The 268,493-nt window shown below is 43.8% G+C and overlaps 4 protein-coding genes and 2 long non-coding RNA genes across 11 annotated transcripts; 3 read left to right on the top strand and 3 right to left on the bottom strand.

Moving 5' to 3' along the window:
• Nucleotides 1–30,414: 30,414 nt before the first annotated feature.
• VWA5B2 (von Willebrand factor A domain containing 5B2) lies at nt 30,415–84,893 on the top strand. Of its 2 annotated transcripts, none has more exons than XM_066603227.1 (22): nt 30,415–30,602; nt 37,615–37,760; nt 40,117–40,275; nt 44,714–44,945; nt 48,573–48,766; nt 50,121–50,252; nt 56,645–56,769; nt 56,961–57,134; nt 58,704–58,814; nt 59,674–59,876; nt 61,462–61,576; nt 62,414–62,599; nt 62,682–62,883; nt 64,297–64,613; nt 64,711–64,906; nt 67,186–67,527; nt 67,617–67,751; nt 67,851–67,949; nt 69,303–69,380; nt 78,344–78,401; nt 78,489–78,609; nt 83,976–84,893. In XM_066603227.1, exons 2-22 carry the CDS (start codon nt 37,622–37,624, stop codon nt 84,582–84,584), a joined length of 3,927 nt encoding a protein of 1,308 aa, XP_066459324.1. In that variant the 5' UTR covers nt 30,415–30,602; nt 37,615–37,621; the 3' UTR covers nt 84,585–84,893. The 2 variants fall into 2 exon arrangements, with proteins under 2 accessions (XP_066459324.1, XP_066459332.1); XM_066603235.1 differs by having other exon boundaries at nt 44,714–44,933.
• A 145-nt stretch (nt 84,894–85,038) lies between these two features.
• Nucleotides 85,039–101,984, bottom strand: ALG3 (ALG3 alpha-1,3- mannosyltransferase). The gene is made up of 9 exons (XM_066603260.1): nt 101,699–101,984; nt 99,421–99,520; nt 97,255–97,402; nt 96,784–96,944; nt 93,620–93,740; nt 91,297–91,502; nt 91,133–91,209; nt 85,484–85,628; nt 85,039–85,396 (listed from the first exon to the last, which is right to left on the bottom strand). The coding sequence occupies exons 1-9, from the start codon at nt 101,967–101,969 to the stop codon at nt 85,210–85,212; spliced, it is 1,416 nt and encodes a 471-aa protein (XP_066459357.1). The 5' UTR covers nt 101,970–101,984; the 3' UTR covers nt 85,039–85,209.
• On the top strand, nt 101,966–105,794 carry LOC136627850 (uncharacterized). 3 transcript variants are annotated; one of them, XR_010792826.1, is made up of 4 exons: nt 101,966–102,276; nt 102,346–102,543; nt 103,587–103,694; nt 105,104–105,794. It is a non-coding gene; the product is annotated as an uncharacterized lncRNA (long non-coding RNA). The 3 variants fall into 3 exon arrangements; XR_010792828.1 differs by having other exon boundaries at nt 101,967–102,276; nt 102,369–102,543; XR_010792825.1 differs by having other exon boundaries at nt 101,969–102,345; nt 102,415–102,543.
• An 82-nt stretch (nt 105,795–105,876) lies between these two features.
• LOC136627861 (uncharacterized) lies at nt 105,877–109,691 on the bottom strand. 3 transcript variants are annotated; one of them, XR_010792830.1, is made up of 4 exons: nt 109,365–109,691; nt 109,144–109,295; nt 108,144–108,251; nt 105,877–106,350 (listed from the first exon to the last, which is right to left on the bottom strand). It is a non-coding gene; the product is annotated as an uncharacterized lncRNA (long non-coding RNA). The 3 variants fall into 3 exon arrangements; XR_010792831.1 differs by having other exon boundaries at nt 109,144–109,272; nt 109,342–109,689; XR_010792829.1 differs by lacking the exon at nt 109,365–109,691 and having other exon boundaries at nt 109,144–109,335.
• A 39-nt stretch (nt 109,692–109,730) lies between these two features.
• On the top strand, nt 109,731–125,265 carry EEF1AKMT4 (EEF1A lysine methyltransferase 4). The gene is made up of 3 exons (XM_066603273.1): nt 109,731–109,950; nt 112,472–112,755; nt 124,886–125,265. The coding sequence occupies exons 1-3, from the start codon at nt 109,794–109,796 to the stop codon at nt 125,171–125,173; spliced, it is 729 nt and encodes a 242-aa protein (XP_066459370.1). The 5' UTR covers nt 109,731–109,793; the 3' UTR covers nt 125,174–125,265.
• Nucleotides 125,266–207,714: 82,449 nt separating this feature from the next.
• Nucleotides 207,715–211,775, bottom strand: CAMK2N2 (calcium/calmodulin dependent protein kinase II inhibitor 2). The gene is made up of 2 exons (XM_066590308.1): nt 211,499–211,775; nt 207,715–209,010 (listed from the first exon to the last, which is right to left on the bottom strand). Exons 1-2 carry the CDS (start codon nt 211,665–211,667, stop codon nt 208,940–208,942), a joined length of 240 nt encoding a protein of 79 aa, XP_066446405.1. The 5' UTR covers nt 211,668–211,775; the 3' UTR covers nt 207,715–208,939.
• Between the last annotated feature and the right edge of the window lie 56,718 nt (nt 211,776–268,493).

Here is a 268,493-nt window from a genome sequence, read left to right on the forward strand (position 1 = left end):
ATAGGAGTATAGACATTCGATGATATGTGAATAAATATATATATATTATTTACAGGATCGGGGGGTGCATAAAAAAATTATCGATGAGGCCTTTTTGTATAGGAGGGCTGTTCTGGAAACTCAAGATAGTGGAGGGGCATAAATACATAATTAAAAAATGATCAGATTGTACCAACGATAAAAGTATACAAAAACCAACGGATGTGTAAATAAATCTAATTGTTTGTTTACAAATGAAATAAAAAGTAAATGAGGATTGAGAATGGATAGCTACAATCAAGTGTCAGATGGATAGTTAGAGGAGGGATAATAACTTGAAAAAGAAATGTGTCACCTTTGACCTACGCACAATGCACACCTCGCCCAGGACAGACGTAAGGCTTTGTCTACACTGGACAAATGCCAAACACAATGCTGCAGAAAAACCCAAAATAAGAGGCAAAACTGACTCAGCTGCTAATGATTTTTAGGTTACTTGAAGTGAGTAAAAACTTCAGGGTCTGCGCCCTCTGAAAAGTTATACTCTGTTTGAGAGGCATATTGTCTGACAGATATGGGTCTTGCATAAGGATTGGCCAATGTTTTTTCAAGATCTCCTGGATCAATTTTTGGGTGGGGTGGTAAGTTATAACAAAATTGTGGTGGTATCCGTCTGTGCTATTTTGAGTGGGAGATGGTACGTGTAGAGGCTGGTTCTGTTTTCGATCTGCTGTAGACTGTTTCCATTAGTCTGAGTGGATACCTTTTTTTTTTTTTAAATTTAATCCTATCTTTTAATTTAAAATGTTGCTCTGTATGTTAAAATCAACCATCTCGGGGAAATTTTGTCTAATCCTTTTAATTTGGCCATATGCTATGTTCTGCTTCCATTTCCTATAATGAGCACTTACGTAGTCCAAAATCTGTTAGTATCAAGTATGTTTTGGTTGTTATTTTTACCTTGATGAATGGGAACTTTTACCTGTGTATGTAAGGTTCCAATTGCTTTGGTTGAGAGCTGCAGTGAATCCTTCAAATTCCACTTCTGTACCCAGATTAAGATGAAGTCGTCAATATAACACTTGTATAGTATTACTTTCTCAGACCAATGTTGATGTCAGGACTGAGGTCCAGGATAGTGGAAGTCCCTGCCTACTTGCCCCCCTGGGCTAAGCCCCAGAGCGACAACTGGATTACTGTCCCTACACTCACTAGGGAAGCAGGACACGGGGCAGACAAACAGACAGACACTGGAACAAGCAACACAAAGGCAAGTCAGACTATCCGGGTTGGCAACAGGAGGGTATGCGGTACAAAAGGGTCAGGCAGAGGCAAGTCGGGTCCAGAAAATAGAGTCAAAGTGGAAGTCAAAATACAAGAAAACGCGGGTGCAGTTGGGAGACCAAACTAACACTGGCAAAGATATTTGCACACAGACACGTTTAAATGCTGTCAGAGCTCTCGCCCCAGCAGCTGATTGGGGGCAGGGAGTCTGACAGCCAGAATACACACAGCGGCGCTGGGGAACCCGCCCCCAGTCCTGCAGGACAGGCGGCGATCAAGACGCGTGCCTGGTTGCCATTGTGCCGAGGATGCGGCACGAGGTGGCACCCGCCGTGTCCCTAACAACCCCGCAACGAGGAGGAGCGCAGCGGCCAGTCAAGGTAACCAGGACCAGGGCTCCCCTGCGCCACACAGCAGCTGTCTGGGTGACAGCACCAGCGGTGTGGGCACGGAGGACCCGCGAGCCGCTGGTCCTGACAGTACCCCACCTTCTATGGGGGGGACACGGGACCCCCATGACCCGGATGGAGTTGAGGGGAAAGGCCCTGTGGAACCATCAAACCAACCGTGGCGCATGCACGTTCGTCAGGGCCAAAACCCCTCCAGTGCACCAAGTATTATAGAACGCTTCTAACCCGCCGGGCATCAATCAATCTCTCTACCTCGTACTCCAGTTCCCCCCTCTACAAGTGTAGGAGAGGGCGGGTTCTAGGCGGGCAGAACTGGGGTAACGTATTTCTTAAGCAATCCCTTGTGGAGAACATGAATCTTCCAGGACTGCAGAAGAGAAAGTCTGTAAACCACAGGGTTCACCACCTGAGAGATGGTGAATGGACCAACAAAGCGGGGAGCCAGCTTTAAGGATGTAACCTTAAAGTTCAAATTTTTTGAGAAAGAAAATCGGGGATGGAACCTGTAATTACAAAAGAACGGCGAGACCTGAGATGACGAATTTGCATGATTGTTTATGGCGAATTCGGCGAGAGGTAGAAAGTTAACCCACTGATATTGAATATCTGAAACAAACAGTCATAGGTATTGAATTAATTCTTGATTCATTCTCTGTTTGCCCGTTCGACTCTGGATAAAAAGCCAAAGAAAAGGATAAATCAACATTCAAGTTTCTGCAGAAAGCTCGCGAGAAGCGAGCGACAAACTGCACTCCTCTATCTGAGACCACATCCTCTGGAATCCCATGCAACCAAACCACCTCCTTGATAAACATCTCAGATAATAATTTGGCGTTTGGTAGCTTGCCCAGAGGAACGAATCTTAGAGAATAGATCTTAGAGAATGGATCCACAATGACCCAAATGTTTAGAGTTGTCCAAATACGCAGAGCTGAGATGGAGTTCAGGTTGACTTCTGTCCAACACATTAATTAGATGCAGTTCTTTCTGTAAAGGAGGACTTTTGGTGGTACTTTTGCTTGTTTTAGCTAGTCAATGGCAGAAAGATTGTCTGACTGGGCTTGAACATGATGCTGAAGATGAGGTTGAAAATAGAAAAAAAAGCAACGTGATGGTCCTGAAATCTTTATGTTTGATAAGAGAGCTTGATATTCCCTGAACTACTTCTGAAACCACCTCGTCTCTACATGAGTACCCCAACCTGAAGAGGAGTACATTCATTTGAACTGAAACCAGAGAGCTGCCAAAGGGACGGAAGGGCAGGGGTCTTCCGCCAGGCCAGATCTTGCTTGACAGATCAGTCCATACCACACCCTTTATGACAAGCAAGGCATAGAAAGGGTGTAAAAAAACACATAAATGTAAGGTAAGGCATATATGACAGTATTGTGGCAGCAAATGAGCCAGATTTCTGGCATATCTTGCTTAGTAAATCTCCATTATGTCTAGACTTGTGCTGCCTTTTGCCTTGGGCTAAATATCCAAAATAAAAACAAGCTCACATTAGTCAGGCACTGGAAAACTAGGTTTAACCACTAGACCACCAGAAATAGTTGGTCTCAGAGAGGGTCTTATATTGCAGCAGAGCACAGTTATCGAAACAGCAAAAAGGCATTTAAACACTGAAAACGGCAAGATTTTGCACTTAGTATACAGTAACCTAATAAAGGTAATATATCGCACCCCATGACATATGCCATTATACCAAGATAATAATCAGTGTTTCTCACTTCACAAGTCAGTGGTATTAATCATATATCATATATGCCTGTCACTAGATGGCACTGCTTTATTATTATGGATAAAACCCTACTGTTTGCCAAGTGATCCTTATGGTCCTTCTCTCATTTGCATCTATTAATGAGAATAAAGCAACATGTTGCAGAAAACTTCTGTCAGTGTGTATCTAGCACAAAATAGAGACACTAGCTACCAAGAAATTCACTGTTCTCTGAAACGAACAAGAGGCTGCCAAGTTCACCCACATGTATAATTAGCGGTTACTACATGTTCATCAGATTTGTTGAATTTAATTGGTGTAATGTATCAAGCAGCTTGGCAACTAAATCAACAGTGCATAGCAGGACGCAAACATATGGAAGTTGTAAATGTTGCTCAACCTGATACGTTTATTTTGCTTTTGTTGTGGTGTGGGTTCTGGTATTGCAATAACATAAATCTTCAACTCCTTTCATAGTTTATTTTGTTAGAAATATTAATTTCCAGCAAAAAAACAAATACAAATAAAAAGAAAATATATGGGTATGGAGGTTTAGTATGATTTTTTTTATTTTGCAATTTAGGATGTATCTGCGTTAGGGTGCATTCAGACGACCGTATATCGGTTGGGTTTTCACGCCCAGCCGATATACGGCGTCTCTCTCTGCAGGGGGAGGAGGCTGGAAGAGCCGGGAGCAGTGCTCTGAGCTCCCGCCCCCTCTCTGCCTCCTCTCCACCCCCCTGCACTATTTTCAATGAGGAGAGCCGGAATGGGGGCGGAGCTAATTCCTGGCACTCAGTCCCACCCCCGTTCCACCTCCTCTCATTACAAATAGTGCAGAGGGCCAGAGAGGGGGCGGGAGCTCAGAGCACTGCTCCTGGCTCTTCCAGACTCCTACCCTGCAGAGAGAGACGCCGTATATCGGCTGGGCGTGAAAACCCAGCCTATATGCGGTCGTGTGAATGCACCCTTAAAAGCATGTAATTACGCTGGGAAAGCCTGTGCTTATGGTTATAAAGGGAGTGAAGGCATGGTCTGGCTGGCAAATTTTAACCTGGATGGCAAGCAAACAGCACTGACCCACAAGTAGAAGTCCACCTTAAAGGCGGAAAGACACAGTGCGGATGGCCGTATGTAGCCAAACCATACCCACCCGCTGCGGGCAAGGGCCACACAAATTACTGCCAAGATTGTGCACAGGTGAGAGTAGTTTGGCAGTATACAGCCAGGTGGCCCATGTGTTTTCACCCTTAAAAGGGTATTCCCAGCTCAGCAATTCTATTTATGTTTTCAAAAGAGCAAAACAATGCACTCACCCATTAGAGGTTTATGCCCAAAATGCTCCGTTTTCCAGATATTGATTCCACTGTCCTCTGTTTCCCTGGCAACAAGCAGTAAAAAAAGCCGACCACCTCTATGAAGAAAATAGCAGAGGAAGCTGGCGCTTGAATACTTCTTGCATCTAAATCTGATGGCCAGAATCCCTGGAGCGCATGCGCACTAGCTTTCAGCCTGGCCACCAGCAGCCATTGCTCTTTTCCTGCGAACAAGCAGTAAACACCTAAAGGGCAGAGAAATCAATATCTGCAATATGTGAATAATTATTATCCCAGCAGTATGGCATGTGACTAATTCACTACAATGGCTACTATATCTTTGGAGCTTCTTCAATGGATTGGCTGGGACTGTCTGTCGTCCCACCTTTAATATCAAGCGGTCACAGCTGTGTTAAATAGTCAAATATCTTTTAATTTGTGGACAATGTTGTATATGATCACTGGCCATATTTAATATGGCTTATTGTATACATGATAGCACCCATTTATTGATTGGTTGGAGTGTCAAGCATAGCATAGTTTTTTAATCCTTTCATGCCTACTGGAACATTTTTATATAACTTGAAAAACTTTTTAAAGAAGTGTTCCCATCTTGGCCAAACAAGGTCAAGATGGGAACATCATTGTTAAAAGCTGGCTGGGCAGACAGGAACAGTCGAGCTCAGCAGATGTAGTTATTCTTCTATTGACAAAGCTCTATCAAGGCTGTTTTTTTGTGGAATGAGCTCTAATCTATATATCTAATTACTGATCAGTTTTTATTCCGTTTTCTCTAGCGGCAAGATTAACCGTGAGGTATAGATAATAAGTTAAATTAATTCTGCGGGTTAGTACATTTACATTTACAAGTTTATAAAGTTCAACATCTTGCTACGTTTTTACACTTTTTAAATGAAAAAAATGTATCTTTTGTATCATTACATTCAAAGACCCCTAACATTTTTCAAAGGGGAAAAGGTAAGGATTTTTTTTCCTTTTTCAACTTTTCATATATTTGTCCCCTTCATTTGATTCTTGGTATAATACACTGCTACACTTTTTCAACTTTTCATATATTTGTCCCCCTCATTTGATTCTTGGTATAATACACTGCTACACTTCAGTATAGTAGCATATTATACTGGGCCCATAGGCCACTGTAGACAGCAGACCTAGAGGCCATCTTCAGGCTTTCGGGTGCCATAACAACCCATTGGGACCCTGTGATCATATCACGTCGGTTTTGATGGGTGACAGAGGGAGTCCCTCCCACTGTCAGCACTCTACATGCTGCGGTCGCATTGACTGTGTCATGTAAAGGGTTAAAAAGCCAGGATCACAAGCTTCTACGAATGCCCGTCATTACAACTCGAGGCCAGCCGTCATGAGACTGCTGAGTACCCACTCCTACCGGCACAGATGACCTGTGTCGGTATTCTGCTGTGGCACCATAAAAAGGTACATAAATCAGAATAGAGACCATTAGTGACTGGTGTTAAAAAAGTATATTAGCAGTTACTAAGAGGTTAATCTACGTGCCCCTTAACATGCTCCACACTAATTGGCAGATGAAGGGGCCACAGATAGTTAAGGAGTCTCCCTATGGCTAATAAAATGACTGATTTTAGGGTAAATATTATTTACTTAATTAGAAGACATCTTTCCCCTAAAATCAGCCATTTTGGAAGCAAGAAGAGGGCAAGGAAGGATGTCGGAAGTTTGTTTTCTGTACATTTCTATATACATTCCCATCTTCTGATGAAACGTGTTGGGATTTAAGTTTTCTGCATAATTACTGTAGCATCCAGATGCTTTTCTTTCTGTTATAGAAAAAAAAGACACTTTAAAAAGGCAATGGGTAAGACCTGTCCAGTTGAAACGCGTTAGTGGTTGCTAGCAGACATCTGCATGTCTCTACATATTCTTATGATTATCCCACAATGAAGCATTAAGGATTTTATATAATCGCTGGATTATTTTGCCCTTGGATACCTTCCGTCCTTTCTAACAATAATATTATACCTTTTTTTGTGCCCCCCTTAATCTCTTACAGTAAGTTCTGCTTTTACCGCCCCTCACACAGTGAGGGCGCATTCACACGAACGTATATCGGCTCGTTTTTCATGCCGAGCCGATATACGTTGTCCTCATGTGCAGAGGGGGGAGGATGGAAGAGCCAGGGCCAGGAACTGAGCTCCCGCCCCCTCTCTGCCTCCTCTCCGCCCCTCAGCACTATTTGCAATGGGGAGAGGCGGGACGGGGGCGGGGCTAATTCCGGGACCTTAGCCCCGCCCCCGTCCTGCTTCCTCTCCGCCCCTCTGCACTATTTGCAATGAGAGAGGGGGCGGGAGCTCAGTTCCTGGCTCTGGCTCTTCCATCCTCCCCCCTCTGCACACGAGGACAACGTATATCGGCTCGGTGTGAAAACCGAGCCGATATACGTTCGTGTGAATGCACCCTGAGGGTGCGGGCAGACGAGCGCATAAACGGCGCGTTTTTGCGACCAAACGTTTATACGTGACCATCTGAGGCAATGGTTTCGAATGTATTCGTTCACATGGGCGATTTTACGGCGCGTAAAAACGGAAATTCGAAAAAAAACGGAACATATGTGACCGAAATACGCGCCAACGCATATTCGATCGCCGAAAAGACCGTTTGCAAAGTAGGAACAAACGAAAATACGCTTTCTAGCTCTGGTCGTGATCGGTGAAAAACGATCGCTCGGGCGATTATACGTTGCGCTCGTGCGATCGTAAATACGCCTACGCTCGTCTGCCCGCACCCTGAATGTGCTTCCTTTCATGTCCTCCTCTGCCCTCATTCAATAATAATGCCCCTGTTATATTCCCACAAAGTAATAATGCCCAAAAAACAGAGATTCCACCATTGGTGTTCAGCGTGCAGAAAAAATTATGAGGTTATTCTATGGATCAGCACAATAAAGGCAATATCAAGTTCATATAGTTTTTTTTTTACGTGTCACTACTTTTGCAAACTGAAACACTTAAAAAATAAAATGTTTTTGTCACCAAAAGAGCTATATAGGAACTTATTTTTGCAGGAACACCTGTCATTTTTATTGGTACCATGTTGGGCTACAGATGACTTTGTGATCACTTTTTATGAGGCAGGAATAGCAATAACCAGAAATTCTAGAACACCAGTAGTTTTTGTAGATTATTTTATTATGGTATTCACTGTGCAGCATAAAAGACCTTTTCCCTTCATTCTGCAGCCACTACAGCAGCCAGCCCCATTGAAAGCAATGGGATGCAGGCACCCCCCGCAGTGATTTTCGGGAAGTGCTTGAAATATAAGCCCTTCCCTGAAAATCATCCCTAACTTGTGTAAAAAAAATAATTAAAAATATATACTCACGTCTCTGCCTCTGTTGGGGCTCGGCGCGTCTGCATGCTTGGCTCCCCGTCACTGTACTGAAGTTCTTTCCTCCTGAAAGAACTGTGTCTGATTGGCTGAGTGCTGTGACCAATCACAGACAGCGCTCAGCTGTTATTCCATGAATGGCTGAGCGCTGCCTGTGATTGGTTGAGCGCTCAGCCAACCAGACATAGCCCTACTGAAAGAACTATAAACACGGACATGTGAACACATCATAGGAAACCAATGGTTCTAATAGACGCACGGTTTTGCGCGCACAAATACACGCTCATCTGACTTTGCCCTTATTATGCAACTCTCCTATGAAAGTGAAGAGTGAAAAGTTTATTGACTCGTTATTCAATAAAGTTTATCTTGTAGAAAAAAATGTGTTCTGCATTCGCCTCTGTCTGTCACCACCACGCTGTAATACTAACATCCACTTGCTTCACCGAAATTGACATGTGGTGCGGATTTTAAATCTGCAGCATTTCAATTATAGCAGCGGACATTCCATCGCTTTAAGTCTAAAGGGTGATTTCCGCACCAAAATTCTCAACAAATTCCATCCCGTGTGATTATAGTCTTAGGCCTCATGTCCACGGGCAAAATATGACTTAAGATTCGCAGCGGATCACCCGCATGCGGATCTACATCCCACAGGGATGCATTGACCACCCGCGGGTAGATAAATACCCGCTGATGGTCAATAAAAGTGATTTTTTTAAAAATGGAGCATGAAAAAATCCGGACCATGCCCCATTTTCGTGCAGGTCTCCCGCGGGGACGGCTCCCGCAGCTTCTATTGAAGCCTATGGAAGCCGTCCGGATCCGCGGGAGACCAAAATCACAATATTCTCACCTGCTCCGGATCTTCCCTTCTTCACGGCTTCATCTTCTCTCCGTCGCGGCCATATCTTTTTTTCCTCAGGCCGGCGCATGCGCGCAGCACGCAACGACATGCCGTGCACATCCGCCGGGCCGAAGAAAGAAGATCCGGCCGTGACGGAGAGAAGATGAAGCCGCGACGAAGGGAAGATCCGGAGCGTGCGAGAGGTGAGTTAATTCTTATTTTCAGCGCTGATGTCCGCGGGGCAGGAGGGACCCGCTACGGATTCTACATGGAGAATCCGTAGCGGGCCTGATTTCCCCCGTGGACATGAAGCCTTAGGCCAGGTTCAGACGAGTATATTTTAGCTCCATATTTGATCAGTGTTTTGAGGACCGTTAATACAGAGTTTTGTTCTGTTCACATGGTCGTATTTTTAAAAAACACAGTATGACCTTTTCTTTCTACATTTTTGCCCCAGTATTGCTATTCGTTTCTATTGGGTAAATAGGGAACAGTATATGCCCAGTAGAAAATAAAATATCTGATCAAATATTGATGAAATACTGATGACATACGGTTGTAATGTCATCTGTAACAGTTGTAATCTGCAATATTTCTGCAAGACGAACCTAAAGGCACAAAGTCCATGGGCAGATTTGAATTGCGGGACAGCCGCGCAGACAATTAGCAGTTCAAGCTGCCCATAGGGAAGCATGGGGCGTCCGCACCTCAATCAACACCTGCAGATTTAAATTGCGGTTGCCACGTGTGGAAAAGAAATCGCAGCATGCTCCATTTTACCGCTGATGGGCTCCATAGATCTCTATGAAAGCGAGCGAACCGCAATTCAATTGCGGATGCATTGCAGATTTGTAGGCAGATACCTCTTTCGCTGCTTGGAGACCAAGTAGGGAGGAGGGGGAAGGCAGGCACTTTGGGCTTGCAAATTTTTTCCCCTGCATGGACGATCCGCAATGCATCCTCGCGGGAAAAAAAAAATTGCATCTACGATCACCGCAAGCATTCAATAATAATTTCTGCATTGAAACGCAGCTCTTCCACTGTGGAAATCCGTACTTACTGCAGACATGAGGCCAAAGACAAAGAAAATTCTGCACCAAAATCAGCATGGATACATGAAAGTTAGGCCTCATTTATACGGGCGACGGCGATGTCGCAGCTTTGTACACGCGATTTTGTAATGTCAGTGATGCTTTTTACACAAATTTATCGCAAGAAAATTAATATGGGGTTTCTAATATTAAAAATGTATCACATAGCACAAAAATTGCAAACCATGGGTTTCAAATACATGCGTTTTGCAGCGCTGTCGCATTGCTACAAAATTGTGCGATTTTGTAGCCTGTGTGGTAGCAGCCTTATAGAGCAGAAATCCACAGGAGCAGATTACGCTGCATCTTCAGGTGTGTATTGCAGAAATATTCAGCATGTGTGAAAGGTCCCTTAGGCCTCCTGCACATGGGCGGCTTAGAACCCGCATGCGGGATTCCCGCTGCGGAGTTCGAACCAGTGTCTGGTGACCCCTGCGTACCTGTTTGGTGTCTTTTGTCAGCGCTGTGCATGTGCTGGCTGGTGCTCCGTCGACGCGGATCCAGCAATACTAGCACAGTGCTCACTACGGAAGTGCTGCGGGATGGACGGCTTCCATCCACTTCAATGGAAGCCATCTGTACGTAGCCCGTACAGAATCGCAGCATGCTGCGATTTCTTCTCTGTGAGTGGAGAATCGTAATCGATTTCCGATTGTGGAGATGAAATCGTGATTTGCCCTAGCATGCAATGGGGCGGTATTTGCTGCGGACACCAACCGCAATGCAAATCCTCCCGTGTGCAGCATACTGTGACATATTGAGGCCCCATTACTACTCCTTTTGCATTGTGCTGTAATAGGTTTCCTGCTCTAGTGCACGGGGTTTCTACTGCACCTCTATATGCCTCCAATTTTATATAAAACCAACCGTAAAAGAGCTTGTAGTATGTTTAATCAGAGGACTTATATGGCATCACAAGGTGGCAATATAACTCCACGCTAGCATGATTGGTTCCCTGACACTTGTTTCTTTAATTACAATATTACACATATAAAGGGTAAACCAGGCCTTGGGAACAGAGGAGTTTAGCAGCTTACAGGGATATGTGCTCATTTCCCCCCAAACCCGCTAGCATAGTCATGGAATCCTCCAGTGGGATCAGCTATAGATTTCCTATTCAGGAGATTATGATTTCATTTGCGGAAAGGAGGTTTCCAAGGTGTTTAAATAGCGGATATCCAGGGTGCGTGGAGACACCTATGGATTATGCAGGCCTCACATGACCACAGGACATTTAGTTCTGTATCTGCTGTACAAGGCCGGTCCAGGGAAGACTGCTAGTAAATAAGAAAAGCCTTTTATCCATCTGTAACCCGAGTCTGTCGCTAGGCAGCAGGTGTCTCTGTCATTAACAGGAAACTTTGAGAGTAATTAGAACAGATGGAGCACTGCGAGGCGGGGGAGTCTCCCCGGTAACCTGGAGACCAAAATTACATTTATCTGTTGCATTTATAACACCACACTGATTATATTTATATTTCCACAGGGCAAACATATACAAATTATTCATCAATACCCATGTTATTAGAGTCACCTGCTCTTTCACGAGGGGAGCTGCCTTGTGTGGAAATGATACACGTGACCCCGGCGTGCGGGATGAAATCAAGTGCGCAAGTTTTCTGTGGATTGGTTACAGTGTGAATCCACATTAGAATTGGAAAATTGAGCAATCTGAGTGACTAGAAGGGTGGAGTTTTCTCATGTAACCGTGTAAAAGGCATAGCGAGAATGGAGTGAGAAACATTCAGCGGAAGGAAATTCTGTAGCCGTAAATGGATTAGAGGAGGATGTCAAAAATTGTTCTTATGACCAGGCAGTGCACAGCCAAGTAAACTGCAGCTGAATACAACTAATGTGTTTGAACACACAATTTAGGGCTCATGTCCACAAGTGCTCATGTCCAAAGCCAATGGACTTTCATTGATCCATGCACGTGTATGCGCAAATAAGGGAGATGAAACAATACTTCTGCAAGGAATATTGCCTTCCAATAGGTGGCACAGCAGAGGTATTCTTCTATCTCTCTTATTTGCATATTACCCAGAGGAGCTTGAATTGCCTTATTAGTCTCCTCACTCACTCACTTTCTAGGTGCTCTCCCTAAGGAGAAAAGATAGTGTTCCTGACCCACATCACAGGCCTCTAGCTAACCAAGCCAGAAACCTACTACACCCTGATGAGGGGCAAACACCCTGAAACAGTGCATTCTGACTTAGGTTTCAATTTCCAGACATTGTTACAAAGCTTGTATAAAGAGTCTAACATCGACTTGCAGGAATGCTACTTTCTAATAGGTGGCAGTGCAGAAGCTTTGTTCCATCTTTCTTATTTGCATATTATCCAGAGGAAAATGAATTGCCTTCTAGGTCTCCTCACTCACCTTCTAGGTGCTCTCCCTAAGGAGAAAAGATAGCATTCCTGACCCATGTGGCACAAGAAATAGATCGCAGCATGCTCTATTTCTTGGTATACCACAGTGTGAGCCCTATAAATTTGTATAGGCAGCATTTGCAAACGCTTTCTATCCGCAATATATTGCGTATGGGCGGCAATTGCACACGCTACGCCACTCTAAGGGTGGATTCAGACGACCGTATATCGGCTCGGTTTTCACGCCGAGCCTATATATGGTGTCCTTGTCTGCAGGGGGAGGATGGAAGAGCCAGGAGCAGCAACTGAGCTCCTGCCCCTCACCACTATTTGCAATGGGAGGGCGGAACGGGGGCGGAGCTAAGTGACGAGACTTAGCTCTGCCCTGTCTCACCCCCTCTTATTGCAAATAGTGGCAAGGGGCGGAGTAGGGGCGGGAGCTCAGTTCCTGCTCCTAGCTCTTCCATCCCCCCCCCCCCTGCAGACAAGGACACCGTATATCGGCTCGGCGTGAAAACCGAGCCGATATACGGTCATCTGAATCCACCCTAAAACAGAGCAGGCGATTTAACTCCTTAATGACGTGGCCCTTTTTTCCCCCATTTTCGTTTTTTCCTCCCCCCGTTTAAAAAGTTGTAACTCCTTTATTTATCCATCAACACCGCTGTATGAGGGCTTGTTTTTTTGTGGGATGAGTTGTATTTTTCAATGGTGCTATTTAATGTTCCATATAATGTACTGAAAAACTTTAAAAAAATTCTAAGTGGAGTAAAATGGAAAAAAAAAAGGCATTCCGCTATCTTTCAGTGCGTCTTGCTTCTACGGCCACAAACTGCAGCAAAAACGACATGATAACTTTATTCTATGGGTCAGTATAATTGCTACGATACCAAACTTGTATGGTTAATTTTTAATTATTTTCTGTTGCCATCTTCTGACAACCCATTTACTTTTTGTATTTTTCCATCAACATAGTTGTTTGAGGGCTCGTTTTTTTGTGCGACATTCTGTAGTTTCTAACGGTACCATTTTGGAGTACATACGAATTTTTGATAGCTTTTTATTACACTTTTTCTTGGAGACAGGGTGACAAAAAAGCAACGTTCTAACAACTTTCACATTGTGGGGTAAATAATGCATTACTTTGATAGATTGGACTTTTATGGATGCAGTTATACCAAATGTGTTTGATTTTTTTTTTATGAATATGACAAAAGGTTGTTGTTTTTTTTAAACTTTTATTACCTTTTATTTTTTTAATAATTTAATAGAACTTTTTGAAACTAATTTTTACATTTTTTTAGCCCCCATAGGGGACAAGAGCTTGTGATGGTTTGATCACTCTGCAGTATAATGTAATGGATTGCATCACATTATACCGCAATCTGACAGGCAATCTATCGAGCCACGCCACAAGCAATATACAATAGTAACCCTGGAGCTTTCAGCTGCAATGGCTTCCACAAGGCGGCTTTGCGATCCCATCGCGGAGGGCTGTACGGCGCCCCTTATCATCGATCAAGGCATCTAAATGCCGTTGTCAGAATTGACAGTGGCATTTAAAGTGTTAACAGCTCTGATTAGTGGCAGTGGTGTGGGCGGGTGTAAGAAAGAGCAGGAACCCGCATCAGCCCCCAATCACGCTCCATATAAAACCTGAACACCTCCAGGTTGTAAATGTGGTAATTTGCAGGCAAAGCCTTACGCTTTTTCACTCACATTTGCGTCTATGCATTGCAAAAAAATGCAACATGCTATGCTTTGCTGCAAATTACTCTCAAGAGAGCCCTTTCTCTATGGGTACCTAATCAGTGACGCACATACGCAATTACAGTGCGTATAGGCACTGCGAAGCAACAGTGTGGGAAATTCAAACAACTTCCCGGTTGCTACTGACCAAGATATGTTACTCTTGAAGCCAATCACTGGCTATAGAACGGAAGTACAGCGTGCCTGTGAAACAATTTTAAGTGGTTGGAAAATCCCATTAACCAATTATACCAAACAGCTGATAATGATGATTTTCTTATGTAGGTTGAAGCACAGTCATTAACAAAAACAGCTTGTATAGTAGGCTTAAGGCCTAATTCCCATGGGCGGATTTCCCGGCGGAAATCTGCGGCGTTGACCCACAGCTATTAGGTTCTTTTGAACCTAATAGCGCAATGCTCATGGTGCGGAATTCCACCATGGAATTCCGCCCCGTGAATTCTTCCGTACTCACCCGCGGCATGTTCTATTTGCCACGGGCGTACGCGTGGACGGCTTCCATTGCACTCAGTGAAAGCCGTTCGTCACTCTATCTTCTGCTGTGTAGCACAGCAGAAGATAGCGTGAAAACACTTCCCCGCCTACTGCCGGGCGCGTCACATGACACTGCCGGCGCGTCATGTGCTCTACTGCGCATGCATGCCGGAGCGTCATGCGTGACATCGGGCGGCGAATCCAGAGATAAGTATGGGGTATTCTGCTTGCGGAGCCTGTCACGGCCGTGGGAATTAGACCTAAAACTGGATGAGGAACTGCCAAACTGCTACAAAGGTGAGGTTGTGGAAGACAGTTTCATGTCATAGGTCATACACCACGGCAACACTGTGCACAGCAACAAAACACAAGATAGTTATACTGCATGGGAGTTTCAAGATGGGCTGGTTAAGCTCTTTTGAAAAAGCACATGGAAACTGGCAATGTTGAGGACCATAGAAGCAGTGGTCGGCCAAAGACAGTTAGTACAGTAGATGAAAGACACATCATGCTAATTTCCCTTTGAAATTCGAAGAATGTGCCATCAGCTCAGAACTAGTAGAAAACAGTGGGACCTAGGTACACCCATTTACTGTTTTGAGAAGTCTGGCCATACCTTCGATGTAGAAACAAGGCCAAACGACTCAACTATGCATGAAAACATAAGAATTGGGGTGCAGAAATATGGCGGCAGGTGCTCTGGGCTGACGAGTCAAAGTTGTAAATATTTGTGTCATTGCGCACTTACATCACCACTCACCTGCTCCTGTTGCCAGCGTGCTTCTGTTCCTTCCTCTGCTTGTACAACTTTCTATTTTAGTAATATTCTCATCTGTCTAAGGGCTCTTTCACATGAGCATATTGATTTTTAGTCGGCTGTGTCACAGCCACAGCACGGCCGAAAATCGTGTGATTGGGCGCACAAATCTGCTGTTTGTGCATGTGTTCAGACGGCCCGGGTCTGATGCATATATGCTGAGCCCGGATTACTGTCGGACAGGTGGAGACAGTTTAACTCTGCTAAACTGCTGTGAAAGCGCGGCCAATACACGCTCGTGTGAATGCAGCGTCAGGCCTCATGTCCATGGGTGGATTTGATTTGCGGAATTTGAATGGGTCACCTGCATGGAAGATCAGCAATTCAAAATGCACATAGGGAAGCATTGGCATCCGCAAATCAGTTTAAGCATGCGGATTTGATATGTGGAGCATTGCTGTGGAAAACAAGTCGCAGCACGCTCCATTTCAGTGCGGATTCCGTGCGGACTGGCTCAATAGAAGCCAATGAGTGCGGACGACTCGCAGAGCATCCACAAATACATTTGCGGATGTGCTGTGGATTTGAAGGTTAAAATCAATTAGGAAGGTGGGAAAAAGGCTGGGAGGTGTGGTCGCGGATTTTTTTCTGCGCAGATGATCCGCAGTGCATCCACAATCTCTTGCAAATGGTTTCCGCAGGTCTCTCGCTTCAGAAATCCGCATGCGGAATCCGATCTGCTCCTAGACATGACGCCTAATTGTCAGAAAATCAGACTTCACCAAAATCTGAACATTATTGCTTAGTAAATTGGGCAAATGAAGAGAAAATTTGTAAACTCTGCTGTTAAAATGCTCCACATTATATTTTGTGCATTTTACAGCCCAAAATTTGTGTTAATTGCTTTGTAAAAAAAATGGGCATTTTTCCCCCTTTTTTTAAGGTGCCAGGGTCATGGTTTGACATATAATGTTTTTAAGCTGTATTCACATGGAGTAGTTGGGCTGCGGGAAAAATTAAAAAAAAACTGCATCTGCATATTTTTGCAGTGTTCTTTGATGCAGTTGTGGCTTTGCCAATGAGGTTTTCAGACTAGTTTTTGTCATATGCCAATCGCCTCATGTGAATACAACCTAAGGGCTCTTTCACACAGCCGTAGGCATTTGTATGTGTACCCGCCAGTGCTGTGAAAACTCGTAAACGGGCGCACAAATCTAACGTTTGTGCGCCCATTCAGACAGCACAGGCCCTGGCGCATACACCTCAAGCTCACAATGCCATTGGGCCTCCCCTCCCCTCCCCCTTGCCGGCTCACCCTCTCTCTCCTCCCGTCCAGCTGTGTGCAATGGGCGGGGCGGAGCTGAACTCCTACACCTTATCCGCAGCTAGCAATGGGAGGAGGTGGGATGGAGCGGCGCTTAGCTGGAGTGGAGGAGAAAAAAGGGAGGGAGTTTAGCAGTCACACCGCTAAACTCCCTCCCACCTCCCTTTTCCAGCCGCTGTAATTGGCTCCCATAGGAGCCCATGCATCGGTTGACGTATTCCGGCCCGAAAGATAGTTCCAGGACTTGGCGCTATATTGGCCTGGCTGGGCGCTTTCACACCGCGGGAATACGGCCATGTGATCTAATGCATTGGAATCCGTGAAAATGGCGGACGATATATGCTCATGTGAAAGAGGCCTTAGGATAAATATTATATATTTATTTTTTTTTAGTTTAGCATTCTGTGGACAGATATTAGCTATATGCCAATAGGGTAACATGCTACAAACAGTGTGTTTTTTGCAGCAGACTTTTTCCTCACTTTGAGTGCATTTTTTTGGGTGCATAGTGTTTTATTTTTGCTCTTTTTTTAAACAGTCTGTGCTAGGTGTGTTTTTTTTTTCCTTGCGCTTTCCTGTAGTCTTCTCTACAGAACTGAAAGAACACATGAAGGAGAACGCATGTAAATTAATGTACAGTAAAATAGTTTGCATTAAAAATAACGCTGCCACAGAAAATGTGTAAAAGATGCATACATTTCATGGGGTTTATTATTATTTCCACAAGGCGGCTGCCTGCACACACACTTTGGTGTGCTTTTTTATAACCAGAAAAAAAAACATTTTAAAAAGTTGCTTTTTTTAAAACTTGTATTAGGATGCCTAGAGCCAGTTTTTTTCTCTGGTATTTTTTGAATAAAAAAAGCCAGGAAAAAAAAAACCAACACATTTTTTTGGATTATGTGTTTTTCTACTGGCATTTCAGGTGTTTGTTTTTAGGCTAATCTCACACAAGCGAGTGCGATATCAGGTTGTGAAACTTGGCCAAATATCACATTCGCTGACATGCGACGTTATGGCCAATGAGGGTCGCAAAATGTCTCCCATTGTTTTCAATGGGTAAACCGTAAACCTTGCATCGCACCTGCACCTTGCACGCCGTGTGATGCTGAGCCGGTACCATTGAAGACAATGGATGATGTGAGCCGTCCGTTGATAGGATGCAATGCACCACAATGCAAGGACAAAGAAGAAAAAACAAAATCGCTCACTTGTATTACCCCATTCAAAAAATGGGGTTCATATTTGTTTGAGATTTATGTGTTTTAGGACAGCACTCTGATATCCCGTCATGCGCTGTCCCATGTGCTAAATACTCTACATTGACATCTGCTATTCTTGTCTGAAAGTCAGAGAAGAATAGGACATGCTTTTTTTTTTTACTCTAATTCGTCCGAGTTAAAGCAATCACAAGTGCATTAAAAAAACGAAGAAAATTACAATGGGTGAACATACCCTGTAGCTATATTCATACGGGCAAGTGCAATTTTTGTCAGATTTCTGTACAATTTTCATGTGATTGTTATAAGTTTTGCATTAATTTTACATGCGCATTTTAACTGCACTTACTGTTTTCATGCGGTCCCCACAGTAACATGCATAACAAGCGATGAGGGTGAGATCTGTTTTTTTCAACACTTCCATAGAAAATAATGGCAATTTATGAACAAGAATTGCATAAAAACAGGACGTGCAGCCATTTTTCCAACTCAGACTATTGGACTGAGTGAAAAATGTCATGTGTGAATTACCCCATATGAATGAATGGGTAGTTTTTCAGTGCGATGGCTCGTTCACATGGGGGTATTATCACACGTATATCCCATGCATAACATGCGGTGGCTGGAGTCAAGGAAAGTCAATGGGCTTTCATTCTTCCTTTTACACCTGCATGTGGGCACTGTGTATCGATATGCAGGGGAAATAAATCGCAGCATGCTCTATTTCTCTGCGTATTATATGCATCTCTAGTATAGGCTGTGTATAATACACTGTCCATACGCATACATTGCGAGAGGGAAGCTTTTCCAATTTGGGAAATTGGGAAATTTAAATTAAGAAAATAAAGAAATTACACTGTGCCCATCTGTGACCATGTCATTTGTGGGCATGCGCAGTGCCATACGCAGCCATACGTGGTCTCTGCTGGCAATGCATATGGGCTACAACGTGTACAACGCTGAGGTATGCATTCGCCTCTGTGAACGAGCCCTAAGGCCTCTCTCACACAGGTGTTTTTGTACAGTGTTTAGCGCTGCATTTTCAGCCCTGTGCTAAACGCTGTACAAGGCTCCCATTCATTTCAATGGGGCTGCTCACACAGGGCTGAAAACGCTGCATTTTGAAAGCGCTGCATGTTCTATTCTTGGGCGTTTTCAGCTGTGTGTCTCCCATTGAAATGAGTTGAAAACACTGTTAACGCAGCATTGAAAAACGCAGCGTTTTTGCAAACGCGCTGTGTGAGAGAGGCCTAAGGCTGCTTTCAGGCGAGTATATTTTAACTCTGTATTCAGTCTGTGCTTAGTGAACCAGAATACAAATATGTAAATCTATGTATCTGTAGTGGTCCAGAACATATATTCCTGGCCCCTCCATAACTGTCATGCATGTAATGTTATGTGTAGATGCACTGTGCAGAATGTGTCTAGTCATTCGTCATGTGTGTTGTACAGCTGCAGCGAGTAAAGAGTTAATGTCTGCCTGAAGCTGGGATATGCCTGTGAATGTAACATTTCATGTCATGTGGTGTGCTAGAGGTTATAAGTATGAGTGATTTGGGTGTGGTAGTGAGTGAGCAAGAGTCAGAGATCCATCAAAGAGTCTATCATCTTCTTGGTCCTGAGTGAGAATGCCAGCCACATGGGGGTACCTTCAACCCTCATGTGGTAAAGAGAATGGAAGAAGAGGAGCGATTCCCTGAGAGGTTCTATGCCAGGAAACATTTAAGAGTGAAGTGAAAGAGAGAGAGAGTGAGTAACCTAAGACCTGGATCATCGTGCAGAGGTATTGTGTTCAGGGAATATCTGTGGAGAGTCTACCCCTTCCCTTTTTCCATGAGCGGTCCCAGACAGATAACTAGGACTGTCCGGCCGGTGTCATCCTGAGTATACCCACTTCAGGAGTGGTTCCGTACATGTCCTAAGGAGTGTACAACCAGCATCATCCTGAGTTCCTCCCAGATCTTCTTCCTCTGTGTTGCCTGCATTGGTGTATCAGTGTACCTTTGTAAAGTGTTCCAGTTATTCCAGTAAAGTTCTCCCAGGCCCTGACTGTTCCCAGGGACTGAGGTACTAAAACGTTAACAGTGTGTGGACTCTACTTATTACCGCTGACATCTCATTCAGGTGGGAAAGGAATGGTGGCATCACCCATGCCAACCTGCAGATCCTGTTAAATGTTTATTGGCCATCTCTATCTATGCTAGGGGTGTCCAGAGGCCTAGTGGCACTTGAGCCAAGGTCGCGTGTAGCCCTGCGGGAAGGAGACTGATGAATGCCACCATGACCTGCGACAGTTTTACCCTCCCAGCTCCTCCACGTAGGCCTTGTGTCCTGAGTGGACCCTCTGGGTCACCGCATATCTATTCACATTAACTGTATTTTTCACAACCATTTCTTTTAAAACACAGCATGACCCATTTTTTTCTTCCAGTTTTGCCTTTGTTTTGCCAATATTTTCTATTCGGTAAATACGGATCAGTATTTGTACAGTAGAAAATAAAATATATGGAGGCAAAAACAGATAAAATACTGATGACATGTGGTTGTCCGTAAAAAGGATCCATACTATGGATGTGTTACAATACGCTCGGCTGAAACCAGTCTAAGGCCACTTCCCGGGGGCGGATTGGCAATGTATTATACCGGGAAAACTCCCTGGGGGCTAACCACTGCTTTCTTACAAAGGACTGGCAATTGCTTATTGGGCCGCTTGGCCCAACAGATAGTATATTTTAAGTGCACCTACAGGGCTGTGGCTGTGAGCTTCCACTGTGCCAGCTGGCTATTAACACAAAAATTTTTTTTTTTATCCCCCTCCCTGCTAAGCTTCCTTGGGGTGGGGCCACTGAGTGGTCAGCTTCTGGCAGCCGCGTGTCCAGTGCGTGCATATGCCGACTCCTCTCCCCATCTCAATATGTGCAGGAGACGGGGGAGGACTCATCAGACGTACAACATTGAACTTGCAGCTGTCGGAGCTGTTGATGATGCATCTAACTCTGCTGCCTGGAGGGGTGGTAGAAACAGGCTGAACTAGATGGTCATTGTCTTCATTTAGCCTAATATACTTTGTTACTATGTTAGAGCACACGGCTTGCCAGAACTAATCTGTGCTGAAGACGCTTCTACTGTAACATTGCTGCCTGGAATGATGAGGTGTAGGGAAGGGGGTGTTTGTGTAATAAAGGGGGACGCTCTCGATGGGCCACAGAGCGAAAGCAATTATTTTTTTGATCATAGAGAGGATACCACTACTAACTTGGCAACAGAGGGCTCACTGTTACTAATTAGGGCCATAATTACTAATTGAAGCCATAGAGAGAACACTGTTACAACATTGGGGCCACAGAGAGGGTACAACAAGCGAGTTTTTAACTGCACTGTGGGATTCCGTCTGGGGGTTCAGTCACAGGTGCTGAAAATAGCATTGAGACAGAACCCCTAAACAGAGACATAGAATCATAGAATGGTAGAGTTGGAAGGGCCCTCCAGGGTCATCGGGTTCAACCCCCTGCTCAGTGCAGGATCACTAAATCATCCCAGACAGATATTTGTCCAGCCTTTGTTTGAACACTTCCATTGAAGGAGAACTCACCACCTCCTGTGGTAATCTGTTCCACTAATTGATCACCCTCACTGTCAGAAGGTTTTTTTTAATATCTAATTTGTGTCTCCTCCCTTTCAGTTTCATCGCTTTCTGTCTTTCCTTGTATAAATGAGAATAGGGCTGATCCCTCTGCATTGTGACAACCCTTCAGATATTTGTAGACAGCTATTTAGTCTCCGCTTAGCCTTTTTTTTTGCAAGCTAAAAATTCCCAGATCCTTTAACCGTTCCTCATAGGACATGATTTGCAGACCGCTCACCATCTTGGTAACTCTTCTCTGAACTTGCTCCAGTTTATCTATGTCTTTTTTAAAATGGGGTGCCCAGAACTGGACACAGTATTGCAGAAGAGGTCTTACTAACGAAGAGTAGAGGGGGATAATTACCTCACGTGATCTAGACTCTATGCTTCTCTTAATACATCCCAGAATTGTGTTTGCCTTTTTGGCTGCTGTATCACATTGTTGACTCATGTACAGTCTATGATCTATTAGTATACCCAAGACTTTTTCACATGTGCTGCTTAGTCCAATTCATCCCATTCTGTATGTGTTTTCTTCATTTTTCTTGCCCAGATGTAGGACTTTGCATTTCTCCTTGTTAAATACCATTCTGTTAGTCACCGTCCACTGTTCAAGCTTTTCTAGATCTTTTTGAATACTCTCTCTCTCTTCTCTAGTGTTTGCTATCCCTCGTAGCCTTGTGTTGTCAGCAAATTTGATCAGTTTCCCATCAATTCACTCCTTAGGATCATTTATAAAACTGTTGAAGAACACTGGGTCCAGGACTGAGCTTTGTAGTACCCCACTTGATACATTCTTCCACTTGGATGTGCAGACATTTATGACCACTCTTTGAGTACGATCACTCAGCCAGTTGTGAATCCACCTAACAGTTGCCTTGTCAATCCCATAATTGGTCATTTTTTCAATAAGTATGGTATGAGATACTTTGTCAAATGCTTTACTAAAGTCAAGATATACTATATCTACCGCATTTCCCTGATCAACCCAGTCGGTGATTCTGTCATAGAAGGAAATTAGATTTGTCTGGCATGACTTGTTTGTTACAAACCCATGCTGCTTCTGGTTAATTACTTCATTTTCATACAAGTACTTAATGTTTAATAATTTGTTCAAATATCTTTCCTGGTACAGAAGTTAGGCTCACAGGCCTGTAGTTTCCTGGATCTACCTTCTTCCCTTTTTGAAGACCGGGACAACATTTGCCATTTTCCAATTTTCTGGGGCTTCTCCTGTTCTCCGGGAATTTTCAAAGATTATGGCAAGTGGTTTAGCAATTACCTCTGCTGCTTCCTTTAGTATCCTAGGCTGTAATTCATCAGGACCTTGAGACATGAATTTATTTTTAAGTTAGTGATGTGTTCCCTCACCATCTCTCTGCTGGTATTCTTGTATCTTGATGCCACCAGAAGCTAGGGGTTTGACAGGGAATGCCCCTGTCACACCCCTAGCTTCACATTGGCTAGATTCAAGAAGGATTGGTGTTCCAGACACGAATACTAATCTCTAACCGTAACCCTCCAGGGCAGGGTAAAAAGAATGCACAGTTTTGTTGGGGAACTTAGACCCCGTCCCTGCTGCCGGACAACTCCTCAGCTTTTCACAAGGCGGCCCACAACCGCTCAGCACCACTGACATGTCGCACTGCAGCGCAGACATGTGCCGAGTGCCAGTTGGCAGCTACATCCACGGCCACCAAGCACATCTAGGGACCGCTGGCTCTCACCTTCCTCCATGCCGTCACACTGAATGTGAAGGGAGGTGTGAGAAGAAAGCCGGCAGAGAGACTCACCGATGGCATGGTAAAAAGAAGGGCAGCCAATGCTGTTCACCGCTGCTGCAAGGCCGCCACCACCTACAGCACCTGTGAGCACCAGGAACGGGAGACACACTGCGGGAGCTGTAACACGGAGCGAGCCACAGGACATTCAGCGCTGCTGGTAAGTCGCCGGCTGCAAGACCTGTGAGGCTGAGCAATGGGACAGCTTGCAGCCAATCACGAACAGGGGGCCTGAACCCCCTGTCAAAGACCCTGTATTTTAACTCCACCTGTACTTCCGGTAGCGTCAAGATACAATAATACCCTCTCTGCTTATAGATAGTCTGCATTCTTTTATCCCCCCCAATAGCACAGGGAAGATCAGTTGATGTTCCATCTACTTTGTGAGAGAAAACAAATACAAAATAGGAATTTAAAAGTTTGGCCTTCCCAACATCATTTTTAACCAATTCACCATTTTCATCTTGTAAGCATCCAATAGCATCTTTGACTTTTCTTTTCCTTTTGACATAGCCCTCAAAATCCATTCTTGTTGCTTTTGGCCTCTGTTGCAAGCCTCAATTCATTATTAGCTTTTCTGACACTTGCCCTACAGTTTCTGCAGACTGCATTATATTCTTCTTTAGATATCCCCCCTCTTTCCATTTGATAAACATATTTTTCTTCCTTTTTAGCATATGTGCAAGTTCTGTGTTCATCCATTCTGGTCTCTTTAAATGCTTCCCATTCTTCCTTCTTTTAGGGATTGTTAACGATTGTGCTTCGAGAATCTCCTTTTGCACTATTTCCCGAAGGATGAAGGAAACTACCTTGGTTTCCATTTGGCAAGGTTTCTGTTCAGTTACGTTATATTTGGAGTATAGAATAGCGTACTCAACTTTGTTATTCTATACTCCAAATATAATAGCAACCCTTGTCAAATGAAAATTAAAGTGATGTTTGTTTCACTTATGAAAGGGATTGGTTCTGTCCTTTCCATTTGGGGGTTCCATCACAATTCTCATTTCTGCACCCGTGAAGAAGCCTCTAGACAAAATCCCACAATTTACTGAAAAACGCTGCAGGAACGCTCCCTAAGGGTGCCTTCACACAGGTGCTAAAATTGTGCAATTTTTGTAAGATGCGAGTGTGAGTAAAAAAAATGAATTATGAAACTAATGAACTTGCAGTGAAAAATCGCATGCCCCATCTTTCTGCGATTTTTTTTGTTTATTTTTGTTTTAATCTGCCACGTTTCCCTCCAGTTTATCGCATCTCATAAATTTGCGATTTTTATGTGATGCATTTAACATTAGAAAGTCCTATTGACTTTCGTGATAAAAAAATTGCGTGCTTTTATCACAGGAGGTAGTGATGCAAGATTATTCTCAAGAAAAAGCATCGCTGAAGCTCAAAAATCGCAGAAACAGAGACACGATTTTTGAAAAATCCTGATCGCCCGTGGGAAGGCGTTCTTACTGGACAGCACAAGTTATAGGGCTGCAGGGTGGAGGCTTCTGACAATGCTGTGAATTTGCTAGGAAAGCAGAGAGTTAAAAGTGTCTGTGTCCCACTCTGCAGAGGAAAGAATCGTAGCTGGAAGACGTCATCATGACAGTTTGAACTGGATGGGGAAAAACAGGGAAAGCGAACAGAGAGAACATCATCTGTGAGACAGTCGATTTATTTATCCTGTCTAGGACTGCATCTGTTCAGTATTTTACTAAGGTGTCCAGTCTGCAGTGTGGTGATACTCTGCAGACCGCTTGTATGGTATCCGACCACTATGGTCAGTCTTAAAGTGGTGGCATTATTCACTTACAGTATGCTGATAATTCTGTTGTTCTCTTAGTGGTTTTTATTTAAAATTGGCAAGGTGGTATTATTAACTCATGGTATGATGGCATTATTTAGTCACAATATTGCAGCATTAACCAGTATGGTGATACCATCTAGTGTGGTGCTATTATTTAGTTACAACATGGCGGTATTATGGAGTCATGCAGTATTAGAGCAGTGATAAAACACTGGTTATAGTCAATATTTTGCTGTAATATTTAGTTGCTGCATGGTGGGCATATTTAGTCAGTCACTCTATATAACATCATTTGGGGTATGGCTACTCTACATATACAGATTCCAGATTATGGTACAGTATAATGTGTTCTGTATTTCCCAATGGTCTCAGGGAGCACAGTCCACACCACTGAGCACCAGAACCAGGCTGTGCACTAGGCACCAATGCCTTGTGTAAATTCACATTGATCACTCGTGTCTCCAATTATTCTTACGGCATCATAAGTGACGATCAGTGATAAACTACAGTCTTAGCATTTATTTTTCAATTTGTTAAGGGCGTCTGTATACACTGTAGTTTATCCGCTCAATCTCATGCTGATTAGTGCCAGTTGTCAAGCAGCACCTGGACTTGCCAATTAAAACAATAAGAAGTGCAGGTGCTTGTTACAGTACAGGGTGTGTGAACAGCAACCTACATGAACAGGAGAAACAGGAAGGGATATGCATTTGAATGGACACCAAAACAATAAACCGAACATGCAAAACAAAAACACAGACAACGGGCGGCAAAATACTTACCAAATATACAACACAAGCAGGTAGTAATATTAATAAGTGTGAGGTATTGGTTTATTTTTTGGCCAAAACATGTAAGCTCACAAGTCCACGTCACGGGTCCTCATTGTCTTACGAGTTCCTACCCCTAACAAAGCAACTAATCCACAAAAAGGGAACCCTGCCTACAAGCGAGACGATCGTCCCAATAGGGACGGACCAACACTGGAACCTAGTTGCCTGGCTCACCCTAGATGGTAACAGGCAAGAACACCAGACGAGGATGTAACACACAAGCATCTGTAGTCCTACAGAAACAGTGGAATTCAAACATAAGACATCATTCATACAAGGCGTCTGCACACCTACAGACAGACAAGATAAGGCCCTAGCATCCACCTACCAACTGATGAAGGGGAATGAACAGGACAAGGCTCGGACGTCCGCCCACCAACAGATGGGTAGGACAAACAAACATGGACTGGGTATCCAACAACCAATGTACAGATGGATCAGACATAGAATGTAGTTTAGACAAACAAAAACAGAATATCAGACGGAGTTCAGACAAGGGAAATACAGACAAGAACGAAACTGAACCGCTCTGCACAGCATGCATCCTAAGGGCTCTTCCCTGAGAGCGGGGGTCTGGAGAGGGGGCAGGGCTAGAGGGGTTCTCATTGTGACTATGAGAACCCCTATAGCCCTGCCCCTGCTCTCAGGGAAGCCCTGGGAAAGTCCTCTAGCCCCGCTCCCTATCTTTCCAACTATTGGGAGATATGTAAGAGATGCAATGGGGGATTCCAGAGCTCTTTCGCAATCTTCTCTCATTGATTTCAACGGGGCCGATGCTGCTGCTGCCGGCCAAATTGAAAACAATGGGAAATATTGCAGAATTTCTTATAGCAACCTGCAGTGAGTGAAAACATCGCAAGTGAGAATGAAACCATTGAAAATCATTGCTTTCAAACTCACACATTTTTACTCGCATCGCTGGAACATCTTATTGCCAGTGAGGAAGAGCCCTAACACCCAGGTTTCATTAGACGGTATAATGACAGCATCCTCTAGCAAGAGGGACTGGTATTTATGTGTACAGAGCGGCGGTGATTAGCTGGAGAACTCCACACCATCAGCAGCCAAATCCTCCACATCTGCAGCAATGTACTCCTGGAAACTCATAGAACTACAGGTCCCAGCAACAAGGATGAACAGCAGCATGTACGGGCTCCGTAAAACTGACTAATATCAATATGATTGCTCAGAGATGAGAGAATCATGGAGAGTGTAAATGTGCCTTTAATGCGTCTTCAGCACCTAGGACATTGTGAGCTATAAATATAGCCTGACCACATGGAGGTCAGGACGCTCTCAGCGGAGCTCGCATGCAGTGGGAGGTCGTCCTCTCAGCTCCCGCTTTCAGTGGCACTTTCTTTTAGGCTGGGTTCACACAGGGTGTATTTGCCGCGGGCGGTTTTGCCGCAGCAGATCCGCCCGCGGCAAAACCGCCCGCGGCCGCTAATCTCGGGATTAGCCAGCCATGTGGATGAGATTTCTCAGAAATCTCGTCCACACGGGACAGCTAATCCGCTGCGGTAAATCCGGTTGAAACCGCGGCTGCGGCAGCATGTCTGTTTACTTTCTTTTTTTTGTTTATTTACGTCGCGGCCGCGCTCTCCTCTATGGGAGCGCCGGCCGCAATGGAAAAGCATGTGGCTGGGCCGCTTCAAAGCCGCCGCGGAGCCGCCGCGGTTCTCCCAGCGGACATCTCACGGTTTTTGCTGCGGCCAAACCGCTAGATTTCCAACGGGAATACGCCCCATGTGAACCCAGCCTAAAGGCTACATTCACACACAAATGTGAGACTTGCATGAATATGGCTGCATTCTTTTGAATGGGGTCACACACATGAGCGATGTCTTCCCTCACAGCGATGCTACAAGGTAAAAAAAAATCACTGCATGTTCTATTTTTTTCATGTTCCATTGTTTTCAATGGGATCTTAAAGTCAAAAAAGTATCAATTTGAAATTCAGTTTAACTTTAGTTTCCAAGTTCCTATCTTCATACAGCGCGGGCGTCATACCCCCCCACAATGAGATCACAGGGAGACATGCAGGTGTAATGGCAGCCAGGGGCCTTCTGAAAAGCCCCAGGGCTGTCTTGGCAGACTGCCTATCAAGCCGTCCCCGTGGGACGGCAATAAAATTTTTTAAAATGCAATAAAAAGCAATCAAAAAGTTGCATGTACTCCGAAATGGTACCAACGAAAACTACAGGATGTCTCGCAAAAAATGAACCATCGCACAACTACGTCAATGGAAAAATAAAAACGTTATTGTGCACAGAAGATGGCGGCAGAAAATAATTGTAAGAAATTAAATGTTTTTGAAAAAATAAAATGAAAGTAGTACAGGAAAAAAAAACTATACAAGTTTGATATCATAGTACTCGTATGGAATACAGTTATCATGTCACTTTTGTTGTAGTTTGTGCGCCGTAGAAACAAGACACACTGAAAGATGGCGGAATGTTGTTTGTTTGTTTTTTTCATTTTACTCCACTTCGATTTTTTTTAAAGTTTTTCGGTACATTATAAGGTACATTAAATAGCAACATTGAAAAATACAACTCGTCCTGCAAAAAAACAAGCCCTCATACATTATCGATGGATAAATAAAAGAGTTACAATTTTTTAAAAGGGGGAGATAAAAAAGAAAATGGAAAAAAAAGGGCCACGTCAGTAAGGGGTTAAAGGTTTTCCCACAGCTTAAGGGCTATTTCAGACGACCGTATATCGGCTCGGTTTTCACGCCGAGCCGATATACGGTGTCCTTGTCTGCAGGGGGAGGAGGATGGAAGAGTCAGGAGCAGGAACTGACCTCCTGCCCCCTCTCCACTATTTGCAATAGGAGGGGGCAAGATGGGGGTGGAGCTTCCTGCTCCTGGCTCTTCCACCCCCCCCCTAAAATTGCTTCACAGCCCCTCTTTCCTTCCTGGTTGTTGCTGAACTGGATATGTAACTGCTGCAGTCAATCACTGGCTATAGAAGGTCACTGCTGTGGCTAATGATTGCCTGCAGCAGTCACATGTCCTGGTCAGCAGCAACCAGGAAGGAAAGAGGGGTTGTGAAGCAATTTTAAGTCCTGAGAAAGCCCCTTCAAGTTCCCAATCCGCCCCTGTCTCTGTCAGACGAGCATATTTTAGCTCTGTGTTTTGGGGACTGTAATACAGAGATAATGTAAAGCTTGGGCTATATTTTTCATGCCCTTTTAAATAATGCAGCATGGCCTATTTTTTGACGTTTCTGCCACCATATTGCTATTCTTCTCTATTGGTCAAAACTATATGAAAAACTAGCTTTCAAAAAACTTCTGTGAGTGAAAGCACCCTAGATGCTCGCCAACATGTGAATTGTCACCGGGTCCAATTGAAAACAATGGGCAATGTGATGCGAGGGCACGCACAAAGATAGGACATGGCGCGATATGTTTCCTGCATCGCTCATATGTATGACCCCATTAAAAAGAATAGGGTTTATATCTGCGAGATTTGCGTGTCTCGCAAGGCACACTTCTTGCATGATTTTCTCGACCGCATGAAATCGACATTAGGCCACTTTCCCATGAGCGTATTCCATCCGCATCCGTAATAAGGACGTGTCCTGCCCAACTGCGGGGTTTAGGGTTAATGGCCATGGACGGATTTATGTTGCGTTCCTGGCGGCGTAAATCCGCGGCGGAATAAAGCAGCTGTTAGGTTCTATTGAACCTAATAGCTCAGTCCTCACATGCGGGATTCTGCCATGGATTTCCGACGCGTTTTTTTCTGCGTTTTTCTGTGGTGGGAGGTCTCCATTGATGTCACTGCTAACTCGTTCGCGCTCGTGCAGAATGTTTAGACAGCCAGATCATCACTGACAATTCCTGACACTGAGTGGGGAGTAGAGAATTAGAAGCGAACGAGCCAACAATAGTTTTAGTGGCACGTGAAACTGAACGGTGAGCGAAAAGCGATCGCTTCTTGTTCGTCGTTTGGTGGTTGGCTTGCTGTTAAACCGAATGATTATCGTTCACTTTCACTCATTTGAACGATAATTGTTACGTCTAAACGCATTAGATTTAGGGCCCATTCACACGGGCGTATGCGCATTAGATTTAGGGCCCATTCACACGGGCGTATGCGTGTTGTGGTCCATGAATACGGTGTATTCTGCTTTATGTAAATATGTAGGGCAGGTGTAAAACATGACTCCCAACATTGCATTGATTTTGTGCATAAGCATGCGCAGGTCTCCAGTGTGCCTTGTACGTATTACGCATACCCATTGCTTTCAATGGGCTGCCACGTATTTTAAGTGAACTAACCCGTTGCAATCAATGGTTGCAGTCACTGTGCATTGTCCTGTGTGAATGAGCCCCAGTGCGGCTGCTGCAGATGGAAGAGCCAGAAGTCCCACACTGCGCTGCGGCCGCTCTGGGCTCTCCAGGTAGCACCGCGCCCCGCCGCTCCAGTAGGCGCAGTCCGGAGAGGGAGGAGACAGGGAGGGGAGCGCCCCGATCCCGAGAGCCCGGCGCACACCGACCCGCACTGATGAGGAGCCAGCCGGAGGGAAGCACAGACCGCACCCTCCTGCCTGCCGAGCAGCCGCTCCTCTCCGCAGTGCTGGCACCGGCCCAGGGACGTCTGTCACAGGTGATGGGGGACCCTCTCGGGGTGGGCACTGCCTGGCATCGGGTTAGAGTGGGCACTAGACTGGCATCAGAGAATGATGAGCTGCAGCCAGCCTGGGACATGTGGGTGTGATGCTCTGCAGGTGCTGAGAGAGGCAGTAGATAGTGGATGCAGAACACCCCGGACCTCTTCCCTCTGTAGGTCTCCTGGTTTGGGTTTACCGATCCTCATGCCGATCACAATACTTGTGTTACAAGTGGGCTGACTTGCAGCAATTACTCTTGATTGTCTTTTTTTTTTTTTCAACAACAACCTGTCAAAGTTGTCAGCGGGCGCCCCAGGAAACGCAGAATGTTTTTATTGCTAACGAATCAATTTGCTTACATTTGCCCTACTTCTATATAACGCTGTCAACACTTTGATAAGTTGGTAAGTGACTTTGGGTTTCGGATGTAACAAGGTGAGGTTGGTGCCGGCAGTGATTGGCATGTTGGATGTGTTTCACCTGCTCAGTGTTCTGCAGCCACATGGGAAGTGATGGCAGATGTACTCCAGCTACAGTTGGCTGCCAATAAGCTGTATGCAGCTTGGTACTTTTAGGATTTTTCAGGGCATGTTCTAGTGATCACATTGCAGATTCCTGTGTGGAAGATCCGCAGCATATTATGTTCACACGGGCGGATTTACCATGCGGACCATCTGCACAGAAAAGCCGTAGAATTTACAGTAGAAGGTAAGTGGATGAGATTTTAAAAATCTCTGCATGCAGCGGACAAAAACGTGCGCAGAACCCATGTGGCGATTGACATGCGGTGTGGATTTTAAATCTACAACATGTGAGGCTGCTGTCACACAGGGGCGTAAATGTCACGGAATGACCGCACAAAAATGCCGCAAGATTTCCAAAGTAGAAAGGCAGCTTCAAAACACAGATCTCGTTCACTTTGCTGCTTAGGCTTGGGTTTAAGATTACCGGCAGAATTTCCTTGCAGCAATTTTACCCCGTGTGAACCCAGCCTTAGGGGTCCTGCACACGGGCAGATTTGCATTGCGAAATCCAGAGCGGGATTCCGCCTCTAGATTCTGCAGCAAATCCAGCCCATAGCATGTTATGAGAAAATGCAATTTCCTGCCCACGAGCGGAAATGGATTGCGATTTTTTTTTTTTTTTTTTTTTTTTTCCACTCGCAGGGGAGAAATTGCAGCATGCTGCGATTTTGTGCGGGCTATGCATGGTCGGCTTTGGAATGGAAAATGGAAGCCGTCCATTTCTGTGGCCATTCTGCAATCATTGCAGAATGGTCAAGGGAGCCGCGTCATCGCCATAGTGACGGCGCAGCGTCCTCTCAACTGCGCATGTGCCAGCTGGCACATTCGCAGCAGAGGAGAAGACGGTAGAGAGGTAAGCTGGGGTCACCAGCTGGGCACTGGGTCGAACTCTGCTGCGGGAATCCAGCATGCGGGGTCTGACCTGCCTGTATGCAGGCAGCCTTGTAGTGCTGGATACGCTGCGGATTTCAGCCAATGGACTTCAATGGAGAGGCCGAATTCCGCAGGAAATCTGCAACAGAAGCTGCGGATCTGGCACTAATTTTCCCACAGCAGATTTTCTATGTCCAATCTGCCCCAAGTGAACATAGCCCTAGCCTTGATTTCACACGGGCGAGTGTGATATCAGGCTGTGAAACTCGGCCCAGTATCGCACACGCCAACATGTGATGTCCCTGCAAATGTGTTAAAAATGCCTCGCATCACTTCAGGGAAGTAGCTAAAAGCCGCGGCAGAGGATCGCAGAGTGTTTCCCATTGTCTTCAGTGAGAACCCTCGCATCGCACTGAGGTGCACCTCACACGCCTTGCGATGCTTTGCCGGCCCCATTGAAAACTATGGGCAATGCAAGGTATTCCGAGAGAACGCCAAACATAGGGCATGCCGCACTTTTTTCCCGTGCCACGATGCCAAAAAAAAAAAATCGCTCATGTGTATAACCCGATTCAAAAGAATAGGGTTCATATTCGTGTGTCTTGCAGCGCACCAATCTCGCGCAATTTTCTCGGCTGTGTGAAAGTGGCCTTACAATACCAAGTGGATGCGCTTTCAACAGATCTCATCTACACATTGCAGAAACATTGTCAACAAATTGAACTGCAATGTGGATCTTAAATCTGAGTTATGGATATGTTCGCATGTAGCTTAATTGGTGCAGATTCTCTGCAGTGGAAAATCTGCACCAAAATCTGCAGTAAAGTCCTCGGCAAAAATCCTGGCAAAATCCTCAGCCAATGGTGCGGATTTTGTTTAGGCTCTGCATCACAAAATATGCTGGAGATTTTGGCGAGGAATTATACATGAATCAACACTCCCTTTCTAGGGGAAAAAGTTGCAAAATTTTAGTGCAGGCAAGCCTTGCGCAAAACTTTGTGACTTCTTAATGCCAGAAACTGGCGTAAAATCCTTTATGAATGTCCCCTACAGGCCGGATTTGCCGCGGAAATTTCGCTGTTTTGCCACAGCGAAAAACCACGAGATTTCCGCGGCATCAGTGAAGCTTCAAAACCCGCGGCTAAGTGCCGCAGGTTTTGGAGCGGTTTCACCGAATACTTTTTCATTGCGGCCGGCTCTCCCATAAAAAAGAAGCGAGGTCACAACGGGAAAAAAAAGAATTGACATGCTGCGTCCCGGGAATCCGTGCCACAGCGACGGATTGTCCGCCCCGTGTGGACGAGATTTTTGACAGTAGAATTCCGCGGAAAATCTGCCCCATGTAAACCCAGCCTTAGGCTGGATTCACACGAACGTATATCGGCTCGGTTTTCACGCCGAGCCGATATATACGTCGTCCTCATCTGCAGGGGGGGAAGATGGAAGAGCCAGGAGCAGGAACTGAGCTCCCGCCCCCTCTCTGCCTCCTCTCCGCCCCTCTGCACTATTTGCAAACGGGAGAGGCGGGATAGGGGTGGGGCTAATTATTGGAACTTAGCCCTGCCCCTGTCCTACCTCCTTTCATTGCAAATAGTGCAGAGGGGCGGAGAGGGGGCAGAGAAGGGGCGGTGCTCAGTTCCTGCTCCTGGCTCTTCCATCCTCCCCCTTCCCCTGCAGATGAGGACGACGTATATCGGCTCGGCGTGAAAACCAAGCTGTTATACGTTCGTGTGAATCCAGCCTCAGTGTCACGTCCCCACAGAACTATAAGCTAAGTTATGGCGCTGTAAGGGGACGTGACAAGTGAGGTATTTTTATATTCACTTGCTCCCATAATCCAGCGCTGTCCTCCTCTGGTCAGTACACAGCAAGAAAATCCGACTCTTTTCAGAGTTCCATGTGCATGTGATCTCCTGTACACGTCTATGGAAAGTGTGCGCAGGGGACTCTAAAAAGAGTCCAATTTTTGTGCCATACCTGACTCCCTGTCGCGTCTCCTAACAGCACCATAATGAGGCATTGCTGGTTGAAGGTGAGCTCTTAAATAGTGAGCTGCTAACCCAAGTACCCAGTAACTCATACACATGGCAATGTACCTCCAAGGCTGTGATCATACACTTTCCTGCATGCTAGGGCAGTATCAGCTAGAGACATGTAGCACAGAGCCTCGGCCTTAGTGCATCCTCATGCAAATACATTGTATTGTAGAATAACATATATTAAATAGATTCTTCAGTTCCAATACATGCATCCTGCTTGCTCATCTCATAGGAAGCACCACTCCCGTGGCGCTCAAGAACCAATCAGAGCCAGCGCTCGATGAACCAATCACAGCCATCACATTGAATGACTGTGATTAGTTCATTGAGCGCTGCAGTGATTGGCTGAACTGTGGAGGTTGATTCTCAATCAGAGCCAGCGCTTCCTGGAGGTGGGGATTTCGAACCTCCAAACCAGGAAGCGCTGGTTCAAAACTGCAAGCAAGTCTGTCGGAGCTGCAGAGGAGATGCGTGGCAGAGCGGACAGCACCTGTTAAGCCTAGTTTAGACACAACGATTATCACTCAAAAAATCTATTGAGCCTTTGGGTAATGTATTGTGTGTTGTTTTTTTGTTTTTTTTAATGCAGATAGGCCTTATTTCAGGGCTTTTACAGTAGGATTTTCTACTGTAAAAGTTGCATCGCACCACACGACGTTTGGGCCCTCCCTAGGTTCAGGGAATAGGGGTCTTGCATCAGACTGCCTTTTGTCTGAGGCCCTGGCGGGTACCACCAGTGTAGCTGGGACTATATACTCATCCTAGGGTGTTGATTCCGGGGCTCGATCACACAGCTCTGCTGTTAGGCCATATGCCTGATAGTGTGTCCGGTTACAGCTCTGCAGTAGGGCTGACAGTGGATTGTGCCGAACCATGACTGCATTATACTAATGCTCCAGACGATTCATTACACAACAGGTGAACAAATAAACATCCGACGTTTCGGAACTACGATGCTTAGATCACAACATTGCAGAACTGAACAATAATGTCCTTATTTGCAATGTCCCGACTATTCGAAGGCGGTAATAGCAATGTAGAGCGAGTCCTTAGATCAGCCCACTGTCAAACACTCTTCATAAAGAGTGATAGCAGTATGCATTTTCAATGATAATGCCAGCAAACAGAACATTGTCCTCACCGAAGATGGCAATGCAGTAGTCCACGTAGGAGGAAGCGCTCAATTCTGCGAATGACCCAGACACGGTATTTAAAACTTCATTCCTGTGGCTGTGGGAAAATATTTCAGGGAACTCGTACATCTGGATGGAAGCTGACTGGCGTCTGACAGTATCCCAATAGGCACAGGAGCTCGTAGTCTCTAATCTCTCTTTGGGCCATAAGCCATAAACAGTCGTGGCCAAACCTGCAGGCCTGATGTAATACCCGTCAGGAGGCCGAAGTGCTCCCTGTACTTGCTAGCATGAGAAGACCCTGTCATCTGACCAGCAAGTCTTTGTTTCTAAAGGGCCTGATTCAGCAGGTAGCCAATGTTTCTCATCTCTCTTCTGGCGTGAGCTACACCACTCAAAGAATCAGTGCACTTCTCTATGGTGCCTGAGTCCACCAGACATCCACATGATACCATGCAGCCAATGGCAATGGGTTTATACAACTATGAGGATAATAGAAATGAAAACCAATAACACTTTATCCCCACTAGAGGGCTCCCAAAGATCCCATATTAATACTGCAAACTACAGTACAATATAAATATCTCCACTGAAACAGCCATTATGGCAGGCACCCCCCTCTACATATGCACACTGCACACACAGCAGGGAAGTAGTACTGACTATATTAGTTTCTTTGTTGAGTGGGAGCACTTTAGTCAGAACAAACTAAACTACAGCAATACATTATGGGACTATACTGCTATGACATAGAGACATCCATGGCGTGGAAGAATAGCGCGTTTACGTTAGATATTCGCACTCCATGTATACCTTGAGTGTGATTTCAATCTTCTGAAGTCATTGGACAGTTAATAGTAGTGTTTCAGATCTGTACAGGGACTCCTCCTGTATTAAAGGAGATGTCCCGAGGCAGCAAGTGGGTCTATACACTTCTGTATGGCCATAATAATGCACTTTGTAATGTACATTGTGCATTAATTATGAGCCATACAGAAGTTATAAGAAGTTTTATACTTACCTGCTCCGTTGCTGGCGTCCTCGTCTCCATGGAGCCGACTAATTTTTGGCCTCCGATGGCCAAATTAGCCGCGCTTGCGCAGTCCGGGTCTTCAGCTTTCTTCTATGGAGCCGCTCGTGCCAGAGAGGGGCTCCGTGTAGCTCCGCCCCGTCACGTGCCGATTCCAGCCAATCAGGAGGCTGGAATCGGCAGTGGACCGCACAGAAGAGCTGCGGTCCACGAAGGTAGAAGATCCCGGCGGCCATCTTCAGCGGTAAGTATTGAAGTCACCGGACCGCCGGGATTCAGGTAAGCGCTGTGCGGGTGGTTTTTTTAACCCCTGCATCGGGGTTGTCTCGCGCCGAACGGGGGGGGGGGGTTAAAAAAAAAAAAACCCGTTTCGGCGCGGGACATCTCCTTTAAGTGCAGGCTGTGCTTTCTTTATAACCATGAGCGCTCTGGAAAGGTGGTCTGCACTGTGTCATCTGTATCTGTGTATTACAGTTGTCCAGATAAATGATTAATCCAGTGGTAAACATGGCCAACTCCAGAGCAGATCTCATGGAAACGGCCCTCCTCATTACCCTGCAGCTAGGAAACAAGGGATCTGTGGAAGCTCCTGTGCAAACAGAAACCATACGGCCTTAGATATGGCTGTGTAGAGGTGCAACTGCTCTAACCCAAGGTGTGCAACCAAGAACAAAATGTAATGGGCAATGGAGATGGCAATGGAGCGAAGCAACTCATTGGAAAGCATATGACTTGTAAAATGAAATGCACTTCCAATCATTTGTCACTTGCTCGTTTTACATATTGGTTGTTTTCACATCTATTTATTGAAGACTCGTTCACACTAGCGTTTTATCAGTGGATACAGTTTTACTAAAAACAGAAGTGAAATGGAAAGCATCTGTATGCCTTCTAGTGGTGATTCATCAACAAATGTGGCGCAGTGGTTAGCAATGTTGCCTTGAAATCCCGGGATCCCAGGTTCACATCTCGTCAATGGCAACATCAACTTTGAAAAAACTCCATACAGATGTATGGATGCGGGATTTCCCGCAGAATTTCCACCAGTGGAAGCTGCCTTAGGATTGCGTTAGCAAACGCAATCCTAGGCAGACGGCCCGATGTGTCTGCGCGAAATCATGCGCAGAAAACAAGTCGCGGTATGCTTTATTTCTGTGTGGGGCTCGCAGAGCCCCGCACAGAAATCTCACTCCCCGGCCGCCGGCTCCGGTCTGCACATCGCCGGCAGTCGGCACATCAAACAGCCGGAGGCGCGGAAGCAGGTGAGTACGCACTGGTCCCTGCAGGGGCACGGGTTGGGTGCCGCTGCGAGAATTCTCCCAGCCGGATCCAACCCGGCCGTCTGCAGGCGGCCTTAGGTATGATTGTTGTGTATATTTATGCTACAATGTAACAATTTTTCTCTACAGAAACAGGATGCCTGGTCTGTATGATACGTCTTCCTGGGTACAGCTCCCCCTTGAGGCTTCATATGTAAATGCCTGTGCCAATGGTTTTAGTCTGGGACTGAGTGCACAATTGACCTATCTGAATGCCTGTAGTGATACAATACAAGGTGAGGTTAGATCTGTGAACTATAATGGAAAAATTGTTTTTCGGTTCCTATTACTACCCTGTTATCTTCTACTTATGCGGTTTTAGGCCTCATGCCCACGGCCGGGTCGGATTCCGACTGAGAAATATCGCAGCGGAATCAGACCTGGCGCCCTCCAGAGACCCTATACTCACCTGTCCGGAGTCGCCGCGGACAGTGAGCTGGCGCGCATGCAAGGTGCAGCACATGACGCGCCGGCACTGGGCTGTGACGCGGATTCTCATGGTACTACCACAGTGCTCACTGTGGAAGTATTGTGGGACGGACGGCTTCCATTGACTGCAATGGAAGCCATCGGTGCGTTTTTTGTTTTTTTTTTCTGAACAAAATAAAACGTGCTGCAATTCTCAGGGGAGAATCGTTTAACACAGCATGTCTATGGATGGACATTACTGCAGACTTTGCGGCCTGTGTCTGACCGCGAATTCCTACAGCGATAATCCGTCCGTGGGCATTCAGCCTTAAGGTAATCTAATATATATATACACACACCTCTTAGCCTGATGTGGTGGGGTTTGTTATCAAAACAACTCTACCCTCATGTGTATGCAATATGTAACTACACTCCCTCATCATCACCATAGCATCTACAGGGTGGGCCATGGAAAAGTAGTGCAGCACAACACCCTTATGAAAGCTATCTATAAGAAAATCTTTGTTGCTCATAGCAACCAATTACAGCACAGCTTTCCTTTTGTTTATACTGCCGAGGTAAAATGAAAGCTGCGCTGGGATTGGTTACTTTGGACAACAAAGATTTTTTTTTTCCAGACAGCTTTAATAAAAGTACAGTGCGGGGCTGATTTTCTGTGGCCCATGTTGTACAACAAACTTCATTGGAATGTTGTTTATCATGAAATATTTTAATTAGATGCACTAAGAAAGAAAAGCCTGTGGGGGCTTTTATTTTTTTTTTACAAAAGTAGGCCAGGGGGGGGCGACATGCAAAGAGATCTCCACATTGGTCTGCCCTGTGTATTTTGTGTATTCGAAGCAGCTGACAACTTTGCTGTAAAACTATTATTCCTAATTCCACAGAATAATCTTCCTGAGCATGGATATATGTATGTATGTATGTATATATATGTGTATGTATATGTATGTATATATATATATATATATATATATATATATATGTGTGTGTGTTATATTATATATTATATTGTGGGCGGTCAAAGGGTGAAGTTGTGGATGGAGTGTATCTCCCTCCCAGGCTTTTAGCCTAGGCATGGTGACGGTCCAGTCCACAACTTCACCCTAGCTCTTAGGAAGCACAGCTGCAGGCACTGGTTCCATTAAGGGAGCATAAGGCTGGGTTCACACTGGGTGGATTTGCCGCGGAAATTCCGTGCGGAATTTCACCGCGGCAAATCCGCATTCAGCCGCTAATCCCGGGATTAGCCAGAAATCTCGTCCACACGGGATGGCAAATCCGCTGCGGCTAAGCCGGCAGAAGCTGCCGCTGCGGCGCGTATTTGCCGACCGCAGCATGTTCATTTTTTTTTTCCACTGCGGCCGCGCTCTCCTGTATGGGAGCGCCGGCCGCAGCAGAAGAGCGAGCGGCCAGGTTGCTTCAAAACTGCTGCGGGTTTTGAAGCAGCGGTTCTCCCGGCGGAAATCTCGCGGTTTTTCGCTGTGGCCAAACCGCGGGATTTCCATCAGGAATCCGCCCTGTGTGAACCCAGCCTAAAAGACTGCAGCTCCAGGAAGTCAGGGCCCGACAGCCTAGGGAGAGACATACAGTCTAACCGTCTGAGGAGAAGTTTACCTGAGCACCGTGTGTGTGTGTGTGTGTGTGTACAGATAAATAGATTGCAATCGCCATCCTTGGACAGGTTTTATACTTGCATGCCCGTCAAAATGCCCAGAAAGCTGCTGTTGGTGTGCCCAACTCTTTGAGTTGCTCTCTGTTGGAGGCTGTGGAACTTCAGTATCTTGGCCACTTCTATATAACAATGTGTGCTTCAATACATGCAAAATGTTTATTCAGTTTTAAGACCCTTATCTTTATCTCAAAATGTTTTAATATGAAGATATTATGGATGCATTTTTGAACCCGTATTACAGATGAGTGTCCGTTCCAGCCTGACCATGGATCTACTGACCTGAACTCACAGCTTCATAGGGTTCTTATTGAGTCCTGTTGTTAGCACTGGTATTCACATCACTTGTACAGGACCATAATATGGCCAAGTGTTAAAAAAGGCCTAACACTGGCAAAGTAACCTGTGGTAGCTAATGCATTGTCTATATTAGTACTGATGGTAACATAAATGCTGGAAAAGTCTAGTCCTGCTGATTCTTGTGTGTCCTCTAGCCATGTTTATATACCTCCTGGAGGATGGGGAGGTTGTGACGAATTTTGAGGCAGTGACTGGAAACAGAAAAGTTCAAGCTCAGGTCCAGAGTCAGACACGAATAGAGGAATGCTGTTCTAGATGTCACTGGGAATCACTGCCTTGTTGTTGCCCCAATGGTGAGTACAGTGTGTTTTTGGGGCTCACAGACCCCACTGATGATATGTCTTTAGAGAATATTTAATTGCTGCAGTGCATCTGAAAGAATGTAGCAACTTTGCAAATGGTCTTCATTAAAAATATACTTTTGTTTCATTTTCACAACTTCAATACAGACTTATGTGATTCCATGGCTACACACTACAAACCAACCCTGTGTGGTTTAATCTTGGAGCCGCCCTCCTTTCTATCTGTCTACTTCTTCTTGCAAAAACTTGAAAAAATGTTCATCAACATTAAAATTATTAACCCCTAAGCAACCGCCCATATGTCTTTTGATGGTGGCCATTAAAGGACTTTATTCTATTTCGCCATCGTTTAACAGGGGCTACATCAGAAGCTTGGCATGGGTCTCCTGTGCCAGAGAGAGCAGGTGCTGAGCTGTTGGATAACAGCCTGGCACCTGCTCAGAAAGCGAGGACCAGAGAAACCTCTGATCCCCGCTGTTTAACCCTTTACATGCCGCAGTCAGTGCGACAGCGGCATGTAAAAGACTGACGGGGAGGGGGCTCCTTCTCTAACTCATCAGACCTCCTGATGGGTTGCTATGGCACCCGGAGGCTTGAATATGGCCTCTGGATTTACCAGGTAAGGTGCCCTATGAGGCTTGGCCTCTGGCTAAGCCTAATAGGCTTTGCAGTGCACTGCTATACTGAAGCATAGTAGTATAGAAGAGAAATAAAATTTGGTGATATTCAAGCCACTAGTGGGACAAAAGTCAAAACTTGAAGTATTAAAAAAAAAAAAAAGTAAAAAACGCCCAAACCACCCTGTAGTATGCAAAAATGAAATAACGCTTGGTATCGCAGTGTTCATTATGACCCAGAGAAAAAAGATTTAATTATTCAATCCACACAGTGCACATCTTTAAAAAAAAAAAACACATTAATTATTTTGCTCATTGAACACCGTGAAATCCCAAAAAACAAATGGTGGAATTTTTTTTTTTCTCAATCCCCTTAAAACAAAATGTCAATGAAAAAATTAAAAAGTTATGACTCCTGGAATGTGATGATGAAAAAAAACGTAAAAAGTAATTGGTGATCTAGGTGCAAACAAGCTTCATCACTAAAGGAATAAGTTCAAAGAAAAAAACTTTTCCCATTTTTTTAACCCCTTAAGGACATGGCCTATTTTGGGCTTAAGGACGCAACGATTTTTGGTGGATTTTCATCTCCATTTTTCAAAAGCCATAACTTTTTAACTTTTCCGTCGACGCGGCCGTATAAGGGCAGGTTTTTTGCATTTTTGTTTTTTTTTAGTTTTTGATGGTGCCATTTTTGGGTACATAGACTATATTGTAAAACTTTTATAATTTTTTTTTTATAACGGGGAGAGAAAACGCATCAATTCTGCCATAGATTTATCTATATTTTAATTTTTTTTTTACAGCGTTAATCATGCAGCATAAATGACACAATATATTTTTTTCTGCGGGTCGGTACGATTACAATGGTACCAAAATTCTTATTTTTTTTTTAGGTTTTTCCACTTTTCTGCAATAAAAACCCTTTTTTTGGAAGTTTTTTTTTTATTATTTCTAAATCGCTGCATTCAAAGTCCTGTAACTTTTTTTATTTTTCTATGTATGGAGCTCTGTGAGAGCTTATTTTTTGCGGTACGAGCTGTAGTCTTTATTGGTGCCATTTTGGGGAATATACGGCTTTTTTGATCACTTTTACTGCATTTTGGGGGGGGGCAAACTGCTAAAAATTAGCATTTTGCCTCTTTTTTTGCGTTTTCTTTTACGCTTTTTGTCGTGCAGAAGAAAAAGCATATTCAACTTATTTTACACGTCGTTACGGATGCGTGGATACCAAATATGTGCTATTTAAATTTTTTTTACGCTAATATGAGAGCATAAGAAAAGGATTTTTTTTACTTTTTTTTTTACATTTTTCTTTTGTGATTTTTGTCTACATGGTGACACAAATCTAATTAATTTTTTAATAAAAAGGTTATTTATTTAGCAAAAATAGTAAGATATAATAAAACTATATAAATTTTGGTATTGCCATAATCGTACCAATTTTTCAAAATGGAGTCAACATGTATTTTTTAGCAGACGTCCTCATACGTTTATGTCAACAGAAAGATGAAAAAGCTATAGCTCTTGGAAAGTGAGGAGAAAGGAGAAAAAAAAACAGAAAGAAATGAAAGAAGAAAAAAAAGAAATTTGGCTGCTTCCTTAACGCCTTAGTGACCACCCATATGTGTTTTCACGTTTTAGATGTCTGGGCTTTCTTCTACGGGGCCGTAAAAACATGATGGCCCTGTAGAATAAAGCCCTGGCGTCTGTGAGGGTGACAGCTGTTGGCGAGTCGGGAACTGTTATGGGGGCATTGGTGTGAAACTTAGTTTCATCATGTGAAACTACTCACCTCTGACCTCTGCGATGTCCCGTGACGATCTGGTCCCGAAAAGAACTGTCCCCAGCTTCTGTTCATGCGCGCCATTGGCAAAATGTTGGAACCATGCACAGAAATCAGGAGAGAAAATTAATCTCCCTGCTACCAAAAGTAGCTGAGAGTCTGGAGATTTCATGGCGGGGTTGCAGTATGCATGTAAAAGAAAAAAAAAACATTAAAAAGTTAAAATTTTCATCTACCCTCATGGATCGTATTTGTGAGAGGAAATAAAAGTACTTACCGAAGGACAATGTCCCCCAACGGGATCTCTATCCACGGACCTTTCCCTGGCTTCTGCACATGCGCCCGTCGGTGATCACGTAAAAGTTAAAAATAAAGTTTTGCATCGGTGAGGGGAGATGAGACTTCTTACCATAGGCCTCCACATTTGTGCGCCAATGTGTTCATCCTCCACGGACCATCCCTGCCTTCTGCGTATGTGCCCGCTGGCAAAATGGCAGATGCATGCGCAGAAGTCGGGGAGCGTCCAGGAGATTTTAAAGTCTCCTTGCTCCTGGCTACAGAAGGAATCTGAGAGCCTGCAACAGTGACAGGGGGCCTCGTTGAGCGGTCCTGCAGTCACGTGATTGGGGGTTAGAATGCTTAGGAAATGCCTAGATAAATAGGCTAAGGGGTCTAGACTTCAAAATGGGGTCATTCGTGGGGGACAGTCTATCGTTTTGGCAGCTTGATGGCTCAACAGGTGAGCAATGGGGCCTGCAATTTATTCAGTTGTGCCCTGAAAGTCAGTGGGTGTTCCCTCTATTACAGGCCAAGCCATGTGTCCAGTAAGCAGATTAGGGCTACACAGGGTATGTTTCTGAACATAGGACAAACAGGGGTAACTATTTCGGGGTGCAGACCTTATTTATATGTGTGCTGTACAGAAAAATGAAAATTGTAATTTTTTTCACTCTGCTTTTGCTTAGATTCATTCAAAAACTGTGGAGCCAAAATACACAGTACACCCCTAGAGGAATTTGTTAAGGGTTCCAGTTTTCAAAATTCATTTCTGGGGGTTTCTGTTCTGAAAGCCACTGGCTTCTCCTTTTGGTGTGGGCCCTGTTGTGCATGCAGACATAACATTAGGGACACAATGGGTATGTTTCTGAACACAGGACAAACAGGGGTTTCCATTTTTGGGTGCAAATCTTCATTTTCATGTGCACTATAGAAAAAAAACTGTCTTTTATGACAGGAATGACATATTTGCAGAAATATGAAATGTTGTTTTTTTTCTCCTCTAAATTGCATGAACTCCTGGAAAAAACTGTGGGGTCGGAATACGATGCCCCTCAGTGAATACATTAAGGGGTATACTTTTTTTTTAAATTGAGTCATTTGAGGGGGTATCTATCATTCTGAACAAAATGTTCCTCAAAATGTGAATAATTATTGTTACATTTGTAAGTCTCCTAAATGGTTAGAAAGAAGCTAAAGTTTTTCAAATGTGCTTCCAGAATAAAGTAAACAGATGGAAATCTATATATCAACAAAAAATTCGTACAGCATGTTTGCACCTATTTGACATATTGCAATTGAAAATGTGAAAAAAATGAAGTTTTTTTTTTTTTTTTTTTTCAAAGTGTTCCCAATTTTGGCGCTTTTAATAAATATACACAAATTGTAGGGGGTTTTATCAACCACCTAAATGAAGTACAATATGGGGCAAAAAACAGAATTGCTCGGATATGCAAAACCTTTATGGAGTTATTCTATGTTAAAGTGACACACATTTTAGATTTTCTAAATTTGGCCTGGTCCTTAAGGTGCAAACAGGCTTGGTCACTAAGGGGGTTAAGTGGTTAAAATTGTTTTACTGTTCTGTTATTTTTCACTATCTGTGATGAAGAAATAGAAAGGAATGTAAGTACTGTAAGCAAGTTGTAGATTTTATTAGTAGCTATGCAGCCCATAGACATCATGTTTTGTTTTTCCTCTTGAGCATCGTAATCCAGTTGTCGTTCTTTCTTTCTCTTCCATGTTTTAGGACACCTTGTTTTAGACCCGCACACATCACATAGTGTGTTTGCACTTAGCGTGGGATCTGTATATCCCTCCGCAGTAGTCAGTGTGACTTTGCAGATTACCAGAGAACTGCAGACACTTCCTGGAGGAGCTGTACGTGTGACCCTCAACTCAACACTCACTCCCTTGGCCCCAAATCCAGGGGATCCCAGCGAGCATGGGGATGGTCTATGTGACGACAGGTTGTGCTCATGGTGATTGTGCGTTCTGTGTACTGGGGCAGTGGTTTATGAGTGAGACAAATATTCTGAATCACTATATAAGGTTTCTGTGTTGCATGCTTATACTATGCACCATTTTTTGTTAAGCTTTGTGATGTGGATCCAGGCACATATACATAATCTACAGCAACATCTTGGAATATACAAAGATATGAAGGTTTTCACACCAAATTTGAATTCGACAAAACAACATTCCTTATTGCAGAGAAAGCGCAATAGTCCACAAATTAAAGAAGTCCATTATTACGTCACTCCACCACATGCACGCCTGTTAGGATCCGGCCTAAGGATACTTTTAGACAAATTCTTTTTCTCTTTTAACTTTCTTTCTTTTTTTTTTTTTTTTTTTGAATGGAAAAAAATGCCTGCAAAATAGAATTCTGATTCCTGTACTTTTTGCTGGCTTTTTTTTTTTTAAACGCATTTTTCATGTAGAGACTCCTATGTAAAACTTGCAAAAAAATGCCATGGCCCCAAAAAACGCAACAAAAGTGAGACAAAATGCCACTACAAGAAAAGCCTTTTTTAAAAAAAATTTTCTTTAATTAGGGCAGTTCATATTTTACTGACGACTTACAGCAAACCTATGGATACAGCATTTTTCGGATTTGCATCAAAAGGTCGAAAAATGTGGCTTTTGTTTTGTTTGCAGGAAAGATGTGTGAAACAAACCATAAGGCAGTATTTACTTAGATAATTGAACAAGTACAAAGTCCAGCACTGGTGATAACATTAAATGATTACTGTATTTGGAATTTCATTAACATCTTCCAACAATCATGGATAGGAGTGATTGTTTAAAAAGAACCTGTCAACAGGTGCATGCTGCTCGAGTTAGGGGCAAAGGGAACCTGGGACAGATATGCCCATTCGCTCTATGCATGCTTTATTCTGAAACGCTGCTACATTTCAGAAAAAAACATACTTAGAAGTGAAGAGTGACAGTTTCATATAGGGAGAGGGCTCTCAGTCTAAGGGGCAGGCTGGGAGGGCCCGGCGTGCCCCCTTTTCCCCATGATCTCTGAGACCTAAACTCTGAGGCAGACTTCAAAGTATGTTTTTTTTCTGAGATGCAGTAGCTTTCAGAATAAAATGTACATGGGCCACAATGGGTATATTTCTTAACACAAGACAAACAGGAATATTCATTTTGGGGTGCAAAACCTCATTTTCATGTGCACCATAGAAAAAAAACAACCTGTATAAAATTACACATTTGCAAAATAATTAAATCTTATTTTTTCTCCTCTAAATTGCATTAACTCCTGAATAAAAACTGTGGGGTCAAAATACTTATGACACCACTAAGTGAATACATACATTGTATGTGTATTTTTTTTAAATAGGGTTATTTGTGGGATGTTTTATAAGCCTATGAGCCCTTGCGATCTTGGCTTGGTGTAGGTAAAACAAAATGTTCCTCAAAATTTGAATAATTGTTACATTTCTATGTCTCCTAAATGGTTTAAAAAAAGGAAAGTAAAGTAAACAAATGGAAATATATCATCAAAAATGTGTATAGTATGTTTGCACAAATTTGACATATTGCAGTTGAAAATGTGACTTTTTTTGGCGCTTTTAATAAATATGCATACATTCTATTGGTCTAGTTTTATCACCTAAATGAAGTACAATATGTAGCGAAAAAACAGTGTCAGAATTACTTGGATGTGCAAACCCTTTACGAAGTTATTCTATATTAAAGTGGCACGTCAGATTTCCACAATTTGGCATACAGTGTTTCCCTGAAAATAAGACCCTGTCTTGTATTCATTTTTTCCCTAAAAGAGGCACAGGGTCTTCTTTTCAGGGGGTGTGTTATACTTGCCTAGCAGGCGCCGTTTGGATCACTCCTGCTGGGCTGTGTCACTCCGGCAGGCTTCCATGCAGTTCTCAATGCCGACGGAGCATCTCTTTCTGGTGACGCGGCTTGAATACCCCCGCCTCCAGCAAGTGATTTCCCTGATTGGCTGAGGCGGTGCTCCTGAACCAATCACAGCCATTCAATGTATGGCTGTGATTGGCTTAGGCCACTCGATGAAGCAATCTGAGCAGTCGCTTGCTGGAGGCGGGGTATTGAAGCCTCATCACCGACAAGAGATGCTCTGTCAGCATTGAAGACTGCATGGAAGCCTGCATCAGCACCGTAGCCCAGCGGGAGGGACCCAAGCGGTGCCTACTAGGCGAGTATTGCTTTCTTTTTCTTTTTTCATGTAGTATAGCTAGGGCTTATATTTCAAGTCCTCCCCGAAAATCAGGGTAGGACTTATTATCGGGTTAGGTTTCTGGGAAACAAGGTATCTGTCCCAGGGTCATACTGCCCGAAGAACCTGGTAATGGCGTACACGTTTCTGACAGTCCTTAGGCTGCCTGTCCACGGGTGATAGTTTATTGAATTACCTGCGGCGATAATCCGGCCGCAGGTAACGCAGTGAACACTTTTCATACACTTACTATGGAAAGCGCAGCCCCGACGTCCATCTTAGCGATTCTCCGCTTGTGGGATTCAAATCGCGATTTGCCGCGGTGAGTCTATCTGTCAAACTACAGTGACCGCATGCATTTGGGACGCCTCTCACACTGTAGCCAATTGCTGCACAATCTTGCCGAAATTGCCGTTCCAATGTATCATGTATTTATCACTGCCATCCACGATTGTTTGAAGGTTGTAAGGACATTTCAAATTAAGTATCTGCTTCATTTTATCACAAGTGATTGGATGCCCGGGCATCACCCCTGTGAGCTGACTGCTTTTTTCTGATCAGAATTTCACATTTGTGGTGGGCCTTCGTGTAGAAACCAGCATGCCTAGAAAATACACCAACTAATTGTTAGTAGATCTACACCAAAATATTTACAAACCTCTCAGCTCGTTCACTTCTGCGCAGATCTAGCACAAAATAATGGAAGAAATAGCACTGCATGCGGCGTTTTTTTTTTTTTTTTTAAATGCCAGGCAGCTGAAGGGACACCAAGCAGACCCCATTATAATCAATAGGGTCTGTTCGGTGCTAAGACAGAGCAGGAAGACAGAACACCCAACGCAGATGTGAAAGCAGCCATTGTATTTAGAAAACCATTGTTTTAAAATTGTTGAATGAGTTTTTGACTGGGCAGATTCTTTTATTCCCAGTGTTAGATGGAAAAGCCTAGCTATGTCTTATACTAGTCATCTAATATAACCTCAATGCTTGCCAAGTACTGCCTTTCAAATAACATTTTAGCCTCAAAATACATAACCCAGTTCTATTCCAACACTTACGAGCTTCACAGTATAACCTAATGGAAGCATAGACATGCCAAGAGCATCAGTACAGCAGACCTTTGCCAAATCCCACACTCTGTAGCTCTTTGTAAGTGCTGTAAAAGAGGAATCTTCACACATTAATAAATTAGAAGTTCCTAAATAGAATTGCACTTACAATTTATGTTGTGCTTTTTTAGCCAGATGTTGAAATCCTTCTAGTACTCTCAAGAATAAGGTAGTACACTACATTGTCTTGCATGTTGTGTAATTGTGTTAGTGGTTATTTCACCCCTGGACATACATGGCCATTTATAAGAATTGGGCATAATGCTTGTTTATTTCATGTCTTACAGTTCCGCCAGCTGTTTTGGTGGTGTGAGTGGGACAGGAGCTAGTCCTTGGACGCTGCTAGCAGACTCCCCACCCCAGACACTGACCCCCACACATCCTAAATCCCTTTCCGCTGCCCTTACTGGCTTGGCCACCAATCCACAACGTTATCATTTCAGCTTTCGTCTTCAAGTCCAGGGTCCGTGCCTTTTAGCAGGTAAGTAAAATCTAACTGCACAGTTTATGCTTTTTTCACAGTATCTCCATTGGTAGTTCTGAAGGCAAGAATATCGCAGCATGTGGTGTCAGACCTTAAATTATGGCATAATCCTGTTCTACCCTCTCTGCATTCCATTAGGGATAAGCACATTACGGGATGTATACAAAAACAATGTGCTTGTATCATTCACCCAACTGCGCAAAAACGTACAAACCCCTCAGCTCCAGATGTTCAGGTATTTTCAATTAGGCCATGCTGTAAACGCTCAATTCCCTCCCGCCCTTTCAAAAATCCCAAATTATCCTACCATAGGCATATTAAAATCACAGGGACCTAAGGGACTAATCTCCATACTATACACACATTTATTATCGGCCCAAATCAGCCATAACCTTTTAGCTGTATATGACATATGGAAAACTCACATTCCAACGCTAACGTCAGAAGACTGGCAGAATATGATGGACTCGCATCTAAAGCCCCATTGAGATGGGACGAATGTCGCACAAACTATGCCCGACACTCGTCCTTGCACATACTCACGTGCTAATGCACTGGAACTTATATCGCTGGCTCACAGCGAGGCGGCAGGAGCAGATTTCACTTCTCGTCCCTCGCCCCTCTCCATTCAGTTTACATAGCGGCCGTTCAGTACTGAACGGCTGCTATTTACACTGCACTGTCATAGTTAAACTCATCACTCATCGTTTATGCCCTACATTCGTCCCGTCTAAATGGGGCTTTACTGTGTCAGTTATATATCATCCACCAGTACTATCTAATCCCGGTTAGACTACAGAAAATGGGCAGGATTACCGTGCCGTCTTGCCACAGATGTCACTGGTAAATGCAGGATTCTGGCACTTAATATGGAAATGTTCCCACATCGTAGGATTCTGCGCGGATGTCTTTACACTTCTGTCCTCACTTTTGCCTTTTCTCCTCGACTTTGATCCCAAAATAGCGCTGTTTGGTCAATTGGATGTGGAGTTATGAACGCACTGTACCCAAATTTTCCGCTTTCTTTTCTTTTTGTTTTGTATACATAAAAAGATAAACCTTGTACAAAAATATTTTAGGAATATGCTCCATGTACGAATTGTGCAATATTTTGAATAAAACTAAGTTAAAAACTAAAATATCACAGCATGCAGTAGTTTTCTAGTGTCAAAATGATGGCATGTAAAACTTTACCCTTAGAAAGCTCATTATTGGTCAGTGGGGTATGTCTAGATCCATGACAGTAGAACCAGGACAGCATTTGACTTCTGTTGTAAAGTCATATTGCCCATACATATATAGTCATGCTGAGTGATATATAGACATAATGCCTGTTCCCCCTATTTTACAGGTATAGAAAGCCCATCTCACGCTCTTCGTGCTGATGCAAGTCCTTTCGCGGTCTCCGCCTCCTCCATTTGGATCAGCCTGGCTGAAGAGTACAATTGTGACCGTGCCTTAGAGATAATCCTGCACCCCAGTGGTAAATAGCGAGAAAAGCCTTATAACCTTGAGAGATGTTGATTAAGAAAAAGAAAAACTGACGCAAAGTATGAAGTTGCAATTCTGTTAAAACATTTTAGAAGAGAACTGTGTTAAAAACCAAAAAAAAGGTCTCATTTAGAGATGAGCGAGCATACTCGTTAAGGCGATTTACTTGAGAGCATCGCTTTTTTCGAGTACCTGCTGGCTCGTCCCTAAAGATTTGGGGGGGCCGCGGGGGTGAGTGGGGGGTTGCAGAGGGGATCAGGAGAGAGATCTCTCTCACTCTCCACCCCGCTCCCCTCCGCTGCACCGCGCCACCCCCAAATCTTTAGGGACGAGTCAGCAGGTACTCGAAAAAGGTGATGCTCTCTCGAGTAAATCGCCTTAACGAGTATGCTCGCCATCTCTAGTCTCATTCCATACCGTAGCTACAAAAAACGTAAACTAACAGGTTGTCACAATGGTAAATAATTGAAGCTCAGTATTTAATCGTGTTGGATGCGCTTGTTTCGCCTTAAATTTTTTTGAAAATGGATCACAGAAGAAGCATTCAATGAAAATACTGCAAAGGAAGGATTTGGGTATACTTCTTCTCTTGGGGTTCATTTTTTTTGCAATGGTAACAGGCCAACAATCAAATGCATTTTCAGTTCATCTGGGAATGACTGATAAGATGCTCACTACATTTTCCTCTGCTAGCCTGTTTTCCCACAACTATTTTGGTCAAGACCTCAATAGTTGTGCAGTTGTGATCTCTTTTCTGGTGCATTTTATAATGGTCAAAACCAGGAATGGATCTGAAAAAAAAAACTTCCTTCCATCTTTAACAATAAAAAAGAACTATAAGGACAATTCCAAAAATGGTTGGGACTGTTTGTAAAATGTAAAGAAAAAAAGGATGCGGTGATCTGGAAATCTCATAACCATATTTGATTCATAATCTAACATAGAACACATATCAGAAGGCAAAACTGAAACATTTTTTCTATTTCAATCTCTAAAAAATGAACTTGAATTTAGAAATTGATGGCATCAACACATCTCACAAAAGTTGGGACACCGGTAGAAAAAGGAAACGTACATGTTACTAATGAAAAACAGCTGGAGGGTCAATCTTCTACTAAGTCACATGACTGTGTATAAAAATATCATGTTAGAGAGGCAGAGTCTCTCAGAAGCAAAGATGGGCAGAGGCTCATCAAGCTGTGGAAAACTGCAGCTAAAAATTCTAAAGACTTTGAATTTCCCACCATCTACGGTACATATCATCAAAAGATTCAGAAAATCTGAAGAAATTCATATGCACAAGAGACAAGGCTGACTGTCAATATTGGATACAGGCCCTCAGGCTGCACTGCATTAAAAATAGGCATGATTCTGTAATGCAAATCACTGCATGGGCTCAGCAGTACTTCCAGAAATCAGTTTGCTGTGCAATCTACAAATGGAAATTTAAGTTGCATCATGCAAAGAAGAAGCCATAGATCAACACAATCCAGAAATGCTGGCGTCTTCCCTGGGCTAAAGCATATTTAAAATGAACTCAGGCAAAATGAAAAACTGTTCTGTGAATCAAAATTTGAAATTCTTTTTGGAAACCACGGTCCTGCAGACTCAAGAGGAAAGGGACCATCCAGCTTGTTATCGGGGGCTGTATTAGTGCCTATGGCATGGGCAGCTGAAACATCTTGAAAGATACTATCAATGCTGAGCAGTGTCTCTTTCACAGAAGGCCTTGCATATTTCAGGAAGACAATGTAAAAGGGGTTTTTCAGGCAGCAGCGGCTGTCAATGCCAGGATACACCAGGGATGAAGCAGAAGCCACTGCTCCGATTTCCATGTAGTATCCGGCCCTTGTAATTACAGGTGCAGTTCTCATTGAAATCAATGGGAGCTTCTGTGCTTGTAATTGTAGGCACAGCTCCCATTGATCTCATTGAGCGCTGCACCAGTAATTATGAGCGCCGGCCACTACAGAGGGGTTGGAGCAGCAGCTTCAGCTCCAACCCCGGTGTATCCCAGCACTGACAGCCACTGCTGCCTGGAAACCCCCTTTAAAGGCTAAACCATACTGCATCCAACACAACAGCATGGCTTCACAGAAGAAGAGTCTATGTGCTGAAGTGTCTGCCTGTAGTCCAGAACTTTCACCAATGGGAAACATTTTTGCGCATTTTGAAACAAAAAATCTGGCTAAAAAGACCCAAGACTGTTGTGCAGATAGAATCCAGAATGGGACAGCATTCCTCTACCAGATGTGTCTTTACTGCGATCGATCTTCTATGATTCTGTTGTTTTGCCCTATGAAAGAACCACTCTTGGCTTCGTCTACTGATAAACAAAGTGCATCTAAAATTGCACCAGATTAATCCTACTTAAGTTTCTAAATCTGGTATAATACGCTCCTGTAAGGCTGCTATTACATGGGTGCTAGTAGCTGCCACTAACGCTCGCGTTTTCCTGGCAATTGCTTGCCTGAACCTGCAAGCACAGGTGCAGCCCAGCAATTAGCGCCGTTACATTAGCGTTAACGGCACTCATGTAATGGCAGCCTTAGCCTAAATTGTATGGGAGCCTCCACATCAAATATGTGCAAAATAATGACGTTCTGACTTATAGGTTCTGCAGTTTCTTAAAAGCCTCTTTGAACAGCATGAATTGTGTTATGGTGCTCAAAGGTGAGGAAATGAAGAACCCTGGAAGTTATGTTTTATACTCGCCCAGTCCCCCCGTTCCTGCGCTGTATCCCTGTATCGCGAAATTGGGGTGCTTACAGGGTGACTCTTTTCAGACAACTTTGTGCACGCTCTCCCATACAGAATGTAGATGGAAGGTACACTGTCCTTTATTTGGTGAGAATGATATGCAGAAATTGATCCGACCATCTGTGTACTTTGAAAGAGCACATGCATAAAGATGGGACATTTATGGCGACAGTCTGCACCTGGTGTAATATTTTTGCTGTCTGCCAAAATGTTCTAGTGCTACACCATAACATAATATAAAGAGGCACAGCCTCTGGGGTAATAGTGTACAGTGGAAAAACACAAAAGCTGAAAAAGGCTGTATCAGCGCATGTTATCTTTACTACAACTGCTTTGCTGTCTACATGTAATGGAAACTAAAAAAAAAAATAACGCCAGAAATGCACTTTTTTAGTCACCCTGTCTCCCAGAAAAAACACAATAAAAAGCGATCAAAAAGTCATATGTATTCCGAATTAGTACTAACAGAAAATACAGGACATCCTGCCAAAAATAAGCCCTCGCTGAACTACATCGACGGAAAAATAAAGTTATCGCGCGCACAAGATGACCGCAGAAAATAATTTAAAAAAATGTAATGTCTTTGAAAAAAAAATTGTACAGTAAAAAAATATACAAGTTTGGTCATCGCCGCAATCGTACCGACCCATAGAATAAAGTTATCATGTCGTTTTTGTTGCAGTTTGTGCGCCATAGAAACAAAACGCACTGAAACATGACAGAATGTCGTTTTTGTTTTTTTTATTTTACTCCACTTAAAATTTTTTAAGTCTTTTTAGATGGTACTTTAAATAGCACCATTAAAAACTACAGCTCGTCCCGCAAAAAACAAGCCCTCATACAGCGATGTCGATGGATAAATAAAGGAGTTAGAGGGGAGGAAAAAACGAAAATGGGGAAAAAAAGGGCCGCGTCATTAAGGGATTAAAAACCTGCAGGCCAGAGATTCTTCGCATAAACACACTCCCACCTGAGCAAATAACAAAATCCACAAGGATCCGATCCATTATGATCTATTTGGTGTTTTTGAGTAAACCTATCATGAGCTGAGTGTTTTTAGTTTTTTTTTGTTTTTTTTTAAGTCAATCCTAGCTTGTATGTACACCTATGAGCCATAAAATTAAAAACGCATGTCAGATATTATGTAGGTCTCCCATTTGCTACCGGAATAGTACTGAACGATTGAGTCATAGAAATCACAATGACTTTGAAGATGTCCTGTAGTATTTGACATCAAGATGTTAGTAGCAGTTCCATTAAATGGGTATTCCCAACTTAGACGTTTATGGCGTATCCACAAGACTCTGACCTGCCCTGGCCTCTTGTTGCTGGATCCAGGTTTGAAAGGGTTCTGCAGATATGCCATAGATGTCTATGGAAATAGTCAAGTTGACTGTGCGGCAATATTTCCGTTGGATCGGCCCACATGCACATCAGTGAACCTTGAACACCCATGACCCTGTTTCTGGTTCACTGGTTGTCCTTCCTTGAACAATTTTAGAAAGGTACTAAGCACTGCATACCGGAACAACTCACAAAACGTGGCGTTTTAGCGATTGTTTGAGCCAGCCCTCCAGCCAACACAATTTAGCCCTTGTCAAAGTTGCTCATTTATCAACTTCATAAACTGACTATTCACTTGCTGCCGTATGTATGTAAAGATTTGCTTGTTCTGATTAGTTATCTTTGCTTTTTTATTTACTATAATCTTCTTTGTTATTTTTGGTTAAAATTTTAGGGGTTGGGAATGAGTTAAAGGGGGCTTGCAGGGAGAATACTATTGACCATCTATCCTTAGTTGACTGACTGGAGTCCAGTGCTTGGGACCCTGACCGATCAGCTGATTGTCCGCTTGCTGACAGCGCCTCAATTACACAGAGGTCGGAGAAGAAACAGCAGAAGTCTCTGCTCCGACCTCTGAAGTGCAGGCGCTTGTAACTGCAGGAATGGCTCACATTGATTTCAATAAGAGCCGCACTTGCAGTGACAAGCGCCGGCCACTACACAGAGGTCTGAGTAGAGTCTTCCGCTCCTACCTCTGTGTAATTCTGCACCCGCTGACAGTGCCGCAATCGGCTGATCGTTTGGGTTCCCAAGCGACAGACCCCACCTGATCAACTATTGATGACCCATCCTGAGGATGGGTCCTCAATAGTATTCTCCCAGGAAAACCCCTTTTAATTGTTTTCCATGGAGTCTTGGAGTCAAGTTACAACATATTCAGATTACACTGGTTGTCCCTGAAAAATTAATGTTGGTAATTTGAGTAATTGCTGTGTGTATCTATAATAGTGTATGTATTTTTTTTTACTCTGTAGGCTTTTACCTACAGGTTGTATAGACATAAAGTAAGGGTGGGCAGATGATCAATATTAAGTCACCAAATGCTGCAGATATATTTATTATCATTTTGTTTCGCCCTTTCCTCTCTCCTTTTTAACTGCATATTTTGAGTAGTTCTTTCCTCCTATTTTGATCTGATACACCCAATGGCCTCTCTATTAGAGACACCGGCCCTATAATGATTGGAGCTTCCCTGTATGGAAATTAGACACTTGATCCCCGAGTGCAGAAAATAATCATGTTTTCCATGGATCAGTTTCAGTGTGACTTTGAACAAGGCATGGTCATTTGTGCCAGGATTTCGAAAACGGACAACCTTTTGGAATTTTCTTATATAACTGTTAAGAGTATACCAAGAATGGTGTGATCAGGGCAAAAACAGCCAACAACAGGGAATCCTGTGGACTTAATAACTCCTCAACAAAAGGGACCAGAGAAAGTTGTTAGACGACTCCTTCTAATGAACAGGCAGTGCACAGTCAAGCAAACTACAGCTGAATACAACAACGCTGGTGCTCCTTTTACGTGTTTGAACCACAATTTGTAAGTCCCTAGGGTGGTTGTGCTGCCGCAGCAGATGACCAGTTTGAGTGTCATTATTGTCTAAAAGAAACAGAAAGGAAAGATGTCAGTGGGCAAAAGAATGCAAAAATTGGATCACCGAACTGTGAAAAAACTTTGCCTGTGCCGTTGAATCTAGATTACAGTTGCACCATGCTGATGGGAGGGTCAGAACTTGGCACAAGCAGCATGAATCAATGTATGCTTCCTATCAGGTGTCAACAGTTCATGCTGGTGGAGTTGAAGTAATGGTTTGGGGAATGTTTTCCACTACAAGAAGTAATCCTCAAAATTGATAGCTGCAGATTAGTCACAGCCACCCCACCCACCAGCCACTGTCTGCCTATTACTGTGCATAGAGTCAGCTTTAAGTCAGTGGCTGGAGGATAGGCAGGGCTAGTCTGCAGCTCATGCATATCAAGGACTACTTCCTGCAGTCCTCTGTGTGTGTGTGCTACTACTGATAAAATGTAATTTTCTGACAAGCTGCTTCACAGATAACCTAAAATAGACATGACATATTGTAATGAGCATGCTTGTCACTACCTTATGCTGCCCTCAGAGAGTAAAGTATAAAGGTGGTGACAGATTCCCTTTAATTCCTTATAACACAACTTGGAGCTTTATACTGTATAAAACTATAAAAGTCATGGTAACAAACCAGCACAAAATTAAAACAATGAAAACTTAAAGGGAGTAAAAACTTTTTCTGACTTTTAGAACCACACCTTCCCCATCTATGTCTCGAGAGAGGAAGCAAGACTTTCCAAGAGTATGAGACGCATATAAAAGAAAGGAAAGATTTTATTAAGGGGATGAAGAAATCTAGTGACCCTGAAAGGCAGGTGAGTATAGATGGGTAATAATTCAATATTATACATTGAAGAAGAGTGCATGAAAGGTAAGACAAGAAGTAACCCTGATAAGAGATATAACTACAAAGGGAATATTGTTGGTGTGACTGGATGAGGCACTATCTTCTACTTGTAGATTTCTGACCTTATTCAAGGAGACAGAACTGACTTTCTAATCCTAGGTCAACTTTGTACGAAGAAGATTTCATAAAGATCTTCATCTCAATCCGGTTCTGATGCTGAACTTTTGTCCTGACATTACTGCCCTCAGTTCTCTCAGTTCTGATCTTCCTACTATTACCCGTGAAGTTATTTTCATTGTCCATCTGAATGAGGAGCCATGCCATAACATACGGGTGAGACCATCTATGCCTTACTTCACAGAAAGAAGTGTTCTAACATTAGCAAAGTATAAAATGTAATACTCACTATTGAGGTTTCATCCTTGCTTATGGTGAAAAATTGTATATGTAATATCTCATATATGGAAACTAGTGAACTGTATATTTTTGTTGATGATTATCTTGGATAAAACTGGTATATAGTTCAAAAGAATTACTTTGTATGATTTTTTAATTGATGTAAAGAAGTTAGATGGAACAATACCTCTGCAGCCCCACCTAGTGGATGGCAGTATTTCTGCAAATCTATGTCCGACCCTTTATACAGGTCTTTATAACAATGATTGGGAATTGAAAACCAAGTCAGAATCCATACACAGACAGCTGTTTCGGGGTTTTTGCCCCTCATCAGTGTGCAGTAGGTTTCTGGCTTGGCTAGTGAGAGGCCTATGATTTGGGTTGGAAGGGTGTCCTCTCTCCTTAAAGAGAGCACCTGGGAGGTGAGACTTATAAGGCCATGCATGCTCTTCTGGGAAATATATGTAAAATCATGATACCCCTCCCAATTTTTAATAGCAAAATAGAGCCAAGCGTCTGGAGGCTCAGGAAACTTGAAAAGAAGGCGTGTAGTGTAATTAGTCAGTTGTGATAATCAAGAAAATGTGTGTGTGGTTGGACACTCACTTTGTTGGGTTGTGCCTAGCTGGACACAACTCCATTCAGAGCTTGTAATAGAACAACTTCCTTATGCTGTAGGCTTAGTTGGATTCCAGGTGGGTCTTTTTCTGGATCATTCAACTAATGGTGAACAATACATCAATGGAAAATCCAACGTGAAGCCTTACGTCATATGGCACTTCTACCGCAGAGTTCCAAGCCACATGATGTTTGTATTTGACGATCTTAATCTAAAATTGAAATGCACCATTGATGTCCAACCTGACTCCTGAGTAGAGATGAGCGAACGTACTCGGATAAGCACTACTCGTCCGAGTAATGTGCTTTATCCGAGTATCGCTGTGCTCGTCTTGAAAGATTCGGGGAGCGCCGCTGCTGACAGGTGAGTTGCGGCGGGGAGCAGGGGAGAGCGGGCGGGAGAGAAGGAGAGAGAAAGATCTCCCCTCCATTCCTCCCCGCTCTCCCCTGCAGCTCCCCGCTCCGCGGCGCTCCCCGAATCTTTCAAGACGAGTACAGCGATACTCGGATAAGGCACATTACTCGGACGAGTGGTGCTTATCAGAGTACGTTCGCTCATCTCTACTCCTGAGCCATTCCATACAAAAGCTGGTTTTCCATTAATGTATTGGTATGATTTTTGTTCTTAATTATTCAAGAGGACCTATTGTTACTCCCAACATTTCTAGTTTAATAACTAATTGTATTTCCAATGGGTAATTTTTCTCATAATTCCGTGTCGTGCCATTCCTCTGTTATTCCTCCTAGAGCTTTGAATAAATTGACAACTGGGCGTTACCATTTCTGTTGAACTCTGTTCCGTTATTATTCCTCTCTTCACCCTTCTGTGTTCATGATCTCCTACCCACGTCTTCTATCATATTTCTATCAAATCTCTTTGTCTTCTAGGATGCCCTTTTACTGGCTGTGAGAAGTTTACCTGCACGCACGTTGGTGAATGTGGCAGGTGGCACATGTGACAGCAGAGCCTTGTTTCCAACCAGCAGGCAGTGCAGCAACGTGAGTGAGGGGGGCTGCAAGGGAATCTGTGTACTCAATGCTGCTGACTGCAAAGGATGCTGAGAGTTTGGTGAGAATTTGCAGTGTCAATCACACTTCGCCCTGCTACTTGAATGCTCTGCCTTACTTTATTTACATTTAGTTAAAAATATTTAATGCACTCTTTTTTTAATTATGTTCTATTATGAATTAGTTTTGCTATTCGTCATGTATGGTTCTGTAGTGGAGAAGACTGTGGAAGCAGGTAGACCGGAGCCACCTTCTGTGGTAAATTCATAAAGGGCTTCTGACTGAGTAATCACAATTATTATCCTTCAGGTCTGTTGACCTACAAGAATTCATATTTCCAAATGTATAAATACTAGAGTAATGGCTAAGTTGCTATACATAAGAAATTACAATTATTGCACTTGTTGGCTCATGTACTACCTCAGCCTGTTTAGTTAGACCCCACTCCCTGATGTACCTTTTAAAGGGGTTTTCCCAATAAAAGTCAATGGTGACAGTGTGTTGGGGGGGGGAAGTGGTTGGGGACACAAACACCAATTTAAAAAAAAAATGAAAAAAAAATTACATTCTCACCTCCTGCTGCCATGTTGTTCCTCCTCCGCTGCTCATTGATAGGAGGCCAGACAGGGACGTCACCAGGCCTTCTGGGCAGGTGACTTCACCTGTCAGATGTCATGGCGCTGGAGTGTCAAAGTTGCAGTCTGGTGCCACGGTGAGTATATGACTTTTATATAGTTTTGGGCACAGGGGGCTTACAACTATATAAAAGAAAAACTTGGAATACCCCTTTAAAGCCGAAAAATAAAATGGTAGTCTAGACATTTAGTGGTGTCTGTATCTTGCTTCACAGGATTCATTGGAGATAGCATGTGAATTTTTCCAAAGTAACAAGATGTGTGGGATGTCCAGCAATTTCCCTTCCATTTTGGGTCGAATATTAGCACATCCAGTGCATCGTGGGTATCCACGGCAACTGTTTATCATAACAGACACTGGATTTAGTAATTCTGGAAGAGTTCTTGAGCTTTTAAGACGTCATGCGAAAACTACAAGGTGAGAACAAATAAGAATTGCTAAACAATTGTAGTGGTCATGAAATCTACTGTACATTACCATATCAATGTACTGGACTATTCTGAAGATGCTTTAGAATGCACAAAATGTTGGTCGTACAATGCAGAGTTATTTTGTAAATAATTCCTTATAAATTAAGACAGAATTTATATTTTTGTGATGATAGAAAGGAGTCTGTTGGTATTTACAGACGGAAAGTTCTTCAGTAATTAGTCCTTGAGGGATGTATTTCTTATGAAGGAGTAACATTGCTATGATTTGTCTGCATATGTTGCAGGATAGCCATGGTAATGGTTAGTAATCTTGGATAGATTATGTGTATCACGCACCTTCCATAGGGCAGAAGCAATAAGTGCATGTGCAGCGGACCTTTAAGAATGAAAGGTAGTAATTCTTTTATTAATCCAACTTGGTAGCACAAGAGCATAAACTACAATAACATTTCACGTCCTTTGGAAGAGCTCTGTTCCGAGAATGGCATGTTCTATTTTGTACAGACAGACCCAAGGGAGGAGTTGGCGTGCCCATCTTTACAAATTACTGTTGGGCCAGTTGGCTTTTCAACATTCAGCAGAGGATGTTCCTATTTGGCTTTCTCTTGAAGCTATTGAAATTTCCCTACCTACCATAGACTCTATTTTATTGACTGTGTCTGACCTCCCATTACTAATCACTCTCTTAGATTATGGGACTCGGTAAATTGAGGGCTTAATAATTGCACATCCCAACTGAAACTGTTTTTGAGAAATTTGGATTCTTAATACATATGAAAATCTTACTTCAGAATACATTCATAGAATGTATGGCGGTCTATATAGTCTCTGGCCGGGGGTTGAGATTAACCATTCTTGTTGAGTCCCTCGGTTATGTTCTAGCCATCTCCTTTTCCTCAGTTTAGCTTCATTGCCTTTACTGAAGAACCCTCTATTTCTTACAGGCAACTTTTCTTTTGGTTCTTCCAGAACATGGATTATTGAAGGGCTTGCCAAAATGTACCACCTCCTTTCACTTGGTGGCATTTCCCCTTTTGCCTTACTTCAGAGAAAATATAACCTACAGCCCTCTTCCATTACCTCCAGTTTAAGCATTTCATCTCTCCCCTCCTTATAAATTCTACTACTTCCCTCACACTAACCTCACTTGAGAATTATTGCTTTGAGGTATCCACATAGTAGAGACCTCCTTAATCAAATTTCTTGTAACGATACATGATGTCATATAGCACTGCCTCGTGGCTGCTATTATGTTGCATTTTTGTATATTGACACCTTCATTTTTCTGTTTTTGTTTTTTTTTAATTGTAATTCTTTATTGTATTTTAACATGTAAAAATGCAATAAAGTGATGAAGTAAGAAGACGGTCACCTCTTTAAGCTACATGGAGTTTGAAAAAAATTGGTGGCCGAAACCTTGTTGGATATTATGATTTTGTGCTACTAAAATGGATCAATAAAGTATCATCAACTTTTTTTTGCATTGCCTTGTATTCTATGTACGGCCCATGTTACCCTGCTGCCATGATTTTAGATACTGTAAAACGTTCATTAACTTTTCTTTCCTGCAGAGTGTTTGGTTTAGGTCTTGGTTCACATGTATGTCACAAAGTCCTTGAGAAAGCAGCCAGGTTAACCAGGGGAACCATAGAGCTACTTTCTGAGGGAGAAAGGCTGCAGCCCAAGGTAAGCAGTGTTGATTGTCCTCTTAACCTCTTGCCGACATGCGCCGTACATGTGTGACGCAGCAGGTCAGTAGTTCTCGCATCGCGTCCTACATGTATGCCACTGATTACCAGGGAGCTCAGAAGTTGAGCCTTCTGAAACCAGAGCGGGATTGCGGCTATAACTGACAGCTGCGGTCCTGCCGCAACAATCGGGATAGAGTTTAGCTCTGATCCCAGCAATTTAATTCCATAAATGCTGCTGTCAATGTTGACAGCAATATCTAGAGAGGGAGAGAACTCCCTCCTTCACCCTATCGCCACTACCTGGCCACTGCCCCCCCCCCCCCCCGCTCCCTCCTGATGACAGCCGCTACTCACGGCTCCTCCGCGCCCGAACCTGCAGTCTCGAGCGGGGGAGATGCTTGCTAAAGGCAATGCTCGCTCGAGCAATTGCCTTTAGCGAGTGTACTCGCTCATCCCTACTTATTAACTTTTTTTTTCGTGTGTTTGATTATATGTATTACAAGCAGAAAAATTCAGTTTGAAAAATTGCTAATTTTTCAAAATCTTGTGTAAATTTAGATTTTTTTTCTTTCTACATAAAAGCAAGATGTATCGACCAAAATTCATGACTAACTTAAAGTACAATGTGTCATGAAAAACACTCTTAGAATCTCTTGCATAAGTAAAAGCATTCCAAAGTTATTACCACTTAAAGTAACACATGGGAGATGTGAAAAATGGGACCTGGGCAGGAAGGTTAAAACTGGCTACAGGGAAAAAAGGGTTAAAATTAATATGTACTACAACATTTCTTGTATTTGCTCATCTACTGCACTTTCCTTGGTGCTTATAGCTGATTAGATCCTTAAAGAAGGCACTGGAGCCGGCCTTGAGTGACATCACTATTGACTGGTACATGCCAGAAACCATGGAGGCCCTGCTCACCCCCAATGACATTGCTCCACTCTATCCTGGTGACTCACTTATTAGCTACTGCACCTTGTATAATACTGCAAGCTTCAGAACCAAGAAGGGTCCGGTGAGTATAAGGGTTATTAGAATGCATGTTCTAATCTCATCTAGGTTTGGTATTATTTCCTTGCATCACTGTTGTGTTTCAGACACGTGTGGCTAGAGGAGGGTCCCTTAGCTCTGTTTTCCAGTCTCAGGAAGAGTCTCAAACCCAAGAGACTACAGACACAAGTTTTCCAAATCCATCTACTGGCATGGAAGATGTGGAACGAGCATTACAGGAGATTTCACATGAAATCTCAATGGAGTTCTCTGCATGGAGTGAAGATCCAGAAAGAACTGAAAGCACTGGTATGCAGTCACCTCGGCTTTATAGGATCAAGCTTTTATATCTTTTGTGATTGTGTATATTATGTACTTTGTAAGGCAGTAGTATGCAGGCCTAAGCTCTCTCTCATGACCTGAAGGCTGTGAGTTCAAACCCTGCCTGGTTCAGGTAGCCGACTCAAAGTTGACTCAGGCTTCCATCTTTCCAAGGTTGGTAAATTGAGTACCCAGCTTACTGGGTGGTAATAAATAAAAATTACCTGAAAGTGTTGTGGAATAAGTTGGCGCTATACAAATAACAAATCCCTTTCCATCTCTTTCCCCCCCTTTCCCTACTTTTTATTTTTTCCTGCTTTGTGATATACTTGTATCTGAATTAGTTTGGGCATGTTCTAGCAGAAACCCTTTTTAGCACTGCTGTATACTCAAAAAAAAAATCTGCAGTGATTAAACCAGGAAGTTAGTCTTGCTACACATTGAATAGGATGTACACTATCCTACCAAAAGTATTTGGACACAGCAGCATAACCCATATATCCAATAGTGTGTAGTTCCCGTCAGGGCTGTGGAGTCTGAGTTGGAGTCCTATTTTTGGTGGAGTTGGAGTCAGTAGAAATGTATCGACTCCGGCTTGTACATATGTATATATTATAAATATGATATAATTAATTCAATGCAGAATTTCTTGCATATTTCCTTTCATATGAATTTAGGAAATTTTTGAGATGTCTTAAAAATATATGTTCTCTTTATGTAAGCCCCTTTTTATCATTGAGAATTAGGATGAGGAATGTAGGATAAGCTTGATTTATTTTATCAGAACGGCAATGAAAAGCCTGAAGTTACCATTTTAATACAGTAAATTTATAACCTAAACACAAGTCCTATATGAAGAAGTTGGAGGTTTGACTTACCAACTCCATAACCCCGTTTCCTGTCGTACGGTGCTGACACTGGCTTGGTTTCCACTCCCTTGCAGATTCTAAGGGTGCTCCTGGATAGTTATTTGTCACTTTCGGTTAATATTTTGGGTCATAGTATATCTCTCTCTCCACCACGTTGTGATCGTGTAACTTACACCCCCATTCTCCTAATTGGCGGGGGGTCCCATCCGTTGGACCACCACTGATCATACAGTTATCGGCTATACTGTGGATAGGTGATAAGTTTATATCTTGGCACAACCCCTTTAAAAGCTTACAGAGCTTTAAATTATTCCTCACCTACGGGTAACAGCTTTGCATCCTCCTATTGTGTATTTGTTGAGCTTTCGAAATGCTATGTTATGCAATTTGGCGTCACTGCTTTGAGTCTAGTAACAGATGCAGTATCTAAGAATTATCCAACTTTTCTAATATGCATATTTCATTTTTCACACATGTACAGATGGAGTATGATCCCAGTCCAGTGTCTGTGACTAATGACTGTTTTCTTTAGGTGGAGATGGAGCTCAAGTAAGTGACATAAGGAAGCGTATTGTACGTTCCTCTTACGTACAGGAGCAGTATGTGCTCACTCATTGTTCTGTAAGCACTGAGCCCACTCAAGCACCAACACAACCTTCCATGTGCAGTGACCCCACTCGTGCAACTAGCCATGGGTCTACTAGTAGCGAGTCAGTAGGTTCCAGAGAAACTGTATCCGGAGACTGTGTAATGCCATACTCTAGGAAAGTCTCCCAACAGGGAAAGAAGAGTATCTCGCAGAGTGAGGGAATGTGTTCTCTCAACCAAAATTCCACCCCATCTTGTAAGGTACGATAGCTGTAAATGCATTTTGGATATGTAATAATATTTGACATTAAGTGCTATGCTAACAAATTACATTTATAAATATGGCCCTTTCTCATAGGCTGCAGTAACACAAAGCTCAGAGGAGCTGGTCAGAAGAAAAGCTCTGATTCATGCCACTATGTCTGGCCGCAGTTTCTCGTCTCCTCATGGAGAACTGGATATGCTTCGACTACGCAGCGTCTTGGACAAAGTATCACAAAGCCAGAATTCAGAAGACGTTCATGTAAAGTGCACAGAGGGATTATGTGATTCCTGTAAGCAAATTCCTAGATGGAGATTGTCGCAGATGATGAATATAAATAATCCTCTGACGTATGGTAGAAAATCTAAATTCAGAATACTGTGCAAATAATAAGCACATACATTTTTTTAGAATAATCTTTATATTTGAACATATTTTTGTGAGCAGTCTCCCACTGGCATGTTCCTTATATTAAAAATAGGTTTTGTTTAAATTGATTCCAAATATATTTTACAATGTCTTAACTACATGAATTTATTCATATTACTAATACAACCATACTTATAATAATATAGCATTAACCCGTTGCAATCCAATTTTGGATTTAGGGTTTCCTAGGGGGCTTTAGCTTTCTGCTATTATACAATGGCGCCATCTGCTGGCTAGAGCCAGTACTGCGGTATGGGACATGCTGGAGAGGCCCTCGACAACAGAGCGGCCAGTAATATACAGTAAGAATACCCTGCCGGATGTCTTCCGACATCGGAGCTGTACAGCCTTCAATCAGAATGTCTTTAGACGTCAGACAGTGGATTGGAAAGGGTTAATACATTCTGTGTGTTGTCATACGTGTATTATTGCATTATTTGTCATGTTCTATGCACAAACATGCCAGAAATCATGGGACAGGAACTAATATTGTATAGGGCCCCCTCTAGCCTAGCAAAGTGCAGCAACTCAGCGTGTTATCCACTCCACAAGTGTATTGAAGCCTTCTGGAAGGTTAATGAGCCATGCCATCTGGATAGCCACCCACAGTTCCATGGTGTTTGTAGATGCAGGATCTCAGGAGCTAGATTGGGCTTATGTTGGGCAAATGTGCAGGCTACACCATGCACAGGAACTCTCCAGAATGCCCCTCAAACCAAATCTGAACAACTTCGGCCCAATGGCACAGTGTATTATCCTGCTGAAGTATCCTATCATTGTGACGATACATGAAGTCCATGAAGTGCTGCAGATGGTCACCAAGCAATGAAATGTAGTAGGCACTGGCAAATCACGTTTAAGCAGACCAGTTCATGCCATGGATACACACCCCACACCAGTGTGGAACCACCACCCGCCTGCACAGTGCCTGGTTGACAACTGAGGTTCATAACTGCATGGACCTGAGCCACACATGAACCCTACCACCAGCCTGAAACAGTTGGTACCATGACTCATTGGACCACACCCCATGTTGCTAGTCCTCCAGAGTCCAGTTAGCAATCTCACATGCCCAGGTGAGGCGCTGTGTCTGGTGTTGTGGTATTAAGAGGCACTCTGGTAGGTCTTCTGTTTCCATATCATATAGAACTAAAGATCACTGCACTGACATGCGGACGAAGCCTCCTGCATTGCATGTGGATGTGATTTCTACCGGAGTCGCTTGTCTGTTCGTTCGGACAGTTCTAACCAGATACCACCGGTTGTGATCATTAGGCACCAGCAGGCTGCCACTGCACTGTAGGTGGTAATACCTTCTATAACCTATGAAGTTTTTTCAGTATACACGATACTGTGGATTGAGGAATGTTTAATGCCCAGACAAGTTCAGAAATGGAATGCCCATCCGTCTGACACCTACTATTATGCCTTGTTCGAACTTTGATAATTACATGAGCACGTTGGCTAGTTTTTTTAACCTCAATTACAAGATAACACCTCACAACTGATACAGGTGTGGGCGTTCCCAAGCCGTCACCTGAGGCAACTCCACTTCATAATCAATTTACATACTACTATCCCATGACTTTTGGCGTGTCAGTGTCTTATTTTGGGGCAAGATTTAAGGAACATTTAAAATGAAACCTAATTAAAACCAAATCCTGCAATATAAATATGTGTGAGGAGATCAGTCTTTCCTGTCAGGATTAATAATAACAAATATTCTAGTAGGACATTTATGTGCTGCAGTAGACACCACAGGCATCCATTTCCATGTTTGTGTATATTCTATACACATACATGTATGTTGCCAGAGAACATATAATGGTCATGTTTTACTATGACAGCCCATGACTTTCGTGTTACTTGAGGGACTTTTGACATTCAATTTTAGGCTCTTGCATCAGTTCAGCATAGTGTCTGCCTTTCTCCTATACTGAATACAAGAAAATAGTAGATTCAATGGAAATACAAAGATTCAGGAAGATTAGTATAGAAGCCTTGGCTAGAAAATCATGGACAGACAGCCTTCTCAGTTGTAGCGTCTTTCTAGTTTTTAGGACTGTCTAGCTTTTCTAATTACTATCACTGTCTTTATGCTATGTAATTGGATTTCTCTTGCTTCTCTTTTCTGTCTTCCAGTGATGGGTCAGCTTCCTTCTCCTGCACAGCTGGACTGGGACATGCTGGTGGATGCACAGTATCTCTTCTCTGCATCTCTGGTTGCAGATGCAGCAAATATAGGGTCTGGGGTTAGTAGTGAATGTGGTTGGCAGTGCCGAGCTGTAATCCATGGCTACATTGGAAGCAACAACCACTCCTGGGAAACCACAATAAGTCTGGAACCCCTTCTAAATGGTGCTGAAGAAGATTTTGGAACCAGTACTGATGGTGAAAAGTGTTATTACCTGCACCAGTTGGCTGCACGCTCTGTGATCCGAGACAATGAAGCTATGGCCTGGAGAGAGTGCGATATTGAATGCGGTATTATCTGCCTTCTTGTATGCAAAAGCACATCTAGTGGTTTTATGTAATGTAGTTATCATCTCACTTAATGCAAATCTGCGTTGTAGGTTCTTCTCGACGATTCCGACTGAAAGCCATACAGACCAGCAAGTCTTGCTCACAAGTCTCAGTTTTTACTTGCCATACGCCTGTAGACCCTAATACACAGGATGCACTTCCAGGCCACATGATTGTGCGTAAAGGTGAGAACTGTATAGAACATGCAATAATCTGTCAACTTCATGTAATAAGGAATGCCAAAAAACCAAATCTATTAACTGATCTTGGTTATCTGCCTGTAGGTGGGCGCAGTAGAAGGAGTGGCAGCTCAAACTCTGGGAACTGGAGTGTGGCAGATAATAGACATTCAGCAATTTTGAATGACACATTTGAAAATGCAGGTAATTGGAACATCCCTCTGCATAGAATAGATGTTCATGTATTGTGTCCTAGAACAGGGGTCCCCAACTCCAGTCCTCAGGGACCGCCAACAGGTCATGTTTTCTGGATTTCCTCAGTGTTGCATAGGTGATGTCATTATTGTCAGTGCCTCAGACATTGGCACAGGTGTTCTTACCATAGGATATCCTGAAAACATGACCTGTTGGTGGTCCCTGAGGACTGGAGTTGGGGACCCCTGTCCTAGGACACGGAAATGGTAGTAAGAACTGCAGCAAAGGAAGATGAACCCAATATTAATACATGTAATGTTGCGATTGCAAGTCATTTTGATTTGTTAATTTTATGGTCTGTTTGGAAAACCACCCATGCAAAGATCATTGCCACATCTTTCCCCATTGGGTCAATAGTGTAAAAAAAAACTTCAACAGCATTTTTTCATTATTAGAAACCGTGGCAATATTAATCTCTAATTCTATGTACTTTTAGCATTAAAGGAGTTGTCTCGCGGCAAACATCAAAATTTTACATTACCCCATTCCCCCTGTCACCCCCCTGGCATAAAATAGCAATTTAAAGCGGTTTTTAAACCACTTGCTACTCACCGATCCGACGAAATAAGGAGTTTAAAAAATCTTCTCCCTAAGATGGCCGCCGGTCCTTTCCCAGGGATGCACTGCGGTTTTCTCCCATGGTGCACCGCGGGTCTTCTCCCATGGTGCACCATGGGCTCTGTGCGTTCCATTGCCGATTCCAGCCTCCTGATTGGCTGGAATCAGCACACGTGACGGGGCGGAGCTATGATGACGACGCGGTGACCAGCTCTCCGGCATGAGCGGCCCCATTCACCAGGCAGAAGACCGCACAGCGCAAGCGCGTCTAAAAACACCAGAAGACATCAGAATTAGACGGATCCATGGCGACGGGGACGCTAGCAACGGAGCAGGTAAGTGAATAACTTCTGTATGGCTCATATTTAATGCACGATGTATATTACAAAGTGCATTAATATGGCCATACAGAAGTGTATACCCCCACTTGCTGCCGCGAGACAACCCCTTTAAAGACGACCTCACAGCTCTCCGGACATGTCTATTGTCGTATATACTTCTATGTTTCATGAAATATCATTCCTGGAGCAACTTTTCTTAGGCTGATGTCCCATATGTCAGTTGTGTCCAGCCAGTGATGTTACGGCCAGAACATAAGTGAGGAGAGGTAATTTAGAGGCATACGGGGTGGTGAGCACTGTTTTATAAAGGTTGGAACCTGGTGAAAAGTTCCCTTTTTAACATGCAGCAAACCTATTCCTGAAAGTGCAGCCATTAATTCTTAGACCTCTTTCTTTGTAATAGCCAGATCACCGGTTCCACCATCATCCCCACCAAGAATATCCTCTGGAAATACTTTGGAGAAGATAGGAGGCCTGGAAGGTGGGTTTAAAGTGAAAGGGGGCATCCCTAATGCCCTACAATGTATTTTTTCTCTATTCTGTGATACCAGTTGGTGAGGTTTTTGCTTCTGAAGATTTTCACTGCAGAAAATCCACAGTAGACCAACCATGCGGGAAGACACACACACTAAAAACCTTTATCTTCTCTACCCCTGCTCAATACATAAAACATTATACGGATAAACCAAGGAGTACGATAAAAGAAAAACACTAAAAATAAAAGGAAAAGGGTAAAAAAAAAAACTTTACAAATTAGCACAACTTACACCTTATCCAACAACTTTGCATGGCGTAGATTCATTTAGCACACGCTTATACAATAATAGGTTATCGCGCAAAAGATCTTGCCCTAAATCTATGAACATTACTTTTTACCCTCAATTTTTGTTTACTGATGTCAATCAGCTGCTATATAACTAAGGGTAACTGCACACATGCAAGTGCAATATATGGCAAAGAAACTCGGCCCGGTATTGTGCTCGTCAACATGCGTTTTACCTGCAGATATAAGGCGATTTTAAAGTAAAAATGCCTCATATCACTTCTGTGAAATTCCGATCCTCTCGCCCGAGTTTCACTGACGCGGTACAGGATCAGAAGGGTTTCCCATTTGTTTCACTGGGAAACCTCGCATGGCACTGCATGCAAGTGGTATGCAATGTATTTAAGGTCCCATTAACCCCTTAATGACATGGCCTATTTTGGGCTTAAGGACGCAACGATTTTTGGCGGATTTTCTTCTCCATTTTTCAAAAGTCATAACATTTTAATTTTTCCGTCGATGCAGCCGTAGAAGGGCTTGTTTTTTGCGTGGCGAACTGTAGTTTTTTAGCGGTGCCACTTTTGGGTACATTGACTATATTGTAAAACTTATTTGTCTCAGTTTTTTAGCGGTTTTTTTTTTTTTTTACATTTCTTTTTTATTCTTTTTTTACATAATTTGAGTCCCTCTGAGGGACTTGCAGCACAGCACTGATGATCGCTGTGATAAGGCATGGCAGGGCTACTGCCCTGCCATGCCTTATTGCTTATACAGCGATCATAGGCTATGGCACTGCAGGACGCCAGATTATATTGCGCTCCCTCTGTAAACCCTTCCCATGCCGCGATCTATCTAGATCGCGGCAGGGAAGGGGTTAACAGCGCAGGGGGCGCATCTCCCATGCACCCCAGCTGTTGTAGCGGGAGGCTGGCTATGACTGACAGCTGGCTCCCGCTGTGGGATAGCGCGAGATCATAAGTAATCTCGCGCTACTCCCAGGACGTAAGTTTACGCCCTGTTGCGGGAAGTACCACGCTGCCAGGACGTAAACTTACGCCCTGGAGCGGGAGAGGTTAAAATCAATTAGCGATGCGTTCTGAGAAAACATCACTCATGTATAATTCCATTCAAAAGAATGGAGTTCATATTCGCGCAAGTTTTGTGAGTCTCAAAACAAACACAACTTGTGCAAGATTAGCGCTCGAGTGAAACGGGCCTAAACCGGACCAATCTATGGTTAGGTGCTTTGCACTCATGTCTGCATACTACTTATAAAACTATAGGACGGTGTCAAACCTAAAGCTAAAATGTGACTATCATGTATCAGATGATAAAATGCACATATTAGGTACCAATATATGCAAGAATTAAGAATATGTTTTTAGTTACTCCATCTGTTTGGTATACTTAGAAATAAATAGTGCTCCCTGGTATCTAAGGCATTAAAATGAGCACCTTTAGTACATGGTTAGATATACTGCAAATGATCTATTTCTTGCTTAAAGGGGTTGTACCACAAGATAAACTTCTCTGTCCAAAGGATAGGGCATATCTGATCGATGATGGTCTAACCACTGAGATGCCCCCTCCAATCACAAGAACGAGGCCCCTTAGTGTCTCTGAGTGAATGGTGTGGTGATCATGCATGAAAATGAACAGTAGTTTCAAGGATACTGCTGAGAAGAAGCACTCGGCTATATCCGTTCGTTGCAGAGAGATAGAGTGGTGGTCATTCTTGTGCACTATTTGGGGACCTTCAGGACCTCTGTTCTTGTGATTGATGAGGTCTGACCCTTGGGACACTCACCTGTCTGATTAGGGCTCATGTCCACGGGTGGGTAGGATTCCACATGGCAAGGACCCTGCTTACTCGTCTCCAGACAAGCCGTGGATCAATCGAAGCCGACCGTGCGGGATCCGCACTGGAACAGAGCATCCTGCAATTTGATTTCTACACCCAAAAGTCCATAAATCGCATCCGCTTGCTTTAATTCAGTTACGGACTCCCATGTTTCCGTATGGGCGGCTTGAACTGCGGATCATCCGCACGGGTGCTCCACTGTGAATTAAAAGGCTATTAGCCTAATGAGGTCCAGATGTGTTTTCTTTTTTTTGCGGTTTTGTACAGTGTTTCATGCATCCCCTTGCATATCGGCACAGCTCCCATAAACTAATATGGAGGCCTTTGCTGCGTAAAACGCAGAAAGATAGAGAAGCTGCTATTTTATTTGGGGCGCAAAATGCATGCACAAATCTTGTGTGAATCCATTGCAATCAATAAGTTCTGTTCTCTGGGTTTTGCATGAAAACATGGTCGTAAACTGCATCTAATAGTGAAGCATCATTGGGCAACGATATAAAGCGTCATACTTGTATTGAGATGCCAAAGCCGACAGTCTGATTACCGCCTGGTTTGAGTTTTGCCAGTTATGGCTTCTTCTGAAAAAAATATGAAGCTTCACTATTAGATGCCGTTCATTCCTTGTGGAAGTATTCTCCTTTAATAAATAACGTTTACCATGGGTCTACTTTATTTTGGCAGCCTTATTTTTTTTTTTAATATAATTTCCCTTCGTTTTTTTCGGGACAAATCTTAAAAGTTTTTAGTAGTAATTTTTCAAATTTTGAAGAGCCTCTCCAACATCTATGATTTTTGGCCATCATGCAGCCAAATTTTCAATGTAGCCCTATCCTGTAGGGCTCGTTCACACGATCACTGTGGGCACGCAGTATAGCCGTATGCGAAGATCGTGCCTATACTGCACTAAAGATCACGTGAACGGGTAATTCCTGCTACTTGAAGTAGCCTGTTCACACGATCCAAGGTGCGTGTTTTCCAGCTCCCATAGGAGTCTATGGAAAGCATGCACAAAAGATAGGTCAGGTCCTATCTTTGCGTGCACCACGGATCTTAGATGCGACCTTGCAGGTCCTATCTTTGTTAGGTGCACAAATTTAGCATGTCTAACATTCTTTCATGTGAACGCTTTTATAGAAAACCATTGGTTCCTATAGGTGTGCTTTCTGTGCGCAGCTATGATTTGTATTGTTAAAAACACTATTAAAATGTCATTTTAAAATTGTTGGAGCCCTAAACTGCATTGGGAGCTAGTATCGCTAAGGAAATTTTCTCAAGGTTATACCTTCATCAAAATACTTATTGACTAGAGATGAGCGAGCGTACTCGGAAAAGCACTACTCGCTCGAGTAATTTGCTTTATCCCAGTATCGCTGTGCTCGTCCCTGAAGATTTGGGTGCCGGCACGGAGCGGGGAGCTGCAGGGGAGAGCGGGGAGGAACGGAGGGGAGATCTTTCCCTCTCTCCCGCCCGCTCCCCGCTGCGACTCACCTGTCAGCCGCAGCGGCACCCGAATCTTCAGGGACGAGCACAGCGATACTCGGATAAAGCAAATTACTCGAGCGAGTAGTGCTTTTCCGAGTACGCTCGCTCATCTCTATTATTGACCTTTTGATATGGGCAGATAGTCGTTTGCACAACTGCACGGATGCTGATGACAATGTTAAGGTTATTAGCGCTTGTGCAGAGCGTTTACACTGAAAGACTTATCGCTGGATCGCGGGCTTCTGCCTTCTATGTGAAGCGCTGATCGGGGGAGCATTTACACATAACAAGAAGCCAGACATCCAGCGACAATACAGAAGCACTACCGAAGTCCTGATGAACGACACGGGATCATAACAAGTTCTTTCAGGATCGAACTGGAGGGGGCTATGGCTGCTTTGCTGGACTGGGGGCCATTTAGGAAGGAGTGTATGGCTTATTTCTCAATTTTACAACATTCCTATATAATTATTATATAAAATTTTCTTTTTAGTTATGGAAATCGCCTTTAAAAGGGAACCTGTCCCTACTCATAATCACCATAAACTAAGTTATGGTTCTTATAGGACAGGTCAGGAGGAGTCCGGGGATGTATTTTTTTAATACTTTCCCATCTCCCAATTCCCACGCTGTCAACCATGGAAGTCAAGCACGCAGACAGTGAGATAGACTCTGCTCTGCAGGCTGTGTGCATGCACTACCATTGTTCTCTATGTTGACGAGGTGATTAGTAACCCCCCTTGACGCCCTCTTGTCAGTTACGTAGTTCTAAAAAAAGATGTTCCGTTATTGGTATTTTGTGGGGGAAATAAAACTTTGTACTTAACTCTTCCCACTCCTTACATATCTAACTGACTAAAGTGAACCTGTCACTGCCTACGAGCATCATAAAGTAAGTTATTGTACTCATATCGCAGGTCCTGAGCACCCCAGAGAGTCAGAAAATTCCACCAGACAAAGCTACATGTCTTACATGCAGAATTGCTGTGGATTTGTTAAAGGGCCACCTCAGTGCATTTTTTCTTCATTCATTACGTACTGTAACTAGTTCCTCAGTATATACAAGTCAGCTAGTATTACCTTGATTAGTTTTTTTCTTTCTATCTGAAACTTCCTGAAGTCCTCTTCAGGTGGATCATGTGATCTTATTCTGACCACTTGAGATTAACTTTACACAGTCTCAAGAAATCAGTTGTTCAGTCCGAATAAGGGCTCATTTACATGGGTGTATTTGCGCAATATGCATGCAATATGGAGAGCTGAAACCCCATTGATTTGTATTGGGGCATTTAGAAAAAAAATGTCCTATTTAGGTCTGTATTACGGCCCAAACTAGCCCAATAAATTCAATGGGATTGCATAAATACGCATGATACATGCATATTCACTGTGTATTACCGCATGAAATTAATCAAGCCTTGAATTTTTTTGCACGTGTGAAACAAGTACTGAATGTGTGTGCAAAAAAACCCCAGTAAGCATGGAATACAGACAGTTCCGGTCTGTGAAAAAGCTGTGACAAACAAGCATTTGCTCATTTGTCACCTGACAGTTAGTCCTTTTACGTGGCCCAGCTGTTGGGAGAAAAAGCGTTCGGAGGAATGCCCGAGCTCCATCAGTCCTTGAAAGAGGACTATAAGATATGCTGATTTGATGTCGATTTGTCTCAGCCTGCTGCGCTTTTCAGTTTAAGAACAGAAACTAAACAGAACAGAAGCAAACTTAAGGCTTTCCCGCTTGCTTTCCATTTTTAAAAAAAACTATCAAAATTAAAGGGTTAAAAGCAATCTGTTTTGTTTCCGTTTTACTTCAGTTTCTCTGTTCCAGAAGCAAAACGGAGAAACTGAAAGCCCTAACGCAGATGTGAATGTAGCCTTGGTACCACTGGCGTAACTATAGGGGTTTGGTTGTACCCGGGTCCAGGAGCCCTAGGGGGCCCATAGGGCCTCTCTTCCTCCATATAGAGAACCCAGTACTATGAATAAAGCATTATAGTTGGGGGCCCTGTTACAGGTTTTGCATTGGGGCCCAAGAGCTTCAAGTTACGCCTATGCTTGGTTCTATTGGTCTTCATTAAATAAACTCTTCGCTGAGCCCCTAGTGGAAGAGCAAACTCAGCAGATATTGAGCTTGCAAGAAATTCTCACATCTCTGAAGTTTTGTACTTGTCAGATTTGTTTCTGAGATGTGTGAAATTCCCCAATTCATCTGACTGGGGTTTCCAGAAACAACCCCATGCACATGTATGGAATGGGATTTAGAGTTGCAGATATTTCTTTAAAGGGGTTGTCCCGCGCCGAAACGGGTTTTTTCTTTTTTCAACAGCCCCCCCGTTCGGCGCGAGACAAACCCGATGCAGGGACTTAAAAAAAAAACTGCACAGCGCTTACCTTAATCCCCGCGCTCCGGTGACTTCTTACTTACCGGTTGAAGATGGCCGCCGGGATCTTCTCCCTCGGTGGACCGCAGGGCTTCTGTGCGGTCCATTGCCGATTCCAGCCTCCTGATTGGCTGGAATCGGCACGTGACGGGGCGGAGCTACACGGAGCTGATCTCCGGCACGAGCGGCCCCATTGAGAAAAGAAGAAGACCGGGACTGCGCAAGCGCGTCTAATTCGGCGATTAGACGCTGAAAATTAGACGGCTCCATGGAAACGAGGACGCTAGCAACGGAGCAGGTAAGTGAAAAACTTCTGATAACTTCTGTATGGCTCATAATTAATGCACAATGTATATTACAAAGTGCATTAATATGGCCATACAGAAGTGTATAGACCCACTTGCTGCCGCGGGACAACCCCTTTAACACATCGGACACATGTGAACATACTCTTCTAGAGACTGCATCTCACAATCGGCATGTGCTTAACAGTAGGCAACAAAAAGACCCCGCAAGTTTTGTGTTGAAGAAACGTTTATTTGTTCCGGTTAGCTTATTGAAAAAGAAAAAAAAGAAAATAACTCATTTTGAAAAAAAAATGCTTTTATGGTCAGGACATCGATAATTATAAATATATGATTTTGAATGTTTCAAGGACATACACAGTGAGAAAAGAAATTTCTTCCAATCATGAGCCAAATTCATTATACAATGCAGAGTATGTCCATACAGTTCAAAATTAATGAAAATGTCTGGTTCTCTTAATTAATCCCTTCCTGTGGCTCACTCTGCACATCTGAAGGAGTACAGTAGTGTCACATTCCTGTTGTGAGTTCTGAAATGCGATCAGTATGGTTGGGAGGTAATTGGAGACTTCAAGATTGTTGCTTTCCTAATGAGTCTTCAAGGTGGTTTAACAAAGCCAAAACTGAAAACTGTCATCTACGAGACTGACCTGAATGTTTTGACTTCACTGTCAGACGAAGCAACATCAAGTGGGAACCCCTAGTAGATCCCAAGATGATTCTGATGCCACCACCTCACATAAAACTCAGGCTTATAAAACAGTAGGTCACAGATCTAGATAAAGGATCTACAACAATGAAATGTCTATCAAACTTCTTCCCGCAGCTGACTGAGGCCAAGGTACTGGCATCCTTGTGGAACCACAAATCAAGAGGATCATAGAATGTCTGAAACTTCCTGACATGCTCACCGAAGTACAGAAAGCAACTTGGAACAGTTTTGCCATGGTTCAGGGGTTCTTGGGAAATCACGAAGCAGACAACTAGGTGGAGTTGGTGGAAATGATGGTGAAGAAATGCCACGGTATGGGCTACAGGATGTCGCTTAAGGTTCATATCCTGGATTCTCATCAACATAAATTCAAGCAGAACGTGGGAACCTACTCCGAGAAACAAGGAGAAAGGTTCCACCAAGATATGCAGCAGTTTGAGCGTCAATATCAAGGACAATACGAGACTATGATATGCAACTACATCTGGGGGCTGGTACGTGAAAGTGATCAAGTACGCAATCCTAAATCGAAAAGAACCAGAGATTTTCATTGATTTTGAACTGTATGAACATACTGTGCATTGTATAATGACTTTGGCTCATGATTGTAAGTAACTTCTTTTTTCAGTGTGTATGTCCTTGAAACATTTGAAATTCAAAAGCATATATTTTTAATTATCAATGTCCTGAGCAGAAAAGCAGCCTTTTTTTTTGTTATTTTCAATTATATTTTACAACTAGCTGAGATACCTGGCTTCGCCCAAGTTAATTTGGTACAGGTGTTTACCTGTTGTTCGCACTGACAATTTTCATGAAGTCATGGTTATTTCAAAGGAGCCGAGGAATAAAATATGTATACACATAGAGGAGTGTTAGATTCTCCTCAGACTGCATGCACTGATATCCCTCTGCAGAATGTGCCACCCCTCCCATTCTCCTCACTTTTTACCCTTGAAGGTAAAAAAGCCTTTTATTCCCCCTTAAAGGCATGCTCCATCCCTGCAGTCCATGGCCGCTTCCTTATGTACTTTTACAGCCTTTTGGTAATATGCACACAGAGGTCAGTTAGATTGTTCCCAGTATATACACATAGAGGTGAGGTAGATTCTCCTAAGTATATGCACACAGAGGTCAGTTACATTGTTATGCCAAATTTCAAGCTTCTACAACACCAAGAAGTTACATTACATAGGAATGCACTTTTGCAATTAACATTGAATAATTGAGTAGTGACCCCTTACTTATCCTATTTAGGACCTAAAGAATGATCGCGACAAATTTCATGTTTGTACGACACAGGGAAGTTAGAGAATTAGATTAAGTACATTACGTAGGGGTGCCAATACTTTTGCACTGAGCATTGAATAATCAAGTTGTGACCCCTTTTTTTTTATCCTATCAAGGACCTAAAGAATGGTTGTGCCAAATTTCACTTTTGTATGTCACCGGGAAGTTGCATTACATAGGGGTGCACTTACTTTTGCAATTAGCATTAAATAATCAAGGTGGGACCCCTTTACTCTTCCTATTTAGGACCTAAAGAATGGTCGTGCCAAATTTCACACTTGTACGACACCAGGAAGTTACATTACATAGGGGTGCCAATACTTTTGCAATTGACATTAAATAATAGAGTTGCGACCCCCTTTACTTTTCCTATTTAGGACCTAAAGAATGGTTATGCCAAATTTCATGTTTGTACGAAACCAGGAAATTAGAGAATTAGTAGTGAGTGAATCAGGGCTTTCATATATATCTCTATCTATCTATATATCTATATCAGGAACAAATAAACTTAGACACAAAAATCGCGTTGCTTAGTCTAATTATACACAGAGTTTTCAACTTTCTTTGTGGATGAATCCTTTAGGTGAACTAATGTTCATGGCTAGATATGATTTTATTTGAGACAACAAGAGACCTTTCTACTCTCTATTTTAGGACAGCTTATTAGCCATTATACCACACAGAAATCATCAGATACCTCCATAAGCTCAAGGTAAGTTGTAGACAGATAGCATTATATGTATTTATGACCTCGCCTGTTTTTATTTTCAAATGTGTTGTCTGTTCCATCTGCCTGTAGGGTTAGTGTTGGCAAAAGGAAAATCCGAAGTTTGTCTGGAAAACTATCTCCCTTGAAGCCATGTTTAACTGGAGATAAAGAGCCAAAATCTGAACTCGAGGTACAGGACTATCTGCCACTGGTAAGCACTCTACATGTCTCACTCTAAAGATTAGATACTGTATAAAACAGATGAAGTTGCGAACTGTATATGGCGTTTTCAAAGGAAAGGAGGATCACACGTATTGATTTTCAACATGTCTGACTCTTTGCTCCTGTGGGAGATAAGCCACTACCAGTGGCCTACTCCTCTCTCCTATTAAAAACACTTCTATACCTAGGCTTGGTCAGGTGTGCATATGTGTATAGAGGGGTCAGGAAGACTAGCTGTCTAAGATATTTGGGAACCTTAATGGTTCTAGGTTAATGGCTATTTGCTCTAAGAAAGATTCTGTCTTGCTGATATTTGTGGCCTGTCATTAACGCTTTCCCTTCACTTGATCTTCACAACAGTTAAAGGGGTTGTCTCGCGGCAGCAAGTGGGGTTGTACACTTCTGTATGGCCATATTAATGCACTTTGTAATGTACATCATGCATTAAATATGAGCCATACAGAAGTTATTCACTTACCTGCTCCGTTGCTGGCGTCCCCGTCTCCATGGCTCCGTCTAATTTCGCTGTCTTCTTGCTTTTTTAGACGCGCTTGCGCTGTGCGGTCTTCTCTCCTTCTGCTCGGTCCAGGCACGAGCGGCGTTCTGGCTCCGCCCCCTTTGCGTCATCGCGTAGCTCCGCCCCGTCACATGCCGATTCCAGCCAATCAGTAGGCTGGAATCGGCAATGGAACGCACAGAGCCCATGGTGCACCATGGGAGAAGACCTGCGGTGCACCATGGGAGAAAACCGCAGTGCATCCCTGGGAAAGGACCGGCGGCCATCTTAGGGAGAAGATTTTTTAAAGTCCTTATTTTGTCAGATCAGTAAGTAGCAAGCGGTTTAAAAACCGCTTTAATTTGCTATTTTATGCCAGGGGGGTGACAGGGGGAATGGGGTAAGGTAAAATTTTGAGGTTTGCCGCGAGACAACCTCTTTAAGTAGTCGCTTGCTGAATACAAAAAAGTTTAGTACCGTGTTAGCCAGTATAGCAAAGTGTGATTGTTCTCCGCAAGAGAAACCAAGTAATCTTATAGATATGATACCTTTTAATGGCTAACAAATATACGTGGTGTTATACCGAGCTTACTTAGGCATAATGGAACAAATCTAAAGACCTATTTACATAAAAACATATACACATGATCACATGGGAGGGATGAGCATAACAGTACCAGGGAGGGATGAGCATAACAGTAAATAATTAGTCCAGTGACAAGGAATGTGAACGTTTATAGTCTCTGAATTGATGTTGGGTCAACAGGCCAGCGTGTTACCTCTGCTCTGGGTTTCCAATACAACATATGTATATGTGGGTTACATACAACATATGAAAGTTTTTATACTTAAAGGCAAATTTAAGACATACAACATATGAAAGTTATTATACTTAAAGGAAATTTTAAGTCCCAATATTACAGGAGAATTTGGGAATATAAATTTATAGCCACCTTTGATACTACCAGCAACTGTATGAATCTCGGGGGGGGGGGGGCGGATGGGGAGTTACATCAGTGGAGAATATGGGAAACCCAGAGCAGAGGTAAAACACTGGCCTATTGACCCCATAACATCAATTTAGAGACTATAAACTTTCACATTCCTTGTCACCGGACTAATTATGTACTGTTATGCTCATCCCTCCCTGTTTATCTAAGTGCTATTAATTACCACATGTCTGTGCCCTCTTATCCAGTCTCTGGTATTTATCTAAGTGCAAATTAACCCTTTCCAATCCACTGTCTGACGTCTAAAGACATTCTGATTGAAGGCTGTACAGCTCTGATGTCGGAAGACGTCCGGCAGGGTATTCTTACTGTAGATTACTGGCCGCTCTGTTGTCAGGGGCCTCTCCAGCATGTCCCACGCCGCAGTACTGGCTCTAGCCAGCAGATGGCGCTATTTTATAATGGCAGAAAGAGAAAGCCACCTAGGAAACCCTGAATCCAAAATTGGATTGCAAAGGGTTAAGTTCACCATGTCTATACCCTCCCATGTGATCATGTTTTTATATAAAGAAGTCTATAGATCTATTCCATTATGCCTGAGGAAAAAACCCTGCGTATGTTTCGAAAGCTCACTATAACAATATGTATTTTTGTTAGCCAGCCATTAAAAGGTATCATATCAACAATATTACTTGGTTTCCCTTACTGGGAACAATCGCACTTTGCTGAATACACACACGGTGATATTCTATAGTCTGTTAATAAGTAGTAAGTTAAGTGCAGTGTCCAGAATTTTAGATGGCAAATACTAAACTTGTCTTCATGTTTGGGGACATTTTACTAAGAATGATGTATTATGTAAGCAGTGGAGTGTGTCATAATCCTAAATGGCATGGTTTTTATGCTACTTAAAAGTCAGAAAAACTTTTCAGTTGCGTGGTGTACAACTGAATCCCCAAAAAGTGGTACGGGGAATTCAAAAACATGGTGTTCCCTTCGGCTGTTTGCAAAAAAAAAAAAATAGTGCAAGGACAATTTAAATAGCTCAACAGTAGAGATGAGCGAGCACGCTCGGGTAAGGCAGTTAGTCTTCTCGAGTAACTGCATTCTCGTCCGAGCAGGCTCGGGGGGGAGCGGGTGGGAGACAGATCTCTCTCTTCCCCCCGCTACACCCTGCCGCTCCCCTGAGCCTGCTCGGACGAGAATGCAGTTATTCGAGAAGAGCGATGCTCGCTCGAGTAACTGCCTTATCCGAGCGGGCTCGCTCATCTCTACTCAACACCAACTAATATAACAAGTTGTTTCTCCAAATCAAGTATCAAGTGCCTCTTCACTCTCCTGTATAGAATCCCTCATAAGAACACACATTGCCAAATCCACTTTTGTCTCAAGCAGACATGCTGCAACTAATCGGGCTTCATTAGTGGCATCAGGTGTGCTAGAGATGAAATGCATAAATTACTCGTATTAGCTAGATCTTTGTTGACTGTGGTAATTGATTGCATGTTAGGCGCATATTAAACGGTGAAGGTTCTAATGCCCAAACTTCAAGATGTACACTTCTAATGACCCAAAAGCAGAAGAAAAAAGTCTGCTCCATTTTTTCTGAACTATATAAATAAGCCACAGAAGCTTTGGGATTCTTTTTGTGGAGCAATGAAGCATGTGCTAAAAAAAAACACCCTGCCACAGTGAAGCATGGCTGTGGCTTAGTAATGCTCTGATGCTGCTTTGCTTCCTCCTGCACTGGTACATGTGAAGCACAAGATGAATTTAATCAAGTATCAGGAATTCCTAGAAGAAACCGTTATGTCTTATATGAAAACTCTGAAACTTGGGTGTCATTGGACCTTCGAAGAGGACAAGGATCCAAAACATACCTCAAAGTCCACCAATCTTAGTTTCAGCAGAAGACCTGCAAGATTCTGGAGATCTTTTTACTATAAAATAACAAAACTATGCACCAGATGAATACTTATTTTAACCAAACCAAACTGAATCTCTCCCTAGCCCCTTAACGACCAGGCTGTTTTGTATCTAAAGGAGCAGAAACCTTTTAGGGATTTTACCTATGTGGTGGTTTTACTGCCCTATTTTTTTTTCATTCAGCTACCAAAATTATGTATGTTGTGTGTTTTTTCTTTCAGTGACATATATTTTTTCATACTTTTTTCTTTTTTTTTAATCGACTTTTTTCATTTTTAGTTTTATCAGGAGTAAAAAGCTAAAAAAGTTTTTTTGTTGATTTTAGTTTTTAATTTTGTGTATTTACAATAAAAAAGTCTGGGAATGGGTTCCTCATTGTTTTAGACGTTTTGATATATAATAAGTTTAGTTTTGGATTGCAGGGTGTCTGCAACTGTTTTGGATGGTGTCTTTTTTTTTTTTAATTTAAATATTTTTATTTTGTAATTTTAATAATTATTTTTGTAACTTTTTTACACATCTATAGCCCCCCTTCCCCCCCGATGTCATATAAGATCTCTGGGGGTCATTTAGATTCTTATTTTTTTATTCTTTTAATTGCATCTTTTTTCACTGTAGCTGGGGCATCCACAAGACAGCATGGCCTTTCAAACGCTGTCTGCTCAGTTTTACGTTGTTTTAGTGATTTTTTTTTTTTAACGCACCTCACCCCCCATTGCAATGATGGGGTGTGTTTAAGAAAGTTGTCGAACGTGTTTAAAACCATGGCGTTTTTACAGACTCCTGTGTGAGAGCAGCCTAAATGCAGAATTTTGTGTTGAATTTGGAGAAACCACTCGCCTTATTGTGTTCAGCTATTTAAAATGTTCTTGTTTGTTTTCTGCAAACACCTGAAGGTTTGTAAATTTAGTAAACATAATTTCCAATGGCGGATGAATAAGGGTGGTTTCACATCTGCGTTGGAACCTCTGGCACAAAATATCGGATGCAAAGTATCATTCGTGCAGCTAAAAGGTAGCTGAGCAGAACACAAATTGACCCCAGTATAGTGAATAAGGTCCATTTGGTTCAGTTATAAGACTGAGCCATTTGGCCTAGAAATATCCCTTTCCTGCTCCCCAAACAGGCAGGAAAACAGAAAGAAAGCAGATGGCCCCATTTATATGCTGCGCAAAAAAAAGCATTAAATACAGATTTCCTGCTTATTTGCACGGCCCATTTAATTCTATGCCCTGTTGCTGTGCATAATACGAACCAAAATAGGTCGTGTAGCGTATGTTTTTTTATACAATCGAACATAGTGTGAAACAAATACGCTCATGTGAGCTCGTTAATTGAAATCAATGGATTCTGGTGCACAGCTGCACATGCACAGTGCAGAGCCAGACCTGCCGCTATTTGTTTACCGCACAAGTTTTCACATGGTCAAATTGTGGCTGCCTGCATAGGATTGCACAGGCGCAAAGTCTGCAGGAAATCCTGCCACGGAATCTCCGCCCGTGTGCAGGGGGCCTTGGGCTTTATTTACACAGGCAAGCATGATATTGATCAAAGAAACTTAGACTCATATCATGTAATTTTTCCTGCAAGTCTGATGCGTTTTGCAAGAAATATGCATTACAGCATATGGGATTTTGCTGTGCATAAAACTCACCTTATTTCAATAGGAAAAATAAAAACCAACTTATACTCGCATCTGCATAAGAGTACAATTTTTTTTTTTTTTAAACTCCTATGGTGAATTGGCGATATTGCCAAAAAGATAAGACATACTGAGAAAAGGGAAAAAAAACAAAATTGTCCCTGTAAATAAAGCCATTGCAAATAATGGGGTTCTATTTTTGTGTACGTTTTGTTTTGCAATGCACATAACTCACATGATAAAACAGCCCCTGTAACTACGGCCTAAAATTCATCTTGTATTTGAACATGCCCTCGTTTATTTAATGTTATTTACCCTATTACCCTTTATTTCTTCTTTAGATTAGCTTGCAGTCCCCAGAGGGATTTTTCAACTTGAACAGCTGCTTCTCCAGCGTTGTACAAATCTCGCTTCAGCGTTTACTCCGCGCTTCACCATTCACTTCTCATCAGGGAAGCCTCAGTCCAGTATCTGAGCCTTGTCCATTAGAACATACAGACCTTATCAGAGGAGGAGCACAAACTTGTAAAGGAGGATCCCAGCCCCAAGTTCCAATGACAAAGGATTCCCCTTCTCTGCCAATCTATGCCACATCTTGCCCTGAAGCTCTTTGCCACCAAGCAGACAGTGGACGAGGGTCAGAGACCGATCCATGCGACACTTCTCCATGTCCTTCAGAGACTGGCAATGAGTTAGATACAGATCTGGAGGGATGTTCTTGGGCAACCGCCGTAGCATTAGCGTGGCTTGAGCATCGTTGCGCTACCTTCTTTACAGAATGGGAGCTACTAGCAGCAAAGGCAGAGGGTTGGCTACGACAACAGACACTTCCTGATGGTCTGCAGTTACTTGCATTGAAGGGGGCTGCCCGACAGCTTTTTTTACTTCTCCGTCACTGGGATGAAAACCTCAATTTAAATATGCTGTGCTACAAGCCAGGTGATGTTTAAGGTGACCATCTTGGCATCTTAAACATAAAGGCAATGACCAAAGCTGTCTACTGCCTAAGGCTAGGGCTTCACTGTGACTTTTGGCCATGACAGAGGTCACACAACCAAAGATCACTGTCACCTTTAATCTCACACTCACATTGAGTTCAGTGGGCCATGGTACAAGTCTCAGGTTGTATTGACCGCGAGTTTAAAGAAAAGCCAACTTCGATGGATTTTTTTTGTGAACTGCGACTCTCATAACGATCCTACTGCCCTCACTGTTTAAGTGAGATCACAGGGCTACACAACGATCTTTGGTTGTACAACCCCTGTCAAGACCAAAAGTTGGCATGTAGCCCTAGCGTTACACTGACAACACGAGGACTTACATGATAAATTATAATAGAATGCAATTAATGGTCTTTGTTTATATATAGCAAGGTACTTTTGAGCTTAAAAAAAAAAAAGAGGCCAGATTTTCCATATTTATTACTTTAAAAAAAAGTGTATAAAGACAACACGTCTCTCTCCGAGCACTATCGGAGAAAAATCCAACACAGCCCAGCCATAGTACGCTTTGCAATCTACAGACTCTCTAGCTGTAAATACGATTGTATGTCTCTTATAAATGACCATGAAAGGATTAGTCCTTCTTCTGAAGAGGAGTCCTGGAGGTCGCTATATTCTCTTTGGAGGACTTCTCATCTGGTGGAACACCAAACCATAGGTGGAGTAGAATGGCCGCATGACACAAATGGAGGGCACCTGAGCTTACGGCAGTTGAAGGAAAGGTGTTCCATGACAGCTCAATGAGACCCAAGATAAGAATTCTGTAAAGAAAAAAAAAAAGACGCCTATTATGGGAGACTTGTCACAAGAAACACCACCTGCTATTGAACTGTGTTCTGAATGCATACTTGGCAAGGCCTGGCAGGACGTTGGTATCGGTGCACCACAACAGATACGGCAATGTGTGAAAGTACCAGACATAGAACTGGTAATGTAGGGAGCGACTGAATGTAACGCCCAAGAAGTTACTAGAGAACAAGACAAAAATAATCTCTGATAGAGTCAAGGTTTGTGCAGGTTTTAGTTGACAATTTGGTATTTCAAAATGGCTTAAGGTTGCATTCAAACAAGGCTGATTTGTTGCAGATTTTGTCACGGATTTTGGTGCGGGTCTGCAGCACCTCATCAGTTTGAACTGAACTAAAATGGTGAAATCTGCTGTAGATCGGCACCAAAATTTGCAGCAAATCAGCAACGTATGAACGCACCCTATAACAAATTCTTAATAGGATGCTTCACTAAAATGATTCTCCCCATCCTTTTTCTACAAACCAATGAAGTGCCACAATAATAATAACTCAGTATTGATATAATTTTCTGATATGTTTTTAAATTACTATATTCTAAGGTTTCTGTGACAGATGCATATAATAAAGGGAATGTGTCATCAGAAAATGACCTATTATATAAAATCACTGTTTTGTGTAAAAGTTATTTGTTTTTTTTTTAAATAATCTTCGGTCACTAATATATATACACAAGTCCTAATTCCCAACTTTTTTCACACTGACCACAGAGCCTAATAATGGTCTAATAGTACCTGTTCTGTAGATAAAGCTTTGCAGCAGTCATCTCACTAACATCACAGGCCAGATCACACTTAAAGGTAATACCCCATTTACACTGACAGATGATCGCTCAAAAGTTGAATTCACAGCCGGACACAGGCACAGAGAATCTTATCAGTGCTGTTGGCTTATAACAGCTGATCGCTCAATTCAAGAAAACTAGAATTCAGCGATCAACGACTCGTGCACAAAAACTGCGCAATGTCAGTGCATTTAGACAGAGAATCGCTCAGATTCTTTTGAGCGATTCTCGTTGTGTCTAAATCAGTCTTCACAGCTATATATAGATAACACCGGACTCACCATTCACAATAGGTGATAAGCTGTGACTTTCTACTTATTACCTTTCTTTTTTGAAATGGGAAACTATTCCCAATCATTATTTAAGACTTGTTTAATGAGTTGTACATTGATTTGAAGGAATGCTACCATCCAGTAGGTGGTGCTGCAGAGGTATTGTTCCATCTTCCTTATTTACATAAATTATTAAACAGTATGTATGCAAGTACTTGAATGAGAATGGAATAATTAACCAGAGCCAGCATTGGTTATGACTTGTTTGTAACAAACCAATCTAATTTCCTTCTATGACAGAATTACCGACTGGGTGGATATAGTATATTTTGACCTTAGTAAAGCATTTGACAAAGTATCTCATACTATACTTTTAGGTGGATTCACAACTGGCTGAGTGATCATACTCAGTGGTCATAAATGGCTGAACATCCAAGTAGAAGAATGTATCAAGTGGGGTACTACAAGGCTCTGTCCTAGGCCCAGTGTTCAACATTTTTATAAATGGATGGGAAATTGATCAAATTTGCTGACATCACAAAGCTAGGAGGGATAGCTAACACTGGAGAAGAGCATATTCAAATTTTTTTTTATAAAAGCTTGAACAGTGGGTGGTGACTAAGAGAATGGTATTTAACAAGGAAAGATGCAAAGTCCTACATCTGTCCAAGATAAATGAAAAAAAAGAACCAGAACGGGAGAAATTGGGCTAAGTAGCAGCAAATGTGAAAAAGACTTGGGTCTACTAATAGATCATAGACTGAACATGAGTCAACAATGGGATGCAGCAGCCAAAAAAGCAAACACAATTCTGGGATGTATTAAGAGAAGCATAGTCTAGATCATGTGAGGTCATTAACCTCCTCTACTCTTCCTTTAGTCAGACCTCATCTGAAATACTGTGTCCAGTTCTGAGCACCACACTTAAAAAAACATAGCCAAACTGGAGCAAGTTCAGAGAAGAGTTACCAAGATGCTGAGTGGTCTGCAAATCATGTCCTATGAAGAACGGTTAAAGAATCTGGGAATGTTTAGCTTGCAAGAAAGAAGGCTGAGAGGAGACCTAATAGCTGTCTACCAATATCTGAAGGGCTGTCACAGTGCAGAGGGATCAGCCCTATTCTCATTTGCACAAGGAAAGACTAGAAGCAATGGGATGAAACTGAAAGGAAGGAGACACAAATTAGATATTAGAAAAAACTTTCTGACAGTGAGGGTGATCAATGAGTGGAACAGGTTACCACAGGAGGTGGCGAGTTCGCCTTCAATGGAAATCTTAAACAGAGGTTGGAAAGACATCTGTCTGGGATGATTTAGTGCAGGGGACCCCCAACTCCAGTCCTCAGGGACCACCAACAGGTCATGTTTTCAGGATATCCTATGGTAACAACACCTGTGGCAATGTCTGCGGCACTGACAATAATTACATCACCTGTGCAACACTGAGGAAATCCTGAAAACATGACCTATTGGCGGTCCCTGAGGACTGGAGTTGGGGAACCCTGATTTAGTGAATCCTGAACTGAGCAGGGGGTTGGACCAGATGACCCTGGAGATCCCTTCCAACTCTACAATTCTATGATTCTATGGGAGCACTGAGTGAGAAGTTGCTCAGTTCTTGCTAGTTGTACCTTTTCAGCTTACTAAAAAGGAACAATGACCAAGCGGCTTCTCACTCAGTGTAGACAGGAATCGCGCAATGTTTGAGTGACTGCCCGTTTACAGTGAATGAAGGCGGACAGACCAGAACAATCTCCGGCCCGCTCCGCCTCCATTCACTTTTGACTATTGCTCCTGTGTAAGGCACGAGAGCCTAGTCACTTGATCGGCTGTCAGGCACTTATGTGCCCAAGTCATCCAGCATAATAGAGTCTTTAAATGCATGCATTATGGTCTATCATTTTTACAATAGGGTTTAATTCAACATTTTGTACGGTTTGTCTTTTGCAGCTTCTACTTATCACAGTATATAAAAACTGCAGACCAAGTCTCAATAGGAGATATTTAGCTGGACCAATGACTTCTCAGCCTGTATTAGCTAATTTATGACCACAGCAAAGAAACAGATAGGGTTTTTTATGTGCAAGATAATGTGGCTAGCAAAGGCTGTTCTGCATGAGATAAACTGTCACAAATCAGTCCAATGCAGTTGAATAAACAGTAAGACTACGTTCACATCTGCATTTGGGTGTTCCATTTTCCTACATAGTTATGGCCGAATGTGGCAAACGGACCTCACTGACTATAAGGGCTCATGCCCACAGCCGGGTCAGATCCCCTCTGCGAAATCTCGCAGCGAAATCAGACCCAGCGCCCCCCAGAACCCATTCTCACCTCTCCGAATCAGCAGCGAAAGTGTTTGCCGGCGAGCATGTACAGGGCAGCGCTGGGGTATGATGCGAATTCTCACGATACTTTCGCTGTGCCCACCGCGCAGAGTATTGCAGGACAGACGCCTTCCATTGACTGCAATAGAAGCCATCCGTGCATTTTTCCACACAAATTAGAACATGCTACAATTCTCCCCCACGAGCAGAAAAATCGTTTTACACAGCAGGTCTACGGTTGGTGATAGCGATGGGTGTCTGACTGTGTTTTCCACAGCAATAATCCGTCCGTGGGCACTCAGTCTAAGGCTGTCAGTTTGGTCTCAGTTTCGCTGTCTGGCATTTTATGTAGGACTTTTTTTACCTGCATTTTGTGCCACATTTGCGTCTGAGTTTTTAACGTAGATGTAAACGTAGCCTAAGAGCAGATATGTTCTTGTTGGCGTTTCAACCATTAGAGGTGTTGATTTAGGACAGAGTTTGGATGTGCTGGAAGAGGCAAGCTGCTTTCCAGGCGCCACAGTCAGAAATAAGAGACCTATTGTAAGCATTGTCAAGGGTACAAGTAGACATAGTGAAGTTGATCTTGTGGTGCATCTTGGAACAAATGATTTGTCTGAAAGTTTCGTTTTCACACAAAAAGAATTCCAGAATTGTAGCCAGGAGCTTTACAAGACAGCGGGTCCAATGGCATTTTAAAAAGTTTTTCGAGTCTCTGTGCCTTGTTTATCTGATTACAATGTGCGGCTATAACCGTGGTGGTAAGCTGAAGGTTTGGATCTTTAAGTCATGATGGTGGAAGGAGTTGTACAAGAGGGATCATTTGTATTCTTCATAGAAAGGTAGAAGTGCTGGGTGAGAAATTTAGAATTTTTGTGACAGATATTTAACCTAGAGGAAGAGGACAGAAATTTAATCTATGAAAGTTTCTTTCCCTTGCCAAAAAGAATGATGTGGTGTGTTGGTGACTCCAAAAGCATGGTAGTTAACATCGGAAATGGAATTGATGTAGCTGCTAAAAATAAATCAAAATGTTCTTCACACAGTTTGTAGAAATGCCTGAAGCATAAGAAACAAGCTCTGAGCTAATGGCTTAATTACATTCAGGGATAATTTAGACCCGCTTGCCATAACAGAGGCATGGTTCAAGGATTGTAAAGACTGAGAAATAACCTAACTGGATACAAGTTGTACAGAAAGACTGTAGACGGGTAGGGGGTGCGGAGTAGCTAGTTACGTCAGGTAAAAGAAATCATGGCGATTTAAAATACACATAAAAAGCTAGAAACTCTCAGAGTTGGCATACAAACTAAAGAGGACTGCAGGTGGAATTGGTGTTCTATACAGGCTTCTGGGGCAAACTGAGAATTAGGATAACCTGTTGGTTGATTAAATTATTTAAATGGCAATAAAGGAAGATATTGTAACAATGGGTGACTAACAGGCCTGATGGTGATTGGAATATCCCCAGTACATACAAGCAAGATCAGGAATCTGATAGATGCAATTAAGCAGCTCTACAGCCGCTTGTTATATCATCAACCAGAGGGGATAAGATTCTAGATTTCATATGGGGATCTGAATTCAAGCAAAGCATATATCTATCCTAAGCAAAAAATAAAAAGGAGATGATATAATGGCAGAATAGATGGGCCATATGGTCCTTTTCTGCTATCAATTTACTGTGTTTCTAATTCACTGATAAGCATATTTAGGAGAGAAAAGAGAGACAACGATTATTGCTAAAAAAAAACAAAACCAAAAAACATCGCTTGAGCGATAATCGTTGTGTTATTTTAAGCGCAAGGTGATCCGTTTAAACGTTTTTCTTGCACTACGAGCAGAGGATGCAGAAGACAAGCGGCGTGGCCCTGCTTGTCTTCCGCATCCACCCATTTCCCGCTTGCATCGCCTGGCTGTTATAAAGCTGAGCGCTCCGAGCGGGATATGGAGAACAGAGCTGTGCCTCTCTTTTCTTCATACCCCATCTGTCATCAGGGAGCGGGAAATTAGACAGACCGCGCCAGAAAATCACGGTGTTAGAAATGCCACGTTTGAGCACAGGTCTGTCGAGGCCCCATAAAAATCAATTGGAACATTGTACTACGATTAGCGTGGCGCTTGGAACGCTGCGCAAATCGTGGTAAAAAGTGACAGGTGTAAGAGCGGTTTAAGTGTCAGTTTGCCTTGAAGAACATGAGACACAAACGTCTACCTAGGGAAGTCCTGCCTGGCATCCCCACTTAATAGATTGGTGCTTGTATTGTATGCCACTGGAAACACTTGCTTCATTTAGTGGTAAGGATACTATTTGCTGTTAGTCTTCGTGACTGGGGCTTCCTCTGTGCTGGATCCTTCAAAAGTGTAAGAATGCTCTGTCCGGACCTGTATCAAATAGAAACAAATTGAATTAAACTCACAGGTCATCTTCTTAACATATTGCCACCAACATACTTCTTAGCAGATACCTACCTGTGCCATCGGTAGAAACAAAACAACAGTAGCCCAACAAGGTGAGCAGATAGTAACGCTAAGTGGAAAGCCCGATGCTGAAAGACGTGTTCTGGAAGGAAGCGCCAATTTACAGTCCACTGGAATAGGAACTGTCTACCAAAATCAAAGGATCGCAGGAGGTAGCCAGCAGGATTTTCCATCAGAAATGGTAGGGCCAAAATAACCTATGGTATCACATTGTGGCAGAATGGACAAAGTAAGTGGCATGTATATGAAAGGAAACAGATTATAGCAGTCTCTATCCATCCATCCTGTATATATAGTCTCTCAGGCTTAAAGAGACTCTGTTACCATCTTTTCTTGTCCATTGCTTTGGTGGACACAGCTTAGGATCGTATTACTAGGAGGTGGACAATAGGCAAAAAAGTGTTAGCTCCTCATACCAGCTATATCCCTCCTGCAGGCACCAAGCCAGCCAGTTTTTGCTTAGTGTCCATGTTCAAATCCTTGTTGAAGCATTCTCCCTGGAGTTGAACACGGTTCTGAACTCTGCTACATTAAGCTTTACTGTTCTCAATTTACTGTTTAACCAGTTTCTATACTACTAGATGCTCCTCCTACTTGCATACAAAATTGGCTAGCTCGGCGCCTGCAGGAGGGGTACAGCTGGAGCTAACACTTTTTTTGTTTAGTCTCCGCCTTCTAATGGCAGTAGCTATACCCATGGTCCCAAGTTGTGTACCCCAATGAACAAGACAAGAAAGACTTTACGTTAAGGACAAAAAACATATTTTGCAGTCCTAACTGAGGGAAGCATAAGGTAATGCCTGACAAAGCAATAAGTCTGCTGTACAGATTTGTGCAGTAGTTTGGGGAAATTTTACATTTTATTACCAGCCGCCAGACATTGGACTAGTCCTATATATTCATAAGCTTCAGCCTAGCAACACCCATCCTGCCCTCCAGCCAATGAGTGGCAGCTCTCTATGCACAGTAATAAGCAGAGATTGGTCAATCATTGGCTGGAGGGTGGGGTAGGTGTAGCTGGCCTGCAGTTTATGAATATCCAGGACTTCTGCAAGTAGTCATCTATGCATTTACTGCTACTGATAAAATGCAAGTTTCTGAAATACTACTGCACAGATACACATAGATATCATTGTCATCAGTGTGACCGTCCCTACCTTGTGCTGCCCTCAGGGAGGTGTGCAACAAGACGGGGACAGAGTCTCTTTAAATTGCTCATATGGTTTCAAACCACTAGCCCAGATACAGCTGAAGCATATGCCTTAAATTCCCCTAAAATAGGATGCGTCAGCTCCTGTTTATTTCAATAGAAGTGTGGCTGGCTTGGGCACCGACAGTGGGCCTGGGATCCGCTGATCATCGGAGAATCCCAAGTGGTGTCCCCCCAGCCATAAACTATTGATCACCTATCCTGAGTAAATTTACTATTGAGAAAAGGGACCCTGCAGGTATTCAAGAACATGAGAGAACTGCATGGGAAGACACTACCAGGAGACGGGTGCAAGACTCTCACACATGGCTACAGAAAATCTTTGGAGGCTAGAATTATTACATTAAAGTTGTGCAACCAAGTATTTGGAAAGGTGCTTTAATCCGGTCCATGTCATATGCTACATTTGTTTGTTATTTCTTCTTAGAAATGACTGCATGTATGACGACAGGTAAACTTTGCTGAATGTATTTGGACATGCTACTAAAATATTCTGATTATATATTGGCTATTTATACTAAATAAATCGAGGTTGCCAGTAATGTTGACTATGTATTTGGGGTCTATTCACACAATGTTTTTGAGTCCTTTGGCTTCTACCTGGCTGGCATGTGTCTGTAATCCTTTTTCTGTATAGAAAAGAACAACCCAATGCACCCTGGAATAAGTTGGAGGGATCTGTTGACGGTAAACGTCAGGAGTATTTTTTAATGTCCATGTCAAATAGACGCTCTACACACGGTGCAAGTAGAGCCTTAAAACATCTGACAGTTAAAATCTACATAAAGTGGTGCATATCATTGGAAGGATCTTGTATTCTCTGCTCAAACTGAGCACTAACTTCATGATTCTGCTGGATTCCTGATACTAGAGCCGTGCATTGGGGGAGATCAGTAACAGAACTTACAAGAAATCAGCACAATTATCCACAATGAATACGACTGGAGAACAAAAAGACATGGCTCAAAAGAAGTACAAGATAAGAATAGTATTAGTACTCAACTTTATCAGGTTTTTACTGACTGTTTGAATGACTTTCCTTTTACAAGTTGATTTGTAAATATGTAAATATAAGAATTAGTACCACATCAATGGGACACTTACCTGAAGTAATGCACAGATACAGAGCTTTGGTATAGTCCGCAGAAGTCCAAATCGGCACAGAAGGAGGTACAGAAGGCCAGGAGCCAACAGCAGAATGTTCATTTTGACAGATACAGCCAAACTGTAGACAAATAGGATGTAGTTACTAGATAAATCTCTGTATACGTTTACACACCAGCTATGGATTTATGCCTTCCCCCCATATTAATGCGTTGTAAATCAATTAATTTGCAGCTTTTATTTATCTGTAATGATAGCAGGTCAGCAAATCATAAATCGGAAAAAAATGTGTAAAATCCAACATTGTGGGAAGCCGTGAACAAAACATGAGGCTCATAGCACTGAAAAAAAAAAGAACAAAACTTTTAAGAGTTTGGAAACTCATTTTTCAGGTGAATATATATTATATATAATACGCCTTTTGTCAATGTCTAGGTAAATGGACTGCTCTCTACATCTTTTCCTCTGAGCAGTCGGACGTGACAGGGTTGCCCACTTTTGCCCTTCCTATTTGCAGTAGCCACTGAGCCCCTTGCCCTGGCTGTCCGACAGGATCCCAATAATCTGGGTATTAACATATGGCCTATTGAAAAAAGCATTGGATATATGAGGTTGATATGATTCTAATCCTATCTGACCCAGGTAAATCCCTTCTATATGCCCTCTCTCTTATCGATAAGTTTGGACATTTTTCTGGTTTGTATATAAACTGGCAGAAGCTCATCTTTATGCCTCAGCAGGTGAGAGGATGGTCTATAGGAGAGTACGCAGATATGCCATCTTGGTATCACTTCCAGCGTGGAGTACTTGGGTGAGCTTTGACCTAAATGTTACCCCATTACTCTAGTAAATTTGAAGTGTGGAGTTCCTTACCTCTGCCAGTTGCACAGAGAAGTAATCTCATTAAAATGAATGTAATCCCAACATTTCTGTACAGGGAACAGTGCATGCCAAACTATGGTAAGAAACCCTGCAACGTCCTAAAGATATTGCGGTTGTGGCCATACTCCACCTTACTAAGTGGCAGGTCACTTAAGATATTTACGACACTGGCTCTAAGAGAGTCCTCTACCAAAAGCCAAGCACCACCTGCTTTACTCTTTGTCGGAGACGTTCCTTTAGGCGATGTTGGAGAGCTGTGATCTTTATGCTAGGCAATTACTACCTATACATAAGACTGGCCGCTCGGGTGTGGAAAATGGGTAGACAAGTGACCAGGTATAAGGAAACTCCCTTGTAGGGTAATAGAGGCCTTCCACAACTTCTTAATTTTGAATTAGATATGGGGGTCACCTCCTTGGAGCATTTATTTGTGAATGGAATCTTTGTCTTTTTTGAACAATTACAACAGACACATCAAATCCCTAGCTAGGGTTTTTACAGATTCTCACAAATAGGACATAAGCCAAGTTCACATTTTGTAGAGCTGCGTTCATCCATTTCTTCGTACCCATTGATAGGGGGCTTGCGCACAAAAGGGCCTAAGGGTCTAATTTCTGTATTGTACACTGATCATATTTAGTCCAAAATTGCTTGTATACATCTGAGTGTGGAAGACAAGTGGAAAGAGCTCACCCCCTTGTTCACTAGTGAGAATTGGAACATGTCATGGCATCCTATACAGCACTGGCAAACAACAGGCTTACTTATTCAGTTATACATCTTTCTTAGTGAGGCCCTATTGCTCGCACGTAAGGCTATTGTAATGAAATGGATGGACAAGCGTGCCCTGACACTTTCTCAATGGCACAATAGGGTTAAAGGGATTCTATCATTAGAAGAAAACATTTTTTTTAAAAATCAATACTTACCTTTTACCTCCCCAGGCAGTCTTCTTACCGCATCTTCTCCTCCCCGATCTGCTCCAGTCCTCCGGCTCACCTTAGAGCAAGCTGACAGGGACCTCTTCTTCTTGTTATGGAGAATCCATTCTGTGGATTCTTCTTCCGGCAGGTCAGTGCAGGTTACGTCACTTGTGACGTGTCGTTCACTGCCTAGCAGGCAATGCCGATCTATTGCAGAGACTGCACATGAGTAACAGAAGATCGGCAAGGAGAAGATGCGGTGAGAAGACTCATGGGAAGGAATGGGTAAGTATAGAATTTTTTTTCTAATGATAGAACCCCTTTAATACCATACTCCCATATACAACTGTGTATAAAAACAGAAAATGTCTGGACAAATTTCCTAAGGTGTGGGGAATGTGGTATAGGTCTCCAGCTATAGCCCTCACACAAAATGCATATTACCATCTCCTTAATTTGCTGCAACCCCATGTGAATCTACAATCAAGTTCTGCTGAATTGGTTCTTCAGCATCACTGTATGTAGTATTCACTTAGTAGGAAATGGTATCCTGATGTGAAAATGTTCTCCTTTACCTATATTAAGGCCGGCTGCACAAGGGCAGACCAGATTCCACATGCAGAATCTCGAAGTGGAATCCAGCTGAGTCCCTGGCCGGCGACCCTGCGTACCTGCATTACCCCGCATGCCAATGCAGATGACCACAGCGGCTTGCCGTCGGTCATGTACACCATAGATTTTTTTCAAATATTTGTATTTTCCACGCCGTCACTAGGCAATGAGGTGGGTACCTGTGGCCCATACGCAATGTTAATTACATATGCGCTGAGATTTGGAGGCTTTCATTGAATTCAATGGAGGCCATCCGCAGCAAAATACAGCATGCTACGATTTTTCCTCCGCTCGCGGAATACGCAATTCATAGTGTGAAGGAAAAAGCAAAACATACCTTTCAATGCATGTGATTTGCTGTGGGTCTTCCACGCAGATTCCGAAGTGAAGCCGGTCTTAAGCTGATTATTTTTCTACATGTTACTAATTACAATTTTCTGTACACAAGGACTTCTATACCATGTTTATGCTACATTTGATTTACTGGTTGTGTTATTCTTCAATAAAACTAGTTAAAAAAAAAAAAAAGTTTTCCTGTATCCTGTGGATAGGGGATAACTTCATGTTTTCGCAAAACCCCTTTAACTACAATACAGAAACAATATTAGATGCAACTTCTCTGGACCAATGCACGATCTCTGCCAATTTACTAACTATTTGAAATCTGTTGTACAAGTATGCTGGAGCTTTAATGTAGCAAACTTTGATTTTAATATTAGAGCAATAGAAAATCTTTCCCATAATTACCTGTAGAAAAAGCAGCCCCAGCTCCAGTGGTCCTGTAATATCAGGTTGATGGCAAGGAATAAAATGACCATAGCCACTGGGTCATTAAAGAGGCGGAGAAGGAAGATGGAGTGCACACGATATGAAGCACAGCACATGAAGAAGAACACATAGGGTGGTACCTAGGAATTCCGGATGACAAACAGATACTACGGTCACTTTGCAAGCTCTTCTAGCTTATAGTTCTATATATACAGTTGGGTCCAGAAGTATTGTGACTGGCACCATTTCCATGATTTAGCCCCTGTGCACAACACAATGAATTTGAAACATAGCTATCTAGATTTGATTGAAGTCTAGGCGGGTGGCTTGCTTTACTTGTATTGGTGGTGTAGAGAGGCTATCTATGTCACTGTCCAAGTACTTGTGGACTTACAGTATACACATCTCTAGTCACACTGGCTAGATACACAGAAGATGTGGGTTACTTACCTTTCTAGTGACAATATAGATGCGAAACACAAGAAACAGTGTCAGCAGGTAGAGCACAGCGAAGATGTACTGAGCCAGTCGGATGTTGGTCCCATGCTCGGTTAAGTAATAAAACGCACTAAAAATGTACACGAATCCAGCAGGATACCTGTGTGAAAAAAGGAGCAAAAGTTCAAAGACACATATAATATATACTATATAGAGAATACTTTCATGCTTGACTACTATCTAGTTGCACAGACCATACTGTTCATCCAGGTTTGGTTAAACTGCAATCAGCTCTTGAACTTGGTTTAACCCTTTCCAGTCCAATTTGTATTCTGGTTTTCCTACGGGGCTTAATCTTTTTCTGCCGTTATACAACAGCGCTATCTGCTGGCTAAAGCCAGTACTGCATGAGGTGACACGTTGGATAGGCTCCGACAGCAGAGAGGCTTGCAATATACAGTAAGAGAACCCTGACGGTTGTCTACCAACATCGGAGCTGTACAGCCTTAATTCAAAATGTCTTCACAGGTCAGACAGTGGATCGGAAAGGGTTAAAGGGGTTGTCTCACGAAAGCAAGTGGGGTTAAGTACTTCTGTATGGCCATATTAATGCACTTTGTAATGTACATCATGCATTAAATATGAGCCATACAGAAGTTATTCACTTACCTGCTCCATTGCTGGCGTCCCCGTCTCCATGGCTCCGTCTAATTTCGGGGTCTTCTTGCTTTTTTAGACGCGCTTGCGAAGAAGGGTCTTCTCCCTTCTGGACGGTCCGGGCATGAGCGGCGTTCTGGCTCCGCCCCTTTTGTGCGTCATCGCGTAGCTCCGCCCTGTCACGTGTGCCGATTCCAGCCAATCAGGAGGCTGGAATCGGCAATAGAACGCACAGAGCCCATGGTGCACCATGGGAGAAGACCCGCGGTGCATCGTGGGTGAAGATCCCGGCGGCCATCTTGGGAGAAGAATTTTATAAGTTCATCTTTCATCACATCGGTGAGTAGCAAGCGGTTTAAAAACCGCTTTAAAATGCTATTTTATGCCGGGGGGGGGAATGGGGTAATGTAAAATTTTGATGTTTGCCGCGAGACAACCCCTTTAAGGAAAAAGTGTTGCACCAACACTTCTTGAACCAAGGCGGTTTCACACGGACGTATTTGCGTGTGCAATACGCAGTGAATAGAACCCATTGATTTCAATGGGTTGGTCACATGCATTTATTGTGCGTGCGCATTCTGACCACACAAAAAAAGATAGAACCTGCTCTATCTTACTACACCAAAGGTTCCAATAAAAGCCAATAGGGGGCACACAAACGCACAAGGAGATGCGTGAGCTGGAAAAAGAACACGTCATGAAATAATCGGCCATTTCAATTGGTGTGTTTCTTTGCTGCGCACAAGTAAATATGCCCTGTGGGCAGAAAAAGAGTAAAACACACGGGTAAACGTACAAAAAAGCATTGCTGTAGCGCAACAATGTTGCACTAAGGCACGTGCAATTGCGTTTACACCCCACGTTTTTCTACTTGATCTTCGATCAAAACTTTGGTGCAACCAGGCCTTACAGGGGTTGTCTACAGTTTAAAAGAAAGCAGCCATATTTTTCTAACACAGCGCCACCCTTATCCATAAGGTTATGTGTGGTATTGCAGCTCAGCTCCATTAAAGTGAATGAAAACTGAGCTGCACTACCAGATACAACCGACAGACAAAGGTGGCGCTGTGTTTGGAACAAATCAGACGATTTTTTTACCACCCCTTGAACTTTTTACCTTCTTATTATGGGACGGGAGCCAAACATATCATTGCTTCACTGGTACTTTTACCAACTACTGGGCGATCACACTGCCCTAAAAAGAGCAGTAGGTAAATGACATCAAAGCAGTCTGTTAGCCGCTTTACCCGTGTGCCTGTTCACAGAGCGGCTGGCCAGCACCGCTGACTACGACTACCTTTAGAGCACAGCCGCCCGGGCAGTAGTTGCTGTGGGTTTCCCACAGTGGAAAATCTGCAACAAACAACTGATATGCCACCGAACGTTCCCCCACGGTGTGGATGGGACTGGTTACATGTCAGGCCTGGCTTGTACGGTAGATGCTGCAGATTTTACTTGTGCGCACATTTCCTTAGAGACCCCCAAAATATCTATAATAATAGTGTCCCCCAGTATACTCACACCAGCGGTCCGGTGTCCCCCTGCAGCTTGGTGTAATCATAGGTCCCATTCAGCACTCCTTCCACCTCATCCATGTAGGCCTTCCAGTCTATCTCTGTGTCTGTGAAGAGGGCAAACAGACCATGACGTTACGTGGCATAAACGGGTGGTGGGCGACAGATAGCGGTATGTGATATAGAGAGATTGTACACAATAGATGAAACCTCCCAACTTCTGAGTAGTGAAAGGAGGGACAAATGTAATGGTGCCCTATGGCAAATTTTTATGGCACGCCCCCTGTGTCCCCTAATACTGCCCTGCAGTGATCCCCTCACAGACAATAGGGCTTGCAATGTGTTCTGTCTTGCACAGTTGTGCTGTATGACACAAGTTGCACCTGAGGAGCAACTTGCTATCGGCCATGTAAGTGATATGGGGAGGGAGCCTCCTGCCGCCTGGGATTGTGGGACAGCGCCTCAAATTCAGGACTGCCGGACAGAATGACATGTGGATGACGACTGTCCGTGTAAGGCCCTATTCACATCTAGGTTTCTGTTCTTTCCAGCGGTTCCATCGGGATTTACGTCTACATTTCTGAAAATGGAACCACTTGACAGAACCAGCGACTACAACAGCTCTGCGCTTTGGCAGATTACCATTTACTTTTGGCACTGAGCCAAATAAATAATATAGTCCACCGTGTTAGTCCAGAAATGAACGGAAAATTGTTGAAAAGCAGAAATATTGGTCTATATTTCCGCAGGCTTCATCCATGTTGGTAAACGGTTCTGTCTGACAGCTCTACTTCTGGGAAACTTAAAGGGGTTGTCCCGCGGCAGCAAGTGGGGGTATACACTTCTGTATGGCCATATTAATGCACTTTGTAATTTACATTGTGCATTAAATATGAGCCATACAGAAGTTATTCACTTCCCCCCTCCGGTGCTGGCGTCCCCGTCTCCATGGCGCCAACCGAAGCCTTCTTCTGCCTGGATTAGACGCGCTTGCGCAGTCTGCCCTCTTCTGTCCCGCTCCGGCGTGCTTGCGCCGCACAGCTGGTCTGCGCATGCGCAGAAGACCTGTGCGGCGCAAGCACGCCGGAGGGGCCCCTTCAGCGCAAGCGCGTCTAATCCAGGGAGAAGGCGGCTTCGGTCGGCGCCATGGAGACGGGGACGCCAACACCGGAGGGGGTAAGTGAATAACTTCTGTATGGCTCATATTTAATGCACGATGTATATTACAAAGTGCATTAATATGGCCATACAGAAGTGTATAGACCCACTTGCTGCCGCGGGACAACCCCTTTAAAGGTACAGTCTGATGGAACCAGCAGACACGATAAGAGTGAGATAAGAACAGACCCTAATAGAGGTAATCCATAAACAGATGGCGACTGTACATGCTATACACACGGCCGTATATGACCGGTGATAACTGTACATGCCATACACACGGCCGTATATGACCGGTGATAACTGTACATGCTATACACACGGCCGTATATGACCGGTGATAACTGTACATGCTATACACACGGCCGTATATGACCGGTGATAACTGTACATGCTATACACACGGCCGTATATGACCGGTGATAACTGTACATGCTATACACACGGCCGTATATGACCGGTGATAACTGTACATGCTATACACACGGCCGTATATGACCGGTGATAACTGTACGTGCTATACACACGGCCGTATATGACCGGTGATAACTGTACGTGCCATACACACGGCCGTATATGACCGGCGATAACTGTACGTGCTATACACACGGCCGTATATGACCGGCGATAACTGTACGTGCCATACACACGGCCGTATATGACCGGCGATAACTGTACATGCTATACACACGGCCGTATATGACCGGCGATAACTGTACATGCTATACACACGGCCCGTATATGACCGGCGATAACTGTACGTGCTATACACACGGCTGTATATGACCGGTGATAACTGTACATGCTATACACACGGCCGTATATGACCGGCGATAACTGTACATGCTATACACACGGCCGTATATGACCGGCGATAACTGTACGTGCTATACACAGGCCGTATATGACAGCTGGCGGCCATACGTATGTTATAAGTGTATACAGTAGACCACCAGGGTCGCCAGCCGTCCATACATTCCCGGGCAGCCTGCTATATATCCCAGCCGGTCAGTGTGATTCATACGGGCTCCGCAGCTGCCCGCACCCAGACGGCTATGGCTCACTGTGGTTTGCACTGTGCTTGCTGCCCAGACACACGTAGTCCGCCGCCCCCCGCAGCCACTCACACGGCACTCTCTGGATGACCCAGTGGGAGACCCCCAGCTCGGCCAGGCACAGGCACACTCCCAGCAGCGCCGTGTACCGGGGGTCGGTCAGGATGTGGCCCAGCTTCTCCCATCCCCGCCGCGCTCTCTCTATGGGGTTGGAGCGCCCCCCGGCCGCAGCCCCTCTACTCCGAGCAGCCGGTGCCATCAGCTCTAGCGGGACAGCCGCACCGGACCCGCCGGAAACAGGAAGCGGCCGGCAAGAGTCGGTGGAGTGCAGTACGGGTGGCATATTACCAAAGGAGGCCTGAGTTCTCCTATGGGGCCGATTCAGCCAATCAGCTGGCTGGAATCGGCACCACGTGACACAGCGGCGTGCCCGCGCATTGCCGTGCACAGGATTGTGCTGCCTGAGTTCTCCTGTGCGGCCGATTCAGCCAACAGCGGCGTGCCCGCGCATTGCCGTGCACAGGATTGTGCTTTGCCCGCGCTTTCACATGTTCAGTGCCTTGCCATGCACTCGTGTGGACACAGGATTGTGCCTTGCCCGCGGTTTACATGCCACTCGTGTGTGGCACAGAGAGTTATTGATTTGGCAGGTATTTTTTGTGCTTTTTGGCAGGTATTTTTTGTGCTTTTTGGCAGGTATTTTTTGTGCTTTTTGGCAGGTATTTTTTGTGCTTTTTGGCAGGTATTTTTTGTGCTTTTTGGCAGGTTTTTTTTGTGCTTTTTGGCAGGTTTTTTTTGTGCTTTTGCCAAAGGTGATTATTTCTTTTGCGCACGTGGATTTGCCAGCGGAAGTTTTACATCTTTTGCGCAAGTGGATTTGCCAGCGGACGTTTTACACAGGACTACTAAAAGCCAAGGTAAGCTGCTGCATCTGCTCATTTAATTGCGCTCTTACTTCCCCTGCGCGCATTGGCGGAGAGGCGGCCAATTCTGCATGCCGCTGCATTGTCCACGAGCGCGATCCCCAGCATGCCGCTGCATTGTCGCCGCGATCCCCAGCATGCCGCTGCATTGTCCACGAGCGCGATCCCCAGCATGCCACTGCATTTTCGCCATGCCGCTGCATTGTCCACGAGCGCGATCCCCAGCATGCCGCTGCATTGTCGCCGCGATCCCCAGCATGCCGCTGCATTGTCCACGAGCGCGATCCCCAGCATGCCGCTGCATTGTCGCTGCGATCCCCAGCATGCCGCTGCATTATCGCCATGCCGCTGCATTGTCCACGAGCGCGATCCCCAGCATGCCGCTGCATTGTCGCCGCGATCCCCAGCATGCCGCTGCATTGTCGCCGCGATCCCCAGCATGCCGCTGCATTGTCGCCGCAATCCCCAGCATGCCGCTGCATTGTCGCCGCAATCCCCAGCATGCCGCTGCATTGTCCACGAGCGCGATCCCCCAGCATGCCACTGCATTGTCGCCATGCAGCTGCATTGTCCACGAGCGCGATCCCCAGCATGCCGCTGCATTGTCGCCGCGATCCCCAGCATGCCGCTGCATTGTCGCCGCGATCCCCAGCATGACGCTGCATGCATGGTCGCCGCTGCATTGTCCACGAGCGCGATCCCCAGCATGCCGCTGCATTGTCGCCGCGATCCCCAGCATGCCGCTGCATGCATGGTCGCCGCTGCATTGTCCACGAGCGCGATCCCCAGCATGCCGCTGCATTGTCGCCGCGATCCCCAGCATGCCGCTGCATGCATGGTCGCCGCTGCATTGTCCACGAGCACGATCCCCAGCATGCCGCTGCATTGCTATGTGTGGAGACGCGGTTACCAGAGATTTGTGCGCTGTGCGCTGCTACGTGTGGAGACAACACCCAAGATTTGTGCGCTACGTGTGGTGAGTACGTCACCTGAGATTTGCGTGACGCCACCTGACGCAACCTGTCTTTTTTTTGCAGATTTGTGCGCCTTATTGCAAAATAACGTGTGGAGAGGATCCTGACGTTTGGACGCGTTTCGAGAAGAATTTCGCTTCGCTCGGACACCATCTGACATCACTCAGCGAGGTAAGCTGCTGCATCTGCCAAATTTTTCATTGCTTGCATATGCTCATGTGTACATGCATGCGTGCCTGTATGCGTACATGCATGCATGCCTTATGCGTACATGCGTGCCTGCGTGTATGCGTACGTGCGTGCCTGTATGCCTATGTGCGGGCATGCGTGCCGTATGCGTGCGGGCATGCGTGCCGTATGCGTGCCGTATGCGTGCGGGCATGCGTGCCGTATGCGTGCGGGCATGCGTGCATGCCTTATGCGTGCGGGCATGCCTTATGCGTGCGGGCATGCCTTATGCGTGCGGGCATGCCTTATGCGTGCGGGCATGCCTTATGCGTGCGGGCATGCCTTATGCGTGCGGGCATGCGTGCCTTATGCGTGCGGGCATGCGTGCCTTATGCGTGCGGGCATGCGTGCCTTATGCGTGCGGGCATGCGTGCCTTATGCGTGCGGGCATGCGTGCATGCCTTATGCGTGCGGGCATGCGTGCATGCCTTATGCGTGCGGGCATGCGTGCATGCCTTATGCGTGCGGGCATGCGTGCATGCCTTATGCGTGCGGGCATGCCTTATGCGTGCGGGCGTGCATGCCCTTGTGCGTGCGGGCATGCGTGCATGCCCTTGTGCGTGCGGGCATGCGTGCCTGCATGCCTGCATGCATGCCTGTGTGCGTGCGTGCATGCCTTGTGCGTGCATGCATGCCTGTGTGCGTGCGTGCCTTATGCGTGAGTGCATGCCTTATGCGTACATGCATGCCTGTATGCGTGCGTGCATGCATTATGCGTACATGCGCGCATTATGCGTACATGCACGCATTATGCGTACACGCATGCCTGTATGTGTACACGCATGCCTTATGTGTACACGCATGCCTCTGTGTACACGCATTCCTGTATGCGTACACACATGCGTGGCTGTATGCCTATGTGCGTGCATGCGTGCCTTGTGCGTACAGGCATGCGTGCGTGCCTGTATGCGTACAGGCATGCGTGCGTGCCTGTATGCGGACATGCACGCGTGCCTGTATGCGGACATGCACGCGTGCCTGTATGCGGACATGCACGCGTGCCTGTATGCGGACATGCACGCGTGCCTGTATGCGGACATGCACGCGTGCCTGTATGCGGACATGCACGCGTGCCTGTATGCGGACATGCACGCGTGCCTGTATGCGGACATGCACGCGTGCCTGTATGCATGCATTTATGTATAGATGCACGCATGCGTGTACATGCATGCAGATGCACACATGCATGCATAGATGCACACATGCATGTATGTATGTATAGATGCATGCATAATTCTTCTGACCTGGTTGGGGGAGTAGTGGTCATTGTAAGTGGGTTGAGCGGATCTAGGAATCAGTAATACTGGTGGGATGTGACTGTTAACCTGCTGATTTCTCGTCATTTCCTGCAGATCTGACGTCCTTGAGAACGGGAAGGCTGGCAGACAGTGAAGAGACCCTCGTCGTTCAGCAATCTTTAAACCCTTCTTTTAATGCACTGTTTTTTTCCCAGTGACTCCCTTGTTTTTAATACGCTTTTTAAAAAAAATAATTATGACGGAGGATCCTGAAAAACTGCACAATATTTTACTGCAATGCATTAAACAGAAAAGACCCATAAACACAGCGGCCTTTTGTCTATGTCACAAAGGCTGCTAGGTGTCATAATTAAGGATGAGCGAGTATACTTGCTAAGGTACTACTCGTTCAAGTAATGTGCCTTAGCCGAGTATCTCCCTGCTCGTCCTTAAAGATTCGGGGGCCGCCGCGAGGGAGAGCGGGGAGGAACGGAGGGGAGATCTCTCTCTATCTCCCCTGCGACTCACCTGTCAGTCGCAGCGGTCCCCGAATCTTTATGGACGAGCAGGGAGATACTCGTCTAAGGCACATTACTTGAACGAGTAGTGCCTTAGCGAGTATACTCGCTCATCCTTAATTATGACACCTAGCAGCCTTTGCAAACTTGGATTGGTGTAGGAAAACTAAGTGTTCCTCAAAATTCTGAAAAGTAATGTTAAATTTGTACGTCTCCTAGATGGAAAAAATAAATGTACAAAAGTTTTAAACCGTGCTTCCAGAATAAAGTGAACAGATGGAAATCTATATGTTCGCAGAGATTTGTACAGAATGTTGGCACTTATTTTATATATGACATTTGACAATGTGAAAAAATGAAAATTCAAAATTGTGCAAAGTAACAATTTTAATAAATATACACAACTTTTAACAGTCCTTTTTTACTACCTAACAGAAGTACAACAAGGGGAAGAAAAAAATGTCACAGTCACTTGGATATGCAAAACCTTTACGGACTTATGATATGTCAAGTGACACATGTAAAGTTCCAAGTTTTCAGTCTGTCACTAAGGCGCAAACAGGCTTGTTCTCTAAGGGGATAAATAGCTTAGTGTATAAACTGTGAACCGACTAACGAGGGACAGTGAGCAGCATCACATGCAACCTGACATCTTCATCGTACTGCTCCATCAGATCCTGATGATGTAGTTCCATAGCAGGTGATGGGCCATTTCCAGCTTTTAAGCGTCCTCCTGAGCCAACATCTGGGAACTTCTGGCTCTCTGGTGATTCAACTCTGTGGTTGCGAGCACCGGAAACGGTTACCACAGTGCAAGATTCTGACCAAAACGTATCAGCTGACCTAGAAGGAGGAAGAAAAAAAAAATTAACCCTGCCTGCAATTGGCTTAATTCCGTGGGTTTTCCTAGTTCTTGCACTGTCCCTGCTTTTCTTCACTCCTACTTTAATAGATAAAGACATCGTATTTGGACAATTGGTATGTTTCTCCGAAGGTTGGTGCAGTATTGGGATGGAACCTGTACGTTTGCTTAAAAAAAGGAATTAAATGCTCAAATCTAATGTTATGTCTTTTTCGCCCAATAAGACGAATTTAACACAGCAAGTGTGTGAGAGAGAGAGAGGGGGTGGCTGAGTAAGTGGGTGAGCATACATGCATGTATACATACATGCACGCATACAGGCATGCATGCACACAGGAACGCGTGCGTGTACGCATACAGGCACGCGTGCGTGTACGCATAAGGCATGCACGCATACAGGCACGCGTGCGTGTACGCATAAGGCATGCATGCACGCACATAGGCATACAGGCATGCATGCGTGTACGCATACAGGCATGCATGCACGCACATAGGCATACAGGCATGCATGCGTGTACGCATACAGGCATGCGTGTACGCATACAGGCATGCGTGTACGCATACAGGCATGCGTGTACGCATAATGCGTGTACGCATAATGCGCGTACGCATAATGCGCGTACGCATAATGCGCGTACGCATAATGCGCGTACGCATAATGCGCGTACGCATAATGCGCGTACGCATAATGCGCGTACGCATAATGCGCGTACGCATAATGCGCGCACGCATAATGCGTGTACGCATAATGCGCGCATAAGGCATGCACGCATAATGCGCGCATAAGGCATGCACGCACGCATAAGGCATGCACGCATAAGGCATGCATGCCCGCACGCATAAGGCATGCAGGCACGCATGCCCGTACGCACAAGGCATGCACGCATGCCCGCACAAGGGCATGCACAAGGCATGCACGCATGCCTGCACGCATGCCTGCACGCATAAGGCATGCACGCATGCCCGCACGCATAAGGCATGCACGCATGCCCGCACGCATAAGGCATGCACGCATGCCCGAACGCATAAGGCATGCACGCATGCCCGCACAAGGCACGCATGCCCGCACGCATAAGGCACGCATGCCCGCACGCATAAGGCACGCATGCCCGCACGCATAAGGCACGCATGCCCACACGCATAAGGCATGCAGGCACGCATGCCCGTACGCACAAGGCATGCACGCATGCCCGCACAAGGGCATGCACAAGGCATGCACGCATGCCCGCACGCATAAGGCACGCATGCCCGCACGCATAAGGCACGCATGCCCGCACGCATAAGGCACGCATGCCCGCACGCATAATGCATGCATGCACGCATAATGCATGCACGCATGCCCGCACGCATAAGGCATGCACGCATGCCCGCACGCATAAGGCATGCATGCCCGCACGCATAAGGCATGCATGCCCGCACGCATAAGGCATGCACGCGCAAGGCATGCACGCATGTCCGCACGCATAAGGCATGCACGCATGCCCGCACGCATAAGGCATGCACGCATGCCCGCACGCATACGGCATGCACGCATGCCCGCACGCATACGGCATGCACGCATGCCCGCACGCATACGGCATGCACGCATGCCCGCACGCATACGGCACGCATGCCCGCACGCATACGGCACGCATGCCCGCACATAGGCATACAGGCAGGCACGCATAAGGCATGCATGCATGTACGCATACAGGCATGTACGCATACAGGCACGCATGCATGTACACATGAGCATATGCAAGCAATGAAAAATTTGGCAGATGCAGCAGCTTACCTCGCTGAGTGATGTCAGATGGTGTCCGAGCGAAGAGAAATTCTTCTCGAAACGCGTCCAAACGTCAGGATCCTCTCCACACGTTATTTTGCAATAAGGCGCACAAATCTGCAAAAAAAGACAGGTTGCGTCAGGTGGCGTCACGCAAATCTCAGGTGACGTACTCACCACACGTAGCGCACAAATCTTGGGTGTTGTCTCCACACGTAGCAGCGCACAGCGCACAAATCTCTGGTAACCGCGTCTCCACACATAGCAATGCAGCGGCATGCTGGGGATCGTGCTCGTGGACAATGCAGCGGCGACCATGCATGCAGCGGCATGCTGGGGATCGCGGCGACAATGCAGCGGCAAGCTGGGGATCGCGCTCGTGGACAATGCAGCTGCATGGCGACAATGCAGTGGCATGCTGGGGGATCGCGCTCGTGGACAATGCAGCGGCGACCATGTATGCAGCGGCATGCTGGGGATCGCGGCGACAATGCAGCGGCATGCTGGGGATTGCGGCGACAATGCAGCGGCATGCTGGGGATTGCGGCGACAATGCAGCGGCATGCTGGGGATCGCGGCGACAATGCAGCGGCATGCTGGGGATCGCGGCGACAATGCAGCGGCATGCTGGGGATCGCGGCGACAATGCAGCGGCATGCTGGGGATCGCGCTCGTGGACAATGCAGCGGCATGGCGATAATGCAGCGGCATGCTGGGGATCGCAGCGACAATGCAGCGGCATGCTGGGGATCGCGCTCGTGGACAATGCAGCGGCATGCTGGGGATCGCGCTCGTGGACAATGCAGCGGCATGGCGAAAATGCAGTGGCATGCTGGGGATCGCGCTCGTGGACAATGCAGCGGCATGCTGGGGATCGCGGCGACAATGCAGCGGCATGCTGGGGATCGCGCTCGTGGACAATGCAGCGGCATGCAGAATTGGCCGCCTCTCCGCCAATGCGCGCAGGGGAAGTAAGAGCGCAATTAAATGAGCAGATGCAGCAGCTTACCTTGGCTTTTAGTAGTCCTGTGTAAAACGTCCGCTGGCAAATCCACTTGCGCAAAAGATGTAAAACTTCCGCTGGCAAATCCACGTGCGCAAAAGAAATAATCACCTTTGGCAAAAGCACAAAAAAAACCTGCCAAAAAGCACAAAAAAAACCTGCCAAAAAGCACAAAAAATACCTGCCAAAAAGCACAAAAAATACCTGCCAAAAAGCACAAAAAATACCTGCCAAAAAGCACAAAAAATACCTGCCAAAAAGCACAAAAAATACCTGCCAAATCAATAACTCTCTGTGCCACACACGAGTGGCATGTAAACCGCGGGCAAGGCACAATCCTGTGTCCACACGAGTGCATGGCAAGGCACTGAACATGTGAAAGCGCGGGCAAAGCACAATCCTGTGCACGGCAATGCGCGGGCACGCCGCTGTTGGCTGAATCGGCCGCACAGGAGAACTCAGGCAGCACAATCCTGTGCACGGCAATGCGCGGGCACGCCGCTGTGTCACGTGGTGCCGATTCCAGCCAGCTGATTGGCTGAATCGGCCCCATAGGAGAACTCAGGCCTCCTTTGGTAATATGCGTACGGGTGACGTGTCGGGTCACGTGGGGTTAGTGAGCGGACAGCCCGCCCCGGGGACGGCACTACTCGCACATGTCGGGCCGGTACAAGGAGCGGCAGTACTGGGACAGCCGGTACCGCCAGGAGGAGCGGCTGCCCGCCGGGGGACACGAGTGGTTCGGGGCGTACTGTGACTTCGCGCCGCTGCTGAGGAGGGAGCTGCTGCCGGGGAGCCGAGGACTCGTGCTGGGTATCTGCGCCCCCTAGTGCTGTACTTGTGTTACTGCTGGCTTCCCCTGCGTGCTGTCCTGTGCGCGGCTACCTACCCTGTTTCCCTGAAAATAAGACATGGCATGATTTTCCAAAATTTTTGAGGATGCAAAATGATTTTTCAGCTTTTTGAGGATGCTTAAAATATATAAGCCCTACTCCAAAATCAAGCCTTGCTAACTGTTAATTAAAAAAGTCAATTTAAATAGTGTCCAGGCAGCTATACATGTAAAAAAGTTAAACCTTTTTGAACAAAAATTAATATAAGACACTGTCTTATTTTCGGGGAAACACGGTAGTAGCACTGCCCCGGGGGTGGTGTGGCTGTGGCCCCCAGCAGGCACCTCTTGTAGTAGATTCTGCATTTATGCCTCCAGTATAGCGGTATTGCTATGCTGCTTTGCATGTAAGGCTGCTCTCTCACCGGCTGCTTCTTCCCGTGGCGTCCAGAGCGCCGCGCTAATCGCAGTACAACACTCCCATTGATTCCAATGCCTCGCAGTCCAGTCCTCAAACGCGTCGTTTCTAGCAGTCTGATTTTGGCGCGCTGGCTGATCTATTTTAGCTCTATTTAACGCACCTCATCGCCCATCACAGTGATGCGGTGTGTTAAATGCCGCCGTAATGTGCATTTGATAATGCCACGCAAAATTACAGTAAAATGTCGCGGTTTCTGAACGCATGTGCGAGAGCAGCCTTAATGGAAGTAGATGTGATCCCACTGCGATTTACAAGTTACCGCGACGCGATGATAGTAAGATATCCAGCAAAAGCTGCCCTGGAACTTGACATAGGCTGCCCGCAGAATAGTTTTTGAACCCCTAACTAATGTAAAGAATTTGTCTTTAAGTGGTTTTCCAGGAATAAACTATTGATGCCCTCAGATTGATTGGCAATGCCCACAGCCCAGGATCCCTGCTGGGCTGGGTGATTGAACAGGGCGAGCAAACAGCCGCAGGCACATGGCATCACGTGGACTGAGAGCAGCTAAGTCACATTAAACCCCGGTAAATATATGCTGCTTGGTCCTGGGCTTTAATCCCCACCGATAACAGAAATACGGCGCAGGAGTAAAGCCTCTGCTCCTGTAATCAAGCAGCAGGTCGGGTGGCAGCTGTTAGTCACAGCTGAAGAACCAGAGGAGAAGGGAGAAGTGGTTTGTAAACACTCATACCTTCTTCTTTCCATGCTACATTGCGCTCAATGAGCGCTATCTACTAAGAAGTGGAAGCATTACTTCCTCTATGCGACCCGGCAATCATTTGACGGACGGGATCCCCTGGCACAGCAGGTTCTTAGCAGACCCTGACCAGCTCTGCCAGTGTCTATTGTCACTACAGGGGATGTTTTTCCCTGTAACTGTGGTTCCTATAAATGCCCCAGCTACAGTGGAAAATTGTGTTTAAAAAAAAAAAAAAAAATGTGAATGACCCCCAGAGGTCGTATATAAAGTCGTAGGGGACATAGATGTTTAAAAAAAATTGGTTAAAAAAATTTAATTACAGTATACAATAAAAATATACATAAAAAAAGAAAATGAACCTAAGCCGACGCCAACCAAAACAGTCACCGCGTAATCCAAAACTATATATCAAAACAAAATGAGGATCCCATTCCCTACTTTTATTTTATCGTAAATATACAAATTTATACAAACTATACACTTTAAATCGAGTTTTACCCGCAATTAAACTAAAAAATGGGGGGAAAGTTGGCGAAAAAAGTCATTAAAAATCGCCCTATGTGTCATGGAAAAAAAAAACACAGCAAAAATAATTTGGGTAAAATAACATGGGTAAAATCCCTAAAAAGTATCTGGCCCTTAAGGGGCTGATAAATGGCCTGGGGCTGCAGAGGATGAATGAGCCCAAATCCTTCTTCTCGGCCAGGCTGCCATAGGAGGATGTTGAGCTGCTTTCAACACTTTAATCTACCTTTATGGAGCTGGTCTTGTTCTCCAGCCAATAACAAGAATTTGGGGCCATCGCTCACCTAGTTCTTATCTGACTGCTTGTAAAACTTTGATAACCACAGATTTTCCTCCAATTGTACATCTCCTCCTGGGAGACTCCAGTCTAGACTGTGTGCTAGGATGACAGATGGTTCTGTAGGAGCCTAACAGACAACCTTCGCTTTACCTCTCCTTAGGCCTTAGTCACACGGGCGTAAATACGCGCATAAAAACCCACGGGCGTTTTTACGCGCGTATATACGCGGTTTTTTTACGCGCGTATTTACGCCCGTGTGACTAAGGCCTTAGATGGGTTGTATGATCTGTGCAGTGGCGGTCAGTATTACAAGGGCCACTGGAATACCCTATTAAGATTGGCTTTCTGTATAAACAATGGACTTTCTCCAAATAGGGCTACTTTTTGGGTTGTTTTCCATTGACGTCTTTATCAGGTCTTGTCTGACTACTAAAAAAAATTAAGCTGGCCCCTAAAGTGCACAGTAATGTAGAATTTAGAGCTAATTAGAGAGATTTTTTTGTCTCCCTGTAGGATGTGGTACAAGCTCATTGAGTGCTGCGCTACACAACGAAGGAGTGAGACCGCTTGTCAGTATTGACTACTCCCCAGTATGCATCAAGGAGATGGCACAGAGGCATGCCAACGTACCAGACATGAGCTGGATGGTCATGGATGCCCGACACCTTCAGCTCCCTGATGGAACATTTGACCTGGTTATTGAAAAAGGAACACTGGATGCTATGATGGTGGATGAGAAAGATCCGTGGAGACCGTCTCAGGACGCCATTACTCTTGTGGATGAAGTGCTAAGTGAGGTAGGATACTTGTTTATGTCAATTAACCCTACAATGCCGTGTGGCTCCAAGCCTCACCACAACTGCAAAGAAGAAGGACTAAGGCAAAGCCCTCAGCTTGTCAGTCGATTTAGAGGACCTAATTGTAGGAAATATTTTAATGGAAATTTATTTTCTTAATCCATATAAAGACGGGGCAGACGAGGCATGCTGTGGTTTGAGAAAAACTGCAACAGACCTGCAAAATCACTTGTTATATGGTAAATGTGAATGAAGTCAAAAAAGGAAAAGCTTCCATAAAAGTAACATGTCTGCTGCAGATGTTTAAAGGGGTCTTGTCCCTTTTTACTATTGATGACCGGTCCTCGGGATAGGTCATCAATAGCCAATCAACGGGGATCTGGCCCACTGTCAGCATAGTGGGGCTGGGCATCTGCATTAGGCCTTATGTCCACGGGGAAAATCAGGCCCGCTACGGATTCTCCATGGAGAATTCGTAGCGGGTCCCTCCTGCCCCGCGGACATGAGGGCTGAAAATAAGAATAAACTTATACGCAGCGGACCGGGCAGGTCTTCTCCTCTTCGCGGCTGGATCTTCTTTCTTCGGCCCGGCACGTGCTCGGATGTGCTCGGCACGCCGGGAGCGTGCCGGGCACATCCGCCGGGCCGAAGAAAGAAGATCCTGCTGCGAAGGAAGGAAGACCTGCATCGCCCGGAGCAGGTGAGTTTAATTCAGGCGCGGGTCTCCTGCGGATCCGGACGGCTTCCATAGGCATCAATAGAAGCCTGCGGCAGCCGTCCCCGCGGGAGACCAGCACCTAAATGGAGCATGGTCCATTTTTTTTCATGCTCCAGGATTTTTTAAATTCCCTTTTATTGACCATCCGCAGGTATTTATCTACCCGCGGGTGGTCAATGCATTCCTATGGGGTGCGGATCCGCTGCGGATTTAAAATCTTCTTTTCCCCATGGACATGAGGCCTTAGTGGTCAGGGCTGGATGGGTAATACGCAGCTTTATTCCCATTGAACTGCCTTTTACTCTTCCAGCTTGTTCTACCAAGTCGAGATACCAATAGAAAAAATGTTTCAGACACCATTATAATTATACAATCACAATCTTTTACTGTAAGAATTGTAAAGTGACTAAGAGAATGTATCCCTGACATTAGATGTACATCCCAGCCAGCCCATCAGACGGGGAAGCCCTCGAATTCCACTGAGACAGGAGCCATGTCTGCATCAGGGTAAACTTCCCAGGCATCTCGTCAGATCCATTGGCAAGCTTCCTAGCCACATACTTTCAAGCCGATCTTGTATACTGTTTACAAAAACTCTCTTCCTTCTGACTCGTCTTAATATTTCTTTGCCTGTGTCGTCTCATCGCCAAATATTGGTCAGATACCCGGAGATGTCACAAGCAAACATTAACAGTCATTGTTTTACATGGGGTCTATGTTAAATACACTGTCAATAGAATACCTTGTTATCTTAACCCCTTAGTGACAGAGCATTTTTGCTTTTTCCTACTCCTTTTTAAAAAATCGTAGCTCCTTTATTTATCCATTGACGTCGCTGTATGAGGGCTTGTTTTTTGCGTGACGAGTTGTATTTTTCAATGGCCCTATTTATTGTACTGTACTTATAATGTACTGAAAAACTTTTTAAAAATTCTTAGTGGAGAGAAATGGAAAAAAAAACCGACATTCCACCATCTTTCGGTGCTTCCTGTTTCTACGGCGCACAAACTGCAACAAAAACGACCTGATATTTTTATTCTATGGGTCAGTATGATTACTACGATACCAAACTTATATATATATTTTTTTTGCTGTAGTACTTGTATTTTTTTTTTAAGATGTTTAATTTTTTTCAATTATTTTCTGCGGTCATTTTGTACGCGCGATAACTTTTTTTATTTTTCTGTCGACGTAGTTGTGCAAGGGCTCATTTTTTGCCGGATGTCCTGTAGTTTCCGATAGTATCAATTTTGAATACATACAACTTTTTGATCGCTTTTTATTGCATTTTTTCTGGAAGACAGGGTAACTAAAAAAGTGTAATTCTGGCATTCTTTTTTTTTTTTTTTTTTTTCGGACGACGTTCACCGTGCAGGAAAAATAATGCACTACTTTGATAGATCGGACTTTTACGGACGCGGTGATACCAAATACATATTTTTATTTTATGATTTAGATTTTTTAGTAGTTGATATGGCAAAAGGGGGGCGATTTAAACTTTAATAACTTTTTTTTTTTTCTTTTTACAATTTAAAAAACTTTATTGATCTTTTTTCTTACTTTACTTTGAAGTCCCCCTGGGGGACTTTAACATGCAATGCTTTGATCGCTCCTGCAGTATGACGTAATGCGTAATCCTATAGCATTACGTCATACTGCTTTTTTACAGGCAGTCTATCAAGCCACCCTGTGTGGATGGCTTGATAGGCAGTCTGCTAAGGCAGCCCTGGGGCCATTCATTAGGCCCCCGGCTGCCATGACACCTGCACAGCTCCCCCGATCTCACCGCGGGGGGGGGGGGCTGTGCGGGACCCCCAAACAGCGTTCGGGGGATTTAAATGCCGCTGTCAGAATTGACAGCGGCATTTAAAGGGTTAATAGCCACGAACGGCCGAGCGCGGTTATTGCCTGCGGGTGTCAGCTGTAATAAACAGCTGACGCCCGCGCTGTAGGGAGGGAGATAGCGGCGCTACCTCCCTCCATACACGTCCTGCAACAGCAGGACGTAGTTTTACGATAGCGCCGTCACTAAGGGGTTAAACTATACAATACACTGAAAACCTCTTCTACAAACAGAAAAGGGTTACACTTAAGCGACATGCACATAAGCGAGTCGTGTGCATTGCCAGACACACAAAACTTGTGCGAATATGAATGCCATTCTCTTAAAAGTTTTCTTGTTGTTTATTTTGCACCCCTCTGTAATGCTGCAAAGTTAAAAATCGTTGCATGTTCTAGCTTCAAACATTCCTCGGAACACATCACCCATTATTTTCATTGGGACCTTTAAAGGCATCGCATGGCACTTGCATGCCATATGATGTGATATTTCCCATTGAAATCAATAAGAAACACTTGTGATCCTCCAGCGCTGGTGAAGCAGGTGCCTGAAGATCGATCGCAATTTCCCAGCAGTGAAGCAAGGTGTTTTTGAGAATGAAAAACGCCTCACATCTGCGTGTAAAACACGCCAAGAAACTCGGCCCAAATGGCGCTTGCCTGTGTGAATGTAGCCTAAATGTTGCTATGGCTTCTAAAATACAATATGGAGGACATATGGAGAGAGTCACCAATCAGCGTAGCACTATAAAGCCCTGACCACCAATGACTACATTCAGCCCTTCCGCACTTACAGCCGCCAGAGGATCAGCAGGTCCCCAACGATCTGCTATTGATGACCTATTCTGAGGATAGGTCATCAATAGTAAAAAGTGACAAAACCCCTTTGAAACTTTACTAAATGCATTCTGCTCCCTCTATTGGCATATGCGAGGCTACTATAATATTTCATTCAAACTTGTTTTAGTTCCGGATTCTAAACAGATTAGGGCTGTGTCTCTGCACTGATATTTCCCACAGTTGCTAGTGTAATCATGTCTGCACACCCCTTGGCCTCCTACACACTTTTTGTACAGCATTGTTAAATGCTTCTAAGAGAAAACACTAGCCAGGAAGGCAAATGTCCAGTTGATCGACTCCAAAGGTTAACATTTGGTGCGCAGACTGTATCTCGGCCCATTGCATGTATGCAGTCCAACACAGAAGAAATGTTCAGTACTCAAGATATTCCACAAACCATTAAAATGCTTTATTTGTTGTATTTTTAGCCATTGCATGCTGTGACTTAGGAACTAAGGACATGTTCATACGGAATGCATAGATACACTAATATCAATTTATAATCACTGAAAAGGGGGGCATATACAGAAAGAAATTACAGAAGTGGCCATATACTTACTGATCTACTATTACAAGAGGGCAGGTAAAATCAACCCATACCTCAACATGCAGACAGGCAAACTGCTATATGGAGGAGCAATAGCACAGCTGCAAGGTGCTGATGAACAACCCCTCACACACCTTCCTTAATACTGAGGGGGGCGGCTGCTATTCTTGCACAGAGATAAGGCATACAAAGGATGTTGGGCCACATGGTACTGCACCATGCAGGCTTACAATTTAGTAACGCTATATTTCAATCTAGCGTGCTGCCCTGTGCAGTATCCCAGGAGGAAGCCCTCAGTTGAGGAGACAGCGAGGTAGAGAAAGGCCTTGTCACGGGTGGCTCTACATTCTCCTCCCCTAAGTGTACCTCGGGACCCGACACCCATTACCGCAAGGGGAGTTTCACGAAATGGGTAATTTGGGTTACCTGCAGTCCTGTTTGTCACTTGTGACGCCACTGTTCCTCCTGCTGGAGTGGATCCCTCAGACGAATAAAGTAATCCAGACACAGAAGGATATCTTTTAGAACAAAACCTGGAACGGTCGGTCTTGCCCATTTACTTAACTCTTGTAAAACAGTCTTGATACAGAAATAAGTGAAGATATTTTAACGATAAAGGTTCTCGGGGCATTTGAATAATCCACAGTCCGAGTTATCTGTTGGATCTCTCTCCCAGCTAAACTCTCTCCACCAGCAAACGCTCACTCTATCCTCACTAGGCAGCAGTTTCCATTTCTCCGGATACATGCGGTACCTGTGCTATACACCCATGCGTTTCCAACATGTCCGAGCTTTCACTCTCTTTAGAGATGGAGGCCATAGGTAGTCGCTCTGCAGGGCTGGGCCGAGGTGGGAACGGCAGACCACCTCTCCGACTCTTCCATGTTTCCTCTCTCTTCACTCCAACTCCACAGACTCTCAGATTCTGACTACGCTTTTTATATCACACGCAAGACTAAACAATACATTTTCCTGACATGACCAGACATTAACTTATTCATGCCTGCAAACACCCATTACACATAAATCTGACTCGTTCTCCATTCAAGACAGTAGTACAAGACACACATATAACATGCACTCTAAAGTGCTGGAGGGGCCCCTAACTCTGGGCCACTACACCCTGCACCTCATAGATGAACCAAAATATTACCCAATACCTTGTATTTATCAGTAACGTGCAGTGTGGCTTTGAATACCTGGGGAGCCCAGTGTGCCAGTTGTGGTTCACCTATGAGATGCAGGGAAGCCAGCTGGTTTGAAATATGGCATCCTTAGGGCACCTTCACATATGCCCATAGCGGTGTAGAAGGAAACAGCACCACTAACCATACAGCAACAAAATACAGTTTTAGTTTCTTATTACAACTAGAACTTTTTTCAAGCAGTTGTTTCTTTATTAAACCTTTCCAAGTGCAAATAAAAATACAATCCACATACAAACTGGTGTATTTTGGTAGAGCCCGATATAAACCTATATCCAAGGTAAGTTGACAGTCTTCAAATAGTTATGCACATAAACATATACATTTATAGATGTATGAATACAGATATGTACGGTATACTGACACAAACAGAAAAGTTTCACTGGTGGTTCACAAAAATAGGAAGGAACAGCCTATCAACCCTAATCATATAAGCACTAATGAAGTAGAGAGCCTAGCGTTCTGTCTCTGTACCTATGACTAAAGAAGTCTTCTAGAGTTGAGTAAGTATACTCGCTAAGGCACATTACTCGAGCGAGTAGTGCCTTAGCCGAGTATCTCCCCGCTCGTCTCTTAAGATTCGGGGGCCGGCGCGGGTGACAGGTGAGTTGCGGGGGGGGGGGGGGGCGTGGGGGGAGAGAGGGAGAGAGAGATCTCCTCTCCGTTTCTCCCCCCGCCGTCCCCCGAATCTTTAAATCTTTAGAAACTAGCGGGGAGATACTCGGCTAAGGCACTACTCGCTCGAGTAATGTGCCTTAGGGGTCATTCCGTGTCAGTTCAACCAACGCTCCCGGTCGACCATCTCAGATTTCAATGAAACTTTGCACAAAGATAGACCCTGACCCTAAACTAAGATAGCCAGAATATTAGGCTTCAAAGTGCTTTGGTTCACGAGCTACAGGTCTTAATCTAGGGGGTTGTCATGTGATTACAGCGCGCAACCTGAAAAAAGTGGCGATTTCAATCCATTGCCAAGCCAGTTCCAATGACTCTAGAGCAATGAAACTTCACACACTAGGAGAACTTTTGGTGCTGAATCCAGCTAAGCTACTCAGACTGCCCCTCTTATCATCATTCTGCCACCATTGCATGTCAAAGTAGCTGAAAAATTCTATTGCGCAAAATAAAACTCATATTTTAAGCAGTAATAACTCATAATCAATGCAATCCAACTCAGCTATGAATTTATCAATGTGTACTCCATAGAAATGTTTCTCATTATTCCCATTATAGACCCAAAAGGATGCATAGCTCTTAAGATACAATGAGTCAAAAATGGCAAAAAACACTTTTTTGCTCATTTTTCCCTTTTTCAAAGGCGAAAATCGGAATGTACTCCATTTTTATTTTTTTTCATTTTTGTTCTATTTGGAAGAGAATTTTTTGCTCTACAAGATTCGATGTTTTTCATTTTGTTCCCAGACCTTCTAGATGGGAAAATATCAATGCCTGTGAAGGTCCTATGCACTCGCGGAGGTCAAATAATAAAATAAGTGTACGTTTTGCATGGATGTATAATTAGTTTAGAAATCATGAGAAGGTAAATTATTTTTGGAATGAGACAACTTTTTGTGCTCAAGAAACGTATGTGATCAAAAATTGCATGGCGAGTTCAGGTGAGCCACAAGCTTTGGCCTAAGATGGTCAGAATATTATTGAGTGTTGCATAATGATTGTGGTATATTACAGTGATCACTGGGCTTATTTAGCACTCTATCCAGATTGGATACTAAGATTATCTAAGGCTAGCATTTGTGTAATAAATAACTAGTTATGTGATCAAAAATTGCATGGCGAGTTCAGAACTAGTTGTTTATTACACAAATGCTAGCCTTAGATAATCTTAGTCTCCAATATGGATAGAGTACTAAATAAGCCCAGTGATCACTGTAATATAGCACAATCATTATGCAACACTCAATGATATTCTGACCATCTTAGGCCAAAGCTTGGGGCTCACCTGAACTCGCCATGCAATTTTTGATCACATAAGTTTCTTGAGCACAAAAAGTTGTCTCATTCCAAAAATAATTTACCTTCTCATGATTTCTAAACTAATTATACATCCATGCAAAACTTACACTTATTTTATTATTTGACCTCCGCGAGTGCATAGGACCTTCACAGGCATTGATATTTTCCCATCTAGAAGGTCTGGGAACAAAATGAAAAACATCGAATCTTGTAGAGCAAAAACTTCTCTTCCAAATAGAACAAAAATGAAAAAAAATAAAAATGGAGTACATTCCGATTTTCGCCTTTGAAAAAGGGAAAAATGAGCAAAAAAGTGTTTTTTGCCATTTTTGACTCATTGTATCTTAAGAGCTATGCATCCTTTTGGGTCCATAATGCGAATAATGAGAAACATTTCTATGGAGTACACATTGATAAATTCATAGCTGAGTTGGATTGCATTGATTATGAGTTATTACTGCTTAAAATATGAGTTTTATTTTGCGCGATAGAATTTTTCAGCTACTTTGACATGCAATGGTGGCAGAATGATGATAAGAGTGGCAGTCTGAGTAGCTTAGCTGGATTCAGCACCAAAAGTTCTCCTAGTGTGTGAAGTTTCATTGCTCTAGAGTCATTAGAACTGGCTTGGCAATGGATTGAAATCGCCACTTTTTTCAGGTTGCGCGCTGTAATCACATGACAACCCCCTAGATTAAGACCTGTAGCTCGTGAACCAAAGCACTTTGAAGCCTAATATTCTGGCTATCTTAGTTTAGGGTCAGGGTCTATCTTTGTGCAAAGTTTCATTGAAATCTGAGATGGTCGACCGGGAGCGTTGGTTGAACTGACACGGAATGACCCTTAGGGAGTATACTCGCTCATCTCTAAAGTCTTCCCATGAAAGGGAAGGAAATTAGGGTGTGACTAGAACTGCTTGTGTTCAAAACTGTTTCCAGGTAGCACATGTGGCGATTTATTTTAAAGAATTGTCACAGCTATTGCTCATTCACATCAGTTCAAGGGTTCCAAATTCCATTAGACCAGAATTGAATGAACCAAATAATATAAATAGTCAACGGGAGATTCTGAACGGAACCACCTCCGCTGATGTGAATGAACCCTTACAGTGTTGGTGAACCCCAACAAAGTCAGGACACAGCATGTTGTGTTTTCCCTTTTTTTTTATTCTAGCATGCTCTGGAAAATTTGATAGCATTATGTTAATGGGATTTATAAGAATATTCACTCCCATATTACATCTGTCCTTTGCTTTATACTTTCATGGCCGCTAAAACATATTTTTTACCCCATGCCCTTTCTTCTCCATCTGGGATCCCAGTTCTGATCTTGGCTGGTCAATAGAGGTTTACTTATTTCTGTTTATTTTTCTCTTATACATACACACTATAATTAGAAATGCTTTCATGTTTTGAAGTAATTCTTTTATTTGAGCACTAGGTGGAGCTGTTTGTTTGACAGTTCTGTTCCTTGTCATGTGTTGTATACTTGTAGCTCTTACCTGTTTTCTGCAATTGCATTTATATTTGTATGCTTTTTAAAAAAAATCTATCTACATGGGAACATTACATAACGTGGCCCCAGGGCCATGGCAAGTAATAATGTCTGCTTGTATGTATTGTTGACTGCACTACAAATGCTTTTTTTCCCCATTTTTCTGCATGCAGCCTGAAGGACAGCAAAGTGTAGTAGCGCACAGGTGATATTTTTATATTGTTTGTTCATAGAAAAAGTCAGTTTTATTTTGCTATTTTTATGGAATACGTCACGAAATAAAGTAACATTATATAAACTACTTGCATCCAGTTATGTAGACAGTAGATGGTTTAATTCTTGCTATGGCTACGTGCTGGTGGGGTATGTGTATTCCTATACAGTACTTCCAATTTCTCCTTGTCTACACTACCCTAATATAGAAATAGACATATTGTGTCACACAGAAAAAGGTCACAGCATCACAAGTTGGAGATCAGGGCTACTTAGGCTTTTTTTTTCCCTTTAAGCATGGACTATTACAATCGTGTGCAAATCCGACATGTTACACAAAAGCTGTCTTTTACAAGCTCGCCTTTCTTCCGAAACATAGCATTTTCACTTTATTGTAATGGACCATGTTTAATAAAAGCAGCCTAAAAGAAGTCCTGGATGTCCACCTTGTGATGTTATGCCGTTTCTTTGTGTGGGATGTTTTGGAGGTGGCGCTTCACGGTCTTGTGCACAGCCAGAAGGATCCCTGGTGCTGTCCATCTTTCTATCATGCAAAATTTGCATTTGTGAATTTTAGTAAAACTAAAAAGTCAGATTGCTGTTTAGCTCCATCATGGCTCTGGGTGCATACAAAAAAATGAACCTAGAAGAACTCAACAGCACCACTTTGCACTGGTGTGTGTTGATTATATACTCCACCCACTCTGCTAGCCTTTGTCAAGTATAATGGCTTCTACAGGTCAGTACAAACTGACCACTTATTAATTACATCTGCTTGTTAAAGGGATCCTGTCAGCAGGTTCATACTGCCTGAACCATGTGCATCATGAACCTGGAACAGGTATGCCCATTACCCTGGTGTATGTTTCTGAATAAACATACTCTGAAGTTTGACTTGGAATGGGGCTTTGAGTCAAAAAGGTGGGCTTCATCCGTCTCTTCCCTTCTGCCACATGTTGATTGACGGCTCCACACAAAATCTGACAGAGCTGCCAGTCAACATACTGCAGGTAGAGAGAGACGGACGCAGCCCGCCTCTTTGGCTTGGAGTTCGGTACTAAGTCAGACTTCAAAATGTGTTTATTCTACATCACCTTAGTGTTTCAGAGTAACACAGGGGGACCATAGACATGGTTGTCCCAGGTGCAGTCAGCATGAACCTTGCAACAGGTTCCCTTCAATGCAAATTCCTTATTGAGCACTCATGTGGCTACAACTAAACGCATAAACTCATGCACATAAGAAACCTCCAATGCCTTACAGCAGGGGTCCCCAACTCCAGTCCTCAGGGACCACCAACAGGTCATGTTTTCAGGATATCCTATGGTAAGAACACCGCTGGCAATGTCTGAGGCACCGACAATAATTACATCACCTGTGTAATACTAAGGAAATCCTGAAAACATAACCTGTTGGGGGTCTCTGAGGACTGGAGCTGGGGAACACTGCCTTACAGTGCATACGGCTTCTGAGCCTATTGTTGGAAGTATACATAGGAAAGATTTCTCCATGTATATGTTAGATGAAAGATTCCAATGTATGTCACAGTATATAAGCATATAAATGTACACTAAGCAGTCTTTTGGCCTCCTTTGACTAAATAAACAGATCCCTAAACTTTATGTACGCATGGCCCAAGCTCTTACTTGGGTATACACACAGCCTGGTTTACATAACCTTGGCTTATAGAGGAGAGCCTCTGATTGTACATGCTACATGTAGAACTGTGCATTGGAGGCTTACAAGACTACGTAGAGTACCTGCCTTCACGGTCGGAGCCTACAACGGGTAACAGCTCAACAAAACCAGGCAGTTGCTACGTGGCAGAACATTGCCCCAGCAAAATAATGCACGGAGCACACATCATGCCTGCTTAACGCACATGGCCAGGAGTTTACTGTACTCGATGGCCCAGACTTCAGGCTAGTGGAATATTTTTGTGATGTTCTAGAATGAGTGTCATAGCTTGGGTAGACGGCCAACAACTCTGCAGCAACTGTGTGATATTCCCTGGATCTGAATCCCTAATTGCCTGACTCCTTTATCAAACAAATACAACAACTCGGATTCCAGTAGCAGAAATGTTTAACTAATGGAGTTTCCTCAGTGTGGATCCCAACATCTCCGTTGTAGCCACGCACCAATCTTTAAAAGGACAAAGTTGATGGATGTTAAGATTGCGGGGGTGGAGCCATGCGGGTGAATAAAGTGTAATTATAAAGCACGATCACTACATATGGGCCCCATTCTTTTATTTTTTTTATTTTTTTTTTCTTGCAACACTTATACTTCAGCCTCACAATGTTTTGGTCAATGTTATCTTTTAGCTGTTTCATTTTGAACATGTATTTTATATTTCACTGTTACACAAAAACAAACATTGAAGGCTTGCCAAGCAAAGAGAAGAAAGAACACGTAAGGTTGAAATGCAAGCGCTAGCTGGATGACCAAGAGGAAAAAATAATCCCCTAGCGGGCGCTGTGCGGGTCCCTGCCGCTGCTCTACGGAGCTCCGGGCACTTGACGGTGCATCTTTTGCTAATGACAGGGTTTGAAGACCCCGCCTCCGGCAAGAAATTGTTCTGATTGGTTCCTCAAGTGTGGACGTCAAGTGTGGAGTGATGGACAGCGCCATCTAGGGGAGTATTGTGGGTTTTTTTTTCCCACCTTCCTTGGCTGCAAAAATGCATGACAGCGCTGCTGAATCCGCAGTAAACGCAGGATTGGAAATTGATGCATTCCTGCAAACACCTGTGTGAGGGAGGCCTGATAAAGTCCAAAAATCTTTTGTTATTTTCTTTTTTTTTTTTTCTTTAGACCTATGTGCCCTTGCATGTGTTACTAGTGACCTCTGACCTATTTAGTTTAATGAAAGGTGGAGCTCTTGGTACTAAACAGATCTGTGGCCCTGTCAGTTTCCATGGATACAAAGACAGTATTGAGTGTTGTCTGGTCAGGTTGTCATGGAAACAAAGCTGCCTTTAGGCATCTATTTTTTTAGGCAGACACATGCTTCTCTCTGCCTCCTTGGAAGATACAAGTTTATGAGATTCTGGATTGCACATCCCTAATCCCTTGACAAATCAATGGTCTGCCCGCTCTGCTTCTTACATCTCACGTTCTCTACCATGTACCCGCAATACACCTTTCTGTCTCCTTCTAAAAATGTAGTGACGTATTCTGCTTCGTTAGAGAACTCAGACTGTCTGTTATTGCTAGCTGTTGATGAACCCCTCCATCTGTGTTGCTTTCCATGTAGTTTCTCAGCTGCTGACCTCTCCAATTGTGTTTTGTTGCACAGGTTAGTCGAGTCCTCGCCCCCAGCGGACGCTTCGTATCGATCACCTTCTCCCCTCCACATTTCCGTGCTCGTCACTATGCACAGCCTCAGTACGGCTGGTCTGTGTCTTGTGATACGTATGGCAGGGACTTCCATTATTTCTTCTACACTATGCACAAAGGGAGACAATTGACATCTTTGGACTTTGAGAGGGGACAGAGTCTTCATAAGTCGCATGTGGACCTGGAGCAAACGGCAACTCTTCTAGAACACGATGATGAAGATTTTCTTAATAACATCCAAGTATGAAGGAAGAGTAATGCTGGTCGTTGTGCCTGGAAGGTGTGATGTAAAGTTCTGTTCTTTCCTTGAGGTTTTTAATAGATAACTTTTATAAGAAATATGGTGTGTTGGAGTATTTAGTACGGAGTGAAAACTTATATATTTTTTGCAGGTGTATGTAGTATTCAATAATATTTGCAGGCGCAGCTCTCAATGAAAGCAATACAATTGCAGGGTGGGGTCCCATTGATCTCCGTGAGAGCTGCACCTGCAATTATGAGCGCCAGACCCGACACAGGAGTCAGCAGTGGCTTCCGCGCCGACTCTGGTGTATCCCAGCTGTGACAGCGGACGCTGCCTGGAAGTAAGAGACCTAGCCTAAACCCTAATAAAACACAACCCTATACCATTACCCTTCCTCCACCAAATGTTATGTTGGGCACTATGCATTCTGGTTAGTAGTGTTCTCCAGTCATTAATCAAACCCAGATTCATCTATTAAACTGCCAGTTGGGGGCGGAGCCTGACAGCCGATGTGAGCGGTCGCGTCCCGGAGCAGCTCCGCTAACAACTGCCAAAGTCATCCTGCTAACGGGTCCCAGTGTCGGCGAAAAGCCGAAAAACAGCAAGCGGAGGCACAGGGGAGAGCATCGGCGGCCAGATTAGCACCTGCGGAGAAAATGGTCCGTGGCAAAGAGAGAGGGAAAGGAGAAGAAGTCGGCGGCCGCAAAAACAAGATGGCGCCGGCGGGAGAGAGGCACGTACACTGATACCGCGCCCCAGCACAAGCAGTGCAGACACAGCACGCAAGCTGGCGAGGTATGCCAGGGAGGAGGGGGGCAGAAAAGAGGCATCCACAAGCCCTAAGCAGCAAAGGGAAGACATAGAGGAGCAGGGGAGCCCACAAGGAAGCACACAAATGGCGGGAGCAGGAGGGGAGGAAGAAGACACATATGCAGAAACTACAGAAAAAGTGAAAAGTAAAACAGGGACAGACAAGACAAATACAGCAGTAATCCCTGATAAGCACAGTCAAAACAAAGAAATGCACAGCAACCCACACACTGCGCAAAACGCTGACATGTGCAGACAAGAAGCTATAAGCAACACAGACCGCCCCAACCGCAAAGGAAATGGCGTGGGTAACGCCAATGCGACTGACCACCATATGCGAGAAAGCATAAATAATTCAAGCAATCCAGACAATGGGGCACACAGCGCAAATTATGCAAGCACACCAGATAGCGGTACATGGGAAGCATCCCACAAGACAGATGATCCCGCCATAAAAGACCAAAGACAAGCAGACGTGAGTAATGCCAGAGAACCCACGCTGAAAGAAATCTTTGGCGAAATCACCAAATGCAGCGCATCGCTGAGCAACCTTAACATGCAAATGGGTGCGATGCAAAGTAATGTAAACCTGCTACGGCAAGATGTGCGAAAAATATCAGAACGTTTAACAGAAACCGAACAACGAAAAAGTGACGTAGAAGACGTAATACAGCCGATGCAACGAGACGTGGAAAAAAACCTGCATGACATACAATATCTACAGAACAAAGTTGACGATCTAGAAAATAGGTCAAGAAGGAACAACATGCGAATTGTGGGCCTCCCAGAAAAAGTGGAAGGAAGAAACCCGGCAGAATTTTTTGAAACATGGCTACCCGAGCTGTTCGGAAGAAACACCCTAACGACGATGTTCGCAATTGAAAGAGCCCATCGTGTACCTACACGACCCCTCCCTCCGGGGGCTCCCGCTAGACCGATACTAATTAAAATACTGCACTACAGAGACCGAGACATCATACTCCAAAAGGCCCGCAAAAAGGGCGAAATCCAATTTAATGGCGCGAAAGTCTCCTTTTACCCAGACTTCTCTACGGAGATACAAAAGAAGCGTGCAACATTTATAGAAATAAAAAGACGGCTGCGAAACCTGTAAGTGCCTTATGGAATGTTGTATCCAGCCAAGTTGAGGGTGGCGGCGCTGGGTGCGACACACTTCTTTGAAAGCCCAAAAGAAGCCAGCGACTGGATAGATCAAAGTGAAGAACAAATTCGGAGGGGAAGATCGCCGAGCAAGTCACCATGAAGAGATAACGCCGAAAGAAATGCTAAATCGAAGGGAACCCGAAACTTCTGAAAGGAGCTCCTGAGACGACAGGATGCATCGTGCAGGAGAATGGAGGACTGGTACCCCGATCCGATGAGACAACGGATCAGAGAGTTATATGTTGGGGGTGTTTGTTGTTTGGTCTCTCTCTCGTATAGTTGGGAAATGTTAGACAATTTACAGATAGAAGGGATAATGTTATACGGTAGAAAAACGGTTCAGGGAGGGATAAGGGGAAGAAATGTTAACGTAAATGTACAAATGAAAAGTGTATTGCAAATAACAAAAATGTGTACAGTACAGGTGGATAAATGTATGTATTGGTGGATGCGGGGGGGGGCTAGGCCAAAACTATGCGGGAGAGACCCATTGCTGAGAACTGACAATAGCACAAATATACATGCATGTACACGGAGGGACGCGGGCGAGTCACACATACAGAGACAGGGACCCTCCCAGTGCGACTCACTCACCAAAATAAAAAGGGATAGCGCCGCCCAGAAAATAGTAACCCTGAGGAAGGCAAAAAATAAGGAGAATGAATAGTAAAGTCAGGATCATCTCGTGGAATGTGAGAGGCATGAGTGACCAGACAAAAAGGTCGGCAATATTACAAGCCATTAAGGAGCAAGGACCGGCTATTATTTGCTTGCAGGAGACACATCTATCAAAAGATAACACAGATACACTCAAAGTAGGGGGGATGGGACAGAGCTTCCACTCCACACACACGAGGTATTCCAGGGGGGTCAGCATAGTGGTACACAGGAATATACCGTTTAAATGCCTAACACGAAAAATCGATCCAGAAGGCCGCTTTATATGTCTACACTGCAGAATTTACAATTATACATGCATTATAATTTCAGTATATATCCCGCCACCATATAATAACACGACAATGCGGCAAGTAATAGGATTCATAGCAGACAAACCAGATACCCCAGTCCTTATTATAGGCGACTTTAATTCGGTCATTAACCCTACACAGGACAGACTACGAGCAGGAAATGTAAACGAGGAAAGGGACCTGACATCACTTGGTAAACTAATAAATGAAATATCATTGATAGATATATGGAGAACACGGTACCCCACACATAATCAATACTCCTGCTACTCAACGACGCATCAATGTTTATCTAGAATAGATCTAGCAGTGGGGAATATTCAGATATACAGGGATATAATCTCAATAGAATACCAAGGGTTATATCTGACCACTCCATGCTACGTCTGGACTTACAGCACAGTAACACTGATAGCCACCCCCAAAAGAGATGGAATTTGAACCCGCATTGGTTAAATATACTAAGCAAGGAAAACGTGAAAACAACACTAGAGGAATACTTTGCACTAAACAAAGATACTACGAGTATGACAGTATGCTGGGAGGCCATGAAGGCATATACGAGGGGGGTATATATACAGCAAATCACCCAGGCAAAGAAGGGACATAGAGAAAGAGGCCAAAAATTACGGGAAAAATTAAAAGAAACGGAAGAAAACTACATTAAAGAGAAAAACATAACAACACTCAATCTATGGAAACAAGCCCAAGAGGCTCTTAACAAATACTCACTAGACACAGCAGCTACCAAAAACGGGTTCCGGAAACAGGCATACTACGAAGAAGGAGAAAGAACGGGACACATGCTGGCAGTTATAGCCCGAGCACAAACTAACCCCACATATATCATCAAACTAAAAAACACACAAGGCGAGATTGTTAGAGACGCAGTATCCATAAGAGAGACCGCGCGGGAATTCTACTCCTCCCTGTACTCCTCGAGATTGGACAAAACGATAGAACAAATCGAGGAATACTTGGCGGACATAACAACACGCAGATTGACGGAGGAACAGAGAGAGTTCCTAGATGCACCAATAGACTTGGAGGAGATGCAGGAGGCGGTAAAAGACATGCAAAATAACAAGGCCCCAGGGGAGGACGGCTTCCCAATAGAATTTTACAAACAACAGGCAGATATTTTATTGCCACAACTCCTAGAGACAATGGCGGAGGCGGAACAGAAAGGGGAACTGCCACGGACAATGCGAAAAGCAAAAATAATAATTCTGTTAAAACCGGATAAGGACCCCCTGTTGATGGACTCGTATAGACCAATATCGTTACTAAACGCAGACGTTAAAATTATAGCTAAAATCCTGGCCAATCGGTTATCAAAAGTGGCACCTACCCTAGTGCACCCGGACCAGAGCGGGTTTATACCAGCAAGGTCAACGGCAACAAATATCCGTAGGGTACTCTTAAACTTACAAATACCCGTAGACAACACCGGAGGTAGAATCATATGCTCATTAGACGCGGCCAAGGCGTTTGATAGCGTCGAGTGGCAATACCTATGGAGGGTATTGGAAAAAATGGGATGCGGCCCAGCATTTGTGAGACGGGTAAAACTTTTATATGCTAAAGTGGAGGCGGATGTGTCCATCAATGGGGGATCCTCGGAGGCATTCCCGCTACATAGAGGAACAAGGCAGGGGTGCCCATTATCGCCACTCCTGCTGGCGCTGGCAATAGAGCCCCTGGCGTGTAAAATCCGATCACACCAGGGAATAGTGGGATTCCGCAGGGGAAACATGGAGGAAAAAATCGCATTATATGCGGATGACATGCTATTGTTCCTGGGGGATGGGGAAAATTTCTCTGAAAACCATGATGCACGTAATAAAAGAATTCGGAGCATTTTCGGGACTCACCATCAATTGGACTAAATCCGAATTATTACCAATAGACATCCCAGAAATGCAAATCGCTAATAGAGAAGTAGCCCTGAAATGTACCCCAACAATCAAATACCTGGGAGTTAAAATTACGAAAAAGGTTAGTGAGTACGGGAAAATAAATCTAGACCCTCTTATGGAAAAATGGAAACAAAAACTTCACATATGGCGCAAACTACCCATGACAATCATAGGAAGAGTGAATCTCATAAAAATGATATGGATGCCACAGCTGCTATATTTAATACACAACTCCCCACATTGGATAACACAAAAATTCTTCCACAAGGTCAAGGGACTGTTTAGAGAACTTATATGGGGAGGGAAGGCACCTAGGATAAAACTAGAACTACTATACAACCCAAAGGAAAAAGGCGGACTAGCCCTGCCCAACCCGTTCTCATACTTCATGGCCTCCCAGCTGCAACACCTTAGGGGATGGGAGACAGAGGAGACACAAGACGCCAGTTTCAGAATCCTTAGGCCTCATGTCCACGGGGAAAATCAGGCCCGCTACGGATTCTACATGTAGAATCTGCAGCGGGTCCCTCCTGCCCCGCGGACATGAGCGCTGAAATTAGGAATTTAAAAGAATTTACTCATCCGGAGCGGGCGGGGAAAGTCTTCTCTTCCTCACGGCCAGATCTTCTTTTTCGGCCGGCGGATGAACTCGTCACGCCGGCGGCACGTCGCCGACGTGCCGCGCGCATGGGCCGGGCACATCCGCCGAGCCGAAGCAAGAAAGATCCGGCCGTGAGGAAGAGAAGACCTTCCCCGCCCGCTCCGGATGAGTAAATTCTTTTAAATTCCTATTTTAGGTCTCCCGCACGAAAATGGAGCATGGTCCAGATTTTTTCATGCTCCATTTTTTTTTAAATCACTTTTATTGACCATCCGCGGGTATTTATCTACCTGTGGGTGGTTAATGCATCCCTATGGGGTGCGGATCCGCGGGCAGGAGAAGAGTTAAAATCTGCTGCGGATTTTAATTCTTCTTTTGCCCGTGGACATGAGCCCTTAAAATTTTTTTCACCGGCTCGCACCTGTTCGAAAATCTGGAACGCTCCGCGTTCAAAAAAAACGGTCAAAATACCCCCACGTTACTATTGATACACAAAATATGGTGGAAGACCAGAAATATGCTCGATATAAAAAGCTGCACACAGTATACCCCCATATGGAATAACCCATACTTACCAGAAATCAACATACTACAAGGTTTCCAAGGGTGGAAAGACAAGGGAATTAGGAGAATGGTTCAGATAATGGAGGGGGGAGAGTTGAAAACCCTTGAGCAGCTAAAACAGAATTACGACGTCCCCAATAGTGACTTCTATAAATACCTGCAGCTCAGACACGCCATACAAACAGAAAAGAACTCGGAAGATGTAATAGTGACAACAAACAAAGTAGCGGACATAATAGGGACGGCCACTACCACAGCGGGGAAAATATCTGTGATATACTCCCACATACAGGACAAGGTTAACACACGCAACCCGATACTAACAAAAGCAAAATGGGAAGCAGACATAGGGCCCATTGAGGAGTCGCACTGGGAGGAAATCCTACAAATGACACCGAAACTATCTCTGAGCGAGTCACACAGAGTCTCGCAAATATTCCTAATACACAGAGTGTATCGCACCCCGGCCTTCCTGTATAACATAGGAAAAAGAAGCTCTCCGATATGTGCAAGGTGCAAAACCCACACGGCGGACCTAATCCACATGCTATGGAGGTGTCCGAAATTGCATAGATATTGGGTGAAAATAAGAAACGCAATAAACGCGGCATTTGGCATACGTATGGACTTTACACCATACGTGTGCATTCTGGGATACACACAAGACCTACCGTTAGATGACCATGAGAAACTGGCGGTAGCCAGATTATTGTACATAGCTAGAAAAACAATAGCACAGCGGTGGTTAGATGAAGAACCACCCACGCTGGGAGAATTCAAAAACAAGGTCAACCAAATTTTACCGTGGGAGAGGAGCATATACACTAAACGCAAGACTAGCCAAAAATACCAAAATATATGGCTAAGATGGATACATGCCCAGAGCCAAACAAATGATGGTGGAATGGACACACGGGGAGTGGGACGGTGAGCCGCGTGGGGTGGCACCTGTAAACGGGACTGGATGAGTAAATTTTAAAAAATCATAAACACATATTTGGTATATATAAAGTTTATTAAGCAAAGCAGAGCTAAATATAAGTTTGTCATGCTGTAAAATAAAGTGGAGAGGTCTAATGCGGTAGGAAGGGATAGGAGGGATTAGAGAGAGAGAGACCAGACAATGGATAGAAGGTGGATGGCTGCCCCTTGCAAGCAGCAAAAACAACTACCCCTGAACCAAAAAAGAAGACAGAAAGAAGATAAGCAACATGGAGAGTAAAGAATACATGTACACCGTAAGAACTGTTACTATCGTTTAAGTTGAAGGACTGTAAATGCACAAAGATAATACATCTAAAGGACCAAATGTTGAGAGAGAGATCTAAGGGGGGGGGGGGGGGGAGGAATCCAGCTGTACACTAAAATGTTACAAAGATATGTAAAAAAGTGGAAAAGTTTAATAAAAAAATATGTTTAATTAAAAAAAATAAACTGCCAGTTAGTGAAATGTGATTTCGGAGGTTGTTTCTACTGCTCCAGAAGTCCAGTGGCAGCAAGCTTGCCACCACTCCTGCCACTGCTTAGCATCTCTCGTGGTGATCATAGTCTTGTGTTCAGCAGCTCCACCATGGTAACCTATCTTTACAAAGTGGACATCAGTTTCAGAAGCAATATGCTATACTGTAAATAGTGATTCAACAGGGGATCAGCAGTTTGTACACACCATGTGCTTCAGCTGTTGGAAGTGTTGTGTGGATGCACCTACTTTGTGGTTGACCTAGATATTTCCACTTCCTAATAATTGCATTCACAGTTGACCAGGACAGATCAGAAATTGCATGAACTTCCGTAGCATTGACAAACAATGGCACATTTGCTATGTTTAAAGTCATTGAGCTCTTCAGTACAACCCATACTACTACCAATGATTTTTCTATGGGTATTGCATGACTCTGGCCATGGGTTTATGTACCTATTTTAAATAGGTGTGTCTGAAAAGTAAAGATTCAGAGAGGGGTATCTTTTTCTTCTTCCTGGGACTGCTAAAATCAGCTGCAGCTGCCCGACCTTGTGGCATCACAGACCGCTGCAAATAAAGATATTCACTAAATTGAATCAAAATCTGTGTGCAAATCTGTGGCAGAAAAACATGGATTTTATTATGGTTTTAGAGGCAGAGTTCATGTGAATTCTGCCGCAGTGAATTCTGCCGTGTGAACATACCCTTGGAGGGTACGAGAAAAAACAGTAAACTCATCTGCTTCATCTATAGCGATTACATCCTGGGACAACAGAAAAACTACAGTTTCCCCTAAAAATTAAGCACTACCCTGATTTTTCAGTAATTTCAGGGTGCTTGAAATATAAACCCACCCCAAAAATAGGGCCCTTAGCTGCATTACATAGAAAAAAAGCAATACATTACCTAGCAGCCTCGGGATTTATGAATTTGCTGAGCTGTGGTATTGATTGGACAATTCATAAATCCCACCTCCAGGAAGTGATGGCTGTGATTGGTTCATTGAGCGCTGCATTGATTAGCTGAGCAGCACGTAAGTAGCAATTCCAGCCATCGCGTGGAGGCAGGATTTATGAATTGGCCAATCAATGCCGTAGCTCAGACAATTCATAAATCTCGCCTCCACAACATGATGGCTATGATTGGTTCTCAACTCTGCTCAACCAATCAGCCATCGCTTCCTGGAGGCGGGATTTATGAATCCCATAGCCAGGAAGCGATCTGTGGTCAGCAGCGGACTGTAGCAAGCCCTCCGGAGAGTAGTGGGAGGGGCCTGACCCTGCTAGGTAAGTATAAGACATTCCCAGAAAATAAAACCTAGTGCCTCTTTTGGAGCAAAAATTTATATAAGACAGGGTCTTATTTTCAGGGAAACACGGTAGTTCTAGGACAGAGTTCTCCTAAATCTAATGCCTTGGGTTAGCCAGCATGCCGGTAACTAAAAATCCTTTGGATGGCGGTGGATTTAGACGTGATGAATAATCCCTTCTTACAATCTTCAGAACCTAAGGCTTCTTTATCTGGATTATTCAAGACTGAAACCAAAGATGAGCCTCTTTTGGAGGAGGTCCCTTCATGATCCCTGGTCTGAAATTGACCTTGTCTGAATTTCTAGGTAGATCTGTCCTTATGGAGATGATTTAGGGAATAGGGGTAGCGACTTCCCTTTTTCTTTTTTTTGTCAGAGAGCTCTTCCATAAAATTGTCCTTTTAGAAGACTGATTACTCGACTGAGCACCATGCGGCGCCAGGCAACCCACGGTGTACTGACCGCAGGTCTGAGAAGCCGACCCGGTCCCGGGCCAACAAGCCAAGAGACCCATCATCCCGCTTCATCGCGGGAGAACTGCTGCAGATCCCGACTAAAGAACTGCTGCTGGTCCGACTGCCCCATCTGCCGCTCACCTCCGAGCCACTTCACCGCAGCCGGGCGGCGACATTCAGCACCCCCCGGAGCACTGGACTTGAAAGGGCCCCCTTCTCGGAGCCGGCAACAAACTGTAAGTAACCAGTGGGGGCTGGGGGACAACACCTTTGTCCAGCGGCACCGTTCCTTGGAACTGCAAAATCGGGCAAACAGCCCACAATAAAATCCTCTTTACCCCCCTGGATAGCACCCCTTGCCGCCCACATTGCCATATAACAGCACCCTGGAAGGGGAGCGGGAGATGAACTGCCCCACCATATAAATTCCACACGGGACGCCGTTCACCTGACCGACAAGCCGCTGGTCCCATAGGAGACATTGACTCTCCCTGTACTCTAAATTGCGCCTCTAAAGCGTCAAGGCGGAACCCTATAGCCCTCAACAGACAGTGTCGCCACGCGAATTTGATGGTGCCCTCCACCTTCGCGATCAGTCTAAGACCTGGATAAACCCTGTATAATTGCAACCCAAGCTATTGGACCTTTACCCTCTAATAGTTACTGTAACCGCATAACTACAAGGACTCTATAGTCCTCAACATCTAAATTCTGAGAGATCCGCATCAAATTGCTAGAACCGCTAGCTGGCCTTTCTCACAAGTAATAGCACTTGATACCATCTATACCACGCCGCTGCGGGGGGGAAAGAAGAAAAGTCACCTATCTCTATAAACTGCTATACTAACCTAACGCCTTCCATCATGAGTACGCACGCTAAAAGCGGCTAAGCAGCGGAAAAGCTAAAAGAATTCTCCCGCACCGAAACCTCTGATCATACCCCACGAGCTGCAAGACCTACCCAGATAAGAGAGCTTGAAGATGAAACCGGGCAAGCCCCGGAACCAACCATGCGACAACTCCTAGAAGCAATTAATACTTGCAAATCCTCTCTCACCAACAAAATAGAGGAGATAAAGTCTGATGTCTCCCCGCTAAGATAAGACCTACAGAACATGCGAGGCAGAAGAATGGAAGACTGCATCTCTAACGCAGAAGACTCCCTACGCCCACTTTCTGCGGCAGTAAAAAAAGCCATAAGAGTAACAGAATTTTGCCAATCCAAGACAGACGATCTGGAAAACCAGTCGCGCTGCAACAATCTGTGCATAATAGGCCTGCCCGAAAAATCGGAAGGCTCTCACCCAGAAACATTTGCCGAAACCTGGCTGAAATCTTTGCTGGGCGATGACACCATCTCCGTTCATTTCACAGTGGAAAGAGCCCACCGGGTCCCAGCAAAACCGCCACAGCCAGGTGCCTCCCCGCGCCCATTCCTAGCAAGGATCTTGAATTGCAGGGATCGAGATGCCGCACTATGCCAAGCCAGATTAAAGGGCCCACTTAAATATAATAACGCAACGATCTCCATATTCCCTGACTTTTCTGCCGAATTACAAAAACAAAGAGCCACCTTCATGGAAGTTAAGAGGAAGTTTAAAGAAAGAAACATCCCCGGCTCAATGGCATAGCCAGCCCGTTTGCGTATCGTGGCACAAGGAAAGGCGATCTTTTTACAATCTCCCACTGAGGCCCTGGAATCGCTTGACATGCACCCGGAGTCACCAAGAGATGACTGATCCAGCTGCATCGGCGGGACTCTAAACCCAGTTATGACTTACATTGCCAATACCCCTCTGACCCATAGATGGCGAGATGAACGGCTGCGGCACCCTCAAATTACATTCAAGGCCCAGCAGTCAAATTTAGCCCTCCTATAGGCCAGCGGGATATCCCATCCTAATAGATTGTAGCTAAATTTCTTTTCTTTTCTCTATTCCATTTTTCTATTGCCACCTACGCGGAAATTTAAGCAAGATGTCAAAGGTTAATTGTTTAAGTTATTTTAATCTATTTTTTTTATCAATGTCTCTAACAAGTCTGTGCTGATTCAACCCCCTTTCCAACACTTGTCAGTATTTTTCCTTCTCCTCTGCTCTATATGTATAGATACAATGCTTAAATTCCATGTCTACGCAGATACCAATGTCTTTAACATGCCTTAGTTGGAATGTATGGGGCCTAGGTACCGCTCTTAAGTGGAGGGCAGTCTTCTCTTATATTAAGCAAATCAATCCACACATTATAAGTCTGCAGGAGACCCATCTCATTAAAGACAAGGCCGGTACCCTTAAAAAACCATGGGTTCAATGGATGGCCCATTCTTTCCACACCTCCTCCTCCAGAGGCGTCTCTTTGCTTATCCACAAGTCATTAAGATGGAACCCTATTAATGTCCGTAGAGATCCCGAAGGCAGATTCGTATTCATGCACGCTGAAATAGACTCCAAACCTTATGTCATTCTATCTATCTATAACCCACCCCTCAACAATCTCTATCTTCTGCAAACTGCCATAACATTTGCACACCAATACCCCTTGGCAGGGGTGATCTGTTTAGGAGATTTTAATCTGGTGATGAATCCAACTAAAGACAGAATCCACACACCCCTTAACACTACCTCCACTTCAGACTCCCCATTGAGGCAACTGATCGAAAGTGTTGGCTGGGTTGATCTATGGCGGCTACATCCCCCCCCGAAACCCCAGAATTTACTTGTCACTCCCCGGGACATAACGCTTTGGCGAGAATAGATTCTATATTTAGTTCTACAGAACTGGCGATCTTTCTCTCTAACATAATGCACTGCCCACGAGGCATATCTGACCACAGCCCTATATTATTAACTTTAAAATTCCCTCAGCATAAGATAATGCCCACCTGGAAACTGCACCCATTCTGGCTCAAGCTTATTGGGTCAGATGACCAAACACCCTTCCATATATCCCTATTCTTAGACGCTCACAACGGCAACACCCACCCTGCCCTGAAATGGGATACTCTTAAGGCTTACTTTAAAGGATGCCTTAAATCCACCATCTCACATATCAAAAAGTCAGCATCCCAGGCCGACAAAGAATTAGAAAGCAAGACATTGGAGGCCCAAAAGTTATATATATCTAATCCCACAGACGCTAACAAAGCAGCCTGGCTTAACCTCTCCCGCTTTTATAAGCAGCAAATTCACGCGAAGGCCAAACGTAAATTATTCTTCACCAAGCAATATTACTTCGAACTGGGAAATCAATCCAGCCACCTACTCGCCAATCTTATTAGACATGAAAATCACGCCAACACTGTCCTTAAGATTAAAAGCCAGTGCGACGTGGAGCTGACCGACGCCCCATCTATCACATTGTTTCAAAGATTTCTATATCAACCTATACAGCTCTTCCTCCTAAAACACCGTGGCAGATATCCTAAACTATTTGAAGGACCTGACCTTTCCAACTCTCTCCGCAGAGCAGGTTGAGCTCCTAGAAGCTCCAATCACTTTGGATGAGATCCGACAAACAATTCAAGACATGGCTCTCAACAAATCCCCTGGCCCAGATGGCCTCCCAATAGAGACATATCGTAAGTTTAGCGAACAACTAGCTCCACAACTACTCGAGACACTACGCCAGGCCCAAATAGATAAAATACTCCCGCCCTCATTCTACAAAGCCTCCATCGTAGTAATATTGAAACCTGGAAAAAACCCTATAGATTGTAACTCCTATTGCCCCATCTCACTGGTAAACGCATACTATAAGATTTTAACTAAAATTCTGGCCACTAGACTAAATCAGGCAATTTTATCCATCATACACCCCAACCAGACAGGTTTCATACCAGGAAAAATCCACAACAATAAACATCCGCATAGTCCAAACAGCCATTCAATTAGGCAAACAATACAATATGCCCTGGGCCCTGGTCTCACTAGACATGGCAAAAGTCTTCGACTCTTTGGAATGGGTCTTTTTGGAGGCCTGTCTGGTCCGCTTCGGATTCGGCCCTCAATTTCTGCAATGGGTTAAAACTATATATAAATCCCCGAGCGCAAACATGAATGTAAATGGCATCCCATCAGCTGAGTTCCAACTAGCAAGAGGCACCTGACAGGGATGCCCTTTATCCCCGGCCCTATTCACCATAGCCATCAAAGCATTGGCGATCCGCCTGAGAAGCAACCCCAACGTAACCGGTATTAGATGGGCAGACCTAGAGAATAAAGTAGGATTATACGCGGACAACACAATTCTCTTCTTATCAGACCCAATAAACTCCTTTTCCCAAGCTATGACCCATATAGACAGATCCTATATACAGACCTTAACCCAAAAAATGACCCCTTTGTCACTAGATATGGACTAAAAGCGGTTTCAACATTTAAATACCTGGGGATGATTATGTCCCGTGACCATAACACTGCGATAGCGGATAATATCAACCAGCTACTGGAGAATATAAAACATAAGCTTAAGAGGTGGTCCAAACTGCCGCTCTCCATGGCTGGGCGTACAAATCTTATTAAAATGGCCATCCAACCCAAATGTTTATACGTATTGCAACACATGCCAGTAAGCGTTCCCAAGCGTTTTTTTCAGTCCTTAAACTCCCTTATTATCTCATTCATATGGAACTCCTCCTGCTCCAAACTAAGCTTATAATTACTACAAAGGCCTAAAGAGCAAGCTGGAATGGCCCTCCCGGACCTTTGGCTTTACTACTTAGCAGGACAACTGAGGAATATACGAGCCTGCGTCCTAGACAATGAGATGCCCATAGCAGATAAACAACTTGCGAAACAAGTAAAGGGTAATAATCTACTAAATTACCTAGAATTTCCAGAATGCACAAATTCCTCCGACACAATCCCGCTTCATAAACTGGCCCTTGGCGTGTGGAAGGAGGTAAAAACCCTTCAGAGATACAAAGATGTAATATCTGAACTTCCCCTATTGAACAATCCCGGTCTCACTGCGCTACAATCGGTCCCAGACCCACAGTACTGGGGGTCTCAAGGGATACACACACTGGGCGATATATATACGGACGAAACACTCCCTACATTCACTCAACTACGCGACAGGCTGCAATCCCCACACCTCCAATTATTCAGATTCTTCCAGTTAAGGCATGCGCTGAATTCTCAGTTTCCACCCACCTCAACTCGAATATCCAAATTTCCCACAATCGGCATCCTCAAATCCCAAGGGCCCAAAGGGCTAATAATAATAATAATCTTTATTTGTATAGCGCCAACTTATTCCGCAGCGCTTTCAGGCATGGATAAATGCAAGACAATACAACAATTGCAACAATTACAATGTGAGATACACTGGATTAGACACAAATGGGTTGAGGGTGGTACAGGAGGTGCAAGGGTTGGGGAACACAGGCAATAGGAAATTTTATGTACAGATCATTTATTAGAAGGCAAACAGGGTGGGGCACCATAGGAAGGGGCAGGGACTAGGTCAGGAGATTTAGTATGCTTCCCTGAAGAGGTGCGTTTTTAAGGCACGTCTGAAATTTCGTGCATCGGGAATTGTCCGGATGCCTTGGGGTAGAGCATTCCAGAGGATGGGTGCTGCTCTGGTGAGGTCCTGTAGGCGAGCATGTGAGGTTCGTATTACAGGGGTGTTTAGTCTGAGTGTGTGAGCGCGCTGGGTGGTGTACTGACAGTAGGGAGGCGATGTATGGTGGTGCAGCGCCATGCAGAGCTTTGTGAGTGAGGTAGAGGAGTTTAAATTTAGTTCTGCAGTGGATGGGCAGCCAATGCAGCGACTGGCATAATGCAGAGGCGTCTGTAGAACGACTGGATAGAAAAATGAGTCTAGCTGCTGCATTTAGTATGGATTGGAGTGGAGCGAGTCTAGTGCGGGGGAGGCCATTGAGTAGCGAGTTGCAGTAGTCAAGCCAGGAGTGGATGAGGGCAACCATGAGCGTCTTTAGCGTATCCGTGGTTAGGAACGGACGTATTTTAGCAATATTTCTGAGGTGCATGTGGCATGTTTGGGCCAGAGATTGGATATGGGGGGCAAAGGAGAGGTCAGAGTCCAGTGTGACCCCAAGGCATCGGGCATGCCGTTTGGGGGTTATGATGGTGCCAGACACTGGAATGGAGATATTGAGGGGAGGTCGGTTAGAAGGCGGAAAGACAAGGAGGTCAGTTTTAGAGAGGTTTAGTTTGAGAAAAAGGGAGGACATGGTGTTAGAGACAGCGGACAGACAGTCGGTGATATTTTGGAGGAATGGTCCAGAGATCTCACGAGAGGAGGTGTATAGTTGAGTGTCATCAGCGTAGAGATGGTATTGGAGGCAAATTTGGCTCTCTATACGCACCTTCTCTCGGCCAAAATAGACCTCAACCCACTTTCAGTCTATGACAAATGGAAACAAGCCATTCCATCTCTCACACCCGAAGACTGGCAGGACATCTCTGAATCCCACCTGTCGGTTTCCCCGGCCGTAAATAACAAATTGATTCAGTTATACATTACACATCAAGCCTATCTCATCCCTAGCCGTCTTCATAAAATGGGCAATACATCCTCAAACTCCTGTCACAGATGCCGCCAACTGGAGGCAAATTTTTGGCACCTAATTTGGGAATGCTCTCTCGTCAACGAGTATTGGTTTAAAATTACTGACCTCATAAACTCACTACTTCCGCCCCCACTCACTGTTGACTTTGACCGCAAGATCGTGTTATTTGGCTTACTGGAGGAGGAGGTGTGGCCATACCATACCCACACTTTTCTTGAGAAGGTGCTATTCTTAGCACGAAACATGATAGCCATACAATGGATTCAAATGGTAAATACCATAATCTCCTATGAAAAAATTATTTATCAGAACAGAGGCTGCCCGAACAAATTTCAAAAATATGGGGTATCTGGATAGACTCCCATTTCACCTTGTCTATGGAGTAAACCTTAAGCCCAAATTCCATTCCATTCAATAATACTGTATTTTCAAATATTGTCTGGTTTTAAATACAAAGAAAAAAATTAACACTCAGAACTCAATAATGTTTTTCTGGTAATGCATTTGTGAATGAAACAACAAATACCAATATGAGGTAAGAATGAAAAGAAGTGATTCATGCAGATTACAACAAACACTAAACAGCAGTACAGATAGGCTCATGTCAGTAACCTCCCCGCTCAACTACATTGTTCTGCCATCTAGTGACCATTTTTAGAAGTTCATCCACTGTGTATTACATTCAAATAAAGAGTTTAGCTTATTCACTGATTTAATTTTATATAAATCGCCTGAAAATGAGCACAAACAAAAAAACCCCTTTTTAAAAAAATCTAAATTGTATAAAAACCATACGTGATACATGATTTTTAAAGGTAAATTCGGATTCTACACCCAAAGATCCATAAGAATTGATATATTGCACACCAGATTCAAAAAATGCTGTTGAGCAGTGTAATTGTTAATTTTCACTTGTTTGACCGATAATTGTTCTGTCTCAAAAGCACCTTTTGGTAGGTCCCGAGAAAACTCCAGGTCACACAGGTAATATTTCAAAGGGATTATCTCCAAACTAGAGTTTCAGCTGAAATGTTCATCTCCCTGCAGGGGAAAGGGACATACCTCTGACACTAAACTTCACCTGCTGACATACTGCATTGCACAAATAAGCCATTGCTGGATTGATGTACTTAACCCTTTCCAATCCACTGTCTGATGTCTGAAGACATCATGAGTTAAGGCTGCACAGTTCCGATGTTGGAAGACGTCCATCGGGGTACTCTTTCTGTATATTGCCAGCCTCTCTGCTGTCGGAGCCTATCCAACGTATCACCTCATGCAGTACTGGCTTTAGCCAGCATATATCGCTGTTGTATAACGGCAGAAAAAGAGTAAGGCCCCTAGGAAAACCAGGATACAAATTGGATTGGAAAGGGTTAAGGGCAGCAAAAACCTCATCTCGTTGTACATCAGAATGTATATCCTCTTGGATCTATGAGAGCCATCCTTGACAAAAGCAATGGAATGTTGCCTGGCCATTTTAGTGCAACCTCTACGCACCTATCCATCGGATTTTTCATATTCAAATGATTTTTAGCTGAGACCCAGGGTGCTTTTAGATAATTTAGAAAAAGCTGTATCTGCATTACCATTCCAAAGTTGGTAATTTATTTAAAATTCAAAGTACACCTGACTAGTGTAGCTGCCACAGCATTCTGCAGCGACATGCCATCCTATCTGGTTTGCGCTTAGTAGAACCAGCATTTGTTTTTCAACAGGGTAATAACTCCAAACGCACCTCCAGGCTATGCAAGGGCTGCTTGACCAAGAAAGAGAGTGATTGAGTTCTTCATCACATGACATGGCCTCCTGTGATTGCCTGACCTGATCTCAGTTGAGATGGTTTGGACTGCAGAGTGAGGGGAAAGCAGCCAATAAGTTCTGGTTCGTACATCCTGTCTAGAGGTAGACCTTGAGGGAATCTGTATTCTGTATCTCTTTAATTAATTTAAATATCTTCTCAAATGAAAAATGAAGTTTATTAAGAATCCTCAGCTGCTGCTTCACAATAATCCTGCAATCATCAGCAAAGCACAGAACCATCACTGAGTGGTGCGTTGAGGGACCTTTCTAGGTTTAGCAACTATAGAATCCTGCACAAACTCCTTAACCCATATGACCACATCGCTAATGGTTAGCTCATTCTCCGCAGGGTCTTTAGGGGAGGCAGGCCTGCAATCGCATAAACTCATCATCATCCTGCAGGGGGACTTTGAACTGCCCACAAGCTCGATGGTTCTGCTTAATAGCTTTTCGACCACTAGAACCCCTTGCCCCGAATCATGACATCTATGAGAAAAAAACTAAGCAGTAAATTAAAATCTCCTTTTAAAAGACAAAACCTCCTGAAAGGAAATAACTCAAGCAACACAGAGTCCTCTGTAGAAGAAAAAAGCTTTTTTTATTTAACATTAGAATACTAGTAATAACCATAATTTAGTTGTACTTCTAGAAAGAAAGCCGCTAGATAGGATGAGCGCACTTTAAATAGATACACTAAGCCTTGCATGACCTCTTCCCTGCGCCTAACCTTGGAAGCGGCTTCTAGGCTGCTTTCTTACCAAGAACCATGGTGGCCGGCATATTGGCGACTCCTGCTGTTTGCTGAAAAACAGCAGCCAGAGCTGGGAAAAAAAACTAAAGGGGTGAGCACTGCAGACCTGCTAAGCTCCCTTACTGCCATTACAGAAGATAATGGACTTTCATTGATCCATGCACAGCGGTGCGTGGACACTGTATCGATACAGATGAGAAATAGATCGCAACATGCTCTATTTCTCTGCGTATATATGCAGTGTGAGCCCTATACATTTGTATAGGCTGCGTATGATATGCTGTCCATATGCAACATATTGGGACAGTGTTTTCATATGCTTCCCCACTCTGTTAAAAAAAAAAAAAAAAAAGGTCCCGCTGTGCGTCTGATACGCGGGCATGCGCAGTGCAAAGCGCTGCCATATGCTGTCTCTGCTGGCTCACTGCCTGCAGAGCATGTCTGCAAAGTTGGTAAAACGCTGCGGGGAGACCTGCAATGTCTTATGCATTCGCCCATGAGCATAAGCCCTAAGGCTGCTATCACACAGGCGTTCGACAGCGTTTTTAATGGACCCTGTCATTGTAATGGACGATGTGGTGCAATAAAAATAGCCGAAACGCCCTAAAATAAAGCAGACAGCGTTCGAAAAGCGTGGCGTTAGAAACACCGCACTCAAACTCTTGTCTGAGAAGCCCCATTGAAATCAATAGAGGTGTTTTGCAGCATTTGAAACATTGCGCTAAACACTGTAAAAAATAAACGTCTGTGTGAGAGCGGCCTAAGACAGTTAGCAGATGAGACCCTGCCACTTTTTATGCAATCTCCTGGGAGTCAGGTAGGATTGGTGAACGATATACATTTCTATAAGCTTAATATTTCCTGCCAGTGAACGAATACAGGCGATTCTGAAATGTGTCATCTGGTAACCTCAGTATTAATGGTTTCCCGGTAATAAAGCTGGAGCAGTCACGCAAGTAATTTTATGAAGTGGGATTATAAATTGGAGATCAGCTGGTGGGGACCCTGGGATCACAAAATACCAATCAAAGGCTAAAGGGATATATATTGAGAGAGCCGAATTGTGCGTTTAGGGCACGTATGATTTGATATGTGAAAAGTTGAGAGCGGGGAAGATTGTACTTAGTTTGCAGTTGGTCAAAAGAGGCGAAAACAGTTAATATATACATATCTCCCAAAGTAAGTACGCCAAATTGCTTGCATATGTGAGCGTCCAGTATAGAATATAATTCTGGAAGGCTGTGATTGTGCCAAAGAGGCATAGTTGGTAATCGCTTTAGATTGCTTCCAGACTTTAAAGGCCAGTCTACCAGACAATGGGCAGGGGAGTTCTAGAACGGGCCAAAGATTACGGATATTTCAAATTTTTGCTAAATGTGCCTCTGAGCTAGGGATGGGGGGGGGGGGGGGTCGTCTCAGCCAAGAGCCAATATGTAATAGTTGACCTACCAGATCGTATAAGAACAGATTGGGAAGTGCAGCACCTGCAGTTTGTTTTGGGTGCTAAAGGGTTGAAATTTGAAGTTTGGGGCGGGAACTGCCCCAGAAGAGTGAAGCCATAAAGGGAGTCCATTGCTCTGAGAAATCTACATGGGAATGACACTGTTGCAATACATAAAGACACCTGGATAATATGATAAGGTTTATACGACTGCCAACTGTGAACTTACATTTGAAATATCTTGAATATACTCCCTAATAATCTCTTTGAGTCTATAGGTTGTGAAGCATACATAAAGTATATGGCATAAAATGCAGGGCACACAATAGACCACAAATTTCATATTGCAGCTTATAAAATGTTTTGTTAAGTTTTTTTGCCATCTATTAAGTTATATATGTGGGCTGCTTCCATTATCCTCTAACTGACCAGATAATAATGGGAGAATTTTCTGGTATGGTCACCACATAGATGACACATTATCATCTGGCCTGCCAATGATACCACAATTTATTAAATATCTGAATAATACTCCTAATTTGAAATTGACTTGCAATGGAAATACTATCTAGAGATGAGCGAGCACCCAAATGCTCGGGTCCGCGTTATTTGAGTCGAGCTTTTTGTAAAATTCGCCGGGTGCCAAGCTTTTTTTTTTCTTTTTCCTTGGTTTGTGTGTCTCTCTCCCTCTCTCCCCCTCTCCCCGTCTCCCCCAATGCCCCTCTCTCCCTGGGGCGGAGTCAACACAATTTGATGATTATCACCAATACTTATTGTAAACCCAATTCAGGCAGTGCATTGTTAAATGTCACCTTGTACATACATAATGGGCTATGTACAATTGTTCCACACCAGGACTTTACTTGTTAGGCTAACTGCACACGGGCGAGTGCGATATTGGGCTCCGTATTTACGTGCAGAAAAATCTGCATGAAGGCTGAAATACACAGGGTGATGTGATTTTTGGTCATGTAAATATGCAGTGTATTTACGCAACCGAAATACTTATACGCCCATTTGAACTAGCCCTAGGATTTTTTATTCTCTGCTCTGTTTCATAGCGGGATTGCATATGAATGTATTGCGCATTGACAGCGTTGCATAGGCTGCCCATACAAAAGCATAGGGCTCGCGCTGAGTGGTACGCCGACAAATAGAGCATGCTGTGATCTATTTCTCGCATGTATCCACATGCAATTTTTACACACCCATGTAAATGGATCAATGAAAGTCCATTTACTTTCATTGACTCCATTCACTGCGTATCACACGGCTGTACATCGCACATGTAATAGGCGGTGAAAAACCGACCGTGTACATGAGGTCAAATACATGGACCCAATATGCTCGTGTGAGCCCTTACTCTACTTTTATGGGAAGGTAATTGGATGTGGCGATAGGAGATGTTTTAGATTTTCATGCGGAGTACCATATATCCCTTTGGCCTTATGCTAGGGCTACATGGTGACTTTGCCTGCAACTGGTTGTGTGACCAAAGACTGCAACCTTGCCTCACATTGAACTCCATGGAGTTGCAGTCACAAGTTGCTGCAACCACAACTTGCAGGTTGCCAAAAATCCCACATTGATAGATTTTTTTGTGATCTGTGACTGGTACTGCAATTCCATTGAATTCAATGGCATTGCAAGGTTGCAGGGCTACACAGTGATATCAGGTCATACAACCCCCTGTCATGGCTAAAGTCAGCATTAGAGATGAGCGAGCACCAAAATGCTCGGGTGCTCGTTACTCGGAACGAACTTTTCGCGATGCTCGAGGGTTCGTTTCGAATAATGAACCCCATTGAAGTCAATGGGCGACCCGAGCATTTTTGTATTTCGCCGATGCTCGCTAAGGTTTTCAAGTGTGAAAATCTGGGCAATTCAAGAAAGTGATGGGAACGACACAGCAACGGATAGGGCAGGCGAGGGGCTACGTGTTGGGCTGCATCTCAAGTTCACAGGTCCCACTATTAAGCCACAATAGCGGCAAGAGTGGGGCCCCCCTCCTCCCAAAAACTTTTACTTCTGAAAAGCCCTCATTAGCATGGCATACCTTTGCTAAGCACCACACTACCTCCAACAAAGCACAATCACTGCCTGGATGACACTCCGCTGCCACTTCTCCTGGGTTACATGCTGACCAACCGCCCCCCCTCCCCCCCACAGCGCACACCAAAGTGTCCCTGCGCAGCCTTCAGCTGCCCTAATGCCACACCACCCTCATGTCTATTTAGAAGTGCGTCTGCCATGAGGAGGAACCGCAGGCACACACTGCAGAGGGGTTGGCACGGCTAGGCAGCGACCCTCTTTAAAAGGGGCGGGGCGATAGCCCACAATGCTGTACAGAAGCAATGAGAAATAGAATCCTGTGCCATCGCCATCAGGAGCTGCACACGTGGGCATAGCAATGGGGAACCTATGTGCCACACACTATTCATTCTGTCAAGGTGTCTCTGTATGCCCCAGTCAGACTGGTAATATGTACCTTAACAGTAACCGCGTTGGTGGTAATGTGGTGGTGACTGCGGACCTAGTAGCGCGGTTTTATTTTGTTGGTTTTCGGAATGTGGCCAGGATTAAGTGGGCCGTGGCGGGGGGATGGTGGGGGGGGCTCTCTTGTAGTGTCGGTAAAGGTGAAATTCTTGGACTGGCACCAGACGAACCAATGCAAAGGCATTTGCCAAGAATGTTTTCCCTGTTGGAGGAGGAGGGGGATGTTTTTGAGGCACTACGTGTCCTCTCCACGTGTCTGTGGTTTTATGCACCTTAACAGTAACCGCGTTGGTGGTAATGTGGTGGTGACTGCGGACCTAGTAGCGCGGTTTTATTTTGTTGGTTTTCGGAATGTGGCCAGGATTAAGTGGGCCGTGGGGGGGCTCTCTTGTAGTGTCGGTAAAGGTGAAATTCTTGGACTGGCACCAGACGAACCAATGCAAAGGCATTTGCCAAGAATGTTTTCCCTGTTGGAGGAGGAGGGGGATGTTTTTGAGGCACTACGTGTCCTCTCCACGTGTCCGTGGTTATATGCAGCTTAACAGTAACCGCGTTGGTGGGAAATGGCCTCGGCGCCATCATGTCTTTGGGAAGCCTGTTTCCACACCCCAGAGACATACCATTAGCAGCGGTATAGGCAGAGCCCAGAATTCGTAACATTTCAGCTGTAGCATTAGGACAGGCCCCACTAACATATCACTAGCAGCATTATAGCGGGAGCGCAGTCTTCGTTCCATGTCAGCAATAGTAGCACTCAAGACAGGCCCCAGTAACAATTCCAAAGCAGCAGTATAGCGGGAGCGCAGTCTTCGTTCCATGTCAGCAATAGTAGCACTCAAGACAAGCCCCAGTAACAATTCCGAAGCAGCAGTATAGCGGGAGCGCAGTCTTCGTTCCATGTCAGTAATAGTAGCACTCAAGACAGGCCCCAGTAACAATTCCGAAGCAGCAGTATAGCGGGAGCGCAGTCTTCGTTCCATGTCAGTAATAGTAGCACTCAAGACAGGCCCCAGTAACAATTCCGAAGCAGCAGTATAGTGGGAGCGCAGTCTTAGTTCCATTTCAGTAGCTGCAGTATAGCCAAGGCCCAAGTTACATTTATGTAGCTAAAGTGTAGGCCAACCCCACACACACTTCTGTACCATGAGTGCAGGCGAAGAACATACAAATTGCTATGATTACACTGTAGGTGAGGGCCCCAAAAAATTGGTGTACCAACAGTACTAATGTACCTCAGTAAAAATTGGCCATGCCCAACCAAGATGGCAGGTGAAACCCATTAATCGCTTTGGTTAATGTGGCTTAAGTGGTAACTAGGCCTGGAGGCAGCCCAGTTTAACGAAAAATTGGTTCAAGTTAAAGTTTCAACGCTTTTAAGAGCATTGAAACATATAAAAATTGTTTCGAAAAATTAGATGAGTGAGCCTTGTGGCCCTAAGAAAAATTGCCCGTTCAGCGTGATTACGTGAGGTTTCAGGAGGAGGAGCAGGAGCAGGAGGAGGAGGAATATTATACACAGATTGATGAAGCAGAAATGTCCCCGTTTTGGATGGTGAGAGAGAACATAGCTTCCATCCGCGGGTGCAGCCTACGTATTGCTTACGTATCGCTGCTGTCCGCTGGTGGAGAAGAGAAGTCTGGGGAAATCCAGGCTTTGTTTATCTTGATGAGTGTTAGCCTGTCGGCACTGTCGGTTGACAGGCGGGTACGCTTATCTGTGATGATTCCCCCAGCCGCACTAAACACCCTCTCCGACAGGACGCTAGCCGCAGGACAAGCAAGCACCTCCAGGGCATACAGCGCGAGTTCAGGCCACGTGTCCAGCTTCGACACCCAGTAGTTGTAGGTGGCAGAGGCGTCACGGAGGACGGTCGTGCGATCCGCTACGTACTCCCTCACTATCCTTTTACAGTGCTCCCGCCGACTCAGCCTTGACTGGGGAGCGGTGACACAGTCTTGGTGGGGAGCCATAAAGCTGTCCAGGCCCTTAAAGACTGTTGCACTGCCTGGGCTGTACATGCTGCTCGATCTCCGCACCTCCCCTGCTACCTGGCCCTCGGAACTGCGCCTTCTGCCACTAGCGCTGTCGGATGGGAATTTTACCATCAGCTTGTCCGCCAGGGTCCTGTGGTATAGCAACACTCTCGAACCCCTTTCCTCTTCAGGAATGGGACTGGGAAGGTTCTCCTTATAGCGTGGGTCGAGCAGTGTGTACACCCAGTAATCCGTAGTGGCCAAAATGCGTGCAACTCGAGGGTCACAAGAAAGGCATCCTAACATGAAGTCAGCCATGTGTGCCAGGGTACCCGTACGCAACACATGGCTGTCTTCACTAGGAAGATCACTTTCAGAATCCTCCTCCTCCTCCTCCTCAGGCCATACACGCTGAAAGGATGACAGGCAAGCAGCAGGGGCACCGTCAGCAGTGGGCCAAGCTGTCTCTTCCCCCTCCTCCTCATCCTCCTCATGCTCCTCCTCCTCCTCCTCCTGAATGCGCTAAGATATAGACAGGAGGGTGCTCTGACTATCCAGCGACATACTGTCTTCCCCCGCCTCCGTTTCCGAGCGCAAAGCGGCTGCCTTTATGGTTTGCAGGGAACTTCTCAAGATGCATAGCAGAGGAATGGTGACGCTAATGATTGCAGCATCGCCGCTCACCACCTGGGTAGACTGCTCAAAGTTTCCAAGGACCTGGCAGATGTCTGCCAACCAGGCCCACTCTTCTGAAAAGAATTGAGGAGGCTGACTCCCACTGCACCGCCCATGTTGGAGTTGGTATTCCACGATAGCTCTACGCTGCTCATAGAGCCTGGCCAACATGTGGAGCGTAGAGTTCCACCGTGTGGGCACGTCGCACAGCAGTCGGTGCACTGGCAGATTAAAGCGATGTTGCAGGGTGCGCAGGGTGGCAGCGTCCGTGTGGGACTTGCGGAAATGTGCGCAGAGCTGGCGCACCTTTACGAGCAGGTCTGACAAGCATGGGTAGCTTTTCAGAAAGCGCTGAACCACCAAATTAAAGACATGGGCCAGGCATGGCACGTGCGTGAGGCTGCCGAGCTGCAGAGCCGCCACCAGGTTACGGCCGTTGTCACACACGACCATGCCTGGTTGGAGGCTCAGCGGCGCAAGCCAACGGTCGGTCTGCTCTGTCAGACCCTGCAGCAGTTCGTGGGCCGTGTGCCTCCTATCTCCTAAGCTGAGTAGTTTCAGCACGGCCTGCTGACGCTTGCCCACCGCTGTGCTGCCACGCCGCGCGACACCGACTGCTGGCGACGTCCTGCTGCTGCTGACACATCTAGATTGCGAGACAGAGGTTGAGGAGGAGGAGGAGGAGGAGGAGGGTGCTTTAGTGGACGAAGCATACACCGCCGAACATACCAGCACCGAGCTGGGGCCCGCAATTCTGGGGGTGGGTAGGACGTGAGCGGTCCCAGGCTCTGACTCTGTCCCAGCCTCCACTAAATTCACCCAATGTGCCGTCAGGGAGATGTAGTGGCCCTGCCCGCCTGTGCTTGTCCACGTGTCCGTAGTTAAGTGGACCTTGCCACTAACCGCATTGGTGAGGGCGCATACAATGTTGCGGGAGACGTGGTCGTGCAGGGCTGGGACGGCACATCGGGAAAAGTAGTGGCGACTGGGAACTGAGTAGCGCGGGGCCGCCGCCGCCATCATAGCTTTGAAAGCCTCCGTTTTCACAACCCTATACGGCAGCATCTCAAGGCTGATAAATTTGGCGATGTGGACGGTTAACGATTGAGCGTGCGGGTGCGTGGCGGCGTACTTGCGCTTGCGCTCCAACACTTGCGCTAGCGACGGCTGGACTGTGCGGTGCGAGACATTGGTGGATGGGGCCGAGGACAGCGGAGGTGAGGGTGTGGGTGCAGGCCATGAGACGGTTGTGCCTGTGTCCTGAGAGGGGGGTTGTATCTCAGTGGCAGGTTGGGGCACAGGGGGAGAGGCAGCGGTGCAAACCGGAGGCGGTGAACGGCCTTCGTCCCACCTTGTGGGGTGCTTGGCCATCATATGTCTGCGCATGCTGGTGGTGGTGAGGCTGTTGGTGGTGGTTCCCCGGCTGATCTTGGCGCGACAAAGGTTGCACACCACTGTTCGTCGGTCCTCAGGCGTCTCAGTGAAAAACTGAAAGACCTTTGAGCACCTCGGCCTCTGCAGGGTGGCATGGCGCGAGGGGGCGCTTTGGGAAACAGTTGGTGGATTATTCAGTCTGGCCCTGCCTCTACCCCTGGACACCGCACTGCCTCTTGCAACCTGCCCTGCTGCTGCCTCCCCCTCTGAAGACCTGTCCTGAGTAGGCGTTGCACACCAGGTGGGGTCAGTCACCTCATCGTCCAGCTGCTCTTCCTCCGAATCCTCTGTGCGCTCCTCCCTCGCACTTACTGCCCTTACTACTACCTCACTGCAAGACAACTGTGTCTCATCGTCATCGTCCTCCTCACCCACTGAAAGGTCTTGAGACAGTTGGCAGAAGTCCCCAGCCTCATCCCCCGGACCCCGGGAACTTTCCAATGGTTGGGCATCAGTGACGATAAACTCCTCTAGTGGGAGAGGAACCACTGCTGCCCAATCTGAGCAGGGGCCCGAGAACAGTTCCTGAGAGTCTTCCCGCTCCTGAGCATGTGTCATTGTAGTGGAGTGAGGAGGCTGGGAGGAAGGAGGAGCAGCAGACAGAGGATTCGGATTTGCAGCACTGGACGGCGCAGAACTCTGGGTGGATGATGGCTTGCTGGAAGCACTTTCTGCCATCCAGGACAGGACCTGCTCACACTGCTCATTTTCTAATAAAGGTCTCCCGCGTGGACCCATTAATTGTGCGATGAATGTGGAGACGCCAGAAACGTGCCTCTCTCCTAATCGCGCAGCAGTCGGCTGCGACACACCGGGATCAGGAGCTCGGCCTGTGCCCACACCCTCACTTGGGCCTACGCGTCCTCGGCCGCGTCCACGTCCTCTAGCCCTACCCCTACCCCTCAGCATGCTGTATTACCAGTGATTTCACAGCCAGGAAATAAATTGGCGCAAGCCTGCAGGCCAAATAGAATTTTTCCCCTGGTTTTTACAAGGAACACCCACACTGCGTGTATTCAATGAATACTAAGTTTAATAACTGTGTTGTGGCCCTGCCAATTTGTCCCAGAACTGCAGTGATGCAAAGTAATTCGCTACCTACAGCAGATCAGGGATTTCCCATGCAGGAAAAAAAATTGCCGCACGCCTGCGGTAAAACGTAGCTGACTGCGTCTGATTTTTTCTGAACGTTCAGCGCACAGCACACACGTACACAGAGCCCTGAGTACTGTAAGAGGCAGGCCAAATAGAATTTTTTCCCTGCTTTTTACAAGGAACACCCACACTGCATGTATTCAATGAATAATGTATGTCTTCTGGCCCTGCCTACACAATTCTATCCCTGTAGTATTAATGCCGGGTGCAATGCTCTGCACAGCCGGTTTTGAGAAAAAAAAAAAAAAATGCAACACTGCTAACAGCAGCCTGGACAGTACTGCACACGGATAGATGTGGCCCTAGAGAGGACCGTTGGGGTTCTTGAAGCCTACACTAACTCCTAACACTCTCCCTGCCTAACCCCCACTTCTGTCCCTCTTGCAGGGCGCAATGCTCTGCAGATCCAATTTTGGAAAAAAAAAAAAAAATACTGTGCTAACACAGTACTGCACACTAGTAGATGTGGCCCTAAGAAGGGCCGTTGGGGTTCTTGAAGCCTACACTAACTCCTAACGCTCTCCCTACAGCAGCTCCAGCACGATAGTACTTTCCCTCAGCTAAGTCACAAGGCATGTGTGGCGAGCCGCGGGAGAGGCCGATTTTTATACTCGGGTGACATCAGATCTCCCCAGCCACTCACAGCAGGGGGGTGGTATAGGGCTTGAACGTCACAGGGGGAAGTTGTAATGCCTTCCCTGTCTTTCAATTGGCCAGAAAAGCGCGCTAACGTCTCAGAGAGGAAACTGAAAGTAACCGGAACACCGCGTGGTACTCATTACGAGTAACGAGCATCCCGAACACCCTAATATTCGCACGAATATCAAGCTCGGACGAGTACGTTCGCTCATCTCTAGTCAGCATGTAGCCCTAACCTAAATCTTTGCACCAATGTCTTTCTACATTATTAATAGCCCTTGCTTATAACGGCTTATCCTTTTTATTTAATTTATCTTATCTATATTTCTGTTTTTAATGTTTGACCAAGCTTTCTACTAACTTTAACAGGTGAATACGGCTCTCTAATCGCATCTCATGTCTTTATAATAACCCCTTTAGAGTACAAGTCTGCTGTGACTAAAGAGAAAGTATAGGTCTGAAACGCTTCAACATAGGAGCACTATTCCACCTTGGTGACAGCCACCATTATTTTAATCTTTATTTGAATAAATTGTATACATTTTCGTGCAAGGCTTTTTCACTTTAGTTGGCTTTGGTTCACAAATATGTATTAGTAAATCACCTGTATCCCCAATTCTCACTCTCCTGTACTAATGATATATGAGCTGTAGAACCCCTTTTCGGCGCTGTGTGCCACAATTGTGACATTAAATAGTGGCAAATTATAACGCAAATCTCAAGTGCACAATAATTTGCGACTTTTTATGCTCCTCTATCCATTTTGGAAGGGTGGGTGAGGCTTCGAGAAGACAGGTCCTCTTGCGACCTGAAAAAAAACTATAATTTATGTCAGAAACTCTTGTTAATTATAGCACAAATCTAAACAAGCACATAACCAGCATAGTTTTGCATTTCTGGTATAGTATCTTTCTTCAGAATAATTTAGATTAAGATGGGTGTATGAAAAGCCTGACTCAAATGGGTTGTCTAGGGTTAGAAAAACATAGCTGCTTTCTTCCAAACAGTTTCAACCTTGTCCATAGGGTTGTGTGTGGTATTGCAGCTGTCGCATCCAAACATGGACACTCTGGCTCCATTACCCGCAATACTAATGCAAATGCACATCCAACAGTGGTAAACAATAAAGACAACCGCAATAAGGGAAACACTGTCCCGAAAGAACCTACTCAGGGAAGGGACCTGATTATAAGCAGGTAACCCAACCTGAGAAGGACGAACCTGACTATGTACTTAGGCCCCTAGCTGACCTTATGTGGGATAGGAGAATACCACAGCAAACAAGATGTAACAGATAATAACCGCTGTACTTAGCTTTGTGAAGACTCAGGTAAACAGGGGAACCAACTCCAAGCTCTGGCTTCCTCCACAGCCAGAGGAAGACTGAAAAACGCATGCAAATACACACTAGCTAAACACGAAAAAAAAAAGTGAACTACGAATGGTATTCACGCGCAGACATAACCCAATGACTGACCAACACCCAAAACACCTGGCATACCTGCACACAAACTGATGGAATTGCTACAGTACATATGAGACATTGGTTCATGTTTTGGCCAATATACTTAAGCCTGCGACAAAGGTCCTTGTTGTGTCGTTGGTCCCTATTCTCACAAGACAACTTACCCCATAAATTCTGCCTGTAAGCAGGGCAATTGTCCCAATAGGGATGGCCTCATGCTGAAAACTAAGGACCAGGCTCACCCTATATGGAAAATGATCCAAGCAGAACAGGACACAGTTCACACCAACACAAATGAATGCATACCACATGAAACAGGACTGTTCATCTCATGTCCAGCCACCTGCACAGACACACACAACACGTTGCTGTTCTCACCAATACACACTGAACAGGACAGTTCACCTCACATGTCCAGCCATCTACACAGAACATGTCACTGTTCATACCAATGCACACTAAACAGGACTGTTCACACCACATGTCTGGTCACCTGCACAGACACACAGAGCACCTCACTGTTCACACCTATGGATGCACCCACAAGGGTGCTGGGAGGGAATTAAGGAAACCAGCATCCTCTAGCCAGAGGGGCTGGTATTGATATGCAGCAGACTGGTGGTGATTGACTGGCTGGAGAACATCACACCCAGCCAGCTCAAACATTCCACACCTGTGGCAGTGTGCTCTTGGAAACCCATAGAACTACAGGTTCCAGGAGCACAACCTAACAGCATCTCATCTCCTATTGAAGTAAATGAGAGCTGAGCTGCAATACTATGCATGGACAAGAGTTTAGAAGAAAGTAGCCATCTTTTTCTAACCGTAGACAACCCCTTTAAAAGGATTATCCCACCAAAAATATTTTTCACCTATCCACAGGATATGTGATAAGTGCATGATCGTTGGAGCTCGAACCCCAATGCTCACAAGAACAGTGGACTCCTAGTGAATGGAATGGTGTTATGCATGCATGAATCAGCAGTCCATTCACTGTTTGTGCTTGGCTTTCTCCCTCAATCCTATAGAAGTGAATGGAGCCACGATCAGCAGTCCGTTCACTAGTGGCTTGGGATCAGTGGGGTCCAAGCATTTGGATACTTAGTGATCATACATTTATTACCTACCCTGTGAATAGGTGATAAATGTTTTTGGTGGGATAACCCCTTTAATAAATACATTCCTATATTGTGAACAGCAGAAACTTTTTTTTTCTGAAGAAATGTGAGAGTTTTGGAGCTAGAATATCTTACTGTAAACTTTTGCTGTCAGTATATTTCCCATTTAGAAAAGTAACCATGGAAACTTCATACAGTAGGAGACTGCCAAATGTAAATAGGCTGGTATCCTCAGTATGAATTTATCTCGCCTCATATAAAAATAAATAAATACATTTAAAAATTATGCATTAGGGCCTTCAGACGGGCGTGTTTTTGGTCCATGTGCTGTCCGATGTATTCCACAGACAGCACTCAAACCCATAATAGCCTATTAGGCTATTCACATCATTATTTTCTTCGCACAAACTGATAGTCCGTGTGAAACAAATCAATATATGTCCTATTCTCGACGATTTTCACAGATCAGAATAGAACATGTAATGTATGTGGTCCATGAACATTGGACAGCACATGTATATGTGTGCTTCTGCTTTCTAATGAGTCTTACTCCCAATTCACTTAGTTGATTTCTGCTTCATCCATTGTTTGGGCAGTCTATGCTGCTGCTTGGTGGATATCCATTGGGGCCCATTGTGTTGTATCATCTGCTTGATAAAGAAATACGTTACATATCTAAGCAGGCTTTGTTACGGATGGAGGAGGGGGGACCCCGACCGATCCTGCCTCTATCACCGATTTGTCACAGATCGACTGTTCAAAGTGCCTCGCCACTATGACTGCTTGTCACGGCAGAGCCTCGATCGATCACTCTAGCAGGATTGCAAGCGTGGAGTCATTAAAATACTGGTGGATCTGTACCCAGGTGTGGTAATATATAAAATGACCTGAAAGCGCTGTGGAATAAGTTGGCGCTATACAAATAACAAGATTTACACAATTACATAGTATGCTAAGCCGAAAGGAGTCATTGTCCATCTAGTTCAGCCTGTTTCTACTTTCCCCCTTGTTGATCCAGAGAAAGGCAAACGAACCCTAATGAGGCAGAAGCCAATTTAGGCTACATGGTGGAAAAAATTCCGTCCCGACTCTATAATGGCAGTCAGAATACTCCCTGGATCAACATTTTGATAGTTCCTACCTGACTACAAGACCCGGATCAACAACTCCTCTGGTATTTAATATCTATATCCTGTAATATCATAGTGCTCTAGAAAGGCATCTAGTCCCTCTTAAACTCTTCTATCAATTTTGCCATCACCACGTCCTCAGGCAGACAGTTCCGTAGTCTCACTGCTCTTACAGTAAAGAACCCCCTTCTGTGTCGCTGATGGAACCTGCTTTCTTATAGACATAGAGGATGCCCTCTTATTACCATCACAGTCCTGGGTATAAACAGATCATGGGAGAGATCCTTGTATTGTCCCCTAATGTATTTATACATAGTTATTTAGTCGTCCCATAACCGTCTTTTGTCCAAGGTGAATAATTCCAATTTTGATAGCCCCTCTGGGTATTCCAGTCCTCCCATTCTGTTTATTAATTCATTTGCCCATCTTTGAACCCCCTCAAGCACAGCAACGTCTTTCCTGAGTAGTACTCTCTACAGCTATAGGTGTCACTAGTCTGACATAAAATCCGAGTCATGCTTCAGGGCTTTTTAAAGGGTTGGGTATTGACTTACATGTAGCCACCTATAGGTGGCATTAGAGACACACTTTCCTTCTTAGGAGAGCTATTTTACATACTTTTTTTTCGAATGGAGGATTGTCTTGATCTCTGCAATTAAAATCAGTACATTCCAAGAGGCAATTGATATGAGGACGCTGGAGATGGTGTGGACTCCCATGAACTTGCTAAAGGATTTGGCATGGGGCTAAACCAATAAGTGTAGTCTAAGGGATTGTGAGTTCTTCATCCTTTAACTCCCAGAAAGGGGTGTGAAATTTCCCACAAGGAATCTCCAGACCGCTACCCCCAGAGTAGTTTCCATTAGTAATGGCTAAATGAGTGAATGAAATATAATGTGGATAAGGGCAGGCTGACATGAGCAGAATTTAACCACATTTTACACACGCATAATACATTTCATTGATCCATTCATATATACATTGCGTATAATATGCACATAAAAAGAGTTCAGCATATTCTATTTTACAGCAATAGAGCTCTATTGTTCTATATGGGGGCGTGATAAACACTGTACATATGCACTAACAATGCATATGTGCAGCGTTTATACGCAATGTCGCTAAGCGACAGAGCAGGAAGTGAAGAAAACAAAAGAAACTAGGAAGACTGCGCACTGGGGAAAACTTTGGATACTGTTCATCCAGACTAGACTTTATCATTAGAGGCCCTCTTTTGTGTCAGATTTGTGACGGCTGCTGCAGTTTTGAAAGACAAGGCTGATAATATGGTCATAGGACATGATCTAACCATCATGGTGCCACATGCAGTTTCAGAAATTCTGGCACAAGCCAGGACAAAACGCCTATGAGGAGCCCAACTCACAAAATATGCTGCAGCTTTACTTATTCTTTTAATATTACCATCAAAAGGTGTACAGTATTGAATCCAGCTATATTACTTCCACTGGGTTCAAAAAAGTGGACAGAGGCATATACATAGTGGCAACAAGAGAAAAAGGAGGCTTATGAGGAAGTGAGAGAAAAAGCAAGGGAAGAGGCAATAATTAAAGTCAATAATTAAATTTTCCCTTTTGAGGATCGTCACAACTGCTTAGCACTAATAAAATTAGAGACACAAGAACTTAAAAATGTAACATAATTACTTCTTGATAACCCCAATTTTGAGCTTTTTTTTAGATGGGTCCTGGTTTTACTAGGATGGGAGCCCACATGCCAGAAACTGTGTCACTACCTTCAATGAAGTGCTGATCCAAAAACCACTACCTCCCTCCTGGTCTGCCCAGGAGACGGAGTTGAAGGCACTTGCTGAGGTGTGTACGATAGCAGAAAATTAGATGGTCAATATCTATATAGACCCCAGGTATGCTTTTGGGGTGGCTTACGACTTTGGACCCATTTGGAAAAGCAGAGACTTTGTAGGATCTAGGGGTAACCCAATAAAGAATACTGAGACAATCACATCACTTTATCATGCTCTTACTCTCCTTAAGAAGATGTCCTTAATTAAAGTGAAGGTACACACTAAACTGAGAACACTTGAGACTAGGGAAAATGAACTAGCAGATATGGCCATCAAGAAATCAGCCTTGATTCTTTTAACAGTGGCTTATTTATGTTAATTACAAACAAGTAGCCTGTAAGGAGCAGAGTGGGAAAGGAGGGGAGCAGTATGGATGAATAATGTGATGGTGAAAGGTATCGTCTTCCTCGTGCACTTTTCCCCATGATGACTCATTAAGTTCACAGAGCAACAAATTACCCAAAGGAATCTATGGTGTGTATGGTAAATCAGCATTGAATTGGTCTTGATATTCACCATGTAGCAGCCAGGTTTGTGGTAGGGTGTAACATTTGTGTCTGCAACAACCCTGGGAAACCAGTGAAAGTTCCCCGGAAGTGCACACTAAAATCATTGTACTCGTTCCAGCAACTGCAGGTGGATTATATCCAGTTACCCAAAGTGGGGCAATATAAGTGTGTTTTGATTTGTGTGGATCTCTTTTCAGATTGGTTGGAAGTCTAGCCAGTAGCTAAGGCAACAGCAAGGAATACAGCGAAGAAGCTGCTCTCTGAAGTACGGTAGTATGCAGGTCTGGGGTACCAGAGGTAATACAAAGTGACAGAGGAACACATTTTACAGCTGAGTTACTAGAACATATCCTGAGTGAATTAGGGATACAACAAGCATTTCACACACTGTACCAGCCCCAGAGTAGTGGTAAAGTTGAAAGATTAATATTTCAACTAATTTTCTGGTTTTAAAAGTTGAAAGATTAAATGGTACACTCAAGCTAAAAATCCAAAAGGTAATGGCACAGATAAAGAAGCCGTGGACAGAGTGGGTACCTCTTGCACACTACTCAGTACATACTACCCAATCAGGAAAACAGGTTTATCAACATATGAGATTTTATTTGCCTCCTCACCCAAATTAGCCCAAATTTCCCACAACAGCTCCCTGATATCTGCTAAATGCAGCAAAAATGTATGCCCTATTTTGCTGTATCCCTAGCAGAACATCTGTTCCAGCCTAACTATGGAAACATGACACAATTATATTGTATAGGCAACTTTAGCAAAAATCAGTTCCAGTTCTAGTATCAGGGTGGATCCAGGGTTTATGTTGGCAGGTCAATCTCAAATTGACAATGGGCCAATAAGCTCATTAAGTATATGAATCTAGGTAAAATACCATTAGATGACATGCAAGTGAGGACAAGACTGGAAGATGAGAATTCTATTACAGATGCTGTACCCTAAGGTTATGTGCATGATAGCTCATGGGCCAAAGCATCAATGTTCCAGTCAGGCAATGAAAGGCAATTTAGGTGGTTGGGTGCTAAAATGAGTGATAAGAAGGTTGAAAAATACAATGGGTGCAATGTCTTAACTTACAATATACCAATGGCCAATAACACATATGATCCCTGGTGTCATTTCCATGACTCCATTCTCCTTATGAATATGGTTGATATGTTAACTAATGGGTCACAGTATCAGCTATCCCACAGAGTTTATGGGATTTGCAAACATAATGCGTATAAGTGGATATCTAAGGAGGCAGGAGAAACCTAAATGTTAGCTAGGCTCCAGCTGACTACTTGTGTCTGGGAAAATAACTATTTCCTGTATAGTAACATAAATAATAGAGATGAGCGAGCATACTCGTCCGAGCTTGATGCTCGTTCGAGTATTAGGGTGCTCGAGATGCTCGTTACTCGAGACGAGCACCACGCGGTACTTGTCTCGATTAAACGAGCACTGACCATTGAATTCAATGGAGCCGGCAATACAGCCGGCTCCATTGAAAGCAATGGGCGGCCGGCGAGCGCGGGATGAATTTTCGGGAAGGACTGTCATTCAATAGCTGAGAGCTGCCCCAGATTGGTCCCTGTGCTCAGCCAATCAGAGGCAGCACTCACCCATTCATGAATTCATGAATGGGTGAGTGAGAGCTGCCTCTGATTGGTAAGAGCTGTGACCAATCAGAGGCAGCGTATTCAGCAGGCGGGGATTTTAAATCCCCACCTGCTGAATACTACAGAAAGCAGTTCAGGAGAACTGCCGGCCAGACGCGGCTGAACTCCGGCTGCAGCGGAAAGGTGAGTATACTTTTTTTTTTTTTTTACACATTTTAGGATGATTTTCAGGTAAGGGCTTATATTTTTAAGCCCTTCCCGAAAATTCATCCCGCGCTCGCCGGCAGCCCATTGCTTTCAGTGGAGCCGGCTGTATTGCAGGCTCCATTGAATTCAATGGGTTAACATCGTTCTTCTCTGCCACAGCTGTTACAGCTGTGGCAGAGGAGAACGATCTCTATGCTGACAGTGCGGGGGGGGGGGGGGGGTCTCACTCTTGCCACTATTGTGGCTTAATAGTGAGACCTCGGAGCCCGAAATGCAGCCCTGCATGTTGCTCCTCGCCTGCCCTATCCATTTCTGTGTTTTTTACATGACTTTGGTGATTTGCTAAGATTTTCACAAATGAAAACCTTAGCGGAGCACCAGTCATATACAAAAATGCTCGAGTCGCCTATTGACTTCAATGGGGTTCGTTACTCGAAACGAACTCTCGAGCATCACTGAAAGTTCGACTCGAGTAACGAGCACTCGAGCATTTTGGTGCTCGCTCATCTCTAATAAATAACAATTATTGCACAAAAAGGAGACCAGAACAGAAGCTAAGAATTTTATAAACGTACTATGGCAGGAAACATTTGGGTTAGGCTTCTCAATATTAGGTCACTCAAATGCTTATAATACAAAGAATTTAGCTGGACTCTTTGCTAATGTAACAGATTCTATATTTTGATCCACTCAATATCACCTCACCCCATCTGTTAATTGACAATTGCTAATTGTGACTAACCAGCATACTATTATTCTTGACTATTTGATGGTGTCACAAGGGAAAATGTGTCAGGTGATGGAACTACTTGTTATCACTGCAAAGCATAACTTGGAGCAGGCAACACAGCTTAAAGAAGAGTTCAGGAAGGCAAATTCAAAACATGATAGGTATCTCGACTTGCCAGATTGGTTTAGTTGGTTAAACCCTATAAATTGGTACAAGGGCATTGGTGGTTGTTTTTCAGGTATTTTCCATGTTATAGTATAATTAATTGTGATTTTGCTAATAGCATGTGTCTTAATCAAGCTTGTACTCATTTGTATCGAAGCGATAATAGAAAAGCTTCCTCCGAGATGGGCACTGGAATATATATGATCACAGGAAGAGCCCTTCCTCAACCTTTTTCTCCTTCCTGACTTAGCAAGTCACCATACTGCTCTGCATGTCACCGAAGAAACCTCATCAGACATGACCTTCTGCATCTATTGTGGAATTGAGATGTTACAATTGCTAAGGTCACCACCATGCTGACTTTATCTAATTCCAGATAAAAGGACATGGATAACTCTACCCACAAGTCCCAGAAGACTCTTTTCTTAACCGAGACACCCCAAAAGCCTCAAGTACCATGTTCTAGGGCATAGGGAAGAACCCCTCTGGAGAGACATCATCCATCTTCTGTGGAGCGGCATTTTAGAGCTTAGAGCATTGAGATAGGAACGAGGCATAGAGAATCCCACCTTCAGGGATCCATCCTATGGCAGGCCTCAAAAATGATGGAGCACCTTGTAAATTTTGGGGCCTCCCTTTTATTGGGTCATTTTACAGGCGCTATTTCAGCTTTGCATAGGCCTTGAGTTACCAAGAGATTAGGAACACCCCTCAAACTATCTCCTTTGGGAAATTACACCCCCCAAAGAAGTCATAATGGAGTATACTGAGTGTATTGACCCCACAGGTGTTTTAGGATCGGGCTGTGAAAATGAATAATTACAAATTATTCCAAGAAAAGTTTGGACTGAAATTTTTCACTTTTGCAAGAGGTAATAGAAAAAAAACTGTACTTTGGAAACTGGAGCCCTCAAAGAATTAATTAAAGGATGTAGTGAGCGTTTTGACCCCACAGGCATTTGGTGGTAATTCTTAACATTGGACCATGAAAATTAAAAAATGTAATTTTTTGAAAAACACATTTAGCCTCGATTTTCACAAGAGGCCATATTGGAAAAAGCACCACAAAATTTGTGACTGTACAAGTACAGTCACAAATTTTGAGTACGGAAATGTCCCACATGTGTACATAATCTGCTGTTTGGATGCATGCCAAGGAAAAAAGCACAGATTTTGCTGGAAACCGTGTGCACGACATGTTGCATTTGCAAATCCCTTAGTACCCAGTGCAGTAGGAACCTCCTCTGCCCAAAACTGACTCCATCTTGGAAACTACCGTATATACCGGCGTATAAGACGACTTTTGAACCCCGAAAAATCTGCTCTGCAGTCGGGGGTCGTCTTATGCGCCGGTAATACAAAAAAAAAAAAAGTGTAAAAAAAAAAAATTTTATTACTCACCTCCCACGGCGTTCTGTCGCGCTCCGGCAGGATGTCGCTCGCTCCGGCAGGCTGTCGCTCGCTCCTCGTCCCCGCCGCAGCATAGCTTTCTGAATGCGGGGCTTGAAATCCCCGCTTCCAGAAAGCTAATACACACGCCGGCAGCCATGACAGCATTGAATGGCTGTGATTGGCTAAAGCACACGTGGCTTCAGCCAATCACACTATTCAATGACATCATTGAATGGCTGTGATTGGCTGAAGGCGCACGTGTTAGCAATCACACCCATTCAATGATGTCATTGAATAGTGTGATTGGCTGAAGCCACGTGTGCTTTAGCCAATCACAGCCATTCAATGATGTCATGGCTGCCGGCGTGTGTATTAGCTTTCTGGAAGCGGGGATTTCAAGCCCCGCATTCAGAAAGCTATGCTGCGGCGGGGACGAGGAGCCAGCGACAGCCTGCCGGAGCGAGCGACATCCTGCCGGAGCGCGACAGAACGCCGTGGGAGGTGAGTAATAAATTTTTTTTTTTTTCTCCACTAAATACCGGCGTATAAGGTGACAGTTGGGGGGTCGTCTTATACGCCCCGTCGCCTTATACGCCGGTATATACGGTACATCTATAAGTGTTCTGTATTCATTTAGGACATAAGAAGTAGTAGTTTTATTTGGGGCCTTATTGGTATGTTAATTTATAATGTCGGGGCTTATACAAGCTGCTCAGAGTATATCAGGGCTTAATAATTTTTTGCGGGGGTGGGAGAGAATAGGAGAAACAGTAATTCCATCATCATTGTACTGATTTCTTTTGTATTGCATTCACCACACTGGTGTCTGTCACAGGAGAGCAGGGTGAGTTGAACTACCACCAGGTAGAAACTTGCTGCACACAAATGGCATCCGTACATGATCCAGTTGCTGCATCATTTCATTGAGGACAATCCGGATCACCGTATTTAATTTGCAGAATGAGTGTTACACCAATTGCAACGGGATCCACATTTCACAGAGATGGTAATGTTCAGTGATGACGCAAGCATCTACGTAAATGGGGAGTTGGAACAGATAAAACCTTCACTATTAGTCTGACACAAACCTGCACTGCACAGATCACTCCAAGAGGCTTGGTGCACAGAAAGTCATGCTGTGGTGCAGTGTGTCGGGTACAAAGGCAGTGGCCCATCCTTTATCGACGGTAGACTTACTACTGCAAATTATCTACAATTGTTATCTGACAAGGTGTCCCCGTCACTATGCAACAAAGATGGCAAATTCCAAGTGTTCTTCCCAAAATATGTTGCAAGCATTTCTACTGAGGTGTTGCTCTCAGTGAATTATGAATGGGAGAAGAGGGTAGCCTCGACAATAATACACAACAGGGAGCCCATCAAGCATATCCTGTAGTGGATTGCTTTTGTGTTCCATGTCACAAACAAATAGTTAATAACTGTGTAAGGAATAAGGCTACATGGCATTAGAGCACAGACTTGGATTGCTCATTAAATTCTCTATCACATACATATAAGATGGAAGCTTCTAAATTGGGCACCATATTGGACACCACCCCTCTCATTTTTGCCCCTTCCCCCTAGCAACATGCCACACACAGGATGGAATTCCCAACCACTGTTTTCCAATTTATTCAGGTATCTCCATACTTTTGGACCACCCTGTATATGTATTTTTTATTCTTTACTACTTTTGCACGTTAAAAACATTTTTCATAGAATGTTTGCCCTGCATTTGCCATATTTACAGACAAAACCTTTGTATTTTTTTATTTATGGAGCTGTGTGAGGGCTTGTTTTTTGCTGTATAAGTTGACTTATCGGTACCATGTGACTTTTTGATCTCTTTTTATGTTGTTTTTCGGAGATGTAGTGATCAAAAATAGCAATTCTGGCATTGTTTTTCTTTTTCCTTCTTATTTTACAGCATTAAGGCTAGCTTCACGAGGGTGGGTGCGATATCAAGCCGTGAATCATGGCCTGACATCTTGCTCACCAACATGCGATTTTGCCGTGAATGCGAGGCGGTTTTATAGTAAAACCACCTCACATAACTTCATGGAATTAGCGATCCTCCACCGTGGCTGTCATCTGTGGCAGAGGATCACAGCATCTCCTATTGAATGGGGAGACCTTGCATCGCCCTTACATACACGGGCCACATTGAAAACAATGGGCGATGCAATGCAAGGGCACACCCAAAAATAGGCCATGCTATGATTTGTTTTCCGTATTGCATTAAAAATAATAAGTTTCATATTCGTGCAAGATTTTTGCATCCCACAACGCACAAATCTCGTGCGAGAATCTGACCTATGTGAAGCCAGCCTTACTGTGCAGTCCAAATGACATGTTAATTTTATGAGTTTAGCATGTTTTGCTACTTTTGAACAAACATTTTTTTCCCCTATATTTTGTGTCAACATGTTATGGGAGCCATGATGTTTATATTTTTCCATTTAGAAAAAGTAAATTTTCTTTCATTAGAAAAATTGCAATTTTTATTCTTTTTTTTTAATATGATTTTTATTTTTGTGAAACATTCTTGTTTACTTTTTTATAGCTACGTTTTTTTTTTTTGCTCCCTCTGAGGACGCTGCAAGGCAAAACATGTTGAGGTAGCTATAGGTTAGATTTTAATAGGGTTTTGGTGGTGCTGACTTATTAATCAGCTTCTCCCTCTTCCCTATATAATCCAGCTCTTTCTGGCTGGGAGCTGCCGATGATTTTCAGTGTTTCCTGAGCTATCAGCCTTCTCAGAGCTGCTGTGTGACTGGCTCCTGGGTTTGAGTTTGTTTCCTGTTTTGTATCTGTTGTTTGTCTGACTTTCTTCTTTTCTTGTCTTTTTGTTATTGTCTGTCTCTATTTGTTTTGGTTCCCCTTGGACCCCCATCCTCATGAAAGAAAGTGGGGTCGTTCTTTTTGGGATAAATGCTCCGCTGCGAGGTGGGTTCGTTCTGAGGGGTTCTCAGTGCCCACTCTGTCCATAACCTCACTCTTCTGTTTTGTCTGCGTCTAGCCACCACTATTTCTAGTTTTTGCATTATTATTAGCTGATAAATTACATAAAACTACACTAAAAAGTGAACCAAAAAAAACTAAAAACTAAATAAAAAGCAAGCATGAAGAAAGCAAGGGGTAGGGGATGTTTTGGTGCCTGTTGCTGGTGTGGGAGGTAGTAGAGGATGGGTCAAGTTGGCACTTCAAGCAACAGCTGCACATTTTGCAGGAGGCGGGGCAAACTCATTGGCAATCCTTAGATGTGGTTCTGCCCATGTGTTACATCTGCAGCATCCAGAACAGGTCATAGAGTGCATGACATAGCATGCCTCAAATATCACCACCTCCTCTTCCTCCCAGTTGCAGGCACACAGCAATCAGTCTACACCAGTCAGCCATGAGCATTCCCCCTCTACTTCACCAAGTGCCAAATCCCCCACACCCTCCAAAGTAAGTCACATGGACCAGTCTGAAGAGGAAAGTGGGTCTGTGCGCACAGTCAGCCCCCCACATGCAATGTGTACTCAGGGGGATGCAGAAATGGAGGTGCCAGCTCCCAGTACTCACTGTGACATATAGTCCACTCAGGAGGAGAAGGATGACCAAGAGGAAGAGAACTGCTGCTGCTCTTCTTCACCTGCTTCCGACATGTTTCTTCCTCCTAAAACAAAAATTTTCCAAAGCAGAAGAAACACCTCTATGTCTTTAGCTTTTCCTCGGAGAAGGCCTGTGCTTGGCATTTCTGTTTACCTCATAGAATTTGTCATTTGCAAACTTTCTTTTTAACTTCGTTTTATTAGCATATCATGGACAGATATTGCATACAATATTTTTTCCTTTGTACTGTATCTTATGTCACATTAAAGAAGGTATATTGTCTTTATTAACCCTTAAAGGGGTTGTCCCGCGAAACAAAGTTGGGGTATACACTTCTGTATGGCCATATTAATGCACTTTGTAATGTACATTGTGCATTAATTATGAGCCATACAGAAGTTATTCACTTACCTGTTCCGTTGCTAGCGTCCTCGTCTCCATGGTGCCGTCTAATTTTCAGCGTCTAATCGCCGGATTAGACGCGCTTGCGCAGTCCGGTCTTCTTCTTTTCTGAATGGGGCTGCTCGTGCCGGAGAGCGGCTCCTCGTAGCTCCGCCCCATCACGTGTGCCGATTCCAGCCAATCAGGAGGCTGGAATCGGCAATGGACCACACAGAAGACCTGCGGTCCACCGAGGGTGAAGATCCCGGCGGCCATCTTCACCAGGTAAGTAAGAAGTCACCGGAGCGCGGGGATTCAGGTAAGCACTATCCGGTTTTCTTTTTTAACCCCTGCATCGGGTTTGTCTCGCACCGAACGGGGGGGCTATTGAAAAAAAAAAAAACCCGTTTCGGCGCGGGACAACCCCTTTAACAATAAAATAACATTAATAAAAGAAAATTTCAACTTCATCATGTTTGGTTTCTTGTGTATTTCTCATTTCCCCATCTCTGTCAGCCATCAGATCTGTGTTTATTCGACCTGTAATGTACTATGCGAGTCTAACCATGTACCCCGAACTTTTTCAAATTTATTTTGACAACCTCCATGCTGGTAAATCACCTTTTCATAGGGAATTACAGTGTTAACCAGTCTTATCCAACATGAGATGGAGGGCGGTCTCGTTGCCATCCATCTCATGGCCACCACTTTCCTGGCCAAAAATAATATCTCTCTGATAAATATTTTGTTGTGATGGTCCCATGTTTCTTCGTCCACTAGCCCAAATATTGCTACATTGGGATCTATGACCAAAGGGACCGGCAGGAGCATGGATACAAATGTGAAGATTTCTTCCCAGTAATCTTTTATATAGGGACACTCCCACATCAAGTGCCAAAAGTCTGCATCCGTGCGGTGGCACCTGTGACAGGCTGTCGTGTTGATTCTGCCCATTTTATTCAGACGAACTGGCGTAAGGTACGCCTGATATATAATATATAATTGTATTAGCTTATTATTGATTGACGGTGATACTAATAGGTGCGATCCCATTGCCTCCTGCCAGTCCTCCTCCATCAATGTAGGGATATTAATTTTCCACCTGTCGTAAATTATCAGTGGGTCATGGTCCATTTTTGCTAACAGCAAATGTGTATATAGTTGTGATATCAGTCCTCTAGGTCCCTGTGTTTTAAGAATTCCTGCTATTGGGTATTTAGAGATTTTAATAGAGTTTGGCAGAAATTGGGCGTTTAAGGCATGCCTTAGTTGAAAGTCTCTAAAAAGCTGCAATCTGGGCGTCTGTAGCCTTTCTTGTAATTGTATATAGGATAGCATTATATTGTCTTTGTATACATCCCCTAGTACATGTATCCCCAAAACAGTCCAATATCTAACATCGTGCAGTGTTTGTAGTGATGGCAAAGTAGGGCTGTTCCACAAAGGGGTGTCGTCATTATATCAGTAAAGTGTTGGATCTCTTTGGACGTCCGCGATATGGATAGTGCCAGTTTATGCGGCCAGCCACCAAGAGAGGCAGTCCAGACCAGGTCTTAACCCTAGCGTTTATTGACTCGTATAGGGAGTCTATATTCTCAGCTATGGTATCTTCATGATTCCGTACTACATTTACTCCTAGATACTTAAATTTATTCACCTCTAATAATCCGCTAGCATGTACACATGGGACTACAGCTGGTTCTTGACTTGTATACATTATTGCTGATTTAGACCAATTTATATATAGTCCTGAATATCTGGAAAAACCATTTATTATTTCCAGAGCTCGTGGAAAAGAGTGTTCGGGATCACGAAGATACAGGACCATATCGTCTACATATAGTCCAACTTTACTCTCCTCGTTCTCCCATGGTACTCCCGTCACCTCTGGGTCACCACGCAGTCTGATGGCCAATGCCTCTATTGCTATTGCAAATAAGGCTGGGGACAAAGGACCCCCCCTGGCGTGTCCCTTGCGACAGTGGGAATTTCATTGATGGTATACCATTAACTATTACATTAGCCATAGGTGACTTATATAGCAATCTAATCCACCCCATGAACTGTGGTCCGAAGCCAAATCGAGTCAAACAAGCCTCCAGAAAGTTCCATTCAAGGGAATTGAACGCATTTTTAGTGTCTAGTGACGCTATTGCCAAGGGTTTATTATACATTCTGCCTAGCTGTGCTATTATTTGGGTCCTGCGTATGTTGATCGTAGTCGACTTCCCAGGCATGAAACCTGTTTGGTCGCCATGGATGATAGAAAGGATTACTGTATTCAGCCTGGTGGCCAATATTTTAGTTAGTATTTTATAATTGGTGTTAAGCAGCGATATAGGTCTATACGAGTCACATTCGACCGGGTCTTTACCTGGTTTTAATAGTGCTATTATTGATGCATCGTAGAAAGAAGACGGAAGAGAATTTTCTCTATATCCCCATTACAAAGTATCACATAGCACTGGGGATAGCTGGTCTATATACTTTCGATATACTTCTAGAGGAAGACCGTCCGGTCCTGGGGATTTGTTTAATGCCATTTCTTGTATTGCTTGCTGGATTTCTTCTATTTTAATTGGGGCTTCTAGCAGGTCTATTTGTTCTGGTGAAAGGGCTGGGAAATTCAGAACTTTAAGATAATCTAAACTATCTAGCACTGACTTATTATTCGAGGAGGTATATACGTACATGTAATACTCTTTGAATCTATCTACGATGGATTGGGCCTCTGTCAGTAATTGACCATCAACAGTTTTAATCTTAAACACCGAGTTAGACTGCCCATTTTGTCTAATCAGATTAGCCAGGAGGTGACTGGACTGGTTACCCAGTTCAAAAAAGTACTGTTTTGTAAAGAAAAGTTTTCTTTTGGTTTTAACATGTAGTTGATGTTTATACAGGCGAGTCAGTCCCAACCACTGTGTCTTATTAGTGTTTGTGGGGTTTGCAATATATTGACTCTCTGTTTCAGCTACTTGTTGTTGCAGCTGGAGATCGTCTTGTGAGGTAGTTCTTTTTATATAGGATATGGTTGACCTAAAACATCCCCTAAGATAGGCCTTCATAGTGTCCCATTTTAACATTTCTCGTGTTTCTTGCTCATGTGTTTGCAAAAACATATTTATCTGGTCAGGAATTCGATCCTGCGTTCCCATTAACTTTAGCCAAAAGGGGTTACGTTTCCAAGTAGGGGTGAAATACTGTCCAGGGAATTGTAGAGTAAGCATTATTGGGCTATGGTCCGCTATCCCTCTCATACCATGTATTATTGACATTAAATATGAAGTAAGTGTTGGGGACCCAAAAATGTAGTCTATGCAGGAGAGGGATCCTCTGCCCGGAGAGCGACTTGTACTCATGGCCCTCTGGATGTTTAAATCGCCATGAGTCTATCAACCCCATTCCTCTAAACAGTTGTTTCATCATAGAGTCACGCGTAACTGTAGGTGTTTGCTGCACGCCAAATCTATCCTCCCCAGGAACCATAACCTGGTTGAAATTCCCCATGCATATGACTTCCACGAACGGCTATTGGTGTGCAAACATGATTGCTGCCTGTAGTACGTGCATATTATCATGTGGAGGATAGTAAATACACAGAATAACGTATTGTTTAGCATTAATCTCAGCATACACAAAAATAAAACGGCCTTCAGGATCTCTACGGGTGTTTATTGGGTTCCAACGTAAGTTACGGTGAACCAGGAGAGAAACACCCCTAGAGTATGAGGTATGCAAAGAGTGACAGGACCATTGAACCCAGGGTTTTTTTTAAATAATCTGTCATGTCCGATATCAAATGCATTTCCTGCAAACCCACAATATGTGGAGTAAACTTTCTGATATATGAGAATACTGCTGCCCTCTTAGCTGGAGTACCCAATCCCCGCACATTCCAAGTCATATATTTTAGCGACATCTATCTTTATCAATTTGTATTTCAGGATAGTACCTTTTTATATCTTTTTTTCTTTCCGGTATAAGTAGTAACATATCTCTGACGGCTGTTGAGGAACACACATACCAAAACATATCAACATTTCCCATAACTAAACTCTACAAAACAGCTTACACAGCTAATTATGGATTTTCCCGCAAAATCCGTATATTATAGGAGCAGCTACGCTATTCTTCCTTTTTCTTATTTCTGCTCTATAGTTTTGAAGTGGTTCTTATAGACACCCTGATGCTCAGCGGGATGTGAGCAAAGAGGGGGCCCCGACCAACACACACCAGCCGCTAGGGCTGTCTTATTTGTTTAATAAAGCAGTATTTGCTCATGTATTTTTTGGGTATATTAATTCAATTCAGTTGTCTGCGCTGCCCCCCGCCCCCCCCCCCCCCCCCCCAAAGAACAAAAACCCACACTCTTCATCATACAAACATTATAAATCAACATCTGGTAACTAAACTTTCTATGTATAGTATCAAAGATATCATCTACCTTTCAGCTTTTTATACTCTTCTACCTTTCTAATTTAGGTATAATATTCAAGGTTTATCTATAGATCTGTTATCCATTATCTATGCCGGGTGCATACGCAACCAGTCCCCAGCTTCTTCTGGTGAATGCAGAAACACCGCCTTCCCATCCACAAGAATTCGTAGCCTTGCTGGGTAAGCCATGGAGTATGGGATTCCTCGTTGTTTGAATCTCTTTTTAATTTCTATGAATGTAGCTCGTTGTTTTTGTAGTTCCGCGGAGAAATCTGGGAATATTGACACTGTCGCATTATTGTATGCGATGGGGCTTTTTAGTCGCGCTTGTCGCAGAGCAATATCCCTGTCTCGGCAATTTAGGAGTCGTGCCAGTAGTGGTCTTGGCGGTGCCTCAGGCGCAGGTGGTCTCATCGGCACTCTATGGGCTTCCTCCACCGCAAACATGTGTAAATACATCATCTCCCAGTGTCGATTTCAACCATTGTTGTAGAAAAAGTTCTGGAGATGAGCCTTCCGCCTTCTCTGGTAGGCCAATAATTCGGATGTTATTTCGTCGTAGGCGGTTTTCTAGGTCGTCTGTTTTGGAGTGACATTGTTCAGCCTTCTGGACTGCATTTTGTATTTTAGCTGGAAGCGGCTGTATTTTATCCTCCGTCGCGGAGACTCTCTCCTCCATCTCCTTTAAGCGGTCTCTCACATTTTGCAAATCTTGGCGGAGTAGGTTGACATCTATTTTAATTTCCTCAATTTTCCCGGTTAGGGACCTTTTGCAGGTATTAATGGCCTCTAGTACTTGGCGCAGTGTTGGTTCTGGTTCTTGTTCTGATTCTGCGTCAGTATTTTTGGTTTTAACAGGTGTAGATTTAGCCATTCTGAGTGTTGTTTCTGAGGCGTCAGCTCGTGCAAAGTCTTTTAGTTTATCCATTGCGGAAGTGTTCTTTGCGCGTGTATTCATATTTGCAGACACTTTGTAATTTGCAAACTTTATGACTTTGCTTTTAAAACAAACAGCATACCTGCTGTCTCTCATGGCAACATTTTTGGTATAGTTCTACAGTAGTTCCTTAGAGTAAGCCAGTGCTTGAGTGTTGTCTTCACCTGGCAGAATTTCTCCTTGTAAAAGTTATGACATTGCTTTCAAAACAAGCAACGCAACAAAGACCCTGAGTACGTGGGGGCTTGGGAAAGGGAATTGGATAAAAGCCTCTTCCCCTGAGAGCTGGAGAAGAGCCTGGCTCTTGACACATAAGCTCTCCACGGCGGGTAGAGTCCAGGACCTAAACTTTAGAATAATGTCAAGGTGGTACAGAACACCAGACAGGCTCCAGAGGATGTTCCCCCAGACCTCTTCCGCATGTTGAAGATGTAATGACAGTAAAGGCACAATGCTACATATCTGGTGGGGGTGTCCTCAGGTGTCAAACCTTTGGAAGGAGGTGATAGAATTATACAACCATATCTGCCATGGTGAGGTGTCTCCTACCCCGCAGCTAGCTCTTCTTTCTATGCTACCAGGACCGATAAGCAAAACCAAGAGGGGTCTCCTCAGATTCTTTATCATTGCAGTTAGGAAAATTATCCCGAGGCTGTGGTGCTCCAGCGTCGCCCCAACCCGAATAATGTGGGTTGAGGAGATTCACACCCTAATACATTTCGAAGAACTGGGAGCAGATGGGCCAGAAGCCTGGGAGGAGTACTACCATACATGGCAGACCTGGATAACTTTCAGGTCCTCGGACGCACTTGGAAAGTGGCTGGAAACAGGTACCCTCTAATGAGAAAAGAGGGCTCCAGAAATAGACCCTGTGAGCGACGACATAGTCATGGGCCACTGACTCTTCCCACCCTTACATCCCTCTTGTGTCCAACCCCAGGTGTGACTTCCCCTTGGTGTTCAAAGTGTCTGGTGGGCCAGCTATATTTTTATATGTTTGTTTGCTTTGGCTCCAACCTTGAATTTCATCTTGGATGAATGAGAAGTAATGTGAGAAGGAAACACACGAAGAAATTCTACAGGATAATTGAGAGAGACCTGGATATTCCAGACCAACAGGGGGAAGATCAAAAAGATATAGCCCACCTCAGTACAGAGAGATTTCTCAACTGTGTTCAGTGGGAGAGTGGTAAATTAAGGCTTTCCCCTGAGAAGCGAAACCTGAAGATGGAGGGCTCCTGTCAGGTGGGAAGCAGTTAAAATAGGTGAATTACTGGACTATAGAGGCTGATCTAGGAGATGTTCTTGATGTTCTTAAAGGGGTTGTCCCGCGGCAGCAAGTGGGGTTGTACACTTCTGTATGGCCATATTAATGCACTTTGTAATGTACATCGTGCATTAAATATGAGCCATACAGAAGTTATTCACTTACCCACTCCGTTGCTGGCGTCCCCGTCGCCATGGTGCCATCTAATTTCAGCGTCTAATCTCCCAATTAGACGCGCTTGCGCAGAAGGGTCTTCTCCCTTCTCTTCGGTCTCGGCACGAGCGGCGTTCTGGCTCCGCCCCCTTCTACGTGTCATCACATAGCTCCGCCCCATCACGTGTGCCGATTCCAGCCAATCAGGAGGCTGGAATCGGCAATGGACCGCACAGAGCCCACGGTGCACCATGGGAGAAGACCCGTGGTGCATCGTGGGTGAAGATCCCGGCGGCCATCTTGGCTGCAAAGAAGAAAGAAGCTGCAGAGACGGGATTCGGGTAAGTAAAATTATTATTTTTTTTTTTATCACATCCCTTGGGTTTGTCCCGCGCTGAACGGGGGGTCTATGAAAAAAAACAAAAAAACTTTTGGCGCAGGACAACCCCTTTAATGTTCCACTCATTCATTGCCATTGAACCCAAAGTACTGATTATAGTCCACGACTACCTTCCTCCCCCCGCTCCCTCCTTACCCCCCTCCATCCCCACCCTGTTAACCCCTTTTCATTCTGCTAATGTATATCTGTTTATTAAAAATGCTCAATAAAATATTTTTGAACCAAAACAAGCAACGCACCTGCTGCCTGGCATAGTGAAAATTGTGGTAGCTCTATAGCTGTTTTTTGTAGCAGGTCCATGCTTGAGTATTTTTTTTTCCACCCAGCGGAATTTCTCTTTGTAAAATTTATGATATTGTTTTTAAAACAAGCTGTACATATGTTGTTTTTCTTGGTGCAATTGTTGACCTACAAGATCCTATGTGGGCCTTCTTTTGTTTTCAGTGACACCCCTTTGCTACAATTTACAACTACATCACTGTACACTATTTTGACCAATATCTGTTCCCCAGATGTGTGGCTGGGTACTAATGTATTTTGTCTCCAGCACAAGTATGGGTGGCCCAATGTTCACCCACAATCTACTGATTGGCTGCCTGGAGCAAGGTCCTAGCAGCATGGGGATTGAGTTTCGCCTTGGATGGAGGGTTAGGGTTAGTTTATGTGTTGTAAATGCTTCCATGTGAGAGCGGCGGGCCAGCATCCACATCAAAGCATTATTAGCTAATAATGTAAGCCTAACACTTTAACTAACCCTAAGCCTGCATCCAAGGGGAAACCTCAGTCCCCACGCTGCTAGGGCCTTGCTCTAGGGGACAGTGACCGGGTGCTCTGTGTAGGGACTGTTTACAGCGATGCATGCTGCGGCAGACGGGGAGACTGAATGCTGCGGCTGTGTTCTCCCTGCTTGCCCTGTTGGCGTCCAATCTCAGCTCCTAGATGCAGTGTTTTTGTTTGTGGTCTCCGTGCCCCTATCATCTGCGGTTGCTGAGGCACTGTGAGTGTCCTCTCCGCCGCCACCCGATCTCAGCTGTTCCGGGGCCGGCTGTAACTTTGCCTGGCGGTTGATCGCAATTCTCCTGGCCGCCGCATCCATCCCAGCTCTGCTGCTTCTGGCACTGATGTCTGTGTCTCTGGCTGCCACACATCACCACAGCAGCAGCGGCTGTTGGAGGACCTGCTGTAGAAATCTCCTGCAGCCAATCAGGACCTTTGGGGGCATTACCAAGCTTTTAGCTGTCACTTAAGATCTCCACCCATAATTCTGGTGGAGACATAATACAATAGTATCATGTGGCTGTACTCCCTTGCAACTTGGGGGCTTTAGCTGCATTTATGACCTTCTGGAGGGCAACTTAGTGAATCCGATTTTTACTCTTATTGACTTTAATAGGAGTCGAAGTCGGCCATCATGATGATTTTCATGAAATCAGACTGATACCAACGCGAACCAATTAATCCACTAATCACTCGTCACTAATCAGGACCTGATGCAGTGGCACCTGGATTCGAAGAGGAGCTCAGGAGCAAAGGACACGTATAAAGGTTACTTCTGGGATCTGAATATTTTTTCTTGTCTAGTCTGGGGTCTGCCTTTATTTGGGGGTCTGGGTCTTATTTTAATTGTATTGCAATAGAAGGAATAGTTGGCTGCAGTAGCAAGTGGTCAAAGATATCTCAGAAGAAAACTCTGCTGTGGTCAATAGAAGTCATGATGGCATCTGGGCTGGATCGAGAATAAATGAAAAAAGAACAACCACAGAAAGGTGTTGTTGACAGTAGACACAAGGTGGCAATGGGAAGGAGGGGGGGGGGGAGGTCACATTTGGTGAATAGCCCAGAGAGCCTGTTAGCTATTAAATCTGCCGCTGCCTTCACCAACCATGTGCCATTTATAATACTGCAGAGGAACCTTTGCACCCCCTATAGCTATGCCTCGGGGGAGATCTATATACTTTCCACCCATAACACATTTTAGATGTCAATTTTTAAGGCAACACTTGGAAAGTAATGGGAAATTACATCTTATTTTTCTTCTTTTCTGTCAAACACCATCCTGAATGTCATTTTTGTCATTTTTTTCTATAATGTGTAGGTGTTGTAGAGATCACTGGTATTAGTCATGTTCTTTCTAGTTAAAAAAAGAAAAATGATACAAATGCAGCTTTAATCCAACTTTTTACTTATAGTGAATGCCCAGATTTCAAGTTCAAAAATATCTTTAACATTTAGTGCTCTTTTTGCATCAGTAGGATGAAGTACAAGCTGCCGTAGCTGAGCAGTTATTTAAATAGACAGGTTTACCTATCTCTTTATTGAATTTACTCACATTAAAAAAATTCAGATGGCAGGTTAAGGTTATACTTAGAAAAGCTGCATGAAGGCTGAACTCAACCAACAATGTTAACCTAGTGTGGTTCACCCAGTAGTAGATTCTAAGACTGTAGTGGTTTCTTAATGAATTTCTGCATTTGATTGAAGATGAGATTCTTCTAATACATTCAGATATGGGTTATTAAATATTGCAAGTTGGGTTAAAAAAATTATCATGTTTTTACTATCTTTTCTATTCACTGCCATTATAAAACATTTGATCACAACTAGACAGAAAAAGTACGTTGGTGTGTGTCCAACTGAAGACTACATCCACTTATAATGAACCCTTATCTAGCAAAATGTACAGTTCATGTTCACTAAAAGTTTATATACCTTATGATAAACTCCATTAGCGCCATATGGTTAGGGTGAGGAAACAAATGTATCAGGAAACAGACATTGTGAACATATTGAACATTCGATACAGGTGGCATCATTTACTGGTTGCTATGTTAGGCAGGATGCACAAGCATCGATTCTAAAGGCACTATTACACAAGCACTGTTAACGCTCAAGCAGTAGCGCTAATTGCTGGTCTGTATCTGAACTTGCAATTCCAGCCCTGCAATTATTGAGAAAACGCTTGCGTTAGTATTAGTGTAATCAGGAGGGTGTCATGTCTCCTTAAGGAAAGCACCCAGAAGATGTGTGAAGGTAGGTTGGGAGGGGCATAGTCTCTCCCCAAGGTAAGCACCTAAAATGAGTGTGGGGACACCTAGTAGGTGAGTGAGGAGTCTTACAAGGCCATGCAAGCTCCTCTGGGTAATTTATGCAAATACGGAAGATGGAACAATACCCCTGCAGCGCCAGCTATTGGATGGCAGCATTTCTTCAAATCAATGTGAATTTTTAACAAGTATTCCCGAACATTGTTAAGACTTGTTAAAAAGCCACATTGATTTGAAGGAATGTTGCCATCCAATAGGTGGCGCTGCAGAGGTATTGTTGCATCTTCCTTATTTATATAAGTGTAATAGCACCCTAAATGTTTATTTTAGAATCTTTACTAATAAACTATGGTTTTCATTTCTAAAATAGATGCTAATTTCCTCCTGATCATTTTCATTTCCAGCTGCTGGATGGCCAGGATTCTTGGTCTCTACAGTATATCAGCCAGAACAGGAGAGAAAATATTCATAAAGCTTTCCTAATGTTTGCAGATTTCTAAAATGACTTGCTAGAAATTTGAGAACCTTATATATTCCTCTTCTTGCAGATCAGAAACCCTTTAAGTTTTAGATTCGGACTTACCTTTGGACCTTCTTATATACCTTCTCAATATACCTGCTCTTACATATACTGACTGTAGTGAATGCCTCATTGCATACCACTGGGCGGACTCAGTGCTGCTCAATGTAGGAGGACTGCTACGGAATTAGAGGATGTCCACTAAATGTAGTTCCTTGCAGCCTTCCTCAACGATAGAATAGATTGATTCAAACTCATCTGAACCTCTAAAGACATGTTTGAAATGCAACTCATACCCAAACGTAGAATATGTGGATACTCTCATCCTCCCTCGCTTTACCATCTCCATGGATACGTCCCACTGAGGTGCCTAGGCAAAGTTTTTCTGCTGCCCTTCTTCTCCTGTCTAGTTGCTTCATCTACTTACTTGCTCTACTCTGTACTAATTTATAAGTATTTGAACATGTTGATTTCAAGGAGGGATCGTAAAGGGCCACTGTGGCAAAAACACATTTTCCCATCCCTGCGCCCCTCACCTGATTGCTTGTCTGTTATGCCTCAGGAAGAACCCTGAGTAGGTTTGAAAGCTCGCTATAACATCATGTATTTTTGTTAGCCATTAAAAGGTATCATGTCTACAAGATTATTTTGTTTCTCTTACTGAGAACAATCACACTGATTGCTTGCCACACACTGGGCGTTTTATATGTATATTGCAGTCACTTCCATGCAGTGCAGCCTCCTGTCTGGTGCTTATTAGGCACCATCTTGATGGTGAGATATGTACCTGCTTTCTTGATCACTATTCTGTGCTATCAATCCCATGTTGCATTAGCATAACCTCACACGAGTAACTAGAGACTGTAACATCTCTGCCTGCTGAAAGGACATTATAATTATAATCAACTTCTATATTATTCTAAAAAAGCTACAGACAAGTATACAGTCAGGAGGCTGAACTATTATCTTCCTCTGTGTGACAGAAGCCTCTAATCATCAGCAGTAACTGTAAAAGTAGTTTTGTTGTCCATCCCTAAAAAGCTTGTGTGGTAGAGTCCACCATACAAGAATAATGTTGACTGAAAACTGACTTTTTGAGAGAACATAAAGCCAAGTAAAGCTTAGGTGGTCAGAATAAGATCACATGATACTAGCTGACTTATATACAATATACTGGAAGGCTAGTTACATAATGAATATAGAAAAATTTCACCAGAGTGGCTCTTTAGTAACTTGTAATGCTTCACTAGTGTCATAACATAAGTGTCTTATATGTTAAATGAGGTTCTAGTGGTCTCTTGAACATAAAAAATTATTTAGCTTTGTGTGCATGCACACGGTTGGATATACATTGTGGAATCCGGAGCGGGCGTCCACCTCCGTATTCCACAGCAAATACTGCACATAGCATGCAATGGAAAAGTGATTCTTCATGCACACAAGCGGAAAGCAATTGCGGTTTCTGCTCGTGGATGAAAAATTACAGCATGTTCAATTTTTGCACGGATTCCGTGCGGACGGCTTCCAATGAAGTCAATTGAAGCCATCTGATCTGTGGCCCTTCCACAATTGACATTGCAGAAAAGTCGTTGATTTAGCGTCATCTAGGCGGAGAAGCGGGAAAAGCAGGTACGCACGGACGCCACTGCTGCCAGGGCTAGAATCCTCTGCGGGATTCCACATATGGAATCTGACCTGCCCATGTGCATGCGGCCTTTACTGGATAAATGGTTTGAACAAAGAAAAATGCATTTCAATGTTTCCAAATGTAAAAAAATTGCAAATGAAAAAGAAATCCTCAAATGGAGTATCATATCGGCTCTTCTGTGTTACCCAAGACTTCAGAAGAGAAGGATTTTGTGGTTCTGATTTCTGACTGCCTAAAAATGAGTCCACAGTGTAATTAGGGAACAGAAAAAGTGAGTAGGCTGGTTGGCCGCATAGCTAGAGGTATAACCAGTAGAAAGAGGGAGATTGTGATCCCGCTGTATAGAGCTCAGGTGAGACCACATCTGGAATACTATGTTCAGTTCTGGAGACCTCATCTACAGAAAGACGCTGATAACATAGAACACATCCAAGGACAGGCTACAAAAAAAAGGAAAGTCACAAGAACAAAATTTATCTGAAAAGTCTTAAAGAACTTTAAGGGGGGGGGGGGAGCATGTTCGAAACTTTTATATATACGTTAAAGGCATAAGTAGGAGGGAAGTGTATTTATTTGGAAGATAAACACTAGAACACAATCTGAGATTAGTTAAGATATTATGAAATATTATTTACTGAAAGAGTAGTAGATACTTGGAACAAACTTTCAGCAGACATGGTTGGAAATTCAACAATAAGTAAATTCAAGCTGTCTGGGATAAACATAGAAGTATCCTAAGAAAGAAATAAGACTATAATATAATGGCAGACTCGATGGACTATATGGGCTTTTTCTGCCACCAATTTTTTCCTATGTTTCTATATTTATATAAGAAGGGAAACAGGAAGCTCTCCGTGTCCAAGATCCTTAATTACATCTCTGGACAAAGAGTGCTGCCTGATTCTCTTCTTATTCATTACAAGGACTGTGGATCAAATCTACTGGGCACGCACCATTATATACACTTGTATTTTCCAGCGCTGCTGATTCTTTGATTCATATGTTATAAATATATATATCCCAATTATTCTACTTGTGCTTGTAGGATGCCAGCAGACATCTTCATTTTGCTGCTCTTCTAAAATGACCATTACTTTTAAGTTTCCATAAAAATGATATGCCACAGCCATGAGACCGTATTTTCATGATCACATCTTCAGCTATTTACATAAGGACTACTAAGGACTACCACTACTTGCTTTCATATGAGGCTAACATTATGTTTTCTGTGCACCTGCAGCACTGGCTCTGTTGAGGAGGTCATATCTTTAAACCATGAGCCCAGCAGACAGCAGCATACAGAAAATTTAAGCTATAGTGCCCTGGTACTATTTATATCTTACAGCTGAATTATTACATAACGGCTCATCATGTGTTGTGTGGGTGTACTTCTAGGATGAATGTTATTCAGTTTAGTAGCTGGTTGCAGTGCACGGTAGGAAAAGAGTTAGTAACACTATTAATAATTACTAATGCGTTAACATTTTAGCAGTATACATAATGATTTGAAATGTCCTTGCAAACACAAAGCAAATTCTTATACTTGTTATCCCATCTGCAAGACAACCTGTTGATACAAACCGTCTACGACTTTATGAAGGGCTAATTCGGACTACTGTAATGTGATCACATCCTGACTGGGGTCTAATGACATGAACGCACAGCATCATATATGCCTAGGATGCTATAAGTGTGGATTATTAGACTCATGGTCTGGCTAGGAAATGCGGCCACTTTACAGCCGTCTAAATTGGCCCTAATTTGCCAAAACTTTTTTATAGTAGCACTAAATTGTGTACTTTTTACCACTACTGCTATTTTGGCACTTGATGGCAGTATTTTTAAGTGCACTAGAGGTTAGTGGATGATTGAAAACAATGTATGTCAGTGATTCAGAGATTGGAAGCTGTAATGGAACTGTATTTGTAGCATATAAGATAACGGAGGAAGATTTATGGATTCATATTCCAGCACTTTAGTTTAAATACAGCAAATATGGGTCTATAACAGAAATTTAGTATATTGGTGGCAAGGCACTTTGTTGGCACTGTATGGTTGTTGAACCTGTTTATGGGAATACTATTCTCCATGTATCTTTCAAAAAAGACTATTTGCCTAGGAAAATCCACAAGCCATTATGTGTCTTTGGACATATAGAACAGACACTGTAAATAGTAAAGTACACCCACCAGCAAACAGATAGTATTAGCTGGGCCGTATTTAGAGTTTATGTTGCCCTAGGCACTTTTACTACTCATGCCCCCTAACAGTGATTCACATTAAAGTTGCTGCCCATACGCATTTGACAGCTGTTGGCCAAACACTCTGCTGAGCGTGCATAGATTTTCATTGGAAAGAAGGAAATAAGCTACTGCCTGACACTTCTGACATAGGTTTATGGGAACGTATATATGGCAACAGAACCAAGATGAATACAGTATCAGAACTGGGCTTATTACATAGATATGATACCAAAACCAAATTTTAAAAAGTTTCAGTGATGCAGCACTATTGAAAAGGAGGACGATCATTCCCCTCTGAGCTCAGCTTGCCACAATGCCTTCCGCTGCCTCTGGAGCACAGTCCTCGCACCAAGGAAAAGGACATTTGCACTTTTTAATCAGCAGTGTTATTAAGACCTGATATATCACTGGAGGGAAAGATGACCAGACTCAGGCTCACGTTTTTGGCCATGTAATGTGAGCAGAGTCACTAGAAAAATCTAGAATGCTTGGACAGATCAGTGGCAAAAAGATATCACGATTTTGTGTCGCTACAAAGTTGTGTGACTTTGCAGTGATCTTTTATTGGTATTTTCGGGGGGAGCTTAAAATTTAAGCCCTACCCCGAAAATAAGCTTTTTTGTTTAACTTTTGGACAGCCCCTTTAAAGGGATTGTTTCATGAAGACAACCCCTGTCTATGAGCCTTATTAGGGCATATGGTTTTCAGCTGATGTCACGCTCATCAGAGTGCCCAAACGAACTGGACCGGCAGACTCTGCCACAACTGGTTTGCTCTTAGTATCTGCAGGTGAACCCAACTTCATGAAGTTGTACCAGTAACCAGTGATGTCTCACGGAGTGAGGAGGTTCTGCAGTGGATCAAACGTAGTGGTGCTTGACATACTTTACTGAAGAACTTATTATTTACTGACGAACAATATTATTAGCAAACAGTCTCTTAACAGTCAGTCACAACAGTACAGACGATCTCTGGTTAGCAGTAGCAGCATACGGCAAGTTGCAGTTGGTCAGCTTGGCACAACAGCAATCTTTAGTAATCACATTTTAAGGCAAACACTTCTGGACTTGTTCAAATATGGACAGCACAGCGCTCCGATGGAATGAAACCACTCTGCTGGCTACAGATGTAGCAATCACTAACATGACTAACTTATTGTAATAACTGAATTTACATCATTGTAGTACATTATAGTTATATTCATAACACATTAAATGTCAAGTTACATCTGCTACATCTGTACGTCACACATGTCACACGCGAGAGCACAGATCAGCAGCTCTCACACTGTATGGCAAAGCCCCTATTTAAAAGTGCTCACATTAGCATGCATATGGTAGCTACACTTGCTCAGATGCCCTGCCATACGCCGTTGCGTGCCATAACGCTGCTTAGTCATCTTAAAGAGACAATATCATTAGAAATATTTGTTAGTCTGAAAAGGTTAAGCATATGGTCTGCTGCAGCTAGATAATAAAGTGACAAAAGGCTGGGGAGTCCGTCTGCCTGTACATACCTTACACCTCCCCCTACTTTTTCGATTGCCGTCCTCAACAATGGCATACTATAACAATCTACACCACAATTTTAACAATTTAACTGCAAATAAGGTTAATGCAGTCTCAAACACATTACCGGGGGTCAACTTTCTTCATGGCAGGTGCCATTGACTTAGCCTTCGGATTTCTCTCCATGGCCAGGGTTAATTATACCGCAAGAGCCCGATAACATCACAGAGGGAGCGCGCTCCCTCTTTGAACCCTTCCCATGTTGCGATCTACATAGATTGCGGCAGGGAAAGAGTTAACAGCGGGGGTCGCCGGCTCCCGCTGCCGGATAACGTGAAATCGCTTATAATCTCGCGATATCCACATGACGTAATGGTACGTCCAGTTGCGGAAGTACCCCGCTGCCATGACATACTCTTACGTCATATGGAGGGAAGGGGTTAAATTCATATATAATTATAATTTTTTTGAGGTGGTTGTGCTGTATTTAAGTCATGAGCTTGATTTTGTAGCTGCATTCATGTACTCAGCTTGGTTTAGGTGCTGTATTCATGTTATGAGCTTGGTTCTGGGGCTATATCTATGTTATGAGCATCATTATAGGGCTGTATTTACATTATGAGGCTGGTTCCGGTACTTTATTCATGTTAATAGCTTGGTTCCGATACTGTATGTAATAAATTTGGTTGTAGTGCTGTATTTATCTTATGAGCCTGGTTCTACCTATGTATTTATATTATGAGTTTGGTTCTGATACTGTATTTATATTATGAGTTTGGTTCTGATACTGTATTTATGTGATGAGCTTGGTTGTGGTACTGTGTATATGTAATAAACTTTGTTCTGGTGCTTTATTCATGGTATAAGCTTGCTACTGGTGCTGTATTTATCTACTGAGGTTAGTTTTGGTGCCATATTTCTAAACAGGTTTAGGATGAAAGGACAAATACCACAACCACTCCTTGTACCTGGCCCATACTGCTGGCTACACCAACTTCATGGAAGGAATCTCAGATGGACCAGGTGCAACTAGGCCTCTACCATGACTGGTGTGCAAACAGTATCTACAGGCAAGTCCAACTTCATGAAGCTTGTGGTATCTCGCACAGTAAGGTGGCTTAGCGGAGGTGTGAACATATAGGTGCACATTGTGATGCTTGATGACCTTTACTGAAGAACTTCAGAAATATAACAGCAGACAGTCTCTTAACAGGCAGTACCAACATTATAGACAGTCTTTGGTTGGTGGCAGAGGTGTATGATCAGTGTAGCACAGGAATAGGTTCTAGTAGTAACGCTTCTAAGATGGGTCAGAAATGCTATCTTTTCTCCTTAGGGTGAGCAACTATATACGGTGAGTGAGGAGACTCAAATGGCCATTAGAAAAGATAGCGTTTCTGATCCCCCGTCCCAGGCCTCTCACTAGCAAAGCCAGACTCCTACTGTACACTGATGAAGGGCAAAAACCCTGAAACAGCTGTCTGTACATGGAGTCTGGCTTTGCTTTTAATTCCCGGTCATTGTAACAAGGCTTGTATAAAAGTCTGACTTTGGCTTGAAGGAATGCTGCCTTTCAATAGGTGGCACTGTGGAGGATTTATTCCATCTCCCTTATTTGTTCTAAGACAAACACTTCACTTTGCTTAAAGGTGGGTGGCTCAGCACTTTGAAGGGGTGAAACCACTATACCAGCTATGTCAAAATGTCACATGTGGGGAGCACAGGTCAGCAGCTCTTCTGCATTCAAAAACTCACACTGCATGTGAAAACACCTATTTAAAATTGCTAACATTAGCATACATAGCCACTCCTCCAGACATGTATAATGCCCTGCCATATGCCATTGCATGCAAATACAATGCCCAGTCAATATAAAGTGACAGTACAAAAATTAACATTAGAAATATTTCACTGTCCAAAAAGGTCGAGCATGTAGTTTGTTGCAGCTAGATGATAAAGTGACAATATGCTGAGGAGTCAATCTGGCCATGCAGAGCCTTAATATCGTGATCACAGAGTGGGGTCACATGCCTTGAACTGGTATTAGTGTAGCATGTCTCCACCAGATATATGGGTTGGCCAGGCTCACCTACAGGTAACGCCCAGAGTTGGCAAAAGCTCCCAATTGACGAAGACATATTACACTGTTACCACTCAGTAGCTCCCAGCCCTCCTCCTTGTTATCCTGACCGATGCCGGAGTGTCAGCCCTCTGCATCCCGACCGGTGCCTGAGTGTCAGCCCTTCAGTCTGGAACCAGTCGGGAGGAGTGTCCGGTGGGAGCTTCCTGGCTGCAGTAATACCGGGGGTTGAGGGTCATCCCTCCGCATCCCGACCGGTGTTGAAGTATCAGCCTTCTGGTCTGGCACTAGTCGGGAGGAGTGTCCAAAGGGAGCTTCCTGGGTATAGTCATGCCAGAGCTGAGAGCCGCCTACTAGTACTGAGTGATACTAGTGTAGTATGTCTCCACCAATGTGGAGCTTTTGCCAGCTTGGGGTGTGATCTGGGCGTTACCTGTAGGTGAGCCTGGCCAACCCATACGTCCGGTACAGACATACTATACTAATAACCCTTGAACTCTCCTCTATGAGTGAGAACCAAGAGCAGCTCTGTAGATATGCCTTTTGCTCCTACTGAGTCGAGCCATCCTTGTGTTACAAGGATGACCATGCATCTAAATGGCTGCTATGTAATACTACATTACACCTGCAGTGGCTGCATTCTCTTCTGGCAAAATCAGTTGTTTGCCAGGGGTGCCAGTAGTGGGAATCGGGTGGACAGCTTATCACCATGCTGGCTGCCTTATTGAAAGGGATTGTCTATCATTTGTGATTTATTTCTTAAATAAGTAGAAAATTGATATATATGAAACTTTTTGATTGAAGGTTCTCTATGACTGTTCAGAAACTGTTTTATGGGAAACTATTCTAATTTAAGGCAAAATATCACACAAGGAAGAGCCAACCCTCTTAGAAGCATGCAATGAAAAGTAATGCATCAATAAAAGCTTTCCAAGTGCATGGAAAAAGGATGAAAATAAGCAGCCTGATGCACTACATCTAATATACATCTGAAACTCCTGCGGTAGGCTCGTCAGATGGGGCTGGTTCAGTGGGAATAACTACAGACCTTGAGTCAGGGTCTGACTTAAGTACAGACGTTGGGGCCGTTTCACTCAATGGAGGAGGTGCGTAATCAGCTCTGATGAACCTGTATTGGTCTGGACTGTAATACTGGAAGGTCAGGCGGGAACTTGCAAGGCATATTTAGAGAATAACATCTTGGCTTGAGGACTTAAACAGTGGAACGTGTTAGAGCACGTTTTTGCACGTGCACGAAACGTTCCCATGAGCGTGTTTCTCATGTAAAAATCCTGCCTGTGAGAAAAGATAGGACCTGCCCTATCTTTCTGCCTGTTACGCAGGAAGCTGCCATAGAAGTCTATGGATGGTTAAAAAAATCAAAGGGAAGGGTGTGACCCTGCGGACAACCCTTGTTCATACGCAAATACGTCTGTTGAAGCCCTGAAACTGTACTTTAGGCCGGGCTCACAGGCCGTAGGCTTAAAACGCTGTTTGAATCACACAGCGCTTTACAACTGTAGAGCTGGCAGCGACCCGGTGCACTACTGCGTATGGCGGCAAAATTGTACTGCACACGACAGCAAATTTCATGTGCAACACAACCCTTTTAGGTTTTTTTGGCTTACATTGCCCTAATTATATTACGCTAATGTGAGCAGAACTGCGTAAGGCAATGTAATTGGTTGTCTGCGAGTTACCGCGTATCACCAAGCATACAACGCACGCGTAATACGCGGTAATTACACGCCTGTGTGAGCCCGGCATTACTGCAGTAATTGAGTCAACATTCTTGAGCTGCATGGCAGCGCTATATAGGCAATGTGCTTCAATAAACATTGCAAAACAATCTGTCTTGGCTGGCGAGAACAGCACATGGCAGCGAGGCTGGCGATTCTTCCTGGCAAATTATCTTCACAGCACACACTCGGAAGATGGCTGGCAGTCGTCGGGGATTATTAACCGCCTCTACCACACAGAAATCACAGACACTCAATAGAACTCTCTCTATGAACAACTCTTTAAACTGCGCGATAAACATCACTTTTTTAAGACTGCACCTTACATACATGTAATCACATCACAGACATGTGCAGTCACGTTGATTCACGCCGCATGTCCAACACGAATGTGACTACTTAAAGCCATAAGGCCAGTAATTATAGAATTACATAACCTAGTGTAATCAAATTCAGGCAAATAAGGAAGGATGCCTAACCTGCCCATACACACATCTACAGCAGCTTATGTTTCATTTATTATGCAGCTATGTATTTATTAACCCTGTAGTAACTGGTATATTTTCCACTTAATGACCATGGAATTTTTATAACATTTTCATTTTTCTTCAATGTAGTCATATCAGTCCTTGCTTTTTTTTTTGCAGGATTAGATATAATTCTTAATGTTACCATTTTGAGGTACGTATAATGTATTGTTTCATCTTTTTGGAGGGTGGTGAAATAAATGGGATGGAGGCAACCCCTGCAGTGATGATTTTCAGGGCGGGGCGGGATTAAAATATAAGCCCTATCCCGAAAATCATCCCTAGCTGTTAAAAAATAAATAAATTAACTTACCTAGAAGTGCTGTTCGGCTCTTCTCAACCCAGAGGTAGGGCTCAGCCATTCATTTAATGACAGCTGAGCGCTGCCTGTGATTGGTCATAGTGCTCTGCAATTACAGGCAGTGCCTTCTGAAGGCGGGGATTTTTCAATCCCCGGCCACATGAATACAAATGAAGACTGATGAGGACGGGGAGAAGAGCGGGACCACGTGTGGTCGAACCAGTGACTTGTAAAGAGGAAAGAAAAGGTTCTCGTCATGTGCTCCTAGACCTCTTTTAACCCTTTAGTGACCACCCCATAATGTTTTTATGTCCTGCTTTGCTGGGCTTTAATCCCCAGGGCCATAAAAACATGCTTTCCCTTGGGATTAAAGCCTTGCAGGCTGTGGATGTGACAGTTCCACGCTGTCGGTTACCTGACAACCTGGAGCTGTCATGGGGTACCCCAGGAAGCCCCCCGGTCAGGTGATCGCATTAAGTTGAATTCAAAGTAAAATAAAGTTAATGGATAACAGCGATCATGTAAAAGTAAAAAAAACTGTAAAAGAAAAAAAAGTTAGTTTCATCTCCCCTCATAGATCATATCCATGAGGGGAGATGAAATTACGTACCTAAGGCCCCTGGATTTATCCACGGATCTTAACCTGGCTTCTGCTCATGTGCCTGTCGCAAAAATGGCGGACGCATGCGCAAAACCGTGGATTGCCAGGGTAATTTAAAATCTCCCGGCTCCTGGCTACTAAACATAGCCAAGAGCCTGAAGATCTCATGGTTCACAATACACGGTCCTTCATCATGTGATCGCCATTGTCCTTTGGATCACGTAAAAGTTTTAAAAAGTTAAAGTTTCACCTCCTGTGACAGATCCAATCCATCAGTGGAGGTGAAATTACTTACCTAAGGCCTCCGCCGATGTCCACCAAATGAAATCCTTATCTGCTGACCTTTCCCCAGCTTCAGAGCATGCTCCTGTCGCCAACATGGCGGACGCGAGTGCAGAAGCTGGGGAGGGCTCAGGAAATTTTAAATCTCCTTACTCTTGGTTACTAAAGGTAGCCAAGAGCCTGGAGCAGTGACCGAGTGCCACGGTGATCGGTCTCCGGTCATGTGATCGCCATTATCCAATGGATAATGGCGATCAAGTAAAAGTTAAAGACAGTTGAAGTTTAATACTATGTTCGGTTTGGGCCCCATTGTGCATACAGACATAAGATTAGGGCAACAATGGGTATGTTTTTGAACACAGGACAAACAGGGGTATCCATTTTGGGTTGAAAGTCTTCATTCCTGTGTGCGCTGTACAAAAAAACTGTTTTTAAAATGATACAATTGCCAAAAAACCGAAAATCGTAATTTTTTCCTTCTGCTTTGCTTAGATTCATTCAAAAACTGTAGGATCAAAATATGGAGTACACCCCTATATGGGGTGTAGTTTTCAAAATGGTGATATTTGTGGGGGTTCTCCATCCTTTTGGCCACTCAAGGGCTCTACAAGGGGGCAATGGGGCCTAAAACATCTTCAAGCAAAATGTCTGTTCTGAAAGCCACCGGGCTACTCCTTTAGTTTTGGGCCCCATTGTGCATACGAACATAATATTAGAGCCACAACGGGTATGTTTCTGAACACAGGACAAACAGGGGTATCCATTTTGGGGTGAAAGTCTTCATTCTTATGTGTGCTGTACAAAAAAAGCTGTTTTTAAAATGACACAATTGCCAAAAAAATGAAAATCGTAATTTTTTCCTTTCGCTTTGCTTAGATTCATTCAAAAACTGTGCAGTCAAAAATACACAGTACACCCCTAGATTAGTTTGTTAAGGGGTCTAGTTTTTAAAAGGGTCATTTGTGGGGGTCCTCTGTCATTTTGGCCGCTCAATTGGCTCTCCAAGTGGGCAATGGGGCCTAAAACCCCTTCAAACAAAATATCCGTTCTGAAAGCCATCGGCTGCTTCTTTCGTTTTGGGCCTCGCTGTACATGCAGATGTAAGATTAGGGCCACAACGGGTATGTTTCTGAACACGGAACAAACAGGGGTATCCATTTTGGGGGGTAAATCCTAATTTTTCATGTACACTGTACAATAAAAAAAACTGTCTTTAAAATAACATATTTGCAAAAATATGAAATTTTATTTTTTTCTTCTAAATTGCATTAACTCCTGAAAAGAAACAGTTGGGTCAATATTCTCATGACATTCCTCAGTGAATACATTAACCCCTTCCCGCTCCATGACGTAAGGGTACGTCATGGCAGGCTGGTACTTCCCGCAAAATGATGTACCCTTACGTCATCGGGATAGCGCGAGATCATGACTGATCTCACGCTATCCCGCAGCAGGAGCCGGCTGTCAGTGATAACCGGCCTCCTGCTGCAACAGCGCGCTCCCTCTGTGTCTCCAGACGGCTCTCGCGATGTTATCGCGAGAGCCCGGCCTGTCGTCATGGCAACAGGACGTCAGACACTGGCGTCCTGTAGTGCCAATGCCTATGATCGCTGTATAAGCGATAAGGCATGGCAGGGCAGTAGCCCTGCCATGCCTTATCACAGCAATCATAAGTGCTGTGCTGCAATTCCCTCAGAGGGACTCAAATTGTGTAAAAAAAAAAAAGAAAAGAAAAATGTTAAAAAAAATGTAAAAAAAAACTTTTTGTGCTTTTTCTAATATTAGCATAAAAAAAAGGTAAAAAAAAATTAAAATTGCACATATTTGGTATTGATGCGTCCGTAACAATGTGTACAAAAAGTTGAACATGCTTTTTATTTTGTACGGCCAAAAGCTTTAATAAAACACTAAAAAACAGAGGCAAAATGCTAATTTTTAGCATTTTGCTTCCCAAAAAATGCAACAAAAGTGATCAAAACAGCCGTATATTCCCCAAAATTGTACCAATAAAAACTGCAGCTCGTCTTGCAAAAAATAAGCCCTCATAGAGCTCCGTACATAGAAAAATAAAAAAATTACAGGACTTTGAATGCAGAAAAAAAAGGTTTCCAAAAAAAGGGGTTTTTATTGCAAAAAAGTGTCAAAACCTAAAAGAAATATAAGAATTTTGGTACCGTTGTAATTGTACCGACCCGCAGAAAAAATGTATTGTGTCATTTATGCTGCATGATTAACGCTGTAAAAAAAATCTATGGCAGAATTGATGCCTTTTCTCTCCCTGTTATCATAAAAAAAATAATAAAAGTTTTACGATATAGTCTATGTACTGAAAAGTGGAACCGATTAAAAACTACAGCTCGCCACCCAAAAAACAAGCCCTTGTACGGCCACGTCGACAGAAAAATAAAAAAGTTATGGCTTTTGAAAAATGGAGATGAAAATCCGCCAGAAATCGTTGCGTCCTTAAGCCCAAAATAGGCCATGTCATTAAGGGGTTAAGGGGTGTAGTTTTTTAAATGGGGCTATTAGTAGGGTATGTATCATTCTGACACCTATGAGTCTTTGCAATCTTGACTTGGTATAGGAAATCAAAGTGTTCCTCAAAGTGTTGATAATTAATGTTAAATTTGTACGTCTTCTAAATAGTTTAAAAAAAACTAGAGTTTTTCAAATGTGCGTCCAGAATAAAGTAAACAGATGGAAATATATATCTCATCAAAAATTTGTACAGCATGTTTGCACATATTTGAGATATTGCAGTTGAAAATGTGAAAAAATAACACGCATTTATAGCGTTGTGATGCGCTAAAAAGAAGCCTCCATAGGAATACATGAGAGATAAAAAATAGAACATCGCAGAAAGATAGAGCAAGCCACAATTGTTTATCCCCTCAACATCACATTAGTGAAAACATTGTAGATGGGAATGAAACTGTTGTAAAGTATTGGTTTCATATTCTGTTTTTTTACTGAGTATCGCAGCAGGTGAAAATCGCGCGATTACCTTGCCCACGTGGAGCCAGCCTTAGGGTGAAAACCCGGCCGATATACGCTGCCCCTCTGATGCCTTGGCTTACAATGCATCAGGGCACGAGGGAGTATTTCCGTGGCTCGAAAATGCCCATCCAGGCGCTTTCATGCAGCCGGTGGCAGCTGCATAGATCCCTAGATTTTTGGAAGACAAATTAATGAAAAATACTAGGCTGTCATATTTTTATGGCAGCCTAGCCTAATACCTCTTAGTGACTGCCGTAAAGACAAGTACGGCTTTTACTAAGGAGTAAATGGAATTCTCACAACCACACTCCAAAGTCTGTTGGAAAGTATCCCCAGAAGAGTTACAAATAAATCATAGAAAAAGTACATATCAAGTCAAAAATCACAGACAGCGGCCATACTAAGGCTCTGTTCACATCATGCTTATGTTTTCCACCTGCAGTATATGTTTTAACCCCTTAAGAACGTGTCCTTTTTTTTCCAGTTTTTGTTTTTCCTCTCCTCTTAAAAAAAATTGTAACTCTTTTATTTATCCATCAACGTAAATGTTTAAGGGCTTGTTTTTTTTGCGGGTCGAGTTGTATTTAATGTACCAAATAATGTACTGAAAAACGTAAAAAATTCTAAGTGTAGTGAAATGGAAAAAAACTAAATTACGCCATCTTTAGGTACGTCTTATTTCTACGACATACACACTGCTAAAAAAAGGCCTGATAACTTTATTCCATGGGACAGTGCGATTACTACGATACCAAATTTATATATTTTTTTTTGCTGCACTTTATTTTTTTTCAAAGATATTTAATTTTTTAAATTATTTTTTGCTCCCATCTTCTGACAGCCATAACATTTTTATCTTTTCGTTGACATAGTTGTGCGAGGGCTCACTTTTTTGTGGGACATCCTGTAGTTTTCTATTGGTACCATTCTGGAGTGCATACAACTTTTTGGTCACTTTTTATTACATTTTTTCTTGGAGACGTGGTGACTAAAAAAGCACAATACTGGCATTCTTTTTTTTTTTTATGACAATGTTCACCATGCAGGGTAAATATCGCATTACTTTGATAGATCAGACTTTTACAGACATGGCTATACCGAATATATGTTTTTTTGTTTTATTATTTAGATTCTTTAATTATAAATAAGGCAAAAACGTTTATTAGTTTTTATTTCTTTTAATAATTAGTAAAACTTTGGCTTGATAGGCACTCTGCAATCAGACACAATGACAACTGCAACCCATGATCTCATCGCGGGGGGGATCCCCGAACATCGGTTGGGGCATTTAAATGCAGCTGTCAGCTCAGATGAGCATCGTGGCCTTTCAGAGAAGTTGCAGGCGGGTGTGGGCTGTAAGAAACGGCCTGCAACCGCATTGTATGGAGCTATATCGCCCCACGATCTCCCTCCATACACACCCCGAACCTGCAGGATGTAACTGTATGCTCTGCAGCATTAAAGGGTTAATGTCTGAAAACAGTATTGAAACATATAATATGCTGTGTCTATTCATTGCAATGTAGGAAATGTAAAGAGCTTCCTTTTGACTATGCTTGCTTACTATTATGTTACTTTATGTTTTTTATGCCGGACAGAATAGTGTAGACTACTATGCTTTTCTGTCCTGCAAGGTAAATGTAAGCATGATATACATGTTAGGTTTTTACATTGATGTAAGAGGTGGATGTATTAAAATGTGAGGGATTTACATTTTCAATAGTTAAACGTTTCCCTTCCTTATGTAAATCATGTGAGAGAAAAAAGCTTCTATTACTTTCTGTGCCCCTACTATTAGTTTTGATGCCAATTAAGCAGGGAATGTGTGGTAGGCGTATGAGTGGTTGTTCATCAGTATATTGCACCTGTGCAATGATCCTCCATATAGCAATTTTCCTGTCTGCATGCTGAGGGATGTGATGTCTATATCTGCTCTTGTATCCCTGTATCAGTATATTAGTAAGTCTGGCCCCCTGCTCTGATTTTTGACTTCATATATACTTTTTCTGTGATTTATTTGTAATGGTAGTGTAGGGACTCGCAAGATAATGAGGACCCTTGAAGTGGGTTGCGAGCTTGCATATTGTGGTTAAAATATTAACCAATGCCTCATATTTATCAGTTATTTATCATTATTATTATTTTCGCAGTTAGCAACCTGGTTTAAAATCCTGGGAGGCCCATGGTGTCAGAACAAGTGTGGCTAACATTAGAGCTGGGATTGGCGCCCTTTACATTTCTTATCTGTGTGCAAGTATAATACTAAGCAGTCACTTCCCCCAATATGCGGTAGGTATGCGAGTGGTTGTTCATCAAAATTTTGGACCTGTGTAATGCACCTCCATATAGCAATTTTCCTGTCTGCAAGCTGAGGGTTGTGGCATTTATACATCTCCAGAACAGTTGCAGCATTCAGTAGAGCCCGGAGTTTTAAAGGGGGTTATCCATGGATTGTAAAAATTCACCCAGAGTCATCACAGCCGATGCAGAGACAGAAAGAGGGGCTGACTTAATTATAATGAGATGACTGCCAGATCTTCAGCAATGATGTCACCGACAACAGAGGGACCACCATACTACGTGACCGCTTTTCGGAACTCAGACGGAAGTGGCTGCCCTGACTCCAGTACTCCGGGTGAGCTTTTACAATCAATTGATATCCCTTTTAAAGTTTGCTGCACTGCACTGTAATTGTCCCAGCTACAGCGTGCAGCAGCTGCAGCGCCCCTGCTCCTGGGCCAGCTCCGACTGTAGCTGGCGCCGCCGTGTGAGATGCACTGTGACTGCGCTACACAGCCAACTCCCATCTCCCCATACAAAGTCCCCTAGCAGGGGCCAGTGTCAATGTCCCGGTGCACCTTTAACCCAGCCTGTGGAGGGGCCGCAGCTGCCAGGCCAACCATGGCAGGCAAAACGGAGCGTGGTGCTGAGGGGGCGCAGGTGATAGGCCGAAGACCCACATGATTACGGAAGGCAGCGGAGTGGAGCCTGGCAGTGGTGAGTGCAGTCCTGAGGTGCCGCAGCTCTGAGCCCAAGGACGACGGCAGGCAGAATGGAGCACAGTGCTCAGGGGCCGCAGCTGGCAGGCCGATACTCACTGCCAGGACCTGTGACCCCGACAATGCCAATCAATTGAATTGAAAACAATGGGAGCCTCTGACAGTGTTTAGCGCTGCACTGAAAGGGCTAAACACTGAAACATCTGTGTGAGGGTGCATTCAGATGACCGCATATCGGCCGGGTATTAACGCCGGCCGATATACGGCGTGTCTCTCTGCAGGGGGAGGAGGCTGAAAGAGCCGGGAGCAGTGCTCTGAGCTCCCGACCCCTCTCTGCCTCCTCTCCGCCCCTCTGCACTATTTGCAATAAGAGGAGGTGGGATGGGGCGGGGCTAAGTTCCAGGAATTAGCTCCGCCCCTGCCCCACCTCTCCTCATTGAAAATAGTGCAGGGAGGTGGAGAGGAGGCAGAGAGGGGGCGGGAGCGGGAGCTCAGAGCACTGCTCATGACTCTTCCAGCCTCCTCCCCCTGCAGAGAGAGACGCCGTATATCGGCCGGCGTGAATACCCGGCCGATATACATTCGTCTGAATGCGCCCTGAGGGAGGCCTTAGTGTGAAGATGACCTGATACTTCCCAACAAGATGGCTAGAGAACAATTAAAGTTTATTGTATAATAGTTCCACTTTTCCAGGTAGTCCACATTCTTCAATCAGCCTTTTGTTTACAAATTGCCATCAAAAACTATCAGGTGTATACAAATATGTGTGTGACCAGTAGCAACAAATCACATAACATATAGCCTCATACCGAACAATATAGTAACTGATGCACTGCTTACTTTCAGAATAGTTTTAGGGAACAAATACATACATGGGGTTTGGTGAAAGGTATTGACTGTTCCTATAAGCTAGGAATAATTGGGAGCTTTGTGCCGCTTGCACCCAGAGCTGCATTCGTATTCTTGTTGGATGCTAAAAAAAATAAAAAATAGTCACCAGTAGCTTAACTGAGACTGAGCTCAATGATGTAGCTGTGTGCCTCCTAGGAGACTAATTTCTATATGCTCACATAAAGCCTGATGTAAAGAACACACTTTCCAGAGCCAAAATCAAAACAATTTGTATAAAGACTTTGAAAAAACAGACCATATAAATGAAATAAAAAGATGATGTTTTATTTTTGGCTGTACTTCATGTGTAATATCTATAAGGCATGATCAGCTGACCAATCCTTACCTTGTGCATTGTGGACATCCTACAAGTCATATTTGGGATTAGATAATTAATGTAATGTACCTGCAAGGTTGCAATCGTGTTCAAGTATGAAGTAAAAGTATCAAATTGCAGAAAACAGCCTTATCCTACAGAACTAGAGGCTGAAGTACAATTCAAGGATGCTAGTGCCATGAACTTCCAAACCCTGCATCAATCTTTTCCCTTTCACTTACAGAACCCGCATAAAAGGATTTGGGCAACATAAACCACTGATTGCAATAATATGTCTATCTAATGTATTTGTGAACCAGTTTGTTAGAAATTTTCAGTAGCTGCACACATAGAGGATTAGAGAAAGTAGTCACAGATATTCATGAGCTGCAGACTAGTCCTAGCCTCCAACCACTGATTGACAGCTCTCTGCCTATTCCTGTGCATAGAGAAACAGCTGTCAATCAGTGGCTGGAGAATGGGTTGGAAAGGACTAGCCAGCAGCTTATCAGTAGTGAGGACTACTTCCTGTAGTCCTATATATGTGGGCTGCTATTGATAAAATGTAGGTTTCAGACAGACTGCTTAACCGATACATAAGACAGACATATCACTGTAATCGACATGCCTGGCACTATCTTATGTTGGCCTCGAAAGAACTGCATAAAGTTGATGACAGATTCCCTTTAGAATACATTTGCTCTTTAACAATTAAATGCAATACATTTTTAATTAGCTACTGCTTGAAATCTGAATTCAAAATTCTCACTTGGAATTTTATTCTATTTTACTGTATATTATTCAATGTCAGAAAAATTTCCAGGTAGCCTGGCGTTTGCTGCTTCTTCGGTTATGTGGATGTATACATTTTTCATGTACAATAACAACATTTATTGGAAAATACATTATTAGAGATGAGCGAACGCGTTCGTCCGAGCTTGATATTCGTGCGAATATTAGGGTGTTCGGGATGTTCGTTATTCGTAACGAACACCATGCGGTGTTCTGGTAAATTAAACTTTCTTCCCTGAGACGTTAGCGCTTTTTTTTGGCCAATATAAAGACAGGGAAGGCATTACAACTTCCCCCTGCAACGTTTAAGCCCTATACCACCCCCCTGCTGTGAGTGGCTGGGGAGATAAGGTGTCACCGGAGTATTGAAATCTGCCCCTCCCGCTGCTCGCTATGGATGCATTCTATATGCGCTCAATGGGGCCAGCGGCAGCAGCGCTGACCCCATTGAGAACATATAGAAGACAAATCCTTCTTCTCTGGCACAGCTGTAACAGCTGTAGCAGAGAAGAACGATGTTTGCCCATTGAATTCAATGGAGCGGCAATACAGCATGTTCCACTGAATGCAATGGGCTGCCGGCGATCGCAGGATGAATGGTCGGAAAGGGGTTAAATATATAACCCCTTTCCTGCAATTCATCCAGAAATGTGTTACACTAAAAATATATACCGGCGTATAAGGCGACCGGGCGTATAAGACGACCCCCCAACTGTCACCTTATACGCCGGTAATACAGTGGAGCAAAGAATAAAAAGCATTACTTACGTTTTTAGATGATCTGCGGCGCTCCTGCAGGCTGTCACTCCCTCCTGGTCCACGGCAGACAAGCTTTCTCCACGAAAGACTTTAAATCCCTGCCTCCAGAAGCACATGTGCCTTCAGCCAATCACAGCCAATGACAATGATGTCATTGAATAGCTGTGATAGGCTGTGTTTCTGGAGGCGGGGATTTCAAGCCTTGAAATCCCCGCCTCCAGAAACACAGCCAATCACAGCCATTCAATGACATCATTGTCATTGGCTGTGATTGGCTGAAGGCACATGTGCTTCTGGAGGCAGGGATTTAAAGTCTTTCGTGGAGAAAGCTTGTCTGCCGTGGACCAGGAGGGAGTGACAGCCTGCAGGAGCGCCGCAGATCATCTAAAAACGTAAGTAATGCTTTTTATTCTTTGCTCCACTGTATTACCGGCGTATAAGGTGACAGTTGGGGGGTCGTCTTATACGCCCCGTCGCCTTATACGCCAGTATATATTTTTAGTGTAACACATTTCTGGATGAATTGCAGGAAAGGGGTTATATATTTAACCCCTTTCCGACCATTCATCCTGCGATCGCCGGCAGCCCATTGCATTCAGTGGAACATGCTGTATTGCCGCTCCATTGAATTCAATGGGCAAACATCGTTCTTCTCTGCTACAGCTGTGCCAGAGGAGGACGATCTTTATGCTGACAGTGGGGGGGGGGGGGGGGGGCACTCTTGCCGCTATTGTGGCTTAATAGTGGGACCTGTGAACTTGAGATGCAGCCCACCATGTAGCCCCTCGTCTGCCCTATCCGTCACTGTGTCATTCCCATCACTTTCCTGAATTGCCCAGATTTTCACACATGAAAACCTTAGCGAGCATCGGCGAAATACAAAAATGCTCCGGTCGCCCATTGACTTCAATGGGGTTCGTTGTTCGAAACGAACCCTCGAGCATCACGGGAAGTTCGTTACGAATAACGAACACCCGAACATTTTGGTGTTCGCTCATCTCTATACATTATACAGTATATATCATGACTTTTAATTTTTTATGAGTATTCTATCATCCGGCTTTTCTTAGCCCCTAAATGACATGTAAATTGAAAATGTCTTAGGTAGAGTAATCCTTGCATTTTATTTATATGGTCACTAACCTTTCAAAGACTTTGTGTTTATATGATAGTGAATAGAAAAGTAGCAAAACAGGCACTTTGTTTATTTAAAAAAAATTTTGTGCTTAAAAATTACTCTAAAGTTTTGGCCACTAGGGGTCTCCCTTCCTCCTAATTTGCTGTCCATTGCCTGCTGTTAAGTGATGTTATCTCTGTTACTTTAGTTGTCAGGACTGAGAACAGGAAGTATAGGGGTAGGATGAGTCACCCTGCTCATTGAATTCTATGAGAGCAGACTGGAAGGGGAGATGAAAAGTAGATGTGCAGTTAGAGCTAATGGTGAGTGATTTCCTGCTATTTAGTCACATCCCCACTCCTCAGTAATGCAGTGCTACTACATGATGATGTTAAGTATCTGTATGTGTTGCAGAAGAGAACGGAATCTGCAGTTTCCCAGTGTATATAAGAAGAATAAGAGGATACCCCTCCCACCAGTTCAGAAATAACATAGAATCATATATACAACCTGCAGAGGGGGAAAATAATAATAAATTCAGAGTACGTGTTATACACTCTTTGTAAAAAAAAACAAAAAAAAAACAAAAAACAAGCACCTAAAAGAAGTTGTTCATCCCCTGAAAGTAAATACTTTGTTGATACACATTTTGCTGCAATTACAGACACAAGTCTCTTGGGGTACGTGTTGTATAATAGCCAGATACAGTGTTATTCTTCATGTTCACACATGGCAGCTTATTTCAGAAAAGTCATCTAAAAAGGTTTGGGGGTTTTTCGAGTAGTTTTTTTTTTTCTTCAGTGCAACTGTGTTCCCCATTCAGTAAAATAATTAACATGCATAGACTCACCTGTCCTGCACCGCTGCGCCACTATGATGTCATGTTTACAGGCTGCCCAGTCTGCTTATGTGAAGTCCCCGACACTGCAGTCAATGACAGAGCTCAGCGATTGACTACTAAGCTCTGTCATTGGCTGCTGCACCTGTGATGTTCTGTAAATTGGGTTGGACTGTGGCCTATAAACCAACACCAGAGCACTGAAAACAGGGTTTTATAAACGAAAAAGGAAACTACTCAGAAAATCCCTTTAAGTACACTTTAAGAACCAGGAAAATTAGGACAAACAGCGCTCCAAGTCCCTCTCAGATAGAACAATGCAGCAAAAGATATAATTGTGGGAGTGCATGCAGAGATTAGAGGGATTTTAAAGTGTGGGGATGAGTAATATTTGAGCAGTTCCACATCTGTATGTGCAATCTCTGGGGGCTCCTGTAATAGCTCCAAATGGGTTTTCACCTGGGAACTCCAGTATTAGTGTATTATTCTTGAGGGAAACAGATGTCAGTGTTTTGGAAATCGAAATGGACACATTGAATTCCATGTATAATGTACAGTATAGCATAGGTTTGCTGCACCATTACTGTTCCTAACCGGAAGTTGCATCCCTGTTGTGCAATGTCCCATTGACTGTTTTTTCCCATTATGCACGCAAAATATTTGATGCATAAAACACAGTTGTCAGTGATTTCTCCAATGACCACTGATGATGTGGGTTTAATTTCATTTCACAGCAAGAAGCAGAACAGCCATTTGTGAGTCAGCTTCCGTTTCCCATCTAATAGCTGTGGTACTACGGCAGGGTTATGTCATTTTTTTTTCAGAAAACAGAACATCTTAAAAAAGTAATTATATTAGTGCAAAGTAATCAATGTAAGAACATAATGGATTTCCCAAGCAGATGACCATAACCTAAAAGGGTATTCCAGTTTAAGTAAATTAATGTTATTTCTTGTATAATTAAAAATTATAACATTTTTACAATATACTTTCTGCATCAACTCCTCACAGTTTCAAATAGGAATTCTGTCCATGGTCATGTGATGGACAGACGGGTGCAGAACTCTGATAACAGGACTGTAACTGTAATCATTCCTGTGCCTGTATGATCATCACCTGAGCATGATAGAGGTTTCTCCCTGGAGATAAACAATGGAAGGAGAGATCTTGAAGACTGTACAGAATTGATACAGAAAGTGTATTGAAATTTGTATAAGGGTGGTTTCACACTTGTGCTCGGGGTTTCCAGCTTCCTGATCCGTTTGGAGAGTAGGAAAGGGGAATCCTTGCAGCTGAACGGCTCTATCTCAGGACAGAATTAAACAACGCCGGACAGACCCTGTAGGATATAATGGGCTCTATTTGGTTTCCGCTCAGCTGCCAGGCTTTTGGGCGGAAGAAAAACGCCGCATGCAGCTCCTATATTTTGAGCCGGATCTGCAGCGGAACCTCCAATCGGAGGTTCAAACTTAGGTGTGAAACCGGCCTAAAAGAATTGCTTTTATTTTCTGAAACTAGAACACACATTTAAGCAAAAACAATCTACTCATTTAACCCCTTCATAACATTCAAGATACATGTATCACAGATTTGCTTTGGGTTTGTATGGGATCAATGCCAATCTAGGCTTTTAATCCCTTAAGCGCTGACTTAAATCACTTGACAGAGGGAATGGTCTTCATCTGAACCCCGATTATTCCCCCAGAACAAGAAAGGCAAGTAAGTTAAGTTTAAAAATCACACACCCGACTCAGTGACCCTCTTCTATAAGCCCATAACTTTAGTTTATAGGGCTTATAGCAACTCACAGATACCCTCAAAAATATTTATCACATAATTATCCTATACCAGTGTAGTAGTCCTTATCAGCACTATACAATCACATAGCCCACGGACTAGTCAATTTTGTTATATACACACACATATCATGTGACTCCTGGCATTCAGTTAACAACAAGTTAGAGGGATTTTCCAGTGGGAATTATTTTTTCCCTACAGGTTTGCACAGGGGTAAAATAATAAAGATAGCTTTAATCACCAGCCCCAGCACTTCAGGTACCTTGGTCATGTTCCATCTAGGCTTGTGACTGCTGTGGCCAATCACTCACCTCAGCGGTCCCAATCCTAAGGCCAGTGACTGGTTGAAGCAGTCGTGAGACTAACCAGAGTGTTACTAAACTACCCAGAAGTATTCAAATCCTGTAGGGGAATGGAATGGCTGGGGACTGGAGTAGTGGGGGCATAGAACAGGTTAGCATAGCTCTGTTTATTATTTTACCTGTGTCAGCCTGTAGAAAAAAATAAGTACCACCAGACAACCCTTTTAACGTGACATCCAAAGGCTACCTGAATAGAAATGCATGGTTATTGCACCAACTTCCCCACTGTTTGTGTATTTTAGCTACTATTCACCTACCAGTGCTCATATGACCTGTTTGGTGGGTCATATCACTGACACAATGTCCGTTCAGTTAGCCTCTGGGATGCATTTCTATGGACTAACTGGTCTATAGACTATACCATTCTACTGTGAAAATATGGGACACTGCACCTATATAAGAAAGGCATGTTAGTAGAATTTTTAATGCATGAATATTAGAAAACAGTATGATTTCTTATTCTATAGATAAATAAATAAACACAATAACATCTGAACAACGCCTTTAAGGGATGACAATCGGGATAAGGTTACTTTATACCCGAAAAAATGTTGATGTTTGAGTGGCTGGAAAGAGTTCTAAAGTTTGGGCTTCACCTAACTTCAATGCCATTGTTACTCCCCTCTAAATTGGTAGTGCAGCAAGAGGAAAACATAATTAATCCAAGAGCAAATCAATATAGTATTCTGGACCTCTTTTTCCAATGGGTAACATTGAGTTCATGAGTCCACCATCAGGCAAACTACAGAAGACCTGTATACAGGTGTAAGTAGCATGGGGAAAGGTTTTGTTCATAACTATGGTAAAGAAAACCTGTCACCTTTAGACTTCTATGGGAGAGCATATGTAAAGCAGTCTGAAAAGAATCAGATTTGCAGACCACATGCGCTTTTCACCGGCAGACACCAAGAGAGCAGCTAGGTTTAAAAAATACATCCCCCGATTCCACATCATCTCCCTGAACAGCACCATAACTTAGTTTATAGTGCTGTTCTGTGGTGAGGGCTTCCCTTTAAGCTTTCTATTTCAGATCCCTTTTTGCAAATACATAGACACAAAAGCATAAAGGATCTCATTGACTTCAATGAGATTTTTATTGTGTAGACAGGCATAGAAGGCTATGTTATTCTGCCCTCCACAATGTACAGCAAAAATACTATCGTTCCGTATTATCTAAAAATATCTATTTAATGTTAAATACTCTTATATAAAAAAGCCAAACATATAATAGAGGTGATAGCTTTACTGCATGACATAAAAATTATATCTGAAAGCTTTCGGAGCACAAAGGCGCCATCATCAGGCAGGTTAACAAACAATAAAGCCCTGATGAAATGGAGGAATGCGGGCTGCCTGTGGGTTTTACTGTCTGGAAAATCTCAATGAAATCAATGAGGAGGTTAGCGGAAACATTTATCTACATTTTCCCTTAACATGATGGAACAAGAATGACAAAGAAAAGCACTTGTGTGTAGTACTCTCCAAGAGAAACATCGGTCTATTGAAAGGAGTTGTCCGGGTGCCAACTGATTTTTTAAAAACTCAATCTAAATCTATTAAAACAATCAAGCCAGCAGTACTTACCTATCCTCACCCCCAGTGATCCATTTCTGCAGCCCTGCGGTCCTCCCAGCTAGAGGAAGAATGTTCTGTGTATGGACGAGTTGATGAACTTTCTAGCCTACAGAGGTTCTACATCTAAATTTATTTACACTGAAATTATTAGATCGTCAGTAAGGGGTAGAGAAATGGCTGGCTTCAGTCAAGTCAAGACTCTTTGTCCCTTTGTTCAGTGGTAATTCTACCTTGAGTTAACATTATGCAGTAGAATACTTGCTTTCAACACTCGGACAACCTTAGAAGTTAAGCAATGTTATCCTAGAAACCACTCTGTCTTACCTGGATTGCTACTATATTGAAAGTAGTGCAACAACAGTGGAAAATCTCTTGATTTGGGGAGTGGAAAAATATAGTAGGGACAGCGCCTTGGGGTACTATGATGAAATAAATGCCAAGGGAGACTGTCCAATCTACATGCGATCCACTCAGTGGAGAGCTGCAGTAGTGAGCAAAAATAAACCTCCCATCAAAGGCTGGTGGGGGTCACACAATCAAAATTCTGGGTGATTCTACTGCTCTCCAAACAAGAATGAATCGGAGTATACTCACTCGGGAGAGGGGAGAAAAACCCAGTGAATACCAGGTAAATAACTCCCCCCTCTAGATCCAGGAAGGCCTTGTATAAAAGTAATGTAGATCCTGCGTCCTACGCCAGGTCCATCGAGGTCCACAACCACTCCATATGGTCAAAGGTCCAATTTATTAAAAGACAACAAAAGACTCTCCAACAGGAAGGTCGACACACATACAATGGGTTTCGGCTGTAAAGTTTTTTTCAAGTATACAATACATGCATAATAACCGGTATATATAATGGTCTAATACACATACTCTCTAGTTGTATGTGTGTCGACCCTCCTGTTGGAGAGTCTTTTGCTGTCTTTTAATAAATGGGACCTTTGACCATATGGAGTGGTTGTGGACCTCAATGGACCTGGCGTAGGATGCAGGATCTACATTACTTTTATACAAGGCCTATCTGGATCTAGAGGGGGGGAGTTATTTACCCGGTATTCACTGGGTTTTTCTCGCCTCTCCCAAGTGAGTATACTCCTATTCATTCTTGATTTGAGGATTGAAACAAAAACAGCATTACAACCTGACGACCTCACCTAATTGTAAAATGTGCTTGGGGGCTCTTTTGGTGCCAAGTGGCCACAAGAGCTTTGATGGAATTCTGAATCTTTGACCACACCAGATCAAGGTTTCTTCATCTGGCCATGAAATGAACAAAAAGTCTAAATTCTGTCTGTTGTAATATTTTTGTCAATGGTGTATTTATTACAAGTTATTAAAATAACTTTTCTGACCTGTTGAATGATTAATCCCAAGAATGAAGTGATCTTAAATGCATTCTCCTTACCTCATAATACGTATTTGGATTTTCCAATTTTCTTCTTAACCATTTATAATGAGTTCTCGAGTGAAACAAACACACTTGATCTCAGTGGTGATCAGTTTATTTATTTATTCACCAAATACAGTTGAAATGGTATTAATGTACAATGAGTCATTCTCAGAATGGCACAGCATTGCCTTATTCGAATCAGAAAACGTCGTATAATAATATCTTAAGTCCATGCACAGGATTTTGAAGCTTTTTAAAAAATGAAGAAAAAAAACAAACAAACAGAAAAAAAAACAATAAAAAAGAAAAGTAGAAAATTAAAAACACAACTATTGCGTCCCATAAAAGAGGCGGTTAACAGCTGTTACTTCACATTCAGAGACTGAGTGGATTCCTGAAACCATCCCTTGGTTGAAGATAGTAGTATAAAATTTCCAAGCAACATTATTTCAGCCAGCCAGAAACTTTTATTTCATAGGTCACCACCAGCAGTGATTGTAGACAGAGATGGTCATGCCACCACCAGGATATGTGACATATGCCTCCCCATACCATCAAGTGCTGCACACTGACAGGACTAACATGTCTCAGGTTTCCACTTGGAAATACACATCCAGAAAATATGACAAGAGTGAAAACTGCAGTGACAATTTCACAGCATATAGTTCTTTCTGGATCCATATTTCCAACTATTAGGTGTGAGAGGTGGGTTTTAAGTTGCCTTTGAAACTGTAGGCCTATGACAAAGACCTGTTCAATCTCATTAGGCTACTCACATAGTAGTTGTAAGAATATATAGGAAGGTGATATTGCATTTTGATGACGCGGTGTCTCTCAGCTATAACTTGTACAGTATAGTATTTCAGATTGAGGCAGCCAAAAAATTTAGTGTTATCCCTTCTAAAGGAATCTTGAAAATTCTTTTGGCATCACCCCAAATAACATGTTAAAGGACTGTCCAAGATAAAATATTCTTTTTATTCTGTAAACAAGCTGCTGCAGCCAATGACAGGGCTCAGCAATGATCCCTGGGCTCTGTCATTGGCTGCAGCAGCAAGTTTATATGATGTCACAGGTTGACTGCAGCCTGTAAACAAAACAGCACAGCAGAGACCTGGAGCGACAGCAGGGGGAGGTAAGTATTAGCTCCTTTGTTATGATAAGTTGCAAGTTTTTATCATATAGACAACATCGTTACTCCACCTTAATTACTAGGGCCAACAGAATAAGGCTTTGTTCACATCTGCGTCAGAAGCTCCATTTAGAGCATCCGTTGCAGCTTACTGCTAAAATGCAGGACAAAATAGCACTGCATATAGCAACTATTTTGTCTACAAAAATGCCAGAATGCACAATGGCAGCCTGACAGAACCCATTATAGTCAATATGTTGTTCAGATCCAGTATGGGCCAGATCCAGCACTTCTAATGTTGCCATTGTTCAGACCCTTTGATGGACTTGAACAATGGAATCAAACAGCGCAAATGTAAATTAACAGTTACTGTATTTTCTGCCTATAAGACGCAGTTTTCAGCAAGATAAATCTTGATGAAAAGCGTCTGCTCTTATCATCCGCAGGCAGGGGGGTCTGATAGATCCAGAGACCCCTGACCCCTGCCTTAATGATTCGGTAGTGCGCTGATCGATCATCAGAAGAACTCTGCAGCCATACATACAGCGGCTGCACAGTCCTCCCTCTCCCTGCCGGATCAGTCCCCTCCAACAGATATCTCATATATCTCCCCGGGGTGCAGTTCCCCTTCTCTGCACACAGGGACAGGCAATAGCGAAGATCAAAGGTCTTGCAGTAGCAGCAGGACCATAGATGATGTCATAGCTATGTGACCAGGCGCGGGGTCATATATTACTACTCTTGTATGTGGGAATTTAATATTAATAAAATCGGTGTTTAACATACCAGCTGCAGATGTGTGTGTGTGTGTGCATGCATGCATGCAGTAGAGCTGTATGTGTGTTCATGTAGCTGTATGTGTGTATGTGAATGCTGCAGAGCTGTGTGTCTGTGTAGTAGAAGTTGTGTATGCTCTAGAGCTATGTGTGTGTATGTTACAGAGCTGTGTGTGTTGTATGCATGTACAATATACAATGTATGTGTAGAATGTGAACATATGTGCTTGCGCCATTCTTTGAATGGACACACTAGGTTTAATAGGAGTTGACTGTTCACTGTTAACCCCCTTCATATACTAAAAGTTAATGACAGCAGCCCCCCCACTTTGTTAGACCCCCAGAAATGTTTAAATTAGAATGAAATATTTTTTCCTGTCCTCAGTTGTCTAAACCTGGGCTGCGTCTTATAGTCCAAAAAATATGGCATATTGCTGGCAGTCCTACTATACTCTACACATGTCCTAGCTGACCTGTCCAATGCACAAAAGTTGTCTGGAAGTAGAATATATATATATATATATCTTCTTCCAGAGGCGCAATGTAGAAATACGTGCAAACATTTCAAACTCTAAAAACTCTAGCTCAAAAACTAAATGACACTGAATGTAAAATTAATACTTGCTACATATGCGATATGCAGATATGTACAGAAGGAAAACTATCCAGTGTAAACATTTTTTTGTACATGAAATGTGCAGCATATTTCTACATATGCACTTAGGTAAAGCTGGCACATATATAATATACATCAAGTTTAGCGCTTTATAAAGCATTGTATACCTATTGAAACATATACTATATAATACATGTATAAGGGACACATATCCGACATGGAACAACATGTCCTAGTAGCAAGCAGCATATTGATGTAAAAATTCTATCAAACAATGGCAAAACATACCATCAGTAGGTTGGCTCAGTTCTTACACATTCATGGTGGTGGCAGCAGTATGTTACATAAATGCCTGATGAAGGCTCCCCCCTCCTCGCGTTACTGCTCTTAATTGCCATCCGGTTGACCGCCAATCACTCTGCACCCAGAAGTTGGCTGCATCTCTGATGTGACATTGCACAGTCACCAGCATGTATCAGAATTCATATTAATAACAAAGAGTTGTATATAAAAATACAAATGTAAAGGGTTCCTGTTAAAAAGGAGCGTGCTGGGAAAGGGTGGGATCCAGGGTGGATTCGGAAGCTCATGCAAGAGATGGAGCAAATTAAGTCTTATTCTTGCTTGGGTTTGGACAGCAAAAGGACGGCCTGTGCCCGCTCTGCGCCCTCCAGCTGCTCTGCTTCCGACCTGCTGGTTTCTTGAACATGAAGGGCAAGATGAAAGGAAAGATGGGTGCTTGTCCAGTCTATTATTGTTCGGATGCTGGTTTACTGGTTGACTGGAGGGGCAGGGTATTAATAATCACGAATCATCCTATATATATACCTATATATACACATGACTAGATATATTTATATATAGATATATAGACACAGCTGCGCAGATGGGTTCCCCTTGGGTCCACAAATACGCACACAGCTAAAGATTATTACTTCACTAGAGACACATATTGTCAGAATAAAGTGCATTTCTAATAAACCTACAGCCCCTGGGATGTACATTGTGAGTCAGGAGGAGGAGGCAGCACCTGGCAAGGTTTGGAGTTGATAGGCACAAACTCCATGGTGCTCCAGTCTACAAGCACCTTCTTGGCACACAGGCAGATGCTAACACCCATTCTGCATTCTGGGGTTGGCTTTTAATATGGGTTGAGAGACTCATCACTGCCCCCAGAACCCAGGATGAGGGACAGTGACAAGGGGTATAGGAAGGTGCTGAAATGAACGTCTCCACATTGGAGGTCATTGGCGTGGTCTGAGTGGAGTGGGGAGCCAGATGGCACCATCAGGAGACCTGCAGAGGGTCTGGATCAAGGTGGAGGGTGGAGATTTGCCAGCAGCCTCAAAGCCTTTCCTTCTTCTCCGTGTCCACAAACATGCACAGCCAAAAGTGCTTACAAATCAGGGTGGAGAGCAGCCACTTCCACACCTTATACTCCGGAGGGAGACTTGTCCGACACCCCCTTCAGCACCTCGTCTATTCTGTCATCTTCAATAACAACTGAAGAAAGGGAGAAACATGGGGTTGGGTATCAACAGGCACAGTGTACCAAGATAGGTGATAGTGGGAAGGAGAGATGGCATGGAGAGACATGGAATGCAGAGAAATACGGTGAGGAGAAGGTGAGGGCTTGAGAAGCAAGGAAAACAACATGTGCATTCACTCCTACACTGCAGTTGGCCGGAGTCTAGCAATGCACACACTTATGGACACAATGATGCACACACGTGTAAACAGAAACAACTGCATAGCTAGATACAAAAGATGCATATATATATATATATGTACAGCCAGGAAATTGTGCACTCACCTCTTCAATACTAAGGCCTATACAACAATGTTAGCATCCAAGACTAAAACTGTCCTTACACACCTGATCAAAGCACTAAAACATGGTAAGAGGCATGAATGCGATTGAACAGAACTGTACGCATTCCCAACCATTGCTGATTGAAAGCTGCCATAGCAATCTCTTCCAATGTGCCTCATGCACCAAGGCATATGATAAAAGAATTTGGCTACTTCAGACCTTGATGACCATATAAATGCAGTAATGTGCAGAACCGATTCGTTCAATGAACTTTCATAGAAATGTGGCAGAGTCCAATAAGCAAGTGAACAAAGCAATCTCCACTACTAATAAGAGGTGATCTAATACTGAGAGATAAGGAATGAGTATCCATCATCTACAACATATGAAGACTGAACTGACTTCACAATGGTCTCTGCATATATGCCTCTGATGTAGAAGTAGGTTTGCTTGTAGAAACTGGTTAAAGAGCCAAGGGGAAGGAACCGTGCCACCCTGGTCCGGTGTCACATAAGAAGGGCCAGAGGGGCCCTGCTGCTGCTATACTTGTTGCTAAATCCTTAGGTTCAATATTTTATTTGGACAAAGGATACATAAAAGGGAAGCTAAAATTAAAAGAAGGTCTGTCTGGCTAATGCATGCACATTGAAGTAAATGGTGCACAAACTAGTGGGCTGAATACGTATTGCACCAGTATGTATGTTCTATACAGAACGCTTAATAGCATATTTTCCTCCATTAGATACTCTGTAAAGTGTTAAGCTCTGTGGTTATACTCTAACAGCAAATTCCTTTTGGCTGGTGGTCCCCATAAATGCATCCTGTATTTTTGCTTGATTTCAATTACACTCCCAGAATTGATGGCTATTCTATCTTCCAGCCTGCTGTGATAACTATTAAGTTTGAGCTACTGCAGCATCTAAAATGACCCCATATCCATTCTTCTCCAAATCCTATAGAACAATGCCATTCTGCATCTCGTAAGAGACACCGATTAGACATTCCCTCCTATGTAGCATTAGATCGCACAGCAGAGAGAGATCCCCCCTAAATGCATACACAGGGTTAATGGTCTTATTTGTATGGCGTTTGGTCGCCCCCATCTAGAAGGTGAGAGCACAACTTCTTTACACTTCATTGGAAAACAAACAGCACCTCACAGACACTACTGGTAGCAGAAACTGACCGCTTCGGGAGCGCGACAACGTACACTGCGTATGTGTGCTTCTCTGTGTACAGATATACAGACCACACGTATGCACAGAGAATATAGAAATATATATAGGCGCTCTGAGATCAGTACCTTGGACAGTGTCAGCTCCATGAGAGAAGAATGCACAACAAAACAAGGCATTAGTGGTGTTAGCAGGTGTATTGTACATAGTAAGCTCAACATGTTCATCTACCTGTCTGCACCCGGTACAGCCCTATACTGTATAGTGACACTGAATATTGGGCTCTAAGCAAATCCCCCCACCCATCCCCATTAAATCAAGCCAACATGATAGTATGACAATTGTATGACCATTTCATGCTCTGAGTAAGACATCAATTTGTATAGCTTCCATTGAGGGATACCAGCATGCCCCCACCCCATTCATTTCATCCACATAGGCATGCATTAGAGAACTACACCTATATAGAGCACGATGTATAGACATTCCATAATGACAGGGTGGAAGCATTCATAGTATCTATCCCACTTCCATTACATGCAGAGGTGGATACAATGTTACCAGTCACAGCTACAAGTGTCTGAGGGGCATTTACTGCCCACCTATGGAGCATCAGCAATGCTGCCTGCAGTGCCTATACATTCCCATGTTATGTACATGTAGCCTATGGATCTTCTCAGCCCTGCTCTAGAGTCCGCATACATATAGGCTCCATTATAGGCTACCGTCTATACATTATATATTCTACATGTACAGAAGTATGGAAAAGGTTTCTCGCCATGATGGATCCAGGCACCCTTGGCATCACTTACACCCGAGTCACCCCATGGCACACACAGCATCACCCTCACATAGAATGATGACATATGGGGGAGAGGGGATGGCATGGAGGAGACTAGTACATAGTATATGGATGATATACTGCTCGCCTAGGATGGAGGTGCAGAGATCCCCTCTGTGAGGACATGATGAGATGGTAGGACTGGCACGGAGCCCTTCTTACCTCTCTTGGCTCTTCCGATCTGCCCCAGTTTCGGGGGTCTCTTCTGCTGGTTCCCCCCATAGAAAGCGCTGGTGTCCTGCAGGCGGCAGCTGAAGGAGATCTGCCCCACCTCGGTGTCGGCGCCGTAATGCCCCATCTTATCCTCGCTGTAGGGGAGAATCTCAGACATGGTGAGAGCACTGCGGCGGGTCCTGCTGTAGGATGCGGAGGGCACCGGGGGGTGGACAGTGATCGCGGCTCCTCTCCCCCAGCTCCTGACTACACGTCTGAGGAGACTCGGAGAGCTTCTACATCATAAGGGGGAGCAGTGTCCCGGTGACGTCATGTGAGGGGGTGTGTGACATCAGGAGGCGAGTGCGGAATAACAATGACACTGCAGCAAAACAAGGAATCAACTTCGCAGAAATCAACCCCAGAGAAGAGGGACGGGCGGCGGAGCGGGAGTATCCCCGGGAGAGGGGACACCCGCCGGGGACATGTGTGTGGCATCCATGTGGGCACAGAGGACATTTACTGCTTCCCAAGCACCCATCTATGACTGGCATCATTCATGGTCCACAACGTGGATTATCAGCCACTGCTTGCCATGTCTGGATTACACAATCACCACTAATCACAATTTTAGGATTCTGGTAACACGATGACTGTGAGCACTGTGTTACTGGCATCTAGGAGACACCCTTAGCACCACAGAATAAAAATTAAAAAAAAAGAGTTTGATCTTGCGAATTTGACTGATAATTGTACAGTGTAAACACAGCCACCCATTGAATGACATAAAAATCATTGTTCGTACCTCGTGGCGTGTAAACAGCGATTGTTTATTCGTACACTGGTGTAGTGTATATGAACGACTAAGCAAGAGAGCGAAAGAAATGCAAAACATTTATCTGCCTGTATACAGGTGGGTCAGATTCCGCATGTAAAATCCCGCAGCGGAATCCGACCCTGTGCCCGGCCGGTGTCCGCGCAGAAGTCTTCTTGCTGTACTGCGGATGGTCCGCATGGTAACCTGTCGGACATGCGCAGTACAGCTTTTTTTTTGTTAAATCGCTGCTTTTCCCATGTCATTGTGGAAGGGCAACAGATCGATAGGCTTCCATTGACTTCAATGGAAGCTGTCCATGCTGAGTCCGCACAGAATCGCAGCATGTTGCAATTTCTTCTCCGAGAGCGGAAAATCACAATCAATTTCCGCTCGTGGAGATGAAATCGCGATTTGCCATATCACGCTATGGTCTGTATTTGCTGCAGAATCCGTGAGGTGGACGCCCACTCCAGATTTCGCTATGCAAATCCGCCCGTGTGCAGGTGGCCTAGACTGTCCAAACGATTGAACAATTGAACTGTCATTGTCCGCTCGTGCAAACGACTTATATCTGTGTGTAAAAGGAGCTTAAGAGAAGTGTTCTAATCACAATAATCAAATAGCACCCAAAGTGCCAATGGTGCAAATCAGGGGTCTAGCTAGAAAGGTCTGGACCCCATAGCTAACCTTCAAATAGCCTCTCCCTATCCAACCAACTAAATGCGGCTACCACTACTTACTGCACCACCATTAGGAATTTCTGGTTCTCTATATAGCCAAAGCATGCCTCTCCCACCTCCCACTAACCACCACCATTACCAATTCTCCTTCTTGTACCCTATGGCACTTTGTCCTCATAAGCTACATTAGCAAGAAAAAATAAGTGAACACATTGGAATTAGTTATTGTCCAAGTCACCGTTATAGACAAAAACAATCTAAACTAATAACACATAAATAGTTGCACTGTCCATGTGTTATGTCCAAGCCAGATGCCAAACACCTCATCCAGATCAAGCGTAATAGTTGTCCAAAAAGGACAAATATGCATACAATATATAAAGCCAAGAACAAAAAACAAGAATAATGAAACTGAAAAGTAAGGAAAAGGGGAATCTAACCCTGACCTACTAATACGAGGAAATCCTACTTAAAAGTGGAGCAATCGCCCTAACTAGAATGACCTCACGTCTGGAACCTGGGACAACCTTGCCTGACCCTAGATGGAGACGAGGGAGGTGACCACTGACAGAAGTAACTCACAATAAACACAGCAGTTCAAGGTAGCAAAAGCCAAAACTCTGAGAAAGAACACCACACACTTTTCTGTTAGTATGCTGACACCAGGAGGACACTGACCAGACCAGATCTCCACTAGGAAGATGAGTAACCGGCACCCTCTAAGAGAAGAGGCCGGAATACATACACTATAATAACAGTTGATTGGCCGGCTGGCTAGTAATGTACAGATCGGTGTCCAACACCAAATGATAGGGCGCTTGCATCAGTGCAGCAATCACATGGGCCAGGGCTGATATGACAACACCCCCCTCCCCCTTAGATCACTCTTACCTGCAAATGTGTTTCAGTTCATCAATATGCCTCACATGCACAGCCATCTTCAGGACATACCACAGTATCTGGAGAGGTTTATGGTCAGAACTCTGACATTCCTTGTGTATCCTGGGCCTTATTACTATGTTGGGGGCACATAGGGGGGGGGGGGTATTATTTTGTGGTGGGCACAGGTGTGGCTAATTACTATGTGGGAATGCTAAGAGGGGAAGTAACAGAGTGATGGGGAATTTGTGTGTTGAGATGTGTTGTGGCTGGAAGAAGTCTTCATAGTGGTCTGGACCTAAGGAAGTAAAGATGATAACTAAATTCAGGGGCACAGTGTGTACTATAATTTATTCCAGGGGACATGGTACATTTCAGTGGGTACAGCGTATTATTCATTTTGGGGGCACTGTGTAGATTAATTATTTTAGGGGGCACAGTGTGCATAATAATTTATTTATGGGGGGGCTAATATATTACTCATTATTGGGGGCAGATTACACATTATAATTTATTTCAGTGAGCACAGTGAGTGGTGTAATTTATTTCAGGGGACACAGTGTGTATAATATTATTTTCAAGTGACACAATGTATGCTGCAGTTTTCAGAGGAGCCAAAGATAAATGAGTGGAACACTCTGCAGAGGCAAGAATTAGCTGGAGAAGTCATGAAGGTCTGAACCATCAGGAGCAGAGAACGAACGACTCTCATCAGAGGACATCCCCTGAGAGTCACTTGATGTCTTTGTGTAGTCTACCTCTGACTGTGTTGCACTGTGTTCACTTATAAAGTCCACACATTCTAGCTTGTGAAACCACAACTCTCAGCATAGCATCACCATTGGGATAATGCTTTGGTGTAGTATGTATACCAAAGCATTGTTTCAATCATACCCGCATATATAAAGTTAACATGATATTTTAACCATATGGTAAGTAACGTAAAAAAAAATTACAGTGGAATACAGTTGTACTGCCATGTATGTCGTGATGCACTGCAAAGGGGTCCACTCAGACTCTATCGCCCAAGGACCCACATAAACATGGAGCTGACCCTGCCAACACCATACCAGTTCTCTGGTAAACACTTACAAAAAGTGTATAGTGGATGCAGGTCTACTTACTACTCCATCTCTATTAAAACATCTTGTAGATACTGTGATTTAAAAAAGTCTGTGCTAGCATTAAATACCCTTTAACCCCTTATTAAGAGGCTCATTTTATGCCTCAGTGACCAACTAATTTTTCAGTTTTTTTCATTGTCACATTCCTAGAGCAGTAACACGTTTACATTTTTTCCGTTGACATAGCCATATGAGGACTTGTTTTTTGGGAAACAAGTTGTATTTTTAAATGACTCCATTTTGGGGTACATAAAATCTGTTGTATAACTTTTATTAATTTTTTAAGGGGTGGGATTGGAAAGAAAAAAAAATTCCAGTTTTTTAAATTTTATTTTTATGGCGTTCAGCATGCAGAAAAAATAATGTGATAAGATTATTCTCTGAGTCAGCATGATTCCAGCAATACCAAGTTTATACAGTTTTTTCATGTTTTGCTATTTTTGTACACTAAAAACACTAAGATTTGTTTATGTGTCGCTGCATTCTAAAAGCCGAAACATTTTTACTTTTCAATCAATGGAGCTCTATAGAGGGCTTGTTTTTTCCGGGAGGAGTTCTAGTCTTAATTAGTGATGAGCGAGCATACTCGCTAAGGGCAATGGCTCGAGCGAGCATTGCCCTTAGCGAGTACCTGCCCGCTCGAGACAAAAGGTTCGGGTGCCGGCGGCAGGCAGGGAGCTGCGGGGGAGAGCGGGGAGGAACGGAGGGGAGATCTCTCTCTCCCTCTCTCCCCCTGCTCCCCCCTGCTGACTGCCGCTACTTACCGCTCCCCCACGCCGGCACCCGAACCTTTTGTCTCGAGCGGGCAAGTACTCGCTAAGGGCAATGCTCGCTCGAGCAATTGCCCTTAGCGAGTATACTCGCTCATCTCTAGTCTTAATTGATCCCATTTTTGGGAGCATATAACATTTTAATAACCTTTTATTCTGCTATTTCCAGAAAAAAGATGGCCTGTTTTTTACTTTTATTTTTTACGCTGTTCACTGTGTGGTATAAATTATATGTTAAGTTAATTCTGCGGGAGAGTATGTTTACGTCAATACCAAATTTATATAGTTTTTGTTTAATATCTTCCTACTTTTTCTAAAAAAGATGGGGGTTTTGTATTGTTGCTTTCAAAGACCCCTAACATTGTTTTATTTTTCTGCCATCGGTGTTGTTTGAGGTTTTTTATTTTTTGGGGGTCAAATTGTACTTTTTATTGGTACCATAGGTTGATCCAAATGACTTTTTGATTGCTTTCTATTCTGCTTTTTGCTAAGCAGGATATATAAAATTAGCTATTTTTGGCATGTTTTTTATTAATTTTTTTCATGGAGTGTACCGTGCAGGCTAAATAATGTACTAGCTTTTTCTATAGGTCATTATGAACATGCCGATACCAGATTTGTATTTTTTCCTTGTTTTTACATAGTAAATAGGGAGAGTTGAGGTCATTACTTTTGATCATTGGTATAATACACAGCTATACTTCAGTATAGCAGTGTATTATATTAGCCTATTAGGCTCATAGGCCACTGTAGAAGGTAGACCTGGAAGCCATGTTCTAGCCTCCATGGGGCCATAGCAACTCATCGGGATCCTGTGATCACATTGCGGAAGTCCGATGGGTGAGAGAGGGATTTTTTAGGTGAAAGTAGTGTTATGCTATCAGTAATAAAAACCCTGAATTGAGAAGTTGGGCACTAAAGGGTTACTTTGTAAATGAGAATTTCTAACACCCGTTTATGAGTCATTCAGTGAAGAAGCATTACCCTCTCCCAAGATGGCCCACCAGCTGATGTTCTTCTTTGGCCTTTTGTGTTCTGTATGCTACTTCTAAAAGGACAGAAATAACAGCGCTCAGTTATTCATCCGAGCTGGGTATGATCTGTGAGATGATTCTATTTAGTCTTCTACTTGCATCTAGAATATCTGCTGGTAAAAGATCGCTGTATCTAGGACTGATCACTGCATGTGCTCTTTCTATTAACCTGTAATTTCCAAATAATACGTTCCTCTTTCATTGCCCTGTATTTCCTATGAACATGAACTTGAGCTACTAACAGCAGCAGTTATATAGTTGAGGTGAGGAAGGGTCTGGGTGCTTCCAAGATAGTTTGCATTCACATTTCAGCTGAGCACCAGCCGATGTGGGTGACCCTGTTGAGAAGGAATGCTTATCAGATAAAGCACTACATAAGAACCTCAGCTATGTATCATGCAGAAAAGAAAGCTGCTTGGCAGCACTCAGCATTTCATTTTTAGCTGATTTGTAAAAAAGAATAATCCTGTTAGTCTTCCACCTAACCAACTAACTGTGCCACCAGAGCATTGAAAGACTAGTCTGTGCAAGATGGTCTATATCTTGCAAGGCAGGTTTGCTGAAGAGTACAAACACAGTGCCCAAAAAACTATTTAGTAGTTTGAAAGATGTCAACAAGGGCAGCTTTTTGTTTTAAGTAGGGTTTCCCTTTACCCCCTTAGCAACATAAGCTGCATACATATAGCACAGCCACCACGTACTTAGTGCAATGCATTGTAAGGCTGGGGTCACACAGGGCGGATTTGCTGCGGTTTTGCCGCGGATTGCCGTTGCATATCCGCACTGCGACAAAACCGCTGCGTTTGCAGTGCAATGCAGCACAAATGAGATTTGCCAAAAAGCTGTTCTCACAGGACGGATTTTTTCCGCGAAGCCGCAGTGCGGAAATGCAACTGCATTGCGGTTTTAAGGCTAGGGTCACACAGGGCGGATTTGTTGCGGTTTTGCTGCGGTTTTTCCGTTGTGGTTTTGACGCAGAAGAACTGCTTCTGCAGCAAAACCGCTTCAAAGATTCATTTGGGCTTGCAGATTTTGCTGCGGATTTTCGTGCGGAAAAATCCGAAAGCGTTTTTTTCCGCAGCGCTTTTTTTACTTTTGTCGCGTATTTGGTGCGGTTTTGGCTGCTTCCATAGAGGTCTATGGACAAAAAAGCGCTGCGATAACGACCAAAGAATGAACATGCTGCATCTTTTAAAACCGCAACGCAGTTGCATTTCCGCACTGCGGCTGTGCGGAAAAAATCCGTCCTGTGAGAACAGCTTTTTGACAAATCTCATTTGTGCTGCATTGCACTGCAAACGTAGCGGTCTTGCCGCAGTGCGGATATGCAACGGCAATCCGCGGCAAAACCGCGGCAAATCCGCCCTGTGTGACCCCAGCCTTAAAGATGCAGCATGTTCATTCTTTGGTCTTTTCCGCAGCGCTTTTTTGTCCATAGACCTCTATGGACGCAGCCAAAACCGCACCAAATACGCGACAAAAGTAAAAAAGCGCTGCGGAAAAAAACGCTTTCGGATTTTTCTGCACGAAAATCCGCAGCAAAATCCGCAAGCCCAAATTAACCTTTGAAGCGGTTTTGCGTCAAAACCGCAACGGAAAAACCGCAGCAAAACCACAACAAATCCGCCCTGTGTGACCCTAGCCTAAATGTTCAACGCGGCTGAGTAGCGTGCTCAGAAGCTGAGCTCTCAATATTTGAAGTGGGAGTAAGCTGTAATATAAAGCTGGACTTCTGCAGCAGTGGCTGGGATCTGAAATAACACAGATCCAGGCCACTAAACAACTTATATGCCATGAGCAGTGCTGACCACCACATATCAGGGGTTTACAAATGAAGGGGGCTTCCTCTCTTACACCAGCTCCTTCAGCCCTGCAACTCGATTGTGTGATGCAAATGACAACTATGGCAGACAGGAGGCCAAATAATGGGCTTAATTGGGCAAGGCTTAATAGGCTGTTACTGTTGCAAGTAAAAATCCAGAAATAGTGCAGTATAATAAGTACCAAGTACCCTTGTGGGACTAAAAAATGTTGTGAAAATAAAAAAAAAGTGTTCTCCAGTCTAAAAAAATTCCAGCTAAAAAATGGAAAAACCAACAAGACCCATACAAAAAAGGTAATGGTACAGTTGTAATAATCTGTACTAAAATGATTATGTCATTTATGTCACACAGTTTGCATCAAATTGTCATTTTTGATCATCCCACTTCCCAAAAAATTAAATAAAATACAATCAAAAAGCTGTCTGTATCCCAAAATGGTGCTTCTGAAAACATTAAAAAGAAGGTAAAAAACAAGCTCTTACACATCTTCCTGGAAATAGCAATGCCAATAAAAAATCTGTTCTGCGAAAGATTCTTTTATTATGCAAAAGGAGTAAAAGATTAAAATAAAAATCTAAATTTAGTATCACTATAGTAGTACAGAATCACAGCATAAATGCAACATGTAATTTATTCTGCAGGGTGAACGATATCAGAGCCCCCCCCCCCCCCCCCCCCAAGGAAAAAAATGTAATCAAAAACTATCCAAAAGTTGTCTGGACTCAAGAATGAGACCAATGAAAATGGCTGCTCAAACAGCAAAAAATAAGCCCTCCCACAGTGCGGCAGAGTCTGGTGACGGAGGATTTAAAAAATATGATTTTTTGTTGTGTGCAAATGTAGAAAAACTTACAATTACTATATGGAATTGATATTTCCATTATTGTGCAGTTCCACATACTGAAATTAACATGTGCCTTATGCCACACAGTAAAATGACAAGGTAATGGGACAATCGGTCGACCAGGGGGATTAGAAAGATCCTTGTGAATTTTTGGTAAAATATAGAACGTGGGTGTTTTGGGATGTTCCAGAGTCAGGTATTTAGCTAAACCCATACCAATGATACCTTCCACAGATGCTTCATTAATCATTATCCTTAGATCATTCTGAAATCTGAACACTGGGTTCATATGCATTTTTTCATAAATAGTATCATCATCCAGTTGTTTCCATATTTCAGCTAGATACTTTGTAGAGTTGAGAACCACGATCGCTCCCCCCTTATTGGCGGGTTTGATCGTTATGTTATCTAAAGCCCTCATTTCCGCTTTACTCAAATTCTTCCTCTTATTGCCCACGTTAATCTGTTGTGAAAGTATCAATTTTCTTATATCTTTACGGACAAATTCTATGAATGTCTACAAACAATGATTGTCACTAGGATGCTGAAAATTACTCCTGTTCCGCAATCCAACCCCACCGAGTGTAAAAGCATCATGGCGGTTGGACTGCGCACCAGTGGCCCCCCAAAGTTACCTGCGTGGGATAAAAAAACACTTACCGCACAGTAAATGCCATAAATAGAAGTAAATTTTGCCATAACTTCTGTTTTTTGTTTAAAGTATCTCCCAGAAAATGGAATCAAAGAAGAATAAAAAGTGTAATGTATCCCAAAATGGTATCAATAAACACTACAGCTCACCCAAAAAAAAGGTAAGTGCTTGGAAAGCTCCATCTACTTAAAGGGGTGGTCTCGCGAAACAAAGTGGGGTTATACACTTCCGTATGGCCATATTAATGCACTTTGTAATATACATCGTGCATTAAATAGGAGCCATACAGAAGTTATTCCACTTACCTGCTCCGTTGCTAGCGTCCTCGTCTCCATGGTTCCGTCTAAATTCGCCGGCAGCTTGCTTTTTTAGACGCGCTTGCGCAGTCCGGTCTTCTCCATTCAGCACGAGCCGCTTCAGTGTGCTCCCCACTACAGCTCTTCTGCGCATGCGCAGACGAGCTGTCACTGCTCGGGAGCGCGCTGGAGCGGCTATTCTGTACCTTCCTCTGTTAGAGGAAGGTGCAGAGCTGCCGAGCTGTCCGGAGAAGCCGCCCAGCTGTCCCGCCGTCCAGCTGTCCTGGTAAGTGATGGGCCGGGGGGGCTGCCGCTGCGCCGCTGCGGGGGGGCTGCCGCTGCGATGGGGGGGGGCTGTCGCTAGGCCGGGGGGGCTGCCGCTGCGATGGGGGGGGCTGTCGCTAGGCCGGGGGGGCTGCCGCTGCGCCAAGGGAACTAGCGCTGGGCCGGGGGGGGGGGGGGCTGTCGCTGGGCCGCGGGGGCTGTGATGGGGGGGGGGGGGGCCGCTGAGCCGGTTACCTTATGCCTGGCGGTGGGTGACAGGTCGGCGGTGTTCACTCCAGGGGTCCGGTCGGCGGCTGCGGGGCGTCTGGTTGCCATGGAGACACAGCTGGTAGCGTCTCGGGAGCGCGCACGTCGGGCTACAGCAAGCGATGCGAAAAGAGCTGGCGGCCATCTTGGGAAAAAGTTTTATAAGTTGCTGAAACGCTGGAACGGTAAGTAGAAACCAGCTAGGAAAGTAATTTACAGGGGTAATTAGTAATGTATGTTTAATTAGGGGGACTGGGCAAAAAAAAAAATTCACTGCTTCCTCGAGACATCTCCTTTAAATCTCTTAAAATATGACAGCATGAAATGTTTTTTGTAAAGAAAAGTATTTTGTAGTAAAATAGTACAACATAAAAATAACCTGCATACAGTGCAATGGTGGTTTTTAGAGATGAGCGAACATACTCGATAAGGCAAACTACGCGAGCGAGTAGTGCATTATTCGAGTACCTGCCTGCTCGTCTCTAAAGATTCGGTAAGAAAACTGACAGGGGAGGAATAGGTAAGTATTGATTTTTTTTTTCTAATGACAGAACCCCTTTAACCCCTTACCACTCCAGGACGTACATTTACGTCCTGGAGCGTCAGGGTATGTATGCAGAGAGGTCGCAGGACGACCTCTCTGCATACAGCGCGGGCGTCAGCTGTTTACTACAGCTGACACCCGTGGGCAATAGCCGCGATCGCGGCTATTAACCCTTTAAATGCCGCTGTCAATCTCTCCTGGCTCGTGCAATACCCCAGGTCACGCCACCTCCAGTCAGCCGGATCCTCTTCTCCTTGTTATGCAGCGTACATTCGTGGCATTCTTCTTCCTAGCAGGGAATCCCGAATCCTATACTAGGCTCTTGCTGCGATTGCGCATGCGCAGTGTCTAGCCATGAGTGTTCATATACTATTGCTGTGAGACAGTGCACACGCGCACCCTCAGCAATAACCCAGCATCGGTTTCGGCATTCCCTGCTAGGCAGTGAACACTACGTCACTAGTGACTGGGTACACTGACCTGCAGAAAGGAGAATGTAGGCTTGAGATAGACCATTAAGGTTGAAACGTTGCTTGCCTGCATTTTTAGTATGGAACAATAAAGATTTTTGTACTTTTTATCCACTATCTATGCTGCCGTCCCCCTGTACACTTTTGGAGAATGTATGCTTCGTCACAGGAGGAAGAGGATCCAGCCGGCGGGAGGGAAAGGTGACCCAGGGGACTGGAGGAGCCAAGAGAAGATAGGTGAGGTGAAGATCTGCTAAGAATACTGATAGGGGAGGAATAGGTAAGTATTGATTTTTTTTTCTAATGACAGAACCCCTTTAAGTAACTGCTTTTTTCTGGACACTCTTCCATAATGCCCCACTCTGTGGCATGTGTGGCTTACAGTTGTCCTATGGGCAGATACTTGAGCTGAGCAGGATATTCAAGGTTTGGAATATATTTTTTTTCATAACCGAACCCTGATCTATAGTCACAGGTGCAAACAAAAAGTGTGGCCCAGCCAGTGTCATCAGCCTGGCTCCCTCCAGTGGATGGGAAAAGCCCCAGCTTACTTTCCAGTCCATACTAAGGGCTCATGTCCATAGGGAAATTATATTTAGCAAATTCGCGCAGTAAAAACGCAAATCCACATCCCATTGGAATGCATTGACCATCCACGGTTAAGTAAATAGCCATGGATGGTATTTTAAGTAATTTGCGGATTTCAAGCATGGGAAAAAAACGCGGCATGCTCCATTTTAATGCGGATAACGCGTGCGGGAGCTCATATCTGAATTGATCTCCCGCATGAAAAAAAAAGACAATTATAGTACATCTGCAGCAGAAATCTGCAGCAGAAATCCATGCGGTCCTAATTTTCCCTGTGGCATAACACTTCTCCATAACTTCGTCTCTGATCTGTTTGGAGAGCTCCTTGGTAGAGATGAGCAAGCCTACTTGGTAAGGCAGTTACTCGAGCGAGCATCGCTCCTCTCGAGTAACTGCTTAGTGATCCGAGCAGGCTCGGGTGGGCTACAGGGGGCGGAGGAGAGCGGAGTGGAGTGGGAGGAGTGGCCCACCTGAGTCTCCCATCCGCGGGGAAATCGCATGTTGGTGAACCCCAATGTTTCAAGTTTCATGGCCTGATATCGCACTCACTGTGTGAAATTAGCCTAAAACTCCAAACAAAACTACTGCTTGTTATACCTCTAGGTAAATACCCTAAGTGTGATATTTCCAAAATGGGGTCACATCTTGGAGGGTTTCCACTGTACCGATACTCCTAAGTCTCTTCCAATGTGACATGGTGTCTGAAAACCCATCCAGCTAAATCTTCACTCCAAAAGCCAAATGGTAGTTCTCTTCCCCTGAGTCCTGCAGTATGTTCAAACAGCAGTTTATGTCCACATATATGGAGCAAGCTGGGGACAATTAACTGGGCACTGAAATTACATATTTGTGGAAAAATTGCGATTTTCATTTGGCACTATCTTATCTGCAGAAATTAATGCACAACACATGTAGCATCAAAATGTTCACCAGACTCCTTGATAAATGCCTTGATGGGTGTAGTTTCCAAAATGGGGTCACTTCTCTGAGATTTCCTTTTTTTATTTCAGTTCAGAGCCTTTGCAATTGTCAAATGCGTATAGTGCTCTTTCACTACTGCGTCTTGTTATTAAGTCTTGTTAATGCCCAGGCAAAAGATTAGGGCCACATGTAGGGTGCTGCTAAAATTAAGAAATATCATAATAATTAGATAACTGATTTTTCACAGTGACACAAGCTGGGCACGACATATTGGCCACTGAAATAGTATATCTGTAGGAAAAATTGTAATTTTCGCTATGCTCCATCCACTGTGCATTAATTTCTAGAAAATACCTATGGGGACACACAATCAATACACCCTGAGGCCGGGCTCACATGATCGTATCGTAATATGCAGCGTAAAATTTGTTTTTCTGCGTATTGAATTGCATATCATCGCGTATACTTGCATATGTATTGCATATTTTACGTGTGCAATAAGGAACACAAGCAGGGAATGATGTCAGAAGTTGCCCAACCGCATGGGAACACCCTTCTAGTGCTCACATGATTGCACAGGCGCCATTTTCTTGGCAGAACGCATGCCCGGAGGTTGTAATGCAGATATGAAACTGGCGTTAGTCCTATGTTATGATATGCTAAATGTGCACTTCATGTTTTTCCATATTATTGTTAAATATGGAAATTTCTGGTATTTTCTGCATCTATTTGGTATAGGTGTATTACTGCACTGTTGCTACAGTGTACCGACTGTATATTCTTCTATATCTTTTTATATTAAAAATTTTCATTAAAAAAGATTACACATAACAATACTTAAAGAAGCTCTGTTTTCTATTTTTGAGAAATCCATCACAATATCAGTGACCTCTGCTGTTAAGAATCCATTTCTGTAGCCTGTCCCTCCAGACTCTGTATTCTTCCATGTCACATGACCAGTACTCTGACAACACTCTGTGTCCTGAAGTTAAAGGAGCAGCTTTATGACAACTGTAAAAAAGAAAACCTGTCTTCCTTGCCCATAACAATCAATCACAGTGCAACTTTATGTCGTACTCTGTTCTTGAAAATGAGGGCTACTCGGTGATTATTTCTCTACTAACTTTCTTATGGATGGATATAACATTGGCAGTTCTCCAATCACCAGGAGCAGCATCTGTTAGAAGGGACTGGTTAAACAAATCAGAGGTGCAGCAATCCATCATGCTTTAAGAACTCGGGGGTAGATGCCATCAGGAACCACTGCTTTATTTAACTTTAAAACACCCAAGTTGAGCCTCCAAAATACATTATAGTTGAACCCTTACAACTAGAGGTAATGCCAGGCCCAAACATATTGGCACCTTCTTGAAATACTGTGAAGAATAGTAGGTGCTCAAATGGTCAGCGACAGCCTTATCCCCATCAATATAGTTTTAGGTAATGGCAATATACTACATCCTATAGTGTTACACGTTTTCTAAAAAAATAAGATAAAAATTCTCTCTGAAATTGATTATTAAAACTAACTATTGCTGCTTTACTGACTAAGAAGACAAAGGTCGAAGGACATAGAGAGAGACAGGAAGAGGAGTCTCTTTGCTATGTTGTCTGTAGAAATCGACGAGAGAACTCTATCCAGAGAGATGTGCCCTATAATCTTGATCATCTTTCAAGTCCCTGTATCTGGGTTTTAAGATACATTGGCATTTAGGCTGATGCTATATGACAATTTTATTACTTAAGTTACTGGGCTAGCAGACTCTCTTAGACCCCATTTACACTGAGAGATGATCGCTCAAACACAAGTTTGAGTGATAGTTTTGAGCTATCATCTTTGCATACCTTATAGTAGCTAAGTAGCTAGTAAAGAACTATGCAGGCGGAACGGGACACCGCCGCTATCGCTCGGCGAACAATACAGCTGTATTGTTCTCCAGGATTACAGCTTACGTCCTGCTGTGAACTACCAGTGGGACACAAGCTGTAAGAATCTTATCAGCACTGCCGACTGTGATAAGAGTTCAACTACGATTAAACGATGAATGACTCATGGACGAAAATTGCAGGATGTCCGTGCATTTAGACCCAACGATTCTCAGTTAAAAGACGGCTTTGAGCGATTTTTCAGCGAGAATCGTTGGGTCTCAATGGGCCTTTAGGCAGCATATAACATCCCAATGGACCTGGCCTGACTCCTGGTTGACTAGCATCCGAAAGCAAATAACATTCTACCTTTAAAGTGAACCTGTCACCAGATTCACACCGCTCGAACCACAGACCATCCTCTTACCTTTTGTGTATAGGAAGAGAGCTATCAGTCTACATGATACAGGTAGTGAGAGGTCGTTGCGGGGAGTCAAACTTCACTGTTGCAGAATAAAAAATATACAGGCACACTGTACATGCCTGTCCTGGGTTCATGCTGCCCAAGGATCTGGCAGTGTGAACCTGGTGACAGGTGCCCTTTAACCACCCAAAATTACAGACACGTTTTTCTGAACTTCTGGTAGGCAATATGGAACTAGATTATGCATCATTCAAGTGAGATTCTGCTTGGTGCCCAGTCGTAGGCATAACACGAAGCAATAGAACTCCCACTGACAGATGGTACTAGCTGCAGAAAGCTACCAACATGGGCTACTAGATTTAAAAATGAGTTCATTATATTTTCATCAACAGTCTATTATAATAACAAGCTGCTTGTATAAGGTGACTGACTCATCCTGGTATGTTTTGCCTACAATGGCACGAATGCATTAATAGAACATTTTAAAAGACTGCCACCAGATTTAAAGGCATCATGCAAAAATGAGCTATAATACATTTACATCTAGTCTAATTTTTCAATGAAGTAAAGTTCAGTAATGCCAAATGTAAAATTCATAATCCTGTAAAGAGTAAAATCAAACGTGAGGGAGATGTAACATATGAATACACTCTATGTCAAAAAAATCCAGCCCCCAGAAGGAGTTGTCGCTTTGCTATAAAACCCGGCATACAGTTACATCTCAGGCAGATATACAAATGATTAGAGCTGTGGTGTGATTAGATGAATGGTCTTGCCACCTGAGGCCCTAAGGCTGCTCTAACACAGCCCACCTTTTACCGCGATTACAGGTACAAAGCCTCCATTGATTTCAATAGGGCTTTGCAGACCTGCGCTCGAAGGTAGTGTTTCTAACTCCGCAATTTTTGGGTGCTATCTACTCTATTTTTGCACAATTACGGGGTGTGTTAAAAAACGCAGTACAGTGCATTAAAAAACACCACTTGAAATAATGGTAAAATGCCATGATTTTAAATGCTGCGTTTTGTGAACGCATACGTTAGAGCAGCCTAAGGCCACTCTCATACTGGTGCTTTTTACTGTGATTAGCGCGGCATCCCGGATGCTAACTGAAGTACAACACCGCTATTGATTTCAATGGGGCCCCACAGACCATTCCTCGAACGCGGCGTTTCTAATGCTGTGATTTTCGAGTGCTGCCTGCTCTTTTCTCTACTCTTTTAGCACTTTTAAATGTACCTCATTACTATGGGGTGGGTTAAAAAACGCTGTCAAATGCTGTAACATGCGTTTGAAAATGCAGCGCGAAATCGCGATAAAATGCCACGGTTTTGCTTAGTGTTTTCTGAAGGCATGTGTGACAGCAGTCTTAGGCCTCAGTCACACGGGTGCATCGGCACCCGTACACCGGCGCCGATGCGCCCGTGTAACTGACACCATCAGACGGACGTCTCTCTGCAGCGCTGGAGGAAAGAACATGTGACCGGCTTCATTGCCGGTCATGTGTTCTTTTCTCCGGCGCTGCAGAGAGACGGCCGTCTGCAGGTACGTCCGTCTCCTTCCTGCAGTCACACGGGCGCATCGGCGCCAGTGTACGGGTGCCGATGCGCCCGTGTGACTGAGGCCTTAGAATGGTTCCATCCTTGGCCTATAAAAACTATTTGTGTGTAATGGACATCTTTTTCCGCTTGTGTTGACCACTAGACAGGTTTCAACGACATGATTGCAAGTCAAAGAGATTTCACCCAGTTAACTGACTTTGAGAGGGACACATTAATGGAATGTGAGAAGCTGGATGGTTGTATTGATGATTTTCCCACCACTTGGGCCGTTCTGACCAGACTGTTAAGAGGTGTTGTGACCAGTAGATGCTTGTGAGAGCACAAGCACAAAGCAACCAGGTTCAGGATGCCCTCAACAGACCACCTGTAGAGAGGATCGTCCGACAAACACAAGCAGCTCCAACAGTTTCATTGTCTGCCATCCAGAGACAGGGGGCTCCATCGTTATAGTCCTCTGTATCTGTTAGAACCACTTACAAGTACTAAGCTAAAGGACATTTGGTCTTACGACACCCGTTACATGTACTGCCCTTGACGCCCGCCATCGTCTTCTTTTGCAGAGGTGTCATGAATGATAAAACTGGACCGCTATGGAGTGGAACTGGGTTGCCTTCAGCGACAAATCCAGGTTTAGTTTGGGCACTGATGATGGCCGTGTTCATATCTAGAGACCTGGGGGTGAGCGCCTCAATCCTGCCTCTGTTGTGAAGTGGCACACTGCCTCCACTGCTGATGTGATGGTATGGGAGGCCATTGCAAAGACATTCAGTTACCCCTATGTGGTACGAGGGACAATGACAGCTTGGCGATATGTTCAGGACATCCTGCAGCCACGGATGGCGGCATCCTAGAGGCATTATAAAGCAGGATAATGCATGGCCGCACACAGCAAGGGGTTAACAGGAATGCCTCCACGACATTGTCACACTTCCATGGCCTGCCCGGTGGCCATATATATTGCCAATAGAACATATATAAGACCATCTGGGAACCAACATCGACAGCCTACGAGTTTGTATGATGTACAGCAATGATTCTCCGGTGTGCCGCGAAAACCCACCAGGAGTGCCGCGGCTCCCAGGCTAGGAATCACTCAGCATTTCAATCTTTTACTGCTAATTTTCTTTTAATGTAATCTCTTCCTCACTGTACTCCCTAAAAAAACTAGCAATGGGGGCTCACAGCTGCACTGACAGCACACTATCCCGGTACCTTGAGTGCCACATGTGATCAGCATGGCGCTGCTGTAGGATGCACTGATGGTAGTCTGTACACACAGATTTCACCTCTATTCCTTGGTTACTCTGATACTCAAAGGTGTGTGGGAGAAGGAGTCAAAGTGCACACACTGCTGTCCATGCTTCCTGCAGCAGAAACTTTAAGGTACAGGATGGTGTGCTGTCAGTGAGCACATGAGCGAGCCCCGGTAGGTGATAGGTAAAAAGGAAAAATTTTTTGAATAAATATGAAAAAAAAAAATAGGTACCATCATTACTTGGGGCGGGGGTCAGGGACACAGAGGGACCACCATTAGGGTACATTCACACATAGCATATTTTGGTGCAGACTTGCAGAAAAATCACCATCAAAACTGCACTACTTGTCTAAAAAACCCCTTTAGGGTATGTTTACAGGGGAAGGAAATGCTGGGGAATGTCCGCAACAGAAATTCTGTGGCAAATTTTGCAGAATGGTCACTTGATCAATGGCAGTGCGCTCAGTACAGGCCGCCGGGTACAAGGTGAAGCAGTGCGCTGACAGCTGGCTTCAGAGACAAGCACTGTACCTTCTAAAATCAGCTGCGGGTACGATGCGGATTTTGACTCTGTTTTGGACATTCTGCAGCATTTCTGCCCCCTGTAAATACACCCTTAGGCTGGGTCCACATGTGGCAGATACATTGCAGAGTTTCCTTGTGGACCCTCCGCACGAAAATGTCATGGTGTTTACAGTAGCAGTAAAGTGGATGAGATTTTGAAAATCTCGCCCACAGGCTGCAGAAAATATCTGCACAAAACCTCTGTGGAAATTGAAATGCGGTGCAGAATTTAATCGTGCAGCATCGCAATTTTATTGTCGTTTCTGCTGTGAAATTCACCTCTTCTCAATGAGGGGATGAATTCTGCACACGAAAAAACGTGATGAAACCCACACCAAAAACCACAGCAAATAGTGTGGGTTTTGAGGCAGGCTTTCCACTGCTGATCTGCTGCAGAATATCCACTACAGACATTTTGCAGAAAATCAGCCACGTGTGGACCCAGCCTTAGGCCGATCTCACACAAGCAGATTTGAATTGCAGATTCCGCGATTGCCGTCCATGCATATGATACGCGGTAATACTTGAGCATTGAAAGGCATTGACTTTCAAAGTTTCACTCATAATTGTGGGTAGGAATTGCGGTTTCCATGAGTTGAAGAAAAATCGTAGCATGCTCTATTTTATTACGGATCCGACACGTAGGAGCTCCATTGATCTCTATGGATGCGTTTTATCCGCAGTGCATGCGCAATTAACATTGCATATGGGCACAGATTCGTATGCACGTTGCTAGGAGACTGCATACAAATGGAATAAAGAAAGCAGGAATTTGTGGGCAGGCAATGCAGGGCACCATCTAGGGAGCAACACCCATCCAAAATGCTGTATGCAACCTCCACTTGTTCTCCTGGGCTCTTACTTGACAAGAAGAAGTGGGTTTTTCAAAAAAAGTTACTACTTTCAAAAAAAGTTGTATAAATCAGCCAAGCCAAGAGAGCAGGATCTTATTCTGGAGGCTCTCAGAGAAGCTCTCAGCACGACAGCAAATGGGAACGTCGCCAGAGTGATAAAAGGGTGTTTCCAGGGGGTTTGGCTACTTTCTGATGTAATTTCCTGCTTGCGGTCTTTCTTCCGCATGGACGATACGCGGTCATACGCAGTACATCTGCGTGGAAAACCCCAAACATACGCAACCATGCGCATTTCACTTCCTCAATCATTCACAGGTCTTCCTCTGTGCATATCCGAGCGCGGAATCCAGCCTTAGTGTATGTTCACACATAGCAGAAATACCAACCCAGCCGATACTCTCCTACACAAAGTGGTTTATATATTTGTTTTGCCTCTTTAAATGAGACTAAAAAACTACTGCATTGAGCGTAAATACGTTTCTGAATATTAATCAGTGTTACAGGCATATTTCCAGCTGAACATGAGTTATTTTAAGGTGTAGCTACCCTACAGCATGTAATAGTCTGCGTGGATATTACTTTATGCAACAAGCTGATTAGAAGAAATCTTAAAAACAAGCATTGCAGTTGTGAAAAAATCAAACATCAGAACCGTACAAATCTTCTTATATAGGGTTAGTGTAATAACCTATCAATATATAAATCACATTCACACATATCTAACATGGTTTTCAGTGGTGTGTCAAAGTTCAAATCAATTCAATGGGGCAGATTCACTAATGTGATTTGTCGAATTTCTGGAGCATCAAGTGTTAGGACCAACAATAAAATAAATGCATTGAAAAGAATAATCCATTGTACCTCATCTGTTTAGGGGGAATGGCTTAAAGGGGTTTATCAGGGAGAATACTATTCATGACCTATCCTCAGGATAGGTCATCAATAGTTGATGGGTTGGGGTTCGTTACTCGGGACCCCGACTGATCAGCTAAGCAGGCTCATGCTGTTAGCGCCGCACATATACTGAGGTTGGAGCGTAAGCAGCGAAGTCCCCACGTCAACCTCTGTGTAGGGGCCAGCGCTTGTAACTGCAGGCACAGCTTGTGTGATTTCAATGAAACCGCAATCTGCAATTACAAGCGCCGGCTACTACACAGAGGTTAGCGCGGAGACTTCCGCTACTTCCGCTCCGACCTCTGTGTATTTGCGGCGCTGTCAGCATGCGCCCGCTCAGCTGATCGGTCTGGGGCCCGATATATAAATCAGCTAGTATTACCTTGGTTAGTTATTCCTTTCTATCTGAAACTCCTGGCTTCCTTTCTTGAGGTAGTCATGTGATCTCAAATCTGACCAGCTCAGATTTACTTGGGTTTATATGTTCTCATACTAATCGGTTTCTCAGCCAGCATAACTCCTGTGTGATGATAATACATGGCATGTAAAATGTTCTCCTGATGTATCATGGGATTGACAGCATAGAATACTGAAAGTGAAAGCAGACATCTCAGTGTCAAGATGGTGCCTGATAAGCATCAGGGAGCAGGTTGCACTGCATGGATGTGACTGCAATATACAGAGGAGATGTCCAGAGTGTAACTGGCAATTAAGTTAGAGGTGCAGGGATGGGAAAATGTGTTTTCAATGACTCCGCTTCTGGACACAGACACTCCGGGACACAGGATGAAAGCGGGCCTACAGTCTAGGTTATCTGTATGGCTCCGCTCCTGGACACACACACTTGAGGAGGACACAAAACTCTGCTCACACTCACTTGCAGATAGATACTTGAACACTGCATGACGGCTCCTACTCTCACTCTCACTTAATGTAGGGGTCCTGGAGTTGGAACATCAGGGTACTTCTCCTCTGCTTCCATTCTTCACCACATGAGGGTTGAAGGTACCCCCATGTGGCCGGCACTCTCCTTCCACACTCTACCGTTGAAGAACTGGAACTCTGAAGCCCTTCTTACACATACTGTGCTCCTATTTATATCTTTCATACCCACGTGACATGACAATTGGTTACAATTTCCAGACATATCCCAGACATTCATAGACAATAACCTCCTACATGCTGCAGTTGTGCAATACACATAACTAGAGACAAGACAATGCGCATGGTGATAGTGATATGCTGTAACGCGCGGTCATGTGATGACTCTGCATGAGACCCACGGAGCATGGAGGGATATTACACACATGGATGCTGCTTTATGATAATACACGCAGCAACATCTCTAAGTTCAGGTGAAAATAATGATTATTTCCAACTGAGGGCCGCCATTATGTTTCATTGTGATTGGTTAATTGATCACAATGTATATGTATATAAGCACTTGTATGTTTGGTATGTCCTCATTCTTGAAAAAGACTCTCAGGAGTCGAAACGTCGGTATGTTTTAGCATTTGGAGGAATAAAGGAAATTTTAATCATTTACTGCACCCTAGATGCTGCCAGGGTCATTTACCTTATGTAGGCCCCATAGCAGTCACTACGAACAGCATGAACCCGTGACAGCTTCCCATAAATAAGCATCTAGTCCTTTTTTAAATCCTGACTAGAGATGAGCGAGTATACTCGCTAAAGGCAAATGCTCGAGCGAGCATTGCCTTTAGCGAGTATCTCCCCCGCTCAAGACTGCAGGTTCGGGTGCCGGCGCGGGGGAGCGGTGAGTAGCGGCTGTCAGCAGGAGGGAGCGGGGGGGAGAGAGGGAGAGAGAGATCTCCCCTCTGTTCCGCCCCGCTCTCCCCCGCAGCTCCGTGCCCGCTGCCGGCACCCGAACCTGCAGTCTCGAGCGGGGGAAATACTCGCTAAAGGCAATGCTCGCTCGAGCAATTGCCTTTAGCGAGTATACTCGCTCATCTCTAATCCTGACATATTATCTACCATTACTATCTGTCTTGGAATAAGGCATTCTATAGTTTAACCACTTTAACTACAGAGAACTCCTTCCTCTATAGATATGAGATAGACCTCCTATCCCATTTAATCTAGTTGCATGCCTTTGAACACTCTCCAGCTCTCCTACATACTTTTTAAAATGTGGGGCCCAAAACTGAATCCCATACTTGAGGTGTGGTCTTACAATGGACCTGTAGGGAGTAATATTACATTTGTATCACAGGCTTTTATCTCTCTTCTTTTACATTCTAAAAAAATATTTTCTTTTGCAGCTGCTGCTTGACATTGAGTACTGCTGTCTAGCTCACCTGTTACCAGAATACTGAGGTCCTTCTCTTATCTCCAGTTATATTCAATTTAATGTATATGTAGTAATACAATTCCTGCGGCCTAGGTGCACCAGTTTACACTTATCAACATTAAAATTCATCTGCCATATTCTTGCCCGTGCTGCCAGTTTTTCTAGGTCTCCCTGTAATATTTTACAATCAAACTGAGTTTTAAGCATCCTACAAAGTTTTGTATCATCAGCAAAAACTGACACTTTACTTTCAATCTCATCCGCAAGGTTATTAATTAAAAGATTAAAAAGAGCTAACACAAATCCTTGTGGTACCCCACTACTGACTTTAGCCCATTTTGAGTATGCACCATTTATTAACTATTCTTTGTTTTCTGTTCCTTAAAGGTGTATTACCATTTTACACATTTATGGACTATCCATAGGATAAGCCATAAATGTCTGGTAGATGCAGGTCCCGCAACGCTCTAGAACAAGGGTCCTCCGACTCCACCCTTCCTGTGACTGGCTGCCTTTTGTCTGAGTGTGTTGTGCCAACAGTTAAGTATGGCTGACTTTCCGTTATGGTCTGGGAATGTTTCACTTGGCATTGTTTAAGCCTGTTGATTATAGTGGGAAGACCCATGAACACAGAGGTGTACTTTGACATTCCGAACAATAATAGGCTGTTGACAATGTGGCAATACACTTGAAATAGTCAGCAATACTTCCAAAACAACGTGCCTTGTCACAAATGCAAAGCAGTTTTATGTTGGTTTCATATGGATGTACCAAGATTGGACTGGCCTGCATAGAGTCCGGACCGGAACCTCATTAAACATCTTTGGGACAAACTGGAATGTTGGGTCAGAAAACATGAATTGCATCAATTTTCTTAAAAAAAACCATGCCAGACATTTGCAAGATGAATGAAGGGATATACCATCTGAAGTGTATCAGACCTCAGTAGACCGTATGCCACGGTGAGTATCCAATGTCATTAGGGCCAAAAGAGGCCCCCAAGGCTACCTTTACACAGGACAACTGTCAAGCATATAAGGCCCAACAGTCATCCTAATGACTATCTCTCCTACACTCTCACACAGAAGCGATAGTCGTTCAATGAATAGAGGTGAAGAGTGGAGACCTCTTCTGACAGCCTGCCTCCATTCACCGCAAACCTTCAAAGATTCAACGTCATCTGTTTACACTGAACGAGAAGTTGCTCCGTAGTCACTTCATTTCAGTGACCTGAAATGAAGCGACTAGCAACTACTGAGCGTTTTCTCGCTTAGTTTCCTGTTGCTGGCTGTGCCTTCCCTTGGTCTTTTACAATTATAAGGACTGGCATTTCATACACCACTCTTAATATAATCCCATCCCCCCAGAGCTTGAGGGTGCTGCTTAAATAATAACGGACACATGAATATATAAAATGCAACTTGAAGCCCTTTGTATGCCTAAAAAGAAAAGTATGCAAGCTACAAGCTGGAGCTGTTGGCTGATTGGAGTTACTCCATGATATATAATTGCCTTTGGATTTGCATCTATAGGAATATTCAGCACTGCATATTCTCATGATTGATGGCTTATATTCTTCCTATATATTTTCTTAGCACATATTTTGACTGCTTGGAGTAGCAATGAAATGAATGTGGAGTCGATAAGCCAAACCTCTAACTCTGACTCCTCAATTTTCTCAGACTCCGACTCCTTCATATATGACACATGTTTATTAAGTGATGAATTTACTGTAATAAAATGGTAACATCCGGCTTTTCATCACCTTTATGATAAAATAATCAAACTATTTAGATAGAACATAAAATATGGAATCCAATTTTCTATTGCTGTTTCCACATCCATGTTAATATTTTTGATAAATAGGGGCTTAGGTGAATAGGACATATATTTATAGGACATTTCAAAACTTTTCAAAATTCCTATGAAAGGAAATATGGTGTAATTCATTCAGTGCAGAACTTGATGCATATATATATATATATATATATATATATTTATTTATTTAAGCCAGAATCTGTTCATCTCTACTGACTCTGACTCCACAGCCCGGGAAATGATGTGCATGCTTGTTTTTCAACCCATATATTGGTAGACATTGCAGGTATCATTCAGGTCCCTTCTGATATTGTATAGACCCCAAGGAATTTTCTCCACTTTCTTATGGATTAGAGAGTATTATAAGGAGGTTAAAGTCTAGAATCGCTCTTGTCAGGGTGGTAATCCTGTTTCTGAGGTAGGGTACATATAATAGGTTAATGATACCGTATAGAGATGAGCGAACGTACTCGTTTCGAGTAATTACTTGATCGAGCACTGCGATTTTCGAGTACTTCAGTACTCGGGTGAAAAGATTCGGGGGGCGGGGGGAGGCGTGGCGGAGCGGGGGTAGCAGCGTGGAACAGGGGGGAGCCCTCTCTCCCTCTCGCCCCCGCTGCAACCCCCCACTCACCCATGGCGCCCCCCGAATCTTTTCGCCCGAGTACGGAAGTACTCGAAAATCGCGGTACTTGGGGCGAAAAAGGGGCGTGGCCGAGTACGCTCGCTCATCTCTAATACCGTACCTTTCCCCCTACACCCTATCTTGCCTTCATCACATCCTTGATCTATAACTTTAATTGATAACGCCTCCTATTGTTGCTTTTATCATTTTTGATAATAATATGGATTATGAAAGTTTTAAGGCATATTAAAGGTTAATATTTAGTTTCAAAGGCTTTTATTAAGCTTTTATGAAAATGTATCTAAGCAGCATTAAAGAGCAGCAAATATCAATGCTCACAGGGGAGTGTTGCTGGTTCAAATGAAAAAAAGAAGGAAAGCATATACAAATATAAGTTAAGTGGTAGAGAGCTCTAGAAACACAATATGCTCCAGTGCTACTATTGTGTAAATTGCACATAAAATCATTGACATGAAAGAACACAATGTCAACAGTATAAAAAAAACTACCATCAATGTCAAATTAACTCAGCTAGGTATGGAAAGAATGTACATAACATTTGAGGAGGTATAGGAGGCAGTCCAGGGAAGCCATAACATCAAATGCATCTGTGGTGTCCATACATGTGGCATGGATCTTTTCAAAAGGCATAATAAGTGAAACTCTTTTTATCACATCTTTAAGGCCGCCTGCAGACGAGCGGAAATCCCGCCGCGGGATTTCCCGCGGGATTTCCGCCGCTGAAAGTCTGCATAGGAGTGCATTACAATACGCACTCCTATGCAGACGGCCGCGGTTTGGCCGCGCGAAATCTCGCGCGGCAAACAAACCGCGGCATGTTCTAATTTTGTGCGGAGCACGCACTCACCTGGCCGCCGGCTCCGGTCTGCGCATGCGCCGGCTGCGCGGCAGCCGGCACATCAAAGAACCGGGGCCGCCAGGCGCGGGTGAGTACGCGCTCGCCCCTGCAGGCTCTGGGGTCGGATCGCGCGGCGAGATTTCTCGCTGCCGGATCCGACCCGCTCGTCTGCAGGCGGCCTAATAGATAACTATGCAGATTTCAATTTGAAAAAATTAATGTTTTATTCAATATTAATTAGAAACTTACCATATTATGGGCACTGCTGCTAAAATGCTCCAGGGCCTGCAAATTTCATATTGTATCTATTCTGATATTGTATCTGGTAGGTTTATCAATCAACTGAGAGAAATAAGTGTTTTACATTGTGGATAAAAACCTACTGTTTCTAGCAGAATCAATGTGGTCTCTATGTTCCAATTAATCCAGGATAGTAATATGACCCCATTTTTATTTGCTGCCTTTTCCATTTGTTGCAGCACATCATCCTCAGCCTGTTCTGCTATGTTAGGTGGCTTGTAATCAACTCCAATTAGCAGTATACTGCCAATGCCTGCACCATGGATATTTACCTTTAGGTTGGGCTCACACATCCGTGTGCTGGCATGCTGCACACAAAGCTCTCTCACTTGGGTACACAGCAATTGTGCAATGACATGCGTACTTGTTGTTTGCCACCAATCCCCATACAAGGTCTTGACATGTAATATGAGCCAAGATAGAACATGCTGCAACATTTTTTGCAAAACTACATCACACCCTACACAAGGATGACCGTCTGAAAACCATATTCTCTGGACCCTACCCTCCTATGCCACAGGCAACCTCCAAATCAGAGGAACTTTATAATCAGGAGTGCATTGCCCTCTGACACACAAAAAGGGAGTTATCATACTGAAAAGCAACTTCAAGTCGTAGCATTTCAGAAGAATTTGGAAGTATAAATTTATGGCCATTTTGATACCCTCAAGAATGGAATGAACCGTGGATCGGGGTTCTTGCATCAGTGGACAATATGAAAGGTCTGAAGGAGGTCAAGAGGGGATTCCTTAAGGAGAGCACCCAGGGGGTGTGTGAAGGCACCTGGGGAGTGAGTGGGTCAGGGGATGGCATCTTCCCAGAAGGGGTGCTATTCCCAATCATTGTTTACAGATTTGGTAAAAATACATTGATTTGAAGGAATATTCCAATCCACTAGTTGGACTGCAGAGGTATTGCTCCATCTTCCTTGTTTGTAGATCTGAAGGAGAAATTTCACATTTCTTGTCACTGGACTAATTATTTACTGTTATGGTCATCCCTCCCTGGTATTTACCTAAATGCTATTAATGCCAACATGTCTGTGCCCTCCTACCCTCTGTCTCTAGTATTTATCTAGTGCAAATTAAGTTCACCATGTCCGTGCCCTCCCATGTGTTATAGTAAATACGTCTTTACATTTGTTCCATTATGTCGGGGGAAGGATCCTGAGAGGTCCGAAAGCTCGCTATAACATCATGTATTTTTGTTAGCCATTAAAACGTATCATATCTACAAGATTACTTGATTTCTCTTACTGAGAACAATCACAGGTGTGCTAATCACAATAATCAAATACCATCCAAAGTGTGAACCAATGGTGCAAATCAGGGGTCTAGCTTGAAAGGGCTGGACCCCATATCTAAACCTTCAAATAGCCTGTCCCCATCAAACCAACTAGATGCTGCTACCGCTACTGACTGCACCACCATCAGGAATTTCTGGTTCTCCATGTAGATAAAGCATGCCATTACTGTGTTGGGTGCCGCATAGGGGGCGTTATTATTTTGTGGTGGGCACAGTTGTGGCTGTTTGCTGTGTGGGGACGCTAAGAGGAGAAGTAGCAGCATGATGGGGAATTTGTGTGTAGAGATGTGTTGTGGCTGGAAGAAGTCTTCATAGTGGTCTGGACCTAAAGAAGTAAAGATGATAACTAATTTCAGGGGCACAGCGTGTACTATAATTTATCTCAGGGGACATGGTACATTTCTGTGGGTACAGTGTATTATTCATTTTAGGGGCACAGTGTAGATTAATTATTTCACTGGGCACAGTGAGTGTTGTAATTTATTTCAGGGGACACAGTGTGTATAATATTATTTTCAACTGACACAATGTATGCTGCAGTTTTCAGAGGAGCCAAAGATAAATGAGCGGAACACTCTGCAGAGGCAAGAATAAGCTGGAGAAGTCATGAAGGTCTGAACCATCAGGAGCAGAGAACGAATGACTCTCATCAGAGGACATCCCCTGAGAGTCACTTGATGTGTAGTCTTCCTCTGACTGTGTTGCACTGTGTTTACTTGTACGAGAGAGGGTGCTAATAAGTCTTTGGCTTTACCCAGAAAGAAACGACATAGGAAGATGAAACTTTACATTTATTCCACATACTCTCCACTGATGTCAACAGACTTCTTACATTGGTATTCCAAGATCCGCAAGGCTTGCAATAAGAAGGATTTCGGTTGTGCCTCAAACCAGTCATCCGTAGCAACCATGGCATCAGAAATCGTGTCAAATTTGGTACCCTTGAGGGGTTTCTTCGGGTTTGGAAACAGATGATAGTCAGAGGGAGCTAGATCTGGTGAATAAGAGGGGTGGTCAACCAGCTGGAAGCCTAGTTCCACCAGTTTTGCCGTGGTCGCTTGGGCAGTGTGAGCGGAGGCCTTGTCTTGCAGGAACAAGATTCCTTTGCACAGCTTGCCGAGCCTTTTGGCCTTCAGAGCTGCCTTCAATTGATCCAAACGTTTAATGTAATACCTTGCATTGATAATGGAACCATTTTGAAGGTAGTCCACTAGCAGCACGCCTCTCCTTATCCCAGAACACAGTCGCCATGACCTTAGTGGCTGATTTGTGCACCCTGAACTTCTTTGGGCGAGGAGAACCACTGTGCCTCCACTCTTTTGACTGCTCCTTGGTTTTAGGGTCATACAAATAAATCCAGGTCTCATCCATAGTGACCAGTCGATCCAGGAAGTTCTTATCAGTCCGGAAACGCTGACAAATGGACTGGGATGTTTTCACTCGCATGTTTTTCTGATCTGTTGTCAAATATTTGAGGACCCACTTTGCAGATAGCTTCTTCATGTTCAAATGTTCAAGGATAATGACACAAACACTTTCATGAGAAATCCCTATGATGTCTGCTATTCCTTTAGCTGAAATTGGCCAATTCTCCAGTATGAGGTTGTGCACAGCATCGACGATCTCCGGAACAACAACCTCTTTAGTCGTCGAGGACGTTCCTCATCATTGATGTTGAAGTGCCCGTTTTAAATTTGGCAACCCAGTTCTTAACTGTAGAATATGAAGGGCATTGATCCCCCAATGTCTGCGACATATCACCATGAATATCCTTTGCGGACTTTCCTTGCAGAAACAAGAATTTTATCACTCCTCTGCTCTCATTTGTGGTGAATATCACCTTAGACTCCACCATTTTGTTTTCCTGCGTGCCTAGATCACTGTTGCCAAAAGCTACAAACACAAAATTTTGAAAACATATATTAGACACATAAGGCTTTCAATGAACTCATAAAGAGGATAGGAAGAATCCAATTGCTGAATGTTCTTAAGGACAGAAATATCCAAGAAGGTTGGGAAATATTGCGAAATGAGATTCTCAAAGCACAATCATTAACAATCCTTAAAAGAAGGAAGAATGGGAAGCATTTAAAGAGACCAGGATGGATGAACACAGAACGTGCGCACACGTTAAAAAGAAAAGTATGTTTATCAAATGGAAAGAGGGGGGAATATCTAAAGAAGAATATAATGTGGTCTGTAGAAACTGTAGGGAAAGTGTCAGAAAAGCTAATAATGAATTGAGGCTTGCAACAGAGGCCAAAAGCAATAAAAAATGAATTGGGGGGGGGGGTAATTAGGGGGGGGGGGGTAATTAGGGGGGGGGGTAATGTCAAAAGCAAAAAAATGTCAAAGATGCTATTGGATGCTTACAAGATGAAAATGGTGAACTGGTTAAGAATGATGTTGAGAAGGCCGAACTTTTTAATTCCTATTTTGTATCTGTTTTCTGTCAGAAAATAGATGTAACATCAACTGATCTTTCCCGTGCTATTGGGGGAATAAAATAATGCAGGATATCTATAAGCAGAGAGATGGTGTGCGGACACTTAGCAAACTTAAATGAATTCAAGTCTCCAGGCCCAGATGAACTACATCCTAGGATACAAAAGAAAGCAGCAGAGGTAATTGCTGAACCACTCGCCATATTCTTTGAAAACTCCTGGAGAACAGGAGAAGTCCCAGAAGATTAGAAAAGGGCAAATGTCCGTATCTTCAAAAAAGGGAAGAAGGTTGATCCAGGAAACTACAGACCTGTCCACGTGACTTCTATACCGGGAAAGACCTTTGAACAAATTATTAAACAGCATGTATGGAAGTACTTGGATGAAAATTGAGTAATTAACTAGAGCCAGCATGGGTTTTATAACAAACAAATCATGCCAGACGAATTTAATTTCCTTCTATGACAGACTCACCGACTGGGTTGATCAGGGAAATGTGGTGAATTTAGTAAACCATTTGACAAAGTATCTCATACTATACTTATTGAACAAATGACCAAATATGGGATTGACAAGGCAACTGTTAGGTGGATTCACAAGTGGCTGGGTGATCGTACTCAAAGAGTGGTCATAAATGGTTGCCAATTCAAGTGTAAGAATGTATCAAGTGGGGTACCACAAGGGTCTGTTCTAGGCTCAGTGTTGTTCAACATTTTTATAAATGATCTCGAGGAGGGAATTGATGGGAAACATCAAATTTGCCAAAAAACACAAAGCTAGGAGGGCTAGCTAACACTAGGGAAGAGAGGGAGAGTATTCAAAAAGATCTAGAAAAACTTGAACAGTGGGCGGCAACTAACAGAATGATATTTAACAAGGAGAAATGCAAAGTCCTACATCTGTTCAAGAAAAATGAAAAAAAGCACATACAGAATGGGAGGAATTAGGCTAAGCAGCACATAGGAAAAAGACAGGTATATTAATAGATCATAGACTGAACATGAGTCAACAATGTGATGCAGCAGCCAAAAAGGCAAACATAATTCTGGGATATATTAAGAGAAGCATAGAGTCTAGATCACGTGAGGTAATTATCCCCCCCTACTCTTCCTTAGTCAGACCTCATCTGGACTACTGTGTCCAGTTCTGGGCACCCTACTTTAAAAAAGACATAGACAAACTAGAGCAAGTTCAGAGAAGAGTTACCAAGATGGTGAGCGGTCTGCAAATCATGTCCTATGAGGAACAGTTAAAGGATCTGGGAATGTTTAGCTTGCAAAAAAAGAAGGCTGAGAGAAGACTTAACACTGTCTACAAATATCTGAAGGGCTGTCACACTGCAGAGGGATCAGCACTATTCTCATTTGCACAAGGAAAGACTAGAAGCAATGGGATGAAACTGAAAGGGAGGAGACACAAATTAGATATTAGAAAAAACTTTCTGACAGTGAAAGTGATCAAAAAGTGGACCAGGTTACCACAGGTGGTGGTGAGTTCTCCTTCAATGGAAGTGTTCAAACAAAGGCTGGAGAAATATCTGTCTGGCATGATTTAGTGAATCCTGCACTGAGCAGGGGTTGGACCCGATGACCCTGGAGGTCCCTTCCAACTCTATCATTCTATGATTCTATAACAGGGAAGCAGAGAATGAGCAAAAAGTCTAACACTCTTATTACTATGTTCATAATAAAGCCGCTTCATCCTATCTCTAAGATGATATTTCTGGTCTACCAACTCACAGAAGGCATTACAGATAGACCAAAGTTCTAAATGGTCTTCAAAAGACAGGGAGCGTTTAAGCTTACTCTCCAAAGAGGAAAGTTTCTTTAATAAATCCCATGTCTTTTGTACCCACATTTTTCTCAAACTGGAGGTGTGGGGAATAAATATACCCCATAACACACCTTGTAATGATTTCCACTGAACGTGAGGGCTTGTAGAGTCAGTGGAATGACTTTCCAGGAACCTAGTTATCTTAAGTAAATGGTGGACACACATACCAAGTTCCTCTAAAAACTATGTTCAACTTCCAAAATCCTCTAGGGGACCCATCCTTACCAACAGAGAGAGTAGCCCAGATTAAACTAAGAGCAGGTATTGAACTAATTCTATTTTCTGATAAGGGAGACAGGTCTAGGTGCAAGTGAGAAAAGAAAATGTAGTCAATACAATGATAGGACTGGTTAGCAGGAGAAAAGAAAGTGAAGTTCTTATTGGTAGGAAAAAGAGTGTGCCAGACATCCACCAAGCATAAGGAAAGAATTCTTAAGAATTCCCCATATGAAAGAGATGGCCTACCAGAAGAAGTGTCCAGGAATGCATGTATAGGGAAGTTTAAGTCACTTCCCAATATAATCGGTAGGCCACCAATGAACTCTTCCAAGTCTCATAACAAAGAGAAAGCAAACTCAACCTGTCCCTGATTAGGGAAGTAAACGTTCATCATAACCATCTTTCTGTGCAACAAAAATATATCTGCTGTTGTGATCGGAGTTAACATCCATTATGATATGTGGCAAGGCCTTATGAATAACTACAGAGACCCCCTTTAGCTCCTACAAGCTGGGAGATGATTAAGCTGAAAGTGAGTCTTCTGGAGTAAAGCCACTGAGATTTTTTGCTTATGAAGGGATCATAGAATTTGATTACATTTGCGGGGTTCATTGAATCCTTTAACATCACATGACCAAATCTTTAGAGTGACCATGATAACAAAAAAAATGTGGGAATAGGGAAAAAAGGGGGGAAGGGGAAAAGGAGAGGAGGAAAAGGAGCATGAAGGAAGACAAGCATGCAAGAATGGGGGAACCAGATTGGGGGGAAGGCAGAAAAATGCACAAAAACACAAAGTCACACATATAAAAGCAAAACTACCTGAAAGCAATCAGCCACTGGCAATTTGAGGAAGTGAAAACTCTCTTCAAAGTAAGAAGCAGCTCTCCGAATCCTTGGCAATGAAAATGAAGAAGGTGAAAACATGAAGTAAAGAATAAAATCACCAATTTCGTTAAACAGAAACCCGTGAAACCCAGACAGCAGGATCACTGGAGCACACCTGAATCAGCCAGGTTAGAAAAAAAACATGATGACAAATTATAGAGCTAATGGAAATCTAACGAAATAAGTCTCCAAATTACTAGTAACTGTATGCAGCAAAATAAAACTATCACAATTATATGGGCTAAACAGGAAAGTGAGTCCCTGATAGCATGAAGACTTAGCAAGGAAGTATACTAAAGAATGCTGCAGCCATTCAAGTCCTAGGCTTTGACCGATTGGGGATTATACTTCCTTCCATTTTTCACACTTCAGGAGAGACAGTACAATGGAGAGAGCTGGCCAGTCCAGTAGTAACATCATGGGAAGCTGAAAAGTTCCCAGTAATTTGCAAATACTCCAAATCGCGGAAAATTGCAGTTTTCCTATCTTCGGAAGGAATTAATTGAAAAAGAGAGACGTACCTCCTAAGGAGCGCCTTATGGAAAACCCTATAGATTCTCCATGTGTCCGGCAGTACCAGCTCGTATACCATAGGATTAATCATTCTTGTGACTGGAAAGGCGCCCACAAATCGGGGAGCCAACTTCAAAGAAGGCACTTTTAACTTCAGATTCTTACAAGACAAGTATATCAACTGGCCCACAGAAAAAAGTTTCGAAATGGTACATGTACCTCTGCTCTTCCTCAGCACCGCACCCCTGGACTGCTCTAGGTTGCCCCACACTTTCCCTCCCACCTCCCGCATATCCTGGACCCAAGTGTCTGCAGAAGAATTGCCAGAGAAAGAGCGGAATGACACAAAACTGGGATTAAAACCAAAATTACAGAAGAAGGGAGAAACACCAGAAATCGAATGTGTGTGGTTATTGATAGCAAATATAGCCAACGCTAAATAGTTGACCCAGAGACTCTGACAATCGCTCACGTACATTCTGAGGTACTGAACTAGTTCCTGGTTCATACGTTCCATCTGCCCATTAGACTTCGGGTGGAAGGCCGCGGAAAATGACAAACCGATACTTATATTCTTACAAAAAGCCCTCCAAAACCGGGCAACAATTTTGACTCCCTGGTCGGAGACAATATCCTTGGGAACCCCATGCAGAAGCACAATCTACTTGAAAAATATGGAGGCTAACTCAGGAGCGGACGGAAGCTTCTTAAGAGCAGTAAAATGCGCCATCTTGGCAAATCTGTCGATTACCACCAAGATGACCAAGCACCCCTGGGAGTAATGAAGAAATGGATGAAAAAGTATAACTTGGGCACTCCAAGGAACCATTTATACCATGATTTAAAATGCAGGTATTTCCAGCTAAATTTATTGTAAAGTCGCCTTAGTTTGCGACGAAACGCGTTGCATATTTGCAGCATGTTTGCATATTTGTTCCACTTCAGTATTTTTTACAATAAATTTAACTGGCAATACCTGCATTTTAAATCATGGTAAAAATGGTTCCTTGGAGCGCCCAAGTTATACTTTTTCATCCATTTCTTCATTACTGCCTTTTTAAGGAGTTGAGCCCCTAAACCTGGGGATACAACAAACTTAGGCTAGCTCCTCCCTGTATCTTACAGGGGGTTGGGGAACCATTTTTTCATTTTTTGAATCCTCTGGATTTCCATCAATCGATTCTACGTGCCGACCAGGACCCGGAGGTGTTAGGTGGGAGGGCTCTCACACGGACGGGGGGGCTCTTTCCACCTACACCGGGTAAGTCATTTACATTTTCTCATATGATCATCGTTTCCACTGGTGCCAGAAAGAGGAGCGCTGTCCTGATCTTTTATTTCAAGCACCCCTGGGACTTGGGCAAGTCGGTGATAAAATCCATCGACAGATGGGTCTATGGCTTCTCCAGAACGGGAAGGGGAAGAAGCGGACCTTCAGGCCGTCTCCGTATACTCTTCCCTCGGGCACAAATAAGACAGGACTTAACATATTCCCTGACATCCCGAGACATTTGTGGCCACCAATAAAGGTGGCCACACAGCTCCAGAGTGCTTCAGACTCCTGAATGATCTGCCAAGACCGACAAATAAACTTCCTTCAATATGAGAAGCTGCAAAGCACTAGGAACGAATAACCTCCTCTCCAGAAGGCCTTCGAAAACAGACTGCTGAGCCGTCAGGAGTAAAACAGAGGTCTCGGAGGTAAGGACAGCTACCATTACGCCCGGGCCCAGAATACTCTCCGGCTGAGTCTCCTCTTACTCAGATACGCTGAAGCTGCGTGACAAGGCATCAGCCTTGACATTCTTGGACCCAGGCACATATGTGACTACAAAATTGAAACGCAAAAAAAAAAATGCCCACCTGGCCTGACGAGCGTTCAAGCGCTTGGCGGACTCTGGATAAACTAAATTCTTATGGTCAGTGTATGACGAGCGCCCTCTAAAAAATGTCTCCATTCATCAAGTGCCCATTTTATGGCCAATAATTCCCTGTTGCCAATATCATAGTTGCGTTCTGCCTGATTGAACTTCCTGGAAAAAATGCGCAGGGTTGGAGAGCAGGTCGGCCAGAAGATTCCTGCGAGAGAACTTCCCCTACACCATGCTTAGAAGCATCCACTTCAATGATGAATGGGCGATATAGATCTGGCTGAGCCAAAATCGGTGCTGTAGAAAAAGCCCTCTTGAGAAGTGTAAAGGCCTTAACAGCCTCCTGTGACCAGGAATCAACCCTAGCCCCCTTTTTGGTCAGGTCAGTCAAGGGTTTGGCCACCACCGAAAAGTTCTTAATAAATTTCCAATAAAAGTTGGCGAACCTCAAAAAGCGTTGTAACTTTGGTGGGTTGCACCCATTCGGTGATTGCCTTGACCTTATCCGAGTCCATCCAGATGGCTGACGGAGAAATGACATATCCCAGAAAAGCAACCTCCTGTACCCCGAACAGGCATTTCTCAAACTTAGCATACAAATGATGGGCTCGAAAGCGAGAAAGAACTGTCCGTACATGCTTGACATGGCTCTCCCAATCAGAAGAGAATATCAAAATGTCATCTAAATATACAACCATGTACGTGCTCAGGATGTTGAAAAAATGGTGTTCATAAACCCTTGAAAGATGACTGGTGCGTTACATAACCCAAAAGGCATGACTAAACATTCAAAATGCCCCAAAGGAGTATTAAACGCTGTTTTCCATTCGTCCCCTTCCCTGATACGGGTGAGATTATAGGCGCCCCTGAAGATCGAGCTTGGAGAACCAACGGGCTCCTACGACCTGGTTGAGGAGGTCAGGAATTAGGGGTAAAGAGTACTAATTCTTGATGGTTATCTTGTTCAAGGCTCTATAATCAACACATGGCCTAAGGCCACCATTCTTCTTCTCCATGAAAAATAACACTGCCCCTGCGGGTGATTCGGAAGGACGTAAATGTCCCTTGGCAAGACTCTCCGTAATATACTCCTTCATCGCCTCGCGTTCAGGGACTGTTACGTTATATATTCCCCCTTGGGGATCTTGCTCCTGCGAATAAGATCGATTTTGCAATCCCATTCACACTGCGGCAGCAACGTCTCAGAAAGTTGTTTAGAAAACACGTCAGAAAAGTTCTCAATATACGGAGGTAACCCCTTTACCTTACACTCAGTGGAATGCACCTGGACAGAGACCAAATGCTCATGGCAACCTTGCCCACACTGTACTAATTCAGAGGTGGACCAATCAAACGGGATTGTGAAGCCGGAGCCATGGTAACCCAAGGACTAAATCAACAGAAAGGCTCTCCATCACCAGGAACGAACACACCTCTGAATGTAGCGCCCCTACAAAAAAACTAGTTCAGGAGTCCTCTTATTGATTAACCCTGCTGATAACGGAGTGGAATCAATACCCGAGACCCGGATGGGAGGATTCATCGGTAAAAGACATGCAGACATAGACTTGACAAATTCAAAATTAACGAAGTTCGTGGTGGCCCTCGATTCAATAAAGGCACAACCATTGAGGTGATTAGCATTATACGAAATAGAGAACGGCACAAACAATTTGGAACATTCTGGAAGTACCTGAACTCCTAGGCGATCCTTCCGGACATCGCCTAGGAGCGGAAGTTTTCGGACGGCTGTTTCTTGGGGCAGTTGGTGACCCAATGACCTGGACCTCCACAATACAGGCATAATCGATTCCTTAGCCGGAATTCCTTGCGCTCTTTGGGGACATAGAGCCCACTTCCATTGCCTCACCTTCATTGGTCGCTGAGGTCAAGGGCGGATTTGCGGACCGGGTCGGTTCGAGTCTTGCATCGGGCCCTAAGACGATGGTCGGCTTTTACCGCGATTGTCATGGCCTGTTCTAATGTCTCGGGTTCCGGGTGCGACAACAATAGATCTTTAACAGACTCAGACAACCCAGTCAGAAATAAATCTTTCAGAGCGCGGTCATTCCATCTTGACTCCACACAAAACTGCCAAAACTGGGAGCAGAACTCTTCCGCAGGACGTCTGCCCTGCCAAAGATTCAATAACTTACTCACAGCGTACCATTAACGGTCTGCTCCTGTTGCTGGAGCTGAGTCGACAGATCTTGCACCAGCCCTGTTAAGGCTTGCACCTGATTGGCAAGGGCAGCAACCGCCTCCATATCAGGGGTCAAGCGGGAAGGTCGAAACATGTTCCCAGCAGCAATATTGGCCAGTGTTTCTGTTAAGGACTGGCTGGGGCAGATGGACAGGGAACCCTGTCACTGCGACCGACCACCACCAGAGTGGGGGAACCCCGTACAGCACCGCCAGCCTGGGCCCCCGCAGTGCCAGGACGAGCAGCCCACAACAACCGGACCCCGGAGCCCCCAGTGGTAACCCCATCTCTAACATATATGACATAGGAAGTCAAAGACTTTAGGGATTAGATAGTCTGAAGATTATGAGTGCCATCTTGGACAGATGAAAATGGGACTTGTTACCAGTGGATGACAGGTGCAGCAGCACAGAAGAGAACAGCAGGTAGAATATCTGCTCCTTCTGGTCTCAGGACAAAATTTTGCCTTGAAACCAGAGGGTCGCTTTAAAGCTATTGTTGAAAATCCTAGTCTTGTTATAAAAAAAAACACCAAATTTAAGGGCACCAAACTTGTGAAAAGTGAATTTAGATGTAGTATACCCTCTACTACCAACTGGTTTTGTAACCATCCTCAAGGGATGTTTATGTGCTTTAATTGTTCTGTCTGTAATTAAAGTAAGTCTGTCTAGTTATTTTTGCCATATACTGGCAGATGTGGGACCTCATGAGGAAGAAAACTGGCACTCATCCAGCGAAATAGCCCGAGAAGGGCTTCCCGCAACACATGCTACGTCTCCAGTTCCAATTGCTGCATTTCCACAGACAGCGCACCTTGCCAGACTGTAGATGGTACATGCGAGTGATGTCATTCGAGAGCAAGAGGAAGTCACAGTGCAAACACCGTATGTGGAATGCATGACATCTCCAGTGGGCGGAGTTGGAGATATCACACAGTGAACAAGGGGGTATTCTTTAGTGGAAGAAGGAGAAAAAGTAGGAGGTAAACTGCCTAGAGAGGTTAACCGCTTATCGGATGGTCAACCACTAATTAACATATGGTGCATGAAGCCCTTCTCAAGCTATTTCTCTGGATGAGAGCAAGAGTTGAAGGAAACAATTGTACAGTTTTAATCCTCGTGAAGTTCCACATCTGACATTATATTGTGTTTATATGGCAAAAATAACCTGATAGACTTCCTTTAAGTCCTAAAATCCTCCACCGTTTGTGATTCACATAGGGACCCACTTGAATTGTAGATCTAAAATGGTTGAGTATATGATTAGGTGTCCATGTGTGAAATATATTTGAAAAACTAAAAGGTAACGTCACGATTGGATTAATGAACACGTGGGAAATATTAGGTGGGGGAATATATGCATTGAGAATGTATTGATTATTCTTGAGAATAAAATCTATATGAACGAGACTGCATACATTTTATGTTTTTATTTATTTAGTTTGGTATTTTTTATGCAGGGTTACCATAAAAGAAATTTCACATTTTCAACATCATATAGAAACCTCAGTATTATTGATATAGCGAAAATACTTCCATGGATTTTATGTCTTTGCTTGTATAACTAAGTTAGAAGTGTGAGCACTTTCATGTACACGTTCCACGTGTTCTTTTGCTAAAGGTGTCTTTCTGAACTTTTTCTTTTTCATAAACAACCAGTGTGAAGTAACGAAAAACTGCAGTCGCAAAGACTTTCATCCCAACTCCATGCTACTGCACATACTGCCTATCTACCTGTTTAACGGTTTTGTTTCTATACAACGTGGAAAGTGTCTATTTCATTGTAACCCTGTAGTGTGTAATCACCTGTTAGGCTGTTGTAGTATGGGTTAATCATGCCGCTATTATGCATGCACCTTGTGAAAGTTCACACTTGCACTAAATGCATCACTGTATAAGACACTGCCTACATGCACGCAAAAGGTCAGGTCTTTCGTGCCTACTACAGTAGAGCTGGAAAAGGTTGCTTTAATGCTTAGTGGAGCCTTGTCCACAGATCATCCTGGCAGATGATGAATTAAAGGAGTTGTCCCACTTCTAGCTGTTTTGCTGCATGAAGGCCATTGTGCAATGTCCAGAGTTGGTACTGCAGGCTGACTTCCATTCACTTTAATAAGACTCAGCCTGCACTCCTTGTCAAAAAAAATCAAGCATCTAGGAGTTGTCGTTTTGCTGCAAAACTCAGCATGCAGTTACATCTCAAGCTGATATGCAAATGATTAGAGTTGTGGTGGGATTAGATGAACGGTTTTACCACCTGAAGCCCTAAAAGTGGCTCCACCCTTGGCCTATAGCCAGGCTCTCAAGAGGCTCCTTGTGTGTAGTGGACCTCTTTTTCCGCATAGGTAGAGCTTGTTGACCACTAGACGCATCTATGATGCAAGCATAGAGATTTCGGCCAGTTATCAGAGTTTGAGTATTGCTGAAATGTGAGAAGCTGGAAGGTCACATCAACAAATTGCTGCCACCTGGGTCGTTCTGACCAGACTATTAGGAGGTGTTTGGACTAGTGTATGCGTGACGGCATAAACACAAGGCGACCGGGCTGAGGATGCCCTCAACAGATCACCAGTAGAGAGGATTGCCTGATCGTCCAACAAGCACGAGTAGCTCCAACTTTTTCGTTATCATTACCCACCATCCACAGACAGGTGGCACCATTGTTACAGGGCCCTGTCTGTCGGAACCATTTCCAGGTGCTTGGTTGAAGGACATTTGGTCTCATGGTGCCCATTACATGTAGTGCCTTTGACACCCACCACCCATCAACTCTGTTTGCAGTGGTGTCTTGAATGGCAAAACTGGACTGCTATGAAGCGGAACTGGATTGTCTTCAGCGACAAATCCATATCCATCCTCTGCATTTGAAGGAGGGAAAAATATTTTCTGACATTTATTTTGCCAAAGCTTTACGGCATTTTTATAGAAAGATTTTTTTACAATTCGAGTCCCTAGAATACATTGGTTTTTTTCCCTATAACTTTATTAGATAAGAATAATGGTCATAAAGACTCCACATTATGATAGCTTTCCCCAGTATTCAGCAGACCTTGTATTGTACAAACCCCACTTTTTTTGTTACCTAGTCATCGCTCTCATCCAGCAAGGTTTCATTTATGTCCTCTACATCAAAATCTGCCTGTCATTAGAATCTTCAGTACGTCCATTTTATGTGCAAGACTTCTTGTATTCACAAGCAACCACTTGCTATTACTAACACCTTTAATTTTCTTTGGCACACATTTATTCTTACTCATCTTCCTACTATCCTTAAGCCCAGCCCACACTAAATCCTCTATTAACTCCTTCTGTATCCCACTCCAGCTGCTCTATCTACCTCTATTTTGTACAACCATCTATCCTCCCTCCAGATCCTACTTTAAAAGCTTCTCCTGTGTTTAGCCATCCATTCCCTTAGCAAACTGCACCCTCCCCATTTATGTGCAGACTATCCCTCTCACAGACCTTGTAACCAACACAGACGTCAACCCAGTTCTCCATGAACCCAAACCCTTCCTTTCTATGCCAATTTCTAAGCCATTTATTTAAAGAGAACCTGTTATGGGCAGAATGAAATCCAGACAGGCGCCACATTAGAGAGGTATTCTTTACTCTGACATGCTGTGGCGTTTCAGAGAACACAGTTTACAAAAAGAGTTAGGAACAGGGAGAAGTGATTTGGCAACCCACTCTGGTTTCTCCCTGCCTGCTTTGGCTAGATTGACAGGTTTCTCCCTACTTGCATACAAGGAGAAACCTGTCAATCTAAATGAGTTGGGCAGGGAGAAGCCAAAGGGGAGACGCCCCAATGACTATTCTCCCCATTTCTGACTCTGTTGCAAACTATGTTAAACACTTTTCTCTAATGTGGGTGCCTGTCTGGATTTCATGCTGCCTGTAGCTTGTGACAGATTTCCTTTACCTCCCTAAGCTCCCGCTGTCTTTCTAGTGACAGTCATGGCACTGATAGTATTTTTTAAAACACAGTTTTGAATGTCCTAGACTTGTGCTTCTTTCCATCTTTTTAAAGCCATTTTAAAACACCTTCCATATCCCACAGACTTTGGTACTGATGTGCACCATGATTGTGAGGTGTTCCCCAGTCCTACACAGCAAACCATCTATCAGATCCCCAATATGTCGAACCCAGGTATCCAGACAAATACTGTTCAGCATTCACAGTCTCTCACAGCAGATCACCCTGTCTGTCTGCCTAATACCAGAATCTACTACCACCAGCATCTGTCTGACCTTTGCTGCACTCCTATTCCCCTTTTTACAACAGTCAATCGCCTGACTGCTAGAAGCAGCACCCTACTGCAGTGCTACGAGCCCTAGAGTTGTATGCATAATATTGCTCAGGACTAGCCTCTTTGGGGGGGTTTTGCCCCCTTACCCCTTCTTTCATCTGTTAGCAAACTACTGACTTTTAGGCCCTGAGACTGCCTATCTCGTCTTATATACCACCTCAGTGAGCGCTGAACTTTTCTCAAGGTTTGCAATGTTCCTACAATGGTATTTAATACACTTTTTGCCCTACGTAACTACTCCATATACAGAGGAAATAATTGTTACGTCTGTCTCCTGAGATCTGCGGTACTACAGATGATCTGCAGCTTTCCTGCTCATGTGTGGGGGATTGTGCTGGCTGGGTTTATGTGTGTCAGCCAGCCAGCCAATCACTCTTGGTCAGTACACATAAGAGCTGTCTTCCCAGGTGTGGGTGTGGTCAGCTTCCTCTCTTATCATTCTCTCTCTGTTTTGTGAGCAGGTTCTGTTTGTGGTGGCTGCAAGAAAGGTTTGTGTTTGTTTGTGTCGCTTGACTCCTGGTTAGTGTACGGACTAGCAGTATAGCCAGGAGCCGTGGAGTGGCCTGCTGGCTTCCATATTTTGATCAAAATGTCAACTAATACCTGCCATTCTTAGAGTTAACATCTGCTACTAGTATTTGCATTTTGGCTGCTGTATGGTGTGATTATGGCTCAGTGTGTCTTCTTACCCTATCCAGTTGTCTCTGTCGGTGGTGGCATGTTTATGTGTTCTATCCAGGGTGCGTGGGTTCCTAGGAGCAGCTAAGGCCCAGATCCGAAGATCACTGGGTCGCCCTTTATTGGGGTGATGTCCCCGCTCAGGTAGGTCTGTGTTACTAAGCCTAGTAGAAGATAGGGAGAGGTGCTAATCTGTGGTAGTTTACCTGGTGTTCCCTATCCTTTCTGAGTCACGTTTGTGTGAACCCGGTGCTCGTTTGCCCACACGAACGTAATAATTACTATTTCATACAATCCAATCTTAAATGTATTCAAATTCATATTCACATTATATCAAGTCTATGATATACATGTTCAGAACAACTCAACTGAAAAAGTAATCTCTTCCTTATTTTAACTGTAGGCACACAAGCATGTTAAAGGGGTATTCCCATCTTGGTCTTTTATGTCATATCCACAGGATATGTCATAAAAGTCTGATAGGTGTGGGTCCCACCTCTGGGATTGCAACTATCTCCAAAACGGGCGTGCTTAATGAGGTGGCCGCTGCAACCAGGTGGCATATGAATGGACAGGTGGCTAGGATTACGGAAACAGTCATGCTCTTTGTGTTATGCTGTTTCCGCAACTCCAAATGTCTACGCGCCATTTGACATATCCTGTGGATAAGACGTAAATGTGTAAAATGAGAGTAACCCTTTAGAGGTCTTAATTTGCCTTGTAGCTAGCAGTCTAATCATCCATCACTTGTGTGTGCGTCACCATGTGTCACTGCTACACTGTTTGTAAAGACGTACACACAAAACAATGCATTACACATGTTCCCATTACCTGTCACGGACATCGGTCATTGAGTAATTATGTTATAAGAGAGCGGCACCTCTGTGTTCCCTCCTTCCTATCTAGTCTTTCCTTCAGCCTTCTTATCCCTCCACCCTCACTGCACACTGCAGAGGCTGCTTGTAATGCAGAAAACTGCATGTACCGAAACGGTCTACAATTCTGCCCATAGAATTCATGTATGTGGAATACATATGTTGCAGTTTCATCTTGCAGCATTTTTTACAAACCTTTTATTTTCCCAAGAACGTTGGAGTGCAAGTTATGTGCCTGTATAGTGAAAAGGTAACAATTTACCAGCAAGAAATAGGAGCCGGTGAGGTAGAATATAATAATCTGAAAACACATTGCCGAAGATGGGGAAATAAGATGGAGGGCAGAACAAACTATTGGCATGGAAAAGCGTGGGCGTTCTGAGAAGGGGAAAGATGGAAAAGAGAGTGAGATGAGAGAAGGTGAGTCGTAAGGAGGAGGGCTTGGAAACGAAATACAAAGTGGGAATGTATGACGGGAACAAAGAAGGGAGAGATGAAGAATACTGTTAACATATTGCTGTTCATTATCAGCCCTTCCTTACATTGACATATCACAGAGCACATACATGTCCATTTCCCGCTAAAGCCTACAGTCTAACTCCCCATTTATAGATACACAAGCATATGGAAGGTCATTGACATTAATAGCTGGATCCATTAGCAATGACTCGTATGTCCATATAGCAAAAAATAGAATTAGGCGTAAGGAACATTCTTCTCGCTTGCTGGCAAGGATATGGTTAATACTTGCAGATGTACTTGGTGCCATGAAGATTTTTTTTTTTTTTACACATTTTGAAACTAATGGAGACATCTTGAATTTGATGGCATTGAAAATACATATACCTGTGCCAGCTGTGGATGGAGAGGTTACTTGTGGGCAAGCATTGTGCTCTGTGCAAGGTGTTGGTGTGTGTGTGATAACAGACTGCAGGAGGAGGGTGACAGTGTGACTCCGTGTGTGGGTGGACCGGAGGCGTGCCAATAGCACTATCAGTGGAGGTGGCAGTGTTAATGTGTAAAGGTGGCACTGGCAGGTTGACACAGCATACATTAGGGCAGCGGGGTCACAGGATGGAGGCTGCAGCAGTGACATCAGGACGGAATGGTATCAGGGCTGAGCAGGCTCAGAAGTACGGAGTACGAGGGTGAGCGGTGTAACACTGTTTGGGGGAAGGGTGTTCAGGATGAATCTCTGCCTAGTTTCCATAGCAACTTGTAGTTCGCTCTCTCACACATCAGCCCCAGATCGCCATGGAAACAGAAAAACTTTCCCAGATTTATATTTGTCTGCATAAAATTATAAAAAAGTCTGAAAAAGTGGGGGAGTTAGCAGAAGAGTTAGGTGATCACATTAGAGCTCCTCTAGATTTCTGTCAATAAGAGATAAGAATACTTCTCCAATAACCTGCATCATGACACCGCCACCAGACGCAATTCACACACACAGTGACACCATTATTCCCAAATGCCTCAACATACGAAATATTATCAGGAACGGAAGCCGTCTCACCACGGAATATTTGATGTTACATTTTTACCCGCCATCGTTTATATAGATAATGCAAGAAACTTCGTCTTGTTCTCATAGCAACCGATCATATTCTAGCTGTCAATCTTCTTGTACACATATGGCAGCTCACTCCAGCCAACATCACTGTTCTTCAATGCCCTAGCTTGCAGAAATGTTCGAAAATACTTTGCCAAGCCATGCCACCACATTTCTTGTTTTGAGCTTAAAACAGTAATTCCTGGAGGGGTCTGATACTGCTAAGACCCAGCTATGGCCACACTATCCGTGCATAATGACTTTCACACTGGTCTTGATGGACCTTTTCTTGGAAAATTTGTGCACTCAAGTGTTTTATCCTTAAAGGGAACCGGTCATGTCCCCAAAGAACTATAAACTAAGTTAAAATGCTGTTAGGACAGGTGATAGGGAGCCGGGTGATGTATGTTGTAGGTCTAATGTCCACGGGCGGGTTGGGTTCTGAATGTGGGAGCCTGCAGCGGAACCCAACCCTGCCCGCAGCTGAGGACCCTGCTTACCTGTTCAGATTTTCTTTTATCTACTTTTCTTTTATCTGATTTTCTTCTACTGTGGATTTGTGCGGAAGCGTGGGTGCATGTACGCAGTAGGGTGTTTTTTTTTCTCCAAACTTCTGCTTTGACATTGAAATCGCAGATGGGCCACAGATGGAATGGCTTCCATTGACTTCAATGGAAGCCGTCCATGCGGTAACCGCACTGAAATGGAGCATGCTGCGATTTGATTTCTGCACCCAAAGTTCTGCAAATCAAATCCACATGCTTTAATTCAGTTGCGGACCCCATGTTTCCCTATGGGCGGCTTGAACTGCGGATTCCGCAATTCAAATCCGCCCATGGACATTGGGCCTTATACTCACCTGCTCTCGTGATCCAGCGGTGTCACCCAGTGAAGATCACGTAGAGCTGGACAATCTGACTTTTTACAGAGTCACATGCTTGTACCGCTTCCATAGACTTGTATAAGAGAAAGCCTGCATGGGACTCTAAAAAAAAGTCCGATTTTTTAGCACCAAGCAATCTGCGAAAAGCGACAGCACAGCATTGAGGGAGCAGGCGAGTATAAAATATACTTCACCCGGCTCTCTGTCACCTCCACTAACAGGACCATAACTTAGTTTATGGAGCTATGAGGGAACATCACAGGTTCCCTTTAACAGCAACACCCACTGTAAACACTCATGATGCCTCAGCATTGGATTAGCTAGAGGTTCTACCATCTGTGGCTGCTGAAAAGTTTAATTATCATTACCTTCTATATTAGGGGTATCCAACTTGCGGCCAATGATGGCTATGAATGCAGCCCAAAACAAAACCTACTTAAATTCTGAATTTTGTTATACCATTAGAGATTACATGGGCTCGTGGGGATTTGGCAAGGAAAGTAAAGATTCTTACTTAGTTAGTAAGGGCAGGGGTGTAGCGATCACAGTCACAGCGTGAGGGTGGGGCACACAGGCTGAAATTGTAAGAGACGAATCTGTTGTTTCTGGGTACAGTGGAGGATGATGGGGGTTGTTTGGGAACACAGTGGGGGGGGGGCAATGGAAGTTGTTTGGAGGACAATGGGGGACTATGTGGAGGACTGTGGAGGTCGATGGGGATTGTGTGGAGGAGAACTGGTGACTGTTTGGAGAATTAGCTTTATGTTGCCCTCTTTTCATTTACTTTTATAATAAAAAAACATCAATGACGTAATAACTTAGATATATACATTTACTATATTAGTAATCATGAGCTTGACGATTTTATAAGACTTTCCAAACAGACTGCTGTATAATTAGGTATTACTTAGGGACTTTTTTGTACATCTGTGGTGGCGGATTTCACAAAAAGTATGCATGGTATTCTTATTATTTTTTGCTTACCAGCTCTTGTTAGTGTTTGTGTATTTAATGTACAGCCCAAGGGTATTATTGTATCTTGACGCCAACGGAAGCTAGGAGTTTGACAGGGCTTTGATGCAGGAATACCTGCTATCACACCCCAAGATTCTGATTGGCTACATTCAAGCAGGTCCTAGCAGCAGCGTCTGCATAGCTTTTTGCTACAGGGTGAGGCTTAGGGATTCGTGTTTGTGTTAGGCTTACTTTATTAGCTGTTAATGCTTTCGTGTTAAAGCGGTAACATGGAAGCATCAACCACAAAGAATGTAAGGCTAAGAGGAAAAGTAATCCCTAACCCTAACCCTGCAGCCCAGGCAAAAATGCGTGCACACTGTGGCCTGGGAGAATGCATCCCTGCGCCACTGCCGGCAACAAGCTCCGCTCATTACACTGTGGCTTCCCCCCTCTTCCCCGGCGCTGCTGCCAGCAACAAGCTCCGCCCCTGACACTGCTCCCACCCTGCCCCCTGCTCATGACACTGCTTCCCCGCTCAATACCGCTCCCAAGTGTAGTCCGCCGGCTGCCACCTTCCTCAACACCCAGCGCTGAGATGTGGCACAGCAGCGCTCAGCAGTGCTGTATGCCAGCTCTGCCTTACTTGCACGTCCAGTGCAGATAAATGCCGTCTGCACTCGCCAGGCAGAGTCACCATGGAGCTGCTACAAGGTAGTGCAGGCCATTACGTTTAGCACTGCAGGGAGGCCGTGAGGACCTACAGGACCTTGCACTACAGAAAAACTTGCTTGTAGCTCCTTAGGCCACTCTCACACACGGCTTTTTTCCACGGGTGCCCCGAGCGCGGTACTAACAACGCTTCCATTGATTTTAATGGGGTTACTTAGACCTGAGTTCGAACAGGGTGTTCCTAACGACGCGTTTTTTTGAGAGGTGTCTGTTTTATGTTTTCACGTTTTTTTAACACACTTCCTCACCCATCACAATGATCGGGTGCATTAAAAAGCGCTGTCAAATGTTGTACCATGTGTTGAAAACCGCCGCTGAAAATTGTGGTAAAAATGTGTGTTCGGTTATACTTTTGAACAAAAATTAAGAAAAACACATTTTAAAAACTGCATGCAGGATTCAAAGACCACATAAGTGTTTAAAAACTGCATACTTCATGTGTTTTCGATGAGAGATAGATAGATGAGAAAGATACATAGATAGATATGAGAGGCAGATAGACAGATGAGAAAGACAGAAAGATAGATGAGATAGATAGATGAGAGAGACAGACAGATAGATAGATGAGAGCGACAGATAGATGGATGAGAGAGACAGATAGATGGATTAGATAGATAGATAGATAGATAGATAGATAGATAGATAGATAGATAGATAGATAGATGAGAGATAGAAAGATATATGAGATAGATAAATAGATAAGAGAGACAGATAGACAGATTGATAGATAGCAGACAGATAGATGAGAGAGAGAAGAGAGCGATAGATAAGACATATAGATAGAGAGATGAGAAATAGATGGATAGACAGACGGACGAGAGAGACAAACTGATGAATAGATTGATAGATGAGAGAGACAGATAGATAGATGAGAGAGACAGATAGATAGATAAATAAATAGATGAGAGCTGTAGATAGATGGATGAGAGAGACAGATAGATAGGTAGACAGATAGATAAAAGAGAGCGATAGATAGATGGACAGACAGAGAGAGAGACAGACAGACCAAAGAGATAGATAGATAGATAGATAGATACATGAGAGAGACAGATAAATAAATAGATAAGAGAAATTGACAGACAGAGAGACAGACAGACCGAAGAGAAAGATAGATAGATAAAGAGAGAGATAAATAAAAGAGATAGATAGATACATGAGAGAGACAGATAAATAAATAGATGAAAGAGATAAATAGATAGATTAGAGAGGCAGATGAGATAGATGGATGAGAAAAATAGATAAATAGATAGATGGATAGATAGACGGATGACAAAGACAGAAAGATGCATGAGAGAGCAAATAGATAGAGGAATAGATAGATGGGAGAGAGATGGATGAGATAGATAGATAGATAGATAGATAGATGAGAGAGAGAGATAGATGAGAGAGAGAGATAGATGAAAGAGACAGATAGATAGATTAGAGAGACAGATAGATTAGAGAGATAGACAGATGGACAGAGACAGACGAGATAGATAGATGGATGAGAGAGATGGATGAGAGAGACAGATAGATAGACAGATAGATAGAAGAGAGCGATAGATAGATGGACAGACAGAAAGAAAGAGACAGACAGACCGAAGAGATGGATAGAGAGATAGATAGATAGATACATGAGAGAGACAGATAAATAAATAGATAAGAGAAATTGACAGACAGAGAGACAGACAGACCGAAGAGAAAGATAGATAGATATAGAGAGAGATAGATAAAAGAGATAGATAGATACATGAGAGAGACAGATAAATAAATAGATGAAAGAGATAAATAGATAGATGAGAGAGGCAGATGAGATAGATGGATAAGAAAAATAGATAAATAGATGGATGGATAGATAGACGGATGACAAAGACAGAAAGATGCATGAGAGAGCAAATAGATAGAGGAATAGATAGATGGGAGAGAGATGGATGAGATAGATAGATAGATAGATAGATAGATAGATAGATAGATAGATAGATGACAGAGACAGATAGATAGATGAGAGATAGATGACATAGATAGATAGATAGATAGATAGATAGATAGATAGATAGATAGATAGATGAGAGATAGATAGATGAAAGAGACAGATAGATAGATTAGAGAGACAGATAGATTAGAGAGATAGACAGATGAGAGAGATAGACAGATGAGAGAGATAGACAGATGAGAGAGATAGACAGATGAGATAGATAGACAGATGAGATAGATAGATAGATGAGAGAGACAGATAGGTAGATAGATTGATGAGAGAGACAGATAGATAGATGAGATAGATAGATAAATGAAAGAGACAGATAGATAGATTAGAGAGATAGGCAGATGAGAGAGACAGATGAGAGAGAGAGACAGAAAGGTGGACAGAGACAGACGAGATAGATAGATAGATGAGAGAGAGAGATAGGTAGATAGATAGATGAGAGATAGAAAGATATAAGAGATAGATAAATAGATGAGAGAGACAGACAGACAGATTGATAGATAACAGACAGATAGATGAGAGAGAGAGAAGAGAGAGATAAAACAGATAGAGATGAGAAATAGATGGATAGACAGATGGACGAGAGAGACAAACTGATGAATAGATAGATGAGAGAGACAGATAGATAGATTAGAGAGACAGATAGATAGAAGAGATAGATAGATACATGAGAGAGACAGATAAATAAATAGATAGATAAGAGAAATGGACAGACAGAGAGACAGACAGGCTGAAGAGAAAGATAGATAGATAAAGAGAGAGATACATGAGAGAGGCAGATAGATGAAAAGATTGATGAGAGAGAGATAGATAAGAGATAGATGAGAGAGGCAGATGAGATAGATGGATGAGAAAGATAGATAAATAGATAGATGGATGACAAAGACAGAAACAAGGATGAGAGAGCAAATAGATAGATGAGAGAGAGATGGATGAGACAGATAGATAGATAGACAGATGAGATTAACAGATAGATGTGAGACACAGATAGACAGACAGACCGAAGAGACAGACAGATAGATAAGAGAGAGAGAGAGAGATGAGAGAGAGAGACAGATAGATAAAAAGATTGATGAGAAAGAGATAGATAAGATAGATAGATGGATAAGAGAGACAGATAGATAAGATAGATAGATGAGAGAGAGATAGATTAAATAGATAACTGGATGAGATAGACAGATAGATGAGACAGATAGATGGAGAGATGAGAGACAGATAGAGATAGATAGATTGGAAAGATAGATGAGAGGAGCAACGGATAGATAGATAAACAGATAGATGAGAGACAGAGATTGATAGATGGACAGACAGATGAGACAGACAGATAGATAGACGAGAGAAAGAGATAAAATATAGATAGGATATATAGATAGATGAGACAGATAGAGAGATAGATAGATAAACATATGGATCAGAGAGACAGATTGATAGAGATAGATAAATGAAAGAGACAGATAGATAGATAGATAGATAGATAGATAGATAGATAGATAGATAGATAGATTAGAGAGATAGATAGATTAGAGAGATAGACAGATGATAAAGGCAGATGAATGGGAGAGAGAGATAGACAGATGGACAGAGACAGACAAGATAGATAGATAGAGAGAGACAGATGAGATAGATGAGAGAGACAGATAGATGAGAAATACAGAGAGATAGATTGATGAGAGAGAGATAGATGAGATAGATGAGATAGATTAGAGAGACAGATAGACAGATGAGAGAGACAGATGGACAGAAACAGACGAGATAGATAGATAGATGAGACAGATAGGTAGATAGGTAGATAGATAGATGAGACATAGATAGATATATGAGATAGATAAATAGATGAGAAAGACAGATAGACAGATTGATAGATAACAGACAGATAGATGAGAGAGAGAGGAGAGAGATAGATAAGACAGATAGAGAGATGAGAAATAGATGGATAGACAGATGGACGAGAGAGACAAACTGATGAATAGATAGATAGATGAGAGAGACAGATAGATTAGAGAGACAGATATATATAGATGAGAGAGACAGGTAGATAAATAAATAGATGAGAGCGATAGATAGATGGATGAGAGACACAGATAGATAGATAGATAGAAGAGAGCGATAGATAGATGGACAGACAGAGAGACAGACCGAAGAGATAGATAGATGAGAAATACAGATAGATAGATGGATAGAGAGACAGATAGATGAGAGATAGATAGGTGAGAGAGACAGATAGATAAAAAGATTGATGAGATAGATTAGAGAGCTAGATGATTGAGATAGACAGACAGATGAGAGAGATAGATACATGAGAGAGACAGATAGATAAGATAGATGGATGAGAGAGATAGATGAGAGACAAATAGATAAGAGAGATAGATTGATTAACCCTTTCCAATCCACTTTCTGACGTCTCAAGACATTCTTGATTGAAGGCTGTACAGCTCCGATGTTGGAAGACGTCCGCTAGGGTATTCTTACTGTATATTACTGGCCGCTCTGTTGTCGGGGGCCTCTTTAGCTTGTCCCATGCCGCAGTACTGGCTCTAGCCAGCAGACTGCGCTACTGTATAATGGCAGAAAGAGAAAGCCCCCTAGGAATCCCTGAATCCAAAATGTGATTGCAAAGGGTTAAAGACAGATAGATTAGAGATAGATAGATTGATTGATAGATAGGAAAGATAGAGACAGACGAGACAGACAGATAGACAGATAGATAGATAGATAGATGAGAGAGACAGATAGATGAGAGAGACAGATAGATGAGAGAGAGACAGATAGATGAGAGAGACAGATAGATAGAAGAGATAGATAGATGAGAGTCAGATAAATAAATAGATGAGAGTGAGAGAGATAGATGAGAGACAGATAGATAGATGATTGATATAGACGGACAGAGAGACAGACAGATGAGAGAGATAGATAGATGAGAGAGAGATAGATGAGAGAGATAGATGAGATAGCTAGATGAGAGAGAGAGAGAGATAAGAGAGACAGATAAATGGATAGATAGATGGATGACAAAGACAAATAGATGGATGAGAGACAAATAGATAGAGGAATAGATAGATGAAAGAGAGATGGATGAGAGAGACAGATCGATAGATAGATGGATGAGACAGATAGATAGACAGATAGCTAGATATAGATAGACTGATAATCGACAGAGACAGATAGATAGATGAGAGACAGAGATAGATGGATGAGAGAGACAGATAGACTATCTGTCTTGCTCATCCGTCTATCTTTCTCTCTCTCTCTCTCTCTCTCGCTCATCTATCCAGCTTAACATCGGTTTCTTTTATCTATCTATCTATCTAGATAGATGAGAGATGGATGTGAGAGACATATAGATAGATGAGAGAGACAGATAGATGGATGGGAGAGACAGGTATATATCTGTCTCTCTCATCTATCTATCTGGTACGGAGACGCAGTACACTGTGCAGGAGCGCAGGGGGATGACATCATCATCAGCTTCCTCTGTTCCGTACGCCATGCCATGTGTATGTCTGCCTGCCTCTTTCCTCATCCTCCTTTTCCTCTCTGCTGCAGCGCAGCAATCATGCGGCTGGCAGTGCGACAAGCCGGTAATGCACTGTATGTGCATTTGTATATGGTGGAGGGTTGCCTCTGGGCCCCCTCAGCGCAGGGGCCAGGTCTCCATTGCGACCCCTGCAACCACAGATGGTACTACAGTGACCCGAGACAAGCCTTCCACTTCCACTGTGGTCCAGGGTTGCCAAATGGTTGGACATCCTTGCTTGAGGCCGCTTTCACGCGGATAAGAAAATCGTGTGCGATTTGTGCATTGGGAGATGCACCAATCTTGATGTCCTATCTTTGGGAGAATCGTATGTGTACTGAAGTGATGGAAGGCGTTTTTGACAGAAAAACGCCACGCATTTGCAGGGATATCACACGTGCAAGAGCACAATATTGAGCAGAGTTTCATGGCCCAATATTGCGCTCGGCTGTGTAAAACCTCTTAAGGCTATTCTCAAACATGCGTTCAGAAAGTGCCGGGCAAAACGTGATTTTACCGCAATTTTGTGCGGCATTTTCGAACGCATGATATAGTGTTTTTTAAGGCACCCCATCACTGGGATTGGTTAAGAAACACACGAAAATAGAGCAGACAGCGTTCAAAAATCACAGTGTTAGAGAGGAGGGCTGGTTTGAGAGGCCCCATTGAAACCAATAGTGGCGTTGTACCGCAGCATTCAGGAACGCCACACTAATCGTGGTAAAAAGCATCCTGTGTGTGAGCAGCCTTACTGTTTTATTACAGTGTATTTAGGCGGTGCAGTGAAGAAGAAGAAACACAGCTTTGCAATGGTTTTTAATATGGTTGTGTTCTTTACTGTGACCACATCAGAAACCGTATACAATTTTCATGGTGCGATTTTGTGGTTTTTGACCACCTCTTAACGATGATGTCTCAAAACACCGTCTATTGCTGTAGAAATGTGATGACTAGTAGGGTAAAAAAAAAAAAAAAACCTTGTTCATGTACAGTGGATAAAGTGACATGGGAGAGAAGGAAGCAAGCTAGTGAAGGACCTTAGGTAAATGACATAGCTAAAATGTACACAGCATAGGGGCTTGTGTTCAGTGGACACAACTCCATTCCAAATGTAATTGGTATTTAGCTAAGTTTAATTAGGGGATGTTTACATGTAATCTAAATACTGTGAATTTGCTGTAATTTCCACATAGAAAATCGGCAAAAGTGGCAGTACAAGCCATGTGGATGAGGTTTTTAACAAATGTTAGTCAGAAGCGGTGTCGTGTCTCCTTAAGGAGAGCACCAAAAAGTGTGTGGCAACACCTAGGGGGTGAGTGGATCATGGGATGGTATAGTCTTTTCCCAAGGAGAGCACCCAGAAGGGGTGTGGGGACACCTAAAAGCTGAGTAAGGAGACTTATAAGGCAACGCTCCTCTGGGAAATTTATGCAAATAAGAAAGATAGAAAAATACCTCTACAGCGCCATCTGTTGGATGGCAGGATTCCTTCAATTCAAAGTGACCTTATAACAAGTCCTCAATGAGTGGGAATATTAAACCAAGCCAGAAACATGTTATTCACATGGTATAAAAAAATGCTGCACGGATTCCACAGAATTTACATGCGCTTTGGATTTTAAAGGGAAGGGCACCTTTCACCACAATAAATAAGCTATGATGTTGTTTGGTGAAGTCATGAGGATCCGGGGAATGTATATTTTTTAATGTTCCCACTGCTCATGCTGTTGAAGCCTGTGTGCGGTATAAAATCTGAGTCAGACTGCTGCACAGGCACACTTCCATTGAAGTCTATGAGACAGAGAGCGAGCGAGAACACAGGGTAATATGGATCTGTTCCACCGCAGATTTGACATCCTATGTGGACATAACCTTGTGAGGGTGCAATCTTTGAAAAAAAAAATAACAAAAAAATTACCAGGGGTGTTCCTTAGGGTAAGGGCCAATTCACATTTGCGTTAGAGGCTTCATTCAGAGCCTCAAACACAAAATGAACATGTTGGTTGGAATACTACAGCGGGACAGACCCCAATATAGTCAATAGGGTCCAATTAGCGCGGTTTGGCTCCCATATTTTCATCATTTCATTGCTGGTTCCAAGGATGCAGCTGAACAATGGTTACTGGCCGTAACGTCAGGTCGTATTTGTGAATAGGGCCTTATGATGTGTGTGCATTTTTTTAAATCATATAATTTTTTTAATAAGCTTTTTTCATGTACAAACAGGGGGAAAAAAAATCATCACAAACGCTACCCCACGGAACACAGGTACGCAGAGAGGATAGTAATGTAGTAGAACAGGAAATGGTAGGTCCTGAAGCGGTGCTGAGAATTCTTCGGCTGTGTTGTACAGAGGATGTGCAGCATCAGGACACTTATCTCACTACTATCTATGGGATTGATTACTGTAATTTCGGCAGCCATGGAGGATCGGCATGAGGAGTTATAGCTGCAGCCTGAACTTTCATACAAATCAGGTCACAAAGCCGATGAGCTCACACTGACAACACGACCCAATCTGTAAGGAAGTTCAATCTGCAGCTATAACTCCTCACACTGAACTTCTCTCACTGCTGCGTACCAAGTAAAGCTTAGAAGCTACAATAGACTATGGAGAGCCCCCATAACTTTCTTGTTCCCCCTCATCTTCAGTGCCCCAGTAACTTCCTCATTCCTCCTCACCTTCACCTGCGCTGTCCTGCTACTAGGCCTCCACGTCCCTGCTGTCCTGCGCTACTGCCACCTTTGCCCAGGTCAGATATTAGTTTGCGCTTGGGGGCAGGGCTAATATTAATTTCACAATTCAGAGCTTGATTGAGCTGGCGAATTAATTGAATGCGTCTTTGATAACATACATGTCGGGTGCAATCTCTTCAGAAGTGTGATAGGTGGTACCATATTCTTCTGATGACTCCTGCGCATCCAGATCAGCATCATCATAGGATCAAACTTTGCAAAAGTCTACAGCTATGTCATTAACAAACAGCCTGAAAGCACTAATCTGATTGTACCACACTCTTGACCACGATGAAGCTTCTGTGTGTTAAGAATTGAAAATGCGGATTTCCTCTCCATCTTTCTTCCAACGACCGTCCGTCAGCAGACATCGGTGATGATGACAAAGTACAGGATGACTATGTTGGGACATGCCTGAATAGCGGTATCAAAGAACTCCTTGGCATTATTTATTACAACCTGCAATATTCTACTCTATCAGTTATACATAATGCTTTTATTATTTCACTGGGGAAGAAAAAGTCCATTATAAATATATAGTCCTTCACAGTATAGACAAAACTAAATGTTAACAACACCTAAAGTGATGGTAGTTTGTGGGGACAATGTAATCACAAGGGCGTTATCCCCACAAAGCAGTATCATCTTGAGTCTATTCCATAGACTGGGGATTATCGTGTCAGTCTGATATGTCTGAGCCCAACTTTTTAATCATATTAATAAAATGTAGTTGGAATAATTGTCTATACTGTGAAGTACTGATTATATTAGGCTTACATCCTAAATAATGGCTACACAAACCAGCAGCAGTATAGGGCTAGGGATAAGTATTGTTTCATTGCAGGGTCACTTTAATTTACAAAAAGTTCAAAATCAACTGATGTGATGAAAGAAAACATGACCTCAGTTAACACAGAAATGGTACGTCAGTAAGGCCTCCTTCCCACGAACGGATTTCCGCCGCGTAATTCGCGGCGAAAATCCGCTGCGTTGCACGCAGCTATTAGGTTCTATTGAACCTAATAGCTCCATGCTCACGATGCGTAATTCCACCGCGGAATTACGCACCGCGATTTCTCCCGTCCTCACCCGCAGCATGCTCTATTTTCTGCGGGTGAGGACGGGCTGTACGCACTGACGGCTTCCATTGCAGTCAATGGAAGCCGTCCGTTCACGCTATCTCCCGCTGTAACCAGCGGGAGATAGCGTGAAAAAACGCTTTCCCGCCCACCGCCGAGCGTCATATGACGCCAAATGACGCGGTCCGGCCGCGTCACGTGACACGGCTGGTGACGCGAGAGCGGTGGGCGGTGACGAGCGGTGACGCGGCGGTGGTGGGCGGGGAAGCGATTTCACGCTATCTCCCGCAGGTAAGTATAGGGGCTCTGGGGGGCGCCGCGACGGGCTTCACAGCGGAATATTACGCTGCGGAGCCCGTCACGCTCGTGGGAAGGAGGCCTAAGGCTGGATTCACACGAACGTATATCAGCTTGGTTTTCACGCCGAGCCGATATACGTCGTCCTCATGTGCAGGGGGGGGGGGGGGATGGAAGAGCCGGGAGCAGGAACTGAGCTCCCGCCCCCTCTCCACTATTTGCAATGAAAAGAGGTGGGGTGGGGGAGGGGCTAAGTTCTGAGAATTAGCCCCACCTCTCCCCATTGCAAATAGTGCAGAGGGGCGGAGAGGAGGCAGAGAGGGGACGGAAGCTCAGCACCTGCTCCTGGCTCTTCCATCCCCCCCCCCCCCCCCCCGTAGATGAGGACGACGTATATCGGCTTGGCGTCAAAACCGAGCCGATATACGTTTGTGTGAATCTAGCCTAAGGCTGTATTCACATGGGAAAGAATCTCACGCGAGTTCTGTGCATTATGAGATGCACAGATATGAACTCTGTTCTTTTGAATGGACTTACCCTGACCCTGCGTACCGGTTGTCTTCACTAGAGCCCGCATGAACCTGTCTTCTTCCGGCTTCTCTGTACTGCAGATGCTCCGCACGGCCTACAGGTGAACATGCGCAGCACAGTTTTTTTTATTTTTTTTTTAAACTCATGCTTTTCTTGCAGAATTTGGGAATGGGCTGCTGGTCGGATAGCTTCCATTGACTTCAATGGAGCTGTTCATGTGGAAACCGCAGGAAAATAGACCGATGGGTGAGTGTTTCTCTACACCTGTTTTAGATTTCTGTACTTTTATGTGATTGGCTGTGTGCCCTATTTAAGGGTGGGTG

The sequence above is a fragment of the Eleutherodactylus coqui genome, chromosome 1 (genome assembly GCF_035609145.1).
Source record: "Eleutherodactylus coqui strain aEleCoq1 chromosome 1, aEleCoq1.hap1, whole genome shotgun sequence".
NCBI lineage: Eukaryota > Metazoa > Chordata > Amphibia > Anura > Eleutherodactylidae > Eleutherodactylus > Eleutherodactylus coqui.

Coding starts and splice junctions, on each gene's coding strand:
- ALG3 (XM_066603260.1), bottom strand. CDS start 101,969: ATGCCACCCGTACTGCACTCCACCGACTCTTGCCGGCCGCTTCCTGTT. Junction 85,629..91,132: donor ACGAAGACTAACAGCAAATA/GTATCCTTACCA, acceptor TGACTCTATCAG/AGATTATTTTTGTCTTGTTC. Junction 85,397..85,483: donor GTCCTGCCAGGCCTTGCCAA/GTATGCATTCAG, acceptor TTTTCTTTACAG/AATTCTTATCTTGGGTCTCA.
- EEF1AKMT4 (XM_066603273.1), top strand. CDS start 109,794: ATGTCGGGCCGGTACAAGGAGCGGCAGTACTGGGACAGCCGGTACCGC. Junction 109,951..112,471: donor GAGCCGAGGACTCGTGCTGG/GTATCTGCGCCC, acceptor GTCTCCCTGTAG/GATGTGGTACAAGCTCATTG. Junction 112,756..124,885: donor TGGATGAAGTGCTAAGTGAG/GTAGGATACTTG, acceptor TTTGTTGCACAG/GTTAGTCGAGTCCTCGCCCC.
- CAMK2N2 (XM_066590308.1), bottom strand. CDS start 211,667: ATGTCTGAGATTCTCCCCTACAGCGAGGATAAGATGGGGCATTACGGC. Junction 209,011..211,498: donor GATCGGAAGAGCCAAGAGAG/GTAAGAAGGGCT, acceptor CCCTTTCTTCAG/TTGTTATTGAAGATGACAGA.
- VWA5B2 (XM_066603227.1), top strand. CDS start 37,622: ATGCCTGGTCTGTATGATACGTCTTCCTGGGTACAGCTCCCCCTTGAG. Junction 64,907..67,185: donor AGAGGGATTATGTGATTCCT/GTAAGCAAATTC, acceptor TCTGTCTTCCAG/TGATGGGTCAGCTTCCTTCT. Junction 78,610..83,975: donor TACAGGACTATCTGCCACTG/GTAAGCACTCTA, acceptor TTTCTTCTTTAG/ATTAGCTTGCAGTCCCCAGA.